Below are 288,358 nucleotides of genomic sequence, written 5' to 3' on the forward strand. Positions count from 1 at the left end.
TTTCATAGGAAATAAGGCAAAAACTTCCTTTTCTGAGAAAACTTACCCTGGATAGGAATTATTCATTAACAAAAGAAAAAAAAATTAAAAAATAACTAATGAAATTTCACTTCTGGTACATAAAATAATGGGAAAGTGTGTTTCCTGTGTGTAAATGGTTTTTAAACATGTTGCCTTCCAATGTTCTGTCCTGTCCAGGCAAAACCTATTAAGTATTTGCATATATGAACTGGGTCACAAAATGCCTGAGATCAAATAAAAAATAAAACCAAAACAAAACCCACAAATACAATGGACAAAATTACTGAAATTTAGCAAAGGGGAAAACAATGCTTAATAAAGATACACCAAATGTCTAGATACATCTGGGCAGTAGAAGCAAATTAAAATTTCAGATGCTGCTGGAAAAGCAAAAACACATTCCGAGAGGAGCAAGAATAGCGACAACAACATAATTTTGTTTTGAGGTGATGCAGCTGGTGTTACAGAAACAGAAGATTTACTATTTTGGACTCCACACTTTAAAAAAAATATTGAGAAACTGGAAGAAGTTCAGAGGAGAAAAAAAAAAAAGAAGAGGAAAATTACTGAAAGGGAACATGAAAAGAGTCAATTTTACATGTGGAAAAGGTAGATATGATGTTAATAATATATAAAGGAGCTCCTTTTGCTTTATAGCAATGTTGAGGGGGGTTGTGGGGAGGGGGGGTTGTTTTTTTGGTTTTGTGGTTTGGTTTGGGTTGTTTTGTATGTTACAGGGAAGAGGACATCTAAAAAAACCCAAAACCTTAATTTGGGTTTCAGATCACGAAATATGGGAACAGAATTTGGGACAATGAGCTGCACTTAAGGTTTTTACAAGTAAGTTAGATATACACCTGTTAGAAGTGGTATTAAGTCAATGTTGTCCAAATTGGTGACCTGATGAACCACAAACAAAAACATTTATACTATTAAAAGCTACCAGACTGGTATGGCCAGAATGGCAGATCTGAGATTGTGTGAAGAAAATGCCAAGGATTCTTCACCAGCTGACAGTCAATAGCTGAGCTGAAGAGTACCCCAAAGAATCTTCAACCTGCTGGTGGTATAGCTTTCCTATGGCACTGACCCATGAGCCATGCTACTTTTGACTGCTCTAGGGCCAAAGCTCTGAGTAGACAGGACCCTTCGTGAAGCAGCTTAGACTATGGAAGACCTTGAAGTTTCTTCCAAATCAGCTGCCTTGGGTGACCTCTGTAGAAAAGTCCTAAACAGCAGCTGTGAACTTGTTACCTTCTTGTCGCATCACTTCGGTTTGATGAGGAAAGACAGAACTCAAGTTTCATAAATAATTAAAATAAACTTGTAGAGAATTACTTGTGTTTATGCTTAAAGGGTTCTCTAGTTTAGGGCACACTTTGCAGTCTTAGATGTTTGGGGCTTTTTTCCCCTGAACTTTCTTTTCCCCTGAACAAAACCACCCCAAACGCTTCAGGTAGCAGCATTGGGGTGCTGCCCACAAACTTCTTATCCCCAACTTCAGCAACCCTGACCGTGGTGCATACCAAGACCTCAACACCGCCCAACCAGGGCCCGACTGCCGCCACCCTCCTTTCCACAGCTTCGCTCCGCAAGGCGACTGCATCCCTCGCGGGTCACCGAGGGGGAGAGGAGGCCGCACAGACCCCTCCAACGAGACCCCGGCCTCCCGGGGCCGGAGCTTCTCGACACATTCCACCTACGAAAGCGAACGGAAAAGCACCGTCACGACGGGCGAAAGGCCCTCCCAGAGAAAGGAAACACCCCTCACCCCGAGGACATCCGCCTTCCCCCGCCCTCACCGGCAGCCGGGGCGCGGTCGGCGGAGCAGCCCCGCCCCTGTCGGCGGAGGGAGGTGACCGCCCGCTGCCGGTCCGGCGGCTACCTCAGCACTTCCGGGTCGGGGGAGGGGCGGGGCGGAGCGAGGAGGCGGTGGGTGCGTGACGTTGCCGGAGGGCTCCGGGGCCGCTCGGCGCCTGTTTATTGTTCTCGCCGCCCGTTCTTCCCGCCGCCGCCTTTGCCTTCCCCGCCGCCTCAAGGGAGAGGCCGGGAAGGCGCTCAGCCACCGAGTCAGCCCGCCGGCGGAGGGGGCGGAGGTAGGAAGGAGCGAGGGAGCGGTGGCCGCGGAGGCGCCCGGCGGGAGCGGCCTGGCGCCCGGTGGCCGTTTAACCGTTTCCACCTCTCCGCAGCGCCAGCCCTGACAGCGGGGGCGGGGGGAGCGCGCCCGCGCGTCACGAAGGAGACAGCGAGAGCCGGGGAGCCGGGGAGCGGGCGGCCATGGCCTACGCCTATCTCTTCAAGTATATCATCATCGGGGACACAGGTGAGCGGCCGGGGAGGCGCGGCCCGCCCCGGGAGAGCCGGGGGAGGAACGGTGAGGGGGGGGGGAAGGGAAAGAGGCGGGCGGAGCGCGGAGCAGGCCCCGGCTCTCCGCTCCCATTTCCGCAGTGCTGGCGTCGTCGACGTGGAGGCTCTGCGCGAAGAGGCGGCTCCCCCCCCGCCTCTGCGCTGGGCCCCGCCCGGGGCCTCGGCCTGCCTCTCGGTGGTTCCGCGCCCGGCGGCCTTGAGCTGCACGGAGGGCCTGGGAGTCTGACAGCCGTCTCCGGAGCCCAGCTGATAGGCCACGGGGCAGGCCGGGCTGTGTCACGCCCCTGGCTGCGGCATTTGAGCGGGGGAGGGGAGAGGAAGAAGGTGCTGTCACGGCAAAACTTGTGCCTGGGTAGAGCCCCTTATTTGCATCCCTCCAGCAGTGAGGCCTGAGAAGTGCCTCATGCCACTCCGCAGTTTTGTGGTGAGGCCGAGACTACTGCTGTGAAAGGTACCTACAGCTCAGGCCACAGCGATGCCCTTTGCAGCCCCGGCTGGAGGTGCTGTAACAACAAACTGTTAAAGTGTCGATGCATGCTAAGGAAAATTAAAAGCTTTGGCTCTTTCCCTCTGATTTACAGGGACGTGTGTTTTTTTTCTTTTGTTGACTGCTACTTCCCCAGATGCTTTAGGTTGCTTCTGTGATCTATTTTCTTTCTCTCCCATTCCCACTTAAAACTGGATCAGTACTGTTTGTCATTGGCTGCTCTGTAACAGATGATGCTTACAAATGCTGCAGGCATAACCATGTACTGATAGAAGCCCATTTCCAAATATATTCTATGCTTCATCACTATAATGTGTATGTAAGTAGCATACTTGGATCAAACTCATGTCAGAACAGGGTAACTAGCATAGTTAACTATTGTTCCTGTGTATTGTGCATCTTTGTCATTGTTTTCCTCATACCTGTATAAATGCCTTCCTTAATAAGTTTGATGACACAGCTGCCATATTACATGCTAAGGATGCCTGCATAATTGTACTTCATCCCTATGAACCAAATTATTATTTGTGTAATTATACAGTACAGCTGCATTACGTGTGAGGTTGTTAAATACACTGGGTGCAACTACTATGTGATTTTACCTTTTTTTAAACATGTGTTTAAACTCTGGAAGTTTTTTTTTAAAGCTACTGCAATAGCAGCTCTAGTCCTAATGAATCTTAAGAAATATATCAAAGCTGTAATGGCCATGTTGGTTGCATTAGGCTGTAGATGATAAGCAGAAATTCTGCTTTTTTTTAATATTTAGGTGAGTGACAGTCCATTAAACCAAGAGACAAGAGATTACCTGAGCAGATTCAGGTAAAGAAGATGTTTGTCCAGGTTGCCACAGAATGGTAGAGTGGAATTCAGAATGATAGTCCTTCAGAACAGGTGGTAAATTATAGTACATCTCAACAAACTTCAATCATTAAAGTGGCAGAAATGGCAGCAAACAATTGGTTTGGTACACTTCGTTATATACTGATTAAACTTTTACAGTTGAATATTGCAATGGTCTGCACTGCACTTTTGCATTTCAGTTGCTTGAAATGTGAAATACAGAATAGATTTGTGTCACTTCTAAACTTGTTTCAGCTCCTTAAGAGCCAAATATTGAAGGAGAGGAGATAGAGAAGGGAAACAGGAAAATAGCTCATATGTTTGGTTTTTTTGTTTTTTAAATTCCTGTGGTTTTTATTCAGAGTTTCTTCCGGAAACTAATTAAACCTACTGTAGTGATCATTCTTGAAGTGAATTAAATATGCCAATATTGGTAAGTTGGTTTTGTTTTTATTTAGACAGTCTGTGAGCTTTTAAAGTATTCTAATATAGCTAGTACTGAAGAGCCAGTTTAAGCTGTGTGCAGTTTGTTGCCAAAATGACTGGTTTAGGTGTTACTAGCATTCTCAGGCGAAGGCAGTTGAGCTCTCAGATCTGCAGATGGAAGTTAAAAGTGGGTTGGGAATGTCCTCTTCAGTTCCAGCAGTGATCTGCCACAGCATTCCAACTAGTGAAGGTATGTCAGTGGCCTTGCAGGCCGTGAAAATTTTGTAGTGATCAAGACATTTATCTCTGAGACTTTAATTTACAGTCTTTGGAAATGGATGAGCTGCCTGGTGACTCAGCAATTAGTTGTAAACAAACTGAAGAAGAAAGGCAGCTGAAGGCAGATGTTAACATTTAGCTTGTCTTCCTTTTCAGCAGTACAAAACAAATTGGGTTATGTGAGCCATAAACAAAACCAATAAAAAAAACCCCTGCAGTTATACAAGACACCTGCAGATATCTTCCCTGAATTGTGATTCCACATACTTTCATCTGCTTAAACTCAGGAATTCAGTATGATCTCAGTCTCTTAAAATGACAGCCACAGAAACTGACTGTACAAGACTACTTATTTCTCAGCTCGTGTCCCCTTGCATTGCTTGCTTCATTTTCTGCTGACATTAGGTGACTTTTTCTTTCACTGGTACTTCAGGCATGGTAGCTTTGTGATCATGGGATTTATTGATTCTCTTATGGTTGTTACTTTTTGTATTTTTTCTAAATTTTTTTTTCTTTGTAGTTGGAACTGTTATAAGATCTAGTTAGTTTTCTTTTGTGGGATAGAGTTGCAATGGCATGGCTGTCTATATGATACTCAACACTGTCATAAACATTAGCTGTGGTATTTCATGGAGCTGGTATCTTTAAGAGAAAAATAGAACTATTGTGGAGTACTGATTGCTGTGAGAGTTGACCAGGAAAAATCTTTTCATTTAGGTATTTCCAAAACATGATAGCACTTTGCAAATGTGTTTAGAAGCATACATGGTGCATCCTGCTTAGGTCTCTGAAACCTTTGTCTTGGTGGTTCATAGTGTCTCTTTCATTTTGATAGCTGGTATGGAGTCGGTGTGTTCATCCAGTCCCCCCTACACGTCTTGTTTTGGCCATCAGCTGAGATACATTTTAATCTGAAATAGTATGAACACTCTTAGTATACATAGTATACTAAGTATACATCTTAGTATAGCATGTTGCATGTTCTTGCAGTTGGTTACTTAACATCTGTAATTCTTTTACCTGAAAGTTTTTTGGTATAATGATGAAATCTTTTCTGCTTAAGTGTTTTCACTACCAGCAGTGTACCACATGGGAATGAAGTAGGAATGATATGTGAGATTTCTGTGAAAGCTATAGCTAGATGTTTTTCCCCCAGAATATTTGATATTCATTAAACAGAATTTTCTTATATCAGAGTGTGTTTACTAAATTCCATCAGAGAATGCTACTGAACTTTATATGCCTGGAATAACAGTTCTGAATGGTCCTCTTGCCACCAACATAACTCTTCATTTGTACCCTATCTAAATGTCTCTTAAGTAACAGTCCATGAACATGTCTGTCTTCTGCTTTTCTTGAATGTGTTAGTTTAGCAACCCTCAGAGCTTCTTGCAAAATGGATTTTTCATTTGCCTTTCAATTATTGCAGATAGTTGTGGATTATAAACCAACCAGATCTCAAAGTTATTAGGGGAAGACAACGAAAGAAAATATAATTGCTTGGTGATCCAATTCTTCTTACTCTCTAGAGTAAAGTAAGCTGTCTGGTCAAGCATTTCACTTGTCTAGGAGATTCTCAGTTGTTGAAATTAAGCAGTTGAATTTGCTTTATATTTCAGGTGTCCTTGTGAAATATTTCTAGTGTCAGTGCACTTTGTTCTGGATCAACAGCTGCTATGAGCTAGCCGTGTGCATGACCAGAGCCTCTGGCCTTTATTTTCTACAAGTATGTAACAATGCTTCGTAACAGGTTTTCATCCCATTAAAGCTGCTATTAATATTCCATGATAATATGAGAACTTGTTCATGCTGAAAACCAGAATACTGATCTTTAACATAGATCTTGCTATGAGACACTTCCGTTAATAGTTTGATCCCTGAAAAAGCACATGTTAGGTGTTGTGTAAATACATCTTAACCTCTTAGAAGTTAACTAGAAATAACAAAAAGTAAGTAGATGCCTATACAAATTGTCTCTTGAGACTGTTACTTTGTGCTGACCCTAACACCCTACCCCACCAGAACAAAATAAAATCAAACAAAAAAACCCAAACACAACAGCTAAACCCCTAACCATTGTCCATATTTTTTTACAAATAACTGGCCTTTTTCTAAATCTGTGATCATCCAGGACACAAAAAGGTTTTCTCCAGTCATGTAGTTTAATTTTGTTTGGAAACAGTTTTTATGTATTTATATTTAAAACTGGCAGGATTAGCAGTTTGGTAGTGCCATATGAAATGAAATGTGATAAAACTGAACAGCTCCTTTCAGTTCATAGGTCTGAACAAATTTTTATGTAGAAAGAAAAACTTCCATCATTGTCTTCAGATACGCTGTTGTAAATAATTTACAGCAGTATTTATTTAATTACTGAAGCTGAATCATCTTCAAAAGAGTTTAAAAGCCATTTTTATGACATTACTGTTCCTGAATTTATGTAGCCATCATGAAGAATTTTGGAAGTGCTTTTTCTTCTCATCCATGCTATAATTGGTGTGTGAAGTCCCCTTGCTCTGCAGCTGGCAATTTGTAATGTAGTAGTTTGTCCTTCCTATTACTTAAAAAAAAAATACCATTTGATGGCAGTTGTGATTAACCAATAACTGACTGAAAATAGGTTAAGAAAAACCTTTGCTTTATGTTAATATCTCCCTATGCCTGGGCCCGTGAAAGGATAATATTGCACTTTGAGTTGCATAAAAATGCAGTGGTTGGAAAGGAAGGAGAGAGAATGAGCTGAATCCTGCGATGAGGAAAGGGTTTATGAAAGATCTGGGCGCTTTGCAGAGAACTAGGAAGAAAGTAGCTCATCAGCCAGGGTACAGGTATAGATCTTGTGATGTTGATACTATGTCATCACCCATTTTAAATCCTAGTTGTTTTTTAAATCTGTTGTTTGAGATTCACCCATTGTTTGAGACTGTACTTAGCCTATTTAAAGATTTGGTTTTGTTTATTATCTAAAGGGATGTAAGAGGAGCAGGAAGGTTCTTTCAGCTCAGTTGGCATTGGGGCTTCCAAGCTTGCAGTGAAGCAGTTGAAGGGTCTAGAGCACAAGCCTTATGAGGAGCAGCTGAAGGAGTAGGGGTTTTCTAGCCTGGAGAAAAAGAGGCTTAGAGGACACAAAGTTGCTCTCTACAAGGACATTGTAGCACAGTGGGTATTCATTTTTTCTACCTAATAACAAGCAATGGTCTCAGGTTCTGCCAGAGGAGATTTAGGTTGCATATTAGGAACAATTTCTTTACTGAGTGAGTTGTCAGGCACTGGAAGAGGCTGCCCAGGGAAGTTGGTGGTATCACCATCCATGGAGTTGCTTAGAAGAAGTGTAGATGTGGTGCTCAGTGACATAGTTTAGTGGTGGACTTGGCAGTGCTAGGTTAACAGTTGGACTTGATGATCTTAAAGGTTGTTTCCAGCCAAAACAATTCTACCAATCTATTCTATGATATAGTTGATTGGAAGTGAAAAGGGGAGGTTTTGCTTCCCTTACCTTTTGGTGATTTCAGTAGTCTACCATGAGCTGAATCAACCCTCTAACACAGTAGAAAGCCACCTACTTTTGGGGGTAACTTTTTGCTGAGTGGATGCATCATCTGAGTTGGCCCCAGCAAAGTGCTTACCAAGGTCTGAATACTTTCAAAGGAGGAAACAGAGTTGAGAGGATAAGTGAGAGGAAAATATGAAGGGGGGAGTAGGTCTTCATCTCTGTGGGTGCTAAGCTGATTGCTTCACACAACTGGGTGATCAACAACAAGAAAAATACAGTTCTGTGAAATGGCTGTGTTAAGCCAATGTTTGCTGCCAAAATGGGTGGACCTGGTTACCACTCCTTGTCTCAGCTATGAACCACTTATTAATTGTCAGCATCAGCGCTTGTCTGATCCTTGAGAGAGCCAATTCAGCTGACAAGGATGATTTAAAAAACAAAACCAAACAGCAGGTATGGTGAAAAAGTATAAGAGCCATTTTGAGTAAGGAGATGGAACTGTGTGGAAAGGAGTCAGTATGCCTCTCAGAGGTAGCTAGCACATATCTGAACTGAAGATATTTGTTTTCAAGATTCAGTTTTGGCATCCGTGTTGAGATGATGACTAATGCAGTTCTTTTCCTCTGTCACCTTTTAGGGCTATAGTGGTGCTTATGGGAGCAACTAAGAAAATTATCTTGGCTCCCTCTTCCCCCACTATCCCAATCATCCTGGTTTTTTTCTTTTTTTCTTTTTTTTAAGCCATTTTTAATTTTTGATCAGATCAGCTTTATAAGACACTCAGACATCACTGGAAGGTACAGGACTGCAGCAGCTTATTAGATTGGTTTCAGTTGTTGTGGATCCTTTTCTTCTGGCTGTAATCTAACAGCAGATGAATTTAAAAGCTTGGGATTTTCCCTCATGTTGGCAGTACCACACTTCTTACTTTGCAGCTAACAGCTGAACTTTCCTTGCCTTATTCACAGAGTCACAAGTGCTGGAAGGAGAGGAGGATGCAATTGATCTTTCCAACAAAAAGCCATTTAACTATGTAAGCTTTATCATCACCTGTGCTGTGGTTCCAGTGTTGTTTTTTTAATGGCACACAGTGCAGCCTACTACTGAAAAGAAACACCCTTCCCTTTGCTGTCTATTTTGTAGCCCTACTTTCAAGCAAATGTTAGTATTTTTTGTGACTATAGTGTTATGCTGGATCTGTAGCTTGGTTTAGCTCACTGCATAACCTTAGGAGTGAGAAGGGAGGAGTTAGCTTCACCACTTAGCTGCTCTGGCTTGCTGAGCAGTGCAGGGAACACAAGTGTTGGGGAAAGGAGGTGCTGGAGCATGGCTGGGCAAAGGCAGACAACAGCAAAGCTTTCACAACCCTTTGCCTAGGGGAATGGTGGAGCAGCACCCAGGAGAAGATGCTTCCAGATGAGGAAGATATTTCTCTTCTGAGAATCAGAAGAATTTGAAGATCGAACTCAGCTTGATAGTTTGGAGTTCAGAGCCAGAAGGTAAAAGGATTGTAGCATAGGTTCCACTTTTCGTCGCTGTTTTGGTACTGAGGAGTGATGAAGGGATCCTAGAACATGCACTTGCAAAGAAGCATGCTGCTCTCCTCTGAGCTTATAATCCATTGTTTCAGATTGTTCCTAAGTGGGAGGTTTTGTTTACTGTGTTCCTTGCTGAAGTGTATCCAGGCTCTGCTCGGTTTTTGTTTTAAGGTGCTAAGATTTTTTTTTTTCCTCTGGGTGTGGTTTAGCTGAAGCTATGAAGCTGAAGTAAAATGGGAAAATAGTTAATAAATAACTGTATCTGTCCCTTTTGTGTTCTACAATTGATTATAGTAAGACATACTAAACTATTTTTCCCAGAGTGTCTGCCTCAATTCAAGTGTAAGATTTAAAGTGCTAAGGGAACAAGATATATGGTAAACAATTGGCTTCTATAGCATCCTTTCTTCAAACCATTTGTAAACTGTGGGCTTAGCAGCCATGCAACTGTTAATTGATCTTTGCAGCATCTGTTCAAGTCACGAGGTGGTAAGCTGCTCATGAGTTCATATGTACAGCCCCTATCCCTGATACAGGTTCCTGGTTGTGTTTATGGTAGCCCAGTCTGCTCTGGCTCTAGAAGGGAATGGGCCACAAGCTATTGCCATAAGAACATTTCTGTTACAAACTTGCAGTGTCTTAAAGCCATAATTGTAGGCAATAAAATGTTAAGTGCTACTTAGAATATAACCTAAACTTAACAAGCACTGAAGCTGTGTTTGCAACTTCTGGAAACTCTCTTTCATTCAACACTAGAAAACTTAAGGACTTCCAGACTTTTTTTCTGGAAGGTTCTGAAGTAGCAGGAATGGGACTTCTCTTGTTTCTGTGTGTGTTTGTGTGTGTGCCTGCAATCTGCTCCTGAAAGACCTCTTCCATAGCAATAATTAGAGGTGCAAGCATCTTGTTCCAATTTGAGACAGTGCTTGCATCAAAGGGGCTGTGCTTGTCTGTCATCTTTGCTGTGCTGCTGCCAGTGTTTTTATGTTCTCCTGAACCAACACCAGCCTTACAAGAAGATGAAATGAGAGACTGCCACATAAGAAGTAGGGCTGGGTCACCTAATTGTGTCATTGTATTGACTGGATTTTGAAATTTTTTTAATATTTGTAAGATCTGTGCTGGAATATGGAACAGTTTTTGGGTTCTGGTTTATCCATCGAAACTGGAAACACTTTCTAAAGTTAATGGAAAAAGCTATTTTGCATTCTGTTTCTGGTGTTATTTACAGTTTGGGGTTTTTTTGCAGGTGGGATGGTGATTATGTTCTGTGATGGGGCAGCAGTATTTCCTTGGTGTTACAAAAGTATCTGTATGTGTAAATAGTGTTGTGTGAGTAGAAGAGTTACTAATATTTTAAGGTTTCTTCAAGATTCATGTTTTCTATCCCTATGATTCCAGTATTCTGCCCATCCCTCTTCCTCCTTCCAGTGTTCTCCACCATTCCTCGTTCATTTTTCTTCTGTCCACTAATTTTGTTGGACAAAGCCTTCTTCCCAGCTGCTTTTGTTCTTATAGCTTGCTATCATAAGCCAGAGAGCTACAGAAGAGAGATCTGTTAGGGCCTGTGCTGCAAACTTAGCCTTGGGCTGTAGTTCCCTGCCACTCCAAGTTGTTGATCTGCTGGCTGCTGCATTTCTCTTCACTCCTTTGACTCCTGCTTGTCTGGCCCTGGCATTAAGCCATTTCTGTTTTCTTTGTCACTCATCTTGTCAGGTTAGTGTGTTAACTCATCAGACAACTAAAATGGTTTAGCCAGATCAGTTCTGATGCAAAAAGGAGAAAGGAGCATGAACATGCTATAGGGAAGAGAAGAAGGGAAATAACAGCACTAACTAATTCTGGTTTAGGCTGCCAGAATTGTTGCATTGCCTGGGATATTAATGTCGGTGTCAACAATTTGTCACAATATTTGTAATTCAATGCAAGTCTCTGATTTATACTAGACTTGATTGAAAGTGATCACTGGTCATAGCTTTTAAGACAAAAATGATGGGTGGGCAGTGATTGCAATTCATGAGGCTTTTTTTCCTCATGGATCCATACTAAAAGATCTGAGAATGTTGAATTTAGTAGTAGAGAGATAATGTCATTATAAGCAAACCTCTGGTATGCATCTCTTGTGTCTTGCAGTATGGTTCTTTTCCTTATCACTTTGTTTGCTGTCTTTCATTACCAGATACATTGCTTCAGATCAGCTGAGCTGACCTCTAGTATGTGGCTGAAAAAGCCTTATCTTGCTGGACAGATAGAGTACAGCAGGAGCTGGTTTTCTACAGTGTTGTGTGTTATGTGGGGTATTTCAGAGTTTAAGTGTATGTAAACTAAATGTATGACTGCTGAGTTTTAAAAGGCTGAAAATTGGAAATTTGAGCAGAATGGGAAGAATGACCCCTTCAAGTAAAAGAGCAAGGAAAAGTAACCATAAAAAGTATTGCTTACAAACCTAAGGAGTTTTAGTACTTCTATTGATTACATTAACTTTTGCTTTTCTGTGTTGTAACTAACAGAGGAAGCTGCCCTTTTGCTGACTAGTGTCCAGGTGATGTGGTTAACCCATCTGCACCTGAACTCAGGGTATCTGAGGGTGACAATGTTTGTGTTCTCTGGCTGTAAGGTGAAATAAGTTGTGCCAGTTCTGCTTGGTTTATTTTTTGGCCTACAGGGAAGCAGTGGGCAGTAACAAAGTGGTTGTGAGCAGCCATAAATGTATTGAAGGGGATAGGTGGGATTAAGGTGGTACTGAGAATCTAGTTAGCTTGGAAGAATGTTGAAAGTACTGAAGAGAAAGCAGCAGAAGGAGAAGCTTTTTCAAAAGCAGCAAGACCTATATTAGTTACTATGGAAAGAGGATGTGAAATGATATTTTGAAGGTCTGTTAGGAAACTTCTTTCTTCTTGGAGGCAGAGCAACTTTTTAAAAAGAAGAATTAATTTTTTTCCTTTTTTTAAAGTAATTGGCTTGACTTCAATTTTCTGGAACTGCTATGAAAAAGTTGTGTACACTTCAAAGTAGGTGCAGTGTAGTATTTCAAGTTCTGCTAATTAATTTTAAACAATATATACCATTCACTTTAATTTCTGTTAGTTCTTCAGAGATTTTTTTTAAAGTTTGCTTAAAACTTTTTTTTTTCTTTCAGGTGTTGGGAAATCATGTTTATTGTTACAGTTCACAGACAAGCGATTTCAGCCAGTCCACGATCTCACTATCGGTACGTCTCTTTTGTTCCCCCCACACTTCTGGTGGTTGAGAAGCTGGGGTACTTCAACATGCATTTATCAGTTTGTGGTGCTGTGGTAGTGTAGGATTTGTGCTGTATTAAAGTTGCAGTGAATCTTTAGTTGATTAAGTGAAGGCCTTTTTTCACACTGGAAAGGTACTATCTTAAAAACAGTTTATAGAAATCATAGCCATAGTATCTCAGCTGTCTCATCAGAAAAACTGAAAACTCAGCATGGAAACAGAATTGACCAAGGTTGAAAAGCTTTGATGGTGATGCAAATGGCATATTTTTTCTCTAGGGAGTGGAATATTAGTGTAGTCGCACAACCTGGAAGACTCATTACAGATGAACTAAAGCAAAGTTAACCTTAAAGGTGAATAAACAGATTTGCAATCTGAGAAGACAAAATTCTGGATAAAGAAGTACTGAAGAGTAAAGGTGTTCACTGTTCGGAAGGGACAGGTTTGGGTTTTTTTCTTCCTAACTCTTCAAGTGGATGTGGACCATTTGATAGGTCTGATTTGATACTGATACTAGGAGAAACTTATATATGTTGACAGAATTGCAACTGCTCTGCATCTGCTCTAACTCTAGCAAATTATACAAGTTTTTCTTTCCACATCCAAAGTATGAGGAGTACTGGGGAATTAATTCTTCAGTGGCAAGCTTAGTCTTCAGATCAGTTTCAATATTAAGTGTAACAGATGCTAACCTCTGATAAGGTTGCAGAACCTTTGAACTTCATGTTATTTCAAGGCACACAGCAGCTCTGGTGATGAGCTTTGTACAACATGTATCCTCAGTCTCTATTTTTAGTTTGTGCCTTGGAATAGGTAGGCTCCCCATGTTTTGGAGTACTGAAATAGATGCTCAAAATGTAAACAAGCACTCTTCTTGTAACAGAATGTATCTGGTGATTTAGTTGCAGCTTCCTGTTCTCTCAGACAGTCTTCCCACACCTTGTGTGTGACTGGATAATGTAATTGAAATTTTTAGGCAAACATCAGTTTTCAAATATTTCTGACATTGTGATGGCAGATAGGCTGCCTGAATAAAGAGCCTAATTTCTTTAGGAAGGCATGAGTTACTGCCATCTTTTTTTCTTTAGGCCTGCCAAATAAATGACACTTTATGCCTTTGGCAGCCCCGTCACATCAGCAAACTGATAGGCTGTAGGAAAGAGATTCATCTCAGCAGGTTGGTTGTAATGCCAGTTGCCTGCCTAGCATATAGCTGGCTGAAATCTGGGAACAGAAACCTCAGCTAGTGGGATGAGAAGCTGAACCTAGATAGGAACATGAGAGATGTAGGAATGGAGCATGGGAAGCTGCTCAGAAAGGGGAAGAAGGGGCATAGGCTGGTAGCAGCCTTATTTCACTTTAGTCATAGGGCATGTGTGTGTGTGTTTTGGCCAGGAGAATGCTTCTCCCAAGTACCCAAGCAGATATAGAAGGACAGAGATAAGTAAAGAACTTAGGTTCAGAGTCATAGGAATGCTTATTCAGGACAAGATGAGGTGGGTTACACTTCTGACTGATTATATTAAAACTTAGGTTGAATGAAAAGGCTCATGTCACATAGCCTAACTTTTTTTGATATAGTACAATGGTTTTAGCCTATGGGAGTATAGATTCTATTCCTGCTGCGAGCAGTTCAGAAGAAGAGAAGGGAAACTGAAATAGGATATGTGCAAAAAAGGCATTTCATTGGGAGCTGTGAAAAATTTGGCCCCAAATTCTAGTGTAACTAGATTAAAATATTGTCTCAAAGATGTAAGAAATTAAGAGAGAAACTTTATGTCCAATGAAAACAAGATGGGGGGAAAATGTATCTGATTCTATGAGTTCTATTTTTCTGTTTTCAGAGTTGTGCATGATTGTAGTACCTTACTCTAAAATTAAAGATTGTAATGCAACAACTATGTCAAGTTATTTTTCATATTGAAGTATCTGTTAAGAAAGAAAGAAGGGGGGGATGGGATAAGCTGCATTGATGCAGCTGAGGGGGGTAAAAAAAAACCAATACAAACAAACATAAAAACCTGAAGAAACCCAAATCTCCATAAAAAGACAAACACAACAACAAAAAAACCCAAACAAATACACATACAAAACCCAACAGAAAAAAACACCACCACAATATTTGTAGGTATATAGTGGTGAAAGAAAGCACTGTGAACATTCTTTTGGTTGTCTGTTGTGCTTAGGAGATGCTTGAACAACAAGCTATTCCATCTTCAAGAGAAAAAAATTACCAACAATGTATGTTGTTTCAAATTCAGAAATTTTTCTCAGCAGATATTTTTATGAACCACGTTAAATAGTCTTTTAATTTTTCCACGGGGTTGTATGTAGAAACTAAACATTTAGGATGGTTGTAGAATTTAAATTGGTGACAAAGTATCTGCATTTTGAGATCAAGTAATGCATGCAGTGTTAACACCTTTAGTCCAGGGACCTTCCCCTCAACTTCAGAGTATTGTCATTCAGCTGCTTCCTCCTCCTCGACCTCCTGTCTCATCCCATTCTTTCAGCTTGTTTGCATACAGTTTTTGCAAGTTACTTGGATTCTAAAGAGAATGCAGTGTTCTTTGGCTCACGGCTTTTATTTGGCTCAATATCCTTTTCAAGGGAGAGAGGTTCTTCCCTGTCCTTTTCTTCAAAAGTAATTTTGCAGAAACCAGTGCTTTCCCTCAAAAATATTTTAAAGCTTTTGAAGACACATTTGGAATGCCTAATATCATGACTTCATAACAGGAAGACTTCAATCCAGATCTAGATGGTGACTAATTTTAGACAGAACTTAAGGTACCAGATATTTATTTTTGCTGAAATAATGGATATATGAAGCATAGATTAATGGCAACTTGATAGCCTTTAAGTACGTCCACTATTGCTAGGCATATGTGAGGTTTTAAATACTGTAGTAATAGCCTCAATTTATACTCAATTTACTGTTAATGATCTTAAAATTGCTTTGAAAGATTGTAGCAAAGGCTGATTTTTTTCTGAAATTACTTCTGTTTATTTGAAACATTTGCCCCTCAGTTATTACATTTGATCTTTAACTTGATAGAATTTTAGAAGCACTTGTTTTCATAAAGGTAGGTGAGTTTTAATTACTAGAGTAATAAATTTTATCGTTTTGAAGGTGACACTTTTGTGCTTGCTTAATAGAATATTTTGTTGATAAAGAATTATAGATTTAATTTCTTCTAAACTGGCTTCAGCAATCTTTCATTACTTGAGTGTTAAAATGACTTGAATTTTCTGTTTGCATTCAAATGGACATCTGTTTCTCCCTCTGATCTAGAGCTACTAAATTAGTTGGAGAACTTTTTAAGAAATACCCATTTGACACTTGCTCTGGTTAATGCATTTTTAAACTACTTGGAAATTAACAGTTTTCTTTCTTCTGGAAAACTCTTCAGCCTGCTCAAGCAGTTGGAAAATTAACTAGAAGTAGTTTGTGAGAGAGATTATTTCCTCCCAAGTGCAATGTTGAGTTAACTGAAGCTTATGTGTGTTCTTGCTTTCATACTACCTGACATTTTTCTTTCTGATATATGCTAATAATGTAATCTTTTGTAAAATCTATTCAGGTGTAGAATTTGGGGCTCGAATGATAACTATTGATGGAAAACAGATAAAGCTTCAGATATGGGATACGGTAAGTAATAAATCATATAAATTATTTAAATTTATGGCTCCACTAGTGCTCTCTTATTGTTCTGGTTAAGCTGTTTGTCATCAACACTTGTGTGAGACTGTACTTTGTCTTTCTTTGGTGTCTATGAAGATTAAAAAATTCCTTTTCTGTTGTGTTGTAGCCTTGAAACAGTGCAGATTTCTGCTGCAGCTTCTTTAAGTAACACTGGTAGTTTTGCAAGACTGGTATTTGTGCTGCCTCATATTTTTGTAAAAGTTTCCTACATTATTAAGAACTTATATTTCTCTAAGTAGTCTGTGTGTTCATGTAAGGTTTGGTTAACATAACATTTTGTTGGGAAATTTTCATGTGCTTGCTTTAATAGCGAAAGAATTCTCTTGAGGAGCTGTTTGTATTTCCAACGTAAAAGAAAAGGTACAGCTCACTGTTTTCATCAACCTGAGAACTCAGGTTCACTGTAATCGTGAAGATAGTTCAGATAGTTAAGAAAGGAATGATGGTATAAGCTTCAATTTTGAAAAAGGCTACCAAAAATCAGACTTCTCAAGGTTTCATGTTAAGAAGATAGATTAGCAAACTCGGCTGTTTTCTTCTTGTGGCCACCTTACCATAGTGGTCAGCCTCAACATCTACATTCGTGATGCAAAAGCTTCAAGATTCCTGTACTGATAGCCATGTCTTTCAGGTGTGCTTAACTATTCCCTAGGACAGGTTTTTCTGTTTCCTTTTCAAAATACATTTTAGGATACCTTTAGAAACAACTGATACAAGAGCCATAGCCTAATTATGTGCTCTGCTTAGTATAAAAAAAACAATGAAGGGAGATATATTTATGTATTCGTGTCTACATACATGCATGTGTATATAAAAATGTAAACAAATGCAATATTGTAGCTAACTTCATTGGTAAGATCCAAAGTCCCTTACTTATTTTCAGAGTTCATCACTTGATGAAGAGATGAAGGCACTTCCTGTGCCTTCTTGGAAGTTCTACGTGAAAAGATATAGAAGTATATCTTCAGATTTTGCTTGCAGTGGTTTCTGTCCTGGGAATTTTTACTATTATAAATGTGGATTGCTCACTACTGAGGTGTCTGATCCCTTTGAAGTTCAATAGACAAGCAAAGCTCTGCATAAACATTAGCTTTAGAAGCAGATTTTTAGTTTGTAGTGTGACTATGAGAAAGTATCTGTATTGGTCCTTGTTTTATAAAATTGTGACAGATTCTCTATATGACAAAATTATTTATATTCTCCCTGGTGCAGCTACTGTCTTACATTGGTTTTTCAACTTATTTTGTTAGTACTCTAGTATCTGCTTTGTGGATACAAGTGATCTTCAATGATTTTTGAGTAAATTATGTTTTTCTTAGTGCCTCTGATTCAGTAGCTCTTTGCAATCTGACTGCTTTCTTGAATGCTTGCGAAGTGTCTGGTAACAAAAGTTTCTACAGAATTGCTGTTAAATAAGACTTACAAACCCCTGTTATGCAGGTTTTTATCTTGCTAGCTTCTTAAATATATCATGCATAAATTAAAGGTATTCACTTAAAGCTTTCAAATGCTGAATAGATGATACGTTTGCGTTGCAGTTAATTTATAAGCTGTAAGTAATGAACGACAGCATATTGACTGTAGTTAAAATTTTAACTGCGTACAATCTGATTTCTAAAACACACAATGTTTCTATTCCAATCAAATCTTGGTTTGTGAGTATATATAAATCTCACTGTCTCGGTTCTGAATTTGGGTGCAAAGGTTGAAAGAATAGCAAGATAAGAAATATGATGAGGTAATTGTCAAGAGATGTTTTACTTATGATTGATAAGGTACACAAATATCCTAAGGTTTGTGGATTGTGTATCTGGGTGGATCATTTCCTGGATTTCTGTTTGCTGTTATTGGTGCTGTGTCTGTATTTAAGCTGTAACAATTCCTGTTTGGTAAGAGTTCATTTTATACCTGTGGTTAAAGAAACACATGAAGTGTTTGTTTTCATAAACACTTTTGTGTTGCATCACAGCACCATCTCTTCTGTGATTTAGTGCTAGCTTTTATATCTGCTTTCAGTCCATCACTGAACACGAAACATCTTGAGCAGAAACATAAAAAGTAGAGAACTGGATAAAATTTGTTTTGACTGGTTAGCAATGAGTAAGGATTTACTTTCTTGGGAGAATCAAGCACTTGAGATTTTTCTGGCCAGTTATTTCTATACAATGAGAATCAAACCCTTCGATTTAGATTTTTTTTCGGCCCCGTATTTCTATCTATATAACAATACCTGGTTTGTGTTGTCTTCAGCAGATCACTGCAGCTTCAAGGAAAGGTGTATCTTAATAATGGGATTATAAGGAAGCTGCATTTCACTGCAGGAGCATTTCATAACTTAATGGGGCAGCTGTAGCTAACACTGTTGCATGTCTGTGAGATCCACTTATGTGCATTTCTTACATCATAATTCAAGAATAATTGATTTTTCATTAGCGTCTTTGTTTGGATCTGTGTTACAGAAGTTAGCTCTGCTTACTGCAGCCTGGTGTTCATGGAGGAGTACCCAAATTTAATTCCTTTTGGAATGGAAGATATGCTTAAAGGATCCACGTGTGCCCACTAGAAATTGTAGTCCAGCATTTGGTCCTGTGAGCTAGCAGTCTAGTGTAACTAGTCTGGTGACAACAAAAGAAAACAAAAACAAAAAAAGAAAGCACCCCAAACCAACAGCAACAAAAAATTCCAACAGCTTAATTCCATAAAGGATATTCAGTGTGGCCCTTTCATACTTAATGTTAGGTGTTTCAGTCTTGGCTGTTCTGCTGATTGGAATATCTAAAGCAGCAAATAGCATGTTCCAGTTATTCTGCCTCAGCTGCAGGATGCTCCTGATATTTCCTAAGCTGGGCTCTGCAAGCTTGCTGCTCTGTGTGCTGTGGCACACCTAAGGTTTTGGATCTGGAAGTTCTTGGTGTTTTACTTTTCCTTTTTGATCCATTTAGGTCAGTCAAGGGGAGTGCAGGTATTGGATCAAATTGATCTTTGTCTTGCCTGTCTTTAGTCTCTAGATTTCCTTTCCTGTATCTTTAATCTTGGTAAGGGTTTTCTAGTTAGCTAGTTGGATAGACTGAAAAATATTTTTGTCAAAGCTGATTAGTTGGTAATTGCCTACTAGCCTAAATTAAGCTACTCTTTTGTGGAAGTGTGGTATTTGAGCTAGTGTCAGCTGCAAAAATAACTTCTAGGGAACTAGGAGTGATACACAGAAGCTGGTAAGTATCAAAATGACCGTTCTGGGAGCTATTAAGCTGTGTGAGTTTAAACAAGCTGTGTAGATGACTTTGTTTGGTTTGTGGCAGTGTAACACTGAGAAATATTAAAAATTCTTCTCCTCAGAAAAACTTCATTGTTCTGGAGAGATACATGGCCTGTTACCAGGATGAGTCAGTAGCCTTCATTTTGTTGTTGAAGGGGATGTTCTGTATTGTATTGACTATTACTAACAAGTCCTTGTTGATGAGCAAAAATAAGCAGCATTTGAAAGAGGGGAATTTAAGTTCTCTTAGATGCTGCAGGGGGAGAGATCACTGATGATACTAAATAATACTACTACTGTTTTCAAAATTAAACTTACATGAATTAGATTTTTTCCTGTGTATTTAAATAAAATTTTTAATATCTGCTTCTGCTTAATTTAATGGAAATATGTAATACAAAAATTTTTATTTGTGATTGCTTCTGTAGCACTTGAAGTTTGCCTTAGACTTAGACTCGTCTTGCTTAACTAAGAAGAAATACCTGAAAAAATATTTTCTTTTTTATAAGCTAATTTCAAGCAATTTCTTGATTTTCATACAAGTGAGTTTTCAAATTGATAGTGTGTTCTAGTAGTTTGAAGCTTGCACAAAAAAGCATATTTGTGCAAAGAAGGTGTGATTGTTAAAGGTATGTCTCTTTTCCCTAAAACTACAGCGTAACTTGTGTCCACTTTCAGATATTCTGAACATACTAATCCTTCTTGGAAATTCAGTTGTTTCTCGTGTACTTGCAAACATTTTGGATCTAGTAGAATAAAGTAAAATTCTGAATATTCAGTAAGTGAACATTCATTTCATCTTGGGGACTATTGCTAGGATGGGGCACTCATTCCTCAGAGTTCTATACAAATTTTCTACTTCATTATATTTTCTGCTTCAGAAAGAAGTGGAAAAGCAGTCAGAATATTTTTATGTTTGTGAGCAGCTGGTGAATTCTCCCACTGAATTTTTACTTACTTGACATCCTTAACTATTGTACTTGCAAAAAACGTGGCTACATCTGACAGCACAAGTTAGGAGTACTCAGTACTCATGGCCCTCTGTTTTACTGCTATGAAGTAATAATCAAGAACTTAAATGGGATACATAGTTCACAGACAGTTTGCTTCTATGTGGGAGCATTAACGTTTCTAGATTCATGGATCAGGGAGGAACTTGTTGATTAGTTAGTCCTTTTTATAATAGTTTATAATAGTTAGTCCTTTTATTATGCAGTTTGTGTAATAGGACCATCATCTGAACTTCAGTACAGTAGCTAAATTGTTCACATCCATGATGGTACTTTAGGGAGCTAAGGTAACCTGATGCACCTTCCAGCCTACTGGTCACAAACCTTTGTCTGTCATGTGCTTAAATATATTTAGTTATTGAAATATTATTATTTTTTTATTATTTATTTTCTGACTGGTTATAGATTTCTTGTCAGTTTATCTGTGCCTTTCAACAATAATAGAGCAAGCTCTTGCTGAGGATAAGACCTTGGATGGAAGGAGAGTAAATCACTTCTTTTTGTCTCTGATGGAACTCCCATTTTAGTGAAGGTAGCTACTTAAAATCTAAAGGTTTCAAATATATTTATAAACTGTAATAAATCATAAGAATACTTCTCATAATGAAGGGCTAAAGCTTTCTATTTCTGTGATGTGTTGGGAATTGCTTTGGATGTCTAAATGGCATGCATTCAACAACATCAGAAGAAAAGGCATGTGTATAGATGATCTGTATTTAGACAAATGTACAGTTTCACCTGTGGGGATCTTGGAACATCAGTTCTTATTAGCATGCTGACAGTTACTTTGAAGAAACATGTAACATAAATTCTGACACTTTCTTAAATTGTTATGGATTTCTTGTTATAATGTCTTTAGGATGGTTCTTTGTTTTTTCTGGGAAGCTCCAGGTCTTTTTGTTTTATACTACTTTTGTGTGGATTCTTTGTATTGCGTGCTAGTAAATCACCTGAAAATTCTTTTAACTTTGGAGCAGAGATTTGACTGCAAGAAAGGTTAATTTATTTGTATAAACAAGTTGCTATGTACGTAAAAGGCTGTTAATTTATTTTTAACTTTCAAAACTACGTTCAAAGGTATGTATTGCTCCTCCCTTTCTGGAACATTTTGTTCCAGGGATCAACTTTGTGGAGTAGTTTCCAACTGGCAGTTGTCATAGGTAGTGTGACACTTGTGCAAGTTGGTTGTTTCTTACATGTCTTTTTAGTTTAAGTTTGCAGCCCACAAAAAGGTAAACAAGTTCAAATGAGTGTTTTTTCCCCTGTTTTGAACATGCCATATGTGTATGCCCCTTTTAAAAGTGAAGAAGTTTAGAGCTGCTAGCTGTGGTGCTTTGTGGTTTCTTATTTTTCTTGTAGATTTATACCATTAAGTTTTCCTCTTGTTGGTCAGCTTGGATGTATCCATTCTGCTGGGATGTATTCAGATAACTTGGTCCTTGAAGACAAATTTTCCAAGTTTTTCAGCACTAAGAACAGAGAATTCAGTAAAATTAATGGAGTGTTTTCTAGGGGGATGAGGGATGTTTCATTATCTACTTTCTTGTACTGCATCATGGAGCTTCTTTTTTTTTTTTTTTTTTTTTTTCCCTTAGTTCATAGATTCAAAATAGGCTGTTAAGGAACTTGCAAGGAACCCTTTTTGATAGCATAGACGTGACTGCATATTTTGCAGTTGACACTGATGTGAGTACAGCTCACGCTGGGAGACGGACACTGAGGTTTCCTATAGGAATAATAACACTGAGTCTTTCCTCAGCCACAGGTACTGTGTCAGGGGTAACACAGTTGAATAACTTCCTGAAAACTTCACTGCAGGCCCTCTCTTTGTATACTAGTGACCTAAGAGGATTGATAATGCTTCATATTCTGTTTACATCGTTACTTTGAAATTGCATTTTGGTGTCTGTACTGAGGTATATTTAGAGAAGTGCATGGGATATATTTTTGTACAGTTCTAAAGTTCAAACAGGGATGAAGACTTTTTGTACTGTTTTGAAGACTCCTAGAGCTATATTAAATAAGTTTTGTATCTTAAATGCTGTTTTTGTTAAGCAGTATGATACAAACTGTGGAAGTTTGCAGTCCAGAAAACAGCCAAAAAGAATGTTACTTAACATTTGCAACATCACTTGTTTATCAGGGGCCCATGTGTTTTCATGGTTAGTGAACCACTCACATCAGAATTAATGGTTCTTTTCTCTGAAGAGGGAGGATGCATGCTCAGGCACGTTCAGTATGCATTCATTGGTTCCTCTAGTCAACCTTGTCTGAGCTAGATTTGCTACAAGTAAAATAGCTGTCATGAACTATCTGTTACCAAAAACATCTTTCACCTTCCCACTCCCACTCCAGTGTAGTTGAAAGTGGATATAACATCTTTGTTGGGGACATGGACAGTAGGATTGACTGCTGCACCCTTAGCAGTTTTGGTGATGACACCAAGCTGTGTGATGTGGTAGATACGCCAGAGGGAAAGGACAGGCTTGAGAGATGGGCCCATGCCAACTTCTGGCTTTATTAAACTTCACATGCAAGGTCCTGCATGTGGGTTGGGGCAATCCCAAGCACAAATACAGGCTAAGCAGAAAGAAGAATGAGAGCAGCTTTGAGAAGAAGGACTTGGTGGTGTTGATTGATGAGAAGCTCAACGTGTGTGAAGCCAGCAGTGTGAGCTTGCAGCCCAGAAAGCCAAAACCATGTTCTGGTCAGCATCAAGAGAAGCATGGCTAGGAGGTCAAGGGAGGTAATTCTTCCCCTCTACCTCCACTCTTGTGAGACCCCACCTGTAGTACTGTGTCCAGTTCTGGGTCCCCCAACATAAGAAAGGTATGGAGCTGTTGGTGCAGGTCAAGAGGAGGGTCTCACAGATGATCAGAGGGCCCTGGGGACACCTTATATTGACCTTCCAGTACCCAGAGAGGGCCTATAGGAAAGCTAGGGAGGGACTTTTTACAAGGGCATGTTGTGGTATAATGTTTTGAATCTGAAAGAGGGTAGACTTTAATATTAGGAAGAAATTCTTCACTATTGGGAGTGGTGAGACACTCAACAGGTTGTCCAGAGAGGTTGTGGATGCCCCCACCCTTGGAAGTATTCAAGGTCAGGTTGGATGAAGCTTCAAGCAACCCCCTGGCAGGGGTGCTGGAAATTAAATGGTATTTAAGGTCCCTTCCAACCCAAACTGTTCTGATTCTATAACCAGGGGTTGCCTTGGAGCAAAGGCTTGTGTTGCCTGTACTAGATGTAATAGGACCTTGGAAAATATCCCATTTAACATTCTTTAGTGACTATTGTCACTACTGTTTCACACACACGCTGGGCACCAGCAAATGTTGCCCAGACAGATTGTTGAGGCTTGGAGATGACTTCCAGAGCCAGCTTCCCAACTCAACCATTCTGTGATTATATGAAAAATAGTCTTTAATATGGAAGAGTTTTAAAAAAAAAAGAAAAGGAAGTGCTGGATTTTACAGGAACATGGGATGGTAAGAACTGTGTTGATTCCACTTAAGATAAAGAGCTTTTTGCTGATATCTGGGCTGGTTTTAATTTATACTGAGCTTCCATAATGCTGCTTCTGTCTGTTGTTCCTCAATAGCAAGCAGATAAACTTAGGTTGTCAGATGAAGTCTGATAAAACACAATTACAGCACGCTTTTTCTTTTTTAATAATTTTTGGCTAGTAGCCTACGCTTTCTTTGGTTTTGGAGTCTTTGAAATAGCTTGTACCCGCCTGGGACAAAAGAAAAAAAGCAGGGAGGAGGAGGCAGCAGAGAGCAAATTGTCAGATGAAAACTGCTTAAACTAACAGTGATACTAAAAAAGTTGTGGAGTATATTCTACATGCCTAGCTCTACTATATTGACCCAAATCTTTCATGCAGAATGATTCTGTTAAGACAGTAAATTATATATTCTTTCTTATAAATAAGATATATTCCTTATTATTTTGTATATAATATAAAAATACATATTCTATAAACATAAATATTGTGGAGTTTCTTTACAGATGGTTCTTTACAGAAGCTTTACAAATTGCTTTACAGTTTTCTTCTGTTTGGCACAAAAGGGAATTCAGTTTGTGTTGTCTTTTGATACATGTAAGCGCATTCATTATTGCTATAGGGAAGATTGTATCTTCTTTGGTAAAGAAGGGGTAACACTTTTCCCACTCTTTCCCTCAGGAAGCAGTGATACTTAAATTTCCTCATGGGCACCTGAGACAATTAAAATGCTAGCATTTTCAGTATATAGATACCAGTCTTTTGTAAGTAAGTTATTCTTGTAGGAACTTAACATTTCTTACGTTCTTGTAAGGTTTTCTACAACCTCTGACAATCTTGGCTGACAATGTGGTAGACTCACCACTCCATGTATGATTTTAGACAACACATGAAATATACTGCTAACAGTAACTTCTCTGCTGTCTAGTTAGGAAGAAAATGTTTTGTGCATCTGCAGTCCACTTGAGGTAGTCACCACACAAAAAAAATGTTACTGGAGCTTCTGGATAGACAGCCAAGTATTGCACTAAAAGCTTGGGTTTTTTACTGTTCCTTGGTGTGCTGTAGCAGGTTGTCTGGTTTTGTTACCTTAGCTTACATAAAGGTGTATGCTAGAGTATTCTAATAGTGTTAAAATTGTTAAATATGTTGTCTGTTGTAACATTTTCTACTGGAATTGGCTAGAATAAAGTGTTTTCTTAAGCTGAAGTAACTGATTATTCTGGAAGATAGAGATGCTTTCTGAAGACTGACCATGTAGTAACTTGTGCCACTGCTCTTGCTCAGTGGTAGAATCTAGATCAAGTTCTCCTTGAATTCAAGATGTTATATTAAGAAAAGCACAGTAACTATGAGAAAAATATTTCTCTATGCGAATTTTGTGGCAGGGCTGAGGGGCAGCTTGGATTTGATGTTTTTCATGGTTGAAAATAAGGGTGTTTTCCTGTAGTTCTGCTAATAACTGTCTTATGCATATAGGGTTTTTTCAGCATTAATATTAATACTTCTTAATCATGTTCTATGTTGTAATTATGCTAATGCTTCTGTTGCTAAATATTAAAGAAATGCTGCTTCTAAAGTTTGTCAAGTTTTAGCACTTGTTATAAACGTGAGTGTGAGGAGCACAAGCTCTGCAACTATGAATATTTTTTCTTGACCTTATTTTTTTGAGCACTGTGTTCTTTCAACTGCTGAGATTTTTACAGAATACTTTTCTGTGAGAACTACCTAATTTATAAAGGATCTCTGAAGTTTTTCACCAGTGCATATGAAGATGACTCCTGCATCCTGTAGCTGTTTGACGAGCTGTATTTATCAAGTACAGAGGCAACTGATTAACTGTGGGGCAGAATGGTATAAAATTGAATTCGGAACCATTTTCTGTTTTTTCATAATAAAATGATTACCACAAGAATTCCATCTGAAGACTGTTGAAAGCTGGCTGCAGTTTATGATATAACGGATAAAATCTGCATCCTTGGCCTTCCAACAACCTTTACACCAGCAGATGGTGGGCGTAAAGATGTCATTCATCATTTATTTACAATGGGCTTTATTTATTCTAGTGTCAACAGCTGCCCCAGGGAGCGGGTTATTGAATTCAAATGTGAAGCTCTGGGTTATTTGCTTCCTTTCAAATTTGTCTTCAGAGCTTAGTTGCTAGGAGTCCATTCTGTGCTCTAATAATGATTCATGTATTGTGAAGCCATTCAGTAAATTGGGTTGTCAGGGATTGCCAAAAAAGGTTTAGAGGTCTTGTTCCAATTTTTTTTCTTCTTAAACAGCCCTGTGCTGTGGTTGGTGTCTTCTCCTCATGTACATTCTCTTCTCTTGCTAGTGTTAGAGACTTTGTCCCAAATTATTCCCCTCTCTGATTTCCCATCTTCTCAAAAGTAGAATTCTATAATTCTGTAATTCTAAATTTGTTGTTTTCAGCCCCCACCCAAAAAATTGGAGATGTGAAATAATGAAACTTTGTCTTCTACAGGCAGGACAGGAGTCCTTCCGTTCCATCACAAGGTCATACTACAGAGGGGCAGCAGGGGCTTTACTAGTGTATGACATTACAAGGTGAGAATGCTGAGGATTTGAAACTAGATTAAACTTATATGTCTTTGTAGAGTTGTGCTATGGTATAAAAGTTTTAAAATGTCTAATTTAGTTTGTCTTTTTGTATAAATATTTGTAATCTGGTGTTTGCCAACTTTGCTTAAATGCTCAAAATCAGGATATAGCCCATGTAATCTACATACTTCAGGTTTTCTCTGTAGTGTTTGGAAAAAAGTATACATAAAGTTTCAGGAAGAATGAAACAAAGTACTTTCATAAACTATTTGACCATGAACCTCTGGATTACCTCTATTGAGTAAGACCATAAAATATTTCGTTGATCTCTTTTTAGTGTTTTTATTACCATGAGCTATAATTTTTCTCTAATTATAGGAGTTTTTTTACTGAAGTGCCATTCTGCAAAGGAGTGAAATAGTAAAACATCAAAGTTTGGTTACATATAAATACCAGGAAGTTTCTACCATCGCAGTGTTTTATGAGGTTGGGAAAATACAGGTCTTAGTATGGTTTTTTTTAGCAGCTGCTTAGAAGTGACTAAGATTTTCCTGCTGCATTGAATACTGTCTCTATAGAAATAGTTATCTGCAAAACTGTGAGTATTGTGACTGGTTTATGAAACTGTTCAGGCTCCAAAATCCTATTAGGGTGTGTGGTTTCCTTTGTGCATCTTGGATCTCCTTGCTGAATTAAGCAACAATTTTTCCTTGAGGTTTCCTTGACATTTTTCCTTTTGTTTCCTGTTAAGTATCAGGAAGCAACATACTCCTTCCAATGGATTTCCAGCAAAGGAATTTTTTGATTGTTTAACTCTTGTGAAGTCTTAAGCACACTTCACAAATGGATGATTTAATATTTAGTGTACACTCTCTGTAAAATCTGTAACATTGCGTATCTATCTTTGAAAGACTTTGCTGATAAATTCACTGTTCAGTTTATAACCTCCCAGAATTATTGTCAACCATTTTCTGCCTTCAGTAGAAGAATATATAAATATTACTTTATGACAAAATCATTCCTTATCCTTTTGTTTGAATTGGTTGATGCTATTAGCAACTTTTAAAATTCTGTTCAGCAGACTTTATATGTAACTACAGATTACTACAGCTATAAGAATTCCCTATGTAGCAAACATGCTTTCAGTTATTTTTTAGCCAAAGTTCTTTAAAGTTTCTTGTTTATTAAATTTTTGTTTGCCTATTTTCCCTCTCACAAAGGGATTACTAGCTTTTATCCCTGGAGCATGCATATTAATAAATAAGCTGGTTACTCAAGTAGAGAAGCTGGCTAACTGCAAGGAAAAGTTCATTGGAATCCTGCTTTTAAAATATTTTCTCTTCCATATTTAGGAGGGACACTTTCAACCACTTGACGACTTGGTTAGAAGATGCTCGTCAGCATTCCAATTCCAACATGGTTATAATGCTTATTGGAAATAAAAGGTAAAAATTAGCCAGTTAAGAATTTATATTACATCTTTGTTTCACCTTTTGTGTTTTCTCATTTGTAGGCAGTATGTGAACTTTACATTTATTCAGTGGACATAATTATATGGTGAATCTAAAACCTTTCCTTTCCTAATTAGACTAATGCCATGCGCAGCATGTGTGGATCAACTACCTTCTGTTCCAAGTAGCTTTTTTTACAAGTAATTTTAAAAGGATTGACTGCAGATGCCTGAAGTCATGGATTATATGAATTATTTTCCTTGTTGCATTTTTTTCTTAAACCTGGAGTCATCATTTAGAAGCACCTTGATCTCTCCCTTTTGAGGAGAGTATGACTTCTAATTTTAGGTGTTCTGAAGGGCTTTATTTCTTGGTTAAGAATCACAGTGGAGAAAGTGACATTTAAAAACAGTCTCATGCTGCAATATTCCCTTTAAAATCTCTTCTCACATGTAAAGAGTTCATCCCTCAATCATTATACAAGGTGTTTGTGAATTCTATGTTTCTTCATGTTCTGTATGTTTTATCTGGGGTCAAGGAAAGAGAATGCTTTTTTCACCATTTCTTGGTGAATCCAGGCTGCTCTTAGCCACTGGATTTAGAAAATACAACTACCAAGTTTTGTCAGTGTGTTACCCAGTTTGTAAACAATTATTTAGTTTGTGTTCTCATCAGCTGGCCTGTCCAAGGTTCTAAAATGAATCCCTGCTGTTACTAAGACTTTGATTTGTGTTGAAGGTTTTTATAAAAGCACATCAGTGGATATATTACGTTTTTCTGTAATTTTTTCTTGTTATTGATCCAGTGAGCTGTAGCATAGTGTCTATTTTTTTTTCTGGATGTAGGGCTTTTCAAAATATCAAAAGCATCATCTGAGAATTCAGTAACCTATTAATTATGGGTCTTTACCTAATTGACCTTAACTTCTCTCTATGCCTCAGTAATTCTTGGAAGATAAAGATGCCATTTGAAATAATGGTGTGTATACTTGTCCCTTAAAAATTAATGAACAGCCAAATAATTTCTTAGATATTCCTGAGAAACAGCCTTGTGGTGAAGAGATTGTTTTTGCTACTCTGGCCTCTTCACCTCTTTTTTAATTCTTCTTCCCCCTTCTTCTCTCTTCCATTTTCTTCCCTCTGCCCCCCTCCCCCCCTTTCTACCTCCCCTTGAAAAACATTTTAAGCATTAAATAAATTGTGAAGCCTCTCCATGTTTTTTTAACTACTCAGGAAAATTACTACCTACCCATGTTTATTTAATTGAGGAATATGGTAAGCATAGTCTTCAAAAATTAATATAAATATGTAATCTCCTTTATTAAATGAAGCCTTTATTTTAAAAAAAAGCCCATGATGTCCATGACCAACTGCTTTTATGCCTATGTAAGTAAAATGTGTGGCACTGAAACAATGAAGTGTACTGTTTACTTGAGGAAAGAGTTACATAAGTTTGTATACTTAGTTGACATCTGTTGCTGTTCCTCATAATTCTTAGCTGCTAAACTAAATTTTTGTCTTGTGTTCTGTTTTATGCACACTGTGCCATATGGGTAGACATTATAGTATGCTACTTGCAGCTAGCTCAGTAATTTGCAGTTACAACTAGGTTTTATTCAAAGACAATATTTTAAGTCATAGATTAAGGTGCCACATGAAGTAAAAGTTCTTTAAGAAGCTTTTTTAAGGGGATTGTTTTCAATACGCAAAGAGGAAGAATGGAAGCAAACTCCTCCAATTATATTACATTATTCTGAAAGTGTGTTATGGGGGTTTTTGTGGTAGGACATACTAGTAGAGAAGAACATGTATACTAGCATAATATTTTTGAAGGAATAAATTGTGTTATTATGAGTTGCAGAAGTGCACTTGATATATGTTTGTAGTAATGACTTTTATTGCTGGATTTGAAGAGTGTTGAGAATTTAATCTGAATTATAATAGCTTTTTTTGAAAACATTACAAATACTAGTGTTAAAACATGACAAATACTTAATCTTCTTTCCAGAACAAAACATAGCTATTTTGATCTAGTAAGACCAAATGCTTCGAATTATTGGAATGGAGAGAGGAAGACAACTGTGGTTAGTAGAAGCAGTTAAAGCTCTTTTAAGAATACATTTAGATACCCGTAGTGAGTTTTGACTGGGTTATCACAGCAGTTTTTGATGCAGTTGCACTGTTTCAAGTCAAGAGTTGTTTCTCTTCTGTCATGGAAGTAACACTGTAGTTTAACTAAGATATTTCCCAGGGCAGCATGGCAGTAGCAAATAAAGACATTGCTCAAGTGGAAAAATATAGTGTCAGGTATTTCAGGGCCCTGAGAATTAACACCTTGGAAAGATATCTTAAGCCTGAGACTGAGATACTGGAACTCTTACTTATAATGAAATCAACGTTAAAATAGTTTTGAGAATACATTTCTTGTATCCTTTTATCTTCAAATGCTCCATGTTTAAATGATGCACTGAATTATTTTGACTTTGTAACTCATCTGAGCTAGCACATAGTTGCAAAAATAACCAAAAACCTACTCTGCTGCAAAATAGATGCCACAGTGAGTATTGTTTAATTTTAATACATATGTAGTTACAAGGATGGTAGCACTGAATCCCAGTACGGTACATTTTACTGGTATTCTGGCTGCACATTAAACCTGTTTGCATGGTGTTTACTTTAATATTGTGTGTCTGAGTGGATATTTTTACATGCACAATTTAAACAAAATTTTATTTAAATTATAATTATTATTTAATATATAAATGTAGCATTGTTATTGCTCAGTATGTAATATGTTTACAAAGGACAAACTGTCTACAACTTGTTCCTACAGAAGCTTTAAGAAGGATCAGAGAGATACTTACGTGTCTACATGACTTAGAGAATCAGATTTGTCTTAAGTTGTCCAGTCCAAGAGGGGTTTTTTTCTGTTGTTTTTGTGCAGTGCTTAACTCCCATCTAAACTGCTTGGAAAGCATGAAACAAGAAATTGAGTTACAGTCACTTCAAATTTTTGTGCTGTTGAAGAGCCAAACCTGGAGTTTCAAAACCTAAATGCTAGCTGGTTAGGACAGAATAGCTAATGTAGTTAAAAATAATTTGGTTTTGCTTTTGAGCCTTTTTATCAGAACAGCTATTGACTGCATGAAGTTCTTGTTACTGAATAGAAAAAAAAAAGTTTTAAATGTTTTTAATATTGCTAAGAAATCTTTTATAAAACTCATCAGTTCATCTTTACAGTGTGGATTGCGTATAACATTGTACTAGAAAAGACTAGTATTAACCTAAAATGACAATGTCTGAAGTTAGCATTCAAGGATTAGCTATATAAAAACACATCTTTTTGAAATTCATATTTGATGATTTCTCTGAGATTAATGTCAGTTGGGACTGATAGCTCAGGCAAGTGTGATGCTTGTGGCTTCTCCATACATTTTAAGAATGACACTTCCAGTAGTAATACTTTATGTAAGGGCTTGAATAGTTATTCATGTGTACCCAACTTCTGATGGGGACTCTAGGCTTTTAAGAACATCTCTGAAGAATAATATTTATGTGTACAGTATAGACTATGAAACTAACTTATTTGTTTCCATCTTAGTGATTTAGAATCTAGACGAGAAGTCAAGAAAGAGGAAGGTGAAGCATTTGCACGAGAGCATGGACTTATCTTTATGGAGACATCTGCCAAAACTGCTTCCAATGTAGAGGAGGTAACTGCCAAACACTGCTATTTTAGTAAAACAGTAGTTTTGACTTGCATTTTGTTAATTGTACAGATACTGTCCCTTTAGGTTCTGGATTCACATTATGAAAATTTACATTATGATAATTTACATTATGAAAAAGGCAATGTCTATATTGTATCTGACTGTCTAGTACCAATTATATTTGAAGTCTGGTAGTTAATATAGCTGCTTGTTTCTTTAAAAATATTTAGTCAGGTTTATGTGGATGCTTCTGTCTGCCCTGAAATCTGAAAAGTAAGACAACAATAGATTTGGTAGTCCAAACCAAGACAAGCGATTGGTATCCTTGGCAGATGTCAGTCTCACCTGTTTTAAAGACCCCTGTTTTTTCACAAGCTCATCAAAACAATCTGTTAGGTCACTTTGGTATTTGTATTGCTGCAGTTTTTCCCTTCTGCTCCCTAGCAGGGATCTACTTTGCTGCAATTCATGTGCACAGGTTCTTTTTTGTCCTCTGCAGCACTGCTGAAGAGGTCATGCTCTTGATTGCTGTTATTCTGCTATGTATTTGGATAAGCTTTTCAATCTCTTATACTTTAAAGAACTTATGTCTTTTGCAGTTTTGCATTTTAGTTCATATTTCTGGGCATATGTGAGTTCTTACATATCTTGCCTAGATTTATTGCATGTTTTTCTTGAAGGTGGATTGACCTCAGCCAGTAACTATGTCCTTATCCAGTTACTTGCCCACTCCCCCTTGTCCAGTGGGATGGGGGAAAGAACTAAAAAGACCCAAACCAAGAAAAAGTCAGGGGTTCAGGTAAAGAGTTCAGGTGTGGGGAAGAGTGATGTAAAGGCAGTCACTTACAACTTTCCATAATGGATTGATTCCCATCCAATCTCCGAGCAGCAGCTACTTTGGGAAGTCTACCCTTCGGTTCTTACTGTTGAGTAAGAACCAAACTTACTTGTATAGCATAAAATATCCTTTAGGCCAATTCTGCTCACCTGTCCTGTCCATTCTGCCTTCTCCATCCCCGCTAGAATTTGCCTATCCCCAAGCCTGATGGCTGTGGAGGGCAGATGAATCAGAGAACCTTGACACTCTGTAAGCACTTCTCAGCAGTGGCTAAAACATTGTTAGGCTATCAATGCTATTTTAGTCACAACTCCAAAACGCAGCAATATACAGGCTGCTGTAAGGAAAACTCCATTCTAGTCAGAGACAGTACAGTGGCAGACAAAGAGCTGAGGTGTTAGTGCTATGTAAAGCAAAAAAATTGCTTCACATATCTTTCAGGCCCATATTCACTTCATACATCCCCACCTACTAACCTTTCTTACAATACCATGACAAAGATCAGCTTCTCATGCTACATAATCTGCCCTTGCTCTTTTCCAAAATTGTTCTAAATGCATAATGCTGGACAACCGATATTATTTTAGTGCTAAAGTCTTCTAGTTTTGAAATAGTATTTTTTTTAATGTTATAGTAAGTGTAACTAGCAGCTTTCACTAACTTACTTCTGGTTTGTTGCTACCCGGTTTCTAACATTAGCACCTCTCTCATGTCAAAAAATGTGTGCTAGTGAGTGAGCTGTTCAGTACCAAATGCATCTCTGATTATCAGGAGGAAAGTGAGCCTAAAGTTCTTTGTCAAAAAAGTTCAGATAGAATCCTTTCCTTCTGAAGATACAAATTAGTGGTTTTGTGCATATACTGACTTACATAAAAGTTAGAAAAAGCTTTAGGATATAATCTTTTTTAGTGACAATCAAATTCATTCCTTAAGTGGTATTCTTAGTCAACACTAAAAGAGGTAACATGATCTAGAATAGTTACAGCTGTAGGAGCAAAATTTTAATCTTTGAGCCAGTAAAAATAAAAGAGGAGAAATAGTAGGCATGGAAGGTGAAAGATGGCACGTTGGGGACAAAAGAAACTATTTTCTGGACTGTCCAGTATCAGAAAAATAGAAGGGAACAAGGAAAGAAATCAAGGGGAATGGACAACATCTGAGGAAAGAACAAGTAGTATGCAGATCAGAGGCAAATCTTGCCAGCCTTCAGTAGTTTACTTCAGACTGGAAAGAAGTGATAGTTTTGTGACTGCCTGAAGAAGTAAAAACTAAACAGACAGAACAACATTCGAGGTAATTCAGCAAAAATTAGTGTGTATTTTAAGAAAAAGAAAACTTCAGTGCCGTTTCTACAAATGTTACTTTACATGGTGGCAACAAAGCTTTTTTGCTGTCTTATTTGGGAAATGAAGGAAATAATGCTGTTGAGTTTTTGTATTGATGGAAGTATACTGGGTCTAAAAAGCTGGACATCGCAAGTCTATGAACTTGCACATGTTTTATTATATCAGATGTTTTCAGATGCATTTTTTTAAAAGTGTTGAAGACACTTTTTTGCTTAGATTTTAGATAAATTGTGAACATGCATTTGAGTCTTTTATCATTTTTCCAAAATGACAAGATTTAGATAGAACTACTGGGGTCAGAAGGACTCTCTAATTCTATGGAGATTACTGAGGGATGTGGGGAAAAAAGCTGTGGGGTCTGGGGGGTTGAAGGAATATCCCCTTAGATTATTAGCAGCATTTTTAATTCATGATGAAACATCTCTGATAACTATAGTGTATGGGTTATGTAGTTAACTGTGACAGTATCAGGGTACTTGTAGGAATCTTTAATGTCAAACACGTTTGTATGAGGTACAGAATCACCAATGTTGGAAGAGTGGCTGATTTTACTTGAGAGAAGGATATAGCTCTAGAGGAAAATGATAGCTGTAGATGTCTGTGTCTCTCAGCAGGTTATAGCAGACCTATGCAAACAAAAGTTTACATGAGTACAGCTTCAGAAGTATTTAAGGCCTCCATTCTTTGCACTGAATTTAAAAAGGTCTTACAGAATGATAAAAATAAATGTTTAATTTTTAATTCATGTATTAGTCTTCTGTCCTCCTTGCCCATCAGTAGGATAAATTCCTCAGAAAGGGTGTTTTTGCAAAAAAACTGCTACTGTAAGGCACAGGGATGTGTACATATGGAAATGCACAGATAAAACAGGTTAGAACATACCCAGATAATAACTGGTGTCTTGTTTCCTCCTTCATTTCCCAGAAGAGGGATTTTTTTACCATGCTGAGACTGTGTAGTTGATTAATAAAGCCTTGGCCTGCTGCATTTGTGCCTGTGTTGTTTGCTTAGTGGTTGCTACACAGAACAAAGTAGTAATGGAAGTGTATTTCTTGATATTGAAGGAAGTAATGTAAATGTGGTTGCCAGGAGAAGTGACAGCAAAGCAGTTACCCAGTATCCAGTAATAGGGCTTAAAGGATTCTTACACCAATTTAAGAGAAGTAATTAGATCCAACTTTGAGGTATCTGTCCAAAGTAGGATTGAGAAGAACATGGGAAAAAAACAAAAAACAAAACAAAGCAAACAAAAAATAATAATAATAAAAAAAACCACCACAAAACATTTAAACCTCAAAATTTGTCTGGCCATTTTTTTTCCCACTACAAAGCTTGTTTTCAAACTTTGCTTGCTGAATCTGAGGAAAAAGAACTTAAGTAAAACAATCAAGACTGTTAAGGGTTTAGAAATTGGAAGCCCTCAAATCTCTTGAGTTCTGTACTACTCTGGAGCCCATCTTAGGACATGGAAGCAGTCAATATCATAAGCATGCATTGTTGCTTGAAATACTAGCTGCCATTTCTTAATTTTTTACTTTTTTTTTAACAAAAGTGCTGTAGTGCATGGCTTTAGAGTGGGAAATGGGGTAAATGCATCTTTAGTTCTTCTGAATGGCTGCTTGTACCAGTCATTTCTCAAGTAAGGGAAGCTTCCCAGGCAGTTCAAAAAATTACCTTCTTCATGAAAAAAATCACATTTCAGAAGTGTTCTGAATTAAATTACTCTGCTTTGTAAAAATGCAGAGTCCCACAGAGTTAGTGAGGTAACTGACCACATTCTGCAGTTTCTAAACAGCTACTTCAGTTAGGACATTTTGTTGTTTGTTATCAAGTTTCTGTAATTGATTTGGGAAGCTTAGGCTGCTTACCAGATAAGCATCTAATTTAAGATCTGACATGCATTTCTTAATTTTATTACCTCTTGTCTATGACCAGACTAATATGTGGCCCTGCAGTAACACATGTAGTAACTGTGTGGCTGTTGTATGCTGAACACAGAATTCTTGTCACTGGGGGATTCAGGAGGGGCAATGTGTCAGCACAGCTGGTGTGTTGCACGAGTGAACAGATAGATCCACATTGGAAAGCACAAGCAGATAGCTGTGTGTCCTGGGGTTCTAGTCCTAGCCATTCTGTGTGCAGTCCGCTTGCCTTTCATGAGGCTGTAATACTGAAACAGAAACACCTATGGGTTTATGTCTCTGGTGTTGTACCAGATACACTTAAATGGCCAGAGGAGACTTTTTTTTCCCTAATTTTTGTTTTCTCTTTTACTCACACTAGTTGAAAATACATGTTTCTCTGTCAAGTGACCAGACTCTAGACCTTGTTTTGGGCAGTTGTTTCTGACCCAACTTTCTTACATTTCATCATAAATGGCCGTTGTAGAAGTTTGCAAGCTAATGGAGGAGTCTTAAGCAGTTTCTTTATATGAACAAATCAGCTTCTGTGATTAATTTAATTTAAGCTGTTTCTCATGCTTAAACTTGTGTAATGCCTTAGTCAACCTGCAGCTGAAACAGTACATTGACCTGTTCAGTGCTTGGATCTTAAGCCAGTTTAAAAATATTCATGTGTTCTTCAGGATTATGTCTTGTAACCTACATCTTGGATAGAAGTGCTTAGCAATGGAGAATATCCTGTTAGCTGTATATCTTTTGCAAGGCTGTTAAGGGATATTTATACTCTTTTTGCACAGTAGGTAATCGATAGTTGGGAATGGGAAGTCAATGTAGCCTCTTCCTTCATAGTTTCTGTGGAGACTTTAAAGAATTCATTGTTGCCACAGAGTTAAATTATTGTGTTTGATATGTAATGGGACTGGGTGAGAAGTTTCTGAATCATTGAGAGGATAGAAGGATTATTGAGGGAGGAGGTTAAGCACAGGGTTATAATTTGGCTGCAGTACAAGCCCAGTTACACTGGTCTCTTCAGCCGTATCATTTATTTAAATAGGCTTTGTTGCTGTTGATTTCCTTTTAGACTGTCTAGAGCTATCAAGGTAGCCAGCTATCAAAACAACTATGTTGTGGTTTTTTTTCCCTCAGTGATTAAGCTGCATCTCTCCAGCATTTATTTCTTTGCAGTTCCTTTTTTAAAAAAAATAAGGATGTGTTTAGTGATGCACAGTCTGAGCTAAGCTATTGGCTTTCTCTCAGTAGAATTCATAGTTAAATTTGACCTGCAACATTGAACTTGTTTTCAATTCACAGTGAAAGGAATTTAGTATTAACTTCTAGAATCTTGGTTATCATATCTCTTTTCTTGAAGTATGATTGGGGTTTGTGCACTCTGAAGTACTGCTTGCAGAATTCAATGGTGCTTACGATTTGTTTTTCCTAAGAAAACACCGTGATGGGTATCTGAAGGCTTTTCACTTGTATATGCATAAGTCTGAGGTCCAAACCCCAGGCACATTTGCACTTCAATCATAACATCAGTTACTTTCCTACCTTGCATTGAAATTAAACAGAATACTTTTTTTTTTCTTACTTGCAAGAGACAACAATTTTATCACGTGGTTTTTCATTGGTAGTTCAACAACAGTATATGACTGTTAATTGCAGTCTTCTCTGAAATGTGCAGTTGAGACCTTGCTGAGTGTTTGCTGCTTGGGCAGTATCTGTGGAGCAGCACCTGTGAAGAATCACCTGCATGAGCCTCAGGGTGACCTTGTGCCTCCTATAGCACAACCCTTGTGTCCCTGCAATATCATTTGTTGGAATCCATTTACATGCACTGATTCTCAGGAAGTAAAGATACAAAACCTTTATTAGGGAACCTGGAGTAGCTTTGTCCATTCTCCTTGCACTCCAGACTGCTTGTTTTAATAACCTTTAGCAAAAGTGTCTTCTGGACTCTCATCAAACCAGTGCTAGGCACTATTGGTGTTCAGAAGCTGATCTCACTTGTGTTAGTGTATCACTGACTCCTGGTTTGGGAGTTGGTTTTATTCAGTTGTTTCACATATGGAGGGGATTATATAGCCCTATGCCAAGCTTTCATCTTAAGAGTATTATCTTTTTTTTATTCCAAGTTGTCTGCACATAAATAGAATGCAATAATGGATTCATTATTTAGGATTAAATATGAATAGACCAATGGTTTTGACTGAGCAATGGAGCACTTCTGCTACATGTAGTGGATGGTCATTCAGTGGTGTTGTTTCAGTTGAAACTTAATTTTCTCTTGAAGCAGCTTATTTCATACTTTTGCTTAAGTGGATAACGAATATTCAAAACCTCTGTAGCTTCAGCAGGGGTGCTGCGCAGTCACAGATAAGGGAACCAGGTTGGCTTTAGTAATACTCAGAAGTGCACAAATAAAAATCCCATAGAAAGATGAGATTCTTAGCAGCTTCTGAATTTGAATCGATTTTAAATATTTTTATTTCCCATTTACACCCTCCCTAAATACAATTATTGGTAAGCAGTAATTTTAACGTTAATAGATTTAGCAGGGATTTCATTGTTAAAACAATGGTAACAGTTTTTGTAGTACAATAAAGTGACACTCAAGATGTAATCTGAACAGAACTTGTGAAATAGCAGAGTTTGTAGTTCATGAGAGTCTTTAAAACCCAAGAGCTAGGTTTATCTTAACTTTTGTATCAAAACCAGTATTCCTTCCAGTTCCTAGAAATCAGAGTTCTGTGACCTTTCAGCTATGTGAAGCTGGCACTTCAGCCAGTTTCCCCCATGAGAAAATAGAGATGTTTGTTCAGCTGTGGGAGAGAGGAGGAGCAGGACTCCTGGCTCCAGAGAAGGAAGATTCACAGCTTTTACTTCCTTCCACCCTTGGACTGTGCCCTAGCTGTGCAGTAAGGTCTCTGGCATGGTTGTTGGGACTTCTGGGCATCCCAAGGTATAACCAGAATAAAAAGTCTCAGTTAATAAAGAGTTTCAGGATTTATAGAAGAGTATGAAAAGTATTATATGTCTGCCTGCCTGAGCTGTAGATTCTGCTGGAGAGATGGATCCTTAGTTCTGGGGGTTCTCTTATCTTTTTTTTCCTCAGGTGTTCTGCCTCTGTAGCTGTTCAACAATGGCAACACTTCGAGAGCTTTAGCAGTGTGTGGCTTCCCAATAATTTTGTCAGATTGCACTTCAGTAGTTACGTATGAAAAAATTTCTGTCAAGTTTTGGTTTGTGCCTGTGCACCTTTACTTAAAAAATAAATTACAAATATGCTGGGAGGCTTTTCAGGCTGTTGGCTTGTTATATAGCATCTTCCTACTGCTTGATAATTAACCCTTCTGTAGCCTTGTAGTCCTAGGCTTCTTCCTGAAGGATCATCTAGTTGTTAAAAAGGTATTGTCTTACTATTCATAAAACAGCTGCCCAGAGCTTTGGAATCTCACCCTAGTCAATGGATATCCAGCATCATTTATACACTGGGATGGTGAATCTTCTAGGAATAAATCCATTTGTGGTCCATGTTTCCAGATGCATTCTTAAATATCAGAGTAATCTAACTATATTTTATCTTACTGCTTAAAGATAAGATGGAAAATTAGGAAGCAGAAAGAAATTCTAGTTGTTGACCCTGACCATAGAGGTTAGGGTCATGCTTCAGAATTTGTGAGATATTTAATTCTTTGTGCATTCTGCATTTAATTCTAAGAGAATTTTCAGAAATAATGACCACCAATTTGTATTTCAAAGCATGAAATTCAACTTCAGTATTGCCACCAGAGGGCAGGATGTTACACGAGCTGGCCATGCAGAACTGGAAATACTTCGATTTTAAGCAAAGATGAACTTGTAAAATCTGAGTTCTGAAAAGTATTACTGATTCATTTACAAGTTTTCTGTGTTATTTTCAGCTTGTAGCTAAGTCCTAGAATAATTGTAATGGCATTAAGCTTTCAGAGAGAGAGAAGTGATGTTACTGACATCTGCCAAGTGAAATCTAAATGTAACTGTTCTATAACTTGCATTCTGGTGCCCTTAGCATGTTGTTACTCCTACATACAACTTGTATAAGACAGGTGTCATGAGCTTACCACTCCCTTACTTCATGCATATTTTTTTTAACCAGCTATAGAATTAGTTCTTCCTGTTCTTGTCTCAGGGGCAGTAAACCTACATTATATGCGTACTTTGCGTGATAAAATGGACCTTGAAGTTGATTTAATTCTACATTCATTGCTTTCAGGCTTTATCTTAAATTCATCATCTGCCCTGTTTAGGTTTTTCTTATGGAGTTTCAGGTTTGCTTTGGGTTTTTTTTTTTAGGTGATCATTGTGAGACTTCTTGATTCCCATGTAGCAATGTGATCTAGGAAACTCCTTATACAAGTCATGTAAACGATACTGTACTGTTATATTGTGACTCAAAAACATCCTTTGTTAGCTTTGCAGTACGTGCTGGTGTGACACAACAGGTATATCACATATTACAAGACTTGCATTCCTACTTGTACAGTAGTGTAATTTTCCTTGGCAGGGTGTTACCATTATTTGAGAACCTAGCTATTATGTGAACAATAATGAAAAACACGTTACATAAAAACAAATCACTGAATAACTTGTATACAACCCTTTTTTAATGCTGTGGTACAGATATGCTCAGTAGTCTCATGCATATAAGCATCAGTAATTTGTGATTTAGAATAAAACCTAGAGTTAAATATTAAATGTAGACATTTTACTGACATTATACTGTTTTCTTTAGTTTTTAGATTCTTTAATTCATAAATGTAGCATATAATTTGTGTATTTGGAAGTCTAACATACATTTTTTGCAGAAGTCTCTCTTCCTTTAACAAAGTACTGGTGGTACTGTATACTAGAGCCTTGACACCTTTAGGTGGCTGAGTATAAACACAGATTGAACCTGCTACTGTCTGATCTGCTTTGAGGTGGAGGTGCTCGAGTATCTTTGTATGGTGATTTAATACAGTGCCATCTCAGCAGGCTTGGTAGGCAACCAGCCAAGTCCCTGTGGGCTTTACTGGTCGAGGTCTGTGGTTGTGTGGAAGTGGCTGAACTGCACCTGGATCCAGTTGGTGTTTGAAGTGCTGCAGCTGTGCTCTTGCAGTCCCCTCCACATGGTCTGACAAATCCAAACTGGATTTGAGGGGAAGCAGCTCTGTCACTCTGCATCCATGGCTCAGTTTATCTGCAGATAGGATAACCTGCCCATAAATAATTTAGTTTATAGTATACTGCATGTTCCAGGTAAGAGCTAGAACATGTAGTATAAAAAGATTTTTAAAAGAAGTCACTTATACAAAGTTCACCTTCTTGTCCTTGCTAATTGTGGCCCTAGCATACAATGCCAAAATAAGCTACATAATATTCTTATAGCAAGTAGACTGCTGTTTTCAGTGGTGTTCTCAGGTGGTTATTTTGAGTCTGCTTCCACTTTGAAGCATAAGCTAACTTAAAATACATGGATACAAGAAACAAATGGAAGTCTCAAGGGATGGAAGTCTCTTTTCATGGCTGATTAGTAATAATTTTTCAGAATCTATGCCACCTGAAGAAAACATTAGGTAGATTTATTATGTGCTATATTCTTGTGAAACTATTGTTTTCAAATGGGAATTACCTATACGTGACCCATTGCAGTCTGGCGTTTTGCCATGCAGAATAACATTGTATGCTGTTTTAACACTAATATGTGGAACTGCAAAATCACTGATTGGAATGTAGTAGTTAGATTGTCTTTTCAAGACAACTGAAATAATAGGACTGAGGTGAAAATAATATTTGGCTATTTCAGATAAGTGTTGTCTCAGGCAATATGTTTAATATTAAAATAGACCATACTGAACTCAGTATATTTTTTTGTTTTGTGCAGTACATGAGTAATAACTCGGTCAAAGGGGGGAGAGGCTGTATGTTCCTAAATCACAGTTTTTCAGTGCATTTCACTACTTTTTGTGGGAATAGATGTGTTACTACAGTGAACTGTTCTTCAGCATAGCATGCAGACAGTATTTGATACTCAGCTGAGTATTTGATACTCGGTACTGGTACTCAGTACTAACAGATACTCAGTCTGGAGTTTGTAGTCTGTTTAAATTACAATTTTGTTGCTCTAAGGTAATTTTTATAGGCCTATTGTAATTCTCATGAAACCAGCTCTACGAGCCTAGGCTCACTTAGCCAACATCTTCTAAGAATTGTTACAAGTGCCAATTGTTAAGTGCTTGTTTATGTGAAGTTATCATAACACATTTTTAAGACTGCAAGTTCTGTTTAATGTCCTGCAGAAGCAAGCAAGTATCCCTACAGGTTCCAGCTGTGTGAATTTCCAAAATTTTTTACTTGCACCTTTCTGTAGGCCTGTGCATGAGACCATAACAGTAATTAGTGTGTTATCAGAACCAAAGACCAATTCGAATTTTTTTTCTTATATTGAAAACTTCAGTTTCTGAGGAACTGGAATCTATGCGCTGTTGGCCAAAAGCCAATTTTTTTCCTCAACTCTTAACGTGTGTTTGAAAAACGAACTCGCTTCCTAAGTGCCTTGTGAATCTGCAATGATTAATTCTTCTCATTATTTTGCTGCAAATTCTCATGACCCTCTGTGATGATTCGATCACCCACTTAGAGTTTATGCATATTCATATCTTTCTGCTCCTGCTGCAGTCGTTCAAGTCTCCTTCACTGGCTGTGGTGTGTGCTTGGTGCAGTAATTGAGCTGCAGTAGATTGATTACTCTGGGGAGCTGTAAGGCCTTTAAAGGTGAAAACATATCAGTCCTGTTAATTAGGAAACAAAGCTCTGGTGGCAAGTTCAGCAGTCAAATGCTTCCAGTGTAGAAATGAGGAAAGGTATGATTTGTTCCTCTCCATGAACCCTGTTTACTTTTTTATATTTGAATTAGATCTGTATTTGCTGTAATAGGCTTGTGCTGAAGATAGCTTATCTTATATGATTGCATAGTGGTGATATTTAAAACAAAAAGAACTCTGAGTTTGATATTGATTATAATGATTAGCTGCTGCTAATCACTTCTGAAATTATACATTATTTTAGGCATTATGTGACCTATAAAGTTAAATGAGAGATGAAAAATGGAATCATTGATTGTAAACTTTAACCCAAGCCATCTGTATCATTCACTTTTTCAGACTTGAATGTCAAAGTCTTTTCTCTGAATTTAAAACAGTAGATTTTCAGAAATCATGATGAAACTTAAGGCCTCTCCTTTTTACTATTAAGATATCTATTGCCTATCAAGCACAAGATTAATTAAAAAGAACACGTTCTTAAAATTAGGTGAATATTAAATGGTAGCATAAGGTTTCATCCAGCAGACAGCATCCTTACATCATCATTGTAAGTACCCTGTGGTTTTATGTTGCTAAGCACTCTAATCTAGAGTGGCCTATTACAAAGATATTAAGGGTAGGGGAAACCATCTGCCACACAATCTATCCATAAGGGTCAGAAATAAATAATTTAAAAGTAATTTATGTATCTTAAAAACCACTTTTTCCCTGTAATCACTGGACAACAGATTGTGGAATACAGATGTTATGAAAATGCCACTGTTTTTGTAAACAATGTGTGATCCATTGCTACTTCAGGGTAGGTTATAGGATGCTGTTGTCATACCTGTTCCTGCTGAGGTCAGGAAGAAAAGTCTTGCAGAAACAACAGCATGTGTGATTGGACTCCAATTAGTACATCTTACACCAAAGGATATTGCATTCATTGTGTTTGTGTTTTTCTCTCTATTTTAGGCATTTATTAACACTGCAAAGGAGATCTATGAGAAGATCCAGGAAGGAGTTTTTGACATTAATAACGAGGTAGCTTTTAGTACCCTTTTGGTTTGTTTGTTTCTTAAATGTACAAAATTTGCCTTCTACAGAAGGCTGGACAGTAAGAATTTGTTCCATTTGGATATAGGGTTGTCTGCCATTGTGATAAAAATGGATTAAAATAAGTGACCCTATCCATCCATGAAGCATCACAAAATAATATAAATCCCCAAAAGAGAAGAAAATCCACTTTCATCCAGTTCTCCATATGGTGTCATCTGTTTTCAAAGATAATTTTCCACTATGTAAATGGGGGAACATGTTGATATGCCAGATGCACTCCATGAGCTGTCCAGTGTAGGGGAGGGATTGCTTTGAGAGTTACATAAAAGACTTTTGAAATGTTCCTGCTTTAGGTGGCTGGATTCTGTAGGGAATAAAAGATTAGCCATTTTGCCTATGCACATTACTGAAATTACAGATTATCAGTGTCTGTCTCTTTGCTTGTTTGGGATGGGGGTGGGGAGGTAAAGCAGGGAGCACTTTCGTAATGCAAGAGCCTAGAGAGACCTGTAATGTCTTGAATTTTTAAATGATTGTGGTGTTGAAAATCGTGAGCAGTTAGGAGAGAGGTTTGTGGCCACAGAAACAGCAGATTTATATTCAGTGGTAATACATAGAAATACCAGGATCATATAAAAAGGATTCACAGAGCAGATAGAGGAGAGAGTGGCAGTGATGATTGCCACGCGCGGTTTTGCTAAGCACCTCAGTTTAGGATTGTATAAGCTCTTGGATAACATTTGTGTGATGTGACTTTATTTAAGAAAGTTTAAATTGGATAGAGTGAAGGAGTCAGACATTTCTGGTGCCCAAGTTTTTTATCCTGCAAGTCCCTAAATAATATTGCTGAGGTGCTTAGCAAAACCACGTGTGGCAATCAGCACTGCCCCTCTCTCCTCTATCTGCTCTGTGGATAGTGCATTCTCTGTCTGGGACTGTCAGTCTGACCCTTTAAGTTGTTGCAGAGTAGTACTTTGAGTAGTACTCAAAGAGTAGTGAGGGAATTGGCAGGACTCACTTAAATACCTTCAGCTCTTTTTTGCTTAATGTATTTCAACATCAGAAAATTTAGACTATTAAAAGTATTACTGTTACGACTTCAGAACGGAAATAATGAGAAACTTCAGTAGTAGGCAAAGTATTTGCATTGTGAAACTTGTAGCTACTTAAGACTTGAGTAGTAATCCTTCAAAGACGCCGATTGGAACTGGGAAATGTGTGTGCATACAATACCCATGGTGTTTTGGTGAAACACCTCAGCTTCAGTGTAATGATGAAAAACTTACAGAAAACTCTGACATTATTTCCCCCAAAAATGCACCCAGCGGTGCGATATAAATTGGACAGTAATGAGAGTGTGTGAAAAAGCATGCTCATTGTATCTGTCGAGTTTCATATAGTAGCTGACTGCTTTACTGTGCCTTATGGAGCTTTGATTGCAATATGCTGTCAAGAGCCAACAGTCCGTGCTATTTATTTGGCTTTATGCCAAGTCTGGCTCCTTGATTCCTCAAGAAGTTGCTATCAGCCCAGAGGGGGCAAAACCAATGAGCCATAGGGCATGCTTTTTATTAAAGAGGAGTCAAAGAGCGAAAAGAAACCACATCAGCTGCTGTCAATACTGAGCTAGTGCCAGAAACCCCAAGGCTACTACTGTTGCAGAACAACTGCCAAGCACTATAAATCTGAGATTTACTGTGACGCAAAGTTTCCTTAAGAGCTTAATTTCTGAAGCTACTGTATTACTTTTCTCAAAGTGCTGTATTTTTAGGTAAAATCCACTTGAGGGAGTGAGGGTTAAGATATAAGTGTGATTTTGATGAATGAAAGAGCTGCGCTGTGTGTGGGTTCTTGGCAAGTAGCCATGTCTTTCGGGATCATAGAAATTATTGATGACACAGAACACTCGTATGCCCTTAGCCTCTACAGCTGATTCAACACAGAAAGAAATGCTGTCTAGAGAGGAAAAGTTTTATATTAAACTATTAAACTAATGGAGGTTTTGGTGAGAGGGGAGAGGTTATCAGTTGCTAGCAAATGCTATGTATTATTAAAGCCTTTATACCAAATAGTATTCAAATACAATTCTTGCTCTGTGTATTCATGTTAGGAGTTTAAAGTACAGAGCTCACTGTAGAAATAAAAATTAAATGAGAAGTAAAGCATCTTCTTTTAAATTGTATTTAATTGCCAAAGACACTTTGCTAAAAAAAACCATACCTAAATTTTGCTTAAAAAAAAACAACTAAATTTTGCTATACTTAGTACATACATTAGGAGCCTTCGCTGTAAAAAAACAAACAAACAAACAAAAACAACAAAAAAACTTTTCAAGTATATTAATGTTGTAAAATAATTACACTGTGTATTAAACTTTGTTCCAGGCAAATGGCATCAAAATTGGCCCTCAACATGCTGCTACTAATGCAACACTTGCAGGCAATCAGGGAGGACAACAAGCTGGAGGAGGCTGCTGTTGAGCCTGTTTTTACTTTCTAGCTGCCTGGATGGGGCCTACTAACTTGTTTGTTCACCCTTCCCTTCCCCCCACCCTGCTCGCCTCCACTTCAATTCGACTGAGACATGAAACTTGTAAGTTGGTTTCCTGTTGCAGAAGAAGACTTTATCCTTCAAATTCTTGTATAACTTTGAATAAATGGTTAATGTTCACTTAAAGACAGATTTTGGAGATTGTATTCATATCTATTTACATTTGATTTCTAGGTCAATTGATGTGATTATTTTTGTTAAATGTTGTCTTGTGCCCTTGACTACGAACTGAACTGTATTAAACACTACAAAGTCATCTGAGTATTTTAATCAGTTTGTGTAGTTAGGTTTCCCAGCTTCTGCGGTTACCTAATGTTTAATATTGTAGAGCTGTCCTCAAGTTTTTTGTCAATTTTCAAGGCTACAAAGAGAAGCGGAAGGACTCTTTTAATTCTGTATTTATCACTTTCTGTATATATAGTTTAATAACCTGCTTGGGTGTACTTGCCAAGCTAGAATTCTTTAATGCATTTGCATAAATTCTATACTACTTAGAGCTTGAAAACTACAGAAGCATTAATAGAAGTTGCTTGGACGCTAAATTTTAAGCCTTTTTGACATTGTTAGCATGTTCATCCTCCCCTGCCATTATCCTGAAGTCCAAGAGAAATGCTTAATGTATATTACTAGAGGCTACATACGTGCTATCTATTTTAATGCCAAATGTTTGCTGTTTGTCCACAATTTCCACAGCACCTCTTCAGAAATGGATTAGCTGTTTGCCTTAACAAATATTATAGGTCAAAACAGAGCGTGAATGAAAAGTAGAGGAGGAGTTGATAAATTTAAAATGGCACATTATAAAAACGGTAATCTTTTCTTAATGCTTTTTTCTTGTTTACCACTTGATTTCTAGGTATATTTTTCATGCAAGGACAGTTTTTCAACCTAAATGTACAGTGGTTGTGTAAAGTTTTCTTTTAGTGACAACTTGTAATCCTAAATATGGTAAGCATCTTGTCTATTGTGAAGAGGGTGTGAAAATAAAATCTACCAGTTTGGAAATCTTGATGAAAATCAAAACTAGAAATGCTTTTGGTACTTATTATGGTGGTGGTTGGGGGCGTGGGGTTGTTTTGCCTCAGATGAAAAGGTTGCAATGGTACAAAACAAAATTCTGTGTTTATTTGTTGAAGTACAGAATATTCACGCAACTTTCCCTACAAATGAGGAAACAACTGAGTTTCCACCACATCCTATTTATATAAACTGAAGATAAAATTCTAGGTCATGCTTCATATATCTAAAAAAAAAAATTTTAAAAAGTGGAAGGGACTTTTGTGTTACTGGACCAATACTGACTGCAACATAACACTGGGAGACATAGATCCTTATATAATCCAGACTTATTGTCAGAACTTTAACATCAGAAGGTCATAAACTTCCTGACAGTTACAACATAGCAGCAGCTCTGACTAAATAGAGTTTAAAATACATGTGGAACCTTTTGTTTGTATCTGGGGGAAGGGACAACTGATAAGGATTTATGTCAGTTGCCAACTTCAGATCTTTTCTTACACATTCAGGAGCATTATAAGCAATGCAATATAATTGTTTCATCTACTTAAATTCTAAAGAGGGTGCTCAATTTATGTGCTTTCAGCTGTTAACTGTTTAGTACATGATGTTTGCATTTATAAAAGTGGACTGGTTGAAGTTTGAAAATTGTGTAACTATAAAACCATAGGACTTAATTGCATTGATGCTGAGGGAAAACTGGATTGTAGTAACTAGCTGCTCACAAGAAGGAACAAACAAACAAGAGTACGTGCTTGAATTAACTGCTTGAAGATTTTTTGGAACTGGCAACATTGCAGAACTGCACTGCTTGAGATGAGAGGGGAGACAAGCACAGTCTTCAGTAGCAGCTTCAGCTACATTATGAATGGGAGTAAATTTCACTTAGCCATAAAAAAATTGCCCCTGGTCAGGGAGCAGAGGAGGGGAATATGTACCCTATCCTGAGAAGGACAAAAATGTATGCTGTATTAAGTGGTTGGTGATGATTTAGAAAGCCACTGGTTTTCTGAAAGCATGGAGAATGTATAGAATTATGGAACTGACCAGGAATCTAGGGTTATTACAGCAAGGAGTCACTGTCACTTGTGGGTTTTGGGGTTTTTTGTTTGGTTTTTTTTTTGGAGAGGGAGTGAAGGGTAGGAGAAATGTGCTTACCATAGTGATGGGCATGATGTGCATATGGATTTTTGATCCTGCTGGCTGGCCCTGGCTTATATGCCATTTTTACACTAGGCATTATATAAGTCTGGTCCTTTCAAAGAGGACATAAAGGAAAACTTAAGTTGTGGTTCATTCTGCCTGGCTTTTTGTCACTAGCTTTATGTATACATAATCCTTTTGTTGCCAGTTAGGAATATGTGTTTTAGTTGTCTTTTGAGAAGCCATGGATCTACTTTTATCCTATTAGAATCTGTAAACTATACAGCATAAAACCTAGCATGTGCTTCACAAGTTTATTCCTGCACAGATTAGGGTTTTATTTGTACATGACCGACTGATAACTTGCCTAGTAGAATTCCTGCTACTTTTATTGGTTGCATTTTCATAACCAACGAATTAAACCATTTTGTTATTCCCCAGCAACTTGTACAGCTGTTATATGTACTGTAAGACTTACCATACCACTTACTGCACATACCAAGGTGCAGTTGTCCTGTACTCCCAGTTTAGCACATGGTATAAACCATAGTTAATTTACAAGAGTACTTTTAGAGTGACAGAGCATCTTGGCAGGATTTTAAGACTTGTCTCTCTTCTACTTAAAATGAGATGATCTGTACATTTTGTCAGTCATTTAAGAGAAATTAATACACATACCCCACAATCATATGTGTGTTTCTGTGGACTTGCACAAGAATAAATCAGAATTATTCAAGATCAGACTCAGCAGTGACTTAAGGTAAATGACTGCCAAAATACTCATCAATATGCTAAAATAAAAAGGGACTGTCTGAAACCTGTAGCAGACAGCATGTGCTCCCTCCCCTGCTCCAGAGCTATCCATGTCTCTTCTGCTGTGTTATGCTTTTTGTGACACTTCTTTCATTGTGTTGCTGACTTGATGAAGAGTGCCTTCAACTGCAATATTTATATATTGGTCAGGTTTGAAGGGCACCAGTTAGTTTTAGGTTAAATGGTATACTTTTAAGATTGGAAAGCAATTTCTGCCTTACAAGTTTACCTGTGACTATTAAAGAGTCCTAAAGCTGTTCTTGAGAAGAAAATAAAACCTCCATTCAGGCTCTAAGTTATAGTTAAACTGAATCTGAGTGCAAAAATGTGTATTAAAAAACCCACAACCTTTAGAATCTTGGAATCACAGAATGGTTTGAGTTGAAAGGGACCTGATCATCACATTCCAGACCCCCCTGCATGGGCAGGGATATCTCCCACTAGACCAGGTGGCTCAAAGCCCCATCCAACCTGGCCTTGAACACTTCCAGGGAGAGGACATAAAAATACTGTGAGACAATTTTTGGCATTAAAGTTTTTTTCATAAAGTAATCATTCTAAATGAGGCACCCCAGTGTGCCTGCATTATTCTCCAAGTTGGTACCAGTGGGCTATTGCTTTTGTAAGTGCTGAAGCCTGATTCTTCTTGGTGGACTATTATTTTGACACTGCAGACTGTCCCACAACTTTCTTAGATTTTTTTTGTTGGTTTTGGTTGTTTCAGTTTTTCCCCTCCTAAATCAAGTTTCTCTTGTATATTATTTATTTTTTGTACTGTCTGTTCTGGGATGCAAACTGTATGGAGTGAGTGAAGTGCTGCTCTCCATCTTTACCATTCCATGTCCATTGTATGTCCATTTCAGAGAATTTGTCCAATATGGAACATATGCTTTGGGGGTGAAAGGTTGGGCAGAGCGAGAGACAATATCTTACTGCATGATCAGAAAATCATGAGGGAAGTATTGCATGAGTTCTGTTACTTGTTACACCTACCATGGGAACTGTTTTGCATCTGGGGGGTGGTGGGGATATGATTTGCCTATTATTCTTCCACCTATTGAATGGGAGGAGAAAGGGGAGAAGGAGAAGGCTGACAGGTTTTATTTGGATATCTTAATAAATTTGTTTGCTGGTATCATACTTGAGATTTGTATATACTTAATGTTCCTCCCCCTAAAATCTCTGGGTTTTCTTCTGCCATGGTACTGCAATATAACTTTTAACAGTATGCAGTAGTGATTTATTTTATTATGGTACTGAAATCTCCATTTGTAAATAATCCAGGCTGCTGCTGTGTAAGTAGCTGATGAAATGTCTTTAGTGGGTCTGCTGCCTATGAAAGAAACCACAACATTAGGCAATAAAAACTACTAACAGAATGTTAAGAAACCAAGACCATGACAAAAGAGCAGCATGTTGTGGATCTATCATTTTTATTCTTGGGACAGATTTTATTATTTTTGGAACTCTTACAAGACATGTTAAATATTGTGGATGATAAGAGGAAACAGACTCTTGGCAAACATGGAAAACCAATTACAGCATATTACCCTATTCCCCTTCCAATAAAGGAGGGGTGAAGCTAAAAGTTTATTCTTTGCTTAGCAGCTGGAGGGGAGGGGTAGGGGGGTGGGGAAGTGTGCCTGCTTTAGGATTGGGTTGAGGAAGGAGATTGTTGCTGTAGTGATCTTACTGCAGGCACTCCAAGCTGGAAAAGGCTTCTGGAGAAGTACACTGTTGTCACAAGGGCACTGATTAAAGGCATTGCTCTGTAATACCAGGTGTTCTCTTCACTTAATACATTTCTTAAAATTGTGTTTGCTTGCAGGCTTCAATACTTCAAATCTCCCTGTCCTGGCAATGAGTATTTTTGAAAACTTGTTTTGACAAACAAACTGGAACATGTATCTGATACTCAGACAGGGGATTTAGCTGCTACCTCCCATGGCTCTCTGTGTCATAGAGGTGAAATAAGGTGTAGGGAAAATCTACTCAATGTTTACTTAGAGGCTCGTCTACTAAAATGTCTCTCCATCCATTTAAATCCCTGTCCCGAATTACAGCTTATGTAAAATTGTCCATGGCAGCATGAATGTAGGTGAATTAGCATATCAACATGGTTTTTGTTATTTCCCCACACACACACAGCATAGTTACAGGTTTTCAAATTCCTTTTTTAAAGAGTCAGAGGTGTAAATGTTTATATTGGGCAGAATCTCATTGATGGTTGGGACTATGGTACACTTGGTGTAAATTATAGCAGGATCTAATTAGCCTTCCTGATTTAAGTAAAGCCTGTTACCATGTATCAGACTAACTGGAAACTGATGGCTTAATTTTCTGGGCTTAGACATAAAATACTGGAGGGCAGGAAACTCCTTGAGTGAGAGGACAGCTCATAAGTTACCAATGTACCACTGTCATTTTAATGTTGGCCAGGGTAAAACAGCCAAGTAAACAGTGTGTTTTCTGATTAGGGTTTGAGGAAATGTTTTCAGATACAGGAAATGTTTGAAATAATGTGACTCAGAAAATCGTTAAATAAAAGGATACTCAGGAAGACAAAAAGGCAAGGGCTTGCTTGCTGTCTGATGATGATGGGATGTGGGGAAAGGCTGTTGGTTCAGGCAGCGTTGCCCAGCAGCTGAATGCTGCCACCTACGCCTGGGATTGTGCTGCTGCTCCAGAACCGCAGCGCTGGACTCTTCGTGCTGAAGGAACTTTTAAACTTGGATAATTTTATTCCCCAGGTGCACATTGGTGATGCTAAGGCTCGAATTGAGACAGTGTCCACATTTTGAGGAGGTGTATGCATGGTTTTTTTGGGAGGAGAGATGGGAACAGAAAGAGAGAGAGAGGGCATGGGGCAAATGAACTCAGCAAGTGCTAGCACAAAAAATACTTGAATAGACAGTCAGCACCTCTCTGGGAGTGTTGTGTACAAATGCAGGAAAGTTTTATCTTTAATGTAGATGGAAGCAGATTTCTACATCTTTCATACCACATTTTAATTTGCGAGGATGACCAGACTTTACTCATGGCTTGCTGGTTAGGTTCACATCCAAAAAGTACGTAAGACAGAGAATATCTGAAAAAAAAAAAAACCCATTTGTGTTCCTGGTGTTCCTGAGAGTCAATCCAGCCACTGCAAAGCAAAGCATGGCTGACAGACCTAAATTAACTGGCCACCAACAAAGGTCTGTCAGCTATCAGTGGTGTACAAAAACCCAGTGGATGGTCTGTATTGATTCTCCTTGCCCTGTTGTGTTCAACTCTCATCTTGCAAATAAAACATTCCTGCAGAGAAACAAAAACACTTGCAGTGTCTCCCACAGCTATTGCTATGAAGCAAAAATTACGTTTGTGAAGTAAAGTATGTGCAGTATTGTAATCCTGCCTGGGAGATTTTCCTATGAAGCCACGTAGCTTCAGAGAAAAGGACATTTGTTACTGCTGAAGAAAACCTAATATATGCTTAGTCACAGCCAGCAGGCCTGCAGGACTGAACATTGTGCATCATAAATTTAACTCTTCGGCATTTTCTCTGGCTTACTTTCCAAGTCCGATTATATTTTCTTCTCAGTTTCCAGAGCTCCATGTCTTCTTGCTTTTGCATTTCTTCCCATCTTCTGTACCTTGCTTCTCTTCATTTGTATTACTTCTCCCACCTTTTCCTTTCCTACTTGGATTTTGGGAGTGGGTGGCTGTCTAGGGGGAAATCCTCAAAACAAGGAGCAGCGTATTTACAGTTCCCTGTTCTCTTGGAAGACCTTTATTAACTAGCACTGGTAATAACTTTAGGATTTAGTTAGTACTTTGGGTGTTATGATGTTTGTTTAGAATAGAGCCATTTTATAGGTCATAAATCCACCCATTTAACTGTTGAGGACCTGGGAGAAGTAGAGGATGTGCAAGGAAGCCTACTGAACTGTGCCTCATGTGGATGTGCAGCAAGAGGCTGGATAACCCCAGCTGGTGGTACAGACCCTGAGCAGGGAGCAGGGGGTGGGTTGCAAGGCTGAAGGTTTGCCGTGGTGACTGGACCGTATAGAGGCTACTGCTGCATCCCCTCTCCTAGGTCATCCACTAATAGCAGAAAGCTTCAGAACAAAGAGAATAAAAATGCAGCTACCTTTTAGGAATTTTTTAGTCAAGCACTGTCCAAGTGGTGGTTTGTTATTTTGGTTTTTGCTGGGGTTTTTTTTCTTGCTTTGTTTGTTTTGGGCTTTTTTTCCTGAAGGTGTACAGACCTTCATTTTGCCTTACCGGCTTTCCGGTCTAATCCAATTGCTATGCACAGTGAAAAGCAGTTTTCCTTCAGTGTCAGATGAACTCCGAAGTTCTAAAGTTGCTGGGTTATTGTTGCTCACCAAGTGTAAACGGATCCCTTCAGGGTTGCAGTAAGAGGAAAAAGCTTCTACTGAACCTAATGCTTCAACAGCCAAAGAAAAAGCTTGTTTGCTGCAGGAAGGAGGAGACGTCTCTCATTATCTGGGTGCTGGAAGCCAGCCCGTTCCAGCCGTCTCCTCTTCCTGCTCCACAAGGACTGAGGCGTCTCTTTGAGGTATGCAAAGCAGCAGTGTGATACTCCCCAGGCTTATCAACCACTATCAGCTGGATCTGCTGTTTGCTCCAGACTCCACCTTTGCTTGGAAAGCGCTTGCAATTCCATGAGGTAACTCTTCCTCCCAGCGCTGTGGTTTCTTACACCGACCATGTGCTCCTACCGTGAACCCGGACTGAAAAATTTAAAAAGTCAACCCCGATGTTAATGTGCCGCGACTTCCTCTCTTTCTCCACCGCGCCGAGAAAGGTCGCGGTGCTTCACAGGCTTTTGCTTTTGCTTTTGGCGGAAGGTCAGTCTGGGAGGGAGAAACACCCCACGGCCCAAGCGGAACCATCGTCCTCCTCCCCTCCCTGGACACGGCCTGAGCAGCTGCTCCGCTCGGGCCTGCCCGGGGCAGCGGGTCCGGTCCGCTCCCGGGACACCGCCGGCTCTTCCACAAGCGTGAGGGAAAAACCTGCTCGGTCGGCACCGAGACTTCAGCGGCCGCTCCGGGGCGATACAAATCTGAGTTATTTTTTTTTTGTTGCTCGGACTGATTAGGAACAGGTCCGGGCTAAGGTACCATAAACACCTATTAAGCTGAAATAAATATGTCTACAGGGGGCTTAAGTTAAACGGGTGCAGCTTTGCCTGCGCGGGGGAGCCGGAGGGGCGGCGAGCCCACCACACGGCGGCCCCGGCAGAGCACAGTCCCGACGGGGTGAGGAATGTTGGGGGTGTCTCCAAACAGAACCCCCGGGACCCGCAAGGCAGCGCCGGGACCGCTGGACCGGAGCTCCCCTTCCGCACGGGCCGAGGGGAAGGGATGGGCAGAACCCCAGCCGGGCTCCCCAGCGGCACAGGGGGGGACGGCGGAGGCGGAGCCCGATCAGGGCGTGCGGGCAGCTGCCGTCAGGGGAAGGAAAGCCCGTCTGCCCTGACGTCGGGTGGAGCGGGCCGGGGGCGGGCGGGAGCAGGGGAGGGGCGGCCGCGGGCGCTCCGGTCGCCGAGGGCGAGAGGGGGCGGGCCGGGCAGAGCCGGGGGTTCCCCCTGTAGGATGGCGGCAGGGCCGGGGGGGAGGGCTATGCTGGTGGCTCCCTGGAAACCCTGCGGGAGGGTTGACTCGGGGGCCCTGCCCGGCCCCACCGCCTGAGCGCGGCCGTCGCTACGGCAACCTCAGTCCCGGGGGGGGGAGGGGTGCGGGGAGCGGGCGGGGTGCGGGGAGCGGGCGGGGTCGCTCCCCCCTGGCCCCTGCTATGGCCCCCGGGGGCCACCGGCGGCAGCCGGTTGCTGCTCGCTCTTCCCTGCGGCCTCTCATCCCCGATGCCCCGAGGGGTCCGTCCGGGTGCGGCGGGCCGGGCCCGCGTCGCTGCGAGGGGAGAGGCGAAGCGGCTGACTGGCAGTGGCCCTCCGGGCTCTTTCGACGTCTCGGCTAAAATCCCCTGGAGCTGCTTCTTCGGGGGGTGTGTGCAGTATCCAGCGACAACTTGGCTGGGGTTTCTGGGGGAGTTCCTGTGGTGATATATAGGTTTATTTATATATATATAGACACGTATGGTGGGTGGCACAGGGAAACGCGTCCAGCGTTCCAGGCCTTGCCAAACTCCAGTGAGGGAGAAGACGACGCGTGGCTGATGCTTGCCCCATTCCCGCAAGGAAGGTCGAGCCTGGAAAGGTGAGGTGTCCTCTTTGAGCAAGAGCCGAGGAGCCCGAGTCCTCCCCAAACTGGACGGAAGGGGTAGAAAATCCGGTCAGCACCTTGTACATCTAAGCTGCTTCCCTGGCTTTATAACCACCGTGGCAGCTGTTGGCAAGTTTAAGCCAAGCCACCTCTCCTGACCGTCCAGGGGACTTTCCTTTAAAGTCCTAATTATCCTGTGCAGGCAGCGCTTTTGCTGGCGGCGAGCATTCTCCCTCTTGCCGCAGGAGCGCGGAGCTAGGAAGTGCGAGGAGACCTGGGAGGGCTGTGTGAGGAGTGGCTTCAGCAGGGAAATCAGTCCCTGCATCCTGGGGATGGGTTTCTTGTGGTCACTGCAAGGGCCGCCCAGCCCGTCAGCCTTCCCCCTGCCCCGGCAGAATCTGCCAGGAGCCTGTCCCAAAGGCTGTCCCTCTGCGGTCCCAGCTCCCAGCTGCTGTGTTGTGGTACCCAGCCTATTGACTGTGAAGACATAATGTAGTTCTTCTGCTTCGGAAAGGAATAGGAAATTTGGGATTTTTAACTTATGTCACTGTATTTTATTATTTATAATGCTATCTCCCCCCCTTCCCCCCCAAAATACTCAAATTCTTATATTAAAAAGTTACTGCAGTGGAGGAAAAACACTTCCACTTAATTTTTGTACTTGGCAAAATGAAGGTGAGAAAAGAGGCAGTGAAAGTAAATATATAAATCTTGAAGTGGTTAGGCAATTTAACTTTTATGTCTGTAATTTTTGATGCACATGAGCAGCAAGTACACATTTTTACTGTCACTTATTGTACTTGTGAACGCAGCAAGAATCTACCTGGACTGCACACCTGTGCACATGTCATCTGTACTGATAGTGGTTTTCATTTCAGTATAAGCTAGACTGGCCTCAACTAGAGGAAAAAAACCCAACAATGTAGAGAAAATGGAAATTCCCCATAAAACAAATTTTTCACTAATGAAAGTCTTCTGTAGATGTTTCCATACTAAATACAACACTTAGACAGTAAAGTTTCATCTCAAAAAGATAAAATAGCCATTTCTCATTGCTCTTATTATTAAAAAACAGTGCCACACTTCAAAGTTGTCAGTGGCCATAGTCAGTATTTGCCTAGAAAATTCCTTGAGTTTTAACTTGCTTTTTGGACAGGTAAACCAGAGGCATGCCTGGACACTTGGCCCTTCTGAGCAGTTTGTCACTGAGGAGGCAGATAACTGAACTCTCAGGTCAAATCAGAACTGTTTCAGTGCTCATGGATGAGCACCTCTTCTCCTTTTTGTGATGTCCTGATTTCCCTACTTTAGGTGGGTTTAAATAACTGGAAAAATGGACTGTGTGCAATGCATACTTTTAGGTACACACTGATAGTATGCATACGTTGAAATACTATTTACTAGAAAGACAAGCAGCATCTGAAAAGCACATAAGCCTAATTGTTTCCAGACACAACTGGCCTGGATTTTGTTTCCTCTTATTCCAACATTCTGACCTTGTAAAAATTATCTTGATTGTGTTATGCTAAAACAAGGCCATGATCTTGCAAAAGCTACCACGTGTGCTAGTGCTGAGGAGCACCAAGGGAAGCACTGTGCATGGAACAAATGTTGACAACATTAGGCCCCAAGTTCGTTTGTTTGTTTTCCTTTGCTTATATCTAATCATGGTGAAGCAATAGTCTCACTTCTGCTAAAAGCTGAAGCTGGGTTTTAGTTTTTAAAGGAGGTCACAAATGTGTGGTAAAACATACGATTCTTGCAGCAGTTTAAACTATGGAGTTTTGAGGCATTTACACTAAGAGAAAGAACAGTGAGTGTTTAAAATAAATGTACTGGCTGTGTTTTTTTCAGTACTTCTGTGTGTGTGATATCTTTGTTTTTCAGAAGATTGTTTCTAGGGATTGGTAGGAAAGTTTAAAGACTTTGTGGCTTTGATGATAACTCTTAACAGTATCATTGTGCCCTTGTATAAACATGTAAAGAAGACTTAGGACAGCATAAAGTGTTAGATGTGCTGCTGCCTTTGGCACTGGATAGCTTCTGAGTATAATTATATTTTCTGTTTGACAAAAATTCAAGGCCCAGGTACACTGATCCTTTTATTGCACTGGCTGCTGCTACTCATGTATTTGGGAATCTGCAACTTACTGGCCTTAAATCACTGTGAAGAGTTGTGACAGGAAAACATCTTTCCAGCCTGTTGAAATGAACAGATGATCCCTCTCGTTATTTCTTTGAAGGTTCTCCTTTTGGGTTTTCCTTTTTTTTTTTTTCAGGATCAAGAATAACTCTCTATTTGCATCTTTGTCAGCAAGGCTCCCATGGGGCAATCCTTGTAAGCACTGGGATTGCCTGTTCGGTAGCAAGGAGGCTTACAAAAAGCAGCTCCAGCTGGAAGTGGGCCTTTTCCTGCTCCTCCCTCCATCCTGCAGCTTTCATCCAGGCCCTGAGAACTGCCTGCCTTTCACACTAAGCTACTAGTGGAGAGAGTTGTGGTCACTGGCACAAGGTATTAGGATATCAACCTTTACTTATGTTGATTAATTCACATATAAATGTTCAAGGAGTTTCCTTGTATATAATGTAGCCCATCAATATGATAGTGGTTATACAACAGCAAATGTAACTTTAAAAATTAAGCCTATCTCTAAAAAAAACAAACAGATTTTATGTGTCATTAAACTTGGTTTCTAAGATGTTGGCATGAATAAGGCTGACATATTGTTTGGGCTTTTGTTTTGTCAATGTTTCTCATTTCCCTGCAGAATGCAAGGTGAAAATGGTGTATGGTGGATTATTTATGAAATGCAGAAAACTAATAGCATATGCTGTGTTCATGTTGGTAGCCTGCTATGCCAAAGATCAAGCAATGAGTATTAGTGCTGCTGTATCTTCTCACAACTGTTCTACTTCATTTCTGTTAAATTGCAGAAGAGCTTCAAGTAAAATCCTGCCACTTTAGAAGCAGTGATATAATCTGTTCCCTCAGTGGAAAAAATACAGTGTTTTCTGGCTTGCATTTTTAGAGAGAGAAAATACAATTAGTCCATTGCTTAAAAAATGGGCCATTCAGTGCAGCCATACTTGGTGTGCAGCCTACGAAGTGTGAGCTGTGGCATTGCAGATGCAGCAAACACCCTCCCTCCTCTGCTGCCACAGGATGAAGACACGAGGTCTTTCTGCCCTAGCTGAAATAAGCCAGTTCCATTCATCTGCCAAGAATGTACAAGTAAATATAGTGATTGTGTAAGTTGCTTGTCATACCTGAAGTATAAACAAATTTGTGCAGAGGAAAGGTGAGTGTCTGGCAGGTTTCTTCAGTGCTGCAGAGCTGAGGTGTGCCTCTTCAAGGAAAATTTTAGATATTTACACAGGACAGAAAGAGAAAAGGTGCAGAATGGAGGGAAACAAAAGGAGGTGTTTTGTGGTGGTGGTGATTTCTTCACCACAGAACACCTCTACTTTCAAATCACCTCAGCACGAATGACAAGTATGCAGCATCTTGTGGAATCAGACCTAACATTTCTCCTATGAACCATATGGATGAAGTGAGGTGTTCCTTTATATGTGGGTTGGTGATATCAGAGTACATTTTCTTAAATTCATTTCCTATTTAGTATTTGCAAGATTCAATTACCAGTGTGTTGTTTTGAATACTTTGATGATCAAACTCTACTGAGCTAGGTAGTTGTGTTTTTGCTTGCAGCACAAGGGATACGCATCTGTCTGGTTTGTGAGAAACTGTTAAGATTGTACATGTAAGTTTAAGTCCTTACTTGTTTTCTGAATGTGTCTCACACTTTTTGAGCCCCCCAGTGCCCCCAGTAATTAACGCAGGCTAGAGTGTGAGTGCATTATCCTTTTCCTCTGTATGATTCTCTTTATATACAGAACTGATTCGTATTGAGAGTTTTGGCTCTTCTCTGAAGTGTTCCATGCCAGCTAAATGAAGATCACAGCTGACAACTTCATTGCTCTTTCACAGAGGAACTCTATGATAACCTTTAAACTTAACTATGTATGAAGCTGTTTTCTAAGGATTGGATCTGTAATAGAGGAAGGAACAATTTATTTTACTTTTTGTCATCTATATAAATGTGCAATGATTTTATATATGTTCTTATATCCTTCTGAAATGAAATTTTCTACGCTTACCCCTCTGGAGAGAGAAAAGACAAGACAGAGAGGGAGAGAGGCAGAAGAGATGTCACCAATTACTCTGCTGTAAGGCACTAAGATACTATTGTAGTAAGTGCAGTGTAAGAAAACACAAAATATAATAGATCTCTGTGAGCATGTTTATGAAATGTCTCTAATTACACCAAGCTGGGAGGATGTTGACCACTATGAGTGATTAATCAGTCCAGAAATCAAAATGAACTTAATAAATACAAAAGTGAAATTCAATTAAAATAATCGTCAGTTTCTTGCAGAAATCAAGGTAGATGGTTGTAGGGGGTTTGTAGAGAATCACAAGCAAAATAACAATGGACAATGCAATGCATTTCCAAAATGCAATGTTCTCTTAGGATTTATCAATAGGTGGCATATGTAAGTCATAGAGAACAATGTAAAGATGACTCCACTAAGTGCCAGTAAGGCCTCAGCTGCCTCAGTATTGTTCTGTGCTGAAAAATAACATAAAGGGCAGGGCGAGAAAAATAAGAGATGTAGAATTTTTGTGTTGGAAATGGTGAAGGAAGGATGTTAAACCTGAAACATGTTTCAGAGGGAACTGGGTTAATTTTCCACTGTGAAAAAGGTTAGAAGAGGTCTGATCCACTGTTTTTGAATGCTGAGGGAAATATGAGATAAATTTATCTGTACAGAGGGAAGATGTCTTGGACTGTATATTAAGAGGGTGGGAGGATGATTTAAAATTGGGTATTAGGAAAGTGAGGGGGGATGCAGCAACAACTTCTTCATCATTACAGTGAAATACCAGAACAAACTACTTAGGAAGTTTGGGTATCTGCTTCACAGAGGGTTTCTAAGAACAGGTTAGACAAACATCTGTTGGGGATTGTCTGGGGCTACTTTATCCTGTCTTTATGCGGCCTGGGGGAACCAGATGGTCTCTTCAGATCCCTCAGTCCTCTTCCTAGAAGTTTACCAAGCAGGGAGGGGAATGGACCTGAGTTTAATGAGAACACTGTATCATCCTATTAGTTGATCCTCTTAAAGAACAGAAAAAGAATCGGAGAGAAACCAGGTCTAACTTAACAGTATAAGTAAATGTTTTATTTTAATTGTTGCTGACTTGCGATTTTATGAAGCACTTACAAAAGAATACATGGAAAACTTATAAAACTAAACACATTTAAGGTATTCTTCACTGCATGTGTAGCGTGACAGTTTCAAGAAACAATTTTAAACACGTCTGTTTCTCAGTGAAGACAAGTAGTAAAAATAACAAGTTTGTAAGTGTTTTTCAAGGATTTTATACATGTGTGTTTGCCTGTGGGTTTTAAATTGCCTCCCATTTTAAGACAAGTAATGACTGCATGCGGAGGCATTCCTGACCGTACCCGAGAATGTTGCATCTGGGTGCTCCTTGCACATGCAAATCCAGAAAAAATAATCATCACAGATCACTTTTGCTCCGTAGTACACAGAAAGAACAAGTTGTTCTGTACCTGCTCAGAAAAAGCTGTGGTAAAAGAAAGCCGAGTGGACACGTGAAAGCACCTCACTTCCTCGGCAGGTGAGCTCTCTGGCTTCAGTGGTGTTTCCCTCCCTCTCCCCCTCCCCTGGGTTGTGCATTGGGAAGTTCCAGTGAAATACATCTGCTGTGGGAAGTCCTGCTCACCACGAGGAGACGTGACCTCCTAGCGAGTCAGATCCAATTTTACGGGCGGCTCTGAGTCAGGGTGGAGCCCGTGAACTGAACTTTGTGTGCAAGAAGGAAGTGATGTTGATGGCAGCTTGTGTTGCTAAGCAGATGAGTTGCTGTATTTTCATGTCAGCTGACAGTTTCGGCCGGGTGTGTGACTTCATTCTTAGATATGATGCCTTCCATTTATCAAGGACAGAGGTCAGAAATTGTCGGCGCTCTGATAGCTGTGTCTCTCCATATAAGAAGAGGCATGTTCTACTCAGCCATCTAAGATGAAAATGGGAGTCCTGAATGCTGCTTCTGCATGGTGAAAGCAGAAGTGACTGTGAAACTCTCAGTCCACGTCGCAGTCCAAAAGCAAGCCTCCTCACAAGCAGGGATGTTGTGGAGTAGGTCAGTTTCCTGGTGTTGCTCCATTTTTATAGGAACTTACTGCCCTTCCTGGTTAAAGAGGTGACCTGTCTAACTGAGTGTCTTATCTCCAGCAGTGATGGCAACAGGAGGGCTGAGGTGAATAGCTGGGCACTGGCCTGTTAAGTCAGAATTTAGGTGGAAAGCTAAGAGATCCTGCTTCTTTGGTAAACTAACCAAAACAGACAGGGAGACTGGGAAGGACAGTGACTTGTTTATCAACTCTGTGCTGCTGGCACCACAGTGGGTGCTGCCTTCAGCTGTCCAGATTGTCACGGGTAAGTGGCAGTGTCCAGGCAGTGTTGCTGAGAGACTTGAGGGGGCAGAGTGCAGGCAGATTCAGGGCAGCTGCCCACAACTGCAGCCCTGCAGCCCTGCAGCCCATTGGTGAGGCACCAGTGTGCTGTTTCAGATGGTATTTCCACCTTTTCCCTTTTTAAAGTCTTGTGTTATGCCCTTAAGCCATCCCTCATGAGAGCTGTAGTTTTGTAGTTCTGAGAGGTATTACTATCCCAGAAAACTTCCACAGAAAAGAATTAATTTTGAGAGCAGTATTAATTCTTGTAGTTGTCCCAGTCCCCAGGGTGAGGCAGCAGGGTAGGCTGATGTCCCTCAGAGCTGTGTCCCTGTAAGGCCTGGCAGGTGAGCAGCATGTGGGTGTGAGCTGACGGAGCTTGCTGCCCCTCTGCTTTTCTGGTTCAGTTCCTCTGTTCAGGAGCACCCTGCCACAGAAGTGGCTGTTTGGGTCAGTTCCAGCTTTTGTCACTCTGGCTGGCTTGAGTTTCAGGAAAAAAAAAAAAAAAAAGTAAAAAACAAACAAACAAACAAAAAAACCAACCCACTCAACTATCTACCCTGGCTTGCCTTCTGTTCCCTTAGCTTACTGGTGCCACAGGGTGGCTCCTTGTAGCACTTGTATTCCTAATGCTTTTAGCTTTTCAGATGAAACTGTTAAGGTTGTTCTTTCTGATACTAGCTTGCTGCTTCCTGGTACTAACCAAAATCCATGTGCTCTAAATATTTTAGCGTGCTGTACCTTGGTGAATGATTTCTTCTAAAAAAACGTATTTTAGTCTGTGCCCTTTTGGTCACTTCACCCTCTGAGACTTGTGTATTTCCATTGCTGCCTGATTTTAGAGAAACTTTGAGTAAAAACTTTCACTTGTGAAAGAAAAAGAAACCATATGGGTTTTTTGCTTCTCTCTGTTTGGCTGAAAAAACATTCGGAGATGAATAAAACATGAGTGTGTGTTGGGGTTGTGTGATTTCAGAGCCACTTTCCACTAGTCATGGGACAGAACATGAGGCATTAGCTCATCTCAGGCTGCAAAATTTCATTCCAAATACCAAGCCTGAAGGGCAGCTACTCCAAGCTCAGACTTGGGCTCCTGGTGCAGTTTCACATCTCTCCTTGCACAAATAGAAGTAAACGAAAGGCTGTGACATACAAAGTTGTTGAAGTTTGGATACACCTATGCAGAATTTTCTTGGGAGCTGAAAGTTCCTTCATCAGTGCAAAGAAGCCTGTTGGAAGAAGCCAGCTGGAAGGTAAGGCAAAAGCACAAGTACTCTCTGACAGAACTTATGCACTTTTGGACCATCACAGTACTGAACAGGTGAGGAAGAACTTCATAGAGCTTGTCTCAAGCAGGGTGAGTTGCTCTCATCTCTCTGTGCCCAGTCCTTAGCATAAGTAGCTCTCAAACAAACCAAATACCTGGAATTGGGTGGTCAGGAATGAGGCAGAGGCTGCTGGGGCCTTGTGGCCCAAAGGCCTGCCTGTACATAGCTTCTGTGGGGACCCAGCAGGGTCAGGTGTCATCTCTTGTCCTTGGGAATGACAATGTCTAGACCTTCAGATCACATTTTGGTATACCTGCCTTTTAAAATAGATGATGGTTCTGCTAAATAAAGAACCCTCCTTTGTATTTTCATGTGATACTAAATAATTTGCATTTTGTAATACTGGTGGTTTAAAACAGATGTAAATGCTGCTTGGTAATGTCTGTGCTGTACTTCTTATGGAGTACATTAACTTATCTGTGTAATTATGCCTGTCATGCCCAGTGACTTGCTCAGCTTTGTACAAACTATCCCCACCTTGAAAGTTTACCCAGCTCGGTGAAGTGTAGCAATTCACTGGGGCTGTGTTGGTGCACATACCCTTGCTCTGCAACTGCTGTTGAAATTCTCAGCCATTAATGCAAATTCTTTCTAATCTGTGAGCCAAATGGCTGCCTGCATCATCAGATGGATTACTTCGTCCCAACAGCATACAAAGGGTTGGGTGGCTACAAGTGAATTTTCATCCCTGTCATCTTTTGGATATTTAATAGGCTCTTACAAATAAGGTTAATCATTAAAACTTCCATGTTGCTGTTTCCTCACTTTCCTACAGAGCTGCAAAGTGCTTGTTGATAACTCGGGGAATTGGAACTTTCTCTTTGAGGACTGGCTGAAGCATGAGTTAAGGTTTCAAAACTTTTTCCTCTGTAGCAGCTACCAAAGATGAATTATTTCATCCATGTCTGGTCCTGCTGTCAAGTACGTGTGTGTGTGGACAGACGTCACACCAGGACTATGTCATACCTTGCAGCAGTGAAACCTCTGAAGCACTTTTCTTAACTCCTTGTTTCCTGTTGCTGCAGAGGAGCTGGAGACTGGCTCTAATTCTCCATGTTCTGTGAAAGTGACATTTGCAGTTTCTGTTTCTCCTAGTGATGGAAAACACTGGGAGACTCCCTTCACTTTTTTATTAATTGAGTACTACCCTTATTTCATAGGCCGTGGCCTGAGGATGATCTACTGGACCTGGGGAGCTGGTTCTGTGCCTTCAGTAAGAGGCATGCACTAGACACTTGGGTCTTTTTCCCCTCAGAACAAAAATTTAACACAGTACCAATTCATGTTCCCCCTCGTTGCTGGCACTGCGTTAATACACTTTTTAAAGGAAAAGCTGCATTTCTTTAATTGCCTCACGCTGTCACCACCATATTCTTCACACACTTTTCATGCTCGGAAGCTTTGCAATCTGATTTCTGCTCAACAAGAAACTGAAACAAGTTTCTAGGGGGAGCAGTGAGGCTGCTGGCTCTTGGTCTCAGAATGAGTTTCTCTTGCACCTAAATCTTGGAGAACTTAAATCTTTGAAAGCAAGGGGAGTTCCAGGCGAGTTTACACTATGCCAGGGTGCTTGGGTGTCTGATTAGGGGTGCATTTAAATGACGGGCAGACAAAAATAAAGACTTGTGGGGTAGTGTTTCTAGGATGTTTACTCTCTGGTCTGTCAACATACTGCAAGAGAAAACTGAAACTGGTTGCATTAGTAACTTGGGAGGATACCTCTATGTAGGGTTGGTTGTTTTGGGGTTTTTTTTCTTTCTTTTGTTTTTCCCCCCGGCATATTAGAGAAATGCACATTAAAAATAGAACTATCATAAAATGAGCGGATTTGGTGAAGGCAAACTCAGGGCATGCGCTGCTTCCAATGTTTGTTGTTGTTGTTTTTTTTAAAATACTATTTCCATTTGCTATTTTTAACTTTATGAAAGACCATGGTGAAGAACGAGGCATGTGTTATACCACACCATCACATGTTTTCAGCTTTTCAACACATTTTTCTGTTGAAAGAATGGGATGGCATCACCTCCCTGGCTGCTGGCCCCTCTCTGAGTGACTGTGCAGGCCCGCCTGCACAGGGGGTGGTGATGCCTCCATCCACAAACCCTCCTTTCTCCCAAAAAGGTGCTTTCCACCTAAACCCGAGAAAGATTGAGTAGGCCAGACTTGAATGACATGACGTGGAAGAATTTCAGACTTCTGCTGGAGAAACCCAAGATATTTTTGTGGCTGTAGTGGCTCTCACAGCTGCAGTATTGTCATGGATGTTGGACTGGCAGAGCCCCCAACCCAAGAAACAAGAGGAGTTGTTGACACCTACGTTGTCCAGGTCAGGCTCCCGGCTCAGTGTGTGTGTTAAGAGAACATGGAGAAAAAGGTTCTATGAAGAAGTCTTCTCTCCTTTCCATAGCAGAGGTATGAGAGGAGGGTGCAGCTCGCAGTTAGGAGCTGCGGGAGGGGGAGGGTGCTCCTGCTCAGCAGCACATGATGTTGTTTTGCCCGTCTCCAACCTGTTAAAAACGACTATAAAAAGTTATCTTGTCAAATGACTGGCTGAAAATTCCTGTAATGCAGAGTGTCTTTACACTGGGTTTACATTTTAATCTCTTTATACTTTTAAGACGCTTATTTAGTTTCCAGAGCGATGCAGGGGAAGACCCTTAAGCATGCTACTGGTAATCACTTTTTGGTGGGATTTGTCTAATTTACTTACGGAATGAGGTTGTTTCGGTTTTTATCACGAATTTGCATGTATCGCTTTACAAACACGACAGCAGAAGGGCTCGTCGGCCCTCCCGGTCCCGGTTCCGTCGGAGCATGGGGAGAGCGGCCTCCCGGGATGGGAACAGGGTCGCGGGTGCGAGCGGGCAGCGCTTCATGGCCGCTTCCCTTTGAAAACCCGACCCGCTCGGGACAAAGTCCACCCGAGACCGCGGACCCGGGCGGTCCTGCCCCGCCTCGCCTCGGCGGCAGGGCGGAGCTCGGCGGCGCGGTGTCCGCTGCCCGGCCGGGGCAGGGGAAGGGGCAGGGGCCAGGGAAGGCCGCGGCGGTGCTCTGGGTTTCACTTCGCCGCCGCGTTTGGGAAGTTTGAAGCGCGGGAGTGACACAGTGACACCTCCCCTCCTCCCCGGCCGGCTTCACAGGCAGTTTCCCGGAACGGCGGGCCCGACTCTGTGACCCCGCTGTGTGTCCCCCCCCCGCCCCGGTCACCGGCAGACGGGGCGGAGCAGCGGGGAGGTGTACGGAAGACGCCGTGCCCCGAGCTTCGTCCCCCGCCCCGCGGCAGCGCTTCCTTGTCCAGCGGCTGCGGTGGGAGCCCCGGCGGGGCGCTGGCGGGCCAGGCGGCGGGGAGGTTAGTGACCCTCACCCCTCCCCCGGTGGCCGGGCTGGTTTTTTTTTTTTGTGGTGTGGTGGCTTGCTTTTTTTTTTTTCTTCTTCTTTATTTTAATTTTTTTTTTCCCGTCCCTTTCCTCCTCTCCCTTGGTTGCATAAATTATGCCGGGCGGGGCGGTGACGTTGCGGCGGGGCGGGGCCCGCTCGGCGCTCGCCCCCGGGGAGGGGGCGGTGTCGGGGGCGCGCCTTGTGGCGGCGGAGGGAGGGAGGGAGGGAGGAGGGAGGCGGCGGGGGCGGGCGCAGGGGGCGGCAGCCGCGGCAGCCGCCTGGCTGGTGTCGCGCTCGGCTCGGCTCCGGCGGGCGCGCTCGCTCGCTCGGGAACTATCGGATTAAACTTGAAATCGAGTGAAATTACACAAAGGAGCGAAGCGGAGCCGGGACCCGGCGGAGACCCCGAAACGACCCGAGACCCGCGCTGACCCTTCCTCTCCCTCCCCTCCCTTCCACCCTTCCTTTCGCCTGCCCGCCCCGGTGAGGGATCCCCCTCCTCCCCTTCTTAGCCCAGCCCCGGTGCGAGCGAGCAACTCCGTGCGTCTGTCTGTGTGTGTGTGCGTGTGTGTGTGTGAGACCCGCACCCCGCCTCGCCCCCCCCGCCCGGCGGCTCCAACTCCGGAGCGTGTCCCCTCCTCCTCCCCGGCCCTTCGGCGGAGGGCAGCGAGGGAGCGAGCGGGGGACACCAGTTCCCGACGGCCCCCGACGGCCACGCACCGGCCCGGTGAGTGACCCCGCACCTCGCTGGGCGCGGAGGGAGGGAGGAAAGGAGGAAGGGAGGAAGGGAGGTCGAGCGAGCGCCGGCCATGGAGCCGGGGACTCGCGGCAGGTCTCCGTCCCCAGCGGAGCGGCGTGGAGCGGAGGTGCTCACTGCCGGCGGCGCCCCGGGGAGGGGAGGTGGGGTGGGAGATGCTGTCCCCTGCCACAGCTCCGGGCGAGGCGGGGCGGGGGGGGTGTCTCAGCGGGGCACTTCCCCGGGTGTAAATGGCTTTTTGTTGTGCTGCGGCCGGCCGGCCGCCTGCCTTGCCTCGGGGGAGGGGAGGGCACTGGGGAGCCGGAGCGGCGGCGCCCCTTCCCCTTCCCTTCCCCGCCTCCCACCCCCCGCTCTCTCTCCGTTCTCTTCCACCCCCACCCCCGCCGACTCCTCTCCGCAAGTTTGGAGGGTGACTAAAAATCCGGGAAAAGTTGAGCGAAACTGCGCGGCGGGGGCGGCGGGGCCCAGCGCCGGCCGGGATGGCCGCGGGAGCGCTTCCCCTGCTGACCACGCTGACGGCTGCCGGCGGCCGTGGCGGCACAACAAGCGCTAACAAAGTGAGGGCGCTTCCCCGCCGCGCACGGCCCGGCCCGGCACCGCCCCGCCCGCTGCCGCCCCGCTCCCGGCACATGGGTCGGCGGGGCCGGGGCCGGGCGGCGGCGGGTGCACCCCCAGCGGAGGCCGGGCGGTGGGTGGCGGCGGGCGGCAGGAAGGCGGGCGGGGAGAAGGAGGAGGAGGAGGAGGGAGGCGGGAGCACGAGGTGCCGCTCCGGCCGCCGGTGCGCTCGGCGGGGGGGGGATCGTCCTGCCCCGGCAGCGGGAGGGGAACAGGGGGCGGCCGGTGCTCTCCAGGGGCAGGAGAAGAAAGGGGAGCGGGGGAGGGAGGTGACGAGAAGGGAGGACGCTACCTCAGGCAGCCGGAGCGGTGCCGGCGGACGCCGCATAATAGGGGCTTCAACCCGCCGGGCGCGGGGCCGGGGCGGGCGGGCGGGTGGTGCAGTCGCCGCCGCGCACATGGGGTCGGAGCGCTCCCACCTCCCCGTCCCGTTCCGGGCCATTTTGAGGGTGAGCGGAAAAAGGTGTTTTGAGGCCAAGCGGTCAGGGCGCGGGCTGGGGGGAGGGGTGTTGGTGTGTGTGTGTGTGTGTGTAGTGGGGGTGTGCGTGGGGGGGCGGGTGTGTGTGTGTGGGGGTGTCCGCGGAGCGGTCCGTGGGGTGGTGTTGGGGGGGCGGGGGGGGTCGTCGGCGTGAGAGCGGAGCGGGGCCGGCGGCGGGTGCTGCGTGCGGGGAGCGGAGCGGGCAGTGTCTGTGTGTGTGTGAGTGTGTGTGTGAGTGTGTGTGTGTGTGTTGTGTGCGGTGGCGGGGGGAGGGGGGCAGGGTTGTTGGTGAGTCTCAGGGAGAAGGCGCTGCAGGCAATGAGCAGCCATCATTACATGGCATTCATTTATCCCGGTAGCGTTACATCGGGGGACGCGCTCCCAGGCCGGGGGAGCCCCTCCCGGGCGGACTCCACGCCGCTGGGCCGGCTTTGGCGGGTGGGTGCCAGAGGGTGCGGGGGGGTCAGGGTGCTTGGGAAAGGGGGTGGCTGCGGGGCAGGGGCTGGTGATGGAGCCGGTTTCCTCGGCTCGCTCCGACACCCCACTCGCGCCTGGGTTTAAACTAGTTGTTTTTTAAACAGACAATGGACAAAAGGAAAGTCGCGGTGCCCGGGAGTTCCCTGCCCATCGCCGGGGCCGCTCGGCGCCCCGCGCAACTCTCCTGCACTTACCCACTTTCTGCCTTTGTTTTCGTTTGGGAAGGGACCGAGCGTGCCTTCCAACTACAGAAAAGGGCGATTCTTCCATTTGCAAGAAGGCTTTTTTTTTTCTTCCCCCCCCCTTTTTTTTTTTTTTTTTTTTTCCCTTCCTCCCCCCCACCGCTATGCCGCTTGGTCTTTAGTGGATTTTTGGCTGGGGGAAATAATAGAATAACCTCGATGCGCGATAAGTTTGTTTCTGTGTCGATGCGCGTCTCGATTTTACTTTTATCAAAGCAGATTGCGAGCTGTGTTTATCCTAGAAGATGGCTTTCGGGAGAACGTGTTTGCTGATTTTTTTTTTTTTTTTCTTTTTCCTTGTTTCTTTTCTCGTGGTATATAGGAGTAGTGGAGATACAAACAAGCGGGTTGAACAAAAAAAAAATGTTTCTGTTCGTTTCCTCACAGATCATCCATTCTAACAACGGCAAAAAAATCTTAATGACTATGACCTTAGCAGCATGGGTAGCAGATTTATCCCAATTATAAATCCCGTTAGTTTGCGGTGATGTGTGAGTATCAATATAAAATTCATATTGCAAAGCATGATCGGTAGTTTATATATAATTTTTTTTTTTTTTTAAATTTTTTTACAAAAGTTGAAATCTATCGTTTTCCAGTGTGAGGAGTGCTGCATCTGTCGCTTGGAGTGTTTTTGTCTCGCTGTTGCACAACAGAGGCTCTCTAGTCTTTAACCTAAAATGGCAGCTTTAATTTGACTGGGGCCCATTCATTGACAATGATAATAAAAAGGCTGAAAGCTAAATGTAGCTGGATGCTTGGGGCACGTTTGCAGAACTCTCTTCCATTGCTAGGCACTGCTAAGGGAGAAACTTTGAAGCTCTCTAGTTTCCATCCTGAAAGTTTTCAACAAGATTTTTCTTTTTTTTTTTCTATTAAAAAAAAAAAAGGAAGAAAAAAAATCAGTTACTCTGCATAAAGCACATTCTAGATAGCAGGGTTGTGGACAGACTTAGTGGTGAGGAGATAGAGAGGGCTGCTTCTGTGAGAGGTCTGCCTTTTTAAAAGTGGTGGAAAAATACTAGTAATGTCTTTTAAAACAAGTCACAGTCCGGGGGAAAATGAACCATTTGTTTCTGAGGTTTGTAACAGGTGATTAAAACAATTACATTCTTCACATTTTCCCATCTCCAGCTACTAAACCTGGGAACTTTTCTTGTTTCCTCTTGTTTGGTGTTGTAAATGTGCTCAGGGTTTCACAGAGATCCTTTTGATAGTGCTCTATTTTTCTCTAGCATAGAACCACAACTGCTTAGAAAAAGTAATTGTTTTTGTGTGAGACATCATTTTAAGTTTGAAACGGTTTTACAAAACAAAATTTCATTATTACAGCTTTGGAAAATGGCACAGATTCACACATCCCCTGTCCTGCATTTCTGTTAACCTAAACTGCTCATTTTCAGTCCCTTTGAGCTTTTTTTTTTTAATAAATAAAAGGTGTATAAAGGTCGGTAGAACATGCTCTTAGAACTGTAGAACGTGCTCTTAGAAGAGTGTTAAATGCCCCTGATTGCAAATTTTACCGAAGTAGTGATTCACTGATGCTAACTGGATAATTGTATTGGATCAAATATTTCACTAAATATTTAACAGTTAAGTGATATTTCAGTTATTACTTGTGAATCCTGGTTAGGTTATTTAAACAGCCGGGGGAAAAAATTTGCAGATACTTGAAACCCAAAACAATTTTGTTGCCTCTTTGGTAATTAATGAAAGTTTTGATCATAGGTAGAGATCACGCAGTCCTTCTAGGAAAACAACACTTTCTAAGCATGTAGTGCTGTAAAAATACCAGTTGAAGTGAGGTATAGTGGAGTACTCTCTATTGCAGTCAAAACTCTCTCATGGGGTGGGAGATTGGGGCTGTAACCATTTTCTTTTGAATTTGGTTAGTACGGAAACCTGGAGTTAGGTCAAAGGAGCACCATGAGGACTTCGCAGTCCATGTAGAGGGGTCAGTTAACCAGAGTGTAGCTTTTTCCGTGTGAGTTATTTGCTCTTTTGCACTGCAAAGCATTTGATGAGTGTCCACGATTATTTCCATGTTAACACTTAAATAATATTAGGGCTTTACAGGATGTAAAATGAGTTACTCCCAAGTAATGTCGAAACAAGCTGGTGGCGAAGCTGGAGAAAACACAGAGAGGAAGGTGATGTGTTGCTGGGTGGGGGCTTGGTGACAGTGGGGTCTCCCCTTACCTTGGCACGTAAGGAGGCTTTGGGCAAGGTTTACCTCCTCCAGTGAAGGACCTGGACCAAGTCCTGCCTGGGCAGCTGCCGCCTGCTGAGTAAGAATACAGCACTGCATTAAAACCTTCACAAGCCAACCAACCCAACCCAACCTAGAGGTGCTTTTCTGAGAATGTGTAGAAGGCCCGAGCAGTAGGCACTTTGCAGGTTTTTCAGAAAGCCCTGGGACTCTTTAGTGAGGCTCCGTGGGTTGCTGTGACCGTGGCTTCCTCCAGCAGCTGGCTCTTGGGTTTTTTGTTTTGTTTTTAGTGTATGGTGTGATAGGTAGGGATTGTTCAGGTGACAGGGGGAGGAAGAAAGTAGCCAGGATGAAAGAAAGTGGAAATATACACATGCATTACCTTGAATCCTGTTCCTTAACTCTGTCCCTTATTTCCTATTCATCTTATTTTTGCATTGATTTTCAGAAAAAAGTTTTAGCATCTGCTGTTTGGTATTTGCACTTGTGAACCTAGCATTATTCAAATAAATTTGTGTGGCTAGCAAGGTTACAGACAACTGTGTGACAAGTGGTGTGTGTCTGAGTGTCCTCCTCCCCTCAGTTCCCTTAAGTCCTGTTTTCCAAACCCTTTTAGTATTTGTCTGCTATGAACAGCTCACTAACTGCTCAGATTTATGAGCTGGTTAACTGATGCCCATAAGTAACACGGCTGATACTTTTATGTTACTTTTATGTTCCCTGTATACATGAGAAAACTGCAAATTTTAGTAAATAGTTAAACTGTCTTTTTTACAAATGAGTCTTTTGCGTGTGGGTGAGGCTTTAGAGTTCAGTTTTCTAACAGAAAAGTTGCTGTATTAAGTTACTGCATCTTTTTAGCTTTATCATTTAAGACACATTGACTTCATCACTTCTCATTATTTATATTTCTGTGGATAGCTTGTTTGCACAAATAAAAACAACTTGATTTTGACGGAAGAAAGTCTAATATATTGTCTGTATTTTGGCAGCAATAGAAAGGGGCAAGGGGAAGCTCCAAATACAATTTATTTTTTAAACTCTTTTGGAGGAAGCAGTGAGGTACAACATGCAGAAACATCCCATGGTAGCTTGCTTTTAGGGTTCTGACAAGATACTGGAACCTGGTGGAAAGAGTTCTCCTCTTGGTTTCTTTCCTCCTGTAGAATATGACTAACTTTCAGTGGTTCATATCTTATCTGAGATCGGTGGTTGTGGAAATACTATGTCATAGTTGCAGTGAAATTCTTGCTTGGAAAATGAGGTTGGAAGGCATGATACAAAAAAATAAGGCTATGACCTAAAGGACACATTCCAAGTGCCTGAATATGACAACAAAGCTCTTAAGGATATTCTTAAGTATGCAAAAGCTGATTAGCTCTTAGCTTCCAACACTGACTTTTCAGAGATGTAAACATGTACCTAGAAGAGGCCAAGTCAAAATCAAGGATGTTCGTGCTGTTGGGTTCTCCTGTTTCATGAATGCTGTTGCAGTTTCTAAACATCCTGATTATTTTGCTGACCTTATACTAAACACATTGTCCTTAAAAAAAAAAAAAAAAAAGGACCATTTTCATTTAGAAGTTGAAATTCAGTGCAAGGGTGCTAATTATCAGATAAGCTACTGTATTAGTAGAGCATTGTAACACATGACTTTGAAAGCTTGTTGGCATATAGGAACTAACCAGAAGCTCTTGCTGACATGATGTAGGGCTGACTTTGCTTTGTAGTGACCTATATAGCTATTTTGGGTGTGGTTTTGCTTGGCTTTCATGGGAGCTGTGTCCAACCTTCCTCTGACATAGACAATTGCTGTGACGAGAGGGCCTTGAGGGGAATGGTGGGGAATAAATAACTTAGAGAATCAATTGTCTGGAAAAAGTCATTGCAGCCAAAATGTCTGCCTTCTTCCTAATGGTTCTGAGAGGAAAATTAAATTTCTCATATATGGTCCTGATCCTAGAGGTTATTCTGTTCAGGCTTCATTTAAATATGGGCTGGTAATCACAGCAGAGCACCTCACCTGCCTGGCAGAATCCAGTGCTGAACAGGTTTGGAAGCACTATAGTTTTATGTTCTTGAGCTGCTTTTTAAGCTGTTCAGTTGAACTTTCTGTTTACCGCGAGAACTTCAACAGGTAGCTGGCTTTAAAATTTCTTCTTAGTGATTGTTTGGTTTTTGTTAAAAGAAATTGGCCTACCCACAGTTTATTTTGATTTTTGCCTACAAAGTAAGAATCATTTCTTAAAGCATTCTATGGAGGTGTACGTCAGATGTAAAAGAAATCAAGACTATGATTCCTTTTACAGAGCAAAACCAGTGCTGCTCTGAAATCTAAGCCTATTATTTCTCTCTGTTTCTCTTTCCTACTCACACCCCCCCTTGCTTTCTCAGAGATTTTTTTCTTCTTCTTCAGATTCTGCCTTTCCTATTGGGTTTTTCATCTTCTTTCCAATTTATATTGCTCTTTGTTTGCTTAGCAGAGTTGCATTTTCTTGCCAGTCTCGGATAATTAGGATATGTTGCAAAATAAACACGTGCTTTCAACTCCAAGTAATTCTTGTTTTCTACCCAAAGCTTGGAGGATGCTCTTGTCAGTGTGGGAAGAGCTGGCTGGCTGCACCAAAGCCTGATGGAGCCTCCCTCATGTTAGACCCAGGGCACTGCCTGGTAAGGGGGGGGTCTGCACAGGAGAGATGGAGCTGGGCACCTCTTGGGTGCTGCAGCCTTCCAGCAACATCCTGAAGGTTCTTCGTGGCCCTTTGAATAGGAACATCATCTCGTCATTCCAAGTTTTGCTTTCATGAAAATGACATCCCCCCCCCCCATAATTTAGTAATTAGGAAACACAGCTGTAATAGTTACTCTTGCTCCAGGCACAGAGTAGTTGTAAGCAGGGAGAGTCTAGTCCTGTGACACTTCATGTGAAACGTTGTGGGGTATCCTTTGCCAAACAAAGAATTTTGGGTGTGGGAAGAAGCTCCTGTGGGTGATTGTGATGTTTTTTGAAAGGAGTAGGCAAGGTTTGGAGGTCAAGAACTATGTGACCAGAGGTAAACCAGATCAGAACCTGGAGCAAGTCCAAGGAAGACTTTAATAAAGTAACTTTTGTCCTGGATCTTAAAATAGAAAGCCTGTGGATTTATTCACAGGGTAAACAGGATTTGTTAAATGGGTAGTCTTTGGGTGTGAAGGAATACTGGTCAGTCATTCTTTGAGAGAGAATTCAGGGGAAAACTAAAACTGAGCTGAAAGCTGGAATTTTAGAAGTTCAGAGATCAGTGTTAGGACAAAATGAGGAGAAAAACCATTCACAAAAAGCATTGGGTTAGTGCCGTTCCAGGAGAAGTGTGAAACAACCTTTATGTGAGAGAAATGGAGAAGTTCAGTTAAAGTCTCTGGTATTACCAACTTGGGTGAGCTAGTAAGTTGGAAGGCTTAAGTTGATAGCTTAAAATATTTCTTGCTTCAGAGAGGATTCATCAATGTAGCTATTGAGACTGAAATCTGAAGCTGTAATGTTACTTGGTAAAATGTCTTTACAGGGAACTGGATGTCAGTCTGGACTGTAGAGAATTTTTTCGAGTTGTAACTAAAGCAGCCAGAAAGGAGGTGTGACTGACTTAGTTGTTAATGCTCAGTAGAAGGAGGATTAACAAAAGAAAGGTACTGATGAGCCTAACAGATGTTCAAAAATTACTCTGATAAGGCTGAGATAAAATTTGCATGTTAGGTGAGAGACAGGTAAATTTCAGTACATTATAACTATTCATTTAGGGTATAACATGTTTTCAGACTCTTCCCTGTTCATGGGATCACATACCTGAAGCCCAGAGATCTGGCATTCCAAGTAACTTGTTCCTTTTAGTCCTATATTTGAGTGTGCATTTTTTGTTCGTGTGGGATCAGAAACACCAAAACAGCCATAACTGGTTGTTAGCTTCAAATAAGATCCAAGAATATTATGTTTTGGGTTGGTGGGTTTTTTTGGGTTTTTTTGTTTTTTTTGTCTCAACTATCTGGCATATATCTAGGCGAGTCCTGTGGCTTTTATAGAATGTATTCTTGTTTGTGCTGCAATTGGACTGAAGTCACTGCTTGTTGGATTTGGTGGTTTTATTGCAAGGCAAGAATGGATTTGGTGGTTTTATTGCAAGGCAAGAAAAAAACCCAAGCAGGTCTTCATCTCAAGTGGTTAGATTTGAAAGATACTGGGACTATGTTGATGGTTCCTGAGAAGATCTTGCAGACCTCACAGGTTGGTGTGGTCCTGTCAGGAAGGCTTAAAGGAAGGCTCTGTGTCATGGTAGCTGTTGCTTTCATGAGTTCAGAGATTCCTTGAAACTCTGATGAGGGAACTCTTGCTAAGAGTGTAATTCTTGCCTCAAGTTATGTGAACCGTGAAGAATTAAACTGAGTTTTATAGCGAGCAATTTAATATCTCTCTTGATTTAGGAAGGAATCATTCAGAAAGTGAGTTAAATAGGGCTTTCTTGACTGCCTCAGGAGGTAAGTCTGGGAGAGACCTGCTAAGTAATTCACTTTATTTATCAGTACCATTACAAGGTGTCTGCTGTGCTTTGCATTCGCTCAACTCTGTGAATGGGATACAGCCTTATTCATCCTTAGTTTAATCATTATTCTTTCATTGCTAGGGAAGGGAATAAACAGGCTTCAGCTTCACTTTGTTCCTCTTTTATCTCTGCAAAGGTACATTGTCTTTTTGGTGTGGGTTTGGTGCTCTTTTATTTATTTTTTAATTTTTTTTTCACAGAAGCAGGTGAGGGCAGCTACATGGTTCTTTAATTCCTTTGTAACCTTAACAGAGGTTACAGAAAAGATTGCATTGGTTCCACCTGCGTTTCTCTCTTACTACAGTTCTGCAATAATCCCCAGCCAGTGCTGCCTCCTCTCACAGAAATGATTCCTTGTGAACATACTTGTCTTTTAAATCCGATTTGAACTTTTTGAAGAAGGAAGGGGTTATTCTGCAGCAATGGGATGGGTGTTGGAAGAGTAATTGTGTTAAAGGCAGTGCTAGAGCAAGCATGTTTTCCAACTTGGGTCCCATGATTAATGTACTTGGTAGTCTTAGAAGTTGGGTGTATCAGGTGTGTTGGCGCTGAGAAAAAAAAAAAAAATGGAAGGGATGTGATTTTCTGTCTCTTTTCACCTATCCTGGTCAGATTTAGAGAAATGCTATGGTTAAAGTGACTGAGTTCCTGAATGGTGATTTCTCAACAACACAAGCTAATGCCTAGCACTCCTGCTCCTCCTTCCCAAACCACTGATTACTTAATTTTGAGGTGTTAAAAAAAGAAAACTTTGGCTACAAAAGGATGGCAGCTGAAAGGAATTGTTTCCATTGCTCTTCTTCCAAGAAATTTTCCAGACTGAGTTATTTAAAAGATTGATCCTCTTCATCTATTTCTCTTCTTCCACCACCCGCCCCCTTTCCTTGACTCCTCCCTTGAAGGAAGGGAAACCACAAGGTTGTCCTTTCTGCTTGCCTCTCTAGATGAAGGATGGCCAACCTGTGGCTCATCAGCAACACTCATGCAGTTCCCTGCTGGGATTGTGGCATGACTGGTGGCACAAGAGGACTGTGCAGTGTGGGAATGGTTGGGCAATGCAGATTTTGGCTGTGGGAGGAACTGGACTAGTAGGGGCTCTTATATTACAAAGCCAGGTGGGGCAGAGGCTGCAGGACTGATCTTATCCCCCAGTGGGGCTGATGGGATCTGCTGCTGGCTTCCTTTGTGGCTCTGTCTGTCTGTCTGGCACTGGGAGATTGGTGGTGAACTCTGTGGCTGCCTGGCACTGAGATTTTTGGTAGGTGGCTGGCCAAGTCAGGAAGGCTGGAAAAACCCCTTGCCTGATTTGATCAGGTGGTGTTTTGGATCAGGGTGCTTTTTTTTTCTTTTTTTTTTTTTTTCTGTTCAGTGAATACTTAAATGAGTTGTTTCTGTTTCGAGGTACTTCCAGGTAGGCAGTGAACTTTGAATAGCAAAAGGAGTCCAGCAGCTGAGCTGTCCCGTTTGCTGCTGTCAGTGATTCAGTTTGGCTGTAGGAGTGATATATTTGATACATATTCACTTCTTGCTTCTGCAGTGAAATGGCACATCCACAGTAGGCAGTGCATCACGAAACGGGGCAGATTGATCTATGGAGAGAAATCACTGGCAGATAACCTGGGGCCTGGGCATCTAGAGCACATTGTCACTCACCTGTGGTACAGCATCTTGCAGCGTGTTGGCTCGCCTGCCTCCCTCCAGAGATTTTTCACATGGAGTTTGTGAAAGCAGGCATGTCAGCCTTCCTTTAATTGGTTTGCTTGGATACTGGTGGCAATGTCAGGAGAAAAAGCAAAGTTCTTGCTGTTCTCTCCTTATTAGAAATACTTGCAGCTTTCCTCCAATAGTAAGACCATTGAGATCCGCAGTCACTTTCCCAGGTGGTTTGTTTTTTGTGTTTTTCTGGTTTTGTTTTTCTTTTGTTTGTTTTTTTTTTTTTTTTTAATAGGATGAAATCTGTGAAGCTTCCTTTACCCTGCTATTGTAATTAAGTCATCCCTTGCTATTAGGTTTGTAAGAACTTTTTTTTTTCCTTTGCTGTTATTATAGTTTCATTAAACTTCCATTATTACAGTTTTTGTACGATTCTTTCATAGCTCTGAAGATAGCTGAAAGATCTTGAATGTTGTCTTGTGGTCCATCTAATCATTTATAAGTCAGGGAATGGTTTGAGAAATGCAGTGAGCTAATTTAACCGGACATTGTTCTGAAAGGAGAAGTTTCCTCTCTGCCTTTGTCCCCCTGCACCCTTCCTCCCAGCCACATGGCTCTGCTACTTTGTTATAGCAGCAGTGCTTGTCAGGTCCTTCTGTGAACCACTTTAGTTCACTAAAATGGCAGAAAAATAACTCTGTAAAATGGAGAGCATTTTGCTGTTGTAATGAATCAAACTGGCTCATAAAAGGATCTGAGGAACACCAGAGCTGGTACTAAGGACGAGGGGGGCTGGTGGCTTGGAGAGCAGCAAGTCCTTTTCATCTTTTCATTTTGGTGGCAGTGAGCAAGTGGATTGGATCAGTTGCCTGGGAACCTTCATGGGAGAAATAGAAATAGAGTAATCATCTGTGAAGGAAAGGACACACACACACACACACACACACAAAAAGTGCTGGACTGAGTTCAAATTGATATTAAAATTTGTTTATTCTTGTGGTGGTATGAATTGCATGCTATAGACAGTTTGTTAGAATTCATAATCTACTGCCCAGAAATCAGTTTTCCTCTTGAGGTAGGAGAACAAAGCCTTAAAGATTTACCAATGTATTAATGGCTTGTCTGGTTTTTCAAATGTAAAGTATTTAATCTTTAAAACAATTAATTCACAAGAAAGTACATTGCTCTGGATAAGTGTGTGGTTCTTTTTTTTTTAATTTTTTTTAAATTTTCTTTTGCAAGCCTGAACTTCTCAGTTAAGTTCATCAACCTTCTGAGTCAATTTGTACATCTCACATTTGTTCAAATCAATGTTTAATTTGGTGGATTCATTTATTCAGAGTTTTATCCCAAATATCTACATTATTCCTGTTAGTTTGAGGTGCTATGAGAGCTCTTGGTCAAAGCAGGTGGCTGAGACTTACTGTCCAAAGCTCTCTCATAGGGAAATGAACACACTCTTATTTAAAATTGGTGATAAAATTGCATTGCAAGTAAGATAACGTGCTGCTCGGTTACTCCTGTAATGATGTATAATACACTTCTGCAGTTTTCCAAAGAGAGAATGGGCAGTTTACACTGTGTAGCTCAGCAGAGGAATAAACACCTTATGGGAACCCAGAAATCCAGGGACTCTGGTGGTAGCTCCTGCTGAGGCCACCTGCCAGCTTGAGGTGACTCCTCCAACACAGAGGGCAGGTGGAATGAGAAGCTGCCCTGGTTGTTTTGTGACATTATTTGTGTAAACTGACTACAGAAGGAGGCTTCTTAGCTGGTGGAAGAGGGGAATCTAATACTTTCCTTCTTGATTTTCTCAAGATTTGGACAGTTTTATATGCTTTAATAAAGAAAGGTAAGCGCTTGCCGTAGGTATACAGGAAAAAAACATTGTGGTGCACCATCTAGGTTCCTCTCTGCAGGTTTTGCAACTAAAAAATTCCCTTTCAGGATGAGGAACAGGACCTGAAAATTCTAGTTCAAGGCACCAAGGATATTGCAAGCTGCTTTTGGTGAAGACTGAGGAGTGGTGGCCCTGACTAGCGTTGTGTGTGTTCAGAGTGAATACTGTAGTTACTAAAAGCAGCTTGTTTACATTAGGAATTGTATGTGCTAGCTCTAATGGGCTTTTGGAAGCCCAAAGCACAGCTGTAAAACATCTGTCTCTGGGACCAGATCTTGTCTGTCTGCTGAATTTTTGTCCTGCATTTCATGTTCAGATTTTAAAAGAAGAACTAAAACTACTTTTCTTGAAGTAGAAAAGTTCTTAGCCTTCCTGCTTGGAGACTGGTTTACACTTGAAAGGCTATCATTCTGTTGTCTTGAACCCAGAACTCAAAATAGTGACTCAGTATTAACTCTACTTCCTCTTTAATCCGATCATCTTGCTTGCTATATGACCTTATAACACCTTAATTTAAAGTCTGCTTATTCCAGTGGATTAAATTTGGAGATATCTGGGGTGGTGGGCATTTCTACAGGAAGGGTTTAAGAAGAACTGAGACACAGTGTTGCCTCAAAAAGGAAAAAAAACCCAACAACCCCCAAAAAAAGAGGCGGGGGGAGGAGAGAATAGCAGCAGCAGGGGTATTTTCCTTCTTGCTGTTGCTGATTTATGGTCTGAGTAATAGGACAAGGTTTCTTGAAAGGTCCAGAGGAGTTCTGAGCATATAGTTCTGCTGTACAATAAGAAAAAGAGCATTAGTTGCCAGTGCATGAATTTGATGCTCTTGCATGGGAGTGATAGAAGGCGAAATATCTGTTTTGCTGGTGGCATGAGCAGATGGTTGGAAGTCAGGAACCTGAATGCTACTCCAAACTGGGATACCAGGTTCATGATGATGTGTTTTGAGGTCTGCCATATTGGGGTTTGTAAGAGTTGCTATTTACCTAGCAGCTCTCATCAGATGATCTTGGTTCTTTACCAGGTGTCAATTTTATCTTGCTGCTGCTTTCGTGAAGTAGACAAACACTGCCCTTAAAAGCAAAGCTGGTCTGCTGTTTAGTGATTAAAACACTTAAACCAGTGGGTTTTTGTTTTTTTTTTAGTCCATGTCTGAATAGCCTGCTAGTTTTCAGAGTTTGCCTTCATTTAAATATTTTTCTCATGAGTAAATTTTAAAGTTATATTTTATGTATTGAGTTTGGGGACTATAAGCTTTCCCCTTGTCCCACACATTTTCCTGAATAAGCTCTGCCAAATAGTCTGATTATATGTTGAGCTTTAGGTTTAGTGGTAGAAAGATTTCAGATGGTATAGTTCCGAATCTATGCTATGTTATTAGCCATTTTGAGTCATGTTTTCTGTGGGGTTTTTCTTCCATCTTAAGTCAAGTATTTAACTTTACTAAACTGAGCTATCTGTCTCTTTGAAGAACACCATGGTTCCAAGGAGGGGTATGTAATTTGTTGGGTACAATCTGGGGGTTATGGTGAGTTTTACTATGAAAACTTTGATCCTTATGAGTCCTTGGAAATAAACCATTGACTTGGGCTGCCTTGTTTCTGATGGAGGTTTAGCAGAGGTCTGTTCTGCACTGGGTGTACTCTGCTCTCTGGAAGCTTGGGCTGTGCTCAGCATAGTGGATCAGCACCTTTCTTGTGTTGGAGGAAGCAGCAGTAGGCTGGGAGAGCCAAAGAGACAAAGTTTCTCCATTGTTTACAACAGCAATTGCCATGTCTTCTGTATTTATTGGGGAAAAAAAATAAGATCCTTAATTTAGGAGATGAGTACACTCCCCCAGTTTATAATGTGGAGGGTTTGTCTCCAGCAGCTAAAATGTTGCACAGTGATTTGTGAATTGGAGCTGAGGATTGAATACAGTCTTCCAGTAATTCCTTTAAGTGCTTAACCTAAATATGTTGTAGTTATTTTAAGTACCTTTTTATAGCAGTGGTAGAACTTCAGGCCATTGCATTGAGTTGATATTATCTCTTAAAACTGCTGTTCAAATCAGAAAACGAGTATTTTACTTTATTTACCACTTAGTGTTGTTTTAAATTCTTCCTCCTTCAAATGTGAAACAATGTTTTTATTAGAAGTTCAGTATTTCTAAAATCCCCTTGTATAACTTAACTTTGGTTTGAGTTATTCCCAAATCAAACTTAAGAGCCACTGGAGGTACTGAATTCTTTCTACCCAGAGAAGTGCTGCTTGTGCTGCAATATTTAGTATTGCCAGTGTTTGTTTCTGCCCTTGTCCACTGTTTATTTTTTTTCCTTTCTCAAGGGGTTAAAACCAGATCATAAACTCTGATATTTTGTTGTTGGAATAGAGTAAATTTTTTTTGTACAGGAACAGTAGAAATTCATCAGAGTCTGAAACTCATGTTTTGGGTGTCCTTTTCTCATTCATGGTGTCATCCTCCCAAATGCTGTAGTCTCATTTTTATTTTGAAGTACTATAACATGGACTGAAATACATTTTCTGCATGCAAGGAAGGTGAAATGATAAACTGGAAATTTTGTATTATTGAGGTAGTGTATTGAGAGTGATTAAAGTTATGTTACAAATGCCATCTTGCTTCTCTGGTACCATAGAATATCTCTGCCAGTTAAGATCAAAGGTCTATCTCATCCAAAATCCTGTGTCACAGTGACCATGGTGGAGGCTGTCTGGAAACAGAGCAAGTCCCTTTAGTATCCACAACTTTGTAGCTCAGGTTCACTGTGGAAAAAAAAGTGATAGGTAACACTTAATGAATTTTTTTGTGCATGAATTAACCTGGTCTTTTCTTGGCCTGTGTAAACTCCTGGCTTTCATTGGGACCATGGCAATGAGTTCTGCAGCTTAAGTACACATTGTATGAAGAACTGCTTCCTTTTATTTGTTTTATTTTGAACTACCACCTGCCAGTTTTGTTTGATGTTCTCTAGTTCCTTGTTAAAAGAAAAAGGAAACAATGGTTCCCTACTTACCTGCTCCATGCCGCTCCCAATTTTGTAGGATCTTATTCTCTACTTGATTCTCCCTTCTTGAGGCTGGAGATTCTGAAGGGTGTTCAGATGCCCCCTTTGGTTCTTCAGTAATTTTACTCTTGAAGTGGAGGTGTGCAGAGCAGACGCTGGCACTGCAGCAAGATACAGGTGCCTCAGAGACTTACTTGTCCATTTCATCTCTCTAAATTCTGTGCTTGGCTTTTATTTATTTATTTATTTATTTCCTCTTAAATATGTTTATAACTCTATTTATTCTTCTGACAAATCTTATCTTCCTAGATCTCTTTACTCGGTCTCCCAAATCTCTTTCTTGAAAATGAGTTAATCCAGTCAGAGCTCAGTAAAATGTTTGTAAAACAGTCAGATAGCATTTGCTCTGAATTCATTGCATTCTGTTTACCTGTGCTGAATCTCATCTGCAGTTTATTACACCTTTGCCAGGTATGATGAAGGTCTGCTGTTTCCTACATAGTGGATTTTAATTTTTAGCAAAATTAACTTTTTAATATTATCAGCAAACTCGGTTCAAGGCTTACCACCTGTTCTTAGATCCTTTATGTGCATGCTAAACAACACAGGTCAGGTGATGTTTCGAAACATTTTTTCCCTGTTTTGAACTGTTTACTTACCAACGCAAAGACCTTTCCTTGCTTGCTGTTGTAGCTTGGTTTCTTTAGGAACCTTTGGTGGAGGACCATTGTTCAGCAGCTGGCACACTGACAGGCTGAGAGAGTTGGGGTTGTTCAGCCTGGAGAAGAGAAGGCTCTGAGGAGACCTTATAGCATCCTTCCTGTACCTGGAGAGGTCTTGTAGGAAAGCTGGGGAAGGAGTTTTTACAAGGACATGTAGTGATAGGGTGAGGTATAATGGTTTTATTTGGCAAGAGAACAGATGAAAGTTAGACAGGAGGAAGAATTTATTTAGTGTGAGTGTGGTCAGTGGAACAGGTTGTCCATGAAGGTTATGGGTGCCCCTTCCCTGGAAGTGTTCAAGGCCAGGTGGGATGGGGCTTTGAGTAACCTGGTCTGGTGGAAGGTGTCCCTGCCACTGAAGGGGGTTGGAACTAGATGATCTTGAAAGTCTCTTTCATCCAAAACCATTCTATGATTCTATGATATGTTTTGGTTGTCCACATTAGCTCAGACTTTGACCAGTTAAAATTGCTTCAAAGAATTCTCATGTTTGAGTAAGAGAAGACTTTTATGTGTAAAAGCATTGGTGTCTCTCCTGTAGTCTGGACTTAGGAGCTCTTGAACATTGTTTCTTGGATCTTCTACTTATTTGCCCTGCTGAGGCACTGGACTTGCTGGTCTGTAGTTCCTGACAGTCTCAAGGTGTGACCATCTTTCAAAACTGATGCACTGTTGTCATGAAAGCAGCATTTGACATCAAGGTATTTTGTAGTATAGTGGACAGAGGGTATTTTATCCTTCACCTTTTCAGAACTTGGGGGTGAATACCATCTTGCTTTAGTAACTTGCTAAGTGTTTGCTTTGGCTTGACCAAAACTACTTTTGAGGCTTTCCACAATGAAAATTATTAAAGGTTCCCTTAGCTTCTCCAGTGCTGCAAAAGCCTTCAATTTTTGTTTATTTCTTTCATATCTTGGTTATATGTTAGTCCAGTGGATTCTCCAGCAGGCTTTGTGTATCTGGCATTTGCAAGAGGACCTTTTATTACTTTGCCCCTTTATGAGTATACCTTTTGTTTGCAATTTTATTTGCTACTTCTTTTTTTCTGAGTGTTTTCCCCTCCTGATGAAAAATGTGCATAGTGATAGCCTCTCCTGCTTGTGGTTTAACTGTGATGATTTTTTTTTCCTCTCCTTTTTCAAAATAGTGTTTTTTTGTCCATTGTCTGTAAACATTTCTTCTATTTAATGTTCTTTCTCTTGCCAAGCTTCCTCATTTTCTTAAGTTTTCTCTCTGAAAGTAAGTACTCTAATAATGTATTTTTGTTGCTGCTGGTTTTTGGTTTAGGAATATTAAGATTAAAATTTATTTAATGGATTTCATTAGCATTACCTGTGAGTCATGGTATAGTCAAGTCAAAAATGATGTGGACAAATCTGAATGCAATATAATTTGTTGCATGTTGAAATAGTCTATAATCTAGTTAAAATGCAGCAGTGTTGCCCTGTGTGCTTTACTATAACTTCAGAGAAGTTGTTAGATAAACATGGGCTATAAGGTGTTATAACCTGTTTTCTTCCTGCCAGCAAACCAGTCACCCTACCAAGTTGTACAAGTGGCACAGAAATTTATTTTGAATGCCAATGATTATTTTAAGAGTGAGGCAAAGTGTGTGACTGTGTCCTTCAGTTATGAGTTTCTTATCACTTGAAAATTGATGTGTTTGTTCAAATATACAGTATAAAGCAGTATTACAATAAAACTGTAGTTATTGTGGCAACCACAACTTCTGACTTCTCCATTTCACATCTTCCTATGTAAAAAACCATACTGCAGGTCTCTGTTTTATCACAGTATGTGACATGCTACAGTACCACTCTGTATAAAAACCTTTAGTGCTTGAAGTAGTGTTAAAACAGTGAGGGTTTATTCATGGCTTCATGTATAGATATGCAAGTGCCATATTTAGAAAAACATTTGCAAAACAATAACTACGTAATTTTTGGGGTTTTTTTAGGTTGCTTTGCATAATTGAGAAGTCCTTGGAAAGTAGTAAGTGCATTAATCACTGGGTGTTACTTCTGTATTTCATTTGATATGGTAGGAGAGGGTATCCTGAAGACTTTCCAAGCAGTCTGTAGTATGCATTCATGCAGTATTTCATAATAAGCAACTGAATTTTGGGGAGTTCTGCATGTTAAGTAATGGAAAAAATGTTTGCTGTATAAAGATAGTGAAATATTTGAGACCCTATACTCATGAAAGTAGGTGAATGATTTTATAAAGAAGGAGCAGTTTTATTTTCAAAACATGTCTCCAAGGTGGCAAGTAGGAGTTCATAACACTTAGAAATAAACTTAATTTTAACAAAGACCTTACGAACTTCTCTTTTTTCCTACTGAGAATACAGGTGTTGTGAAAGGCTTGTGCCCATTCCAGTTGTTGAGGAGCCCTGGTTATGCTTTGATAAGTTAATTTTTAAACTTCCTCCTGAAACCTACTTCAGCTTCTAGATAGCATGCCATATGTACAAGATAAGCTCATTGGTTGTTTTGTTTTCTTCTTAAAATAAGCTAAATGGCAATTAATGTACTCACAGGAAGTTTTTTTGAGTCTAGCAGGGAAAGAAACTACTCAGAAGTACAGGGGTTTGGTTTTAAGAAGAACTTGAAGGAATTTTAGGATGGAGTCTTTCCTTAGTTAGAATAATATTAGCAAAGCACGTGGCAGAAAGTGGAGGGTTGGTTTTCTGTCTGTGAAGTTAAGATTCATGCAACTTCCATGCAACAAGGATTGAAACTAATCCAGCCTAGACATCATTAAAAGCAGTCTGTTGTGAGATGGTAAATTCTCTTATGTGGTGTTTAGAGTGGGATGTTCTTGCCATTTTTATATATCTCTTACTGACCTAATGTATTTCGAACTTCTCCTCCTAAGTAAATTTCATTAAGACTAGAGGGGAATTCTGGAATTTGTTTGTTTAAAAGCTGTGGAGTTTTGCATTAGAAGAATGTATTTCTGCTGTTGGGCAATCACAAGCTATAAGTCATTGAGTGCCCAAGTTTAAATGGAATGGGGGCTCTTACAGACTGATTTATTAGAATACGTTGCTTATAGGCGTGCATGAAAGTGTCACTTGCAAATTTGATGTGAAAAAATGGCATGAAGACAGAGAAGATTTCGTCATGGTCTCTGAATAGCTGATAAACAAAACGAGATGCTGCTGTAATGCTGCCGTTTCCTCCCTTAAACCTCCTTGTCCCCCATTCCCCCACGCACATGGGATTTTGAAAGTGGTATGGGGAGGGGAAAGTGGGTCTTAATCTAGTAACATGAACAAAGGTATGGATTATAGGTATCTGCTCCTGTCTCTGTCATCCTTGTCAAAGGTATATATCACTTTTGTTCCTCCCCACCCCCAGAAACAAGACAATAGCTTTGGGTGCTGGCAACAGGCTTTTAAAAGGCTGCACTCCATCAAGCACATTCTTAACAAAGACCTCTAAGACCACATATGACAATTGCTCATTAAATTGTAACTTTGAATTGCTGCAAACTGAGACAATTGTGTATTAGGTTTCTTTATTTTAAACTGTGTTAGAAGCTTAGTGTTTTCAATCTGAAGTACCCAGAAGGTATCAAACTAAAAGGCAGGAGAGGCTTTCTGCAGGCCAATGTCTTTGAGTGAAGTTTGGAGTCAACAGTTTAAAGGTCTTGTTAGTATTATCTTATTTTTAATCCAAAAGGCATATCTGTTGATGAGTGTATGAAATCAAATAATGTGATTTGGGTTCCACATCCCTGTTGTAGAGAGAGGATTTATGGAACAGTTACACATTAGCAGAATGGAATCCCAGCATGGGGTTTGTTGTAGGATGAAATCAAACCTGACTCTTTGGCAGTAAGTTGTCAGTTTTCCTTGCTTTTTAAAGGACTTGAATACATATTTGTTCCTTCTGGTCTACCCTGAAGTTTAACAGGCTGGCATGGCTCATCCTGAGTTAACTAAAAGAGCAAGCTCTTAGAAGTTTTATGTGGAAATTACTTGAAAATATCCATAAAGACATTCTATTCTGCTGTGGTTCTGATACCTTGCCCCCCTTTATGCTGTTGATACGAGTTAGACAGCCATGTGATTGGAGCATGAGCTGATTTACATTTGTCCATCACTCAGCCTCATTTTCTTATTAATGAGGTAGATAAGTGGAAGGAAATGAATTATTTGTTTCTGTTGAGGCACTGTTTTTCCATCACTAAGAATGATGCTTTTGTCTTTCCTCTCTTACCCTTTTACCTTTCTGTGCCTACAGAAGTAGTCAAACTGCCAGTTATGTCATTTCAGCTGGAGGAGCAGAAGAATAATCCATCCATTTAATGTATTGGGTATAAAAGGCAGATGCTTATCTGAATATTCAGGTAGATACCATGGTAATACAAAAAAGATGTAAATTTGGAGTAACATCTGAAAAGCATTCAACTGCAAGAACAAAGAACAAGACCAACAAACCAGTATGTTGGATTCTTGCCTTTTTGTGGGGGCAAGCAGTCTGGAGCCTTGAGGTCTGGGTATTTTCAGAATATATGGGGATGTAAGTGAAGACAGTATTCATAGTCACCTGGCTTTTAAAGGAAAAAGACAACCTCAGTGTTTAAATGGATTCATGTTTAGAACTGGTAACATTCTTGCCACCAATGTTACAAACATTTTATATTTTTATAGACTCCGAGTCCCATCTATCATGGGACTGATAATCAGCTTTCCCAAAAATCAAGAGGTCTGAATTCTGTTAGCTTTCCCAAAAATCAAGAGGTCTGAATTCTGTTAGCATATTCTGTTTTTTGATAAGTCTGATTCTATCTGTTGTTGCTGGTCATGACCATCATTTACTCTATGTGATTACAAAGCTGTTGTGCATTAACTGATGAAGTCCATAATATGTGAAGAACTGGCATTTTCTCCATCAACTCTGAACTTTATATTTAATTTCCTTATTTCTTGTAATTTCTCTTTAAAATCTTTGTGAAATTACTAACATGGGTATTCAGTGTTATTAACAGCATCCATAAAAGTGAAGGAAAGAAAACAGTTTTTTTTCTTTGAGATGAACAAGATTTCAAGTCACATCCATTGTGCATCCTAATCTAAGTCAAGGTTTTTGTAACACAAAATGTAATTCACTGAAACTAGACTGATTTTAAAACTGAGGCTTCTGTTTTAAGGTACAGGTATTTTCAACAGTGGACAGTTCAAAAATGATATCTTGAAGTATGTCTTGAGTCAGCAGCTAAGTCAGGTTCTGGTTTTAAAGCTTGATAGCTGCCAGCTTCTGGTATTCCTTCAAATCAAACTGTCTTTTGCTCAGAGATGCAATATTTGGAATTAGTCATAGATGGGAGCTTTGTGAAGTTGTGAAAATGAAGCTGAGATTATAGAGCCAGAAATCATTCTTAGAGAAGTTTCATTTGTTCATTCAGACTGGGCATATTGAAGGATAGAAACCTTTTCTCCAGAATGGCATTCACTTTCCCTATATCCAAATGTGCATTTCAGTTTTTGTTGGCTACTGAGTGAAGTAAAGCAGAAAAATTACAAAAGAAAGTTGTTCCCTTGCACTAATTTTTGTGCATTCTTCACTGGTTATTCTTCATTTATGACCCTGAAAGTCTGTGTTTCCCAGTAGAGACATAGTAACTCTCTAGCAGATAAAATTTCTTCCTCTGGTCTGTAATACAGATATTTGCTGTAAGCTTTAGGATGAGAGTTTTGTCAGTCAATACATTTTCTTCTTGCACTATTTATTGAGTATAATCATGATTCAGTTGCTGATAACTGTAAATGCACTTCATAGACTGAGTGGATCCACTGTATGTAATGTCAGGTAAAAGATCACCTGTATGTATGCTTATGTATACTTAGTGATATGTATGTATATATACTTAATGATAAAGCTACTTCTTTAAATTTAATTTTTTTTAACAATAAGACTGCAATTACTTGATACATCACAGTTAGTAACCCTTTAAAAACATGTCTAAATTGTTGGAGAAGCAGCCTGTGTGATAGTTGTTGTATTCAATGAGTTCTTAGGTGTTCCTGAAAGATTTATAGTGAAGTCCAAAGCATTTCAAGGCCAAGTATAGCAGTCTTGTCAGATACAGCTTTACAGCCTAGTGACTTATAATGAGAGTAGAATGTAATTAGAAATTGTCCATGTCTTTACTGAGTACTGATGAAAACTATGGCTCAAAGGTTAATTCAAATAATAATTAATATTGGTTTCTGTCAGAACAGGGTAGTAATGAAATCTTTGTGGTATGATGACTCTGGTTTTAAGAAGTAGGTGAATAAGAAAGAGGATACAGTTTGCTTTCTGATTGTATTTGGTTATCTTACAATAAGCATGATAGCTCGATAATGCGCAACTTCAGGGCAATTTAAACATACTCAAAAAATATGACAACCTACAGTGAAAATCATCTTAATGTGTTCAATCTGTTTGAGGAGAGATTCATAGCTAGATTGCTGAAGTAGATGGATTTGCTGCAAATGATCCTTAAACACTGCATAGAATTTTTTTTGCTGTTAATAACTGAGCAATACCATGTGTTTGCAGAAAGTATTCTTAATAAGATTTGCTAGCATGAGAAATGTGGGATGATACATTGATGTTTGTTTAAATTGGACTAGTTTCAAGGAAAGCGATAGACCAGGTTTTGCTGGCAATGAAAACAAATTCTGTTCAGTTTCTTTTCTGGAGACGAAATTTGCTATTGGGAAAAAAAATTAAAAAAAAATGCTGTTAGCTTTTGCTTAAGCTAAAAGCATAATTTTTTTCAGTTGCCAAGTAGTCAGTGAGCTACTTGAGCTGTTATTTTGAGAGCTTTTCATGAAAAGTTTGCTAGCTTCTGTTTTTCCTATGCCTGGTCCTACTGTGTTCTTAAAATCAGCCTACTGAAATTCAGCCTTCTGAATCAGCCAGAAAGTTAAAGCTATGGCTTGGTTTTATGAGTCCAAATAGTTCTGCATAACATGTTAGTGGACTGCCTCCCACAATTTTAAACTTGCTGCAATTTTATGGCTGTTTCCTCTGTTGCCAAAGTGAAACTTGAATGCATCTAAATTAGATCTGACAAAAATCTGTGTTTTTATTCTTATCCTTGTGAAGGTGATCACAAGACTGATTTTTTTCACTCATCTGGATAATTGCTTTCCATACAAACTGCTTTGGCAATTCTTGGGAAACAGAGGATCCATAGTCAAGATTGGACCTCTCAGGAGCAGAGACACCCAACGAGAAATTAGTGACATGGTAGAGACAGGTACTGAGAGAGGGGGTGTGCGTGTGTGTGTGTGTGTGTGTGTGTGTGTGTTTTAGGGGTGCTTTAAAGCTGTTGAGATGGCAGATAGGAATCATTAAGTTGATTTCTCAGAGCAATTCCTGTTTTTGCTTATTTCTTCATCCATTTCTCAAGAGGCTGATAAGAGAGTCTGTGCTATGCTGAAATGTGCACTAGCTGAAGTAGGGAAAAAAAAACCCCACAAAACAAAACCCCAAATATTAACAATATCCTGGGGAAAATATCGGAGTGTAAGTTAAGATACTTAGATTTTCTCTCCCTTATTTTATTGTGAGCAAAGAAAGACTGGCTTAGGAACAGAGTTGCACTTGACTTGTTACAGATACGTGCAAGGCTACAGGGACTGAAAACTCTGGTCGACAAAGTTGATCAGGAAACAGAGGCATTTTTATCTGAAATGAAATCTGCATACAGATTTTCAAATGCTAACCAACTAAAAATCTAAATGACTGCTTAAGTATTTCCTAGTGAATTGAAGTTGGTTGTTTATGATTTAGTTTAAGAGAATCCACTCACTTGTAGGACTGGTCCAGCTTTTATAGTAAGTCTGCTGTAGTGGTAGCAGAAAAAAAAATCTTTCTAAGTCTAAAATACTCTGAAATTTACTGACTATACATAAAGTCCTAATACAAAAATGCCCCATTTGTAGCAAACTAAGTATGCCAGAATTTGTGCTAGTACTTAAAGGAGGCAGACTGCCGATGTGAAGAGATAAGAATTTAAAGGGAAGTGCTTTGTTGAACATCCTAAAAAGCATTTTTTGTTTATGTGTATTCCTCACACAATTTGAACCACACATAAGGTCATTTTCCCAGCTCCTTTCCATGACAGGTCTGGATATTGATATGGAGGTATCAATGAAGGCAATCCTTATTTAACCAGGGAGGCCTGCACTGGTGTAAATACGCCATCTCCAAATAGCAATGAGACTACAGAGCGGGGAGGAGGGGAAGGGAAAGGAGGATGGTCATTTCAGTTCATTGTTTTTTAGTAGTTTGTGGCAAAGTTGCTTGGGTTAGATCTGCTTGAAATGTGCTGCAGGCTGTCCCGTAGCTTGCTTTCTCCGACCACTTGAAATTCTTTGGGAAGGGAATCTTCCAAAGGGTTGTATCTGTGTTGTGGAATAAACAGTTGTCGTGTGAAACTGATGTGAGCCTTGGTTTTACTCTGCCTCCACTAAAATACACTTTTACGGTAGTTTGTGCAGGATCAGCACAGAGGAGTACAAAGAGGGAGCTTTTCAGTACAAAGGCTGCCTGTTTGGCCTGCCCAAACCACCGTGAATGTGTTTAAAGGGGACTTTTATTACCATGGAAACTCTCAGACAGGAAGGAATTTGTCCTGCCATATCTAGAAAATAGTCTGTAATGGTCAGCTCTTGGAACAAAAGTGTTTCAAATAGTGGGATGTATTTAAAATTTTGTGTGATTAATATGTTTTTTTAAAAAAGAATATGTAAAACTTGATCTTAGGCTAATGGTCTTATAGTATGGGGATTTAGAGAAGACTGCAGACAAGTACAGTGTGAGCAGGGGAAGTGTTACAAGAAATCTGAGAAAGTTTTACTCTCTGTATCCAGAAGACTTCCTAGATATTGAATGGATGGACATGAAATATTCTTCCTTTAAGTAGAGTGTTTATCCCTCACAGCCTTTCATTGAGGGACTGTGCGTGTGCTTGGCTTGAACTGCTGGAGGCAGTCTTCTGAGCACGATGGATTAATTGCTTTTGGAATGTCTTAACTAAAACCTGTTCTTTTGACTCTCTTGACAAATATCCCTAGTGTTCACAAATGGCCTTTATTTTCCTAAGTCACACTGAGAAGTAACATTTCTTGTCTAAAAGAAATTCTAATGCCAGATCCCAAAGTATGTGTGCATCCTTCATGGGAGTTGTACATTGGTATGAAGTAACTCGAAGTCAGCAATCTTCCCTTCAGCCAGCAGGAGTAGCTGCAAGTAACTGCAAGATTTTCCATGCTTTTTGTAGTGTTTTGTGTTTATTTGACTGCACATTTGAGCAGTTAGATGCAAAAATGTTTTTCACTTATTTGATCGAATTAAGTTTTTTTTTTTTTTTGTTTTTTTTTTTTTTTTTTTTTTTGTTTTTTTTTTAATTTGGTAGTCATACCAGCAGACCCTGGCCTCTCATTCCTTCTATACAGCAAATTCCTAGCTTGTTTTAATGCTGTGCTTTTCAGGTTGTGTTGTTGAACCACCTGGCTGTGGCCTGAAGGCAGTTTGAATGAGTGGTATAGTAATAAGCTGATCCAATGGATTATGTTGCTTGAAATCAGCCGTACCACTCTTGCTTCTTCCTTTGTGCTGTCATTGCTGTTCAGCTGCCCCTGTGATGACAATCTTCTGATGGCAACTAATCGTAAGATCAGCTTGCCTCTGGTATCAGGCTGCACTGGAGCATATTCTTGAGGTGTTTGGGGTAAGCAGTAGAACAAAACTGTTGTTCATGGTTAGGAACAGGAATAAGTAAGGAGAAAAAAATTATCATGAAAACCTCTGCTGCCCTGTCAATTTTTTTATGGCTCACAGCTGCTGAAAATCAACGTTCAAAGTCTTAATTCCACAGGGCAGGCCGGGTAAAGAACAGTTACATATATGTAATGGAGTATTTCTGTGTGCCTTTTACAAGCATTGAGTGACCTTGTTTGCATTATCTGGGTTAACACTGTAATCTGCTGCTCTCATATGAGGACTTCCGTCTTTACACGTTGATCAGTTTATTTTCTTGTCTCCCGACTTGAGAAGACAGAAGGATTGCAGAAGGTAGTTCCAACCAGGATTAAAAGAAACAAACAAGACAGAAAAAAAGAAAAACAAAGCAAACCCACCCCACCTTGTTGCTCTTGTTTATAAAACACTCTTTGCTTAATGGCTGTTTCACTCATGGGACTTGGTCCATGTTCCCTCATGGGGGACTGGGGTTGGGCTGCTGTCCCAAACTGTAGCAGTGCATCAAGGACAGTCATTTGTCTTCCAAAAGCAGAGAAGCCCCTGTTTGATGTATTTCCCTAGTAGTTAACTAAGTTGAGAAAGGAAATAACTGGTGACATCATGTATGACTTAATATGGTTATTAACTGCACAGGTGTTGTAAAGCTGTGACTTTAAACTGCAGTGAAATAATTGTACCATATGTCAGGATTTTTTCCCTTCCATTTTTATTCTTCCTCACCATTTTTTTTTCTCATGAAAAATATATTTCTATGCCCCTTTGGTTCTGTAATAACACTTTTTTTCTGTTTCACTTTTTTTTTCATTTTAAATAAAAGACATCACTCAAGCCTTGATTAGTTTTAATCCTAATTTATCCTTTGTTTCCTTACTAATTTCTCAAGCATGCACGTGTAGGTTTTGTCTCCTTCCTCACCCTTCCAGTTCTAGGCCTTCTCAAGCCAACAGTTCATCATCTCCTGTGCTTTTCATGAGGAAGGCAAATGCCCAGCTTGTTCTTTTCCACTCCCCTGAGGAGCTTGAACCCAGTGCTGGCAGATTCGTGTGTCTTGTGGCTCGGTGTTGCTCTCCCGATGGGAAGTCTGGGAAGCACTAAATCATCCAGCCACGTACTGCTTCCTTCAACTTTCTCCCCAGCAGATCCCTGGGCTGAGTTTGCAGTACAGCCTGATAGCTCTGCACAGCTTTAAAGCTCGGGAGCAGGGATGGGTTTTCTGCCCCCACCCCCTCGCCCTGCGCCCGCACAGACATTTCCCTGCTCTCCAGCTGCTCTGGTTTCCATCTGTTACAGGGCCTTCTGGTGTGACTGTTTCCTCATCTGCTGAGCAGAGGAAAATGTTGAAGGACCAGGCACTGTGCTGACCCTGGAATTAAGGGGCTTGTGGTTTTGGAGAAAACGGTTCACATGCTCATTTTCTTTTCCTCTCAGAAACGTGGCATGCAACCACATGCATGTCTAATATACTGAAAAACTTTGTTAGGGGCATTTTCATTCCTTCGTAGCAAATGTGTTTACTTATCTTAGTTGTGTGTGTGATACTGTAGGCCTGGCCTGCACGGCTGCTGCCCCCCAGCCCTGGGAGGAGTACTGTGCTTCAGCCTGTGGCGAGCTCAGAAACGTGCAGTGATGCTAAATGTTAACCTGCAGCAGGCAGTGAGAGAAACAGCTGAAGCCTTACTTGTGAAGACAAAATACACAACTGATAAAAAGCAGGAGAGAGCCAAGGGAGGCGTTAGAAAACCCTGGAATGGCTATTGCTCTCTTGGCCCACGGAGCTGGGGAACTTTACCCTGTGAGGTGTCTTCTGTTTTGGCAGGCAGATGCCTGCTGCCCATCTCCAGACTGCTATTTTAGGCTGCTCTTGTCTTTAGCACTTCTTCCATCCTGCAGTCGCTTAGATTATATCCCTTTCACAGATTGCTGGGCTGTTGCTCTCCCTGGAGTGGTAACTGCTAAGTTCCCAGCAGCAGCAGAAGACAGTGGCAATGCAGGCATGGAACTGAGGAGTTATTCCCATAAAGCAGAACAGGTGAACAACAAACCATTCACTTTATGCATGAAGTATTGTAACCACTTCTGACGTGCTGGTACGCAGGAGCCCTGCAAAACTTCATTAATTATCTGTGCTGCCAGAGTGCAGTCCCTTGCTAGTCAAGTTGTCTTAAGGAGTTCAGTAGCTTCCCTTTTTCTGACTTTTTCAGTGTCTTCTTCCTTGTGGAAGTATTTGTTCTTGGCTTTTAAAAAGTGTTTAGACACTGTCAAATTGGTTTGGATTTCAAAATTATATGTGTAAATGAGAAACGTATCTAGCACCCACTTTTGTAATTGAACAAAGCTTTTATTTCCAGAACCTGACTGCTACTCAGCGTGTGGGAGAACTGTGCTCTGACAACTTGGGCTGTTTTTTGAGGATTTCTGTGATCTCACTGAAGGTTTTTAATATTAATTCATCACTACTGTTATGGTTGTGTTTTGATGATAGTCACTTAGGAGATGGGTGTTAGGCAACCAGTTAAAATTACTGTAAAGTCGTCTTTTTTTTTTTTTTTTTTTTTTTTTTTTTTAAAGTTGTTCATACATTCAACTTGAAATCCCAGTGCACATTAAAAGTGTTAATGCTCCTTCTTAGAAGCAAGGTTTCTATGTATTTCTAAAATTATCTCCCTCTGCCCCCAGTTCAGAGCTAATATGGTATATTTAATTTAACCACTGATTTCTAACTGGGGATCATGCATTTATTAGCTTGACATTGGCAGAAATTGATAATGGAGAAGGAAAATATTACAGAGTTGCTGATAGGAACAGTTGTTTGCCTTTTGGGAGGACAGATGCCTTGCATTATCAGATGCAATATACTTCTGGATGGTTTTCTCTGCAAGTGCATGACTGTCAGTGCAGCTGCCACATGTTCTGTGAAGAAAGGTGGCCATGAGATGAACTGCCATCTTGAAAAAAAACACAAACAATGACCAAGAAGGGAGAGGACTCGGTGAAACAGTAATGTTTTTATTGATGGATAAGTGTTGTGTGACTTGGCATCTCAGTTGTGAGCAGCTACCATGTTGTGTAAATAGTTTAGCTGAGCAACGAGAATGAGCACAGAGATGCTGGGTAAGGAGCTCTGTCTGCACTGTTTTGGAAAGCAGCTTCCTCACCTCAGCTTTTGCACTGGGTAAGATAAAGGATCAGGATCAAGGGGAAGCTTGTGATTTCTGAAGTTCAGGGACCAACAACAGTGGAGCGAGTTGTCTACTGAGGACAAGGTTATTTGGCGTGGTAGTCTGTCTAGCTACAAGGCTGTCAGACTAAGTAGCTACTGTATGATGAATCAGAAATGGGAAATTAATTTAAATTACTCAGTAGTTATCTGGGACTGAATTCAGTCCAAGCTTCAGGGGCCTAGGTCAAAAAGAAGTAGGGGAAACTCGCTGGACAGTCTCCTGGCTCCAGTGAAATAAGTTTGTTGTAAGCACTGAAATCTTCTGTCTGGTTCTCAAATATGTAAAAAAAAAAAAAAAAAATTCAGAGCATGTTCAGTAGCCTTGTTTCATTTGTATCAGTTATTAGAAAAGGTGGTGTGTCTTTTGTGAAATAACAGATGGACACTGCTTTGCTAACAAAGTATAAATGATTGGACTATATTGCCAGCAGAGATTTGAAATAGAGGCACTACATGGATTTCTATCTTGTAGATGTTCCTTGGATCGCTGCTTTGTTGATGTATACTTCCTCCTTGCCTCTCAAATGAAACTGTCTTTAAATGTGTTTCAGTTGGCTTCAGCTCTGGAAAAAAAAGCTTTTATAGTATCGGCCTGGACCTTACCTGTAAATTCACTCCAGCTTTGATGCTGTTTCTCCAGCCAGTGTTTTACAAGGTGCGAGAGCAACCTCAGTTTGTCCTTGTGAAGAACATAAGGCATGGCTGTGAGACAAAAAATTGACAGTTCATCCTCAGGTGAAGCAGAATGTCATAGCCATATCAATAATGTCAAATTACCAGATTATCAACAAGGGCTGTTTGCATACCAAGCTGATAGCATGGAGCTAACTTTCCTGGTTTAAAGGAACAAAATCGAATTGTGTTTATTGTAGACAGAAAAAACAGATTTAGCCTTTTTCTTAGTAGAGTACCTTGATGTTGTGAAAAAATTTAGTAATCCCTCCTATATGTGATTCTGCTTACAATCTTGAGATTCCTAAAGAACAGGGAAATTTTTCCTTTTAAGCAAACAGATGTCGGTGTCTCTGGATTTTTGGTTAGTTGGTTGGTTTGTTTTTTTACCTAATGCTTCAATTATTGTTTACTGAAAAGATTATAGATACATAGAAATCCTTGTTCCATTGCATTTTCCATCTCTTCTGAAGAAAATCCATTTTATATGGAGCTGTCAGGAAGAGTTAGTAGTGTACATATACCACATTGCTAACACCTAACTGCTGCTTCTTTAGGCGCACATGCCTAAAAATGTCAGTATTGAATAATCAGAAAAATAAGTGTGATACCATTAATATTTTGGGGTAAGTATAGGTACTCTCTTTTTTGATATTGTTAAGTCTGAGGCATAGAATTTGTTCAATAAAACCTTCACTTAGCCTGCCTCTAGAAAGTTACTTTATAAGTAGCCGCAAATCAAACACACGTGCAGTCTTCCCCAGAGGAAAAAAGACACACAAAAAATCTTAATTTTAAATAAATACTTGCAGGTTTTGGTAGCAGTGGTTTTGAATATATTTGGAGTGCAGCCTGTGCTGTAACCCAAGCTTGCCAAAAGAGGCATGACTGACTCCTGAGGGCGGCTTTTGAAAGGGAAGGTGGCAGCTGGCTTACCTGGGTGCTCAGAAGCATGCTGGGACTTAAAATCCTGATGAAGAAATCTGGTTGGCAGCTGTTACTGTTGCTACTGCCTTGCAGACATCTCCTGATTAAGCTGGTCTCAGTAAATGTCTCTTGCTTGACTATTTTCTGTTTGGCTTTTGAGTCATTTGTAGAGCTGTGAAGAATGTGTTTGGGTGGTATGGAGATGTAATAAGTGCAGTTGGTGTCAAGTCCTTCCATTAGCATCCATTAAACTGAGATGTGGAGACCTGAGTTTAAGGGAAATAAAAGCAAAAGACCACCTTAACAAAAGCAGTAGAAAATCAGCCCAGCAAGTAAAGTCTTCATGTATTTTAGAGTGGTAATACACTGATGTTTCTCAAATGTAATTCTTTTCCTCAACAAATCCTTGTCCAAGCTTGGCAGGCTTGGTGGGTATGCAGTGTCCCAGGGGACCTGATTTTGATGACAGGGTGTTACTGAGGTGAGACATTTCAGTGCTTGCTTTGCTTTGGAGCTGCAGCCTCCATTCAGGATATAATATGCACTTTTTTGAGGTGATCTGTTCTCTTGCTTTTCTTTCGAAACTAGGTTCAGAGATCACTGTTGTCTGAAAACTCCAGAAGTACGTGGGTTTCAGGTGCTGAGCAGGGTAGGAAAGGATGAATCATGATCTTACCTGTTTCAGGTTTCTGGATGATGCTTTGTGATCAGGTACAGTAATTTAAAAGGTGCTGTAAAAAGTTGATCAGGAAAGCTCATTGTGGAGGTTTAATTAGTGGCAGCAGGCAGTTCATCATTCCTTTCAAGTACTTCTAGGTCCTTTTATAACTGATTTTATATAGTATATGTAACTTGGGGGTGGGATAAGGAGCTAGAATTTATTGCTTTGCAAGCATCATTAATGAAGCAGTCACTCCAGTCTCAGCTGTAGGTCCAAGTAATATTTCCTTATAGAGAATAAACATTTCATCTGCCACTAATTCCTGTGGCTCCTACATCAGTTGATCTGTAGGACAGCCTCATCCTACAGATGTTTTTTTCCCCACCTGTGCACTGTATTGTTGCATTCAGGTTATAACAGTATTCACATGGTAACTTAGGAAGAAGACAGCCATCAGGATAGGTCTTGATGTACTAAGAATGCTGTAAGAATGCTATTTATTGTTTGCTTAGCTAGTAAAACACAGTGTGAGAGTTCATGCTTCTGGTCTTCTTATGGCTGTTGAATTCTGAATGAATCTTTTTGTAGAGATAAAACAAACTTGGAAATACTGTTTAGTGCTGGAACTTCCAAGTCCTTGGTACCTTTTTTTTTTTTTTTTTTAGCTGTTTTGAGTTTGCTTTGACAAGCAGGTTTTTGACCCTTGATAGAACAAAGATTTTCCTAGCAGTGTTTCTGGATTGCACTGTAGTTTAGGTGATACACTAGCTGGTGTAGGTCTTGTTCTGACAACCAAACTCCAAGTAGTAAGTGAAATAGTTCTAAGCTTGGCTGGAAACACAAATCTGTATGGTAGCAGTCTTCATGTAGTACTTGTTTCAGAGTCCTGAATTGTGTTGTTGTGGGATTTTTGTTACTGAAGTGGCTTTGCTTGTTATTTTTTAATGAGGTATTTTATGGGTCAGACTTTCACTTTTCAGGTCTTTATAAACAGAAAATAAAGCAATTGCTAGTCCACCTAATTTTGCAATATAAACTCTTCCAAACTCTAGATGATCTTTAAAGGCCTTTTCCAACCCAAACCACTCTATGGTTCTATAAAATAAGCCTTCCCATTATCTTACACTTGTAAAATAGGACTCTAATCTTCTAGTCAGCCTGCTTTGACCTTTAATTTGCTTGCTTTTCCTACTTAAATACAAACAAAGCAAAAAACCTGTACACTGCATTTTAACCTCAGGAGTTTTTAGTGAGTAGAAATAAATTTTTCTGTGTTGTTGAGGGAAGGGTGTTGTGGTAATGTATCTTCTTGTTGTGGTTGTTATTTTTTTTCTTACTTGAAAACTTCTAGTTCTTTGTGGAGGCTGCAGCAAGACTGGTATTTGAAAGGTAAATTTAAATGGAATGTGTATCATTAGGAACAGTAAAAATAGTGCTCTCTTAGAAAATTAAGTTTCATCCTGATTTCTGGGTGGGTGGAGCTGCCTACCATGAAATGGGATCCAGTTTCAAAGTTTGTTTTCAGATGAGTAAAAGTTTCCTTTGACATGATTCCATGAATGCAGTACTGCTCCTGTATGTTCATAATCAATCTCTAAAAAGCTCTTGCAGAACTGAAGGTGGCTCAAGAACTTTCCTGCTGGGCATAGAAGATTTTGTGGTAGATCAATGTCAGTTGCTTATACTGCTTGCAATAGCTTCAGTGGCTCTGTCTGTGGGTGCTGGGTCAGTAATGATCTTTGATTTGCAAGCTGCAAAGTTCTGAAAACTCTTGATGAGGTGAGGTTGTGTTGTTCTAAAATTTCAGATGACAAATTTTACCTGAAAGGCTTTTTTTTTGTTTGCTTGAACATAACTACGTTGCAGTCAGTCATTTTAGAAGTGTTAAGCAACACACTTAAAAACATCCCAGTTAGTTTTCTTTGTGAAGACACTGGAGACCCATTGAAGTTTTGCACAAAAAAATTTGGTTCTCTTCTGCCTCTCCCCTGTTTTTAGAAGAAAAGGATTTTAGCTCTGTCCTGTATGGAAAGAAAGGCCACACTGCACATGATGCATGATGAGGGTTGCACTTGTATGACAGCCCCCATTCCAATTTACAACTTTTGGAACCATTGCTTACACTGTGTAGGCACCCTTTTTCCATGTCTAGGTGAACTCCAATGCAGCAATTTGTTTACTCTTAATACTCAGTTTTGTATGCTGGGAGCTGTTCAGAGCTCCAGCCTCTTCCTTTGGCATTCTCCTTTAGAGAAACAGCTTGTTACAGTAATTTATGTTGTGGTCTGGATAAGCCCTGATGATCACTGTGAGCTAGGCATTATGTTAAAAACAACAAAAAAATCCCACTTCATTAGTACACACCAGAATTTATGTCTGTTGCGCCAGCCAAGAATAAACCATCCTTTTTGGCATATCCTTTTTTGAAAACAAAAAACAAAAACCCCACAAAACCAAACAAAAACAATAACAGATTCAAGACACATTATCTTAATTTTGTTAAACACCCATCAGCTCTTTAAGTAGTCCAATAAATGGCAGTTACGAAAGGCCTTCCTTTTTGCTGTCTGTCTGTCCTCTATCTCAGATGGCCCCATATTCTGTGGGACATTATTGGACTTCTGATTAATGGTCCAGACAGTAAATTATGGTTCCTCAAATCTATTCACTCCCACCTACTGCATTGTGTCCTGCAGTGTACTGTCTTTCTCCACACCTCTCCCTTCTCTGCCCTTTTTCTTTATGCTGGAATTTAAATTACTGAAATCATTTAATATTCTTTTAAATAGTCTGTGATGAAATACATTCTTACTCTGGTACTACAGCTCTTTTTTCTAAAAGTTAAGATTTGTAAATCCAACAGATCATGTGTGATTTCATTTAGAAATATTTAATTTAAAAAAAAAATTTGCAGTCCTTTCTTAATGTAATATATAGTATTTTCTTTGCTGAAAGGTTCAAGACAGGATGCTTAAGGGTAGTGGGCAAAAATTACTATCAGTGCTGGAAGCTGAGTGAGGGCTTACTTTAACATGTAGGATGATTAATCTTGCCACATGTAGAGAGTATCAGGGAGAACTGCCATTTTGTTCCAGAACCCTGAAATATGGTCTCTTTAGTTGCATGAAAACTCTGGCTTTTCACTTCAGATGTATAAGGTGTATTTATCTTCACAGAAATGAGTGTGGATATGTGGTTCCTGTACAAGTGCAGGCTGTGATCTACCAGTATTTATGAAGAACACATGTACAGGAAAATGACTCTTAAGTACAAGTCATAAATTGAAATGATTATGGAATATACGTGGACAAATATACCATGTGTGGTATCGGTAGACTGTAATTTCATCAAGTGGTTTTTCAGACTTCATAAACTATGAATGAAACATGATTGTATTGGCCTTATAACAGGTAAAGTGAAATATAGGGTCTGGCTACTTTAAAGCGCTCATAATTCTATAGCTGGAAGTAGCCTTTTGGGATACGATTAAGTTTTAAAACCTGCCTGTGATTAAAAAAATTACATTTCAGTGAAAATCACATATTCAGAAACCCCGGGAAACATTTGAGTATCCACCTCATGAATTTTTACAGTTCCCAGATTTCTGGGGGTAAACACTGCGAGTTACTTTGAGCAAAAGGAAGAGAAAAGGCCCCGGTTTACTTCCAGCTTTACCAACCTCGCCTGTTTAGTTGTTTACAACGGTGTTGGGTTTTGGTTTTGTTTTTTTCTTTTTTGGTGTTGGTTGTGTTGTGGGGGCTTTTTCGGGTTATTTTTTTTTTTTTGTGACTTGGCCTGTGCAGGGCTTTGTTCGCTCCAGGGGATGTGACAAACTGGAAAGGCTCCGGCCCGGCCCTGCTGGGGTGCTGAGAGGAGGCTGCATGAGGCGGCCATGCGCGCCCGGCCTGGCCCGGCCCGGCCCTGCGCAAACTCTCCCGCTCGCCGCTCCGACCTCTGCCCTTTTGTATCCTGTGACACTCAGCCCGTCTTTGTGCTCAAGTTTATTCATGATGGATATGTTTCCCTCCCAATCGCATGTGCCGGGAGCCCAGCGCAGCGAACAGATAAATTATTTTCAGCTGCAGGCCTGGCAGGCCTGGGCTGGGGGAGGAGGGCGGCGGAGCTGGGAGAGGGGCCTGCGGGGGCCCCCTCCGCACCACACCGCGGCCGGACGGGGCGCAGCCTCCCACTCCCCCCGGAATAAGAAAAGGGGGATGACTCCCGGCCTCCCGGATCCTTTTTAAATGCAAAAGAATGTAGGAAATTGCCAGATCAGTTGGTTAATCAGTGACAACTGCAGTAGGTGCACAAAAAGCGCGGCCCTTCACAAGAGCCATCGGTTGCGCGGGGTGTTTTTTCAGCGCCTCAGCGGGTCGCCGCTGGCCCCACCTCTTGAATCCCGGGGCCCGGTTTAGTGTCAGCTTTATAAGAGGATGTAATTGCTGGGAGATTTCGTGGTGAATGATGGCAACAATTTCAGTCTTTCTCCCTGACACCACCACCCACCCCCCCGGCCCAGCCCAGGCTTTGTGCTCCCCCGGCCATCGCAGGGCCGCGGGTCGGGGAAGCAGCTGGCACTGAGCGAGGGTCGGTGGGAGCATAGGGTGGCCGCGGAACCTCCCACCCCGGCCCACTGGTACCGAAATTGTATGGGCTACAGGGGCCGGTGGTGGGATCACAGAGCAGTGGGGAAACCCTCTGGCCCACCGAGATCGGAATTGTATTGGCTGCATGGGCTGTGCTTGAGGAGTTCAAACCTCGCTTAGGGTTAGTTAAATGTGTTGCTGTTCCTCTTTGTAAAGCTGTTTGCAAGATTAATCCGCTATCAAACATTGTAAAGAGTATTCGTGAAATATTTTTGTGACTGCAATTGTTTCCCTTACTTATCTAGGACTATTTTTAGATAAGCCTCCTCCTCCTCCTTCACCTCCTCCCCCTCCTCACATCTGTATTTTAAACTTAAGTTGGGAGAGAGGGTGGTCGATGACCAAAAAAGGCCTCTTAAAATTCCAGGCTACAGAACACTAAAAGTGAAGTATTTATGGCTTAGGTTTGTCCCCTCTTCTCCCACCTCATGTATGTAATGTACATAAATATAAAAAAAACCCAAACTTTTTTTTTAAATTTTTTTTTCCTCTGGTCACCTCATAAAAAACCTCCAAGTATGTACTTAACAATAAATGGCTATAAACCTTTACTTTTTCTTTTGGATTGGAAAGTAAAGAAGTTGAGGCTTCTTTATTGATATTTTAGGTCTTGACGTTAAATTAACAGTGTCCAATGTTAGGAAAAGAGCTTACAGCCCAGCTGGTATTGTGAATGCAGAAGTGGCTTGCAACGGGAACGTATGGTGGAACAGCAAGGCTCGGTGGGTCTGCATCAGAGTTCTCCTACATGATGCTGTTGTGGTCTCGTATCAGAGCTCCTGTGAACTTGAATGACGTAGGATATTGTTTCCAAATGTGTGGCACAGGCTGAACTCTAGCTGGTCATTCCTACATCAGCTGCTTGACAGCAACAAGCTGCCAAATATTCAAAGGCTGTTGTGCCCTCAGTTGCCTCTGTAAAAGCCTGTTCTTTGCCAAAGTACATCATGCATTAAGGCAATGAAATGCAGTTTGGCTTCTGCTTAAGTATTGTATGGGAAACTTAAAATTTCAGGCATTTCTTGCCCAAATGATGTTGCTGAGTAGCATTCAGGATGTTTAGCTTGTATGCAAAGTCTGTGACTTTTGGGGAAGGCCACATGAGGTTTTCATCCCTACCACCCTCTCCAGTTCCTAATGAGATACTGGCTGCCTTAAATTTGGCACTGCAGATTTCTGCAGGGATGTGTTTCTGTGAAGAACTGAATTTTGCCACGATAGATGCGAGTTTAAACTTTTCAGAAATGCTTATTCCATATTTGCTGACTCTTCCTGCTGAAGGCAGACTTTTCCTGAAGTGTGTGAGGTCATTCTTTTTCATCCTTGCAAGTCTGGTCTCCCTTTTCCAGGGTGTGGGGAGAATGAGATTCCCGGCATCCTTTGATCTGATACAAAGTATATGGACTTAATTTTTAACGCAGCTGTATGGCCTGAAGTATATACTAGTAAAGCATTCTATATGAAGGAAGAATAAAAGAATGTTTAGGCATTCAGATAACCATTTGTCTTTGGGAGTGACTGTCAGAAATCACATTGCAATCATTTTATAGATCTGCTCTCATATCAGGCTGGTCTATATGCTGGAGCAACATACCATGCATGAGGAGCTGTTTGTGACAGCAATGAGAACTAAGCATTAAACATGCAGGACACCAGGCTTGCTTCCCACGGACTCTGTTAGCCACTTGTATAACTGTCCTGGCATCAGCAGCTCTAGTTGCTCAGTGATGAGCTGAAAGATGGAAGTCTCCTCAGCTGCCTTCTACAATTTGAATGCCTTGGCATGACTTTTCCTAAGTTGTCAGGGTGTTACCTGTGTTTATGAAGTTTCTGGTGAATGTTTTTCTCCAACTTTGTTCATAAAATAAGAATGTGACTTTAATTGCTGTCATTTGTCATCTACTTCCATGTGGCAAGTGCTTAAATTACTACCCCTGACAGTCAGCAGGAGCTTAGCAATTTTAAAAAGCAGTTTAAATACACACTGCTTAAATGCAGATTTGGTAGCCTAATGTTTAATCCTACATTTGGAGGCTCCAATATCAAAATGACCTTTGGCATGGCTTTGGTTTTTAGCATGAGAGATCTCTGTAGTATGTTATTTGCAGTGTTTACTGTATTGTGTGGTAGGTACATAGTTCCATTTTATGAGGAATGGGTTTTGTTTGTGTCTGTCAAGTACTCAAGGGTTTTGTCTGATCTACCAGTTGATAGCTGTAAAAATGTAAACTCTGCATGACACATCTCACTTCAAAACTTTGAAGCAGTCAATATTAGTTCAGTATTAGCTGCCTTCTGACATTTTATGTATTCAGTTTATTTGCTGCATGGCCATCAAGAAATGCAGCTAAATTTCTTGTATAGAAGGGCTGGTAGCTGAATTCAGGAACTTGTTGGTTTACAGAGTTCTTCTAAACAGCAGAATGTAAGGATGGCGTGGTGGGGAGGGTATGTGCATGTGTGTATGGGGTGCCTTGCTGCTTCCTGGTCTTGACTGCCAAGTCTGCACCTTTGAGACCAAGAACAATGAAGTTCAGGTTTAGCATTTGCAGCCCCAAATCAAGTTATGTCTATGCAGCAGCCAATTTAGTTCCACTCAGAAAAGTGGGGAGCTGCCCAAGGCTACCAAGTCTGTGTAGCTCTGAAATATGAAGTTGAGCAATGGTAAACTACGACTTAAATTTGAGATCTAGCTGTCTAGGACTGGAATGTTGCAGAGTTGAGTAAATGTAGTAATCTTTATTTAGACAACAAGGTTGTTGAGCAATTGACTGTGTCCTGGTAGTTGGGATCACACCATTGCTTTGGATAGAAGACTCTCAGGAGTCTTAAGGAAGTATATTCATTGACTATTTAGTTCAGTCTTGTTGGTGCACTCTTTCATGTTCAGGAACAGAAATGCTATATAGCTATAGCGTTATAGAATTATAACTATGTACAGTTTAGTCAAAATTATTTAAAAAAAAATACTATCTCTTCATACTTTCACACTTTTATAGCAGCCTGCCTTTTTAAGCATTTGGATATTCTTCCCTTTGCACTGGTAATTCCAATATTGACTGTTTTCTTATCAAAACATTGGTTAATCTATTTTCATCAGGCTGTAGCTGCTACTGTCTTTCATTCTTCAACATATGCTGGTAGCCATATATCACATGAGAGGTGTGACTTTTATTGGTGAAGTAGATTAAGGTTTGGCGGGAGTACAACTTACTGTAATGGGCTGTGGTTGTTAAATTTAAAGCTAAATTTAAATCTGAAGAAATGCTACTGCAGTTTTGAGACATACTCAGACACGTTCTCGTGCTGTATTTCAGACCTATTAGCTTTAGCATCAACAGCACAAACATGAAACCAATTCACACTTCAGATAAAAATGCAGAACTAAAATAATAGTGGCAAACAGTGTTTTCACTCTTAATCTAGATGATGGATTCATGTGCATACAAACTGCATCATAAACTTGGAGGTTACTTTTTTTTTTTGAAAGAGCATGTTCTCAAGAAGCCAATTGAGTGGTAGGCTCCAGAGCACATCATCTTCACTGTAAGGAGCCGTCCATAGCCCAAAACTGCAAATTGGGATGAAGTCCACTGAGCTGCAGTAAGGTTTGTTTAATCAAACAAAACCCTGCCCTGTTTCAGGTTGATTTTCCGGGTGTAATAGCTGGCCCTATCTACTGTTAACCAGTGCTGACTGTTATGGGTGGCTGAGTATGGCCTGAATTTTACTGGAAGCCTGGCAGCTGAAAAACTGAAAATGAAGCAGTAAGTTTGAACTGTGTGCTTGATGCTTGCAACCCTGTTGCTGGGGATGCTCTGGTAGCTTGAGTATAGGAGATAGCAATGTGAGAAATCCTCTATGTAGATTTCATTTATGTTTATTGCAAAGTTTCATTGGTGCTTCAGGAGGGTAGAACATACCTGTATTCAAAAAAACGTTTTTTTAGTAAGCCTGATTAACATAATAAATGAGAGGACACTCTTACCACAGAATTATTTTTGTGGTTGTAAATAGTTTAGCTGATGGGTGAGATCCTCTCCTTGGGTCCAGTTTTGTGTTACCCCAATGATGTCAGTGGTTGGAAGGTAACAGTATTTGTACACTGCATTTGTCTCCATTTGCAAGCAAAGAGACTCTTCTGTTGTTACATGGAGGCTCTTGAGTATGCTCTGACTTCCGGCTTTGCCAGCTCCTGATGAGAGTGTGCATTGGCAGGGGTAGGAGTGTCAGAAGTCCTCAAGCAGTCTTAAATCCTTGGAGGGATCTTCACAACAGAGAGGTCTTCTCTGGAGCAGTCTAATACTGAAAGCTTGTTTTGGTGAAGGAGGCTCTTTCTTGCCTTGTTGCTGGAAATTCCTTAGACTCAGCTTTCGTAAACTGATGGAGGAGGTAAATATTGCAGGGAGCTTCTGCTCAGTAAAGAAATCAAAAGAAATGGATAGATGAAGATGGCTCATGGGAATTTACCCTCAAGTGATTTAGAAATATAAGTGTTAATATCCCAGCCGAGCACTAAAGAGATTTAAGAGTGTGGTTTTAAAGGTGACATTCAAATGCTATTTTAAGAGGAGTGATAAATGCTTGTGCTTTTCCTCTTGCCCTCTGCCTCACGCTGTAGAAGGTCCTCTTGACAGTGGCTACAAGAAGTGTAATAAATGTGCTGATATTTTCTCCCTAAAACTTTTCTGGGACAAATTGCCTTCATTTTGGCCTGGCATTTTGCATCCAAAGTGACTGGATTAAAAAAAAAAAAAAAAAAGCAAGATGTAGAAATATAAACTTGTAAATCTTTTTTTTGATCACTGATTAAGGGCAAGTTGGAACCTGTAAGTACATTCACTACTAAATAATGACATAGATAATAAAAATGTTCTGGTTTAGCTGGTACATGGATGGGATTCCTTGACTAACAGCTTGAAGTTTATTTTGAGATATAAGGCACAGCGTTTAAAATTGTGATCTTAAGAAGGAAAGATAGCATTAGAGTAGTTTTGTTCATAATAAATAGAAGTAAACAAAATCTTTCAAGTTGTCGTGGGATGAGGACAGGGGACACATTTCAGAACATGCTGATCTTCCCTCTGAAAAACCTCAACAGGAACTTTTCTCAATCTGCTCTATTACTCTGTGTTGCTTTTTAATTTTTTTTCCCCAAGTCCAAGTGCATCTTGTTATGTTAGCATTTTATTATTTAGATTCTTTTGCCATTACTAATTCTCCTGAATGAGTTTTCAAGATTGTAATTCTGGAAAGACCAAAACTTCATTGTGGTCTTCTAAATGTGCTGTAGTTGCAGTTAGCATGATAGCTTTTAGATGAGTAATGAACTCCAGTGACAGTGTTCTCTTTTATCATCATGAGAGAAATTAGGGTATGGATTGTGAAATCTACCCTATCATAGAAAGAAACTTTTGAATTTAATTTTCTTATGCAAATTGAGCATGTTGTTTTTCTTAAATGACAAGAAGTGTCATGTCTTTCAGTTCACAGCTTCTTGAAATTTAAATAAATTATATATTAAAAATAAAATCTTTTCTTTTTCTTCCTAAATATTTAAATCTTGGTGTTTGGTATACGTTAGAGGGTCACCTATCTGTGCGTTTGAAAAAGCTGTTGTCTGTAAAACTAACTTTAGTCTGTTGTAGGACTCGGTGCTTCTGCTTGCTCATCTGATTACGCAGCTCAAGGGAATAAGGTTAAGGACATGCTGTTGGTAACTAGAGCATTTTCAGGGCTTTAGTTCAGCAGATGGGCTGCTTGGCTATATTCATACATCTGCCTACCTGCTGTGGCAGCTGCTGCTGCTGCATGTTGTGTTCTTTTGTTCTGTTCCAACCAAGAAAGGAGCACTAGGAAGTGTAGTGAATGGATTAATTTAAGGTTAAGGCTAGTGTTTTGCTTGCTTCCTAACTCTCTATCATAATAAAATTTCTGATAATGAATCCTTCGTAAAGTGAAATAGATTTTTAAGATGTATTTCAGGGGCTGAAACTAACTAGCGTTGTCTAAAAAACAGCCAAGTATGTTTTCTTTATATTGCCTGACTATTTATTTCAGTATCTTCCTCTCTCTTTCTCTCCCCCTTCCCCCACTTTTTCTAGGAGCAGTAACCAGACTTTGCTTGACACTGCGTGGTCCAAAAGAATTAAGGAAATATGGAATGACATGAAGGAGATTAGTTGAGGATTAAAGGCTTTGAGGACAAAACACCTCGCCAAGGTGAAGCACAGACTAGCATTCTAGTTGTAGCTCTGAGGAGCTGTGTGCTGAAAAAAGATGGCAGATCCAGGAATGATGAGTCTGTTTGGAGAAGATGGGAATATTTTCAGTGAAGGGTTGGAAGGTCTTGGAGAATGTGGATATCCTGAGAATACAGTGAATCCTATGGGGCAGCAAATGCCCATGGATCAAGGATTTCCCTCTTTACAGTCATCTCTTCACCATCCCCCTGCAAATCAAAATCAGGCTAAGTTGACCCATTTTGATCACTATAACCAGTATGAACAGCAGAAAATGCACCTGATGGATCAGCCGAACAGAATGATAAGCAATGCCCCTGGGAACGGTATCGCGTCTCCTCACTCACAGTATCACAACCCTCCAGTTCCTCAGGTTCCTCATGGCAGTGGTGCTGGTGGTCAGATGGGAGTCTATCCCAGCATGCAGAATGAAAGACATGGGCAACCCTTCGTAGACAGTGGCTCCATGTGGGGACCACGAGCAGTTCAAGTGCCAGACCAGATAAGAGCACCGTACCAGCAGCAACAGCAGCAGCAGCCGCAACCAACGCAGCCACCACAGGCACCCTCCGGACCCCCTGGGCAGGGCCATCCTCAGCACATGCAGCAGATGGGCAACTACATGGCTCGTGGGGATTTTTCAATGCAGCAGCATGGTCAGCCGCAACAGCAGAGGATGAACCAGTTTTCTCAAGGCCAAGAAGGCCTCAATCAGGGAAACCCTTTCATTGCCACCTCAGGACCTGGCCACTTGTCTCATGTGCCCCAGCAGAATCCCAGTATGGCACCTTCTTTGCGACACTCAGTCCAGCAATTTCACCACCATCCCCCTGCTGCTCTCCATGGAGAATCAGTAGCCCACAGTCCCAGATTCTCCCCTAATCCTCCCCAGCAGGGTGCTGTTAGGCCGCAAACACTTAATTTTAGTTCTCGGAGCCAGACGGTACCCTCACCTACTATAAACAACTCAGGGCAGTATTCTCGATATCCTTACAGTAACCTTAATCAGGGATTAGTTAATAATACAGGGATGAATCAGAATTTAGGCCTTACAAATAACACTCCAATGAATCAATCTGTACCAAGATACCCAAATGCTGTCGGATTTCCATCAAACAGTGGTCAAGGACTAATGCACCAGCAGCCCATCCACCCTAGTGGCTCACTTAACCAAATGAACACGCAAACTATGCACCCTTCACAGCCTCAGGGAACTTATGCCTCTCCACCTCCCATGTCACCTATGAAAGCAATGAGTAATCCAGCAGGTACACCTCCTCCACAGGTTAGACCTGGCAGTGCTGGAATACCAATGGAAGTTGGCAGTTATCCAAATATACCCCATCCTCAGCCGTCACACCAGCCCCCTGGTGCCATGGGAATTGGACAAAGGAATATGGGCCCCCGAAACATGCAGCAGAATCGTCCGTTTATGGGTATGTCTTCAACACCACGGGAGATGGGTGGGCACATGAGACCAAATGGTTGTCCAGGTGTTGGCCTTGCAGATCCACAAGCAATACAAGAGCGACTAATATCTGGCCAGCAGCTTCCTAGTCAACAGCAGTCTTTTCAACAGCAAATGCCAACCTGTCCTCCCATGCAGCCTCATCCAGGGATACACCATCAGTCTTCACCACCCCCACATCCTCATCATCAGCCTTGGGCACAGCTTCACCAGTCACCACAAAACACACCACAAAAAGTGCCTGTCCTTCAGGTAAGCTATTTGCAATTAGTAGAAGATGTTTTAAATTGCTGTACATATGTTCCAGGATGCACGAGATCCATGCTTTCAAAATGGTTGCTCCTGTTTGGCTCCTCTGTTTGTTACTGTTTGTGTGGCTTTCTTGGTGCACAGAAGCTGAAGGTAAAATGAAGTTCAGGTGGCTTGCTAATGTTGTTACAGTAATTTTTACAGGATAACATTATGGAAAGACCAAAATATGATACAGCAGTGGGACAAGCTGAATACCTGGGTTTTTTTCATATTAGTTCCTTTGAGGGGAATATGGAAAGCATGTGTGAGACTTGTCATTTAAACTATTAATTTTTGTATTTGCAACTTGGAAAAAGAAGTATGTGTTAATGTGTTTGTTTTGGCCAGCCTGAGGGGTTTCTTTAAAGGGAATTCCCAAGGGAATGTTTTGTGGCTTTATGTTAAAGCTGAAATTTTTACATGTGAAAAAATTTTCAGGATGAACTTCAGCAGAAAGTAATGCAACTGAGAAGTGATGGGGCAACACTTGATGCAAGGAGAAGACAGCAGATGTTAATCATAGTCTGAAATCAAATCTTTTGAGGCTTAGACAAAAATCTTGAATAGGACGGAAGTTTTATTTCACTGAATCTCTGATCTGCTGAGTTGTGATGAAAATTCATTGCTTCCACGTAATTTTTCAATTAAAAGCAGTAAAACATCTTGATCTTCTGTAGGTTAGCAGGTTTGAGTATGCACTAGCATGTGAAGCTTGAGCTGAAAAGGTGCCTTTTGGGATCTTTATGTTTGGCATTGCTTGCCTGTGGCTCTGAGAGTCATCATTTACGAGGCTTTGGTACTGAATGGATAGGTGGTCAAGTTATCAGCTGTGTAATTCTATTGATTTATTTATTTTAAAGCCAGTCGGTAATTAATGCCAAAGTAGCTCTGCCCATAAATATCTGGAGACAATTGTTGGAATGCAGTCATCATGATAGGATGCTACAATAAGCTTAATAAATCATAAAAACAGCTGTCCCAGCCAGCGTCCCAGGCCTGTGCGGGAAGCAGCTGCTCAGCAGTCCCCTCCACTGCTGCCTGCCGGCTGCTCCTGTTTGCCGCTCCGCACAGCGTGAGCTGGGTCTGGGAATCAGATGTATGTGCTGCAGAGAGGCAGCTGACAAGGAGTGGTAGATGGAGCAACTCAGCAGCTGGGAGAGGCTTTCACATTCCCTGTTTCAACAAGGAGGGGGGAAGTGCCGGGAAGGGAGGTTGGGAAGCGGGGTCGGCAAGTGAAAGGATGTTGTCTTTCTGAGAGGGATGAGGAAGCTCTCCTTTTGAAGGGACAAGGAGTACCTTCATGACTGTCTGTCTATCTCCCCTGCCTCCCTCAAAATTGGTGTGAAATTTTATACCTGTGTGTGCCCTTCCTCTCTCCCTACCTCCATGCACAGGCTTTGTTTGGGAAACCTAAATTACAGTTCTCACATGTACATGGAGTTCTGTGTTCCTTCCTGAGAGAGTAGCTCTTGACAATATATGTCTTGTGTTATCAACTGTGTGGGTAGGCAGGATTAAAAGTGAGAAAACTCAAGACTGTATGAAAAAGCCCAAGGGAATGAGCAGATATTTGGAAAGGGACTAATGTCAGCGTGCAGAAATCAGTAATGAAAGACTGGAGATGGGAAAAAGAAGATGTGGTTTTTACCCTGAAGATGAGGGCAGACATCTGGCAGAAAAAACTTGGGAAGAAAATTGTAGAAACGGTAATCCAAGACTTTTAAGATAATGAAGGAACAAAACCCAAGGCCAGTGGGATCTTTCACAGCTAGTAATATTGGAGGTGTAGGAAGGGAGGACTTAAAATCAACTGTGCCCTAAAGCTGTGGTGTTCTTCCCCAGCATTATCATTCCTCCAGGTTTGGGAGGAGAAGGTTTACTTGTAGAACAGACAGGATTGTCTGTTCTTGGGACATTTATTTCCTTTTAATCAGTGAAGAGGGTGAATCACAGGCAATTCAGACCTTAAAAGAGCTATGCAACCTATCACAAAAATTAGATTAATAACTTGAACAAAACTAAGTGCTAAAACTAAATAATTAGAGGAAAACCACATGATAACCCAAGATACTTGATTAAAATCTGCAAACCAAACAGTTGTAGCTAGCCAAGTAACTTCTCTGTTAGCCTACTTCTGTTGAGTTTTTAGTTGGTAGAAGTTATTGTTAACATATTCTCCCATTAAGTAATTAGTTTGAGACCCGACTTAAGTAATGAAATTCTTGACAGGCAGGCATTTCCCCCTTGAAAACTGTTTGGATAAAATAAATGTTGTTCAAATTAATGAAAACTCAGCTCCTCCCCAGCCTCTGGGGAGAAATGCAGATGTGTGAAACCCTTGCTCTTGATACTGAATACAGAATTTGTAGCTCTCCTATCTGTGTTGTGGTTTTCCTTCATGTCAGCTGGCAGAAAGCTCTTCACTGAAGAACAGTTATTTAAATGCCTGGTTTGTTTTTATTTGTTTAAAATGAACCAACAAAATTAATATAGTCAGTGAAAATGGAAATCGCTGTACTTTTAAATCAAAAGAAACCATCTTAGTAATTATTTTTTCAGTGATTTGAAGCTAGCCTTATCATGGGAAGGCTCTAATACTTGTGGTTAACCAAAATACTGTTTTGTTTTTAGATATGTTGGAAGGAAAGTAAAGTTCTTTTGGTTTTAACTTGAAAGAAATTGCCATGTCGATTCTAGGGTTTATTTCTTTTTTGTGTGCAAAACTGTAAATTATTTTGGCTGGGAAATATAGATGGTGATTGACAATTCATCTGGTTTAGATTAATAGCTGAAAACTAGATGTGGTTGTTAGGACCTTGTTAGCTGTGAGTTGCTGGCTTCTATGAATTTTGATAGATACAGAAGAACCATTGTAGCATTGAGACATTGAGTCAATTTTATTATTTTTTTTTTAAGCCCTACTTTGAAATGTTCTTCACCAAAGGCTTTTGGAAGCCATGGGGTGGGGAGGCAGGTTCTGCTGTGACCAAGGTAATCAGCTAAAGTGTAAAGCAGATGCTAGGAGTATCTTGATAAATCTTTTTTTTTTTTTTTTTTTTTTTTTTTTTTCCTCACAGTGAAGGCTGTTGAGCTTGAGCTTGAACTCTTCAGAATACTCATAAATGATCTGGAAAAGAGTGAAAAGTCAGATGGCAAAGTTTGCTGCTGCTGTTAACATACTCAATGCTGAGTGCCAAGTGCATATGTGGTGAAGAGCCTAACAATAAGGAAACAAACCAATTAGAAAGACAAGAGGAATGTCAATCACTTGGCTGTAAACTGTGTGAGTCAAGGCATAGCCAGGGGAGGTTTTGATTGGATATTAGGGAAAATTTGTCCTCTGAAAGGGTTCTCAAGAATTGGAACAGGCTGCCCAGGGAAGTGTTTGAGTGGTTTAAATACCTCGCTGAAGATACAGCATGGAGTGTAGATGTGGTGCTTAGGGATGTGGCTTAGTGGTGCACTTGGTAGTGCTAGGTTAACAGTTGCACTCAATGATCTTAAATGTCCTTCCCAGCCTATGTGATTCGATGATTCTGTGGTGCCTGGGAAGGAAAATAGCAGGCAAAATCCTTTCCCTAGCAACACAGTCTTGGTGTTGGGTGGCTGTCTGAAAATACGCTATGATGGTCAAAGAAATAAAAGTATAGGAATGATTAGGATAGTAGTAGATGGTAAAACAAAGATTGTTATCATGTCGCTACATGTATGCATGGTATGCTGATGTGGCAAGCGCTATACAGCTCTGGGTCCCTTCCTCAGGCCTTAGAAAATAAGGTAGTACTTGAGAAATCACAGAGAGGGGTGATTTAGGGAGGAAGTGAAGGAGAGAGGTGGTGAAAGCCTCTGATATTTTGAGTGATGTGGGGGCATGAAGAAGGTGAATGTGAAACGTGGGTTGTTTGTCACCTGTTTTTGTCTTGGATTCTTTTAGGGCTGAAACTAGGTGATCTTTAATGTCTCTTCCAACCCAAGCCATTCTATGATTCAGTGAAATATCAAGGGGTGAGCTCAAAACTCCACATAAAAATGCTGATCTCTGACAGGTGTAGAAAAATGCATCATTTGTTAAACACGAAGGCATCATATTTGGCTTAGCAGATCTGTACCATAAATTACGAAGTGGCTGAGTGTTACTGGGGTGCACTGTTTGTCCAGTCCTTTTACTCTTCCACAAACTTCTATCTGAGACAGGGTGTCAGGTTAGGCAGGCCTCTGGGACACTGAAAAGCTATGATGCTGTGCCATTGGTCTTATATATTGTTTTTTCAGATAGTTTTATTAGTGATAGAGCGAGTGTAGGAGTTTTCTCTGCCAGGAATAGGCTATCCTGGGTGTGTTGTTATACAGAATTATTTACCCACAGCTAGTGTGTGGGCTGAACTTTCAAGTCCTTTTCATTAATCATGCTCCACAAATGTGTTCTACATTATTTATAGTCAAATACAGTAATACTGAGATGGCAAACAGATATGGTACAGCCTCCATGGTTGACTAAATGATGGAGCTCAATGGCAGGAACTGAAAGTGAGGAAGGATGCTTAGTTGTGGTGTCCAGCTTGTTCTGAAGAAGGAATTCATTTTGTGTGTTTTACCGGTTCACTGCCAGGTTTATTTTGCTGGCCCAACTGTCTGTGGGTATGTGACTTTGCTTTAAATCATAACTCATAGCTTGTGTTTGGTATGAACACATTCTTTGGAAATTTCCTGCCCTCCCTTGCAGGGGAGGAGGCAGGGAAAGTCCTGCTGAGTCACCAGCTGGGTTACTCCCCTGTCACAGGACCTTTCTGCATTTTCAAAATCTGTGTTGCTACCTCAGTTTAATTTAAACTTGGATATACCTGAATGGAGAGGGTTATTAATGAAAACTACTATCAGCTGGAGTTGTTTGCATTTTTGTAACCCCAGCAGAGTTCATGTTCAGTTACTGCTGGCCTGCTAAAATGGTGTTGACCTGCTGGGCATTTAATTGTTCTAATGCCTATGAGCAGTAAGAGACTGACTTCTTACTTACCTATTTACTGTCTTCACATAACCATTATCTTTCATTGAATCTCCTACAATTTTATTTGGTAAGAAATCACAATTTCAGATGATTAGGCTTTCCCCCTTAAATTAATAGTCGTAAGCAATGTCCTACAGCTCCAGAGATAACTCCTAGATTTTTGACTGTTTAGGTTTTTGTCTATTTTCCTGTCAATAAGCAGAACTACTACATTTTTCTTTCTTTCTTTCTTTTAACTTTTAAACACTATTGGATACTTCTTGTTTTGATACAGAGGCTATTTCACATATTTCACAGGTTGGGTGGTCTTTGGGGATGCTTTGTTCTGCACATTCAGCAAAATCTCTTGGCTGCTCCTGGAAATTCTAGTTTCACTTTTCAAGTGTTCATAGACCAGCAAACTAGTGTATGTTGGGAAGATTGCTGAAGGTATTGGACTAATTGAATTAAAAAAAAACCCACTGATACTGAACCTTGATTACAATTTTATATTATTTTTATGTACAGATAGCATATGTGTGTATTTCTATAAAATACATATAAAAAAACCTAAGCCATATCAGAAGTTGTGGAGAATTATGAGAGACAAGCTTGAGAAGAAAAAACATAATATTCATCTAAAAGTAGAAGCTGATAATAGTAAGTTTCTCTTAAACAGGCTTCTGCTGTATTTTGTTAAGGCTCTGAAGAACCCTTGTATTTGAGCAATATATGCAATTTATTACCTATAATTTTCCAGAGTAAGGAAAAGTAGACCTTTAAAGCTACCTTTGATTAACACTATTTTGCTTCTGTGGAGTACAAGAGTCTGTTAGGCTGATAACCTGATCCATCCGTGAGCCAGTTCACATGCAGGTGTCTCAAAGGATATAATTATTAATTTGAAAAACTTTGACAAAAGTTCATGTTCTAAAACTCCTCAGGTATATTCCAGTCTAATAGTTAATTTTATCATCTCCAAAGGCTTATTTCATACCTCACCTTTGGGAAGGTTATATGTACCTCTGTAAATGGTTTGCAGCAATTCTGCAGTGAATAGGCCTTTAGGGCAAACTCTTCCAGTTTTGAGATGTGTTTTTTGGAGGGAGTATTTTTTGCTGTTGAGGAGGTACAAGAAACTTCAAGAGTACTTCTTCCCTCAGGTGCCATGGTTTGACTGTGATGAAGATAATTTGTGCCAGTAGATTATCTGCTCTGGAGTTTTCAGTAAAGCCAGTTTGAATCATTAGCATTAAAACACAAGTCTGCATCAGCATAGTAATTTTGTAGGTTTAAGAGTTACCAGACTTGTTGTTCAGCATGACTATACTAAAGCTTCTGTGATATGTTGGTGACCTGGATGTGTGTGCTTTTTCTTGATTTCATTAGCATTATCTGGTTAATCACTTAGTAATATTTTTAAACTTATGCTGCTGTTCAGTATTTCAGTAGAGTATTCTTATCTGATGGTGGTCACTTCCAGTGGGATTTGGCAGTCATCTTATTTTCCCATAGCTGAACACGTTCTCCTATTTTATATTTATTTGACTGAAATTAAATCAATTGTTTCAGAGAAGCCTTTTTTCATCATTGAAAGATGATAGTCTAATACAAAGCCTCCTGTCTGTATCATCACCTATATAGCTTACAGGAATGGAAAATTGGGGCAAGTGAGAGGAGAAATGCTTGATTGCTTGGAGTTTTGTGTTTTGGTTGGGTTTTCGTTTGTTTGTTTGTTTGTTTTATTTTCTGAAAACACTGTGGCAGTCGTACTAAGGAACAAGTCACAGACAAACTAATAATTCCCTGCCATGTTATTATGGACTCTCCTCCTGGTCTTCCATCCTGCTTTTTGTGGAATTTGAGGCATCCATTTGTTTTAAACTAATCTGCCTTTGCTTGTATCTTGAATGCAAGTGTCACAAATTTGCATAAGTGCCCTCTCTTTTTAACTCTGAGGGGAGAATAAATGTCTCAGTTCCCAGTATGATGGGATGCCATCACTTTGAAGTTTAGTTTTTAACTTTTATCTGTAGAGGTTGCTTTACCCCTCAGCTCAGCAAGCCAGTTCTTTTCCCTTTTGAATTTTCAGATTTTGGTTGTAATAGAAGTACAGGTGAGCAGACAATTGTGAAACTAAAATAAGAGAATGGCATTTTTATAAAGGGATGGTCCCTTCTGAACATCATATCAGAATGGATGTAGTTCCCCTTGCATTCCATTCATTATTTTCCTCTGAGACTTTTCCTGTCTAGGTATCAATGTTCTTTTAATTTTATGGCTATATATTTTATATATATATTACACAGGTGGTGATGTGGTTTGGAATTTGGGAACAAAATGTCAGTTTCTCTTCTTTAGAGATGTCATCTCTAAATATTTGATACTTTCTGTTGTCAACAGAGTTGTAAAGTTTGGTAGCTAAGGAGTGAGAGTAACACCCCCGATTTTTTTTCCACAGTGATTAAAGCATCTGTTTGTACAGATCTTTCTTTTGAAATATTCCAAATTTTGCAGGCGTGGCTTAAAGATGGTGAAGCAGTTTCTCAGGAGCTGGAAGGAAGGAGCTGAGTAGGAAGCGTGGGCAGGAAGCGGTGATCAGGGCTGAGCTGCACTGATGGAGCAATGCTGAGCAGCAGGAACAGAGAGGAAATGGCCACGGTCTGTGTTGAAAGGGGACAGAGAAGCTGAGGGAGTCACCCTACCTCTCTTACGCCAGCTCCTTGAGTCACCTGCCTCTTGAGCCCTGGCCAGAGGTAGCCATGTGGCACCGGGTTGTCTCTTGCTGCTCTGCACACTGTTTCAGGGTGAGCCCTGGTGTCACCACGCTGTCTCTTACCCTTCTCTGGGCAGACAGAACACTGACAACTTCCCAGCATAGCTGGGTGGACTCAAACGCTTGATATCTGATGCGCTTCAAAAAAAGTCCCTGTGAATAAAGGCAGCTGGAGTCTGGCATACAGAACCTTCACTTCCTGCCTTCCATCAGCATGCCTCATCCTTTGGAGAACTGCCTTATCTAGCCAGCTCACTTCTGAACAGGTCAGGTTCCTGCAGCTCTTGCCTGTGGGACCACAAGATTACCCAAGCTGATGACGTGAGGGTGGGAATGTTTGGTGGGAGGAAACAGGGACTGCCCCTTCCTCTAGCAGTGAGCTCTTAGTCCCTTTAATACCCTTACACAGCTCAAGTTCTTGTAGCAGTAACTTGTCCTCAGGAACCAAGCTCTTGAGTCCTCCCTCAAATTTTGATAAGATAAAACTTACGTTAGAGAAGTCAAAGCTTTATCTTGCTTTATTGAATTAGTGACAAACCGTTCATGTTCCAACTTCCCCAGTTTTTTTGTTTTCTTTTTTTAACTGTCACCTTTTGTTTCTCCCCCCCTCAAATACAAATTACTGATAGGATTTCGGAGGTGTGTTCTCTTTTTTAGAAAAGGACATTTTTACCAGCTGGAGTATTTGCAGCTATTTTGTTACTGAAGAGCTGAAAGAACATCTCCTTTGTAGCAAAGAGAGCTTGGCACAATTTTGTTAGATACATGTCATGTGGCTTGAAATGAGAGGAGATGCCTGGGATATCTGTCAGTGAATTGTTTTCCTTGGCATTTTTTTAGCCAACACAGAAATGGAATCAACATTCTTCCTTATTTTACTGACTTTGTATCACCTATTTAGTTACAGCTTTCTCAGTGGGTAAGGTTAGTAACAGTGTTACCCCTGTTTATGAAAAGCAGCATACAGAGGATGAGCATAGGGATTGTTTATGTGTTCAAAACCCAAATTAAACTCTTGATTCCAGTTCTTATTTGGATATTTGTTACTCTGACACATCATCTCCCTGCTTTCCTTGTCACTCCTTCAGTATTGTTTTTGTTTAAGAGTGCAACTCTAGAAGGTGGAGGTGACCAATCTTTAACAGTTCAAAGCAAGAAATCCCACTTTTTGTGTAGGAATTTGGTAATGGAAGAGGTTAGCCTGACAGTAATGCAGTCATATGAGATGTGGAAGGAAACAAGTGGACAAGGCTTGTCAAAACCTTAAGTTTATTAGATATAAATAGAAACTCATGTTAGTTTGATCAGAGAAGAAATTTTCATATGTAATTTGAATAGGCATCTTTCTTAAACCAGTCTGAGTAATCAATTGAATCAAGAAAACATTAGTCAATTTAATTATGCTAATTAAATTGTACTTTATTATGTCTATGTAACTCCCACAACCAAAAGAACATAATGACCACGGTAACTGAGAAGTTAATACTTCTATAGATTTTTGGATTTAGTGTTCTTGTAAGAAAAGAGAGAACACTCATAACAAGCTTCATAACAAACATCCTAATATCTAGTAGTCAATATGAGCTCTGTTTTTTCCACTCTCCTTTTACATCTCCTTTCTCTCCAGATGGCCCTTCATCCACTTGCGTTCTGGTACTTCATATCTTTTTTGGCCCTGCAAGACTCTGATAACTGTGATAAAACTGTAATTTTCCTTACATGTGAGCGCTTTATTTTATTTTTGGAAGAAATCTTTCTGGATGAGCCAATTGTTGCTAAATGTAGTAGGAGGCATATACTATACAGTGCATATTTGAGTTTAAAGTGACACTGTACCATAAAAAGTTAACCTTGCAGTTTACTTATAAGACTGTATATGAAATACATAGTCATTAAAACTAGTTAAAAATTTTGGGTTTCATAAAAGTTTTTTGTATCTCAGCTTGTTAATGGGCTGTTGCAAATGTTTGCTATGGTAAGCATCATCAGTTGTTAAAATACGGATAAATGCCTACAATATTGGAAGACTACTTAGATTTCTTCAGTCTTTCTGTTTAGCCTCCTTTGAAGTATTCCAGGAAAGCTTGCTGAAAACCAGATGACTCTTTAGCTAAGGTATTAGACAGTTATTTGGGGAATTCTTGCTCTGACACAGAGTGCTTGTTAACCATATGATTTGTCTTTGTATTTGCCAATACTGTTGTCAGGGGTGCCTGAGAGGTGCTCTGCAAGCAGGGCATGGCAGAGGAGTACCTGGAGTTCCCTGCTGCACTGTGCAGCAGCACCAAGAAATGTAATTCAGAAACTAGTACTGGCAGTGAGGGGTAAGGTAGGTGTAAAGGGTTGCTTTAGACATCTCTGGTTATAATATAATATTACAACATTACAACATCTTAACCTGAATTTGCTGTAGGGCAGATTTACACTACTGGCTGTGTAAAGAATAAGTGGAGCTAAGATACTGCAGGTATTGGTACTAAAGGTAATGGATTTATTGTTTCGAAGAATGTTAATCAAACTGGTTGGAGAACTAAAGTATGATTTAGCCTTTATAATTAGGTAGTCTCAGCTGGTAGTGCTAAATGAGGTGGTTGTCCACAGGAAAGGAAGTGTGGTGTTTTTGGTTGGGTTTTTCCTTTCTCATTCTCTCCTCCTTTCCAGTTCTAATGATGCTTTGTTATTTATTGTTAGTTTAATTACTAAAGGAGGTGGGACAAGGCTTACCTGTGACATGTCATAAATACATATCATATATTCCAAGGCTTTTTCCATTTGCTGCTGCGACCTAAAGAACTACAGCTTGAAAAGTATTATTGCTCTTTGACATAAATAGATCTTGGGCAGCACATAAAATATCAAAATGTTTTTAAACAATTCCTTGATTTCAAGCCCACTTTGTCATGCTGAAATTAATAAATACTGCAATGGAAAGGCTATTTGGAGAACTGCTGTCTTGCCACCCCAAGAGAAAAATAAAGTTGATTACTGACAATCTCTTTTGGTTTTGTATCTCACTACATCCATTAAGATATCTTTGAGTTGGTGGTTTCAGACTGTGGTCTGTATAACTGAGGTTCCCTGCAGGTTGCTTTGAAAGGGGCCTAGGAAAGGTGATTAAGGAGAGCAGGTTTATATGCTAGGCAACAATATGGATTTGGGAAATTTTAAAGAGAATGATGTCACCTCTACTAGAGGCTTCCAGATTAAAAAATTTAACAAATGGTAAAATTGTTCTGTGTTTTAAGGTAAGCCTCATTTTCAGACAGGATCTGCTCAGGCTTGGTGTCTCAAGTGACAGCAATTACGGTTCCAGCATAAAACAAAGCGTAGGGACCCTCTGTCCCTGCACAGTGTATTGGATCTAATACTCTTTAACATCTTCAGCAACATAGATGGTAACTGTACCCTCAGCAAATTTGCAGATAACACCAGGCTGAGTGGAGCTGTTTGCACTTCTGAATGATGGGATGCCATTCAGAGGGACCTGGACAAGCTTGAGAAGTGGGTCTGTATGACCCTCATGATGTTCAACAAGGGCAAGGTCCCCAGGTTGAGGCAAGGCAACCCTAAGTATTGACTGAAGGGACTGAGAGCAGCCCTGAGGAGGAGGACTTGGGAGATACCAGTGGATGAAAAGCTGTACATAAGCCAGCAATGTGTGCTCAGCAGCCCAGAAATCCAACTGGATCCTGGGCTGCATCAAAAGAGAAATAGCCAGAAGGCTGAGGGAAATGATTCTCCTCCTCAGTTCCACTCTTGGGAGACTCCCCCTGGAATACTGCATCTAGTTCTAGGTTCTTCAGCACAGGGAAGACATGGAGCTGGTCCAGAGGAGAGCCATGAAGATGATCAGAGGGGTAGAGCATCTCTTCTATGAAGACAGATTGAGAGAGCAGGGGTTGTTCTGACTGGAGAAGAGAAGGCTCCAGGTGACATCTTACTGCAGCCTTTCAGTACTTAAAGAGGGCCTAAAACAAAGATGAGAAGAGGCTTTTTAAAGAGGGTCTGTTATGATAAGACAAGGGATAATGGTTTTAAGCTGAAAGAGGTTAGATTTAGACTAGATGCAAGGAAGAAATTATTTTGTGATTAGGGTGGTGTAATGCCAGAGCAGGTGGCCCAGAGAGGTGCCCCAACCCTGGAAACATTCAAGAGCAGGTTGGACAGGACTTTGATTAGCCTGGTCTGCTTGCTGCAGGGCGTTGGACTAGATGACCCTTAAAGGTCCCTCCAACCTACACCATTCTGTGATCCCTTGAAAGGGGAAAAGCAAGTTCTGTGTTGGCTGAACAAGACAGTGTATCCTCACCTTACTTGGGAGTAACGGATTGTACAGGGATACCTTTTTGGGAAAGGATATGGAAAGACAAGAGAACGTATATGGCTGTGGTTTAACACCATCCAGAAATTAAGCACCACACAGCTGCTTGCTTACTCCTCCCTCCCAATGAGATGGGGGAGAGAACTGGGGGGAGAGGGGGGAAAGTAAAACTTATGGGTTGAGATATAAAGACAGTTTTAATAATACAGAAATAATAATAATACAGAAAATAGAAAATAGAGGTATAATAATAGAATACACAAAGCAAGCAATACACAGTACAGTTTCTCACAACACACTGACAATGCCCAGCTAATTCCCAAGCTGTGGTGTCCCCCCAGCCAGCTCCCCCCAGTTTGTTTGCTGGGCATGATGTCATATGGTATGGAATACTCTTGGCTTTTCTGGGTTAGGTTCTTGAGCACCCCTTGCTTTCTCTGGCAGAGTAGTGTGAGGAACTGAAAGTCCTTGACTTTGTGTAACACTTCATAGAAACAACTAAAATATCTGTGTTATCAACATTATTCTCATCCTTAATCCAGAACACAGCACTATACCAGGTATTAGGAAGAAAATGGACTCTAATTCAGATGAAACCAGGACAACTGAAAATGTTGCATTTGCATTAGGATTTGAAGGGAAGCAAGTAGAACTGAGTCTTTCTGTGGAGCTGAAAATCTAGTGGAGAAGTGACAGCGTGAAGCCACAGTTACTTGAGTTGTGGGACAGTATTAGTAAGCCAACTAGAGAAAGGTAGCTCTAGCTTGTGATACATACCCTCCATGTCTTGTTAACTTCTTCCTTCAGTGAAGCTTTGAGTAATGTGAGTCAGTGGGAAGACACTGGCAGGGCAGGCAAAACTGATCAACAATTCCATTTCACAGAGTGTGAGCACACAGCTGGGTAATGGGGTTTCACTGTTGGCCACAAACCTCCTCCCTCCTCCTCCCCCCCAACCCTGGTGTCACGGTTTAACACTGGCCCGGCGATTAAACCGAATAACAGACGCTCTCTATTAATCTCTCACTATCTGAGAAACTTAGCTAAAAGCAAAAGTACAAGACAGAAAATCACCTTTATCCTGGCCCAAACCAGGACACCTGGGCAGGCTCTTGCACATCTCTGCTGCCTGGTGCTCTCAGGGGTTACAGCCTCCAGAACCCTTCCTTGAGAAAAGTTAACACCACTTGGCCTACAACTCCTGCATGCCAGGTTGACTTCTGTGCATTTGTCTGTACATCCTCAAAGAGGCAAAAAGCCTATGGGTGTAGTATTCTGATCTGCTTTTTTCATTTAGTATATCCAAAATATCCACTGCAGTTTCAGAAACTAACTTGCTGCATTTAAAGAACTTACACTAACTATTCCTAATTGGATAATCAGATATTCTCGGGCAGAACTCTTTAGACTGCTATGTAAGAGAAATATTAGCTGTGCACATGAAAATGCCAACCTTACTTCAGTCCTACAATACCACGAATTTATTTTTTGCAAGTCACAAAAGTCGAATTACTGAAGTCTTAATCATTGTATTTTCCTTTAAACTTGGGAATGTGTCTTGAGCTGTAGATGCTGAAGCACTAGATGCTTGTGTTCGTAAGTAAAGCAAAGAAAACATGGTGGGGAAATATATATTATGCAAGAAACGTGGGCTGCAAGTAGTTGAAGTATGATCTCCAGGTTGTCTTGGTCTTTTGCTGATTAAGTGCTTAAGTCTGATATATTTACTAGTAGGTGTAAAAGATAACCCTTGCTCCTCTCCATCTCCTCTGAGTGTCTCTGCACCAGCTTGTACAAACTTAGACCAAAACAAAGCACTCCTGTAAACTACATAATTGCCTCAACAGGGGGGGGATGGGAGAAGAGACTTACATTGTTTATGAACTATTTATTGTTTGCTACTCAAGAACTGTCAAAGCAGGTGGGGGACTTCTGGTCTGGATGGTCTGGGGTAATTTATTTGGAAACATTTATTACTGAGGGAAGAATTTGTTGTACCTTCAGTTATCCTCACTGATTCAAATCTCATGTGTTATGGATGTTGTGTGTAGGTAGCTCTTGATGAAGAACAAGTTTTCCAACACAACATTGGAAGCAAGTGAAATTCTCTTAGAAGCCTTTTTAGTAGCAATATTTAATGCAAGATAAGACACATGCCCAGTGATTGGATGCCAGCATCTCCTGCACTAAACCATTTGTTACAACTGTGTAAGTTATATTGAAATAGTGTAAATGTGAGAATGACCAACAGATAACCAGTAATTTTTTACATTGCTTTCTTCTACATTTTTCAAATATTTATAATCCAGAGTACCTAAAAAAACCCCAACTTCTGCACTGTTTTGGGAAAATTATCAGCACCAGTCAATAAGAAAGCTGTTCAAAAGAACACTGGAACTGTGACATCTTTGTTTAAAAAGAAGCCCATTCTGTTTTAAACAGCACTGTTGCACTTTGTAGGACAATCATATGAAAGAAGCCAGTTTTTTGTCGAAGACAGGCATTATAAATAAATTTTCTTCAGGTATCTGAATATAATCACATTCACAGCTGTGTTGTTTTGAGGATGTGAGCAAAGTAAGGCTTATAAAAGAAGTCACACTTCTGACTGTATTGACCAGAGTTATTATAAAAAGGTTTTGGGTAACCAATCCCCTTTTCAGGTTTGAAGGTAAAATTGCTGTGACCAGAAGTTTGTCTTAATAACCCTATTAGAAAATTAAACCTGAATGGTTATTCTATGCATATGTAACCAATTTCTGTACTAATATGTTCAGTGTTTTTCATATTTCAAATTACACTTGATAAAATACATTCATGTTTTAATCTGAACAGGATTTTGCTGGTGATTTTCACTGTCACCAGTCAATAGTTGCAAAGTATTTGTAAATAATGTTTGGGCCATTGAGTTGACGCGCCAACTTTCACCTGGAATCTTATGAATTATTTTTCATACCCTTATCAAATTTCAGTTTAAAGAGCACTTGCCTTTAGCTTTCAATACACCTTTTTTGAAAATTCTACTCAAATCAGCAGTCACCTGACTTTCTATCCTTAATTAATTCATCCCTGTTCTTATACAGGGATTTGCTCTTAGGCCAGTTTTACCCATCTTAAGTCTTATTTCCTGTACTAGGGTATGCCAGTGTTTAATAAGTAGCAATCTGTCTAAAGTAAGTAAAATTTCCTTTAGAAGTCTCCTTCAGAACAATCCATACTTACGTCTCAGGTCTAAGTGTTGTTGATGTGGATGATCAGAATTGTTTACACTGCTGTACTATGGCACAAATACTTTCCTGGGTTTACCTAGGAGTGCCATCTTGAGAGACACTTCAACATTTTAATTCTCTTTTCCTTGTTGTCAATCACAGCAGTCACTTAGAGACATCCTATGATTAAGTACAAACTTAATCAGACCAGTCTTCATCTACACATTCCTACCTTGTTTTTTATAAATGTAAATGAATACCAAAAGTCAGGGTTAATAATACAGCACAAAAAGCTACAAGCACTGAAGTATTTCAAGTTTGGAAATGTGGATGATTTGCTAGCTTAATGTGAGGGCTTTACACAGATGGGTTTGGTTTCTTTGATAGTGTTTTGAAGTTGTGAGGTGTCCACAAGTTTCTGAGCTCATTTAAAACTAGAATTCTGATGAAGCACAAGCTGTTCTACTGCTGCTAGTCACAGCTGTGTAATGCTTAAAGGACATCTTCCTTTGTAATAACATTTAAAAATACTAATTTCTCTTTGTCATGTGCAGCCCTCTTCCCACAGCTTGAGCTCAGGGCTATAATGGAGCCTATTATAGGCAAAAGGTCTATGACTCAGCCATTGAGCCATGCAAACTCTTGCCTTCTTTAATTGGCACCATTAAATCTTTAGTAGGTTTTCTCTCATAAAATAGTGTCGTTGGTGTAAAATGCATCACTGCTGAAGATAAATTGTTCCTTTTGCCCTCTGAATTCCATGCATTGATCAACTTGGTATTTAAAGGCTGATGAATTGGAGAGATTTTTCTAGAATTACTGCTTTTCCATAACTGTTTAGAAGTGTATCTAAAACAAAATGTAAGGAAGTTGACATACAACTCAATGTTTTCAGGTCTTTTTTTTTCTATTTAGAAAATAAGAGGGAAAAAAAACCCTTGCCTTTTATTATCTTGTTTTATTTGATCTTCATAGAATTTATTTAATCTGAGGACTGAGTGTCTTCTATGAGACAGGATGGTTAATTCTTAAGTGTGTAACCAGGGAAGAACATGCAGGATTGTTTTTTTTTTCTGTCGCAGGGTTTTGGAGGATTTTGTTTCTTGTTGATGTATTAGAAAATGAACATAGAAACAATTGTAGTTTGGGAAGGGAATCAGGTATCAATAGAGAATATTTAGTGGAAGTTAAATGCTTGAATACGTATGTATGTATTTGTAAATAAATATATGTATACATATATATGTAAAAAAGGAAAAAAATTGCTTTTATATCTTTTTTTTCTTCTTCTGTGTGTACTTACTATGTGAAATCTTGGAGCTTTTAAGTATTTATATTTCTGTAAACACTGATGCCTCTGAAAGAGGGATATGTTGAGGACATCCAGAAAACTGTTCCTTGCCATATGCAGAGCCTGCCTTGTTCATATATACAGTTGGCAAGAAGTCTTTGGTTGTTAGGTTTATATATACTTTGTCTGTTGAAAGTAAGTACCAAGAAAAAAACGAAGTAATTTATAGAAAGTGTTAAAGTATTGTTTTTGTAGAATTATTGTATTATATTTTGTTTGCAGAATTATAGTAAGCTGCACAGCTGGAAGTTAAGAAGGATCTAAAGTAGGGCCATCACTCCATGTTCCTTGTGCCTATGAAGTAGGATGTACTCTGTGTATGGAACCATGTTTCCCTTTCTTATGCCTGCAGCACATCATCTGTGTCATAAGTAGCTATTTAATTAATTTGGTTTTTATTATTTGAGATATAGTTCTGATAATTTACTTGCTGTGTGCTATCTAGTAAACCCAATCTTGAATATCACTGAATTTCATGAGACAGGCTGACTCTTCCTACCATCAACTGTCTCTCTTTGTATCTGGGTGAAGAAATAATAGCTAAATAGTCTTTTCTAAATGGTTTTTTTATTATAACATAACAAACCCTCAAGAGCCCTCATTCACCTTCTAAATTTTCCTACAATGTGTCTTCTCAGTTTTACATATGAGGAAACCAGGACAGAGGGACAGGGAGTTACCCAAGGCCAGGATGATAGATGTGGGGCTTCTTTGTTTGCCCTGTCCTGGGCTGTATTGCCTTTATGCAGATACCCAAATATATGGTCTCTTGCAGTCAGGGTAGGACACTTCTCAACAAGAGAGTTCATGGCAAGTCCTTCACTGGAGAGCCATGTTAGAAATCAACAAGTATCTAATTTAAAATTAAAACAAAACAAAAACAAACAAACAACAACAAAAAAACCCCAAAAACCAAACAGCCCAAAGCCCCTTCTGGAAATGAAAATTGAAAAGTATCACAGTCAGTTGATACTGATGGAAACACAGGACAGTAAATTATTTTGCCTAATTTTCACTGCTTTCATTAAAGACTTGCAACTTTTCTCTGTTCTATATTTAAGGTTTCAAGGTAACATGAGTCTTCTCTCATGTAATATTTTAGTCATTCAGTTCTGATATAATCTAGAAGTCTCATCTATCCTGTATGCTGAATGAGGCAGCAATTCTGGATGTAAGCTTGGGAGCTTTTTTTTAAAAAAAAAATAAGGACTAGCAGGTGGAATTTGTTTTGCAAGTGATACGATTTTCAAATACTTGGAAACAAAGAATAGAAGTATTTAACAGTTAAAACTGCCATTTAAAAAAAAAAAAGGTTTATAATTTCTCATAGTTTTTCTTAGGGTTATGGTGAACTTAAAATACTCTTTTTTTTTTCCCAAGACAATAGTGTATGCTTACTATTTCATTTGCAGGGTGATGCATTTGGTCAATATCTGTAGAAAGCTTTCAAATTTTTGCTGCACAAGAATGGTTTAACATCGGATTAGAAAAGTCATGGCAACTTAGTAGTGACAGGAAACATAAATAAGTGGTAGAGGAGTTTTGGAGTTTCTTTTTCTCTTTTGATGTGGAACTTCTTTGTAACTAAGGTGATGCCATTTAGAACACCAAACCAAAATGTTAATTTTTACATCACTTTAAATTGTGAATCTCCTAGTACTAAGGGTGCTTACCTGGACTAGGGGATTGGAACAGCAACAAGTAAAACACTTTGAGATTTGGAGTAGACATAAAGAGTAGGGAAAGTGTGATTGAGCTGCTTTGGATACCAGCTTATGATGGCAGAAGTCATTTATCAAATATGGCCTTTTGGGGAAACTTCTGAAATGAGACCTTTTTCATCAGAGTAAGGCAGCAGACTTAAAGATCATAAAAGTAATTTTAAAAGTTGTCTTAAACAAGGTTTAACTTCCATTGCCTTGGTGATGCCTTAAGTGTTTTTAGTATTACAGTCCATGGGATTGGAGAATTGTGTTTTTCAAAATTTGTAGCAGAAAAGCCCGAGTACAAGTTGTAGCTAAAAAACCACGGTACTAGCTCAAGTATTGAATCAAAAAGATTTCATGTTTTCATTCTGAATACAGTACAACTTCATCTTGCAGAGGAGGAAGGTGACAAGGTAAGAAAGAGTATTGCATTGTTTGTCTAGTGGGGTCTGTTGCAAGTCATTCAAATAAAATATTGATAAACAAAAATCTATCAGCTCCAAATGAAACCCAAAATGAAGTATTTGTGCTGGTAGTCTTTCTTCTAATGCTTTAAGCTCATTTTTCTTAAGCTGGTCTGCTCTAGCTGCAAGATATCCTGGTGAAATTAGTCTTGCTCCAAACCATGGAGGAAATAGAAGGTTTTGTTATTTAATAAAAATACTTTGAATAGTACTGTGAAAGTAAAGTGGGAATTCAGTGGGACTCCCTTTCTAGGAACAGGAGAAATTCAAGGGTTTGAGTCTTTTGTTAAATCTCTTGAAATCCTAAGCATTTAAGGCCATTGCCCTTTTCTTAACCTTTTATAACATATATTTTTATAACTTGAAGAAAAACTTGCTCTTTTTTATGAGGGTTTGTAGATAGGAGAAGTGAGAAAGTTCTTGGTAAAGGTTGTGAATTGCCTCCTTTTTTTTTTTTTTACCAGCCTTATGATGCATGGATGCATGTTTATCGTCAATTTGTTGATTGATACTTTTTCCATGTTTTCAGGCATCTTAAACATGCATGTTTAGCAACTCTAAATCTGTTGGGGAGAGGAAGTTTTCAACAAAATTGTTGGGCCTTTGTTTTGCTATGTATGTAAGGAAGGGGGCTAGGTAGAGAAGTTGGATCTTAAAGTCTTACTAGTTTATTGTAACAAACACTGTGTAGTAGTAGATAGTAACTGTTTAAAAATCCATTTGAACCATTTTGCTGTTGGTTACTGTATCTTACTTTTTGATGAATGTATGAGGTACATCCCTTCAGTTGGTGTCCTCTTTCATTTCTACAAGAGACCTTGGTGGGCATTGAGGTCTACAGCCAGCCTCTCAAGAGCTGACTTTCCTGATAAGAATGTATATACATGTCTTACTATCTTACAATGTATATATTTACTGGTTTACCCTGTTAAATGAATTTTCCTGTAACTCTTCTGGGGGTGGGGGAAAAAAGTACCAGAATAGAGATGTTTTTGCTGTTGTGGAGTGTAATGCTTTTGCTGCGAGTGCTGCTTGCAGCAGTGAAAGCACAGATGGAACTTTTTTGGTTGTCTGTGGTCAGAAGTAGCAGTACACGTTGGTCTTTGTTTTTTCTCCTTAGTCATAAACCTGATGCTGTTTGCTCTGTGTTACTGTGATTTAGATTTGATAACAGTAGAGAAACATAGTGATATAAGTAGATATAAGCTTATTAAAGTTAGGCTTAAAATGGTTCTCTGAGTGACTGTAAGTCTTTTGTAGATAAACAAGATTTTAGGGGGCATTTAAAGCTTTACTTACTGTAGGCAAGCTGTTAAGTGCTTGATACACTTGAGTCGGTCAAGACTGTTTTGTTGGATTTTTTTTTTTTCTGGGTAAGGGACAGGATTTTAAGTAGAAATCATAGCTGGTACCAGAGATCCATGACCTGCAGTGAGACAATACAGTGTGATGTAGGAATGGGTTACCCTCAGAGAGTATAGATCTCTGTGTATTGGATGTTCAGAAACTGAGTGGAGGGAATTCTGCTGGGGGGGGGGGGGAGAAGGCTGAATGTGCAGGGCTTCCCGACTTTCCTCAGGACCCTGGATTTCAAAACGTGGCTGTGAAAGATGCCCCAAAGAGTGGTGATGCTCACATTTTTTTTTATTTTGGAGAAACTGCTTCGCTTTCATAGTGGAGGTGAAGGGCTCTAGGAAACATGGAGGAAAGCGCAAGTACAAAAACTCAGGCTGTGTGTATGCTAAAATGTTAGGTTTGTATTTATAAGGCTTATTGTACTTAATTATAGCAGTTTCAGTATTACTGGTTTTGGTTGATAATGTGAAGGTGTTTCCTCCCCCCATTCTCTCTTTCCTGGAGAAGTTAACGTATTGTAGTAAGTCCTCTGGAAACCATTTCATCTGAACATGCTCTTTACTGTGTGACTTCCCTATCTCCCATACCCCCTGCAGCCACCACCTTGTTTTAGAGGGGTTGGAAAAGCCTGGTGGTAAACCACCTGGATATTCTGTAATGCAAAGGGTGCTCTAGTAGGCATTAGTTATCTGGATAGCTATGCTTGAGCATAATTTCACAAATGGAACTTCACAAAGGAAATATCCACATTTTAAAGTACAGGTCCTACTTGGCAGAAGAAAGATGTTAGAAAAAGATGTTTATGGGCCATTTCACAGTAGGACCCTTGCTGGTCTGCCTCACATTTTCCCCACTTGTGGAATGGACTGCACAGCATAAACTCTGCAAAACCTCTGTCATAAAACTTGTGTTAGCTTATTTCTGGCATGTGTACTGCTTGATACTGGAGTGCTCACAGAAATGAGGTTTCTTTTGACAGTGGCTGTGCAGGAAGGACTGACTCAGAGGGTGAGCTCAAAGCTGTCAACATCAGCAATACAGCTCTGTGGCTTTTGCCAGTAGAATTTGGGACCCAATTGTCCCATGCATTCCAAGTGTTAGAGTTAGTAAAAGCTTGAAATTGTGAGTCTTTAACCAATCTACATGATGATGATGGAGAGTGGAGAGTCTGGCTGCTGGTGTGTGATATTTGGGACCTGCCCTGCTTGCATGAGGAGCTATCTTACACTGATGCCTAAGCCAGTATAACATAGTAATCTGTAGGAAAAAAGTATTAGTCAAATGCTCGTCTTGTGGACCACTGCATATAAGCAGTTACATACAATCAGTGTGGTAGCCATTGCACTTTCTTACATGGAAACCTGATCTAGAGCATACATGCTTCATTATCATAGGGCTGATGGTTGTCTGAGATTGCCTAATCAACACTGGTGATGATTCTGATCGATCATCAGCAACCAGGAATTGGTCATGGGATAAGTTAGTTGTTTTTGAGCTGTGAGCAAGCCACCACTGCTCATACTCCTGGCTGATAACTCCACAGGTTTAGTAGTATCTCTCACTTTGTGTGGACACAAAACAGGATTACTAGAAAATACAGTGGAATATTTTCTTTCTGGACTGTCAAATCAGTGTCATTCATCTTTTGTAATATGTGTTACTCCATAGAGCACATGACCAGAAAATAAATAATTCCAATACTGTAGCTGTGCTGGGATTAAATTAAGAACTGAATTTTCATATAGCATGTTTTTATTCTTCTACATACAGTAATTGGGTGATACTTTCAGCTCCACCAGATCAGCAATGAGGGTACTACTGCAGTGGTGGCTGAGGGCATTAATACTGGTTTTAATCACTTCCACTCCACACTTAGGATGCTGTCGGCATCAAAATTCTAGTTGCTATGATTCAGGATTTTTCTGAAAACTTTAGATCAGCAGGTTTTAACTTTTCGTTAAAGAGAGCAGGAATACTTGCTTAAGAAATAAAATGGTGTTGCAGTAGAAGTTAACTAAAACATGAACTTTTTTTCATGCAAAGTGATTTTTAATCGTCAACTTAGGTCTTGCTAAGAAGATATTAATAGAACCTTAGTTTACCACTAATTTTCACTGGAGTTTTGTAGAAGTATGGCAAGTGATATACTAAGCTACAAGATTCCTATGGAGTCTCACTGCAACATAGATCTCTTTCGTTCTCATCTGGTGTGATCCCATTCCCTTTATCGCAGAGATGATCATGGACAGCACTTGTCAGTTTTTAAATGCAAGTTGTCACTTTTTAGTGGCATTGTTCTTAGAGAATCTTCTGAAGTACTGAGTTACTAGTAGTTTCTAAACAGCATCACATTACCCAAAATATGTGAATATAATGCTAGCTATTTTCATATAATAAAGTAAAATATATATATATATGTATATGTGTATATATATGTGTGTGTGTGTATATATGTACATCGAGGCAGTAGTTTCACAAGAAAGAGAAGGGATCAGAATCCATAATAAGAGCAAATAATGGATAAAACAGATTTTGGAAAGAATTATGAGTGCGAGCATAGTCTTGAGGATGTATCTGGACTTCAGCTACTATGGGGAAAAAAGCTCTATGGCTGTACTGTTGTTGAATGTAGGTGATGTTGATTGCTCTTTACTCTGGAGTTTACACTAATACATGAGCTCTGCAGATAGACATTTTTTGAGGATTATTTGTACTGGTCAAGGAAAGCTGAGGGGTGCTTCAGAAACCAAAACAGGCCTAATACTGCAAGTGTTGAGAGACAAGTTGAGAATAGCAGGGACAAAGCGTGTATGGAGACACGGATTAGTTTGGAGGATAGTCAGGATGAGTAGTTTGCTCTAAATAGTCCAGAGGGATGTTGAATCTTTTCATTAACCTCTGAAAGGATGAATGGTGGAGCAGTTTCTACCTGTGATGGCTTTTAACACCTTGGGGACTGTGCTATCAGGAAGGATACAAATTCAAAAGGAGCCATCTGCATGGCAAGGATGCTGAAGACCCTCCTCTGTTTCAACAGAACTTTCTTTCCTGGCAGGTTGCTGTTCTAACTTTGCCAGAATGAAGGTGATATTTAACAGGACTGCAAATGACAATGTTTAGTAATGATTTACCTAACGTGAAATTATCTGTTGTATAGATACCATATTGTAACGTTTTGTATTTTGGAGCCAGTAGGAACTGCCTGGGCACTTACTTTGCTGTTACACAGCTTAGTCAATAAACCAAAGTCCAAGAAAACTTAAATAAAATGTGGTTACAGTGGATCTTTTTCAAAATCTGGAAGAAACCAGGGAGCCTGGAAATACCCGTGTGAGTAATGAAAGTAGTCCTGTGAAAAAGGAACTTTTATTTATTTAATGCTGATACTTAAATTTTGTCAAGTTAGCTTAGTCATGGGATATTCTTTGCTGCTCTTGCTTTATACTTCTTAAACCTCAATATTGGCTCAAGTACTGCTTTGCTAGGGAAGAGATACTCAGCTACTTTCAGTGCTTAAGTACAGTTGATTTTGGTTCAGTCTGTCTTCAAGCAAGAGAAAGATTCTCCTCCTTAACCTTCCTCCCTGCCACTCACCCTCACTGGATTAATCCTATGTTTTGTCCCTCTTGCTACTTTGTGTAACAGGCCTGGTTTGAGACATCCATCTCTGCTTTGGCCTTAGATCTAAATGGGTAAGCATCTGTGAAACACAGGCAGCTTCATTTTTAGTTTTTCAAATTTTACACGTTTGGAAGCTTAAAAATGAGATTGAATTCCAGAAAAGTAAGGTATTTGATTCCAGAAATTATTTCTTAAACAGTGTTTTCATGTATAATTTGCTCATATATTGTTGGCAGGAGCATATTATCATCCTGGGTAACCTGTTGAACTGCAAATTATTTTAACTCCTCGGAATTCCTAAAGAACCTCTATTTTGCTCTAATAAGCTGCAGTCTTTAGGAGTGTCCTGCATTGTGATATTGCATGATAATAGCATTGATTAACTGCCAAGCAGTGGGGAATCGATGGAAGAAAAAAAAACCCAACAAAATAAACCTACTGTAAAATTAAATGGTATTACTGAAGACTCTACCATGCTGCTGGTTAGGGAGGTGACTACCCCAGTAGGCAGTGGTAGGAGTATTAATGTGAGCTCCAGGTTTTTTCGCATGATTAAAACAGGCCATCTGTTCTTTGTTAAATGTTTACAAAAACAGCTTTTCTCTAAAAGATTTAAAGAGATGTGGGTCTAGTAAACACACCAATATTTTTGAGCACCTTTTTCACCTTATTTCAAAAAATACCAAAAATAATTCTGCTGTAATATCAAATAGGATTAATACCTATTTGTGTTTAATCTTCACTGGTTTCTTTCCTGTGGAAGATTAAATTCTGTACCAACACAGTAAATTATGGTTTTGTTATTACTAAAGCAGCAGGAGAAGTGATTTCTGTAAAATATGCAGATAAATTTTTCCATCGTTTGGTGAAAACTTGTAATATACGTGGTTTTTGTAAATGGGAAATGGGGTTCTTTCATTAGAAATGGTGACCTTGTAACTAGAGTTAATCCTTTGTAGATTTAAAGAAATAGAAGTATTTTAAATAATTTCCTGTGGTTGGCTTAAACTAAAATTTACTAGTGCAAGCCTAGTCTTCTTTCCATTCCTCCTTTCTTAAGAAAGGGCAGGCAACTGGTTTGGGGTAAGAACATGAATCTTTCAAGCTGTTTCCCATCTCCTTGCTAGATTTGTGCTGCTCCTACACAGCTTCACACTAGGGAGCAATGTGAGGTTGTCAGTTAGGGATAAACTGTTTTAGCATATTGCAAAAGTGTAGGCACAGACTTCCTAGAAAAAAATAAAGTTAATCACACCCATTTATTTGAAAGAGTGCTGCAATTTAAGATCACATGGAAGTGGATTATAAAGCACACCAAACTGCAAAGGGAGTCTTGTGTGGTAAAAGTATTGTATTTTCAAGTAATAGGAAATATTACAGGAAGTTACAGTAAGGACAGGGTTGGCTTTTTGTAGCTTAATGTTTTGGGTATTGTGATGATGTGAAATGAAAACATAGTATTTTAATTTGTATACTTGGTAATGCATATAGCCTGGTATTGTAAATAACAAAAGGCAGCAAGGGTTTTTTATCATTTGTTTCAAGCATACTGTTTAAGTCTAATTTATAACTAAGTTGTTTCAAAGGCTGAGAATGACACTTGTGAATGAGTGTTCTGAGGTGGTAACAATCTGAGTTTTCATAGGATGCCATCTTCCAGAGTGAGTTACAGTGTGGCAACAATTGCTGCCATTCTCAGTGCATTAACTTCTGGCCAGACCTTGCATTTAAGCTACAAATGTCAAATCATGAAGGGGTGATATTGCTGTTGTGGAGACTTGGAAAGCTGTCTGCCTTGCATTAAAATTTGCTTATGACTACACTGAAAGTTGGGTTCAGACTTCTAAAACAAATAAGCAAGCAAAAAACAAAAATCAAACAAAAAAAAACCCAACCAAAAAATCAAACAACAAAAAAAAACCCAATAAAGAAACAAACAAACCCCCAAAACAACAACAACAAAACCCCCCAAATCCACAAGGATTATTTTTTTAATTATATTTAAAAAGTAATGAGAATACTCAAGCATTCATGTTGATTTCAGTAACACAGTCATATCACAAGTGAAAAAATCTTCAATTTTATAGAACTTAATTTACATGACATTACTGTGTTTCTTGTGGGTTTTTGAATATTTGTTGGCTTGGCTCTTTCATATGCTTAGGAGGAAGAAAAATTAATAAACTACCAACTCTTATTTGTTATAGTAAGTTGTGGACTATACATAAGCTTATAGGTAGTTGTAAATTCTCCCAATATGGCAAATAAATACTGTAGTGCTAACCACAAGGTGCTTATTCAATATAAATTTTACAAATTACACATTTTACAAACTAAAATTCTTCTATGCTAGACAGAGCAAGTGAACACTATTTAAAAAGAGGACCAGGTCTTGGCAGTGGACAGTTTGATAAAAACATTGATGAAACTTGCCCTCAAGGACTTTGAAAAGCATAGGATCCATGACATAAAAATGGCAGTCTACATTGGGAAATAAGTAGTCTGCATTGTGAAAATGGATGTTAAAAGTAGTGCTCTGAAAGCCTATGGATAAGGAGCACATACAGGTGATCTGTGTAATCTTCCTGTCCCTTCTTGAAAGAAGTGTTTGTTAGGCAGCACAAGTACATTACAGTCTGAGTTGCAGAGAAGAGAGTTTTGTTCTGTGTCACAGAACAAATCAGAGGAGACAGTTCAATTTAGTCAACAAAATTCAAAACGAATTGGAAGATTTTAAAATAGATCTGTTTTATGTAATGTATTATTGGTCTGCAGAACTCATTGGCACTACTGACTTCCAGGGATCATGGTTTGCTATACAAATATTCAGTCTTTGTGAGCTTTCCAACATGAAGATGTGTGTGTTACGGTGATCACAGATTTTCTCAGAAGAGGTCTTGGTTCATACTTCAGGTTTCCTAACATGAAATTGCCTTGAGGTGGGGCTGATTGATGTGGTGCTAATGCAATGGGTGTATCAGGTTTGTATTAGAGCTGAGCTTCCACTGCGTCTCAGACTTTGTTCCCTCCCAAAAATCTTAACAAACAGGTGGAGGACAGTGACATCCATAAGTCACCCTGGAAGTTCCTGGTTAAAGCAAGTAGACCCAGATCTCAAGTCTGTTGCTCAGGTCTTCTCTCTTGTACTGGAGACTCTTCCATAAGGAAGTGCAGTGTTTAGCTTGCACTGCTCAAACCTCTCCCAAACAGCAATAAAGAGTTATCTTCCCTTTCTGAGAGCCTCGCTCTTTCTGGTCACTGGGTATCTGCTGAGTAAGTGTAGTCAGGACATAATGGATTTTTGCTACAGTAAAGAATGCTTAAAATAGGACCGCAAGAATCAGTTTGCTTGCATTCAGAAAACTAAAATATTTGGGAGAGTACACATGCATTCATTTTCTCTTAAAGGAAATAATGAATTTTATTTCCTATCTTAAGTGTGTTGTTCTTGTAGACCCAGGTGGCTAAAGTATTTAACTGTGCATGTCTATCAGTTTTTCTGCTCAGGGATTAGGTTTGTAGTAATTTTTTTGCACACTTGTCACTCCTAAGTGCAGTTTGAATAAAGAGCAGTGAAAAGGAAATGTGAATAATGTTATAGTGCCATGGTCACCGTTATTTCTGGACGTAAAATTCTGATTTGCTGTAAACCTTTCTTCTCCCCATTTCAGTGGATCAAATGTCTAAACTTCATGGGCACAGCTAATGGGAGAACTCTCTCACCTAGAATTGTGCTGCCTTAATTTTTAGGGAAAAGGGGGAGAAAGTGAAAGAAAGAGGGTGGAAAAATAGTCTGACCAAATATGCAGCTGCAAGAAAGGCATCAGTACGATGTCAGGCTATTACTTTTCTTCTTGAAAAGCACCCTTGTCCTGCATTTATAAGCATGGGCAGGCAGCGTGGAAGCAGGTTAGAGCTTTGATATGCTGCAAAGCCATAGCAGAGGTTAGACATTTTTTCCATTGAAGTCTCATGGATCTTTGTATAGAACAAAACCATTCAGAGGGAAATAGTTGCAAACCTATCCAATATGTTTGTTTATTCCAGGAACTTGGCATTTGTGTAATTATATGTAGGTTTTCCTGTTCTCTAAGACTGGTGTAAACCTGATACGCTATCCAGACTTTGAAATAGGACACTTTTGCAGGTTCACAACACTTAAGGTAGTTCTGTGTCCAGTCTGCAGGAGGAACAAATCTGTTTCAATTACAAGTAGGGAGCTGTGGCTCTTTGACATAAAACCTAACTGTATATATTACATTTTAAAGCAGCTTAATCCCTCATGTGCTGATCAAAATACCTGCTGTCTCAACTGAAGCGATGTAAATTGTGCTGATTAATTTTGTATATCTGCAGTCTCTGAATATACTTCATTTTCCTTTGACATGTCTAGAAACAAACTTTACCCTTTTTTTCCCCCAGAAGGACAAAATTCCAGTGTGACTGAATAATTTTTAACAAGTTATTAGTTTTATAACAACTACTCTGAAATATCTTGAAATAACATTTGCTTTCCTTTTGCATCTAAATGTTGAAGACCCTGAATATTTTATATACTTCTACTTTATATACAAGCTTAGGAATACTTTTACCCTTCCTGTGGTCATTTTGCTACTGCTTTAACTGCAAAAAGCTTTGGTTTTTACTGGTTTACTGTATCATATTTTGGATATGCTAGCATCCAGAGTAGGTCAATCTTCTGTTTAGTATTTTCTTCCTTTATGATCTCTTGCTTCAAAAGCACAAAGTTTTAGAAATGATCTAAAGAAGATGCAGATCTACAATTTTATTTCTCTTTGTCTCTCTCAGCATTCTCCGTCGGAGCCCTTTTTAGAGAAACCAGTGCCGGATATGACTCAGGTTAGTGGACCTAATACCCAGCTAGTGAAAAGTGATGATTATCTGCCATCAGTTGAGCCGCAGCCACAGCAAAAGAAAAAGAAAAAGAAAAATAATCACATTGCTGCAGAAGGTCCTAGTAAAGGTTTTGGTAAGGAGGACTTTCCTGGGGGACTTGACAGCCAGAATCTAAGCAGAAACTCAGTGGATTGCTCCCAAGAAGAGAAGAAGAAAAAGAAAAAGCCCAAGGCAAAAAGAGAACCGAAGGATCCTAAAGAACCCAAGGAAAAGAAGGAACCCAAGACCCCCAAAGTCCCTAAGATCCCTAAAGAGCCAAAGGAAAAGAAAGCAAAAAATACCACGCCAAAACCCAAGACCAGCAAAAAGGCTAGGTAAGTCAGGAAACTTTTATATGTGGTCACAGAAAAACAGCATGTTTGTGGGATTTTTGAGAGCATCTGTGCTAAATGGTGTGGGTGGAGAGGAAATCTTGTTTTGTCGTTTGCTTTCTACCATCTACAGCATCATGGTTTTTTGGAACTTGGGCACATTTCTCTTGTCTGGCTTTCCTGTTTATGGCTTCACAGTTATTTCAAACAAGCTAGAAAGGCAGAAGGTTAATTTGTGTTTTCAAGACTTAAAAGGTTCTGGACATCTTAGGTTTCAGAACTAACTCTCTTCTGATTCTGATCCATCCTCGTATGTGGTTTGTATATTAGGAAATCAGATTGCTTCAGTGTTAGTGTGGGTTTGACCAAATCCAGAGATGAAGCCTAGATTAAAAAAGTTTGATAATGTTTTTCCTCTAAATAAAAAGGTTAGGTGCTTAGCATTGTTAGAAGCTGTACAACCCATACAATGCATGAGCTACAAGCTATGTAGTTAATCAGGCATTTGATATGGATATTGATGTATCCTCACGGTAGAGATAATACCCATTTTGCTGTTCCATGTAAAGACAGTTTTTCTAGCAGAAAATATTTCTGGATAGACCAGATGCCTCAAACCCTGTTTCTGAACTGTTTTCACTCAGCATCATGTCCCTGTATCAGGATAGGCTTAAAATACTATGGAGCAGTATGAGAAAGAACAAAGTGCTGTTCCACATGAGTAAATACATCATAGATAATAACACATATTCTTTCCTTACCCCTCAGTTCCCTAAACACCATGATTACAAATGTGTACTTGAAAGAAAACGGAGAGGAAAAAGACATTAAAGCTCAATTTTTTTTTCATTTGTACCTAGAATTTCTTACAACTGTTCTGAATTTGTTCCAAACATCTGAATCTGTTTTTCAAGATGTGGCTGGTGTTATAAAATATAACTTCCAGATGGAAGCACAGCCAGACTTGGTTAATCCAAATCAGTTTGCAAAATCCATTTGTATTAGGGTTTAAAAATTGCAGTTAATGAATCAGGTTTGCAAATATTCTACAAGAATGTCTATTGGTTAGGTTGGATACAGCTATATGGCTAAATGAAGCATAGACAGTAAGATATTACTGTTCCTTTGGCAAGAAAGTGAAGTTTCTGGGTTATCAGAGACTGTGGTTCCTGAGGAATTCATAAACACTGGCTTATAAAACCAAATGTCCCAAACAGGTTGTATTAACTGTTCAGTAAATTACAGTTGATCAGCCTATCCTATTGCAGAGGTTACTTTGGCTGTGTTCCAGACTGTCCTATAGATGGGGTTTACATACACAGCAATTCACAGCTTAGAAAAACTCTTTTAAGTTATGTGTCTTCCAGTATGTATCTTTTAAACCGAAATACTGTAGCAGCTAAAGTAACTTTTCTGTTCCAGTTCTATATACTCACAGGCTTAAAGGCTGACCAGGCCGTATCATGTGGCCTGGTGAGCATCTCCCAGCAATTTTTATCAGCAAAAAGCATACTGCAGGGCTTCTCAATTAGTGCAGTTTTACAAAAAAGGTCTTGACTACAACGAAGCTTTCTTTAAAAATCCATGTCTAGAAGAAATTTACCTCGAAAACATCCACATGTTCCTGAGGCTGTGCTGGATGTCACACCTCAGATCTGGTCTGTCTTGTACACTCAATCCTACTATGTCTTTGCTCATCTTCTCTGAATCTTAGGACATGCCACGCAGAATAAAGGAGTCATGTTTCCTTTGAAGAAACACATCCCTGCTTTCTCAGTTGTGTTTGTAGGAGATTCTTTATCTTCTTCCCCATGCAAGGACTCTTGTCCCTAGGTGGCTAGATGACTTAGACTGTTCTATTAAATATTAAGCCCTGTTGTTTCACCTGTGAGAAGTGTGTTTGGATGAGCATTAAGAGCAGTTGTTGTTCCTTATGGCTGCTCAGAGGTGTGGAGAAAGTCCTGTTTTCCCCATAATGGACTTGTCTCACTGTTACCAAATGCTCTCTTGAAAAGTAAGGTTGTTCTCACTTTGTGGTCTTGTCAGCTTCAGTATGAAAAATCTTTGAAGAGACTGTTGGAATACTGTGCTGCTGAAGAGTTTTAAATCTCTGAGTGCAATTTGCTTACTTTGGCAATATCACAGACTGGGGACCCTGTTCAGTTACAGATGATTGAACCAAGGTTTTAAATAAACCAACAGTCCAAATGCTTAATTGTCTGAGTACTTCAGCACCTCTACATTCAGAAAGGAAATACTACAGTAGCTGAGTGAGAATAATGCAAGTGAATATAGATTATGGTACAATTAAGCATAATATTTGATAATGTTCTTCTAAGCATTGAAAGGAGTAGTGTGACTTTTATTTTTCTAAATGTTGTTCAGAACTATTGGTTTTCATTCCTGAGTGAGCTGATCAGTTTTAATAGGAGAGTTTTACACTCATGTTAAAGTCAGGTAAATCAAGGCAGACATAGGAAATGTATTTATTGAAGAGCAACAGTTTTTTGGGTGGAGCATAACGAGTAATTGGTAATGACATGGGCTGTATTAGAGTACACATATACTTCAATACCAGATTTTTTAATCTGTCTTAACCATTTTGTAATTTAATATAGCTCATAATTTAACCCTGTTATTTCAGTTCCTATTCTGACTAACAGTATAATCCTTTTATTAAACAATCAACAAAAACCCAGTCAGATTGGAAGACTGGAGAACAGAAGAAACTGATAAATTTTCATGCTTGTTTAAATTGTTTCCTATGGCATCTTACAAAGAAGGCAAGCACCCAAATGGGCTGCTAGTGTGTTATACTGCATACTTGGTGATTTTGAAAGAAAAATGACATATTAATATTGTACTGTTACACTTGTAATGGATATTAGCCCAGTCTTGCCAATACAAGATTCAGTGGAAGCTGGAAGAAAAACACCCCACATTTACAAAAAAATTTATTTGGACCAAAATATTTGGGTTTGAGATAAAAATGTAAGTATACCTAGAATCACAAATGAAAGGGTTTTCATTTTCATAGATTGTTCAGATGATAGGTATTATCAGGGCTCTTGATGTTACCGAAGCCAACTAAAGGCATGGACAGAGCAGGTAGATTTTTCCAAAAGTAGATGGACACGGAAAGGCAAGTAGTCCTGATGAATTGCAAAGTCATGGCTCAGATGCCTGTTCCTCCTGTGCCTGTCCCTGGAGGAGATGAGGACCACCTGCTTGAGAAGATCACGCTGCAGCACAGCTGATACCACTCCTGCTACTTCCTCTGAAACCCTAGAGAGTGGCCAGTGATTACAGTGGGAGAAGCATTAGCTGTTTGTGAGGGCTAAATGGCAGCTTTTTGCAGGAGCTTGTCCCTCCTCCCATCTCCTTTGAAGCACAACGCTTTCCAGGGCTGCTCTTACGATTCCTCTTCTCCCTGTGGCAGGGGGAACACTTTGTCCTTCCCACGCATATGGCAGCAGCCTGGGCTGAGGTTGTGGGTTGCTGCTCTCAAGGGGAGTGCTAAGCATGAGCAAAATTACCTCTTTTAGAGGGAGGTGGGGAGGGACTTTTTTGGCTCACAGATCCTTTGTTTGTTGTGTCGGAAAGGGGATGGCTCCTGGCCAGGGAAGAGGGAAGAGTCTGCCTCGAGTGGGAGCAGTGCAGACAGCAGGACACAACACCCTAGGGAGCTGGAGGACAGGAAGAGAGGTCCCGAAGCTGTGGTGGTAGTTTCCACTCCCAAGCTCGGATCATCCTGAGCAAGGCAGGAAGGGGGATGCCTGTGGGAGAGAACAGGAAATGGTGCGAGATTTCCAAGCGCTTGTCCACCGAGGCTGTTCCTGTTCACACCTGTCTTCATCTCCCTCTTCAACCAGCCCAGCTGCCAGATATTTACCTTTGCCTTTGCTGCAGGAAGGCCTTGTGGGCTTTGCTGTAACCAAAGTGCACTTCTTAGTAATTTGGCTGAGTTTTCAGGCTGGGAAAAACCTTGTCCCGTTGTTTTTCCTGCTTTTGTGACATACAAAAACTGATTTAAAAAAAAAATAAAACAACCCAATATGTTTTGATTACACTAGAAGCTTTAAAAAAACTTGTTTTCCTTGGGTAAATAATAGAATCACTGAATGGTTTGGGTTGGAAGGGGTCTTAGCTTAGAGATCATTTAGTTCCAACCCACCTGCCATTCACAGGGACACCTGGGAAGGTAAGGCAGTAACAGAAAGTCTGACAGTTTAGCATTTTGAGAGGGTGGGATGATTTAATGTTTTACTGCTCCATAGTGAATGTCTGGCATTTTTCTAAACCAGCTTCCAATCATGAATTTGTCACAGGACAGTGTTTCCAAATGGTAAAATAGGAGTCAGTAGTCCACCTGACTTCATTTACATGTTTAAATTACAGGGAAAAAAGCATAATCTAAATCCTGATAGCCATCATACATTACACTAATAAACAGATCTGTCAGTTTCCCAGATCAGATGAAGTAGTTGCATAATGCAAACATACAGGCTAATTACTTCCCCTCTTAATCCTGCAAAGCATGCCATGCTTTTTGGGGTATTTTTGAGTCAGATGGCTTAGCCCTTTAAGTTCCTGGGGTTTGACCTCACTCTGTAGGTGGCTGCTTGACTAACAGACACAAAACAGTGTCAAAGTTTGGATAGTTGTAATTCAGGCTTTTTTTTTTTTTTTTTTCAGTTATCCTAGTTATTTTTTCCCTCTTCAGTCCCAGTTTTTCTTCATGTCGTTCACTTGTCTGACTTTCTGCAGGTTGTCTTCTTACTGATCCCCTCTTGTCAGTGTGCTGTGTAGGCCTCAGGGATAAGAAGATGAAATGAGAAAGTAGTATTGAACAGCTAGGTTGAAATGCCTGTGTTCATATCACTTGAATAGAAGGACTAGTTCTAACTGACAGTTTTAAAAATATTTCAGTGTTTAGTGTGTGGCCATTACTACTATAGTTTCTCCCATATTTCTAGTTCTTGTTTTGGGACTGGATGCTGACTGGATCTTGTCTCTAATAGGACTTCACTAAATTTTACACGTGTAAAAAGCAAATATGAGAGACAGTTGTCTAAATGTGACTGTTACAGTTAGCTTTTCTTGTTACCAGATTTGGAAAGGGCCATCAGATGTTTCATCCTGACATACAGCCCCTAGTGGTAATGGCACAGTGTCTTAAGAACAGGTATTACCTGCTTGGACTTACATGTGGAAAGGTACCTCTGATCCAAGGTAACACCATTCCTGAGTGGCATGATTACAACTGCTGCAAAGTGGAAAAACTGAGTCAAAAGCAGGTACATTTAATTGTCAGGAACAAATCACTCTGGCTCTGTGGGAAGATGTAGAGGAACAGCAGTTGCTGACAGTTTGAGGGTGTTCCCAGCAGCCAGGTGAAGCTCCTGGGAGCGTGATGCACGGGGAAGCAAAGCCTCGCCTGGCTCTGAGGGGATGGTGCTGTTCTGTGATTTGTTCCTCACCTTCCTTTCTTTACTTTAAAGCAGCTGTAGGTGTGCATTTAAAACGAGCAATTCAGCTGAATTTAGGACTTAAAATTCCCAGTGGAGCTGCACACGGGCTTTGTTCTCTGCAAGGTGGTGGTTCTTTTTCATGTGCCCGTTTGCAGCTGTCCTGACGAGGGGGCAGATCTGAAGCTGTGTCCCTATTGCTGCATCCACGTCTGTCTCTGTTACTGGGGGTGACTCAGTGAGCTGAGCCATGGCTTCGAGGGCGTGCATAGGTCGTGAAATACTCTTCTTAGCTGGGAGTCCCTTTCAACACGAGTGGGGAAAAGTCTAAGAGAGGCCAGAAGGAAAACCACTGTGGGAGTCGACCTGCTGCCAGTGCTGGGGTGGCTGGTGGGGTCTTTGTCTGGACCTGACCGGTGGGCGAGTGCTGAGGAGCGCAGGGGCGGACGGTGTGGGGCGGGCAGAGCCTCGACAGCGCTTCCCGGCCTTCCAGCAAGTGGGTGTTTTATCAGACCTGGGCCACACTGTTCCTCCTGACTTTAAGCCCGTTATTCATAGGCTCGGGTGCACCCGGGCCACGGTAACCACTACTACACTTAATTGTGTGCCTTGCTCTGATATACGGGGGTCAGGGGGCCAAAAGTGCCAGGGAGCCCTTCAGCTCGCCTCACCTGGTGGCCATCCACCCCGCTCTTGACAGCCTCACCTTTGATTTAAACAAATCTGAGAGAAACGTAAAGTGAATGTTGGGGTTGGGTGGGTTTTTTTGTTTGTTATTTTGGAAGCGGTTTCGCGGTGATTTGATAACAGGCAGGGGGTGGGGGGATGAGGGGGTGCGTGTGGGAAAGCAGGGCGGGACGGGACGCAGGGAAACGCACACACATAGAGACACACAGGCACACACACACACGCACACAGAGAGAGAGAGGGAGAGAGAGGGAAAGAGAGAGAGGAGGCGGCCGCGCAGGTGCCGGCAGGGCCCGGGCGCTGATTGAGGGAAGCAGATGGCTGCAGTCGGTGGCCGCCCGCCAGCGGAGCAGGTGCTGGTCACGTGGCCGCGGGTTGCCGGGGCGACGGGAGCGCCCTCGGCGCGGGGATGAAAGGCGAAAGGGGGCCCCGCGTCAGCTGCCGCTTTGTGCCATTGGTGGCAGTCAGAGCGGAAACAAACGCGGGGAGGGGGAGCCGCGGCCCGGGGGAGGCCGGCGGGACCGAGAGGGGAGGGCAAGGGGAATGGGAAAGGGCTGCGCAATCCCCAGGCCCGCAGCCGCCTCCCTGCCCGGGGACCCGGGCTGTGTCCGAGCTCTTTTCCGCGCTGGCAAACTTCTTCCTCTTAGCGTTGTTATTTTTTAAAATTGTCACAGTTTCAGATTTATCTCTTTTTAAATTTTTTTTCTTCTTTTTCGGGGAAGGAAAGCTTGTGTCACGCCCTGCAGTTCCACCGTAATACAAATTAATTTCCAAAGTTCTCCTGAGACACCGTATAGCAGTCTTCCAGTACCTGAAAGGGGCCTACAGGATAGCCGGGGAGGGACTTTTTACAAGGGTGTGTAGTGATGGGACGAGGGTAAATGGCTCTGGAATGGAAGAGAACAGATTCAGGTTGGGCATTACGAAGAAGTTCTTGACTGTGAGGGTGATGAGACACTGGCACAGATTACCCAGGGAAATTGTGGATGCCCCATCCCTGGAAGTGTTCAAGGCTGGCCAGATGGGGCTTTGAGCAACCTGGTCTGGTGGGAGGAGCCCCTGCCCCGCAGCAGGGAGGTTGGAACAAGTCGATCTTTCAGGTCCCTTCCAACCCAAACCATTCTATATGATTCTGTAATACAATTCTATGAAAAATTTCCAATCTTTTCGCTTGCAAATTTTATTTGAAGTCAGCATGACTTTAAGCACAGGGGGTAAAAGAGGGTAATACCTCAACTGAGCTGTCCCTGTCCCAAAATGACATGTGACCATATTCTGGAGTTTTAAATTACAGCTCCAAAATAACACCTTCAGCAGGGCAGCACGCTGATAAAAATGAACAAGCTTAAAGCTGATGTCTCTCTGAGAAGTTACAACACCAGGGATTATGAAGGAAAAACAAATCCCAGCCAGCATCCTGGGTATGAAGTTAGAATGTAGAAGGTGCAGAAACTGTGTAAAAACGCCTGTCATACTGTTTGGCAAACTGTCCTTGCCATTTGTTGGGTACCCGTGCATAATTCTGCTCTGCTTTTAAAACTCTCAGCAACTTTTCACAACCAGCGTGTCAGATTGGTATCAGGTCTGGGGTGGAAAGGTGGCGACAGGGGAAAAAAAAAGATTAGCAAAAACCCACACAAGGCTCGAAGGCTAAATGTGCTTAAAATTACTAACTTGTACCATGAACTCGTCTTCACTGTGGTTTAAAAATTTAATCCCCACAACTCTGAAGACCTTGCTGGTGTGGGATTTGATGATGATGTTATTTAAAGCTGGATTTTTTGGTACGTGCATCCTCACCTATTTCCAGGCCTCTTGAGTGCAGCTGGAGAGATGGGGAGTCCCAGCTCCTCAGATAGCAAATCTTTTCAAGGGGGAGGAGTGGGAGAAACGAGCTGCAAAACCTTTATCTGCTGCCATCAGTGGATATAACTTTCTAGTATCATGTGGTTGCTGATGTAGCAGTTGAGTTGGTTTTCCCCCCATAGAAGCTGTGGTTGCGTGCACTGAGGCCATGTGGGTGCTGTCCTCTGACACAAAACTGTCTTTACTGCTTGGAAACAGCAGGGATGGTAGAAAGAAACAAAGGGTTTTATTATTCAGTCCTTTGTTTTGGTAATGCTTCTTCTGGTTCTGGTCACCTGGTCCAGGACCTTAATGTCAAGACAAGTGCATGCGTAGTTCTGTTTCTCTTCACATGTGGTCAGGTTGCCCAGACAGCACTTTCAGAAAGCACAGGTTTTGAAGAGTGCAGCTCTTCCTTTCCACTCTCATTTTTAGTTTCTTGTTGAATATGTATTCAGTGTCACTCTCTAAGATCTGGAAGGAAACAAGCAAGGTGACTGTTGTTAAGGAAGGGGAAGTGTTTAGTGATGGCCCATGCATCATTGATTTTACAGTTATGTTTAAGTACTTAAATAAGGAAGTCAGTTGAAAATAATGAAGTCACTGAAAATAAACACCTCGCAGATTAAATGTTTTTTTTAAGTACTTTACACTTACATTTTTGTACAAATATTAATTAAAAATACCACTGTTGCAGTAACAAGAAACAAGATTTAGAAAATAGTGCTGCGAAGAAAAAGGTTAACAAGGGAAAGGAAGGTTCTGAAAACTCAGATTTGGAAAAAACTCCACCACCATCACCTCATCCTGAAGATGAAGATGACCCAGGGGTTCAGGTAATGCTCTGTCTTTCAAGCTCAATGTAGCCTTTGTCAATTTAGATGCATAAAATGTTAGTTGTCACAGCACATTACAGAGATGGAAGTATTTGGGGAGTTTTCTGTGTTGTTCAGAATGACAAACCAAGAAGATGAGAGCTGGAAATCATCATGGTGGTGAATATTTTACTATTTTACTAAAACGAGTATTCTTTGTTGTAATTTTGCTTTACATTATTTTGCCTGCAGGTATGTGGACAGTGCTGCTGAGTTTTCACGTGTTCCCTTCTATCCCTGTAATGATTATGGTGCTGAATTTTCCATTCTGTAGACTTAATGTACCATTATGAGATCTTGGTTATATGTCTTGTGTTTCTTCTCGCACTGGCTTTGCAAGCCTTCTGAAATCAAGAATTAAGACATGACAAAGCAGGATGTCTGAAACATGCATGTCAGGGACTTATAACTGTGTTACTTTAATGGATGAAGGACCTTTCTGCAGAACTGCCAGTCATTGATAACACTAATAACTTGGCTTGCCCACTGCACACTTACCACTTTCTGGCCAAGCATCATTTCATGTAAAAAAAAATCTGGAAGTAGAAATAGCATGTATGAGAACTTCTGTGTTCTTTGTCATGAGCTATGTTAAGAAGTGCTCAGCTCTGGGCATGCTTCTCCTGGCAGTGTTTAGAGTAGGCAACAAAATTAAGAATTCCCTCAGGAAGAAACAGAGGCAAATTGTGATGGAAAAAGTATAAGACTCGTAAATAGTTATGCTGGTATTACTGTAATCTGTTGCTTTCATCCAGTGCATATCAGGTTGTGGGTGTTTTGCTTCTGCTTATGAGAGATGCTGAGACCAGAGATCGCTTGAGAATGGTCAAAGCAGCCTGGTGAGAAGGTTGGCAAACAGTAGTGTCCTAGCACAAGCATCACTTATGCCCTCCCTCTTACTGTTTTCCAGAAGGATGTAAGAGTATAGCAAAATGCCAACAATCTAATGTATTCTAGTTAAAAACAAAAGCAGCAACAAAAAAGTGTCCTGATTCATGCCAGCCATGTACTCTGAGTTAGAAAAGTTGAGATACACCATGCAAAGGTTAAAATGTTTGAATAAATTTTCTCTACTGTGCCATAAGTCTCTTTCATCCTTATGAGTTGCACTGACAAAAGATATCGAAGAAACTTTTGGTGATGATTTTTTGGGTTTAATTTGCATGTTTTGCTTGTTTTCTGCTTGTGTGAAACTCAGCTGGGTGATAAATCTCATATTTTAAATATTTAATTTTGTTAAGGTGTTTTAGTTCAGGGTTTTTAATTACAAGTAATGTAGTATTTCAGGTAATTTGTGTTTTCTTAATTCTTTCTTGAACTGTATGTGTTATACTGCACCCATGCTCCTCTGCACAGAGGTAGGGACAGGATACATTTCCCAGCTGAGATTAATACTTCACAGTTGTCTAAAACACTGTTGCATTCTTAGTGTTAAATACTGAGTCTTCTGTGATGGTATTATGTAGTAATGCACACAGTGATGCATTGTTACCATAAGAGCAGAAAAATACTTACTTTTGTGTGTTAACATACATATTTTTTATATTCCAATATCATGTCTGTTGCTCACCTTTCCATCTATAGATCAGTTAATGAGTACAAGATAATCTGATGCAGATAAATGTATACTCAGTTTCTGACAACAGTACATAACAAGTGCAAAGCCTCATGTGGACATTAGAGGAAGCTAACCAAGTCAATAAAAATTAAATGGAGAATTACCATTATGTTTTAGGCATTCTTTCTATTAGTAAAGAAAAAAAGATTTTTGGCACCAAAAATTAGGATAAGACTTACCTAATGAGCCAAAAGAAAACTGGTATTTTTCCAACCAGTCTTTATGGAAATGAGGATTCAGATTTGCCAAGTGGCATCCATTTTCAAGTATAAACATATTGTTAACAGTTTTGTGGGAACCCTCAGACTATGTTAAAGGTAGAAGCCACATCACCGTTGCTTAAAAGGGTGATGTAAACTTAACTTTGGCTCCAAAATTTCATTCTCAGTTAAACAAAGAATTACTAATTATATGAAGATATTTGTGCTTTAAAAAATAGGATTAACTATCTTAGTAAATATTTGACTTTTTGTGCTGTGAGAGAACCAGGTGCGTAGATCTGTTAAGCAAGCTGCATAGGTATTTGAATGTACCAGTGAAGATGTGTTTAAGCTGAGAAAGATGTAAAAATGAATAGTGTATCAATTCATAAAGGTGTTTTTTAACAATTGATATTCAACTTTTTTTTTTTTTCTGTTTTTTTCAATATATGCATCAGTCCATTGAGACACGTGATGCTCAGCTGACAGTTTCTTTCAGCAGCATGTGCTCTCAGCTTCTTCGAAATATATAACTTGGTGTGGACTGTCTGGGAAATTGAATTTTACTGTTGCAGAAAGTGGTGTCTGGCATGAGTCAAGTTGCAAATGTTGTCCAATGCATGCTTGTGTATTTTATAGATTGTTTTCTGCAGTTTCTCTGAAGCATCCTGGAGATGTGGGTATGGGGACACAGGAACCACGTTTTCAATTTGGGGTGGTTTGGGTTTTGCATTCTCCTCTATTAGTTATGGGGTCTTTTCCCATGCTGTGCTGCAGGACGTCTTTCTGAACGGTGCTGGGTCAGTGGAGTGAGGAAATCGTATTTCATTGTATTTCCCCTACGAGATAATCTGGGTACAACTGGGGAGAGCAAGAAAGTGTGTTGTCACTGCTTAGCAACGCTGGGGGTCATGCTGTGGAAAGGTGGTGTTTGGTTCCTGCGTTGGCCATCTGTCAAAGTTTGTCATAGCCGTGAACTGAGAGGTGCACCTTCTTGTATGCTAATTGCTTTGTGAGATAATGCTTTTGAATTTGATAGCATTTCAACAATACTAAGTAAAAAACAAAAACAAAACGCCACTTTCCAACTCAGAACAAGCATGAATGGGTTTGGTTTTTTTTTGTTATTGTTTCTAAATTAAAAGCAACTTACTGTCAGGAATTCAGAATACTAATATCTTGATTCCACAAGTTCTGTCAGGGTTCTGTAAAAATAAGTGTTTGCTACACAGTAATGCATTTGAGAAATCCAAAGATGTTTTCTCAGTTGCTCTGCAGTCAGTTCTGTTTCTCATGAAAAATACCAATGCTTTCTGTTCAGAAGCGACGCTCAAGCAGGCAGGTGAAGAGGAAGCGTTACACAGAGGACCTGGAGTTCAAGATCTCAGATGAGGAGGCTGATGATGCTGATGCTGCTGGTAGAGACTCTCCTTCAAATACTTCTCAGTCAGAGCAACAGGTGAGATATGAATGGACTGGGAAGATGGCTGTAACTGCAGCATTCGGAGTTAAAATATGGGCTCTTTTCCTGAATGATGGTCATCCATTGCTGTGTGCCAGAAGGCATTATCTTTCTACCTTCTTAATATTAATTCGTATGCAATTTCACAAAGTTCTTTGAAATTAATGGTCTCTACCGAAACTGGACGTCTTGGAGTCTTGAATTTACTTCTGTGAATTCAGTGATCTGGCTTCTGTGACTTCAATAAACCACTCAGGCTTCTCCCCTGCTGCTAGGCACCATAAGAACCCCTTTATGAAATTACTGCCTTGTAGTACCCAGCAGGGTACACTTTATTCTCTGTGCAATGTAAATGATGGATAAAATAGTTTGAATAAGATGAGGGGTAATAATGTAGGAATGACTGTTGTAACAATCTCATTGTTTTGTAGTGCTTTTTCAAAGAACTACTTCACTTAACTAACTGATGACCTGTTGGAGAATATATACATGTTCTTTGGTATTTCATTTAGTAATTTGTTAAGCCTTATGAAATACTGTATGTGATCTCCATTGTTAATCATGTCTTATCAGAAAGAGAATTCAGTAGGCTTGCCTGCAGTTGTCATAGTGAAGTAATGCAATTCTGTGATATGGAGTCACAGGCAATTTTGATAGCTATCATGTGGACACCTTAACAGCCAATTAGAGTTTTTGAACATCTAATATTTAAGTTGTATGGTACTGAAAGCTGATTTTATTTCATGGAGAAGTGAGCTGCTCGTGTGGTTAAATCTGTGTATCTGTGCATGTCAGCCTTGGGGAGAGAGCTGGAGTTGCACTTGCTCTTAAAGTGTGCTTTAAACAAGTATCCTTCACTCCCTTATTATGGTATTAAATCTATTTGAACCCTCCCTGTTCTCATACTAGGGGAAAAACTTCTTTGTATTAAACTCCTGTTGCAAAAAAATATGACTGGAACTTTTTCTAATGAAGGAAGTGTTTAAGTAACAAAGTTGTGCTCCCATAACTCTTGTGTGCTTTTTATGATGTAGGAATCTGCTGATGCTGAAGGCCCTGTTGTGGAGAAAATCATGAGTAGCCGTTCAGTCAAGAAAAAGGTAAAAAGAAACACAACCCCTAGTAAAGAAAATCCCTTGCCTATATTTTTAAATTTTTTGCTGGTTGTGGCTGTGCTTAGCAGCTAAAACAACTTTACATGTGATCAAGGATGTTATGTTTACAAGTGGTTAATATCTTCCATGTCATTATGCTGATTTTAGAAGTACTCTCTTAAGTATGGTTCTCTTGATTCTGCACTGGTTGCTAGTTATGCTCTTATTTTGCTTACTGTTTCTTCTAATCCACTTAACAACTTGATTGACCTTTGCACTTCCAAACTAGTAAATTCTGAATAGGAAATAGGAAAGAACTTGTTCTGAAAATGGTATCATCTTTTAAACTCTTCTGTGTAGCTAATTCTCTGACTTGTACTGCAGTTGGACAGGAAGCTCTCTATTAGTATGGTACTCATGTTGGTCTTAGTTAACCAGAAATAACTTTTTTCTTTTAAGTGTTAATTTTCAAATTGGATGAGGCAAAATTACCTTTATTCAGCCTTTTTTAAAAATTATTTTTAATGTTGTGCCATTTTGGAGGGGGGTGGGGGAAGGGGAGATTTTTTTGTGTTGCTTTTTTATATATTATTTTATTTCTTCCATTACTACATCATTACAGCTTTGTAAGCTTAAATTCATACAATGTCATGATGGGCTGTGGTTAGATTTTACCTGGTTATGCAGCACAGAACCTTTAGGGTGGTTTTTTTGAGTCCTGAGTTATATTTTGTATTTAAACTATAGGCTTATTTTTCAGGTGAACTTCACGAAATACAAACTGAGTAATTAGTTGTCCTGATGGTCTTCTAGGCAGGAGAGGAGAATGTGGTCTTTACAAAAATGTCTTTGCACTGGAAGCTGTTTTTCACCAATTACTCTTGTATTCTTCCTCTCCCCTGCAAACAAAGGTGTGATTACTCGTGGGGAGTGTGTATTTTGCTGCAGTTTGTAGAAAGTGGTTGGTCTGCTGCCTACATGTCTTTGATTGCAAGCTCTGCTGGAGGCAAGCTCTATTTTGAGCTCTTTCTTTAATGTTTTTTATGGATTACATTTGCAGGTTTGAGGGATGACTCCTCTTTTCCTGCTCTTCTTCCCAATCCTCCTCTCCAAAATAAAAAAAAAAAAAAAAAAAAAAATCAGGATGTTAATATTTAACATCTGAAGCATCCAACTGTGCTTTTATTAAAGGTCTTTTACACTCTTACTAACGTCATCAAAACCCTGGTTGTTAGATTACTAATCAAAGTAAAATTGCTGCCATCAGGACCAGTGCATAAAATAAACATGAGGAGAGGCTTCACTAGGAGACCTTTCAGTGGGTTAGGTTGTAACAAAGATGTTGCATTCAAGTAAAAGGACATTAGATACTGAATATGCTTTTGGAGCAGTATTTTTATCATAAAATGGAGCTGGTTTTGTCAGCTACTTAATGTAGTTTTGGAGTTGCAGCACTGTGAAATAAGGTAGAAATTACCTTAGTTCATGTTTGAGGTATAAAAGACAGTATTTTCCCCAGTTGATTTCTGAGGTGGAATTCTGTTGAATACTCTTCTCTCTTGCAGAAAGTGTTGAGTATGTGTATCACTTTCTTTCCAAACCAACACAGTCCTGATGTCTTCAGTTCTTTTATGGGAACTAATTAATTTATTCAGTTATTTTTCATGGCCAGCTTCAGTCACCTTTGAATTGTTCTTTCTTAACTGTGAAAGGGAATGGTTTGAGCTAAATATTCTATTCAGCACAAATATCACACATATTATGGAAAGATGCAGACTTAGTAAAACTTTATACCTGGATGTTAGTTATCTATATTTCTTTTTTTGCATATCAGTACATGGTGAGAATTAGACCTAACTAAATATACAAATTCCTACATCTCTTCCATAAGCTTAGTTTACAGTGTAGTGCTGTGTATCCAGGTGATTTGGTTTATGTGTTGCTTTTCATCTGTTATTAATGTTTTGTCTGCTATTTTTCTAGCATTTTGTATATCTGATTTTTTGTGGGGCTTTTGCTGTTTTTTTGTTTTTTATTTTTGGGGGGGTTGTTTTTTTTGTTTGTTTGTTTTATTTTGGGGTTGTTTTGGTTTGTTGTTTTTTGGGGGGGTTTTGGGGGTGTGTGTGCTTTTTTTTGTTTGTTTTTTTTTTTTAAGCTCTTACTTGTCTCTGCACCTGAGTGGCCTGCTCACGTAACCTTTTGCATTAGCAGGTATTACGGTACCACTTAAGTGGCAACTGCAGTGCAAGACTGGGGACTCTCAAGTATTTGCTTGAAGGAAGGGATCCTTTATTTCTTCAATTATCTGCAGAGACTGTGGATCAGATTGTCACTTATGGTCACACTTGGGCAATGATAATTTGAAGTGTTGTCCAGGTCTGGGATGTGCTGTTTTAGGGTGTCTAGGTCATCAGTTTGGGGAGAATTTTGCAAAAATGATCTATCTTACCTTTTTACCTAGTTAATGTAAATGCATGTATAGCATGGGTTAGAAGTGACATCAAAGGCATAAGCTTCTGTGTCATATATCCTAAGTTTGTTTCACATATTCTAAACTGATGTATTATTAAATACTATTTGAGTGCTAGTGATGGCAACTTTTTTACAATTTATATTCATTTCTTGGCCGTAAGAGTGAATGCTAGAGTAGGATTTTAAAAGCACTTTTTTCCAAAATACTGTTTGTTTAGGTGAATCTTTGCACATTCATGGAACATATAATAGCTTAGACCAGTAATTACCTATTAGACAATAGAAAAATCCATTCTAGTCATGAGTGTTACAGAATTCACAGATTCACATTGTAAATTATTAAGGTGGCAGTTGACAGAAAATATACTTCACTGAAATGCTGTTGAGAGGAATTAAATTTGCTAATGTGAAACATTTATATAAAGGTGTTTAACCATGCTGCCATTTTAAGATTGATGTGTCTCAAAGGCTTCTGATTTAAAACTAATCAGAGACTTGGCCATAATATGTTTCAGAAAATAAAAAGTTAATGTCTTGAAATTAGGGGTAACTTCTTGAAGACCAATTTTGCCTCAGGGTAGTGAATAGATTTAGATAATGGGATCTTCAGTTTTTTAGTACTTTCTAAAAAATCTCTATCTATGAATGCCTTCTTAAAAAATACTCCCTTTTAAATGTGTGGTTTAAAAAAAAATCTGGATGGTCTTCAAATTCCTTCATTTGACAGTATCTTTGTAAATGACAGAGAGGCTTCTCCTCTATGTTTAGGGCTAGGAGATAGTTAATCATCAACAGAGGATTCCAGAAGATCAAGAAGTAGCACCAGAAATACCTTATATCATCTTCCATTTCTTCAGGGAGAACTAGGTGGAAGCTGGTGATGCTCCTGTCGAGAAAGGAATGCAAGCAGACCGTAATAGAGTGATATAAACAGTAAAATTATAAAATCCCTTGTGATTCTGGAAGAGAAGAAACACTATGTAAATGAGGAATTAGGAATGAATTAACTTTGCTGTGGTAGAACAGAGTTCAGAGCATCTGCTACTGTTCTTCAAGGCACTGCTATGGAAGAAATGCCTAGTCAGCAACTTTTCTTTCCAGAGACAATTTGGAAGGTGACAATCATCTAGCTTCAGAGTAGTCCATTACACATTTTTTCTTCTCTTTTAAAAATATATGTATATATGTATATATATATATGTATAAAAGATGGAGAATGTTGACTTACAGAGGAGTCAACAGTTTTGTCTGCTTAGTGCTGCATATTTATTACAGATGTTGTTGTCCCTGATGAAGTATATAAACCAGAAAATCCCCTTCTATTTAAAATTGTTCCAAAGTTCATTAGTAAACACAAACTGTTAATGTTGTGACATAAACTGAATTCTGTTCTGTCCTTAGTTTGTCCTATGGCTGGTTCAGGAGCAATTCAACAAAAATATTACATGCCATATGTTATGCAGTACTTTGGCACTAGGGATGAGTTCAGGGTAACCTCAACCTCTAGCACTGAATGCCCTTGGTTTTGCTGGTTTATATCACAACTTTAACCTTGCTTTAAATGTAGTTTTTGGGTGTTAATTTAATTTGGCTGCTCTGTATGTGAGACATCTTGCCTGAGTGAATTTAATTGCACCATTGAGTAAAACTAAAACCATGAACACTGGTGCACTAAAATTCTAGCAGAGGTATAAGGTTTAGTTTTATATGGCTTCTTGTTTGGAGTTATTAACTATATGGAGGAATAAACCCCCTTTAAAACTCTTTTTATAAAAGATTACAAAACCCACAATGTAAAGTTGCCATGAGCCAGCCAAAAATAATACATATGGCATTCAGGAGTGCAGTTGCTAATTGGCTGCTGCCTGAGAAAATGGTACACTTGGCTTCTACTTAACACTGTGGGTTTGGCAGAAAGCCAGATTTGGGGTGAGGTTGTGAATGAAGCTGCATGTGGTTAGGGAGGAGTTCAAATGATTCATGTCTTGGAAGTTGTAGTAAGCAGTGCAGTATGTTCCTTGGGTAAGCTGCTGGAGGAAACTCCTCACCCACGTCCTTCCCCCCACGAACACTTCCCTACACCTCTACTTGTCACTCTCTACTTGGGGATGTTATTAGGTATTTCAGTTGGTTTTAATAATTAACTAAATTGGACAGGTTAGTGGTTTAATTCACTTCTCAACGATTCTTTTCTTCTAGATGGAGAATGGAGAGGAGGTAGAAATAGAGGAATTCTATGTGAAGTACAAAAATTTGTAAGTAAAATTATAGGATTGTTTACAATCTTTAAGTTCATGTAATTTCCAAATAGTTTTTCAAAACTAGCTCTGCAAGTGACTTGCCTGTTACCATCCAGCTTTAAAAATTTCTAATGTTTAATCCAAAACAGTGCCAAATAAACAGGAAAATACTTGCATTGGTGGTAGTGAGTTTGATAGTGTTGTCCTAATTTGTGCTTACTCCAAAATGAAATCCATAGGTAAAAGTAAAGGTAAAATCAAAGGCTTGGGTAAACAGGCTAAGTAAAATCCAAGGCTTATTATGCATGCATATTTCTGGGCATGTGCCTATGTAGCTGTGCAAATCAAACTGCAATCATAGAATTACTACTCAAAAATAACCCTTGATGTTGTTTCAAAAACAAGATTTCTGTTCAACCAGACTTCTAAGACAAAAATGAGGTGGCTTCCAATAATCCAGCAGCTAGCTGCACCTCTTTACGAGTGGTGACAACAGCATGTTGTTTCACTTCTGGGCCCTCAAACTGCAATGCAAACAATATTTAAAGCAAGACACTTCACAGCTGGATAAGCTTATTTTTTTTGTTTAGGAAAATAGTGTATCTTGTGTAATTTTAGCAGTTTTTCCATCTGAAAGAGAAACTGAAGTGAGTTGTTGCAGCTAACTTCAGTTAGTCAACTTCACTTTAAATATGCTACCACCTTTGTACTTGTTGCACTATATTGATTGTTGTATGATACTTAATAGCTTAGTTTTGCTTTGTTTAGTTTTATTGCACTTGCATGTAATTTTTATATTACCTATTTGAGTCTTAGACCTCTTAGCAATTAACTGTTGATGTACTCTAAATTTATAAAGTGAGATTAGGCATTTGGCAGGGATACCATTCCTTACTTGGCATTTTCTTAAAGGTGGATTTTTCCTGTGGAACTTCATGTACAAGGGTTTTTCTTTACATTTGTCAATGTTAAAACCAGCTGACTTTTAATTAAATGCTGTTCTCACAAAAAACAATGTATAGAATGTTAGTGATGTTAGTAAATTTATGATTAATTTCCTGTATAGTAATTTTAAGTATAACAAATAAAAATTATCTTAGCTTTGTGCTAAACTAAATGTATGGGGTATGCATTTAAATTTTGAGTGGGAGTTCTTGTTTATTTATTGACAAGTTTCTCCATTAGTGAGAGTAACTACTTCCAGTAAAGACAGTTGGTTAGTATGTTCTGTGATGAAGAAGAATGGCACTACAATATGCTTGGAAGATCTAGCTATACTAGCAGAATTCATAGGAGTATGCAAGGGAAGCATAGTTTTAAGAAAGATGTTATGTTTTATCTTCTAGTTCTTACCTTCATTGTCAGTGGGCATCTGTGGAAGAGCTGGACAAAGACAAGAGAATTCAGCAGAAGATTAAGCGGTTTAAGGCAAAACAGGGCCAGAACAAATTCCTTTCAGAAGTATGATTTGTTTGTTTATTTCTTTTAGGCATTTAAGGGATATTATGAATGCTTGTTCTCTGTACAAGAAGAAATTTTTGAACAACTGTGTCATATATTGGTAACATTTTTTCTGATATTAAGTATAAGTATGCTTGATCCCTGTCTTGCAAGTTTATGAAATTCAGGTGATCTACCCTGACTCTGTATATTTTACTATAGATTTTTTTTTTCTTAGAGTGAGTGATTAGCTGTTTGCATTGTTAGCATCACTCCCAGTGGTTCAGTACCGGGTCTCTTTTCACAGGAGCTGATTATGCCAGAAAAATGCATCACATTTTTCTGTGTTATGGACTGCTGCTCACTGGGGATTCTAAGCTTTTTATCATCAATTTAATTTCACTTAGAGCCATAAGCAGTAGTGTGGCAGGGGTCCTGTCAATAAAAGACCATTTCTGCTGATTTGTGTCTCTGAAAGCTTAACTTTCAGTAAAATGCTGTCTTTTCAGAAAAATCAGGTTTGTGTGCTACTGTATTTAGTTATTTTTGTTGTATAGTTCAAGTTAAACAAAACCTATTGTGAAGTGAAAACTTCAATAATGTCAGTATGGGTTTCTCATTAAGGGCATCTGATTGACATATTTTGATAAAATTTATGGGATTTGGGGGGAGGAGTAATCGATGTTTTGTGTTTCTAGGAGAGTACAGAACATCTATGAACATCTTTGGATTCTCGTGTCATTAAGCAGCAGCATTGCAAAATTTAACATCTGTTCTAATTGAAGATACCTAGAATTGCTTCTTTTTAAATTATTTTTTTAAATCTGTTTCCAAGTGTGTCACAAATTATTGTAAAGAGTTGGAATTTGTCCGTGTTTTAGAAAAAGCTATCAAAATGCAGTCTTTAGTCTTTTTGCCTGCTATTTCTATTAGAAGGGATTTTAAATGTATAGAAACACAACACTTCTTTATGTAAGAGAGTCCTGTAAATTCTTTAAGGCATAGGAAAACACAAATTGTGATTTTTGTCGAATCTGTGCATGCATACAGTGTTTTTTCTCAGTTTTTGAAATAATAACCTTTGAATCTTGCTTATAGATCAGTTAGACAATTCCTGTAGTTAAAATAATCCAAAGGCACTTTGTGTACAAGGCTCTAACTTCTTTATTGCAAGCTGTAGTTTTCAAGAATGCTAAATGCATTGCATGCCATAAGCCTTTTTGATTGCTCATTAGTGAATTGTAATTTCACACTTCATTTAAAATATTCTTAAACATTCTCTCACAGTAAAAGGTTTCACACAGTAATTAAAAGGCCCAGTTAACAAAGTCTGAGAAGTCTGATTCCCTCACGGGGAATGATCTTGCTGAATTGTAGCATTTCAATTAACATGTTGAAGTTTGCCAAATATAAATTCTGTGTCACCATGACCCAAAATATTATTGCCTGGTGAAATATATAATAATTCTTCCTCTCAGGAAGGGCTAATAGAGATGTCTTCTGTATTTTTACCTCTCTCCTTGAACAGATTGACGATGAGCTTTTTAATCCAGATTATGTGGAAGTTGATCGAATCCTGGATTTTTCACGTAGCACAGATGATAATGGAGAGGTAAACAAAACTTGTAGTGCATTTGTAGTCATATAGACTTGTGTTTAGAATTCATTGTTTAGAAATATGACTGTATTGAACACTTCAGAAGCTATTAGTGTGTATGCTTATAGAAAACGGGAACATATTTGAGAAGTGTTTCCAGATTGCTCTGTCAGTAAATGGTGGTGTTTGGGTTGCCTGCTGGGAAGTCTCTGATGACACTGGCAAGAAAAATACAGATGACTGTTTAAATATGTCATATAGAAATTGTAACAGTTGGAAAATTAATATTGTTTTCCTTCTAAGTTTTAGTGTAATCCTAGTGATTTCAAGTGCAGTGTTGTGCTCGTTTTGGTGGCAAGTCTCAATTTCCAGAATTCCAGTCTTACTTCATTAGGCTGTCAAGGTGTCAGCCTGCTGTTTGATTATCCTTTTTGCTAACTCAGAAATCCAGGTCTGGGTAAAACCTTTTTGGCTTCCATCTAGCCTGCAGATCTCCTGTAAAAAAGGCTACGCTTTTATCCTTCTTAAATTGAGGTGTAATCTTACGTTTTTGTCTTAACAAAGCCTGTAACTCATTATCTGGTGAAATGGTGTTCGCTTCCTTATGAAGACAGCACTTGGGAGCTCAAGCAAGACATCGACCAAGCTAAGATCGAAGAATTTGAGAAACTGATGTCTAGGGAGCCAGAAATGGAGCGTGTGGTAAGAATTGGCTCCTTATAGACCATTTTATTTGAAAATAGTAAAGTAATGTGGTCTTTCAGAAACCACTAATGGGATTTGCTGTATTTGAAACAGGAGCGACCTCCTGCCGATGACTGGAAGAAATCGGAGAGTTCCAGGGAGTATAAAAACAATAACAAACTCAGGGAATACCAGTTGGAGGGAGTAAACTGGCTTCTTTTCAATTGGTACAACACGTACGTAAAATACTGCTTACCACTGAATCCTGCTTTGGAAAAGCTTTTATGGTTTATTTGAAATAATAACCTTTCAAAGTCATCTTCTAAATTGAGATTTTAGAATTACTTATAACTTATTTTTTGCTGCAGGAGTCATGTACTGGGTGGATACCATAATATTACATAACATTAGTATTTCGGATACATATTTGTGGCAAACGGTTTTGTATGTATGTTTTCATGCACACCCCTATTGCCTCTTCCTCCCATTGAGAATCTGAAAGGTACATAAAATGGAAAGATTCTTACTGTATCAGAAAGTGTACCATATATATAAAATATAAAAATATCATGATGGCCTTTCAGCTTAAACTTGGCTTTCCAGAAATTTGTTTTATTCAGTTTAGTTCCTTATTGGTTTTTTATGTTTTAAATTAGGAATACAGTATGCAGACTGGTTTTATTTTTGTTTTCAGACGAAACTGCATTTTAGCAGATGAAATGGGGTTGGGAAAGACTATCCAGTCCATTACGTTTCTCTATGAGATATATTTGAAAGGAATCCATGGTCCTTTCTTGGTTATTGCACCGTTGTCCACAATTCCCAACTGGGAAAGGGAGTTCCGCACCTGGACAGAGTTGAATGTGGTTGTGTATCATGGGAGTCAAGCAAGTCGGCGGACCATTCAGTTGTATGAAATGTATTTCAAAGATCCACAGGTAAAAGCTCTTCATTATTTCCCCCTATCCCACCTTCTTTTTTGTATGTTATTTACCGTTGTTAAGGAATTGAAGCATCAGTTACACTTTTACTACTGATATAGTAGGTTTTAGCTAATACTGAAGGCATGTGTATTAGTAAGGAGAGTGCTTTTTAATAGTAGCCAAGGTATCACCTGGAAATAGAGAGGAGGACCAAGAGTTACTGAGATGGTGCACCTCCTTATCAGGGTTTCATCTTTTCATGAGAGCTTTTCATCATTTTGTGTTCCTGAGGAGAGCTGGCAGAAAAAATTCTTCATGGAGAATCTACTTTAATTGGTGCTAAACTTAAAAATCAATCTTCACCTACCATTCCAGGAAAAGACCAGCTTGCAGAAATTAAGCATTGCATTGTCAGTGCTTCTTTATCAAATTTTGTAAATCAGATATATTTTGAATCTCTGCTACCGTACTCAGTGTCGAGTAGTTCATGCAAGAGAAGGAAAACAGGTACAGAAAAAAACCAGAAAATTATTTGGAAAAATGAAGCTATAAAGAGTAGCAGATCTCTACACATGGCTTTTCTCAGAGTTAAGTAAGCAGGAATGGAGAATGTAATGTGCATATGTTGAATATTACTTCAAAACAATCAAAACAACATAATTCTCCTCACTCGAGGAAAAAAGCATGTAAGTTCAACCTGATGTGATATATTTTGGAGTATTATTTCCAGCTGAACTTCAGGAAGTGGTAGTGGTGAATTCATATATTTACATTTTCTGTAAAGCATTTGATTTTATGCCACTGGCTATTTTGATTAATAAACTAGAATGATATAAAATCAATATAGCACACATTAAGTGGATTTAAAACCGGCTAACTGATATTTCTCGATGTAATTGTAAATGAGAAATTACTTGTATTTCCAGCATAGCTCTTTGGGGATTGGTTTGTGTCCATGAGCTATATAAAACTTTTATCAATGACCTGAAAGAAAACATAAAATCATTACTGAGGAAGTTTTCAAATGACACAGAGATGGGGAGAGTGGTAAATAATTAAGACAGTTCATGGATACAGAGTAAGCTGTGTTACTTAATAAACTGGATCCAAGCTAGCAATACTCTGAATAGCTAAATGTAGGGCTATCTTTGGACAAGGAATGGAGATGACTCTTACAGTAGGGATTGCTCAGTTCTGGGAAGGCTGTTAAGACAAATGCAGATCCTTTTGAATTGTGACACACAACCAGTTAAACATGAGTTCATACTGTGTGACTGGTTAAAAGGGCTCGTGTAGTGCGAGTGCAGGGGAGGAAGGGAATCTTTATTAAAGAGTAGAAAAGTTACAGTATTGTCATGTTTGTTAGTAATGTAATGGGTGGTCCAGTTCTGCCAGGTTCTTACTTCCTTTCTTCTGAAAGACTGTAAAAAAAAATGGAGCGAGGGTGATTGTGAAGGAGAAAATATGCTTTTACAGGGAAAAAACTGAATAAAAACTTGTTTTGACGGTGATGTCTGTGGCTCAACTTGACATGCCATTAGAGCAAACAGAATCACATACTTAAATACAGTAGAAAAACACATAGTAACACATAGGAGTTAGAAACTTTCAAATCAAAACCATATACACTGTTGCTAAAGATTAATTTGTTGGAAACAGTTGTTGTGCTGAGGTTTAGTGGCTTATATTCCTTACAGTAATAATCACATTTAGCTTATTATCTAGATGTATAATACACAAATGAACTGGAACTGATGTGTACTTTTTCTGGTTTTAAAATTGTTATCAGAAGTAGACATGTCTAAAATTGAAAATGTTTGATTTAGACAGTATAAATGCTGTTTCTGCTGACTGTTCCTTGTGTTAAAAATCATGTTTGTTTGGTATTTAAGTGATGCTTGTTCTTGGCATGCTCTTCACCTTAGGATGCTGCAGTTATGTAACATGAAACCTGGGGGAACATAATCAGAGAAATCCCACTTACTTTACAGATCGCTAGTGTTTTGGCAATGTAGTTTTGTTGATCTAAAGGCAACTAAAAAGGAACTAAAGGAAGATGCTGCAAAAAGTTTTTCTCCTCTCGTGTTGTAATTTTGCCTCTTGTGGTGGCCATGGCAGTCTCCATAGTGAGTAATGACAAAGCACTCATGGCACAAAAAAAATTAATCACTTTCTGCTAGCTTTGCTCCTTGAACTGGTTTAAGAAAAGAATCAGACAATTGCCATGGTTGGGGAGAAAGGAGAAATGAAGTGAACCCATCCTTTTGGTGGCAGCTGTGTTAGATGTGTCATGAAATCACCTTCAGTCTTCCATTCTTTGTGAGCCTGTGTCAACTGTGAAACACGTGGTAGAAACTGAATTATGGGAGCAAAAAATCTCTTCATATTCTGACAGAAAGAATCCCCATGTAGTGTTCAGTCTGGCATCCTCTAAAGTACCATCAGTGAGCATATAGTCAGGGAGGGACAAGTGGGGAGGGGAATAGGGCAGGCTTTGCGGGATCATTTCTAGTCTCCTTGCCAAACATGTCAACCCAGACATTGGCATTTTTGGCTTTTTAGATCTTAACATGGACAAAGAGACCTATCAAGCTGAGCTGTTTTCTCAGAAAGACAAATGAACGTTTAAGTCTGAGTGGCTTTGAATGGTAGTAATAATAGACAGCCTGTGGAAGAAGCACACTTCTGTAGTAGTGTGATTATTTTTTTTTCTTTTTTTTTTTTTTTTCCCAGAGTGAACATCAATAACCAGACTCAAGTAGCTGATAACAAAATATTTTCCTGCACATGTGACTTAGGCCACCATGTTGCCAGAGACTTTCCCCTAAGATCCCTTTCTGTCTTGTGAGGGTCATGTAGGGAAGCCTTTTCTGGTGTTCTTGTGCAGTATAACTGAAAAGTCTTCAAGTTGCATTTCTGTAGTATTCTACCTCTTGAGAAATAGCTCTTTAGCAAGATCAGGAAAATTATATATATCAAATAAAATTAATGACAGAAGCCTGCAAAAGAGTTGACTTGTGAGGAAAATTTGTTGCATTGTAATGTGGTTTAAAAAGAGAAAGTGCCTGGCCACATGTAGGAACAGAATACCTTGTCCTTGATTGATTTATCTCAGAGTAATGCTATTGTTTTTCAGGACTTCTTTTGGTTTACTGGTTTCATTCCTTTTGGCCTCAGTAACTGTTGGCTTAAGGAAGTATTTTCTTGCCTACGTGGCTTTTTTCCTTGCTGAGAAGCTACAAAGCTATGAACATATCAGTGTAGGATTTCTGCAAAGAATGGTTAGCGTGCAGCAGTTTAAGGCAGTATTTCACCAATAGGGACACTCTGTATTTTCCCAAAGATGATGTCCAATTGCAATTTACAAAGTGACTGTGACTTAGTTTTCCAGATGCCTTACAGCTAGGGTTGGTTAACATGCACATTTCTTGTATCTATTCTTTTATTCGTCAAAGTAGAGTTTGAGGTTAACAAGAAAAGACCATAATATTTCAGAATGTGCATCTTTTTAGAACTCCACTTCTTAAACACATCCAATTGGTCTTCTGAGCTCATCTCTGCTAGAGGTAAAACTCAACTTGCATATTCATATAAAATTGTTGTACTTTGTAGCTACCTCTATTGCTTGAGTTACTTGCAGGAAAATTTCCCAAACAGAACAGGAAATTTCTGCCTGTTGGGAAGACTGATTCCCTCAAGTGGAAGAACTTCTCTGAGTATAAGTGGATTTGAAATTCCTGTGGTTCCAACATCTGAGAAGTTCATCCAGATACCATACTGAAACAGGATTAATTGATTCCCAGTTGCTTAAGAATTCACCTGTGGCAGCACTACAGGTCACTTTCCTGATAGCTTCTGTATTTAAATTTCCAAATGCAACATTAGTAAGATTACTTAGGATTCTTTGCCATACTTCCCCAAGTGTTGGAGGTCTGAAGCTGTTGAAAAAGAACTTCATTTACCTTCTAAAGTTCTTGGGCTGCTCTTGGAACTTTCTGCTTGATTTACTCCTGTATTCTTCAGTACAGCATTTGACTGTCTTTAAAACAGTTTGAGTTCTTGTGGTGAGACCACTGTGCACATTCCAAAGTGAGATTTAGACAGCTCTTAATAATCAGGGGTGTCTATTGCTTCACCTGGGTGTGGTGCTTTATGTACTGATCTTTTTCGAAGAGCACTGCTTGTCATACTGTTGTGAAGTTACTCATGAAGTGTTTTCCACTACTTGGAAAGAATCTTCAGGGTTGCTTTCTTGTATCATCACAGTTTTATCTGGCTCGTGCATTTCTATTTTCTGGCTTTGTAAGTTGCCCACTTAGCCTATCTTCATCTGCTCTTTGTTGGGTAACAGCTCTTTTTCTCTTTAAGAAGATAAATGTTTCTGGACTATACCACAGGCAAACACTGTTGAGTACTCTTGATGTGCATAAGCAGATTTAATGCTGAGTTCAGGATGTGAGGTTTCCAGTAATTTTATTGAGTCAGTAGCCAGTTCTGATCCCCAGAGTTTGAAGAGGATTATACACAGGTCACTTATAAAAGGATTCAGACTCGCACATGTTGGAAGGAAGAAATGGTCACCTTACTGTAAAATATCTTTCTTTTGAAATGTATTCAATATACAACCCGTGACATATTCCTGCTTTGAAGAAGTAGAATGGCTTTGAAATTGTGTGAGACCCATCCTTAGAGAAGCAGTTCCTATGCAGGCCCATTGCCACTGGAGATACCAAGTTATTTTTCTTTGAACAGGATTAGGAGGAAATACAGCATAATGTCAGAAATCTGTTCATTTCATGATCTTAAATAAAGTTTATTCAATTTAGGGGTTTTTTTAACACTGATTTAGTATCAGCACTGAAAATAAGACCTTCAGCTAACCATATCAATAGAAAATATGGTGCCAGGCATCAAGTAAATAACCCTGTTGAACTTTCTTTGACACAAATTTACAAGAATATCATGCTAATGTACACTGCACAAAGATATACATTCTTCTCTTAAGAATTCAGAAATTTGCTTAATTTCAGAGTTTTTTATTAGAATTTTAGGTGTCTCAAATACTTGGTGTCCACCAGGAAAAAAACCTGCTGTGTATTGGGAACAAAATACTGCACTAGTTATAAAAATGATTAGTGTACTTCTGGCTTATTTGGGTTATTTTAGAGGACTGTCACATTTTAAAAAGGAAAATTCTCTTGACAAGTTCTGAAAACCTTATTTGAATATTGCAGCAATACATGAATGCTGCAAGGCATTAGTATAATCCATATGAATTATGACTAAAATACTTATATCAACTATTTGTAATGAATATGTAGTGATTCTGTGGGCCTTTTTACAGGGTTAAAAACATACCTAGTGTTAGCCATGTCTTACTAAGACTTACATGTGTTATTCCCTCATGGAGTCAAGAGTAAATATTTCATTTACTTAAAATATTTTTTCTGTTGGACTGTTCTGTATTTTTAAAGACTGAATCTTGGAAATTAAACAAATGTACCTCCTTTCTTTGCCAGAGATTTTACTTTAACTTTTGGTGGGTTTTTTAGGGTCGTGTGATAAAGGGGTCCTACAGGTTCCATGCCATTATCACTACATTTGAAATGATCTTGACTGACTGTCCAGAGCTGCGTAACATTCCATGGCGTTGCGTGGTCATTGATGAGGCCCACAGGCTGAAAAATAGGAACTGTAAGCTTTTGGAAGGACTCAAGATGATGGACCTGGTCAGTGTGTACATCTCTTACATTTGTGTCTTTTGTATTTTTATTATTCCTAGAATTATACGGATTCTGCTAAGACAACCAAGATAATTGTTCTTTTTCTTATTTTTTTTTTTCATTTGATTTGCTTCATGGTCACTTCTTCACATACAGACATTTGTTTAAAAGTATGATATGGTCAAATGGAAAAATACAAGTGTGAGAGTTAAACTGCTCTGCACTAATATGAGCTCTACTATTAATTTGTTGCATGGCCATAAGTATGTTCTTTCAGGCTGGCTAAGGAAGGCAAAAGTGAGCTGGCTTCTGATGCTGAGGTAGATATGTATTATATTATATAGGTTTATATTTCTCACACAGAGAATGTTTTTAAACGTATTTGCAATTTTAAAGGCAAAATATTAATTTGGGTTTCTTTGTCAAAATACACTTAAAAATGTGAGAAGAATGCAGTCATATTAAGTTTAAAGCTGAACTGCAAGCCCTCTTCTTTCTGATAAGAATAAAGAGACATACTCATTAGTTGACACAAGCACTGCTCACTTTTAATTTCTTTTCCCTGTTAAACAGTACTTTTCTTGAAGGAGTCTTGGGGCTTAGTGAATGCAAGTTTTATTTAAAAATGCTGTATACGATTTATTTTTGCTATTATGGCTCAAGTTAGAGTAGGGCTGAGCTTATAGATGTGGCTATAAATGTAAATGACTTCTTGCTTCGATTCTTGTTCTGCTACTATATTCATGTTTGATGTTGGGCTGGTTGCTTAACCCCTTTGGGCTCCTCCTCTAAAGCAGTAAGCAACTTTTCCTCTTGTGTCTGCCAGTATCATTCTCTGCTGTGTAGATGAAAAGTAGAAGTGTTTCAGGTTTTCTATTTCAGAAACTCACACCTGCCCTGGTAAGAGTCATACATTGACATCTATCCGAGACATAAGAAATTAGTGGATTAATACTGGAAGTGTTGGGATAAACTCAGCTGTTTTTTGTGAAGGGGCTGAGGCATTTGTGGATCGGTAAAATCTCTTCTTGCATCTGGAGGATTTTAGAAGATTCTTAAGCAGTGATGTATTTTTCTGGACTGTAGCTTAAGGAAGGCCAGAATACTAGTAAGAAATGTCTTGGGAAAAGCTATATGTAAGTAGTAGGGGTAGGGGAGCCAAAAGCAAAAGTGAGAGATATATACAGGAAAAAACCCTGTATTTGTGTCATTTTGCATTGAAAATGAATTTACAAGAATTCCTAGGCAACTATTTCTTAACCTTTCAGGAACATAAAGTGCTGCTTACTGGAACCCCTTTGCAAAATACAGTAGAAGAACTATTTAGCTTGCTTCACTTCTTGGAACCAGGGCGCTTCCCATCAGAAACCACATTCATGCAAGAGTTTGGTGATTTGAAAACTGAAGAACAGGTAAATTTTGGCACACTTAGCTTTCTATTTAGATATTGTGAATTTATAAGTTTTATTGTATCTGAATGTCATAACTTCTTTTTACAATTAATACCTATGCACTTTTTTGGAAGTAGTTTTATGCCTCATTTTTTTTTTCATTGTATTGATTTTTTTTTTAAAAAAACAGAAGTCATCCTATTCATCTCTTTTTTTTTTTTTTTAAACCATCGTCTGTGGTCATACAGAAACAGGGAAACTTTCCCCTTGTTAAAATGTGTTTTGTTTTTTTTTTTAATGGGACCAAGGAGTGTTGTAACACTTGCTGGATGAAAATACTACTATTTCTTGTTTGCTCTAAAAGAATTAACTTCTCAGTTGACATTCTTCCTTAAGCATCAGTATCAGAGTGAGGAAACTGTCTTCTCTAACTTCTACAGTTACCATCTGAGAGTTCATGAATGACTTCTGTGCAGACAGGAGAATCTTTGAAATCTAGTTTAGCAACCAAATGGAGGGAGATTTTTATTAGGACTGACTCAGAGACAGAATTCTCAACCTGTCCAAGAGAAGAAATATATAAATCAGTGCAAAATAAAAGACCTTCAATGCAGTGTTTTAGATCTCAAATGTAAAAGCATTTAATGATCATACATGGAACTTGTTTTTCTTCCTGTACATGTAAAAATATTTTGAGAACTTGGTAGGTTACAGTCAAATCACCTTACCATTTGAGTTAACATGAAGTATGAATCTTAATTTAGAAACCTTAATTTTACCCTTTGCAGCCTATGATAATCTGACTTCACAATTGCATGCACTTTTATGTGCAACTTTGTTGGTTTTCTATGGAAATTCAATTGCTGGTATTTCTAATTTCTGAGTAACATTTGTTATCTTTCTTTGAGAGCAGATCTTTCATAGATAATAATATAAATTAAAAAAATAGCTCTCCCCCAGTCCATTACCTCCTGGAAAAGCCATAGCATGTCCTAAGGGAATCATAGGATATGCTTCCACAGATTGTACAGGCAGTTGCATGCCAGTCAGGCTGGACTCTGACCTGGTTGGGTTTGAGCCAGCTCTGCTCCAGAAGCCATGGAGTCCTCTTAATACAGTGCTTGAGATGGACTCATTATAGTCCAACTCTCAACATAGCTTTTGTTTGGCCAGCTCAAAATGTCAGCAGAGTAGAACTGGAAATTTTGGAAGCCGTACATGGGAATACTACTAAAATAATGCCATCATCCATGAGCAGATTTGAAGCCTGGATTGCCTGGGCTGGCATGATTTGGAAGAAGTGCCTTCACTGCTGACACACTATTAGATCTTCTGGAATCAGATTTATCTTTCGAGTGATGGGGGAGAGCATGTGCTAATGACTTAGGTTTTCTCCTCCATTCCTTGCAACCCAGTTCCATGTATTTATTTATTTATTTATTTTGTTCATCCCTTTGGACTAGTTTTCCTTGTCACTTTATTAATAAGGGAATTATGAGAACCCAGGAGAAAGTGCCTTTTGTTCATGTTTCTGCTATGCAGCTCTGAATCACATGATGATGACCAATTGCAGGGTAAATTATCAGCTCCCCAACACTGAGCTCTGTGAGAGACAACCTACAGCAACCTCAGTGCCAGTCTTTTTCTATATGGAATGTTTAAGGGGGACTTCATAAAATCTTGTCAACATTTAACTATTTGTTTTTAGGAATATGGACATTTCCTCCTCCCCTGCCATTCCCCACCATCTAGGACATGTTTTAAAGTAAATGCTAAAAATCACAGAGACATTGAAATTATCAGGGTGTTACAAATTTACAGAAATAAAATGTTTTCATTTTGAGATCATTTGAGGGCTAAATTGTTTTCTGCTTCAGTGGATGTCAAAACTAAGGAAATGAGAAAATAATTAGAAGCAGATATATAAGGAGAAAAGTAGCATTAAATGCTGTATAACACTTTGTTAGTGGTTAGAAGTTAATTGCGAACTCGATCTTACAGTCAGGTTTGCTTATACAGTTGTGCTTACTTGGGATTAACTTTGCATGACTGATGCGCAATACTATACTTGTGCAGAAGGGTAGTTCTAAGTGAAGTGTGTTTAATAACATTCACTATCTTAATAACAGATAGTGTTCTTAAAAATAGAATTTTTGTTCACTAAAAATTGTCTATAGAAGCATATCTCTCACTGAGTTAACAAGGAGAACTCTATGCCATTGAAGAAAAGTATCTTTTACAAATGCTCTCTACTTGTGATCTAGTGTAGGAAACTGATTTTAGAATTAATGAAACTAAAGAAAAATATTTGAAGCCTTACAGTTTTAATTCCTGTGTTTCCTAGGTGCAAAAACTCCAAGCTATTTTGAAGCCGATGATGCTGAGACGTCTCAAGGAGGATGTAGAAAAGAACTTGGCCCCCAAAGAGGAAACCATCATTGAGGTTGAGCTGACAAATATTCAGAAGAAATACTACCGTGCTATTCTTGAGAAGAATTTCACTTTTCTTTCCAAGGGTGGAGGTCAGGCAAATGTACCTAATCTTTTAAACACTATGATGGAACTAAGAAAATGCTGCAATCATCCGTACCTTATTAATGGTAGGCCTCCTACTTTTCTCCTAACTTGAAAAATGGTTGTAAGGAAGTTCAGTATATTAGAAAGTATATTCTAGTCTGTCATCTTACTCGTGTGTTCTAAGTAGAAAAGGGAGATACAACCTTTGGGGTTCTTAGGTGTGGGTATCTGCTACTCCAGATGGTATTGCTTTTGAAGATGTGTGCTGGTTTTTTTCTGAGGCTTCCTAAGCCCTGACGAAGTTATTGTTGGTATTACTAAGTTTTCTTTTTTATTATTTCTGACAAACAAGACTTCAGTTATCATGCAGGTTGTTGGATGCTGGCATAAATATGTCAATTTTTTCTTCAGAGTTCTAGTCAGCACTCTGTGGAAAGAAAAAAATAGCAGCTATGACATAGTAACTTAAAATTTCTTAATAAAAGTTGTGGGGTAAGAAATAATGATGAGGCATGCTTTTATGGTCATGTGTTGTCATTTAATTTTTCTGGTTTAAGTAGTCAGGTTTGTTTGAGTGTCATATGAGACTTAATGATGAATACTCGTTCAATGTGAAGCTGTTGGTTGTAGATCAGGATTATTTATGATGGGTACTATGTAATGAGTGAGATAACTACAGCTGTCTGAAGTATACCAAACTGTGCCCTAATCAAGTCTTCTCTGAGGGTGTAAGACAAAAAATGTTGCATTCTACTAGTTTTACTACTTGTTTCCCAACTCTTATTCCTTACTGTGTATGATTTATGCTGTAGTTGGTTTAGTGCTGGTTATAAACTTCACTGTGAAAGACAGTTTAGTTCAAGATCCATATGTCATATCAGGTTCTTGTTGTATGGCTACCATATTGCAGTGCTTATGTTTTGTTCTTGACATTTTTTAATTTGGGAAAAAATGCTTAAACTGATTCATGAAATGACATCTAATTACATTTCATGCACAAGCAAGCATTCCAGAGACTTGATAGAGGGGTTACTCCAAAGTACTTAAGCTCAACCATGCTGGTGGGCTGCTCAGTGTCTACAGGCAAGCATACAGTAAATGAGCTTTGTAGTTTTGGTAGGGTTTGGTTTGTTGTTTTAAGTTAACCCATTATATAAAAAAATTTACTTGAAAATACTTTGGGATGCTCAGGTTATGTGCTTCTGAACTTGATGCTTTTTACAGTTTTTGCTTTTCAGCAGATAAGCTTGACCTTATTTTTCCCTATTTCCTGTTCGCTAAAAGAGATAAAGGGAATGTCTTGCTTCTATTTTGTTTTGTGGAGTTCATGAGGAGAGCTTGTAGTGTTGCCTATAGCAGTGATTTTTTTTTTTTCCTCACAAGTCTTGTATAATTTAGTATCTTTTAGAGACTGCTGAAGTCCATGTGGCTATATAGAAAATTTAGAAGTATTTTTTGATGACTGTATCATAACCCTAATAAGGGGAGATGAGACTGTCTCTTGAGTGCTTTTGCCTTTACAATATTTTTGTGGTGTTGAATGTTTGGACTTGCTTGGTGTCATACAGCGGCATGGCAGGTGGGTCAAGCCTTCAGATTTGGTGGGAGGGAAAAAATAAGTAAATTCTGACTATTACTAGTGTGAAGGATGGAATTAAACAAATATGTCCTATGTAATTCTAGGAAGAGGAAACACTCTTACATTCTGTAGTTGTCTGAGCCCAAGGTTTTGTTTTGTTCATCAATAACTGACATCTTTGCACTGAGAGTGATAGCACAAGTTTATCTTAGTTCTACCAAGAGGTCTTGCAGTGCTGGTACATAATGAAAAATTTTGTTGTAGTAGCAAGGTCTTGACTCATACCTGTTTTTATAAGGTATCTCTGAATCCTTCTAGTTTTCTTCTATTACAGTTTTTTTGAGCAAGCAATATTGCATGTGTATTTTAATATCCAGGTAGAACACTGTATGCTTTGTTTTGTGTAAAAGTTGCAAGCATGTCTTCTAGATAATCTTAGTTAAGAGCTTTTGAAAGTTATATGGTGGAAGTAGTATGGTCTGAGTTGAACATGGAGTGGGGTTTTTGTTTGTTGATTGGTAGGTCTGTTCCATGGAGAGAATGGTGGTCTGCTGATGCTGTCTTTGAATAGAATTCTAGAGCAAGTGACTGCATTTTGTGTGTTCTCCAACCAAGCTGGGCAAAGCATTGTCTGTCCTTTTTCTTAAAGGTGGACTCCTTGTTTTTTCCCTAGCAACCATTCTCAGTATTTACCCATCATTCCTCTGTCTCCAAGACCCAGCAGTAGGGAATGCATCTTTACTTATACATCCTACCATGTTAAACATTGGAAAGGTTCTTTGCTCTCTTTCTTATGCCCTCCTGAGCCTTAAAAACCTTTTCTAATTAGGAGTAGAAGTGGAGGTTCCCTAATGGACAAAGCACACCTTCAGATACATTCCTTTTATCCCCTACTAAAAATCATCTAAGATAGGAACTAGTGTTACAGACCTATAGGTACTACATCAAATAACGTTTAGGTAACAGGCTACCTTACAGTGTTCACTTAACTGCAAATGAAATAAATAAGACAGGGCAGTCTTGTACAGGATTTACCAAGATAGGGTTAATGAAAGAGAATCTTTTTGGAGGACATTGTCTCTTATGGAAGTGGATTTTGCTGAGATCAAAATGACACAGAAAATTCACTATTCATTAGACTTGTTTTGGGTTTGTTGTGGTGTGCTTGACTTAGGTTGTTTGCTTTTGCAGGTGCTGAGTTTGCATATTGGTTTACTTTATAGTAGTGAGACTTAAATTTGGACGTCACAGCTAAGTAAGAAAAAAGTGATGAAAAAGAAAAAAAAAAAGAAAAAAAGAAAAAAAAAAGATCACTGAAGTTACTGTTTATGAACTAGTTGACAGCCTATTATATCCTGAAATTACCTAAGCTCAGTATAGAATCTGAGATGTACTACACAAGATTTTGTGCATTTTACAAAATAGGAAGTGATGAGACTGAAGGGAACTTGATGAGGTGTCTTAAGTACAATTTTCACATGGTTTGTTTTTCTTACATGCAAAGCGTTAGAATTGGTACTGCGTGGAGTATGGAGTCTCCATAAGGAAAACTCAGGTGTAAAGCTACCTTTGAGTGCAGTCACATCTTAAGTTTTATAAAATCTAGTAGTGTGAGTGTATTGAGTAACACAAAGCTGTCTGGCTGCCTGCTTAGGTGGTATCTACTTAAGACATCACCTTACAGTAGGAATTCTACAGCAGTCACACAGGAAGGGTGTTGTTTGTTTACAGGCATCTACTTACAACTGGTATATGAGAGAGATGCTCAGCAGAAACCTGGCAGTAAGCTCTTTTTCCCCCCTCCCCCAGCCCTCCCACCTTTCCTGGTGTTATTCAAAAGCATTTATTCAAAATTCAGCTTCAGTAGCTGAGTATGACACAAACCAAAACTACTTTATACAGTACATTTTGTTAAAAACCACCACACGAACAAAAAAACACACCAAACAGGACTGAAAAAGACAGCTCCAAAAAAACTAAAAACAAAAACAACAACAACAAAAGGTTTATTTGCATGTGAAATCAGCTTAGAATGGAGATTCCTAACCCTTTATATAGCCAAGAATAGTAATCTGGTATTCTTGGAATAATTCACTGGTTGTAAAAGTGACATTAAAAAAAAAGGACTAAAAGCATGGGAGAGGTTGAGGAGAAAACTTGGACCTTGGTCTGTAGTCCTCAGGTAATGAGCAGCCTAGGAAATATTTACTGCTGTGTATATCATTGGTAGGCAAAGGGTGTGGCAGGAATGAACTTCTATTTCTGCAGAGAACGTGCACAGTGGGTAGCTTGATCAAACTAAACAAAAAATGTATTCAGTGATATAAGAAGGCAAAATACTAAATACACAGCTGCTTGTTTTTTGCCCCCCATGAAATTATTTTTTGCATTGTTTGTATTTTGATTCTATAATAAATAGTGGAACGTGCAGGTCCAGGTCATGTGCGTGTTTAAGCCCGGTTGTGGTTTTAGAGGTACAGACATAGAATGTGATTTGTGTTCCTTGAATTTTCCTGTGAAAATGAGATTTTTTTTTTTCCTCTTTTGTGTTGAATTTTAAAAAGGACAGAAAATCCATATGATTACTTGGAATATGGTTTACTTCTTTGTCTTAATTTTTCATTAAATTATGTGCATCAAATAGCTGTACGAATTTACTTAGGGAAGGGTTGGCTCCTGTTTAAAAGAGGGAAAAAAAGAATGAATGCTCAAAGTTACTTTCTATTTATTCTGCATTTGTGTGTATGTTGGCTTTAAATTTAAAGCTTAATAATTTTTATAAATGTTTATTCACATAATGCTTAAAACATTCCTGCAGTTTCTATAGAGTATTGAAGGCGAGCTCATTGTTTATTAATAAACCCCTTTGCAGCGCTCATGTATTTGCTGTCCAATCTTTGCAGGTGCTGAAGAGAAAATTTTGGAAGAGTTTAAAGAAACACACAATGCCGACTCTCCAGATTTTCAGCTCCAGGCAATGATCCAGGCTGCTGGCAAGCTAGTACTGATTGACAAGCTGCTGCCAAAACTGAAGGCTGGTGGCCACAGGGTGCTTATCTTTTCCCAGATGGTGCGCTGCTTGGACATACTGGAAGACTACCTCATTCAAAGACGGTGAGAGCAACAATATAATACAGTTCTAAATAAACTGCTTTCCTCAGTTTAAATTCCACAGAATTTAACCTGCGAGGATTTCATATTGAAAAGGGATGAAATTCAAACACTTGACAGAATTTTTAGAGTGCTCTAGCTGAAGGGAAAAGAATACATGCAAGTTGCGAGTGCTGAGATCTTTCTTTTGGGTAAATACAAAGTGACCTCACACAGAGAGCTTTAAACCTCTTAGTTTGCTTCTCAGTTAAATGTTTTAGTGGCTCTAGAGTTTTTGAGCTTAAGCCTGAACGCTTACTGCATTCCTTGGGGTGAAAGTCTGTTCTGTACCAGAAGATACAGAAACAATCATTCAGTTTGCTAGAATTCTTTTCACCTGATAGTATAGCTTATTTTCCTGTTTTTTAATTGCATGCCCTGCAAAGTAACAGTGCCATTGCTGCCGAGTTGTCCTAATAATGCATCTTGATTTCAGGTACCCCTATGAACGAATTGATGGCCGAGTAAGAGGCAACTTGCGTCAGGCAGCTATTGACAGGTTTTCAAGACCTGATTCTGATAGGTTTGTTTTCCTGCTGTGTACAAGGGCAGGAGGTTTGGGCATTAATCTTACTGCTGCTGATACCTGCATCATTTTTGATTCAGACTGGAACCCCCAGAATGACCTCCAGGTAATACTACAAGAGATGATCTTATTGAAAATTTTTCTTTGCTTTTTTTGCTGTAAAATTTTCTTCACCTGCAAGGGATAATATCTATTGTTCCCCTCTCAAAAGCATAAAGATTATTATTTATATTGAAAGCAGTAACTTTTAAGTAAGTTCTTTGTATTGATTAATTTAATTTTTGTTTTCTTCCTTTTGTCACCTGTAACTGAGTATCTGTCTTTGTTTCATCAGGCTCAAGCACGATGTCACAGAATAGGACAGAGCAAATCAGTGAAAATTTACAGGTTAATAACAAGGAATTCTTATGAAAGAGAAATGTTTGATAAAGCTAGCTTGAAGCTTGGCCTTGATAAGGCTGTGCTACAGTCTATGAGTGGAAGAGAAAACGCCACGAATGGGGTGAGAATTAATATATTACGGTCTATGATCAACAAATGCTCTGAGTGTGTAAGGCTTTGCCTTGTTTGCACACATTCTAGCTGGCGAACAGTGGGTTTGAGATGGAGTACAGCATGTATTTTAAAGTAGGGTTAATGAAGGGCAAGGCTACATGAACTGGCTCAGCCTATCTAATGGCTCCCTTATTGCCAAAAGGGGGCAGGTAGAGTCATGTTCCCTCAGTCCTCATCCACTCTCATCTTTCTACCCTTTACATTAAGTGGATGCTGGCACTTTTCTGGAGTTCTTCTAGTCAGCTTTTGCTGGTGTAGGCTTTTTGCTTTGGACTTTTCCTTTTTATTCAGCTTTTTGTCTTGTTAGTAAGTTAAATCTGCTCCTAGGAGGAGTTTAGCAGTCATCAGAGTTAAAGTAAAGGGATTCAGTGACAATTAATTATTGAATCGTTTAAACCATTCGTATAACTTCACCCTAAGAATTTTGTTGTTCGGATTCTTTTAAAGGCATCTTCAACATGAATGTTTAATTGACCAACACCACATTATCTTACAGTTTCAGTTCTTGAAATGCTAAATAAGAGCTGTCAGTCTGATTATGCTGTTAGATGTATATGTTGGCTGATGTGAAAAAGAAAAACCCACAACAAAACAAACCCTTCTCTTGGGTGTTACAGGTGCAACAGCTTTCTAAGAAAGAAATAGAAGATCTTCTTCGAAAGGGGGCATATGGTGCTCTGATGGATGAGGAAGATGAAGGGTCTAAGTTTTGTGAAGAGGATATTGATCAGATTCTTCTAAGGCGAACACACACCATTACTATTGAATCAGAAGGAAAAGGCTCAACATTTGCAAAGGTGTGCACTGGCATTCAGATGAAAATTAATAAAACGTACCAGGGCAGATGGAAGTTGTATTGAATTGCTTTCTGTGTGTCTTTAGTTTTTCAGTTTATTTGGCTCTGATATTTTCACAAATGTTGAGATATCTATATTTCCAGTCACGATAGTTTTCATGTTTACCTTTTTTATTTCTTGAAACTACCGCTTTTATAAGTCCTAAGTATTGTATTTACTAGTGAAAAAATTTTTTAGCATGCAGCTGAGAAACCAATGCATCTGTTTTCACATTTACTAGGCTAGTTTTGTTGCATCGGGGAACAGGACAGACATTTCCTTGGATGACCCCAATTTTTGGCAGAAGTGGGCGAAGAAAGCTGAGCTGGATATTGATGCTTTAAATGGAAGGGTAAGAGCTTTATGATAATTCCTAGTACAATTATTGAAGATTTCCCTCTCTCCTAAATGACTATGTTTTCACTTTCATTTCAGAATAACCTAGTTATTGATACACCAAGAGTAAGAAAGCAAACCAGACTCTATAGTGCAGTCAAAGAGGATGAACTGATGGAGTTTTCAGACCTGGAAAGTGATTCTGAAGAAAAGCCTAGCACAAAGCCCCGTAGGCCTCAAGACAAATCACAGGGTTATGCGAGAAGTGAATGTTTCAGAGTGGAGAAGAACTTGTTGGTTTATGGGTAAGGATATATAGATTAAATATACTGATTGTTTGAAATTGAAAATGTGGAAATTATATACAGTAAATAACTCATCCTCCTTTTAGACACCTTGACATAATCTCCTACTGTGTAACCTTTACCTTATGGCACTGTAGACATGCCTATGAAACCTTTAAGTTGATACATGTATAAGTTGCTTATCTATGTGCTATTTAGCTTTAAGTATCTCAGTGTCTCACAGATGGCAGTGAGCTCACTGGTTAGACCTGTGCTCTTGTGATGACAGAAAAATTGTCTCTGGTTTCTCATAGTGTAAAGAATTCATGAGTTATCAAGGTTTAATTTCTCTTTACGAAGTGAGAGATTAACAGTGCATTTTTGAAGAACAATGTGGTTGTGAAATCAGTCAGTCTAGAGGTTTTCAACATAGGTTATGGTATTTTGGCACTACTTAAATTTATCTATTTGATACCTCAGATTTTCCCCCTTGCATTTACCAATTTGAATTTTATCTCTCTGCAAGCAAATAGCTGTATTTGGCTGCCAAAAAGGTGGTTTTCAGAATGACTATCTTTATTTTAGGAAGTTGCATGCAACAGTTGCTAATAATGAATTTCAGCATCAAAATAACAGTCGTTCCCCAAATCCCATGATCGTAGGAATTGATTGAATCTCCTATTCATAGCTTATTGGGACTATTAGTGTTAAAACATATGTACTTTATTATTTTGAGTGTAGTTCAATTGCAGCTTTACGAGCAGTGAACTTACTGCCTGCTCTGTAAAATAAACATACTTAACTCAGTGCTGCTGGAGGTTGGAGTCCTGCAAATTGCATATGCAGGTTGCATGACCTGCAAATGCACAATGCATTGCAGCTAACAGGAGATCCCAACTTAGTTGGTACCAGGAGTTAATTTGAAAGACACAAATAAAAATACCATGCCCTGGCTGTTGTAATGAAGATATTTTTCTTATAGCTGGGGTCGGTGGACTGACATCCTCTCACACGGGCGCTATAAACGTCAGCTAACAGAGCAAGATGTGGAAACCATCTGCAGGACTATCCTGGTATATTGTCTTAATCATTACAAAGGGGATGAAAATATCAAAAGTTTCATCTGGGATCTGATCACTCCAACTGCAGATGGGCAAACTCGAGCTTTGGTTAATCATTCCGGTATGTCTACCACAATCAAATAATGATGCTAGTAAATAGGAAAGAATTGCTTCAGTCATGCTGTGTTTTTAGTTTAAACCATAGCCATTCTGACATGTTGTAGGATCTTGTCAGATTTTATGAGTAAGGTGGGCTTTGACTTGATCCACACTTAAAGGGGAAGTCTCCCTCATGCCCTTTGTGGGATGCACTGTTCTTTCCCTTAAATCAGTTTTGAACAAATATTCCAGCATAATTTTTAAGTGGCACCTACTGCTGGAGTTGAAATGCCCATAAATCAGAAAGCTTGTTTCCTTATGGCCACTCAGATTCATGAGAAGTTTTACAAGAAATATTTATATAACACCATTTTCTGGCTAGTACTCTGAATTTTTGAAATCTTCACACCTAAATTTGCATTAAAGTTTTGGTTGTTTTTTTTTATTTGCAGTTTTCTGAGTTATGTTTCTCTTCAGTTTTTGGTGGTTGTGTTGCCCTTAAAGCAGTTAGTGTAGCAAAGAAACTTATCTTTCAATGTATGTTTGCAATGCAGTTTGGGGTAGAGAGCTTTTCTGTTGAGATTGAGCAAGAAATATTGGGGTTTTATGTAGGTCTGTCTGCACCAGTGCCCAGAGGGAGGAAAGGCAAGAAAGTAAAAGCCCAGAGTTCACAGCCAATGCTTCAGGATGCCGATTGGCTCACTACTTGTAATCCAGATGTCTTATTTCAAGAGGACAGCTATAGGAAACACCTCAAACATCACTGCAATAAGTAAGTATTAATAAATATTTCATGCAAAGTTTTGGGGTTTTTTACTACATGCTTTTTAAAAGTCTACAACTTCTTTTGGATATTTTAATAGAACACAGGGCTATTTAATAGGATGTAAAAGCCATTATTACTTTTTAATTTGGAGATAATCATCTTAACAGATATCTGGATACTCTGTAAGCTCTTTATGACTGAGCAGTGCTTAAAACACAGTTCTGAAGAAAATTGTTTCTTACTTTCTCAGTAAGAACGGAATCAGATGAGATGATTCTTTTTACCATATAAAGGAAAGAGTAGATCCAACACTAAGTTTACTACTCTTGACAATTTGCTATCTTAAAACAAAAGCTGTCTTGTGGGGTCACTCAGACTGAGGTCCTTAAAGTTCTATTCCTTATTTGAACTCAAATATCCACTTCGTAGTTTATACAGGCTCATGTAGTAGTTCACCTTTGTATTGGTGTCTCTCTTCATTCTTTTCCTTCTTTCTTCTCTTGCTTTTCACATTATACAGGATTTTTCTTCTATTCTCCTTTGGTTGAGGTAAAATTTCTGACCAAGCTCTCTTACCTGAATCAATGCCCTGATTTGGTTTTTGAAATTGTAGACATGTTAATTAATAAACTAAAAGCCTTTGGGAATAAGGATCACTGTCTTTTGATTTAGACAGTACAATTTTTTTTATTGTTGCACAAATATCTTTTAAGAGTCTCTTTTACATTCTTTTAGCTTATGTTTTTTAGTATCTTAGTTATTTTTGTGTCAGCTTCCTTTCATAGCATTGTGGTTCTCTGAGTTTTGCTTGCTATATTCTCCATCAAAACTGAACCTAAACCTTGTCCCAAAAATATCTTGTTCTGGGGTTGGGGAGGAGGTTGTTTGCTTTTGGGTTTTGGGGATGTGTGGTTTTGTTCCATTTTTAAATTTGTACTCTTCATTGTATGTATACCATTACTTGAAAGGTTATCATTACTGTTGTGTTTTCAATATATATTGTGTCTTGCTAATTCTGTTTATTGGAAAGAAATTATTGATTTGAAAAGTACCTGTGGCTTGTCAATAGGGGGTGTGATGAGAAGGAGGAAAGGCATTGAGGGGGTTTATTAGCTTGTTTCCAGATGCTAACTAAGCTTAATTCTCAGATGATGAAAACCGGTACTTAGAGTTATGCTAGCAAGTGCACATCCAAATAAACTTCTTTCTGATTTTTTCTGAACTGTTACTCAGATCTGTTATTAAATTTCAGTTGCTCTTAAAGTAATTAAATTCTTTCCTCTACCATTCTTTTAATATCCCAGGTAGCATGTTCTCAGTACTTGTTATATCAGTTTGCAGATCAGACTTAAATTAATTTTTTAAATTGTGCAATAATATGCTGTAGTAATACAGTAGAACAGTTACAAGGATTAGGAAAACTGATAAATGTGGAAGAATGTTTTCAGTTGCTATCTTTTTCCTTCACTTACCAGATCCACCAGGACTAATGAATTGTAGAAGCAATGTGTTTTGTCGAGGTAAAACCAGAGGTGGAAGGCAATTAATACAGAGTAATTCCCCGTGAAAGACAGCTGTACCAATTGGCTTTATAAGAACTGGTTGTCTTGTTCCTACATAACATGTATGCTCTTTTAATGCATAGGACTTCTGAAAGGTGCAAGGAGCCTCTGGGTTTTGGTTGATGTTTGGGTTTTTTTCCTCCTCCTCTTCTTTGGCTTGATGTAACAGCTGTTATTGCTTAACACTAAGATGATCGAGACTGTCAGTGGCTTATTTGCATAGCCACACAGGGAGCAGGGACACCTTACTGGTCCCAGTTATCATGCATACAAAAAGAAGCATGTCTGACATGTTTTGAATTGCAGACATGACCTTCATTCAAATCCCTGCTCTTCCGAGGCTTGCTTGAATAACACGTGTAAAACTGGGTATTGCACGGATTGCAGCAGATCTCTAATGAGGAGTTCTCAAAACGAGTGGTGGTCTAAATTTTTTATGCAAGTGGGTGATCAGATTACTGCCTCCCTGCTCACCCTTGCTGCTCGAGGAGCAGCAGCAATTCAGCAGCTTCCCTGATGGATTTGGGTACAGTAAGGGGGCCAGCTGAATAATCTCCATTTTAGCTGGTACTGATTTTACTTCGTGAACTAGGCAGCAGGGGGTGCCCTGAATTGGGTAAACATAGAAGAGCAGGATTATTTTCAGGTAGATACTTTTTCTACAGAAATGACCTCTTTTTTAGTCTCCTTGAAAAGCCAGAGTCTGCCTGTCTCTCTCCTGCCAGCTTCAAGTGTGACCACAACACCTGACGGTGTTTCCAAAAACGACTGCAGTATTGCAGAGATGGGGAAAAATAAATGGGCAGTTAAGGTGTTTTGCTTCCTTGTGGCAGTTAGGTCGTGCACAGGTAAAATTAAACAGCAGTTTGAACTATAAAGAATAAAAATAGCTAATATCTCCCAAGGGAAACAGGGGATTATTTTTCCCCCCCATTCTCGGAAGCAAAAAGTTGTATAATCTGAAAAACCTGACATTCCATATTGAGGGTTTATTGTAAGGTAGTAAAACCAGATTTTATATCTCGTTTATTCCTACAACTTCTGATGTGCTTCCAAAAATGGTATTAAGGCAGCAGCTGAGGAAATTTTATGAGATAATGAAGCAGAACAGTTACTGAAAGCCATCTGCTCAGTTGTTTACAAACTTGCTTCAATACTTCAGAGGCAGTGGTAGAGTACGTGTCTAAACTTCACAAGCTGCACTAGGTAGAACTAAATGAAATGCGCCGGGGCCGGGCTGAGCTGGGTCCCTCTCTGTGCAGTGTAAGCGGTTGCCAGGCAGGCCTGTTGGAAGCCAGCAGAAAGCACCACACAGAGGTGATTATGTGCCACCATCTGTCACGCTTCAAGCCTACCATACAGCATGGCTAATCAGCCTTGGCAGGATGATGGATGAACAGCAGCAGCTGCCAAAAGCCACTGTTGGCAAACAGTCCTGAAGTTAAGAACTTTTTTCCCCCCTCTGCCTTCCTCTCCAGGGTCCTGCTGCGTGTCCGCATGCTCTACTATCTACGACAAGAAGTTATAGGGGACCAAGCAGACAAGATCTTAGAGGGTGCTGACTCAAGGTTAGTGCAAGTGCAGGTTTATTTTTTGCTTTGTGGTGCTGGCTTTTATAAAATACATGTACTATAATAGTGCGGCATTTAAAGGTTGTCACACTTTATCTCTTAAATGTCTGTTCTCAAGCAGCCTTACCGTTTCATCAAGCTCAGTGAGTAATTTTCTTGGGGGAGGAAACTATGTGGGAATGACAGAAGTGGATTTGCAGTTCTGCTAATATGGGAGGATTATTTTATCTCAATTTTAAAAGAACATACTAAGACCTGAAATGAATCATATTTGGATAACCATTGGCATTCCACTCCCTAAATAGCCTACTGGCTTTTTTGTTGTGCTTTTTTCTTTTTTTAATTTATTTTTTTTCTTTGCTTAATCATGCTAATTTTTTTTTTTTGCAAGTTATTACAGTTTCTATATTAGGTTTTGGGGTGTTCTTCCCCCCACCCCTCAAAACCCATATTTACAGGACAACCTGAACCACTTTTTTTCTTTTAAAAACATCTTTGTCCAGTAATCCCTTTGAGAGTGTATATAATGCTGTCTTCACAGTGAAGTAGATGTATGGATACCTGAGCCATTCCATGCCGAAGTTCCTGCAGACTGGTGGGATAAGGAGGCAGATAAATCCCTTTTAATTGGAGTATTCAAACATGGTAAGTGATGTCTCACTCTTAACAAAATTCGGTTGTAAAGCTTTCTGTGTGTAGGACTGTTCAGTCATAATATTAACAAGTATTGTTCCAAAGAACTGTTGGCTTGTATCTCCCTTTTTTTCTTGCCTGCATTAAAAACCTAATATGAGCTGTAAATATCAGATGCTGTTTTTAAATGTTTGCAGAACATTTGAGAAAAAAACATTACTTTCTTGGCTGTAAATAAAACAAAACCATATTTGTTTAAATAATAGCCAAATAGTAAAATAGATCTCCATAAACTTTGCTTCCAGCACTGCTTCACTTGCTAACTCTGCCAACCAGTGTCAAAGTGGACGGTGGGCTTAACCTCTGCTATTAATCTGTACAAGTGCCTCCTGGGCTTTGTTCCAAGCAATATTTCACAAATGTCAGTGTTGAGAACTCCCGGCTCCCTTGAGTGGGATGCAGCCTTGTTAACTTTGAAAGGCTGGGGATGCAGAGCTGGCATGATATATACAGTGAGCGATTCCTGATTATAATCCCAATTCTCTGGAGGTCGCAGAGGTATTCTCAGCAGCCCAGCCTGACTAAAGGGGAGAATGATGGCTTATAAAACCTTTCATGATTACAGTTTGGCTTGAGGCTCTACAGCAGTTAGGAGCAGTGTGTTGTAGTACAAATCCTAATTGAATTGTGCTGTTCTGCCTATGTACAGCAGCTCTGTTTTGTGGGCTCAGCTGAGGCAAGTCTAGTCTAAAAATCATTTTCCTGCAGTGCACTGTTGGGATCTGCCATTTTCCATCTAGTCAACTTGGGCAGTAAAAAAGCAAACAGCAGTTTGAAAACCATAGAGGGAACAGTGTCATCTTACTGACATGCATCATCCTAAACCTAATAAGACAGGTTCGTTGGCCTTACGTATAACCCATGTATACAGCATTTTTGCAGCCTACATTGAGGGTTCCAGCAAGGCTGGAGCTATAGAAAATGTGTGTGTGTGTGTGTATGTCTCTGTGTGTGTTTCCATTCACATCTGCATGTTTCCAGTTGTGAGTATTGAATGTGGAGAACCACTGTGAAAGTCACCTAGGAAACTTAAAGAAGTTTTTCACTTGTAAAAAATTTTTACTTTGCCTTATGAAGACATGAAATTGAATGCTTTCTTTAGTATCTGCTATTTGGTAATGTCACTGATGTGAAAATGTTCCTGTGCTGATGGAATTTGCCAATATGAAAAATTTCATTATATGAAAGAAATGGTTGTTTCCAGTATGGTGACAGCGCCTTTTTTTATTTTAAAATAAATACATTAATCCAGAAAATTGTACTTCTAATACCTAAACTTATTATATTCACAGTTGTTCACAGCTTAAAAAAAAAAAAAAAATTGTCTCATGCTCTGCATGCAGGTTATGAGAAGTACAATTCTATGAGAGCTGATCCAGCACTGTGCTTTCTGGAACGGGTTGGCATGCCTGATGCGAAGGCCATAGCTGCTGAACAGAGGGGGACAGACATGTTAGCAGATGGCGGTGATGGGTAAGGAGGACATGAAAAAATTAATAAACTTTATCAGCATTGTGTGTGTTGGCACGAGTTCATATGTCATATTTTGCTTACATCTCGCCTGAGGATCTGAAGCGATCATATGATGTAAAAAGTACATATAATTGTTTACACAGTTGAGCATGAAATATAAATGTGTAACTTGGTGCACCGTACTGATGACTTTTGTAGGTTTTTTGCTTTTGTCCAGAAAATCAGCCCTCTCTCCAAAATAATATCTTTCTTGAAAATCTTTCTCTTAATTATTTTATAGTGGTGAATTTGACAGAGAGGATGAAGATCCAGAATATAAGCCAACCAGAACTCCTTTCAAGGATGAAATTGATGTAAGAACTTCCAGCTTTGTGCAATTAAAAATGTGTATTATAACTGATGGTCCATACTTATCCTTATGCATATCTTAAGTTTGGAAGCTATCAGAGAAACACAAGCCTTACAAAGATTGTAAGCTGCTGTGTTTTACATATTTTTCTCCTGAAATGACAACATATGGTCAAAACTGAAAACTAAAATAACTTCTGTCTTTTCCCTAAGGAATTTGCAAACTCACCTTCAGAAGACAAAGAGGAGTCCATAGAAATACATCCAAGTAAGACTATATATAGCAAAGAAATTAAAAAGGCAAAAATGGAACATTTAGTGGAAGTGAACCGTTTCTATTACCACGAGGGGATAGGCAGTGTTTTGGGAAAACACCACAGTAAACTTTTTACTGCCTAATCCCTTCATGCTTCACATCTTTCAAAGCAATTATTTACTGTTTTTCCATAATCCACATTATGGCTTTCTGGGTTTCCAATTACATAGTACAAAATTGTGGTGATAAAGACCGGATGTTTCATAACGCAGCCATTGATGTTTTTGCTGAGATAATCTTGGATGTTGAGATGTGTTGTTTCCTCAGTATGGAAGAAAATTACCAGGTTTAAGTGAGAATAGTGAAGTGGGAAATCACCAATGTAGGTGTTTCCTCAGAGGCAAAATTACTTTCTTAGTAATACATTTAAAGAATCATTGCATTAATTTAAATACTTACAGTATTTATAATATGTTTGCATTCATAACATTGAATAATAATGCTTGATGATTATCTCTAAATGCTTCACAAGCATTTCTGAGTTCTTAAGAGTTGGAGGTTTGGTGTTTTTTTTATCTCCTACCAATGTAGTTATCCTGTTTCTAATTTGTTATGCACCAGTATTAATGAGGCATATATTCTTATCTGATAAAAGAGGAATCCAGTTCTAGCCATAGAAACTTTGAAATGTTTAGTGGTGGTTTTGCAGTGCACAAATACTTCTCTATTCTCCAGATAAGCACAATGAAAGCAATGCTGAGTTAGGCCAACTCTACTGGCCCAGCACTTCAACCCTGACTACCCGTCTGCGTCGCCTCATTACTGCCTATCAGCGCAGCTATAAAAGGCAACAAATGAGGCAGGAGGCACTAATGAAGACTGACCGCAGGAGACGTCGGCCTCGGGAAGAAGTGAGGGCACTAGAAGCAGAAAGGGAGGCTATAATAACTGAAAAACGACAAAAGTGAGTTTCTCAGTTGTGTCTTGAAACCTTATTTGGGCTTGTTTGCACCAGCACCTCTCTTGTGTTTCAAAAGAAGGAACTGAGGGCATTCTAGGGCATCCAAACTATGTTTGGCTCACTTATTTAGTGGCCTTGCTCTTCTGCTTCTTTCTTGACTAGATGGACAAGAAGAGAAGAAGCTGATTTTTATCGTGTGGTATCTACTTTTGGAATTATTTTCGATCCTGTAAAACATCAATTTGACTGGAATCAATTCAGAGCATTTGCCAGGCTCGATAAAAAGTCTGACGAAAGCTTGGAGAAGTATTTCAATGGCTTTGTGAACATGTGTAGACGGGTCTGCCGAATGCCAGTCAAACAGGATGATGGTAAGTTCTGCCCGGCTGTAGAATTCTGCTGTGAGACAGTGGGACTGTGTAGTGCCCAGGTGTAGTGATTTCAAAATGGGTGTACACTTGGTTGATATTAAACCATATGTGAATGGGTTTCATTGCAGAACCACCTGACCTTTGTACTATGATTGAGCCGATCACCGAAGAGCGCGCTTCTAGAACCCTCTATCGCATAGAACTGCTGCGGAAGATCCGTGAGCAGGTTCTCCATCACCCGCAGTTGGGCGAGAGGCTAAAGCTTTGCCAACCAAGCTTGGACCTGCCAGAGTGGTGGGAGTGTGGTAAACATGACAAGGACTTACTGATTGGTGCTGCTAAACATGGAGTCAGTAGGACAGATTATCACATTCTGAATGATCCTGAACTCTCTTTCCTTGAGGCTCACAAAAACTTTGCTCAAAACAGAGGGACGGGTAATGCAAATACTGTCTCTTCCATAAATCCCCTGGGTGCTGGCTGCAGTCAAACACCACCTATTGTCCCATCCACACCGGTGCAAGAAGAAAAGACTGCAGAACAAACGGAGTCTAAAGTTGAAGTGTCTGAAAATCCAGCAGCCAAAGAAAAGTCTGATATCAAAGAGGAGACAGATACTGCAGATAAGGACACCAAACCGGACTGTGATGCTGAGACTGAGCCTGGCTCTGTTAAATGTGAATTGAAAGACATGGAAATGAGTACAGATGTAGAGCCAAAATCTATTTCTGAGAAAGGTTCAGAAGAAGATGAAGAGGAGAAACTGGATGATGATGATAAATCAGAAGAATCCTCCCAACCTGAAGGTAACACCTTGATCAGATCAATTCTGTGTGAATAGCATGAGTCCCACAGCTGTTGTAACTTGTGCCAGCTGGTAAGTGGCACACACAGAACCATTATGGGGCTTGAGATGGGCTACGTGTAGCAGTTCCTCTGCTCTCCCGCATATCAGGTGGCTAGATAAGCTTTCATAAAAACCATCCAGCATCAGCAGGGTATTCCCCCACAAGGGATGATTTCCAAGATAGCTTACTGAGCCAGTAAGCATGCTTTCTGTGCCAAGGGCAGAAGGCTGAGGCTCTGCTGTAGCAATTACTTGAACAAAACACTGAATTTGAGATTGTGTCAAGCCTGGTTGTCTTAACCTGGTTGTTAGGTTGATGTTGGGTGGTTGGAAACTTTTGTAGCTAATGACTGGTCATGGTTGTTATTCAGCAGGAGCAGTCTCTCAGGGTAAGAATTTTGATGAAGAAAGCAATGCCTCCATGAGTACCGCGAGGGATGAAACACGTGATGGATTCTACATGGAAGATGGGGATCCCTCTGTGGTTCAGCTGCTTCATGAGAGAACATTTGCCTTCTCTTTCTGGCCCAAGGTTGGTTAGGGGCAGCATGGCATGTGGTATCTTCAGGACAGATAAAATATGGGAAATGTGTTTGCAAAATAACTGTGAGCTTTCTGTGATTCTGTACTTCTAGTAGGCTAGGGACTTTTTTCTACCAGTGGTTTGCTGAATAGCATTTTATTCTTCAATTTCATAAATATTAGTAGAGGAAATTAAAGGAATTGCTTTACGGTAAATAATGTCATTTAGTAAAATAACAAACTACTGACAGTTCCTCATAGGCTCCATTCCATAACTGAACGTCAGCAGAATCACTCCTCTTGCACCTCTGTTGATGGGAAGCAAACTTAGGATTCTGAATTATGGATTTTGTCTGCAGAGCAATCTGCAGTGCTGAGAGCAGAGATTTTCTAAGATCACCTTTTATTTTGGGGTGAGGAGATTGCGGAGAGGAGTATTGGTGACCTACATGATCTAAGCCATTATATAATGTTGACAGATGTAATTGTATTAAGGTATCCTGCAAACATAAGCAGCAGTTTTAGATAGGATAAAGCTATATCTTATTTTGGTAACAGTGAAGAAAATTATCTAATAGAAATTGTTTTTAAAAATATGAAACTGTAACCTCATGCTAAATCCATACATAATTTAGTACTTTCCTTTGCAGTAAGGATAGGGAAATAAAGTAGTAATAGTCTTAATCTTACTAATCACCATAACAGGGCCATCTGGTTTGGGACGGGGGAGGAGGGGCAGGGCTGGGGGACCTTGCTCTTAATAGGCTTATTCCTGGGGAAAGCAAGCAGTCTGCTGCAGCTGCTGAGATTTGCTAGTGGCTCTTGCACTGTTCTGTTGTTCAGGAAGCTAACTGATGCTTATATTCCCAAACCAGCACTATTCCTCATGGTTCTGAACTTTCTACTACTTCAGGCAGGCTAGCATTGAATGTGCTTGAATGCTAAAATAAAAAAAACAAACCAACCCTAAATGATAACTCATCTTCATTGTTTTCAGCATGTGTTTTGGCAACATGGACTAGAATCTTAGTCTAGTCATAGGGTAAAACAAAAAATCCTTCATCTGTATAGGTCCAGCATAAGTAGACTAATAAACATAATTAGAGATTTTTAGTGTACACGCTTCAGTGAAATTTGAAGTGATAATGGGCGTGGAATGAAAATTGACATTCATTAGATGTCCCTAGGTTGGTGCCCGTTTCATAATGTTGAACTTTATTAATAGTGACGCTAATGAGGATCCACTTCCTAGGACAGAATTGCAGATCCAGCCTGATCTACTGATTGCAGATGTTTTGGTTTTCCTTTTCTAACTGTTGATTTTGCTAACTACTGAAGTTTTGCAGTGTAAAACAATAGTGAGTTTGTATTGAATTTGTCTGTTAGGTACGTTGTCCTGCAGAAAACTTGGTCTGTCTTTGTCCTTCTCCCTAATATAAATACAGTTTTTGAATTCTAGTGATGTTTTATTCTACAAAATTGCCTGTGTGTTAGCTTCTTGCAAGGCGATAGTTTATCCTGAGCTGCAAGAAGAGTTGTTTCTGAATATACCTCTTCAGCTTTTTGAAGCTGGACTGTATTGTTCCACTCGTTTGAGTTTAAAAGGCAACTTTTGCACCGAGGGTTCATTACATCCTTTTCCTTTATGCAGGACCGAGTAATGATCAACCGATTAGACAACATCTGTGAAGCGGTGCTGAAAGGGAAGTGGCCAGTAAATAGGCGCCAGATGTTTGATTTCCAGGGGCTCATACCTGGGTATACTCCAACAGCTGTGGACAGCCCTCTACAAAAAAGGAGCTTTGCAGAGCTCTCCATGGTTGGTCAAGCAAGCGTCAGTGGCAGTGAAGATATCACTGCTTCTCCTCAGTTGTCAAAGGCAAGGCTGCATCTTGCTTTCTACATAGAACACTTTATCTTGCATGTGCTGCTTTTACATAATGGAAAAACAAATAATTAACATTTCTTTAAATAACAGAGGAAAAGTAAAAAAGTGTTTCTTCTAATAAAATGAAGGCATTATTTTCAGAGTTAGGTGTTTTAACTATTATTTTAAATTCCGCATAGCAAGCAGAGCTTTGCTAATGTTTGGAAATGCTCATTTTTTTCATTAGGAAGATGCACTCAATTTATCAGTTCCACGTCAGAGGAGGAGGAGACGAAGAAAAATTGAAATTGAGGCTGAGAGGGCTGCCAAGAGGAGAAATCTTATGGAAATGGTTGCCCAGTTACGTGAGTCTCAGGTGGTCTCAGAAAATGGACAAGAGAAGGTTGTAGATTTATCAAAGGCCTCACGAGAGGCAACAAGTTCTACCTCAAATTTTTCATCTGTTACTTCAAAGTTTATCTTGCCTAATGTCTCCACACCTGTGTCCGATGCCTTTAAAACTCAAATGGAGCTGCTGCAAGCAGGTCTTTCACGCACACCCACGAGGCATCTACTAAATGGCTCTTTAATAGATGGAGAACCGCCCATGAAGAGGAGGAGAGGAAGGAGGAAAAATGTAGAAGGGCTTGATCTGCTATTTATGAGCAACAAACGGACATCGTTGACTGTAGTAAGACAGCAACCTTTTTGTTTCATGTTTGTTCTTTCTCTAGTACTTTCTGAACCTGAGTTTAAAGTGTTGTTACACTCTAATAGTCATGTACAGTTTTCACCCTGCCAACTTTGTTATTTCTTTCTCAACAAAACAACATGTTGTTCACATCAAGTTTTCTCTTTAACAAATTGTAGATGTTTTAAGCAACTTGTATGGTTTTTTTGTCCCACAAAACATACTTCTAACAACATACATTTGGAGGCTTAAGTATGTCTGTCTTATTGTGTAGAAAAGGGAAGGTTTTGAGGGCTATTGACTGGAAATGCACAGAAACTTCTCTGTCTTTAGCCGTATGTTTTTTAATGTTCAAGGGTGTTAAATTTTTTTAATACAATGGTATTGCTGTAAATAGCATACTTAAACCCCAGTAACTCTTGCGTATGCAAAATTTCCAGGAACATTTAACTTCAGTCCCTGAAATTATTTATCTCAGGTAACTGTTGTCTTGAAGTGAGAATTAATACAGATGTGAATGTTTTCAGGAGGATGCAGAAGTGACCAAAGCTTTTGAAGAAGATATGGAAGCTCTACCAGCAAGGAACGTTCCATCTCCTGGTCAACTGGACCCAGACACTCGCATCCCTGTAATCAATCTAGAGGATGGGACCAGGCTGGTGGGAGAGGATGCTCCTAAAAACAAGGATTTAGTTGAATGGCTTAAATTGCATCCTACCTACACTGTAGATATGCCAAGTTATGTACCAGTAAGTACACAAGTGATTCTAATGGCATTGTGACACTATATTAACACAGAAGTTAGCTTTAGTAACATCAAAATTGGGCATAGCTGTTGGATTTTTTAAATGTTGGTTTTCAGTCAAGATTTTCTCTTCAGCCACACTTAAAATAGCATCTGAACACCCAGCTGGCACCAGGGTGTATGGGTTGTTTTTCCTTTTTTAATATTTGTCTACAACAATGTGTTAAAACAGTGTTTTTTGTCACATTCTGCAGAATTTCTTCATCTGATAAGAAAAAATATTTTTTTTCTGAGATAACTTGAGGGTAAAGTAATTGGCCTTGTCTTAAAAAGCAGGGGTTCCATGATGGGTGATTTTTCTCAAAAAAATGAAAAACTAAAAACCAATGCATCTCTCTTCTTTCCAGAAGAGTGCAGATGTGCTGTTTTCCCCATTTCAGAAGCCGAAACAAAAACGTCACAGATGTCGAAACCCTAATAAACTGGATATAAACACCTTAACAGGGGAAGAAAGGGTACCAGTTGTAAATAAGCGAAATGGAAAGAAGGTAAGAGTTGTTTGTTCAGTGGAGGGTCTCTATTAATGTCTTTTCATGTGGAAAGCAGGTTTTCTACTCCACAGTTTCTTTTTTGAAGCTTAATTTGACAGCAGCAGTTATTATTACTGGGATGTACCATCCAGTTCTTCTCATTCCTTTTTTTGCTCTTTCAATATATTCATATTAATATCTTGAGTAAATAACTTACTTTATGAAACTTCATAGCATGTTTTTTCCTTTTATCAGGTTTGAATGTCATTTACTAGCCCTGCCCAAGTGCAAAATTTGACTATTTTTATAAAACATTATTTTCTCAATTCTTGTGTCATTAGCTGGTTTACATGTGGTTTCCCACAGTCTGAACAGAAAGTTTCTCAATACCATCCTTCAAAGATGAAAGTCCACAGATAGAAAATATCCATATAAATAGTTGTTTTGATTTTGTGGGGGATGGTTGTTTGATTTGTTTGGGTTTTTTTTTAAGTATTAGCCTTGTCTTTTCCATTAGATGGGTGGGGCTATGGCTCCTCCAATGAAGGACTTGCCAAGATGGCTGGAAGAAAATCCTGAATTTGCTGTTGCTCCGGATTGGACTGACATTGTTAAACAGTCTGTAAGTTAAACTCTTATTTCACAGTTCACTAGAGGTTGTTGCATGGAGAAGTTGAAGGCTGTGTAAATTGATTTTTAAGTCTTTATCTCATAGCTAGCTCTGAGCTGAAGAAATTGTAGTGTCTGGTTGGGAGCTGCACAGCTCAGGGGAGGGTGGTGATAGGAGGCTCCTGCAGAATGGGATTGAAGTACACTCAAAAAATCAGCTGCAGCAAGGCAGCCTTCAGCACTTGTTTTGCATTATTTTTCTTGTAAGCAACAGCCCTTAATAAATACAGGTATTCATGTATTAGGGACTATTAAGAAAATCTCTGTCACATAACTGACACATAATTCATCATCTTGGTAACAAGCAGTATCAAAGGATTATGTTTTCTGCCTTTTATTTTACAACAGTTGTTTAAAAACTAAAGGGTGCAATTCTGCAAATGCTCAATAAAACATTACTATACTGAAGTTCAGTCTGAAGTACAAAGGCATAAACTTGTAGCTGCTGTATATCGGGGTGTTTTTTAATGAAGCTCTAGAGTTTCAGCATGTTTTGCTTTACTGCTGTAAAAAAAATCTATGACTTTGCTTTCTTTAGTTTTTCTTACATGTTCTACTGCCATTCACTTTAGTAGCTAGCTAGTCACCATTTGCCAGTGTTGGAAAAGCACTTTTGGAGTATGCTGAAATCCCTTCTGTTTCTTCCATCGTCATCAGTTAACTGCTGAAAGCTGTAAAAGCTAACTGAGAATAAAACTTGGTTTTTCACATCCCCTTTTCAGGGTTTTGTTCCGGAGTCCATGTTTGACCGTCTTCTTACTGGACCTGTTGTGAGGGAGGAAGGAGCAAGCAGAAGAGGAAGAAGGCCAAAAAGTGAAATTGCCAAAGCAGCTGCAGCAGCTGCTGCTGTAGCATCAACTTCGGGAATCAACCCACTACTAATGAACAGCCTGTTTGCTGGAATGGACCTCACAAGCCTCCAGAACCTACAGAACCTGCAGTCTCTCCAGCTTGCAGGCCTCATGGGCTTCCCACCAGGGCTAGCAACAGCTGCTGCTGCTGGGGGGGATGCTAAAAATCCGGCTGCCATGTTGCCTCTGATGTTGCCAGGGATGGCAGGATTGCCCAATATGTTTGGACTCAGCGGATTGTTGAATAACCCGATAACAGCTACTACTGGAAATGCCACTACTGCTTCTGGTCAAGGAGAGACTGAGGATGGCGCTTCAAAAGCTGAAGAGAAGAAAACTGAGAATGAAGAGGAGAACAAAGACTCTGAGAAAAGCACAGACACTGTTTCTGCTACTGACTCTGCGAATGGATCTGTCAGTGCTGCTACTGCGGCAACTACTGCCACTGCCACCACTACCACCACCACCAACACTGGATTGCCCGCAAACCCTCTGGCCTTCAATCCTTTCCTGCTGTCTACCATGGCTCCTGGCCTCTTCTATCCATCTATGTTTCTACCTCCAGGACTGGGAGGATTGACTCTGCCCGGTTTCCCAGCACTAGCAGGACTTCAGAACACAGTGGGCTCCAATGAAGAGAAGGCTACTGACAAAACTGAAGGAACTGCCTTTAAAGATGAAGAAAATCTCGAAGGCAGTGATGCAGAGGAGAGCCTTGATAAAACTGCAGATTCCTCCGTTTTAGAAGATGAAATAGCACAGGGTGAAGAATTAGACTCACTTGATGGGGGGGAAGAAATAGAAAACAATGAAAATGATGAATAACCAGTTACAGTTAAAGTGTTTTAAACTTTTGACAAGTGGTAGTCCTACTGTTTACACTCACAGTTAATGTCCATACTTAGTTTTTATAAGCTGTTCTGTAACATAGTGTAGCAAAAAAAAAAAAAAAGTTCAAGTCATGTTATACAGATGTGTCAAAAGGTATCTTGGTCATTAAGTATTGTGCAGTGCATTATTTATTATCCCTAGGAGAGATGAAATTTGAGAGGTGATCATGTCTTTTTAAGGAAATTGACATAATGCTCTGCTTTTTTTTTTCTTTTGGTACCATTGGTATTATGAATTAAGCAGCAATTTGTAATCAAGTGGCACTAATAGAAGGAAGTGCTGCTTAAAGGAAGGATGAAGTTATATATTTAATTTTTTCTTTTTATTTTTCTTTTTTTTTTTTTTTTTTTTTTTGCTGTGAAGGTCAAGATGAAATTTACCATACATATCGTACTCGTGCTTCATTTTGACTGTATGGGAGTTCACCCGCTCACATGCGCGCACACACCCACACACACACTCTCTCTCTGACAATCTTCATGATAGTGTGAATGTCTCTGTCTTGAGACACAGCAATAATAAGGCAGCTGTTGAATGTGAAGAGTACCTTTTGGAAATTAACCCGCGGAGAAGGTTCTTACAGGATAAAGCTACAGTTTAATCGTCTCGTGATCTTGTAATGCACTGGTATAAACAAAAAGAAAAAAAATCAGGTACCTTTTTTTAAATTAAAGGACTTTGTTACTTTAGCCACAAAGCTAAACAGCATTACCTCAACTCTAAACTAGCCTTGAAGTTTACAGACATGACTTTGTAAATGTATTGTTTTTCTTTGTTGTGATGTCTTTTTATTTTTTTTTTCTTTGGAAACTGCTATCATGTAAGATAAGATGTAAATTGCTGCCAACTGTAGTAATGATGCTTTTAATAAAAGTGACCCATGATATGCAGAGATGTAATTATAGAATGTAGTGTTTAGGGACATCACAACTGGTGTTCGCTTTCTGTATTTGCATTGTGGCTTTTCTATAGCATTTTTCTGCTATATTCTTTATAGATTAGTGGCCGTAAATGCTGAGCTGATTGGCTTCAAGGGACTAGGCAGGAAGAGAAACCTTGAATTACCTTCATATTTTCCACTCTAAGTAACTCTACAGAAATGCACACTAAACCCCCACTTTACTCCTTCAAAGGGGCATGAGAGACTGAGAATACTTTAAAATGTGTTCAGCATGTGATAATGTGGTACACTAAAGAACAAAAGGGCAAAAGAAAAATGAGGCTTTAATAGGCACAATATCTAGGTCATTTATCCTTGGTTAATGGGTAGAAAAACACAATGCTGTAGTGACAGCAAGGGATACAAAGGCTCTGTGGTATCCTGTAGACCAGAGCTTGTGATGCCAGAAACCACTGTGTCAGACAACCTACATGAAACTAAAACTGACCCACTTTTCATAAAAACCAATGTCTCTTCTGGAGAGCTACCCATTTGTACCCTTTTGTGACCTTTTGATATTCGAGATAATGTACCATTTGAGAACTTCTGTTTTCACAGTGTTGTCACCTTGACACACACATATACAACCATCTTGAGAGTGAGGATAAAAGGTTAGGTTTTCAGTGGAGTACATGAAAAATTAGCTGTTGGAGTAGCCAGCTGTGGGTGGACCCACATCTTAGGACTAATATTACCTGTGCTTTTGGAATGCTGGAGAGCTGCAAGCTTTGCTGTCACGTCCACTGCGAATTTGCACAAGAGCTCAAGTGGACAAGAGTTGCAAGGCCAAAATTCGGTCCTGAGGGGGATGTATGAAAAGGAGTGAACTTGGCCTGAAAGAACATTTCATGAATGATGAAAGCAGATGAGAAACGAAGGCTTAGGAAGTGAATTTTGTGTGAGTGAATCACAGGCATGCACGCACTGTTGAAATGAATAGGTGTCAGGATGTCTTGTACTGCCACTTAAATAGTTCATATGGAGTTAATGAAGGTCAGGAAAGATTCCCCCCCACCATGTACATCACTGAATGGTTGATGAGGTGTGCTATCCTGCTTCTTTCTAAAACATCACACATAGACCACAGCTAAAAGTGAGAGGCTGAAAGTCAAAGTCCATTAACTTGATCAGGTGTATTACATACACTGTTGAACTCATTTGAGCTGTTCTTTAACTAGTTTAAATGCCTTGTGTCTTATTTTCTCTTCTGTCTGTAGAATTCCCACTGTGAAAGTTGGTAGGTGCTTCCTGTTGTGTGTGTTGCACATACTGGTATCAAATAGTCTTTTTTTTTTTTTTTTTTTTATAATTCCCAGCAAAGATTTACACAGACTAATGATATCCCTTGGGAGAGCCCTTTTTAATTGGCAAGACTAGAAATTATATTGTTAAATGCCACACTAGCACCCTTTCTTCTCCTAACCCCTTTCCTCTTGCCTAAATGGAGGGGGAAATTCTGGTAACCACCTATTTCTGCCTGTAGGTTTTTGGCACAGAAACATCCAAGTCATGGCAGAGGCTGTCCAAGGGACAAACAAGTGACTCTTACCCCTATTGTAAGCATTCTTCCATAACCAGATGGCTTGTCTGCTTTTCCTAATCTAAGAAAAAAGATGGAGAATGGTTGCAACAGAATGAGTGCTGTGGTAATTGGGAGAACCTCCATACTCTGAATGTGCTTTCCAAACAGCCTTGCTTCACTCTGGGCCAAATGGATGGCTCACCTGTTGAAAAGAAGTTGACACTTGATTTTTGGAAGGGATATGGGCCCCTGGTATGAAAAATGAAGTGGGGGGATTGCCATCTAATGTCCGAGAAATGTATTACATGAAAATATGAAGGTTTTTCTTTGATTTGACACAGAATTTTTACATGTTAATTATTGCAAAGATTCTTAACGGAGTTTTAAAGTGTGTCTAAATGAATAAAAGCTTACGTGAGTAAGATGCTTAGATCAGATACTACTCTGCAATTGATTCACATCCAGAGCACCCTTTTTGTCTGTCCATGAGAAGCTTGCTTTTTTTTTGTTGTTTGTTTGGTTTGGTTTTTTGTTTTGTTTCGTTTTTTTGTTGCTGTTGTATCTCCTAATGGTGGTAGAAATGTTGATGGGGGTTATCAAGGAGTACAAGGGACTTTTTTTGTTGCTTTCAAGAAGAAAGTATCTGTGTCAAAGTACAGCAGTGGTCTGCATGGTAACACAGCCTCTTCTGTGTTCACAGTGTTGAGTCCTGCCAAGGGAAACAACAAAACAAAATCTGCTCAGGCTGTTAAAGGCATATTTTTTTTAAAGAACTTGCAAAAGGAGTCTGATGGACTGATTTTGCAAACTTGGATTGTAAAGGAGAACTACTTCAAGTGTGAGTGTTGAAAAGTGTCACTGATGAAATAGCAGACAAACCCCTGAACCCTAGTCCCAGGTATCTTCTGTCAGCTTTGGTCTCTTGTTTCTTAGTGATGCCAAAGTGTACTGCTTGTTAGAATAACAAACACACACACACACACACACACTTCTTCAACTGAAGACCTTTACCACTTGGTGTAGCAAAATAAGCACTTCTTCATTTGAGAGAGGGTCAAGATTTGGGGGGACAAGGAGGGTAATCAGTTATCTTTCCAGCATTCTGTGTCCTTCTGAAGTTTGTATCGCATACAAAACTGCTTGGGATGTTTTGGACTCTGTCACACACTTCAGCTACCTTGGGGTATACGAGGGCGCTTGCTGCCTGCAAAATTTTCCCTGGGGGCCTGAAAGGTGCCAGGCCCTGAACTTTGTCTGACTCCAGTTCAGGGATGCAGGTTTTGCTGCACATGCTGTGTTAAGGACCTGTTTGTTCCCTTCTGGGGCTTCAAGCAGTAATGCCTTGGAGAGACCTGAAGTTGGCTTCTTACGTGGAGAGGTGATGTTCCAGGCATCCATCTAATCACTAGCTTGAGACAGCTCTTCTGAGGAAGCTAAATGAAGGAAATGAAATTTTAAGGATTAATAGTTGCCATGATCAAAGTTCTATGGGAGTTTTGGAAGCAACCAAAAGCCTTCTGAATGTAAGGTGCTTGTGCCAGCCCAGCCTGCGTGCAGCTTTAGGTAATGGATTTGAGGCAAAACTGCAAATATTTATAATAACATGAGCTACAGTGCAAAAATACATTTTCTGAAGGGGGATAAATCCATGGCACTGAATGGTTTTGTTCTTCCAACTTCTTGCTGTCAGCACTGGTAAAACCATCAAATCTTAATAGTTTGAGCTATTTGCATTGCAGTAGCTCAATGCTGGCAGATTCCAATCTGTTACTTGTACCTCAGTCTTTGCTTAACTATTTGGGTATCAGTGATAGCTGCAAGCCAGAGACTTCATTAAAACCTGGCCATTGTAGTTAATATTTTAAAAAGCAAACAATCCCCCCATGTAGAAAACTTGTTCCAAGTATGTAGATGGAAGACTCGTTAATTGGGGTTTCTTGCTGCTGAAGCTCCATTTTCTTTTATCTCCAACTTTTTAATCTGAGCCTTATTAAGCTAAGGGGCAATATTAAGATGTCAAACCATGGAATCATCAGCCTGTTGGGAAGTTGCATCCATAAACCAAATGGCAGGCAAACTAAGCTTTAAAATGTCACCTAACGGCGTGCCCTGCGGGTCATGAGCAATCAGCTCTGATGCCAGAGCTTTTGCATCTCTCGTCTTCATGGTAGTTGCTTTGACCTTCCAGTTTTTGGGAAGTCCCCGGGAAGCTGTGGTGTTTGCAGGGGTAGGAGTTGGGCGCAGCAGCCGCCTGGCCTGGCCTGGCCTGGCCTGGCCTGGCCTGGTCTGTGCTATCGGTCTCCTCCCACAGGGCTTCTGCTATTGTTTGGCTTGGGGAAGGATTTGCATATCTGTGAGCACAGAGCTGATATTCACTCCCTCAGCTCAGAGGCCCTGCAAGGAAACTCCGTGATCCTCCTTTTTTTTTTTTTTTTCTTTTTTTTTTTCCCCCTCATCTCAGGGTTAGTGGAAAATAAGAGACGGCCATTGTATTTCACTGCAGCAGCATTGTTCGGCACCAGACAAAGATGGCATATTTCTCCAATCCATAGTTTCTGCTCCTTCAGCCATGGCTGGCTACTGATGAGCAGCTGTGCAGACTCTGAATAGCCTAAGGCATTTCCTAAAACCATTAAAAATATGAATTTTCCCCAAATGTGCCAAACCCCTCCCAAAAATACGTGGCAGGAGGAGGGAAACAAAGCCTTTGCTCTTTGTCCAAAACATATTTTCCTAAAAATCAAACCTTCAAAGCATACTCTGAAGTTCTCTCAAACCTATCAGCTGATTCCTGAATAACTCCTTTAAGTCCTCTTAGCAGAGTATTTAAATAGGGGAATTGTTTTCTGATACTTACTGTAAGGATTTTTATGAAGGGGAGAGGTAACAGTGAAAGGTTTAAACTGAGCTACATGATTTGGTTTTTGAAAGCCAGACAGATGCTTATAATAAGCTGAAGAAAATGTTAAAAATCAGTCCTGTTTCTCATCTGCCACACATCTGACATTTCCGAAATATCATTTTGGGCTGTCACTGTAAGGATGTGCTTTTTTTCTTTCCAGTCATCTTCAAGTCCTTCTCAACCAGACTGGCTATCTTCTGCTGTCTCAGTCTGCAGCAGGCTTGCCATCTGCTATATGGCTAATCAATTCACAAAGGTGCTGCTGGGCAGTGCAGGCTCCCTGTCCTCTGCCAATATTTTCTGGAAGTTGTCAAACATAGCTGAATTTGTTCTCAGCTGTCACAATTATTGCATTGATTCCAGCTTGTAGCACTCTGGTGACCAGTGGGGTATGTACTTTGTTTTGAAAGCAGTGTTTGCTCTTTTGTGCCCATTTGGTTAGGTTGGAGCTATTGCTGGAGCCTGGGGGAGCACATCTCTCAGGCTGCAGGTAAAAGGTGCCCTTTCACTGTTTTTAAGTTGCCTTCTCACAAGTTGGAAGGGTGAGCCCATGGGTGAATCAGCAGACCAGGACTCCAGATTCAATTTCTAATTCTGCCTGCTTCCCCAAGGCTTTAATTGAGGTTTCCAGACTTCAGAATGGAGGACACTTGCCTTCTTCATAGAGTTGTTGTGAGGCTCATGTTAGCAACAAGCATGTGGGACTCAAACCACCCTGATTAGGGCTGTGTGGGTAAGAGGTTCAGCTCACCCTTGAACACAAAAATCTTCATTATATCTCTGGCTGATATCACACAGCCCCCTCCATCAACTGTGTATGATGGTGAACCTACTACCCCCCTCTGAGATACCAGATCTGTCACCTTCTCTCTGCTGTCTCCTGCTTCCATGGAAAACTTCATGCCAGGCTTTGAGTCTCACTTCTTGTCCCACCCTCAAGACAGGACTATGGCTACTGCTTCTGCTCCGCTTGAGGTCGCTTGTTCTTTTGGTTGCATAGAGCATCATAAAAATATGAAGATAAAGCAGTATGCAGATCTCTTCAGGAGGAGGGTTGTTTGTCCTCTGTGTTTCTTTAACACATCTTTGGCCATGGCTAGGTCTGATGGTGGACTTGCTTCACCTGACTAATGTAGTTACCAAAGCTCAGACACTGGGTTAAAGTGTCAGGATTCACATCATTACATCTTCGTGTTCTCCTCAAAAGGCTTCTGCTGTATGCATTGCTCTGATGATGGGGAAAATCTGAAATTAAGAGGGTAGAATGCTGAAGCTTTAGCATACTACAGGATAACAGCTTCTCTTTTTTCTTGGTCATGCAGGGCTTAAAAGCCCTCCTTTATTTCTTACTTGGCTTTGTTTACAGCTGCTTCAATGAGGGAGCTTGTGGATATACTGTGGACAGACACAAAGAAGATAATATTTCTTGGGTTTTCCAGCCTTGTGTGGTTTTTGTCAGATAGCAAGAAGAGATTATCTAATGTTTCCAGTGGTCTTTTAGTAGCAAATCAGTAGTTTTAAAAATGTCTTAAGTCCAGCTTTCCAAGTACCAGTTCCTACCAAGGAGCAGCCTCTGTCATTGGCTCTGTATAGCTGCACTAAAAAGGAGCATTTGGGAAAAGAAAAAGGCATCTGCTGGCTTTAAACCCTCAGTGTTTCCCTTGAGCAAGCTTCTTCATTGCCCTATTAGTTTCTCTTGCCACATGAAGAGCTGCTGTCATTTCTTACCTACTGTATATTTATATCTAATCCAAAGGAAAAAAAGCAGTTTTCAAGAAGCCACGAGAGGCAAGCTCCGAAAAATCTTTCAGCCTGTTTTCAGTGCGTGCTGCTAAGTACCTCATGTTTGTCAGCTCTTCTTGGCACCCTTTCATGTAACAGCCTCTAATGAATTTGGATCAGCTTCTCTGCTGATGGCTACTGAGGATCATGCTATGCAGTAACAGGACTTGAATATGTGTAGTGTTTGACTACAACTGTTTCAGAGTTAGATGTTTTTAGCCTGGATTTGGAATAGGGTTCACAAAACTGTTTCCATCAGTAGATTGTGTTATATACAAGCTAAGGGAGGAGTGGGCTTTCTTGCACACCATTTAATGAAGTCCTCCTAAAGCACTTACAAGTTGGTGTGCTGAGAGGACCTTAACTAAATTGGAACAAATTACACTTCTCTGCCATGTGCTTCATTTATTCTTCATGGTGAGACAGTTTTTTAGATCTCTTCTTATGCCTTATGTTTTTGGTGACCCAAGGAATGTTTGCGTGCAGTGATACCAGGTTTTCTTGCTGAGCCTTTTCTGTTTGTACTACAGAAATAATCTGGAAGTGATTGTGGAGCTGTTTTTTTTTTTTTTTATGTTTGTCTTCACTCCTTCTGATAGGTAAGGGAGAATATGCTGGGAGCAGACAAAAGCAAATTAAATCTTCGCTGATCTCTCTGACCAACCCATCCAGTTGGGTTGCAAGCAAAAGTCTGTGTGCAAGAGACAAAAATTGTCATGGGGAATATCAGAAGATCTCAGAGGAATATGGATGTTTCTGTGGGAATACTTGTGACTGCCCTTCCTGGTTCAAGCTGGCAGTGATGTCCTTCCAGTGCAAGGTAAAGACTGAAGGTGTATGGCTGATGCAGCAAAGGAGTCCCTGATGGAATCCCCCTTGTGCTGTGTTCATGGAGACTACAGCAAGGGCAGAGAGAGCTTCTCTCATTGGCTCTGTTATCCTGGTGAAAATGCATGGGCAGGGCTGGCACAAGAAACCTCTCCCTCCCATCCTAGGCAGGGTTTCTGAAAGAGAAGCCTCAGAAGGAAGGGGAACCAGAGGTGACAAAAGCCTCTTGTAATCTGTCGGAAAAGAATTATTTCATCTGCAAGATGATAAATTGCTGATATGAATCAGTAGCAAAATGCAGGGCCTTTTCCTCATGATTCCCTTCACCTGCCAACAACCACTCAACCTTGGACACGAGCAGTTAGAGCCTTCCTGCAAGATGTGTGTCAGATGGGAACATGCGTCACAGGCTGCTCAGTGCTCACTAGATCAGCGCTGGCGAGCTCTAAATCACAGAGCACATTTTTAGCTGGCACAGGCTGTATATATGTACTTGGCTGTTGGGAGGATGAAAAATGTGAGGATGCTATCCTGGAGACCAAAATGTCACTAGGTGACCTACTCCTTCTGGACTAACTCTCCATGTTCCCTGAAGTCCTGGCCAGCAGAATAAGTGGTTTATACCTGCTCATTTTCAAGCTCTGGTTTTATGCCCTGTTCTATGACATGTTTGTTCCCTTTGGTTTTATTACTGGTTTATAGTTGCACGATTCTTCTGCTTACTGGCACAAAACCTCATGCGAATCTGCAGCTATCATCCCCACAGCTAAAATGCTAACGGCAGCTACGGAAATCCCAGTAGTGATGGATGGAACACCAAGTGTTGCAGAGGAATCTCCAGCTGGGAAAAAACCTGTAATCCTTTTGATACTTTCGCAAGTTTGAGTCTTGGCCCCGATTGAAATAAAGGTGTACAGCTAAAAATTAAAATCTCACCCTAAAGTACAAGCAAATTGACCGCTCTGAATTTGCTTAGGAATCACATTTGACCCCAAGAAATCAGCCAAGCTATGCACAAGTAATTCAGGAAGATATAAATGGCTACATTATAATGAGCAGACACCTATTTTGAGCATGATCTATGTTTTTAAGAAAATTCATTACAATAAGTCTTACAATACCAAGCTCTTCAATGAATTTTTCATGTCTGCATACCAAGATATATATAAAAGGATCGTAATCGTACACCTTTGGGGCAATGCTGAGCACCAGCTGTTTCACCGATGATTTATAGGTTGCCATGTTCAAGGTTAATAATCAGGAGAAACAGGTTACAGTATGCAATGTATTTATGTCAGGTTAGAAGTTCAGTAGTGAGGATATGATGTTAGGATGATATGTGTGGTTTTAATTAGCTACATCCCAGCTTTCTGGAAAATCAAATGCAACTGCTTCTCTGTGAAAAGTTACCGGTGTTAATTTCTACTTTCAACTCTGCTGAAATTAAACCAGCAAAACATCCTCTTTGTCTTGCCTAAAATCTGCATGCAAACTGCCTGAACTGTCAATTAATAAAAATTCAGTGCTAAGGTGGATGGAGATTTTTCCCAGGACAGAGAGCAAGATGGTTTAAACTGCAAATGTGGTTGCACTGTGTGAGCTGCAGCACTTTGCAGCCCTGCTTATTAAGAGAAGGCTTTGCAGTCTGTCAGTGAACCCCCCTTGAAGCAGCAGTGGAAGCAGCGTGTCACATCCTGTGACCTGACCCTGGACAGCAAAGGAGATTCCATCTCGCAGGCCAGGATTTCCCTTTGAGGGAAAAGTTACCCTTTGAGAGTAACCAACGATGACCACCCTGTCAGACCCTCTGAATACCCCTTGATCAGATTAAGGTGGAACAGCACTCAAGGTTTGTTTCTCTACAAACAGTGGCATCAACCCAAGCAGATGCCTCACCTGTTGGTAGGGACATTGCTGGTCACTGTGGTTGAATCTTCCTTGATTCCAGCTATCCTCCTGCAAGAGGACCATTATAACTCTGTGACTGCCAGGATTTGCTCTTCTGTGCAAGATGTTTACTACAAGCAACGAGAGAGAAAGGTTTGGGGTTAACAACTGATGCCATGGTCCTTTTTTCACTTTCTGAAGTTGCTTTAACTAGGGAACTGCCTGCAAACCAAAAAGCCTAGAGCCCAGCAACACGGAAAAACCTTTGCCTCCACATCAACAGAGAAATTTAGAGCACTGGAGTTTTCTGACACCACAAAAAGGTGCAAACTTTTCTACTAAGGCCTAGGGAGCTTTAGCTGCTTGCAAACACCTGAGTCCCTGAGCAGGGCCTCGGAGCTCTGTCACCCCATTGCACTGCTTTGCAAAATCCTTTGCTCTTTTCATCAGCTATCCTGAGCTCCCTTGAAGCTGAATGCTTGTTCCCAGAAGTCAGCAGCTTTCTCCACACACTGCTCTGATTATATTCACAACAGGGAACTCCGAAAGAGATGGAAAAAGGGGCTAATTCATTTCAGAAGGATGGCTTTAAATATCAGCAGACTCAGCTGTAGCAGACTCCTCTTTGGATGAAAATAGTTGATCCACCCTATCTTCGAGCTTTCAGCTATGTTGCCAAGCAGATTGGGAGTGATGGGAGGTGTGCAGGAGCTGGGGTACCAACCCTGTGTGAGGTCAGGCTTCATGCACACACGTTGCTACATCCAGTTTTTCCTCCAGGGCTGATCTGTAGCTTGGTGGGATCTGAGTCTTGAACCACCACGAGCCTTCGTTAAGGATTTCCTTGGTGCTGAGATGCTATGTGCAGCAACATCCCTCACTCTCAGCCTTCACCTGTGTGCTTTGACTCCTGGATGCCATGCATTCAAGGCCTGTTCTCCACTTCCCTCTGTGCACTGATGTATGCTGAGCAACCTGTTGAACTTATAATAACAAATGCAGCCTGCCCTCTAAACAAATGGGAAGAGGCACCCTGCCATAATAAAATCACCAGAGAGAGGGCAACGAATAGGACACAGATGAGATTTCATTCTCATAAATTGCCTCTCTATTACACTTGGAGTATTTTCACAATAGGGAACTCCAAATAAGATGAGAGAAGGGGCTGATTCATTTCACGAGGATGGCTTTAAATCTCAGTCTATACCCATGCTAGGAAATTAATTATAGCTATGATGAATGAAAGAAGTTATGCCAATAATGAACATCACCATATTCTACTTTCTTAGCCCAATAAAATTTTCTTTAACTGAGCAGTGACATTCATAAATGTCAGCAAAGCAAAACATGAAGATAACAGGACACGTTGACCTAGGTGCAGGCTTGTGGTGCCTATGGGTATGGGAGAAGCTGTTGGAACCCTTACATGTCTGTGTGTAATTTTAAAAGGCCAGGCTGTCTTAGGCATTTCACAGAATGTCTGATTGAGCAGTGAAAGAATAAAAATGTGTCATATAAACACTATTTTTGAGGGGTTTGGTTGATGTTGGAGGGAACTGGAATCCCAGGGTGAAAAGTTGGCTCTATTGGAGGTAGTAGCAAATCTCATTCTGAACCTGGAATCCAGTCTTACAGTGTTCAGTCCTAAACAAAGTAATGCAGTTTGTCCTATTAAGTTATTAGTTTGTATATCCTGAGTCAGTGCTGAAGAGCATTTTATTTCAGTAGTACTTCAGTGTATATTTGCCTCTCACTGGCCTTGCAGAAGCCTTTGGAGGTCTAACAGATCTACTGCCATCAAAGAGGACTAGCCACACTTCAGGATCCTCTGGTCACATTTGCTTAACCTGTCTTAAAGACCTTGAGGGATAGAGATCCCACAAAGAGTGTGGGATTTGACTTACTCCCATCTTTGTGAACAAAGAGAACAAAAAGATTCTTTTTCCTTGGCAGCATTGTTTTCTACCTTGGAAATCACTTACCATGTTCCTCCTGAGTATTTTTGTCTTCAGACTGACCCATGGCTGACTCAGTCTTCCCCTGCAGGTTGTCCTTTCCACATCCTTCCCTTCAGTCAGTCTTATAGCAGGGTCACAACAGTGGACACCCTGTTTGGGCTTACAGTCCATGCAGCCAGCCTGCTTCACCCAGGGCTTCAGCTCTTCACTTTCATATGGCCCAGTACCCTGTTTCCCTCTTTTGTCATGGAGTGACATTGGATCATGCTCAGCTTGCAATCCTCCATTGCCCCAGAGGTCCCTTTGGTGATCCCTTGGCTGGTCATCCCTCCATCCATTATTTCTGCATTACTGTAATACTGTGCTGCTTCTCATCAGACTGTATGAACATTTGTCCACCTCATCATTTTGAATCATGTCAATGATTCAAAAGTGTCAGTGCTGCCATTCAAAATATTTTGTGACTCTCCATGAAGGTGTGATCTCTGTTCCCAAGTAAATACAGTTTGCACTGGGCCCTGGGAGGCCTCACAGAATCTGCTTTTAACCATAAGCTAAATCCTTTTTGTCCATTTTCCAGTTTGATTTGCAATTGCTTTTCAGGGGTTTGAGTTAAAGCATGCTTCTCCAGTTTACTTAGGATGATGTTTGGAAGACTGTGTCAAAAGCCTTGCTAACTTCAAGTATATCCACAAAGCCCATTACTTTACCACGCAAAGAAATTGATTTGATTTGATGCAGTATGTTCTTTATAAACCCATCTTGGCTGAAACTCGTCTCCTTGTTCTCATCTGTGTGCCTACAAATAGTGGGTTTTTTTGTTTTCCTGGGAAATGAAATTAAGCTGACAGTAGTTTATAATCCCCAGCCCTCCTTCCCCTCCCTATGCCCCCACCCATCCCATCCCTATGCATCCTCTTCCTTTCTCCAGCCACACTACAGCCTCTGTCTGTTGCTGCTGTAGCAGTCTTGGGCCTTCTGCTGAAATTTCCATACTTGCTTTCCTGTCCTGTTTTTTTGTTGATTTTGTTGCTTTGCTTTGGGGTTTTTTGTTTGGTGTTTTTTTGTTGTTGTTGGTTGGTTGGTTTGGTTTGGTTTTTGTATTCCACTGGTATGGTAACCCTCCTTCCCCATCCAAATCCTTTGCTCTGGGGCTCCCACAGGGGATGGAAAACTGCTGTTTTTCTTCACGTGTCATGACATTTGACCACTTCACCCTCAGCCAAACAGCGAGCAGCTCACTGCTTAATTTCAGGATCCAAAATACAATTGCTTTTTAAAATCCCAATGGACTCTTTCCAGGCTACTGCACAAATTAAGCCCATTCCTGCTCCTTTACCCACCACTTCCTTTCCTTAAAAAGCAGCAGCCTCTTCCTTCTCTTTTAAACTTTTACATAGTGCTATAAATTTACGTGGAGATTTACAGGCTCTAGATAAGATGCCCCAGACTGCCCAGAGGAGTTTGCACGCTGCTGTTTGGCTCTGCTGGGAAAGGGTCTCCTCCACAGCCTCTGCCCTCCCTCTCCCAGCAGCAGCACAGAAGCCAAACAGGAGCCAGGCACCTCCTTCTTGCCAAAGTATCATCAGTGCTGCCCCATCAAAAGAATCATTGCTGCCTTCTGCTGCCCTGTGAAGGTCTGAGATGCACAAGGATCTGTGTGTCTTCTGCATGGCTTTATGGTCTTCTGGTTTGCACCCAAAGCAGCCTGGGAGCTGCAGTCTCCTTTCCTTTACATGCTAATGAGCTCAGCTGTTCTGGCAGCAGCTGTGGGCTCTGTGCAACCCCAAAAACACTGGAAATGGTCTCTTCAAAAGGACAGGGAGAAGTCCCACAGTGGAAAGCATCCCCTCCTTGCTCAGCTTCTGAGAGCAGTACCCAACCTCCATGGTGGCAAGGGTGATGCCACACATTTCTTGGTGGGGTGTGGGCATCTGAAGATCATCCACTCCTTTCCCCTTTACTGGCTGAGGAGGCTTTATAAACTCATGGCCCTGGGAACCATTGCCACCATGGCAAAGGGTGGAGGGCAGTGGTTTGAAACTTGGCCCCAAGTCATACAGAATAATTCAGTTCCCATTTGTGTTTTGTTCTGAAGTCTACATGAACCATTTTATCTTCAAGACTAAATACGCCTGCTAACCAAGCTGAATTTTATCCTTTGGTTTTATCCTTTTTGTAAACAGCCATTGCTCTGCCATCTTGCTCAGCATCTTGTGATACTGGTTTCTGCAGCTGCATTAACAATCTGGTTAATGAATATTAAAACCTCTCCATAAATATTCACTATGAACATCATAGCAAAAAACCCCACACAATTAGTAGCGAGTCAAAATTAACTGCTGATATGTTCCTGCTTTGGTGCTTAACATTACTTGCCTAAATGCTTATGGAAATACCAGCACAGAGGATGCACAGTAATATAGATTTAATGTTTTACACAGGTCTGGTTATCTCATCAAAGTGAAAGTAGCTGGACTGTAAAACTTGTCTAGTGAGTTAACAAATCCTCAGGAAGGAGAAGTCACAGAGGGCATCTGCTATTTTGATTTTGAATCATTTTTAGCTTTGAACAAAATACTCTGCTTCTCCACCATCCTGTAAAACCATCTTCGTGTAGATACCTTGTATGCTGGGCCATTTGCACCACCCACCAGCTCAGCTCTTCAACCTTGTTGCTAGGTGTTACATGCTTATTTAAAAAAAACCAATAAAAATCAAAACAAACAACCAACAACAAACAAACAACACCCAAAAAACCCCAGATCCCAACACATTCACCAAAAAGTTCTGTGTGGGGGCAGAGCCATGGGAAGCCCAGGTGGGTACAGCCACGTCGTGGGTCCTGCAGCCCTGTGTGGTCCTGTCTGTACCTGCACCATGTGCTGGGCAGCAGCCCGGGCCACACTGTGTGAACCTGAACTTTTGTGTGAACCTGAACTTCTGCATTTCCTGCCTTTGTGTTGTTTTGTTTTGCTCCATTGTTGGCCTGCCCAGCCTCCCCCCTTGCCTCGCCAGCGGATGCGTCCTGAATTCAGCGTCTTCCTATTCTCAGAATCCCTCCCTTATTTTCTCCTCTTCGGGTTGTGAACAAACTTTTATGCCTTTTCCCTGTTTTGCCTGTTTTTTTCCAGTAGCTGAGTCAGCATCTCCCTTTCTCTGTGAGGCAGCAGCCCTTTAAAGCCTCTGTTATCTTGCAAGCGTGCCATTTGCTACAGCCACCACCTAGAGCAGCTGAGATAAGTGAAGCAGTTGAGGGAGTAACCATCTCCTCACAGCCCATGAATGCTTCCAGTCAGGCTGGGAAATAATAGAAATATTTATTCTCTGGAAATGCTCCTCACAGCTGCTCTTGCTCCCTCTTTGTTTCACCCGGTGCTGCCTGTCTCGGTGGCAAACAGAGATGGAGCTGGGAAAGGCCTGAGCCCGTTGCAAAGTCCAGCTCTTCTCCTCATTTTTAGTGAGAGACAGACTGAGAAGAGCCCAGCTTTGCCCTCTCTCCTCTCTGGGATTTTCTTTTCTCCTGGTGTGTGCCATAAGAGCCCTTCCTGTAGCTCCTGTGGGAATGCAGCCCCTGGTGCTGCTGCAGGGACCTTGACAAGAGCTGCCCCCAATCCCCCTTTTACTCCTGCAGGGCTGATCAATTGTCCCCTCTTTTCTGTTTTTCCCAAGAAACTGTAATGATATAACAGCTTTCCAAATGTCATCCAGTTTGGCAGGAAATTGGATTACAGTCCCAAAATCTCCTTGGCAAAAGTCCTGTGTGATGAGCCTGGGATTTTGAGGGGGAGCAGTAGAGCAGTAGGTGCCAGCAGCTGTCTATCTATCAGGGCTTGCAGTCACCCTCATTTACCTTGCAGGGCCCACTGACCCCTGGTTGTCACCTTTTTTCCAGAAAGATATACTGGAGAAGAGGCCGTGGCACAGGTGTGGAGACCACTTAGTGCTGGGGGTAGGTTTCATGCTAAAGAAGACAAGCATATATTATGTATTCATAAACTTCTCAGCATCCCATTTTACTTCTCAGGATGTAACCCTCAGGGTAGAAACTCAAACTGTGGCTTAGCTGGAAAAATCATGCAACACATATTACAAACGCCCACTAGACCTGCCAGCTCATTCTGTGGCCCTTTCTTTGGTATCGCCAACAAGCCTGTGCCCAAGTCAGATGGAAAACTGCTTTAATCTGCCCTTCTCTCTGGAAATACCTGTCATGCAGCCAGTTCCAGAGACAGGGAGGCAGCTGCTTTCTGGTAAATGCTCCTCCTGTGGGAAGTAGGTGGTTACAGGGGAATCTGCCATTTTTATATCAGACCAGCAGCTTCTACATCAGCTGTTTGTGATTAACTTTTTTCTTCTTTCTCTCTTTGCAAACCGGCTGAAGATCAAAGGCTCAAAGCTGGAGCTCCAGGTTTATCTCAGTATGTTGTGTGTGAGCCATAGTTTCTGACAGCCTGGAAGTGGCTATACAGGATCTGGGAAACAGTTGCTCCCTGTCCTTGTTTTGCACGTTTTTCTGTAAGGCATAACCTGGGAGAAGCCAGCCCTGTGTCAAGGGGCCAGGCACCAGAGTTTGGCAGTGATATTTGGGGGGCTTAAATGTGATAATCCATGTTTCTCAGTTGTGGCAGACAAGAAGTGCTATCAGAGAAAGGTCCTATGCTGATATCCTTGTATAAATATATATTTATTTTTGTACTGAGAAGTACAGGCTGTTACTAAAAGATAAAGCTGTCCTTCCAGGGACTGGATCAACCTAAGGATAGCTGAAATCACCTCCAAGACGTTTTGGCCCTGCCTACATGCCTGCCCATGTCTCCCTCCTCTCAGAACCACCTCCTGCTGCACTGCGTCTCCCAGTGTGCATTTCTGGGGTTCATTCCTGCCCTACAGAGCCACCACAGGGCCCCAGCTTCCCACAGGGGTTGTGTAGGGTCTGTGTAGTGCAGGCCCTGGGTAGTGCAGCTGCCTGTGCCTTGGCACCCCTCTGTCCCTTCTCATCCAGACATTTTTGCCCAGCGTATCAGATGGAAGCGTCTGGACCTCGACCAATTTTTAATTACTGGCGCACTGATTGAAACGGCGGCAGCGGTTACCTGGAGTCAGTAGGAATTGACTCCTGTCGTGTGGTGGGTATAATCTGCTCTCACTGTGACCCTGATATGGGACCCATGCCAGGGACCAAGGGCAGAAACTTGATTTTTAGAGGCAGTGAAACCCCGCGGCTTCTACCGGTGGAAAGTAGAGCGATGTCTCCCCTCCATGGCACTGCAAATCTCAGGCCCTGGCTGGCCCCCCGTGTGTGAGGGACAACTATTAGATAGCCTGGTGGCATGGCATACTGTGTTCCCAAATAAATTGGGGAAGGAAAAGGATTTAAGTAAACAAGAATGAAAAAGTTCACAGAACCAGCCACCCCAGCCAGGCAGCCTTGTCAATAACTTGCGTACTTGCCTCAGACTGCAGATTATTTCAATGTCAGCACAGATGCCATTTCTGGAAACTCCCTGCAGACCAAGGACATCAGAGGAGCCATTTTATTGTACTTGATGGGTGAGTGCAGGAGGCAGAGGTTAACAAGACTCATACCATGCACAAAGTATGCAGAATAAAAGAGGCGGCATGAAAAGTTTGCATGAAAAGCATTTTGTTTTCTCTACACATGCTGAAGAAAAAGGCATCATTTCCTCCAGTTCCTGTTTTTAAATGCACATTCATGATTTTTGCAGCTGCTAATTGTGTAATGCAGCGCCTTAACGCTCTCCTGAGCATGAGACTTCTCACCTAATATGCACATACTTAACTGCCTCTGAAACTCATTTATCTACACCAGCTACTTCCAGACTCCCTGGCATAAAATAGTTTTGCACCAAAGCTGTGTTTGTATTCTCATGTGTGACAACACCACATGAGGTGTTTTGGTGCTATTTTATAAAGTCTTTCTGTTCCTACACATGAGCCATGTTTATCTGTGGATGTAAGGAAGCCCTCCAACAGCTTGGGCTGTAGAGAAACATTTGAGAAAAGCAAGAGCTGCATTTTGAATACTGTGTAAGTTTAGAAAAAGAAAGTGTTTTTCTATGTACTCTAAAAAATACTTGAAAACATAGAAAGGTTTGGGATCATATTTTCAGATAATCTCACTGTCACTCTCAGGGCTTTGCAAGATTTCCAAAATCCAAGCGACACGTAGCTTCCAGGACAATGTGTGAGTGCCAATGACACCCAAATGCCCCAAATAACCATAAGCACAAACAGCACTGAATGTGCTGGAGGGCTGTCAGCACAGCCCCTGTTTTCAAAGGTGACCTTTATGTCCTGGGGAAGCCTCCTTGCCCAGGGAGCTGTGGAAAGGGTGTGCCTGCCATTGCTAAATAATTTCTGAATAAGTCTTCCCAAACCTTTCGGAAAGCAGAGGAGACAGGAGGAGAGGAAAAGGGTTTCCTGCTACAACACCACAAAGGGAAAGTTTGGGGAGTTGCTGGGAAGGGTCTCAGGTCACTCACTCACATATGATTTTGCACGGCTGAGCAGGGACCCTGGCACAGTAAAGGGGAAGGTGTGAACCCTAAGTGATGGCCTGGGGATGACCTTGGGATGGGATGGGATGGGATGGGATGGGATGGGACGGGATGGGATGGGATGGGACGGGATGGGATGGGATGCCCCCATGAACAAGTGGCCAGCTGAGGGCCACTCTCTGAACACGAAACATCATTTTGTCCATGCTGTAGCAGAAGGGAAGAGGCTGCTGTGGTGTCCCAGTCTTGATGACACTTGACCACATTTGTAGCAGCCACGAGTGCTTGGAAGACAAAATCCTAATGTGCTGGCTGAACACTCAGGCTCAATGAATGCTGAGAAGGCAAAGGAGCTTCATCTATTTTCGAGAGAACAAATCCAGACAAAAGATGCAGCAAAGCCGACTGTAACAGCATATGCCACAAAAAGTTAACTCCTTGTCCTTTGTAGGCAGGATGGGCTGCAGCTGCACGGTGGGGGGAGCGAGGGGGGCAGAGCAGGAGTGCAGCTGCTCCCCATCACGTGGGGAGAGCCCACGCAGCACCTCCTGGGGATGATGGCTCAGAAAAGAGGAGGGAGGGGGGCTGGCCCAGATCCCCTGTGATACAGCTACTGGCAGAGATGTTGGATGATGGACGGCAAGCACTGGGCTGTGCATCAAGGTGCTCCTGTGCAAATTCCTGTCCAAGTAAAAAAAAAAAAAAAGGTGATGAAGTTGATGCTGGCTGTATGGAGCTGCAGAAAGATGCTCGTGCTGTCTTCCAGGAGTCCTGAAGTGGGTTTTGCTCATTTGGAAAATGCAACATTTTATTAAGACTGTTGGTTTACCACCGGTTGAGCTGGAAGAATAATGGATGGATAAACTGGGCTTTTCATCCCCCAGGTGCTGAATAAATGTCTTCCTGAACAGACAAGCATCTATGTTACAAATTCAGATGGGACAGTTGGGAGCCAGCAAGTAAATCTGGATGGAGAATCCTCTGTATTACATCCTTGAAGCTATTTTTGCAGATTTCATAGATTAGCCATCAGGGTTCAACATGCAACAGTGCTATAGGCCAGGAGTCATATTCATGAAGAATTTAAGCACATAAAGTTAACGATGTGAGAACAGGTGTTCACTGCTGTAGTTGATAGGGAGGAGCCTGGTATGGCATCTATATGAGGACAATATGAGCAGTGTGAGATTAAAATTCATATGGGTACCAATAGTGAGAGAGAATACCAAATAGCAGAGATGTCATATGTGAACCACAGGGTGATTCCGAAAGGGTTAAAAAAGATGCTGCTGCAAAGATTAAAGATGTAACCCAAATGTAGACTAAGAAAGAAAGTTTAAAATCAAGCAATGGAAGCTAACAAGGTACATGGATGCTTGTACATCAGCATCATGAAGGAAAACACACCCTTCTGAGACAGCTACAGCACAAAGAGGATGGGGTTGTGGTGGTGGCATGGCAGACCTGGCACTGTCCATATGAAACACTCACTTCCACAACTGAACCCTTGCTGGGAGCAGCTCCCCCGGCCCATCAGTTGGTATTGCTGAGAGCCCTATAGCACTGAATCATGGCTTCTTAACACTGAGATTGCAATAATAGTGGATTTGAGCACTCACGTTAATGCAATTTCCATTACTAGACCTTTTTCTCATTCCCCATAACTTTCTCAAATTAATCCTAGGTTTCCTTGCTCCAGCTTTCCTCATAAGTGACTTCTTGTTGTTGTTTAAAAGGGTGGGGGAGGGAAAAGTCAGAAATGCAACCAGAAATCTAGGCTCCTTTTTTATTCTTATGGAGGGATTTAACCAAATGCAACCCCATGACCTGAATATTCAAGAAAAAAGGCCAACAGATTTTTTTCAGCCATAGCACAGCCTCACAGATCTGTCTGGAACAATCCAAAGTCTAAGGAAACTAAAGCAATTCTTTCTGTATGGATATGGTAAAACTGGATTAATGGGCTGGGGAGTAGCTAGCATACACCTATGCACATACACAGCTCCTGAGCACTTCTCTGGTTTTTTTTCCCTTTCAGGTTCTCCTAGAGTATCACATGATGAACTCCTCCAATCCACAGAAACATAATGTCCAGGGCAAGTTGATTGAAGGATTCAAAACCTTCCAGCATCATGGTAGAAGACACTTGCCATGAATACAACCAAGGAAACTAAACAGAGGATAAGGAACACAGGCTTTTGGAGTCTTATGTCCTTTTCTGTCACTGTTGCATCTTAACAGCTGGTGTTTACCATCAAATGCTACTCTGACTTTTTTTAGTTGAATTTGCTGACAGGGGAACGGATGTTTATAACCTGCCCCACTAGCCCAGGTCTGGGATAAGAATGTTAATATGAATGGCCTTTAAAAAAATGGAAGTAAAAGCCATGAGGAAAAACATAGGGTGGAAAAGGAAGTAAAGCTGTTGAAAAGTTGAGACGACAGACACAGAGAGAAAAGGAGCTTGAGCCAGCTGCCTAACAGGACACCTTAGAAAAGGGTGTTTCTCCTGAAGGAATGCTCAGTATTTTTAATGTCTTGGAGCCTACCTATAGCTCCTGCCTGTGCAGTCTGGTGTCAAGCAAAGCCTAGGAAAAAAGCACACATTGCCTGAAGCACAACAGGATGCGATGGGAGGTTGCAAATTTTCAGAGAATACAAAAGATCAAGCCAAATTCTGCAACTCGCTGTTCATGTTAGCTGAGAGATTAAAACACTAGCAAAGAAAAAAGAAAAAGATGGAGCAGATGCAGCATCTCCATGGGGCTGCTTCTCACAGCCGCTTTCCTGTTCCTGCTTTGTGCTTTCTCATCCTCTGGAGTGTCACAGCAGCCCCAGTTACTAAAAAGGCACATGGCAGCACGCTGGAGTGAGTGCCCATGGGGGGCAGCAGGGAGGATGGATGCAACTGGAGGCAATTCAGAGAGACTTCCACCTCCCTTGGAGGACACAGGGCTGCCCCACTTTGGGGCAAGGAGCCATCTGCTCTTGGACACAGAAACTCTTGGCTTTCTGGTGCAAGATGACCTCCAGGTTCTCCCTCATGAAGGGCAGAGCAAGGGTCCCGTCCAGACTGGGCTAACCAAGCAGAGGGGAAGGGAGAGATTTGGTGGCTTTCCTCTCCTGATGATCATGGCACTTCCATGGCACCCAGCCTGCAGTTTTGCAGGGCTGCATCCTAAAGAAGAGAGATTCATTGTCCCTGCACAGGCAATTACCTTCCCCAACAATTTCACCTTCTTCTCTGCAGGCGAAGACAGCCAGGCAGGCCAGGGACACTCAGATCCCCCTCTTATATAAATTCAGCAGCAACAAGAAAAAAGGTTTCCGTGAACTGGAAAAAAATGCTCAGCAGCACAAGAGATAATTAAAGATTAATTTCACTCTAAAGAAGACCATTACATTTTGTTTTACCTTTTAAGGTCCTTAAACATAAATAATTCCTGAAGTGAAACATTATTTTAAAATACAGAATCGAGTATTTTCATTTAGAAAATTGTAGGTGTTTTCATTTGAAAACCCCAAATGAAATGTTGGAATATTTTTTTTGATGGGCAGAACTATTCACCAAAAACATGGTGAAATTGGCAAAAACTTTCAACTCTCTCAGAGTTGTTGGGTTTTTTTCCTAAACCAATTACTCCCTTGAAAATAAACTGTCCCACCACTGAACAACAGCACAGCCTTGGCCCTTCAGTGTGCAGAAAGCCTTTATTTCCATTCATTCCTTTCTATGTGCATTAAAAATTGCACATAAGATATAATTATTGAGCTGTGTAAACCATGCACAGCGGGAAAGGGAGGAATGATGAGTTGCATCCTCCAGACTCAGTCCACATTAGTCACTGGCTTCCTGGGCAAAGTCTTTATCCATCTGAAATCAACAGCAAAAATATACTCAGCATCAAGAGTTTCACTGTGGGCTTGGTTTTTTTTCCCAAATCTGCTTTAAAGCACTCATTTTGAACCTGAAAATTTGGCTCTGCTGTGAAAGAAAACCCAAAGCACAACACCCTGATGCTGCTAAATTAGCAAATGGATTTTGGAGGCTCTAGTGCTGTATCCTGATGCTTCCATGGTGCATGCAGGGACTTTCAGTCCACAGGTACCAACTGCTGTGGTACCGAGCAGCTGACTGGGCCGTACAGGTCCAGCACATGCACACACACGTGTACCCTCACACACATGCACAGGCACCCACCTCCTGCCTCTCCCAGCACAAACACAACAAAGAAACCCAATGCCATCCCCAGCCTCCACATCCTCACACGGGCCTTGCCATGCAGCTCCCACACAGAACTCTGATACCTCTTGAAATAATTCTGCTATGGTCTTTTTTATTCCAGATTAATTATTTGCTTTTCTTTCTCTGCAATGGCTATTCTCTTACCAACACCGTTTCCCCTCTTATCAACACATTTCCCTTCTTTTTCCTTTCCTTTCCTTTCCTTTCCTTTCCTTTCCTTTTCCTTTCCTTTCCTTTCCTTTCCTTTCCTTTCCTTTCCTTTCCTTTCCTTTCCTTTCCTTTCCTTTCCTTTCCTTTCCTTTCCTTTCCTTTCCTTTCCTTTCCTTTCCTTTCCTTTCCTTTCCTTTCCTTTCCTTTCCTTTCCTTTCCTTTCCTTTCCTTTCCTTTCCTTTCTTTTTTTTTTTTTTTTTTTTGGTGGGAGGTGGGCAGGAAGCTGCTAATTAACCCTTCACATAACAGGGTCCCTGGCACCACACGTTGTCACCCAGCAAAAGTGGGGCTGAGAGAAAGGAGGAGGAGGAGGTGGGGAGGAATGAGGAAGATGACACAACAAACACAAGGCCTTGCAGCAGCCGGTTCCAGACAACATCTGCAGAATGAGGCCATTTTTTCTGTAACTCTAATCTCATAATTCATTGTTCATGTGGTGTTGGTTACAGTAGCTGAAAGGAGGGATAACAGCAGGTCAATTTGGCACAGAAGCGTGTTTGAATCTGCAATGAGGGGCTAGCCCACCTTCTGACGAGCCGCTGAACTGTGGCCAGAAATAGAGAAAATAAGCAAGAAAGTGGCTTAAAAGGAAAAAAAAATACCCCCTTACAATTAAATAAACCCAATGGAAAGATTTATTTCTTTGAATTGAAGGGACAGCATGTGTTTGGTGAGCACTGGGGTGATGCTACAGTCTTTTCTTTCCTGCTGCTGCTGTTCATTTACTTTTTGAGTCCTTGTGAAACTGGGATGCTGGCTTGGTAGCTGGGTGCAGCAGCACTATCTGGCTTCTTGGTACTGTAGAGCCTTTTGCATTTTTTTTTTCTTTTTGGTTGGTTGGTTGGTTGGCTTTTTGTGTTGTTTTTTCCTGCAAGAGAAAAAAAAATAATTTTTTTCCTGCTTATTGCATTGAAGGATGCCCAAGCCCAGAGCAGGCAGTTGTGTGAGAGGTGTGTTGGTTAATGGTAGCAGCTGATTACTAAACTTCTCGTTTGGAACCACAAAACCCTAGCATGTCAGCCTAAATTAGCTAACAGCAAGGGAGTGGTCCTTCTCGGTTTGCAGGCCACAGCACATCTGCTCTTTGAAGAAAGAGAATGAGCAAAATCGGGTTGGGTGGTTGGTGGTGGGGTGGTGTTGTGTTCTGTTTGGTTTTTTTTTTGTTTTGTGGTTTTGGTTTTGTTTTTTTTTTCCTGCTTCCCCTCAGCCTCTCATTTGTGCGTGTGTTCATAAATATCCTGATGAGAGGCTGCCTCTGTGGCTGGTGTGTGGGAAGGAGGGGGTGGAAGGGAGGGGGGGGAAGGAGGGTGGATAAAGAGCGATTCTCCGCCTGCGTTGGGGACACCCTTCCTCCCCTCCCTGCCACCTCCTCTTCCTCCCTCCCTCCCTCCCCTTGCCGTTTGACCTTGAGTTCGTTCCCTGCCCCCCCCTCCTTCCCTCCTCCTCCTCCCCCCCCCCAGCCCGCTTGCATCTGGCATCCCAAGGCAGGCTAGGCTGGTGCAGTTGGGGGACCGAAAACCCCCCTCCCTATGTGCTTTAACTCCTGATGCTCCAGGCAAGGCATGGGTGCTTGGGTTGGTGGGGTGCCTGGGATGAAAGGGGGGTCCCCCGTTCACCACTGCAAGAGCAATATCCCCCTTCTCTCCCCAGCACGGGTGTCCCCCAGCTCAACAACCCTAATCCAGTTTGTCTTTCTCCAGCAGGCTATCTGGGAACAATGGGCAGCCTTGTGCTAGCCCGGGCTGCCCGTCCCTGTCCTTTGCAGCTGGCGCGTCCACCGGTGCTAAGCTCCAGTGAGCAGGATCAGCTGAAAAAAAAACCAACAAAAACCCCACAACAAAACCCAAAAACCAAAACAAACAAAAAAAACCCCGAAAACCCCCCACAAAAACAAACCAAAACAAAACCCTTCAATTCCCCTTCACCCTTTTTTCAAGGGCTTTGCCTCTCCGCTGGGGCCGCTATCGGTTACACGAAACATTTGGTTTGCAATGGGCTGTTTGTGCTGGAAGGCAGAGAGGGCTCTTCCAGCAGCAGAGATCCTGGGCAGAAAAAAAAAAAAAAAGAGGAAAAAAAAAGAAAAATACAACAGTTTCACCCACACTGAAAAGTACAATGGAGACAGATCGTGCAGAGTGACAGGCAGCTGGTGGCTCCCGGGGATCCATAATTTATGATGTTTTCCCTACCGATCCGGTTTTGGATTTTTACAAGCAGGCCCGTTTCCTTCCCATTTGTTGCTTCCTTCCGTCCTCATTTCGAGAAACTCAACTTGGGGCCTCCAAACGAGGGACAGTGGCAGCTCTCCACATGTGGCTGTGTTTGCATGGGGCAGGTGGTTGTTCCCCAGCCTCATCTCACTGCTCGGAATTTACTACAGGGAAAGGGAATGCCCAGACAGACACCTCCCTGTATCTCAGCTTCCTGATGAGAGATGGGGGCAAGCTGTGTTCTGCTGCCCTGAACCACATTCAGTTCACCAGGTCACCCGGTAAAAGCAAAGCTACCAGGTCTCTCAGCAATTGGCAGATTACAGGTAAGGAGGTTAATAATGTCTTTTAAGGATTGTTTCTTACTCAGATAAGTAAGAAATCAAACTTAATCTGCTCTCTCATCCATAATCTAGCCGCTGCCCCCTTAACAGAAATAAATGCACCAGATGCAAGGGGTGAGATGCCACCTCCTCAGTGAGCGTGTGTACCATCAGTCATATCCAGACACGAAGCCATGGAGCTACCATGGATTTGTTCACTGGGCCAAGGACAAAGTGTGCATCTGGGACAACCCCCCAATACAATTTCAGATCTGAAGCTGGATTTTTGGCTGAATACTGTCGCAGCCACAAGCCACCAGACCTGCCTGCTCTGTGGCTTCTCTCCCAGGGTCCCTGCACCCATCTGGGAGGCCACCTGCACAGAGGCAGAGGAAAGGAGCAGTCCCAAGGTCTCATCACCTCCCACCCCACCCAAGGCTTGTCAGCACGCCCCCAGCCCCCACACTGTGGCTGCCCACCCTGCTGCAGATGGCTGGGTCATCTGGGTGGTTTGCAAATGACCAAGTAAGGTTAAAACCACAGTCACTGTGGTTACCGGCGGCTGTGATTAGTCACACAGTAAGTGATCCAATTATAGCAACCCCCTTCCCACAGCACCCCCCCACTTCATCTGTTTAAAAGGAAAAGCCCAGGCCTCCCTTAACTCAATTTCATCACGGGTTTATATCCGAAAGAAAAAGGAGCCTGAAGTTGGAAATGGAGAAGCGGAGGGCTGGGAAGGGGGGGGGGACTGGTGAGGCTTTGGTTTCAAAACCTGCTGTAACTCACAATGGTGAGAAGCCCCGCTTGCACCCACGCCAGTGCCTTCAGGGGGGCATTGGCTGAACTGAGGAAGCTTTTGGGGAGGTGGGGTCCCCCTGCAGCTAGAGGATGAGGGGGTAGGGACTTCTGGGGTGGTGTCCACCACATGGCCTCAGTGGGTCAGTCCATCTCCTGCCACCATGGTTAGCTGACCCTGAGGCTGATCTCCTGCTGCTTCCCACCTGGACAGCTCCACAGCTCAGTTGCTGAGTTTTATTATATTTTTCCTAAAAAAAAAAAAAAAACAAAACACAAAGAAAGAAAAAACAAAAGCCTAAAAGAAAGAGAAAAAAGAAAAAGAAAAAAAAATATTTCAGGCAATTTCAAGGACCCCACCTGATTCGCCTTGCAAATGGCTGTGGTTTTTAGGAATGCATTTCCCTGCTTGCCGGGCCAAGGCCCTCCAGCAGGAAGGCAGTCAGGAGAAGGGGAGGGGATGGTGAGACCCGGCCCCATCCTCCTCTCCCCCAGCTGGGCTCGGGAGCAGGTGATGGGCACCTGCGTCCCTGTGACTCCGGGTGCTCCCCGGGGCCCCCTCCCAGAGGCCACCGAGGTGGTGCGAGGGGCGGGTGGGAAGCAGGGAGGCATTAATTTGTTGCCAGGGAAGGCTGCGGTGCCTGCTCACAGAACCGGGCACCCCAAAATGCTGTTTTGCCTGCAGGAGCCTGCACCCTGCAGACCCTGCTGGCCTCTTCTGGCAGAGCCCTGTGTGGTGGGACAGGCTGCTCCCACTGCCAGTCACTGTTAGTTATGGTTTTCTTTCAGTCCAGAGCAACCCCCAGGGCACAGGAAGGTTGGGTAACACTGAGCCTGTACAGGATCCTTCTCTACCTCCACTTGCATGCCTCTTTTTTTGGCCATGCAGTGTTCAAATATAATCACCCCAACTGAGAGCACGTGTACTCTTCTTTCAGCAGTGTGAGGGCTGAGAAGGGGCTAAGGAAACCCTGCAGATGTGGCATTTAGCACCTTAATGCCACAAATTCTCTCCCACACTCCTGAGTTTCATCCTAGTGAACATTTATCGTAGAATCATAGAATGGTTTGGGTTGGAAGGGACCTTAAAGATTGTCTAGTTTCAATCCCCTGCCACAACCAGGAACACCTCCCATCAGACCAGGTTGCTCAAAGCCCCATCCATCCTGGCCTTGAACACTTCCAGGGAGGGGGCAGCCACAGCTTCTCTGAGCAACCTGTTCCTGTGTCTCACCACCCTCATGGTAAAGAATTCCTTCCTAATATCTAATTTAAATCTACCTTCTTTCAGCTAAAAGCTGTTCCCCCTTGTCTTGTCACTATACGCCCTTGTAAAAAGTTCCTTCCCAGCTTTCCTATAGGCACCCTTTAGGTACTGGAAGGTTGCTATGAGGTCTCCTTGGAGCCTTCTCTTCTCCAGGCTGACAATCCCAACTCTCTCAGCCTGTCTTCATAGGAGAGGTGCTCCAGCCCTCTGATCATATTTGTGGCCCTTCTATAGCTGAGCTGTAAATCCTTGAGAAACTCATCTAATGGGGACCCCAATCCTTCAGTGTGCTGCTTGCCACAGAGTTCATGGGGTGAGCTGCTACAGCCCCCGTCCTCCTCCTTCTCATGGGTGCAACCATTTTGCTCCCAGCAACAGGCTTTACACCTCTGTCTCATGTGCATCTTGGGTTTTATCTGGTCAGGGCTGAAGAAACACCCACAAAAGCTAAGGGTTCCATCCCAGAGGAGAGCAAGTGAGGGATGGGAGGCTGCAAACTGACTCAGCCTCAGTGGTGTGCTGTGGGGTGGCTTAGAAGACCTGGCAAGATCCTGCTGGGAAAAATCTTGCCTCTTGAATTCTTAACTCCTGTTATGGCCATTCACTGCCTGCATGCTGACAAATCACTCCTGGCTGAGGGCACTGCTGTCCTGGGGATCATGCAGCAATTTGCAGCAAAATTCTTGGCTTTTCAGGGCAATTGCTGTTAGACACTATTCAAAGTATTTCTGAGAGCAAGATAGATGTGGGCACCTCCCTCTCTGCTCACCAGATTTATTTTCTAATACGCTTTGACTCAACACATTCTTGTCTTCCGGAATAACTGGGAACTTCCCTGGAGCTTTTCCAACAGGTGCCCTCTGTTACATCACTTGCCTGCGGATGCTGCCTTCCTGATTGAACTTTCCTGCTTTTCCTATCTTCTTCCTCCCCTGCCTACCTTCCTGCCTGCCAGAAGGGTTTCTCCCTACTCCTGCATCTAGCCCTCCCCATCCAAGCCAAGGAAAACACCTTCTTCCCCCTCCATAGTGATGTGTTCCTCTTATGCAGCCACTTGTCAAATGCAAGCAAAATGCCCTTCTCATTGGAGACCATCTCTCTGGCTGCAGCACCCACTGAAGTGAAAGCCCACCAGCACCACAGAGATGTGGAGGGCCAGGTCCACCTACCTCTTCCCTGTTCCACACATCCACCTGGCCTCCAGGGCAGAGTTCAACAAAACAACACTGGCACAGTAAAATATTTATAGTCCCTTCTTGAACTGGTGCCAGCTCTGATAGCAGCATTGCAGGCTGAATAAGCAGTAGCAGATGTCGTAGGCCTTGGAGAGCCATTTTCCAGTGAAGAAGAAATGAATGGCATACAGTCTAGGTGAAGGAGGTCCTGTCCCAGCCTCCACAGTGCCTGGAGATGGGGCTGAGCAACAACCTTCCTGCAAGGGTGAAGGAGCCAGAGGGAGAGATGGGAAAGCCCACCTACCTCTTGCAGGTCCCGTCAGACTGGGGTACTTGCTCCTGAGGACACCACTTTTCCTGCAGAAAGAGAGTGATGAAGGTTGGAAGCACGCACAGACAGACCCCAGGGCTGACACCCAAGCAGATTAAAACATATGCTGAGTGTTAGCTATTTCCTAGTAGCCAACGTGTGCCAGTACACCAGTGAGGCTCAATGGGCTGTGTGTGCCCTTTTCCTCAGCATGGCTGGCCCCTGCTCTGGGAACTGCTAGTAACTGTGACAGGGGGCCATAAAAAACCCTCTTCTGGCCTTTCAAGCATTGGCCTCTTCAAGTTGTTCTGCCTCTGCACAGAGCAAAACACAGGGTGCCTCTCCCCAGGACTGAGTATAATTGCACATGAAGCAACAGGACTGGGATGGGAATGTATAACAGGCACCTGCCATAAGTCCTGCTCAGGAGGTTAAGAGGATTGTTAGAATATCACTGTTAGTGTTGCTTATTATTTACAGACCAATGAGATGCAGAAGCACCTACCAAGGATAAGGATTACATTTTCTCCGTATCTTGGCAGAGCTGGTACCTGCCAGTATGTGGTCTGAATTTTAAAGTCTGATCCCAAACCCTCAAAGTCCTGCAAACCTTGATAGGCTGCAGTTTGAGTTCTTCACGAGTAAAGAAGTGGAAAGAAAAACAAAATTATTTTCTTTAATGAATGGAAAGCAGGGGGGAGGAGAAATTCCCAAATAATTATAACTGTGCTCACAGTGACTCCCACTGTTTTATGGCTGTGACCCTAGGTCAGATGTGGGGTTTTCTATAGATCCATCCATAAGTACATAATACACTTGTCATAGATGAGATCAGCTCTGATGTATTTTTCTGGCAGCTTCAGAGCCATCATATTTTCAATGTTTTGTCCAGTCAATCACATCTTAAATGGTGAGGTTTCCATCTCGTCCCTTCACCGCCTCATAGGAGCTCTTTGTTTGGACAGTTTTTCAGTATTTGCAGTAATTCTCTGGGCAGAGAAAGATGAGCCTTGTTTGTAATATGCCTGAAAATGACCAGTTTTATTTGTATTCACTGGGTGCAAAACGTAATCCTCTGCAGTTATCTCCAGCTCTTATCAGCCTGACTTCCATGGATCAAGAAGCACACACTTACATGGCCAAGGATGATGCTGTGCAGAGCTGCCCTGGACAGGTCCAAGCAGCCATCCTCATTGACTGGAAGCAATAAACCTCTCCTTGCTCCCCAGCTCTGCTGAGAACATCAGTCTAGGATGAGCAAGGCATCTACCCTGCACCCAGCACCAGATGTAGCTCCTGGGGAGCCAGCTGGCATGGCTCTGCTCTGGTGGCAGACACCCACTTAACAGCACCATGAAGGTGCTGTCAAGCTCAGCCATGGTTCTGTGAAGCTCTGAGGGGCAGACAGACAGCACAGCTGTGAGAGCCATGTAGCCTGGAGGTCTCTCTAGTGGGCAGCTACAGGCTCTCTGGTCGCTTTCCCTCCCTGCACAAAATTTGCAGGGGTATGACCAAGCTTGGAAACCAAGCTGCTTTTAATATGTCTTTGCAGGTGTCACTGGACATGCTCAGGGTCTTCCCTGCAGTTTGCATGCTCACTGGTCACTGCTTCCTCTGAGACTGTTGCTGCAGGTAGGGTAAAATCATAGCATGGAATCATAGAACCATGGAATAGTTTGGGTTGGAAAAGACCTTTAAGATACCAAGTCCATCTGTTAACCCAGCACTGCCCAGTCTGCCACTAAACCATGTGCCTAAGCACCACATCTGTATGTCTTTTAAATACCTCCAGGGAGGGTGACTCAATCACTTCTCCAAGCATCCTGTTCCAGTGCCTGACAACCCAAATTGTGTACATGACCCACTCATCCCCCCTTCCTGCATCTTCTCCCTCACTGCAAACCCTAAAACCATGTGTACACCTGCTGTAGGATCATCACCTGGTTTAAATTCACCTAGATTTGCATAGACATTTTGCTGATGAGTTTATACAGTGGGACACCAGATTGGAGGGGCTACTTAGGTTAGTGCTTGCATGCTGCCTTACCAATGGCATCAAACATCTTCACTCCTTTTTATGGCAGTAACCTATGCTAGAATAAGATCATCACCCCAGCAAAGGGGGTAGCTTCTTCAATATCATACATTTATAAAATATTTCTCATGCCAGCACCACTGCCACTACCATTGTTTTTCCACCTGCCTGTCTAACCCTGCCTCAAGCAACTGGACTGGTCCCTGCTCCCCTGGTTCTGTGTTGGCTGTGATTGAAATAGCTGCAGGTCACTTATCTCCCCAGCTACCAACAACGATGCAGGACTGCTGCAAAAGACATGGTGTCCCCTGGTCACACTGAGGTCTGCTGTAATCATGTTGGCAGCTTTGGGGAGGGTGTGTGTGACATATGGTGAGTGGGGAGGACATTCATGAGAGAGTAGAGGGAGACCCAGAGGAATTCAACAGTGGCAGTGACACTGGCCTTCCCATGCATGCTCCCTGGCAGGAATCATTCTCTACTTATTTTTTTATTCTTCTGCTGTTTTGGGTGAACTTGAAATATTTTGGCATTTGAGTGTGTGGCTTCGAGGTGCACAAGACCACTATTTTGAAGAGCAGAGCATGCATCCCCCCATGGATCTTCCCCCAGGACTCCAGATTTCATACAGCAAGTGCATCAGATAGGGTAGCCTGCACATCCTTCCACCCCTCACCCTCCACCACCCTCCTGGAGACACCAGGCAAGGCAAGACAGGGCAGGCCAGGGCAAAGCAGGGCAGGGCAGGGCAGAGCTTGGGGAGGTGATCCCCTCTTTCAGCCTACTGGCATCTCTCTCCCTGGAGGTTTTGACACAGACACATGGAAATGTTCCTGCTCACGCCAGCCCTGGCTGTGGGCTCACAAGCATTTCCTCTCACATGCATGCTCCCACCATGGCCCCGACAGCTGCTCTCATTTATTGCCTCTATTTTTGGCTACTCAGTGGTGCCCATCACAACTGTATCTGTGGGGGAGGCTTTCAGAGGTGCTCCCCCATGCACGGATGCAGGCAGGTGCTGAGCAGAGCTTTCAGAAGCATCCTATCCCTCATGACTTAAACAGGAGAGAGGCACGCTGGCAGCTCTCCTACCCTAATCTGCATCTTTTGTGCTGAATGTTGTATTTAACGAGGATTATTTTGGTGTCCTCACCCTGCTTGTCCTGAATCACTGATGTGCAAGCCAGCTCCTGTCTGCGGGAAAGCCACATAATGATGATAGCAGTTAACACCAAGACTGGGTAAATACACCCTGCCTTTGAGTTGAGTTGGTTTGCTTGGGTTGGCTCTGGGCTGACCACGGCTGCTCAGTCTCCAGTGAGGTTGGAGGGTAAGCAGGGTAGGCTCAGATCTGCTAACATCTTACTGGAACTCGGGCAATTTATATTAGCCTAAGATAGGTCCTAGTTGGTCTTGGTGGCATGCAGTGCACAGAGTAAATGTTTGTTCTGTGACTCATGGTTTGGGAAAGTGCTAAGGGTATGTTCAGAAAGAGACTCTTTCCTCCCTCCCCCCCACTACCAATAAGTTTCCCTGTCATTTTTTACAGTTTTATGGGGTTTGTTTGGGTTGTTTTTTCTTTATTATTATTTCAGTGGCTTCAAGTTTATTCAGAGTCTCAGAATATCTGGGATTATTATTTAGTGCTTTAAGTCCTGGAGTCTTGCAAATGCACAGGAACCACTGCTTTCAATGCAAGATTAAAAGCAAGAAAGACTTTCTGCTTCCTGTAGCACAAAGACATGGCAGAGCACTAAACACTCCTCAGTAACCCAAAATGTCAGCAAAGAGAAAGCCAGTCTTACATGGAGGTGTATTTAAAAACAAGTCCTCCTTTTCTATTCAGTTGGGGGGTGGCTGAGCAGTAGGCTCATGCCTTCTGCAAGGTGACCCTGCATTTGACCCGTTTTTGGGGTGGGATGAGAAGCTGGCCATGGGCTGCAAGGAACTGGCTATAGTGCAGTGAGCAGGTGGACCTGGAGCAGTGAGGAGGTGGCCATGGAGCAGCGAAGAGATGTCCCTGGGCCATGGAGATAACCCTGGAGCAGGGAGGAGGTGGCCATGGAGCAGTGAAGAGATGTCCCTGGAGCAGTGCAAAAGCTGAAGCTGTTCCCTGGTCATATTGGAAGGAGAGGAACCCCCCCCTTCCTAATGGATTCCTTCAGATAAAAGAGCCCCAGCTACCTTTTTTCCCTGTAATGGCCCCTGAGGCTAATGTCTTAAAGAGAAAACAAAAGGATTGCTTTACATCACACAAGTGGGGCAGGAGCTCAGTGGGGAAAGAAGCACTTGAGTGATGCAGCACTGCCAGGGCTCCTGCAGCAGGATGGAGGCCAGGGGGAGGGGTGCAGCTGGCCCTAACTTGGGCTTTGCTGTGTGGCCTCTTGGAATTAAACCTTTTGTTAACCCCTTCTCTGCTGCTCTGGTGTCCATGTGCTCCAGGAGGGCTCTTCTGTCCCGAGATAAGCAGGGGCATCAAGGCAGGGCATGGAAGTGTTTGCTTTTCGTGGGCACAGCCAGCAACAAAGACACAGCATCTGTGGCGGCTAAACCAGCCAGAAACAGTGATAATAATACTAAAACCCACAAAGGAATTCTGCAGTAATGCCTTAAAAAGGATGGCAAGCGATAAACACAAGGGAGCTTGAAGAGCTGAACTCACAGGGCGACAGGAAAGGCGCTTCCTATGGAGGAGTGGAAAAAAAAAAAAAAGAAAAAAAAATCCCAGCTAGAGTGCAGCTTCCAGCGGCTCCAGCTGTGCTGCTCTTCCTTTGTCTGCTCTCTCCTCTGGCAGATTTCCGAGGGGTGGGCAGAGCAGGTGTGACAGCCGCCCAGGGAACCCCAGCAGCAGTCAAAGCAGGCGGTCAGTCTGCAGCTGGGAGCTGTAGGCAGAGATGAGATGCAGAGGGTTCCTTCCTCTAAAGATGCTGCTGTTGCTTGTGCTGCCCATCATGAGAGCCATTGTGTCTCTCTCTCTGGCTTGGTGTGGCTGCTGACTTTATAAACCACCCACTCTGGCAGCTGAATTTGTTTCATGCTCAGTCCCTGCACGGCACCTTCTGAGTATCTTTTTTTTTTTTTTTTTTTTTTTTTTTTTGGCACGGGGTTGTGTAAGAGAGATTGCTGTAGGGAGAATAAACTGTCAAACAAAGTAAAAGAGACACCTTTGATTAGCAGCTAATAGAAGAAAATCGACTCTTTTGGGCCATCATCATCCTTGCCACATTGGATCAGAATGATGCTCTGACACTGCCCTGGTTTTGACCCTGCCCTACACCAGTTTCTTCACAGTAAGATCCTGGGAAGTGGGCTAATCAGCATCTCCTCCAAGAGCATCCCCAAAGTATTACCTCCCTATGCCTGATGCAAACTCATTTTGCAAGGCAGGTGAGTCTTTTGTGCTTGGATTTAACATGTTTAAAGAAAAGCAAGTGATGTTTGAATTGTGTTCTGTTATGGTTCCCATTGGTGATAAATGTTTTGCTTGGCTGAATATGAAGCAGCTAAGGAAAAGATTTTGATTCTGTGGCTGACTGATGTGGTCTGCTAAGATTTTCAGCCTTGTAGGGCAGGTCTGTCCCCTGTGTGACATTGAAGAGCATGCAAACCTTCTTCAGGCCTGAGAGTTACTAAGGCTGCTCTCAGAAAGGAGGATCTCATCCTGCTTTTGAAACCTATATAAATTGCAGATAAAGAGAAAAATAATTAAACGTAATTAAAGAAAATAAACATACACTATCCTATTTTAACAGTGATGCCAAGAGAGAGTATTGGGTGCTGAAAATGACACATCCCCAAGGAACAAACATCATCTTTTCAAAAGTACAGTTCTTCCAGAAGCAATAGGAACAACGCCTGAGCATATAGCTTTTAAGTTTGTGATTTGTCTGTAAATTCTCTGCAATCACCAATATTCTGTGGGGATTCTAGAGTGCCCTTTTTTATTTTTTAATGTGTGTTTTCTTTCTGATTGTAAAGGCCCAACTCTCTCTCTGAAAGCCCATATGCTCCTGTCCTGCTTGACTTTAGTGTGCAGGAAATGGCCTCTGTCCAATTAGCAGCATGGGAATTAGCACTGCTTGAAATTCTCTTCTCCCCACCTTATTCCCCTCTGAGAGTGATGAACTTTGGTACTCAATTCTCTCTTTCTCTCTTTCTTTTTAAACAGCAGCATGAAGACTGAGTGCATAGGAAGCTATTAGAAAAGCTCTGTTAATACTGAAGTCAGGAGATGCAGCTGTTGAGTTCCTAGCAATATTAGCACAGAAGTATTTCAGGTGAGTTGTGTTTTCAAGTTGCATTTTTTTCTGCTTCTGCATATATCATCTATCTTGCAAGACGTCACTAGTGCTGGCAGTTCTTGCAGTCCTTCATGAACACATAGCATTTGATACTTCAGCCCAAGCCTCTGGAGTGCTATGAATTACAGAAAAATCTCAGATGGAGAACCCTCATTTGTGAAAAGCATGCTGAGCATCATCTAACTGCAAATGGAAAACATAAAATAATCAATCAATTCCATACATGCACCTATACATATATGTGCTTCTTTATAACTAAACCATTATTTTGAAAGGATAAGGTAAACTGTGTTACTGAGGTGGGGAGAAAGCAACACATGCTCTTTTGTATTCTTGGGATTGACATTTCTGCATGAACGCTGTGAGTCATAAAAAGGAGGAATTCATCTGAGATAACATAATTACAATACCTCATTTTTAATGTCCTGTGCTTGAGCTTTTCCCACTGTGACTTTAATGTGATACGTTTCGGTGACGGTGCATATTTACTGTATAAAAGAGATAGCTGGTGCTCTTTTGTGATGGAGGCAAAGCATGCAAAGGAAACTTTTTATTTAGGCTGCTGGACACAGACCAAAGCTGTGGTTTTTCCTAGCTGTCTAGCTCCCAGACTGACTCTCACAGTGGGTGCCTAGTGTCACCGTAATGGGTTTCTCCAAGTCCTGGCCTGGATTAGGCAGCTACAGACCAGAATGAAATGCCAACTACATTGAACTTAGTTTAACATTTTTCACATCAATTTTGAAAGAAATGGCTCTAAAGCACATTTTTAAAAAGTTGCAATGGAAGGTGTGTCTCTTGTGTGAGGCAGTAAGTCTGTGCTATATCTTTTGCTACTTGCCCACAATCAGACAAAATTAAACACCATTATTGTAATTATTTAATAGCCTTGTGCTAAGCAACGTCTGCTAAGGTCAGACTCCAGTTGCACTGGATATTCTACAGAACTGCTTTCTGCTTTCTGCATAGAAAGCAGTTCTGCATAGGGCCTAATATGTAATTTATAAGCCACAATAACTGGGAGAAACTAATGGAAAGGTAGGACGAAATTTGTTGAGCCTGAGAACAAATTGGGTAGGAGGATCGAGTTTCCCTCTCCTTTTCTGGTGGGAAGTTGTTGAAGGTGCCTGGTATAACAGAAGACATTTTAGGGAGTCAAACTTCATTCCTGCAATCACTGGGATAGAAATATGTGATGTTGCTTGCATTTGTGTTGCCTAAGGCTGATAACAGACTCCCTCTTATCCCTAGGTGAAAAGCTGGGCATGGCCTGAACAGACAAAAACCAAGGGAGGCACACCTGGACACTGCAAAAATCAAGATTTCCGAATGTATTTTCATTCTGAGTCAGAACAAAGGGGAAATGTTTTGTCAGAACAGGGGGAGAGTGCATTGACAAGAGAGCTGAACACCATTGCAGGAGCTTTGTATTGCACTCCTGAGATTAGCACAGCCACTCAGTAAATTGCAAATGGTGTCATACTGGGAAGAGTTTGCTCACATGAGAACACAAGGTAATGTGGCTGGGAGAGAGTAGCTAGATGGGAAAAGTAAATGGATGAAATTTGTGGAGGTCTAGAGGCAGCACAGAGGTCCATTTGCCATGATGAGGAACTCTTGCTTTACCATTCGGTGGTGAGAAATTAAGTAAGAGTGCCTTAAGAAAGTATCAGGACAGAAGTGCTGTAACACAGAACTGAGAGACTGAGCAGCCTTTGGAATTACACTGCTTTCCTTGATTTTAAAGAAAGATTTGTTTTTGTTTTTATTTGAAGAAGAAACTGGCTTTTATTGATATACTGCTTAGCCATACTAAGCCCATGGGTAGGTATTATTCAAAATCTGTAAAATAAGAGGGAGCAATATTTCCAGGAGTCTCTGGCAGTGCACGGCTTCACCTCAGTGTCTGACACCAAAAATTCTTTGTAATAGCTTCTCACCTGTACTGGGCTTTTGAGTTGCTAATTTATACACATAGTGTGGACCCATTCCCACCAAGTGCCCTTTCCTAAAAGGATGTTGGCATGTTTCTTAAGTCCTGCATAGCACTAACCCTGTACTGTCCCAGAAATGTTATTGTAACACTTTTGTTTCATTTAGGCATTTTTGTAAAGGGATTTTCTTCAAATGTAAAGCCCACTTCTGGTCATCGTCCCTCAAATGTGCACCTGACTATGTTGTAAGGAGCCTGTTGTCACCTGTCCTTGCCATCTTAGGGGCCCATGACCTAGCAGGATACAAGGGCCATTCCCAGGTGCCTGGGATGCTGTTGTACTTCTCATGAGCTGTGTGAGAGCAGGTGATGCTGTTGCTCTGGTGTGACAACAGCAAGAGTGGTGGGTGGTCTGGAGCAGGTATGTCCTCCCTGCCTGGGAGTGCTGGGTGCAGCAGGATTGCTCTGCTGGCTCCCCTTGGGGCAGGTGGCTCAGCATCAGCCCTGATTACCGACCCATGCGGGGGCATTGGGTCCTCCCTTAATTAGCCATGGCCTGTGGTCATTGACAGGCTCTCAACCATTTTAATGAAAAGATGTGTTCTAACAGTGACCTTGATCTAACCGGGAGGTGCCAATCACAGTGAGAATGACTGTCATAACAATCATCACCAGCACATCGGGGACCTCAGGACCAGCAGCAAAGCAGGCAGCATTACCCACAGCCTCCGTGGCTTCATCCCACAGCCGGTTAGAGGAAGCCCCTGAGCAAGGGAATTTAGTTTTTCCTTCCCCCTGGGGGCTCAGAGCCTGGTCTGAAGGAACTACATCTTTCAGGGGACCCTATTAAGCTGCACCCCTTAGTAACAGCACAAATGTCTCCCCCATCCCTCCTCTGCTTGTGCTGACCCTATCCTCCAGCAGCTTCAGCTGGCCGATCCCCTGATCCCCTGCAGCCATGCCCACCACCACAGCATCCCAGGGCACCGCAACGGGATACCCTGGCTCTGCGGGTCCTGTGTGGGGGCTCCCGCTCCATCTTCCCGAAAAAAACCCGTCTTTGTTCTGTGCCTTCATTCCCTATTCATGTGATCACCTCGGTGCGATGCTGTCTCTCTCCTTCCCTGACTCTGCAGGAATCAGCGGTAGCTTCCCTCTCCATCTGCCGCTGCAGAAGGCTCCTGGGCTATGCTCTGCCCTTCCCCCAGTATTTGTAGGTCTCTCCCTCCCTCCTCACCCTCTTTCTTCCCCCCACCCCCCCCCTTCTCCTCCGCCCCCTGCAAAAGTCCTCAAGAGTCAGCTGTCACTTGTTTTTATTTTCTCCTGGCTCCTGTAGCACGGTCACATCTGACTTGCCTGCGCTATTCCTCCGTGGCTGGGGGAAAACGTAGCCAACTTTTGCCTGGTGTCAGTTTAGCAGCCTGGGCCTCCTCGTCCTCCTCCTCCTCCCTCGGGGTCCTGGAAGCCGTTGCCTCACTGTCTCCCCTCCTTTCTCATCATGGCTGGGCTGCAGCTGGCGTGACTGGTTTGAGCAAATCTGGGGCCCCCCCGCGAAGCTGCTCAATTGAGTTTGTATCCCCCTCCCCCTGCCCCTGCAAGGCGCAGGAGGGTCTCTGTGTGACTTTTCCCCCCCCTTCCTCCCTCCTTGCCTTCCCTCGGCAGGGAGGAAGGCCAGTCCGAGCTGGAGACTGAAACAGGAACGCTGCTGGTGGTGGTGGTTGGGGAGCTCGTGGTGATTTTGGGGGGCAGGTTGCATCTCCTGGGGTAAAGCGGGGGTTTTCCAAAGTCCTCTTGCTTGCAGCTGGGGAGGTGCCTGCTGCCTTTTTTTGGGCTTGGTCAGAACAAAGCATCGGTGGCTGCACCAGCATGACAAGGGCATGCAGACATCTCCCCTGCTATCCCATGTCCCCAGCTCAGCACTGCCCGGCTGGGACCACCGGGGTCCTCTAGTCCTTAATGAATTGACCCTTTCCTGCTTTCCTGCTTATCTTTTTACGATTGCCCTGGGGCACGGTTCATTTTCCTCCCGCCTTTAATGAGTGAAAGGGGTCCAGTTGGAGGCTTTCCAAGACTAAGCTTCCTGCGTTTCTTTACCCTTTCTACAAGCTTAATGAATATGCCACCAAAAAGCTCATTAGATGTAATGTCAGTTCTATTTCTGGTGCTCCCTCTTGGAGAAACCGTGTCCTGTGCTGGCAGGGAGATGAACCCAATGAGACTCACAAATAAATACCCCTGTTCTGTCCTTCCCCTTTTCATCCTTAAGCAGTCAAGAGGGGAGATTTATGAGCCCTCCTAACTTCTTTTCTCGCTGTTCATTTACCTGAGACTCTCATCCCTCTTGGCCCCTTGGACTAAAAGCTGATAGCCTGGACTTTTTGATGCCTTGGCTGCTGCAGTGGTAGTCGGGCAGGGGCAGTGCTGGGTGGCAGAGAGGTGAGAGGTGCAGGGCTGTGCTGTGGAAGTGGAGCCTTTAAAGAGCGATGCAAACCATGGTGCTTCTGGGAAGCAGTCAGCCCTGTTCACTGCAGGTGAATCAGAGCTCCATGACTGGTGAATCACTGGAGTATTTGACAAGTCAGAGGGGTGGAAAATGATTCACTGAAGGCTTGGTCTCTGGAGAGTAGGGTTTTTCTTTCCCTACTAAGGAAATTTGGGATTGCTTTAGGGTTTGTTTGGGTACCCCCCTCCCTTCCAGAGAAACAGGCTTTCACGGAGACAGGCAGGCAGAATGAAGGGGAGAAAAAAGGAATTTAAAGATGTAGTTAGTTGGTTGGGAACAGTTCCCTCCCACTGCCTGTCCTTGGCTATTGCTTGTCACACACATGTGAGTTGCAATTAGTCACCAAGAAGGGAGCAGCAGCTGAAGGGAGAGGATGTGGTCACTCTGCAATATACTGTGTCTCTCTGCTAGGAAGCTGCAAAACACATCCCACTTACCTTGAGAACCCCTTGAACCCTACCAAACGGTGTGGGAGAAATGTTCTTCTGCCTTTGTATTTCACCTTCTACAGATGTATTTTTCAATGCAACATTATTTTGTCACCTGCATTGCCGTCATCTGGCGGGGAGGCCTACTATTTTGGGAATGAGTATTCTGAGCCCTAGGAATTGTAAAATGTAATATAGCTTTTGATGCAGCAGGAACACTAACGCCCTCATAAAATATCCTATTTGTGTTTGAATTTGAACAAGGTATTATAATGATTTAAAGGGTACAAGTCAGAAGTATGCCAAGATTAGTGGCCTCCTATTGGTCTTAATCTCGTTCCCTTACAATTTTCAAAGGTATATTAATAGTTTCAATTTTTAATTTGAATTTTCCTTCCCTGTAAGGTATCATTAAGTTGAAAGGTGCAAACGAATGACACTGGTAATTTGGTCTGGTTGAATGTCTGTGCCTAGTATTGGAGGGTCAGATGTTTCCAAGTTGCTTTCCCATGTGAATATCAGTTATAGAGGAGAACATGTCTTGTACCTCCAGGGGCACAGAGAAGGTGACAGTGGCCTGAAGGCACCTGTAACTTTCTAGGCTGTTTCAGGGCTGAAACAGACTCCTATTACTTACTTTTGTCTTCTTTCTTTAGTGCATGTCTTGGGAGACAGCAACTCATTTGCTGGGTATGGTTTCTTGGTATGATGAAGGTCACAAGATGGGTCCTCAGTTTGCAGAATGAGGCCACCCATCACGAGCATGTGCAGAAAGAAGTGTTGGCAAATACTGTTTTACAGAGTACCTGCTCTAGAAATGATACTACCTAGATGCTAATAACTGTTTCTTTTTATATTTTGCATTATTATTATTTCTTTTCTAATTAATGCTGTGATGCATGAAAGCTTCTTGCACAATTAAAATGATGAAGTAACAATATAGAAGATGGGAATCTCTAGAGCTAAGGGACAAAGGAAAGTAGCAATTAGTGGAGCTATCTTTAGCTCTTTGGCCCTTTGCAAGGACAACAGAGAGCTAGTTAATATGGGGGATGGGAAAGTGCTGTTTTAAAAAAAATCTACTAGGAGAGTACTTGTGCACTAAGTTGTTCAGTTCTCCTTTGTTCTCCATGGTACCTATTCAGTTCTAAAATAGCCCTGCATTTCTTAGTTTTAAAGATGAAACGGTCTTGTATCCCTTAACCTTGTCTTCTCTGAGGAAGAAAGAAATTCTGCCAGGAAGCCCTGCAAGAGATTAGCACTACTGATATACTCACCACCATAGCTACCACCTCCTTATTTGTCTAGGAGCATGCTGTGTCTGGCAGCTGGTAAGAAAATAAATAAATAAACCCCAGGAATCAAATTCCTGAGGAATCTGGTCATTTCAAGGTTCCCCTATAGATTCACAGGTTTTAAAGGCCAGAAGGGACAATTATATTCTGACCTCTGGTGCAACATAATCCATTGAATTTCTCCTAGTGTTGTTGGCACTCAGCCATATGAAATGAGTTTGTACTCTTTAAAATCCTCTCCTCAGCTCTAGTCTCTTCTCTCAGACAATCCCCTCTTACCCCTCATGCTCTCCTGTGCAGTACTGCGTGTGTTGGTGAGAGTGTTTTCAGGTCTTCTAACAGTAGCAGCCCTGGAGAAGGATGTATTTTACATTAAAGCAGCCCAGTGCAATCCCTTTAACCTGTGCTCGCTGCTTCACCGCTGAGCCTTCGAGTGGCATTTCAGCCTGACTCCCAGAGGTGGGGGTAGCCTTCACAGATGTATCACAGATACCTCCTATCTGGGTCCCCTCCACAGAGAGCTTTTAAGGCACTGTGGGGTTTTTTTTTTTTTTTTCTCAGCAGGGAGGAGGGGTGGTATCTCTGCCAAATGGCCAGAGAGTAGTAGCAGCACAGCTGGAGGCTGGCTTGGCTAGAGCCACCCGGGTGCATCTCCATGCCGCCTTGGAGGGGGAGAGATTGTGCCTTTTCCCTTTATTTATTCTTGTGACAGCTGTAATCTGTGGCTGGTCTGCCTCTTGCAGGGACTGTGGCAGCCAGTGGCCGGCATGGCTTGTGGATTTGTTCTGTGTGTGGGGTTGGGAGCACATCCATGTCGAGGGGGGAGGGAACCCCCTCTGGGTCTGGAATGACCAGAACTGAAACCCTGCAGTAAGATGGGAATGATTTCTGAGCAGCTGAAAAGGCTGGGAAAGGGACCTGGGTCAAAATCCCTGGGCTGGGCAGAGAAGGGGCAGCCTGCCCTTGGCCCTGAGTCAGAGCAGTCCTTCCTGGCACACCTGGGTGGCAGAGATGACTGATTCCTGCCAAGGGGCTGAGTAACTTCCCTTTTCAGTCAGAGGATTGTTACCTCCCCAGGAGGGTGGTCAAAGCCTGGCAACTGCCTGCAGCCCAGCAGAAGGCTGCTAGCAAAAGGAGGGCTGAAGCCCCAACACGTCTTGGAGGTGGGCAACCAGCAGCAGCTGCTGTCTTCCTGCACCCCTGTGCTTGCCTTGGCCGTGGCATTGCATGTGGCCATGCAGATCAGGGCTAAGCCTGTCTCCATGTCTGCAAATGTTAAACCAGTTCTCAATTCTCTTATAATGAATCCCATTTTCACACCAATTTCGTAGGTTCAGATGGAAAGTATGGACTGAGATTCTCTCTTGAATACTGCAGAGGTGAAACACAGATTCTGCAGACTAAATCAGGAAGAGTGGATTTTTGGCTCTGCTTTACATCTGCCTTAAGTTGTGTGGGGGTTTTTTTGGAAAGCAGTGTAATTAGGCATACATCAAGGGAAGATATGCCCTGGTACCTTCCTGTGTGTGCCAGAACTCCTGCAACTTCACATGACCTCTCCAAATATGTTCTGCTTCTGAGTTAAAGCCTCAAAAGGCTCAGCTCTTAGAGCTGAGTGAGTGCAAGGGGCTGCTCTTCTTTTTTTTTCCTTTTTTTTTTGGTTTATTTACTTACCTAGTCATTCAGAACAGGTGTCTAGCTATTCTAGTTGGACAGCAAAGCTTGAAGGCTCAGGACAGCTAGCAAATAAAAGAACCCCAACTGTATTATTTAAAAAAAAAATAATCCCATGATCTGTTAAGCGTGTCCCACTGTCCGCTGAGGGCCTGGCTGGTGCTTTTGGATGGACTGGTTGGCAGGACTGCCATTTCCAACAGTTTTCCAGCTTTCCCACAGGAGTGGTGATGTGATTTATATATTTCAGTCTGTGCTTTAGCCTGCTGCTGTCTTTAAAATGGCTGAAAGTCCTTAGTGTAGGGAGTAGGTGTGCCTAAAAATCCAGTTGCGTGGTGCCCTCTTTTCCACAGCTGCAATTCACTTACGATTATAAACAATGCAATAACTTAATTCTGATGGGCTGTTTTAATGTGCTATAAAATATAAATTTAGGCAGCACGTAAAATAAGCTTTTCCTGCCATATGACAGAAACCACAACTGTCTGGCATGGACACACAAGCTAGAACCTGACAGGAAGAAAAGCACAAAGCCAGACGTGATCTTTGATCATATGTTGTTTAAAATTAACAGCACAGATCATAACCACACTTAAATAACACATCTGTCTGGGGGTTAGATAGTAACACACAATATGCTTTTTTAATTCATTATGCATTTGAATCTCTCCCAAGTAACAGGTGGTTTTCTGAAAACGAAGCCTGCCAAAAAAGCCTTGAGAAAGGGCTGGCTGATGGTTATCCTGGGAGGTGAGGTAGCCTGGGTTCCTGGATAGCAACAAGCCCTGGCTCTCTTAACTCTTTTCCTGCTGGCTCTCCATCAGCTCCTGCCATAATGAATGCTGCTGTGAGCCCTCAGAGCTGGCTCCGAAGGCAGGGCAGCAGAGGTTTGGGGTCACTGCCTTGGGGTGGAGGGTCCATACTACCCAGGTGATGCTGTGGGTAGCACCCTGGCCACCAAGTAGGTTCAAAGGGTGGGACTGGCCTGATTGAGCACAGCCTTGTTCAGAGGATGGTACAATGCAAGGACCTTAGAGACCTTTAATGACCACAGGAGAGGAAACGACACCTTTGGAGTGAGGTTCATCTTGGGAAATAACTATCTTGCACAGATGAGGTGACTGTGCCCATAGAAGCAGTGCATATCCCCCCAGACTGTGAAAGAGGGGTGAAAAGTTTGGAAACAGCAATGCTTATGCTGCAGGCTAGGACCAGAGGGGTAAGTACCACCCAGATATTTGCACATGGCTTAGGGAGGCCACCCAGACTGCTTTGACATGGTTGTGTGTTGCTCTCCACCCAGAGCATGCCTGAGCAGTGCAGGTGGGATGTGGACAAGAGGTTGGGGTCCCCTGCCTGCCATGACAGGCATGGCCCAGGCCTCTGCTGGCTGCAGTCTGCAGACATCTTCAAGGTGGATGGAGGTGACTGCTCTGCCAGTGTTCCACCAAACAGTATCCAGCCCTTGGTCAGAGACAGGGAAGTGTGAAACACACTGCACCTTGCTTTTCCCTGCAAGAGAGGCTGCACAGATGATCCAGCTACAGCATGAGGCAAGGATATGATTAACTATACCTCATTACGCAAGACAGCAACCGCCAGAGCTTATAAAATTAGCCACATCTTTTATAAATCTAGCTGCCATGCCTGGAGTCCAACACATGTCCCACTGCACAGCTCTCTCCACACCTCCCTGCCTTATGGTTTCTGGTGTGGAGCCTGCCCGGCTCTCCAAGCCACTGAAGTGGCCTCACTTCTCCCCTTGCTTCTTTGAATCCCCTCTGGGACACCTTTAGGAGATCTGTCTGTCTTCCTGGCAGCCTTGAGAGTTCACAGTAGGAGGAAGAGTCTTGCTCTCAGCCCAGGTGAGCAGTGAGGAGAGCACAGCTCCAGCAGCAATGGATTTGTGTCCCTTCACATACTGCAGTTATAATATTCATTTTGTCCTGTTCCTTGTATAAACAGCTGTTCTGGGAGGCAGGGGAAGGAGACATGATTTCCTCCAGGGTTTGTTTCTAGTAATTCTCATTTTTGGCCAAACAAAATCCCCAAAGGGTGATGGAAAACCTTTCCCTCTTTCTGGGAGCAGTTTTGACCCTTGTACCCCAGGGGCCAAGGGGAATGGCTTCCTATGGGTGTTTGACACAGGTGCACCTTACTTATCACCAGAGCTTAATTAGACCTCCTTCAGATCGGCCAGGACAGAGGAGCTGAGCTTGGTAACCTGGGAAGGGAGCAGAAGATACTCAGCCTGCCTTCTTTCCCTCATTTAAGGACGTTAGCCCTTGGAGTGCTCCTGGGTCACTTGTCACATGTTATTCAGATTGAGCTCTGCCCAGAACAGATTTCCAGAGGAGCAGCTGCCACTTGCTGAGATGAAATTTGTCAAAATGAACTTCTCAAACATGCATGGTGAGGTTAAGTAGAGTCTGTTGAGGCACGGGGAGTTACTGTGAGCTGCGGTGTGATTTGATACGGGGCACTCTGTTAGTCACAAGGAAGGTTTCAGAAATCCTGTCACTAAGGAGGCTGAGGGAGTTGACAAGCCTGTGTCCTGCTCTTTCTTTTTGTGGTGAATTCCTCCTCCTTCTCACACATTCATCACACTGGACAGTTTTGCCCAGCGGTTGGGTAGGGATCAGCACCGGGATTAGTTAGCACAGCAGAGATTAGAATATGCCATATTGTAAATGACAATGACATGAGACATTGAAGACAAGGTGTTTGGTTTTTGGGGCTTTGGTTTGAGATTTCTTCATGCTGGGCAACTGGAGGCTTGCAGGTCTCCTGATGCATATGGTTATAGACAGGAGAGGGGTGCAGTCATCAGCACTAACCACAAAAGTCCCTTTTCTCACTGCTTGCAAATTAGGGGACTTTCTAGGAACAGCACCTGTGTGAAATGCACACACAGAAAACGTCAGCTCTCACAAACTGAACCAGTGGGGATTGCCCGGGCAGCTCCCCACACTCCTGCCCTGCAGCCCCCACGCCCCTCCTCTCTCCTGCAACCTCTGAGCAGGAGAAGGAGGGATTTCCCCCAAGTCTAACGCCTGCAACCAGAGGAAGAAGTTGTTGCCCAGGGCTTGTGGAAGAGATGAACCACCCTGCCTGGGCGTGAGAAGGCACATGGAATCATAGAATGATGTGAGCTGGAAGGGACCTTAAAGATCACCTAGGTCCACCCTGCCTGCCATGGCGCAACCTCCCACCAGACTAGGTTGCTCAAAGCCCCAGCCTGGCTTTGAAGACTTCCATGGAGGGGACAGCCACAACTTCCCTGGTCAACCTATGCCTGTGTCTTACCACCCTTACAGTAAAGGATCTCTTCCTAATATCTAATCTAAACCTACCCTCTTTCAGCTTGGAATTGCTACCCCTCATCCTATCACTACATGCCCCCGTAAAAAGTCCCTCCCCAGCTTTTCTTTAGGCCCCTTCAGGTACCAGAAGGCTGCTATAAGGTCTCCCTAGAACTTTCTCTTCTGCAGGCTGAACAACCCCAGATCTCTCAGCCTGCATTTAGAAACCCCTGTGCAGGCAGAGGAAGAACCACCCAAGCAGTGAACTTGGCTGCAGGGGTGCTGGAAAAACAGAGTCCTCTGTCACTCAGATTGAAAGCCAAGTGTCGCCCGGCACAGTTGTGCACCGTGTGTGGTACACACGTGGCAGGTCCCCGGCTGCTTTTTGGTGGGACACGAAGCCCCCACAGGCTGGGGGCTCCTTGGGGCTGCTGCTGCCCACCACCCTGGCATCGCGGCGCATTGGCAGATTGCAGCTGTCAGGCCCTGTCCGGGGGGACCGGGCTGTGTGTTTACATGAGCGATCATATGGTAACCTCCTCCAGCTCATGGGCAACTGGCGGGGTTACCTCATCTGCAGCCAAATTACCTCATCCATGGGAAATGCAGCAAGTGCAAGGCAGGAGGGAGGCAGGCTGCTCTCGGAGGGGACAAGACTCCCTCAGCAGCAGGCTGCAGAGGAGCAGCGGCCCTCTGCCTGGCTGCTCACAAAATAAACCTGAAAACCTCTTAGCTCCTCAGTTATCTCAATTCAAGAGGTCGCTTGTAAATCAGCTGCCTTGCCTTCTCAGCGTGAGAGGGTCGTGTGGAGGGGTGTGTGCACGCACCCATCAGATCCTGGTGCAAGAAGTTGGCTGTGCTGGCCCATGGTCCTGCCCTTTGCAATGCCTGGCTGCCAGCAGAATTCCCTTTGCAATGCCTGGGAAGCAGCATCCAGGCAGTTCTTCCCCACCACAGCCTAGGACTAGGAAAGAAGAGCTCTCTGCAGTCTCAGCCTTAAGCATATTTCTTGACCCAGATCACCCTGCTTCACCTCTTTAGAAACCAACCAGCTAACTGTACACGTAGAAATAAAAAAAAAATTGTATGTGATACCTAGGAATATATAATAAATAATCGGTGCCATAAGCAGAGGAGTTTATTAGCCCCCGTCAGGCTATTCACAATGTAAAGGACATGCTGACCTAGAATGATCTCGTCCTTCCAATCAGCATTTCAACTGTAACAGGAGGAGAGCCAGTATTTCTGCATTGGTAAAGTTAACCCTTTGGGCTACTCTTCCAGATATTTGCTCTAGGATTTTATGAACAATGTCAGCCCTGGCAGACCATATTTTTTCCTAATCAACCCTTTTATTAATCAAGGAAGCTGTGAATGGGAGGCCACCACTTCTTCAGACTAACATGTTTTAAATTCCTTAGAGCATGTATGTATGTATATATTCGTGTGTGTGTATGTATATATTTTTTTTTCCTCCCAGGCTATTTATCATGTTCAGTTGGACACATTGTGCGAGTGCAGCTGCTCTTATCTGGCACAAGGTAGCATATTAAAGGGAAGATTAAGATTACCATTTTGCTTTATTTCCTTTCTCAAAACTTGATGTGCATAACCAGAACCTCTGTGTGCGTGTTTGTGTGCTTGCAGAAAAACAGTTGGTAAGTGGTGTTCACACGTGGGCATCTTCAGGCACTGGGTAAGGCACATCTGGAGTTCACAGCATCCTGGAGATAGTTGCTTGAATCCCAGGAGCACAGGTCGGACTGGGAATGGGGGCCCGTATCCATGGTGAGGCTCCCTATCTCACAGTACCAGGTGTGTGCGTGTGCATTAGTTCTTGGAAAGGCCGTCCTCAGGGGGGAAAGAGAGAAACCAGGAGAGAAGCAATTAGAAGCTACCTTGCACAACTGAGCCAGCTCATCAGGGATGGGTATGGCAAGAATGGTGCTGGGAACATGTGATGTATGCAGAGGTTTCACATAACCTGCCAGCGGCCATACTGGCTCTCCTTTTATAATATTTTTCTTTTAAATCCTTTTTTTCCCCCTTTTTCTTTTTCTTTTTTTTTTTCTTTTTCCTTTTCACTCTTGCTTTTCTCTGTTCTCTTTTCTTCTTCTCTTTTCTCCCCTCTTTCTCTTTTTTCTCTCCTCCCTCCTTTCTCTCTCTCTGTAGTAGCAGGAAGGGAGAGAAGCATAAGAGTGGAAAACGGAGTGAAATAATTCTGAAGCCTTCTGAAATAATTCCAGAAGGCTCTGTTTGACAGCATCAGTGCTAGATGTTTTCTATCTTGAAACAAGATCCATATTCGGATCAATAGAGATTTGTGTGGGGGGGAAGTGTTCCCTTTTATTTCTTTGTCAACGCAATGTGTCAGTGCTGCTGAAAAACACATGCTCTGAAAGCTGCTAGCATGAGACCAGTTATTAAAAAACCGCTAGCATGAGACCAGTTATTAAAACAAACCCTTTCTGCTTGTGCTGTGTACGTGCCATCCCTTTCCATACATAGATCTAGAGTGTGGATGAACACAGACCTACGCTGTTCCAGCCTCGCACACTGAAGAATGCAGCTGTTTCCCTCCTGAAAGTTTGGAGCCTCTCAAATCCTGCCTCAGCTTCCCAGCACCCTGCAGCCCAACAGCAACATGGTGCTACCATAAGCTCCCAGCAAAAATTGGGTGAATACGGCTCATAAGCCAAGCTTAAGTGGATTTATAGGGTGAAGAGGCAATCCTCCTTCTGTTCTATGTTTCACAGTGCTGCTTGGAAAGGAAATTGATGCATGATTGCATTAAACCTTCCATCTACTCCAAGACCTACATAACACCGGTAAACAGTATGTGTCTACATGTGGGATGCTCACCACTGGTCCTTGTGAAGTAGTAGACATCAGGTAAGACAAAAATCTGGCATAGGATCAGACTGGGAAAGGCTGCTTCTATCAAAACTTACAATTTAAGTAATGTTCACTGGTGGCTTTCTCTTGCATTTTGCCACTGTCTTCCCGGCAAGCTGGGTTGTGGCTCCATGTGCTGGAAAGGGCCTAAGCCTGCTTTTTGCAGGAATGATTCTGAAGTCGAGGAATTATGAGAGGAACCTGCAATTCTATCATGCAGGTGAAATTAGAGAGAGAAAGATATGACTCATTGGTGGGGCAAATTGAGCCTGCCAGCTGGGCTTCATTCAGCTGAAAAATATGCCCCCATGTCTGCAGAGAAGCCAACCAGAACTAACCAGAGGGGTGCAAATCTTCCAGTCAAACTGCAAATTGGGAACAACAAAGCAAATCATTCAGGTAGAAGGCATGCAAAATGCAATTGGTTCTCTTGCGCTTTACCCTGAATGGATGAAATCTGGCACTCAATACGCAAACCCACAAGCGCTTGAACAGTGGTAAGCTGGCATAAGGCTGGCTATAATTAGAAGTGATATCTGCTCAGAATTAAAGTGCCAAATGTGCCTTCAGGTGTATTCATTCTCCATCTTGCTTTTTAGTCCGGGGCCTGACACATTTGGGATTCTTGCCACAGGAACTGTACCAAATGACTCACTCACAGCGGTAGCTGTGTGCTGAAGACTGCATGCTACCAAATCAGCAGGCCTGGAGATCAACATGATGGGCAAAACCTCAGGAGACTGACATATGGTCACTTGGCTCTAATAACCTCCTTCAGACTTGAAAATTCATCTACATTTTTCTCTTCGTTCCTTCTGCTTTTTCTACAGTTGTGACTTTTCTTGACTGATTCCTGCTGTATTGCATTCTTTGTCCTCTCGTTTTGTCTCCTCCTTTAGTCTTGGTGTGCTTGGACAGTCCCCATTGTTGAATTCCTCTTATTAACAGCAGCCACCACAAGCTCTCTGTTTTCTCTTGACTCCCCTACAGCGTCTGAAGTTTTATAGCCCCTCTGGAGGCTCAGCTGTAAAGACTGGAATGCTCTCTGCTAATTTCCCTCTGGTTACTCTCTTGGTTGCTGGTATAAAAAGGGACAAATCTGCAAAATCACTTAAGAGTCTGCAGGGCTGAGGGCTGCAGATCCTGGCTGCTTGGTCTTCTGGTGGAGTCCACAGCCCAACAGAGGCAGCTGTGCAGCCATCAATGGGAGGAGAGGAACAGATGTTCAGGCTCACCTGGTGGGGCAGGTAATAGAAGGAAGGGAAACACTTCCTCCCTCAAGAGGAGGCTTATTTTTCCTTTCCAGAAAAAAACAAGTGTGTCAGGCTGGTATTTGTTGTGCTTCAGTACTGTAGGAAGTGGTTGGTGCTGCATATGCCTGAACTGCAGATTTAAAAAACATTCTTGTACTCTCAACAAAAGCATCCGAGCAGACATTTGCTCTGTCTTCAGAGTTGTTCAACCTGGTTCTAATGTGTCAGAATAAATTAAATTGTTGTTTTCTTAATTTTATTAGTCCAGGCATCTTTCCACACCTGTTGGTCTTTCCAAAACCATCTTACAGGTTTTGTAGAACCTTGTGCTGTTGTGCTTGGCATGTCAGGAACAGAAAGGAAGACCGACTCTTGACACAATTCCCCTCAGATCAGATTGATAACATGTATTGAATGATGTTGCCTAAATCAATACAAATTGATTGAGGGCCTCAGAGCATCTGGAAGATAACAGGAAAAGAGAGACCAATTTCCTGAAGGGATATTCATGGCTGTTTTTTTCAGTGCTGCACAACTTCTATGCAAAAGGAAAAATTTGCAGGTCATTTGGGAGGATGACATGCTTTGGACTGAAACTGACAGTCTGTGTAAGATAGGTAAAGATGTTCCCTGAATTCTGTTACCCCTCTTAATTCTTTTAACTCCTGTAACTGCTAATAAAGTATGTTGATCATCAGATTATGGTCAGCAGAGAGACTTAAAATAAAATAAAATTAGTTGTCTTAATAAGGAAGCGGGGAGGGGAGAAGAAAAAAGAAGTGATTTTAATGGAGAAGACAAACACCACCAGGACATGGGGCCATTAATTTTGCAGCTGGATTGTATGTAAGGCTAGGGAACATGAAGAGTCAAGCTGCCACCACTGCATTTCCACCCATCTCCTCCATCCTGCTCATAGTCAGAGGCAGCTCACATAGCTGTCTTTGTGATAAAGCTTACAAGCAAATTGGACAGGGTGTCAGGCTAGCTATGAAATATGACAAATTAACAGCTGAGGCTGCTACTGCCTTGGTTACAGACACTTCATTTAGAAGTTATCATGTTACTGGATGCTTTCTGTAATTTGTGATGATACTGATTGTGATAAATTGCAAGAATCAGGTAAAAATTTCAGCCCATTCCTGAAGCTGATTATTAAGGGAGGAAATGGTTGTCAATACTGTGCCACTTAACTTCAGGCCCCAAATGAGAAAAGATCTCACAATAACAATAAAATTCTCAGTCACTGAGCAATGTAATTAAATTAAGCTAATTACATTACAATTAGCAAATCTTTAATTTATTTTTAATGCACTGATTAAACATTATGTGGTAACCATAAAGCTTTCTGAATGGTAATCCTGTTGGGTAAGCATTAACACCAACCTGGGGTCATTGCTTGATGTGAGGATATTTTCTGAAGTAATAAATAATTGCTTTTTATAACTATCTTGAAAAGGTATCTATACAAAAATTCTGGGCAGATAATTTATTCACTTTCTTCCCTTCACCTTGAATGATGATAATAGAAAAAGGAATGCTTCACATTCCAGTTCACTCTGTTTATAGCATGGATTATTTGCATCTTCATTGGATTGTTTGATTTTTTTTTTTTTAAAGCTGGCACTTATCTCAGAGGACCCAAAGAATCCTTATGGGATGATTCACTAGTTTTTCAGACTAGGTTTTACTAGGTTTCTCAGACATCCCTCCTCACTTCTGTTGGGATGAGAAAAGACGAGGGCATTCCCTATGAGAAAAGATGAGGAATCATGGCTCCTTGGAAGCTTTGCTTCCCAAAGGTAGCTGCATCTCTTGCCAGACAAAAGAGGGAAGTTAGGCATGTTAAATGGAACTGGAAGGAAAAAAGGCACCTGAGTGTAAAGCTCCCTGGACCCCATGTTCAGGTCCCCTCTGGTCTTACAGGCACTTAGACTGTACAGGTCCTTCAGTCTTTGTTATTAAAATTCCTAATGCATCTATACCACTTCGGAGCATGCCTAACCAGAGCTTCTGGCTTGACCAGGTTGGGCAATGAGGTACTTTTCTGACATTTAAGTTGGATTAGAAACCATGAACAGTGCATTCATCCACTTATCTTGTTGCAGTCAGGGTTCAGTCTCAAAAGGACACTTCCAATCTGCCTACTGAGCTCTGCCAGGTCTCCTCTTTCTTTGGCCATTAGGCCAAATGTTTCCTCTTTCTTGTTTTGTTTTGTCTTTCTTATCTAACAAATATATGTATATTTCCTAATTTCCTATAAAGCATAACTGCTTTATAAAGAGAAGGGTGGTCTTTCCATCTCAAATGCCTTGCCAACAGGGAGACTGAAAGCTGTCTGCATAGAGAAGCAAATCTCCTCTGGCAAAAACAGAGACAGAGCAATTTGGGTGGGACTATTCAACTGTTAGAAAAGATGTGACATGGGTTCTTTTTCTGACTGCCCTGTGTGACCATGCTCAGTTCTGCACAGTGTAAAATAAAACAGCTCTGGTGAGAAGAGGGATGTTAATTGCACTCCTGTCACCCATCCTCAGGGTTTTACTTGAGGCTGCCTATGATGGCTCCTTGCTCAGACTGCTGTTTTTAAAGCATGGGTTTGGAGCGATGTGGATCAGGGCCAAATGCTGTGATGCTAAAAAGCTCTGCATTTCCCCTGTCTTCTGGATGAGGTGAGGATGAAGGAGGTGCAGGAACCAGTGCATCCCCAAACCTTGCCTGTCCTTCTCAGCCTTGCCTTCCTACCTGATCACTGCCCAGTTGGAGCCAGGATGTCTCCAACACCATGCTGGGACCTTACCAGCTCAACCCTAGGGAGAAAACTGGGCTCTTTGCCCTATGTCAGCTTTACTGATGTAAAGCACCTACCCAGCTTCTGGGACATGAGCTATTATCTCTGCAGGGCTCTCTGCTTCTCCAAGTAGATGTATCCACTCCCCTGCCGCTAGCTCCAGGCTCTCCCGTATGGCAAGCACTAACAGACACGTGCCATAGCTCAGTGTTTTGGATCTGGTCCTTGCTGCTGAGGTACCATGTGTAATTTGTTCATGCACCTTGAGCTCTGCAGGTGCCTCAGGAACACAAGACTGGCCTCTACCTGCATGTAGCATCAAGGAGAGGCAGACTCACAGACTCTGAATAATCAGAAAGGGAATGGCTGAGGTGGAGGAGCTGAGAACAGACAGTACTTAAAAATGTGAACATTTGGGGCTTTGTTGTTTTTTTTTCCTGTTTAAAAAATTTGCAAACTAGCTCTGTCAGCATTGAATAATTATTAACAAAAATGAAATTGAAAAAATGTGCTATTTTACATTTTACAAGTAAACAGAGCAATGCCTCAGCACTGTGTGTGGAGTGGCCTGCAATCCTTGTTTTGTTTGTGTGGGACCTTGAACAACTGCTGTGTTTATTTTTTCCTGATAATTTCTCTAACAGCACAGAAAAAGAAGGCACAGACTGTGCCCTTTTTCTGCTTTCTTGTTTGTTTGTTCATGTTTTTTTGTTTTTGGTTTTGGTTTTTTTTTTAGAATTGAAATAATTTGTGTTTCTCTTCTGTGGAATGAATTTCCCAACCGTAATACCGCACGTCGAGTGTATCTGGAAAGGATGCTGCCTTGTTCGATGAACTGAATTGTGCACACAGTTGGAGACTCTGACAGTGCCAGCATCAGTGAATGCAAGTTGCATAAAAAAGAGGCAGCATCATTCATGACACTAATGAACAGTCCTTCCTCGTCTATCAGAGAAATCTTTCCCAGGGATAACGATTCTCCTAGCATTTTCTTAGCCATAAAAGAAGAGATTGTGTTGGGTCTTTGGTTCTGTATGAAACTAGCAGCAGGATTCTTAGGCTGGGAACAGAAATCAATGTTTCTGTGATACTGTATTGGCTAAATACTTAGACCAGAGAAAAAAGATTTTGTTCTGACTGCACAGTGAACTTCTTGTTTTGCTTTGTTGCTACAAGATTGTGAAAATAGTGTGAAATTTAAGGGGACATATTTGATTCTGAGCAAGTCTGCCAGCAAATTCTAGTTGTTCTTTGCAACGTAATGTACCTGGTTCACTTGTATAATCCTACAGCTTTAAGTAACTCTAACTTCATTGATTTCAGTGGAATCTCCAGAGTAAGAGTGGAAAATTGGTGTGACACAGCAGTGATTCAGCTTTAATGTATTTCTTCATTCTTCTCCACGTATTTATTATCCTTTAAGAGACATCCACTTTAAATCTTTCCTATTACTTGAAAAAAGTCTCCTAAGATATGAACAAAAGCAATACGCATTGCAGAAGGGTCTCTGGGGGTCTATTCTACAAAATGACAATTAGACAAGGTCTAAAATAGGGGCTTGATTGTAACAGCGATTATGATATTATTCTTTAAAATATTGAACTAAAAACTAAAGCATAGATGTGGTTTTCTCTTCTGCTAGAACTACTACAGTGCTCAGACTACTACCTCAGACCAAAATTTACAGCTATTTTGTCACATTTATTGTGCCCCCTAAATATTTTGCACCTTTCTCCCTGTCCTTTGTATGTATTTCTGTCCAAACCCAAATAATACTTCATAGGCTTCCCCCACATTCACTCTCTAATTTCCCAGTACTCTGTGAGTGGCTCCAATGCTGTGAAGTTAGATCCTGATTCAAATTCATTTGTGGGTGGACACACCAATTTTAAGTTTTAAATGTGTGTGCAATAGCTTTCAGGTAATGAAATTCATAAAGATAGATTTATCTTGGAGATTGTGTTCATGCCTGTGACGAAGACCTTAATGATTTGTGTTATAGCAAAAAAAGAGGGCTAGAAGCTCACCTTTCGGTAGGAAAGATCAGACCTTTTACCCACCATCTATCTTTCTGCATTTCCTCAAGACATGCCAGCATCTGTGACAGAGATGGATTTAAATTAAAAAAAAAAGAGAGATCTACTTCATGACTAAACAATTTGATATGAGTCATTTAAATAAGTATATTTTAGGACTGACTATGATTAGGTTATAGGCTACTTTTCTTTAAAGTAAATTTGCTACATACTGTGCATTAGTATCAAGCACTAGGCTTTTGTCTCTGAAATGTTTCTGAAGGACCAGAGCAAATCCCTCACACTGGTGAAGTATCTGTAACTCTTAGTCTCCCACACATGACTGATTTCTACAGGAGTGAAGCTTTTGTGATCCATGTGTTAGCAATAACCAGCTACAGCTACAGTAATTAAATGGTTTAAATCTACCATCCCATATAGATCCACTTTGATTGCTTGCTTTCTAACTGTTTTTGTTATTGGACTCCAGAAATTAACACTTGGTAGACACTAGAGAAACCAGGCTGTGCTTCCTCCAGTTTCTGCTGTAAAATGGACTCCAATAGAGAACAAGCTATTTATTGGTGTTGAGTTGCATTAATACAGTAATGATATTTATGCTTTCAATCACAGCAAATTGCAAAGTGCAATGCCAATTCAAGCAGAGATACTATTTGGTTGTTGTGAAAGCTGTTGTTCTGGTAAGTTTTTATGAGTTTTTTTTGGTTTGACAGAATTAGAGGGCTGCTTTGAGAAAAAATAACAAAGCATCTTGTAGTAGGTAATCCACAGTGGTAGACCAGCAGGTTTTTTAAGTTGTGCCTTAATTCGCTGACCAGCAAAGGCAATTGCCACAACTGGAAGAATACTGAGCCATGGCAAAGGACATTTTTGTCTGTGAGATTTTGTCATCTGGGTCAAGGCAAGTCCCAAGCAGTGACACAGGCTGAGGAGTGGCTTAAGAGCAGCCCTGAGGAAAAGGACTTGGGGGTGCTGGTGGATGAGAAGTTCAACAATGAGCCATCACTGCACACTTGCAGCCCAGAAAGCCAACCATATCATTGGCTGCATCAAGAGAAGCTCGGCCAGCAGGTCCAAGGAAGTGATTCTCTCCCTCCACTCTGCTCTCCTGAGACCCCACCTGGAGTACTGCATCCAGTTCTGGAGCCCCTTTTACAGGAGGGACATGGACGTGCTGGAGGCACATTCTCATTCCAGAGAAGGGCCAGGAGGATGATCAGAGGGCTGGAGCACCTCTCCTATGAAGACAGACTGAGAGAGTTGGGGTTATGCAGTCTGGAGAGAGAAAGCTCCTAGGAGATCTTATTGCAGCCCTCCAGTATCTGAAGGGTCCTACAAGAAAGCTGATGAAGGACTTCTTAGGATGTCAGGTAGTGATAGGAGAGTAGGGGGAATGGATTCAAACAAGAGGAGGCTAGATTTAGATTGGAAGTTAGGAAGAAGATCTTCACCATGAGGGTGGTGAGACACTGGAACAGGTTGCCCGGAGAGGTGGTGGAAGCCCCATCCCTGGAATTTTTCAAGGTCAGGCTGGATGGGGCTCTGAGCAACCTGATCTGGTGTGAGGTGTCCCTGCCCATGGCAGGGGGTTTGGACTAGATGATCTTAAAGGTCACTTCCAACCCTGAAAATTCTGTATCTATGTTTCTGTGATTTTTATTGAGACTGATCCTTGAGATTTTGTCTGTCTGATCTGTTGTGTCATAAGGCAAACTGAAAACTTTGTTAGCCCTCTACAGGTCTGGCAGTTTTGCAGGTCGGCTTCATGTCTAGAGGAGAACTCAAGTGTTCAGTCTCTAATATGTTTGTGTACAAAGGACACATAAGTCTTATCTTCCTCAGTCTCTCCCAAGAATGTGAAAGCTTAAAACATACTTTTTTTTTCTTTGTACCCAAACCCTGAGCTTTTCACCTGGGAAACCCTTCAGGGTCAAAGCTCCTCCTCGGAGATCATATGACCTTTAAAGGTGGGCTTGAACCTTTTATTATGCAGCTGCTCTGCAATACAAATGAACCTCAGAGCTTTAGCAGACAGACAAAGAAGAGGTCTTTAACCCACACAGTCTCTGTAAGGGGGGAGTCATTTATGCTTAAATGACCCCTAATGGGCAAGTGATGAGTAGTGTTCAGCACAACAATATTAATGGGCAGGCAGGAGCACAGGGCAAGGGATAGGATGGATGTTTGCATGATTCCATACCTTACAAAGCAAAAAGGGGTAGGCAAACTTACCTACTCTTTCCCAGAGGACAGCAAGTAGCATCTGAGTACTTAAAAAGCAGTGTTGCTTCTGTCAATTTATTTCAATGAAATGAAAATATTTCTAAGTTCTTATTTAATTAGATAAGTTTAGATTTATTCATATTGCATAGGCTGGCTGAGAAGAAGGTGAGGAGAAGTAGAAAATTTACTTTATTTCCAATGATCTGATGTCCATTTCCATGGAAACAGAAATGGAAGCAGGAACCAAACATAAGCAGTCACAGCCCTGGTTAATTGCCCATGGCTCCTTTCTCTTTCCACTTCTATAGTGATGAACTCTATGTTTTCTACTGACCCTGTTACTATAAAACTGTGTGTTTGAGAGGGGACTGGTGAGGGGAGAGCAGGCATAGGAAGGCACAGAAGGGAAAGATCTGAGAGACAGTGTGCAGGCTCTCCAGGCTGGCCCACGAAGAAGTCTGTTTTAATGTTTGTTTTACTTGACTGGGAAAAATTTGAGGAGTAGCATCAACAAAACCAATTTTAATTATTAACTCTTAATGATGATCAATGTAAACCTGGAATTGCCCCATGGAAGTCAGTGGCAGCTAAACAGGTATTAAGAACAAACTCTAGAATCTAATGAGGAACACAAGAAAATATTAACAGAAAGTGTGTTTCAGTGTCTGCTGGGGCAGTGAAAAAAGCTGAGTAAGGACTCAGATTTTCTTGAATAGGTCTGCCTCGTAACAGAAGTCTAGAGGTAGGCCACTATATTCAATGTTATAAGAAAAACTGAGTATGGGAAACATAGCAGAAGCAAATCTATTTCCAGGCTGTGAAACTGCTGTATTTGTTCATTAAAGTAACTGAGCACCTCTGCACTCTCAAATTTGGCCTAAAACCAGCAGCAGAAAAGAACATTAAAAGCACTACTCCCTGTTGTTTTTGTTTCCAAAACCAGACCCCCCCAAGAGGAAGCAATGGTCTTTTGAGGTTCAGCTTCATGGAAACCAAACCAGACCTTATGGCTTTCGAGGTTTACCCATCTCTTGTCATCACACTGATGTCTGTCCTGTAACAGATTCCTTGCTGATATAGAACAACTTGTTCTAACCTAACTGATACCATGAAATATGGCTGTTCTAATCTAACTGAGCTACAAATTATCAAAGACTGATCTTTGGCAGAGTTTGAAAGGACTTGTTTATGGTTTGGGTTTGTTTCTTCCCAAATTTTTTCTGGACAAAACACTGAAAATAATCTAGCATTGCCTTTTGATATGGAAAACAAAGAAAGAGAAAATAGGACAGGAAAAAATCAAAAGGTCTTTTTTATAAAGTGATGTCCTTAAGCTTGGGAACAAGGTAGGCTAAAGCATAGCAGCTTCTTCCTCCCAGTCCCACATCCCATCACTATTCCATGATAGTCTGCAAACACTCAGTGACTGCCACATGAACAGTCTTTGTGCTATTCTTCTTTCCTGCAATGCACTTCCAAGTAGATGCTACTTTCTTTTTCATCCCAGACTTTGCTCTGCTAACTAGTGGGAGGTGGTGATGGTATCCATCGAAATATCCTGACAACAAGCATCAGAAGAACAACTGCCAAACAATATTCCATCAGGATACATTGCAGTATTGAAATGCACTTGCATTTCCTTCCTCAAATAACTCTTCCCCTCCATTTTAATGCTGTCTGGCATATCATAGAAAGGGAGTGGTGATTTTAAGCTGGGCAATTTGGAAAAGCTTTCCTAATTGTCTGGTTTTATATTGCTTGATGGATTGAGCAAGAATTGTTTCAGGTGCACAGAGTCAAAAGATCAGGTGTTAGTGGAGAGGGATGTCAAACTGCAGCTGGAGTGTGGACAAGCCAGATGGCTTTCGAGGAAGGAGGTGGAAACCCCAGGAATTCTAATCATGGGAAGCTCTGAAAGAGTCCTGGGACACAGAAAATCTAAGGTTTCTGGGAGATTTAGCAATCAGGCTCCATGTAGCTAGTGCAGAGCACAGTTGTATTTTATGGCAGGGCATAGAGCTGCAATCTGTGGCACATGCATGAAGTTTAAGTTGGAGCAAAAGCTCCAAAGCAGTGCACAAATTTTGAAATTGCACTGAGTAAAGTCTGACTGAGGAAGAGCAAACAACATTTGGTTTACTGATTTCTATAATTTCCAAAATGTCAACCTTAAATAATATATTAGCTTTTACTAACAATTTATAGAAAATAAAACCATATAGGAAAATGTAGTGTGCCGGAAACTTCATTTTCTCTCACCTTGTATTATCAGACTGAGTTGGTGGTAGTTTGTCACCCTTTTGCACAAACGTAAAGACTGCTCACAAAATGAGATAAGGGAAAGCCAGGCTTAGTGTGAAAATGACTTAGTTCTGTGCTATGCTTTGCAGCAGAGAAATATCAGTTGCACCTGGCTGGCTGTAGATTTTTATGATCCTAGGTGGAGTGCAGCAAAGATGGGCTCTGATAAGCTCAGGCAGTCACATTTCCACCCAGGCTAGCTGAGATGGAGATAGGGGTTGTGCAGCACATGCCCTTTGCATCTGAGACTTTGTCAGAGAGATCCAACCCTTCATTGCCTATGGCTTTGCTCAACAGACACAGTCACGGATCAGCTGTCCAAAGGAAAGGCACAAGATGCATTCACTGCTGTCAGATGTCTGTTGCGCTTCAAGTGTCAATCACCATCATGGCTGTAGCTTTGGGATTGTCTTCCACTTAGAACAGATCAGGCTTCACTGCCAATGCATGGTCCTTCCTCACATGCACAGTGGCCATTCTGTGTGGTGACTGCAGGTAGGTCTCTCCTTCACTCTTGCTTGTTTTAACTTCTGTTGATAAATATAAAAATTCCATATGTTTTCCTACTTTCCAAATCCTGGAAGAAAAAAAGACCAAAAAAGAAGACTACCAAAATTAGAGCTTTCCATGTCAATTTCCATGTACAAACTGCACATGGCATCTGGTACCTAAAGTGGAAACTCCAGCAAGATGTGTAAACTGATGGAGTTTCTGGAAATAAGTATGACACACACACACAAAAAAATATGTGGAGGTTGCAAAGTCTAAACCCTGGAATTCATGTGAGTGGAAAGGTGCAACCTAGAGACTTACTTGACTTCATACATACTCATCAAATATTAGGGTCTCCTAGTGACCAAGCAGTTAAGATGTTATTAAACTTTAGACCCTAATACTCAAACGTGTAGCAAGAGGACATATTGAATTAGTCTGTTTTTCCATTCTTTCACAGGAGCTGCTTCTGTTTTGTTCTATCAGATTAAAGGACAGGAAGACTTTCAGAGCAGTAGAGCTCCCAAAACAAGAGTGACTTGATTTCAAAGTGAAGAGCAGGTTACTGCCAGTACAGGAGCCTGCAGGTTAATTGGGTATCCTGACCCAGACAAAACTCAAAAGAGAGAGCAGTTCAGTTCTTTCATTTTGTACATGAAAAATTGCTATTTGTGTTGAAAGAAGTTCAGTTTAATCACCCCTGTGAGCTACTGTGGTATCATGAAGTGGTTCACCCCTTCCCAGGAAGAGGAGGAGAACTATAGAGGAGACCCACGAGAATTAAAAGATGGTAACTTAAAAAAAAAAAAGTGAAGTTAGTGATTTTGAAAGGCTCCAGATTAGCAGCACAGGAAATGGGGTCCTTTATTTAATCATACCTAAGTGCTTTGAGATAGATTCTTATTCCTTTTATCTTGATGAGTAGTAGCACATCTCCACGATGGGCACTGATCTGCTGGGGCAGCTGTGCAAGAGAGATAGAGGTCAAGCCTTAGGTAAACCCAGCCAGGCCTGTCAGCAGCAGGAAGTGGATAAGCACAACATTGTTTCTCTGCCATCCTTTTCCCTATCTACACATCTTGAGGTCAGCCTAGGGAAAAAAAAATGCAAAGGAAAAAGGTTTTATGTGGTGTGCTGTAGCTGATTTGCAGATGAAGAGATAAAAGAAACTGAGACTTAGTGGTAACCACTTAAAGATGAACGCTGATGATCTCCCTTTGGACTTTGCAGTTTCAGAGGACTGTGAAAAATAGATACATGGGGTGCCAGAAACGTGGCCTGTGCCATACCCTAGTCACCTGCTATCTCCATAGCCATCTTGTGGACAGTCTGCTAAGGCCAAGAGCCCATGTGATGTTTGAATCTGAGCATCGTTTGAAAGATACACTCCAAAGATGCTCAGAACTCTGTCTCCAGACTTGTAGTCTGAAAATATGGTGGGGACTTAAGCTGGCACTCAGTACTGTCACCGTGATCTGCAGTCAGAACCCTTTGGACATACTTGTGGTAGACCTAGATGGTGCTGGCACACTCCAACTGAGGCTGTTAGCATTTGATCCAGCATCAAATACCACTGTTACCTCACAGAGAAGAGCTCAGAAGTGGTGCCAGAGTGCTGGCCACAGGGGTGTCATCACTGTGACACCGAGACTAAGAGAAACTTAGATAGATTTAAGACAGCTCTGAATTATCTACATTCTTCAGCCACCTGGAGCTGAATTTAGGGGTAGAGCATATTTCTTAGTTTCATTGGAGTGAAGAGGTTTTCCATTAATAGAGTGGTTTGCATTATGCTCACAATTGGGTGAGCAAAAGAAAGGAAGGGATAACATGGGGGATAATCAGAGAGCTGGAGCCCTAGGCATGATTTACAAAGTCAGGTATCTACAAACACATTAAGTAGAGTAAAAATGTGATATAATCTTTTTATCTCCCAAGAGTGGTTAATTGCCCTTACCTACACATTTTCTTCAAAATATCTTGCTGATGGATTTGCTTTAGGCAGAAGCTGCTCTGCATTTGGAAAGGTACCTGTTAGTTTCTTTCCCCCTTTCCAGCTTGTCTCGTTGGTCTCCTTGTGAACTGCCTCCAGCTCCTGTTTCTGGAGCAGGTTAGAACTTGTTGCTTTCACCTCTCCTACCCCCAGGAAGCTTGAGGAGCAGCTCAGCATGCTGTTGGTTTTCAGGTCTGTATGAGAGTGCATCTCACAAGGTGCCAACATCCAAGTGTAGGTTTCTTAAAAGAGCAGCACTCTGGGCTGCTTCTCTGTGTAGCTAGTCAGGAGTAAGAAAAAGGGTAGATGCATCTGTGGCTATTGTTTAGTTTCATCACCCTCAATGGCTATTGGTAGCATGAAAACAAAAACTAGAGATTGTTGCATCTGCTGTTTCAGATTAGTCAATTCTTGACCAAGAGGCAAGAAAAAAACAAAAAAGGCAGAGTGGACTGTAGGCAATCTGTTGGATCAAACAAATGTATGCCATTTGACCCCCTCATAAACAAGAATATCTTTATAAAATGCACAGCAGTGGCAGTTACCCATCTAAGAATGCATGGCATTCAGCTCATATAGATATGCACATCTCTGTGCATCCCATTAGCTGCTGCTAATTCTTTCTCAGCCTATGGGGCAAATGACTAACTCTAGATCAGTAAAATCTTAGTTCCCTGTTGGCAGATTTCCTTTATTACAAGTGCTTCTATTTCTGTGGGTATCAAAATGATTCCAACACCCCATAATTAGATCTCATGTCAACCTAATATATGTGAATTTGCCTTATGGATTCAGTCTGCATCCTCATTACCTCTGAGCCAAGTCAGTCTATTCTCAGATAAGACATTGGACAGACAAGAAACTCTTGGTGCCACATCTTGTTGCAGAACCAGCTTGGTGGCTTTAACATAAAAATACATGGGAAAGCTTCTCCTTGATAAGGACCTTAATCACAGCTCCATCGATAATATTTTACCAGTAATTTTTTGCCACCTTTGTAGTCAGAGAATTTTGGCCCAGGAACTGTGTTATGAAATCACATACAAATTTCTTGGAGGTGGGGAAGATACAGCAGTGGTTTAAACAGCATTCTGATCTCTGTCTTCAGCAGGATGAGTCTTCACAGAGGCATGACAGATGTAGATTAAGGAAGACCATCTCTACAAAGGTTTCACACAGACCAGGTTGACATTCAACTGGGGAGTCCAAATGGTCCTTCATCTCCAGGAGTTTAAAAAAAAATGCAGCATGTTCCTGAGGAGGCAGTTCATAGGGAGCAAATACAGACTTTGTATATGGAGGCAACAGTGGGAAAACTCCAGAATAGATTTTCTGGCCTCCAAGAATAAGAGCTTCTGCTCCAAAGAGGCTCAAGTCCAGGATTGTTATTGGATTGATTTTCTCCTGCTGAGTCCTGTATTATGCCTTTCCAGTAGCTTCCCTGATTCCCAGGGTAATCTGAAAGATCAAAAAGAGACAAAGACATGATCATTCTCCAGCTCTGTGCTGGCCAAGACAGTTTTGGCTGACAGACTTAGTACAGATGGTCATCAGCCTCTGATCCAGCTCCTGGACTGCCTGGACCTGATCTTGCAGCCCTGCAGCCAGATACTCTGTCCAGACTCAGAGTCACTGCACCTGACAGCACTGCTGTTGCTTGGCTGAGTTAGCACCAGAAGACACAGATCCCTACATCTGTAAGGATCCTGATGCAGTGTAGAAAAAACCATAGGAGTAAATATATTTGTCCAAGTGGAGAAATTTTTCTTTATAGGCAGTCCAGAACTGACTGATCTGACCTTGCTACCAAAGGCATTTCTTTGTATTTAAAACAAGTTGTCTTTGTTCATCTTGGGCTGGACTGATTTGCCCATGCCACCTGCTTAATCATTCTTCGTCTTTTCTGAGAGCTCTTGCTCAGTGGCCAGAGACAAAACTTTGGCTTTGTATCTAGAATTAATGTTCCCAAGACTTTTAAAATATCCCTTGGAATATTTCTTGAGTGATTTTTGTATTACCTCATTCTGAAGCCCATCTTTCTAGCAGCTATCACCTAAACCACAAGGATGATCTAAGCTCTCTCCTCTAAACAGCTTGTCTGAACTCTATCATATCGATTATTCCTGAATCCAGGTTTAGTACCCAAAGAAAAGACCCCTGCAAAAAAATGGCAGCACTACACTGGTGTCAGCTGACTGGTGACTTTCTTTCTTCCAAGACTAACTCAACTTTGTTTACTTTAGAAGTGAACCTAAATTTGAGGTTTGGCCAGAAAACTACTGATCACCATTCCCAAAGATAACTTTTATTATTTCAATCCATGTTCTTTGACAGAATCTGAAGCAGAGTGTAGTTATTTTGGTGCTCTGTCCAACATTTTGGTGACTCCTGCAGGATTCTGATCAATTTGGTGAAGGTAGTTCACCTTTAGGAGCCTCCTGCAACCATGTCTGATTTCTGCAGTTTGTTTGTTAAGAACACTCACAAATCTGGAGTTCCCAGCTTAACCATCACCTTGAATGATGGCCTTTTCTTAGTACTTACAGGACTCTTGCAACACTTTCTCAGGATGTTATTTCTTTATTTTCACTCAGCTGTCACTAAAGAGATGTAGGTTTTATGCTGGAATAGAAAGTACACTAAGTTGTAAAACACTTAGGGACTGTGAATCACCTCAACCTCTTTTTGCACTTTTGCTGCTTTGATTTCTGTGCAGCCACACCAAAGTCAGCCTAGATTTTGGCTCACTTCTCACACTGGTGTTTCACAGGAAAAGACCATTTCAGTTCCTTCACCTTGGTTTATGTTTGCAGCTTTCTTGCTCCTTAATCTGCAAAATTTGGCTTAGTGCATTGAGAATGACGTCACCAAACAGGAGCCTGAGCTCCAGCTGATGCTTTTGTAAAAGCACTTTCTGCTTTAGTTTAATTTATGGCAGTTGCTGAATAGCTAGTTTGGTTTACCAGCTATGCTCTGTCAGCTGTTAATAAAGTTGAATTTCACCAAGGGTATGTTTTTCTTTTTGGCAACAGGACTTACTTTGCTCGTAATAAATGAAAGGGTTTTTTTCACCAACAGGGTTTGCATCAAGTAATTTTCCCATTGAATGCTACATATTGGAAAAGGTGAAATTTGGAGATGGAATTGGTGATTCCTTTCATCTATTGCAAATGAGCCATTACTCAGCCAGTGTAATTTGTCAATGCTCCTGAATAGTAGAAGCACTCACTTCAGATTAGGCTCACTGCAATGTTTAAAAGGGTCTGTGATGGAGCCACCTCTACCTCTGCAATAAAATCTTGCCCAGACCCCTGTTTCAGAATCAGGAACCAACCTCATCCACTGAGGTTGAGCTGGGCTGTCAACTGAGCTCCAGTTCTTGAATAAAGATGGCAGAATCTCACAAAGAAGGAAATGAGTAGGAAGCCCGGGCTATTTTATTGAACATTATGACATATAAGTGCCAGAATACCAAAGAGCTTGTTACAGCCTAGAAAATCCCCTCTGCTAGCAACTCCATTTGCACTCCAGACCTATTTCGTTGCAGAGCCTATAAAGCAGACTCCTAACAAAAAGGTTATTCAGAGAGTTTCTTTCAATAAACCCAAAGGTAACAAGTATCCACTGAGCAGATGTCATGAGACTGAGCTGCAAACTGGAAAACTGCCGAGATATTTAAAAAAATAACACTTTCTTATTAACCTAAGTACAATTCTAAAAGTCTTTTAAAATAAAACTTTCCAGATGCCACCTGCATCTGAGATGCTATTAGGATGAATGCCAGTAAGCCCACTAATACTGGAAATGCTCTTAAGGAACAGTTACAATGGATAGTACTGGCACAAACAAATCAAAAACTAATTTATGTATTCCTGCAGCTGCATCTCCAGCCAAAGCAGAGGCAGGAGTCAGGACCAATTCACAGCTGACTAATGTTGCCTCATTCCTTGCAGATTTCTGGCATTTAAGCATAATTAAGATTTATTGTTTGCTAACTCACAGGTCAGAAGAAGCACTGCAATATGGATAACTTTTTGTTGACTAGTAAAATGCCTGTTAGGAGGAATCATCAGACCTTCCAAGCAGAACATGATGGAAATAAATAAGAGAGTTATCCTCATTGCCTCTGACTGATGTGATCCTACCAGGATCAGGAAGGGCTGAGTACAATAGCACTGGGGAGTGGGTTGAGGAAACCAGCTCGTGTTGTGGTATAGAGATGGCTGAGTGGATAGCAGCAGAGGGCATGGAGGCATGACAAAAACTGATTGGTTTTGCTCCAAGGTAGGTTTACCTATGACCATCAGTGCTGTGCCCTTGGCTTTCTGTCCCCTTACGCCTTAGAGAGGGATACAGGAGACAATGCAGGGCTCCCTTCACCTTTGCTATAGTGACCAGGTGAATAGGGGAAATGATCCCCCACAGCTTGCCATCCCAGAAAGGAGGTGAGAAAGGGATCATTTCCTGCTACAGCTTGTCTGCAGAGAGTATAGGGTGAGATAGAACAACATGAGATAGGCACCACTGACTTGTAGCTTCTATCATCAGCAGGTTTATTTTATTCTTTTCTATTAAGTTGGCAGAAGTATTCACTAGCTGATGACTGAGCTCTTAACATGATTAAGGCTAGATTCAGCATCAGGGATGTTGAACATCTTTGTGATTTGCATAGGACTTTGATTGCTACAGGTAGAATAAACCTAAAGCTGAAAGTCCAGCTGACAAGGAAAAGCCATCTAATATGCAAAATCACTCTCATTCTTAACACAGTATTTTATATTTCCATGTTCCTTATAGCTAAGAATTTCCAAGCACTTATGACTGCATTAATAACTTAAACTTCCTCATGCACCTGAGAATTATCTATATTGACTGTTACTGCTTGACTGAGAGGTAAACAGAGGAGGCACAGATGATTCTGCACTAATTCCTTTTTTCCCTATGCCTTTAAACTGGCTGTTATTATTGCTCAAAGAGCGGGCAAATATTATCACTTTGGGTTTTCAGATGACCTAACACTTGGGCTTGGGGTTTTGGTACCAGGAATAAAGCTCGTTGGTCTCAGGTATCACAGGAAGAGCAGAACAAAATGGCAAGCAAACACAGCCTGGCTTTTCTTTGCTGCTGCTGCCAAGCCTGACTGCTGGGGCTAGGGCTGCCCTGAATCTTTTGAAGTAATTTACCTCCCTGAATCTTTTGAAGTAATTTACCTCCCTGCCAAGGAACCTTACCAAATCAGGGTATTAGGTGTCTGCACCTCTGTTCTCTTAATCCCACTAATTCTTTCTTTCACTTCACCTCTGTTCATAAGCTGTGTCCAAACTGCTGAGAGAGAGGGGACAGGGATAGGGAAAGCCTTACAGATCCAGTTCATTTACCTATCAGTGCCAGCACTTTAAACAAAACTGTCTGTCATATATCCTGGCACCAAAGGACAGAGCAGGATCCTATCTGAACTTTCAGGAACTTCAGCAAATAACGAAGGGGTGGCTAATACCAGGAGCCTCTTCTACAGTTCATTTGCTGTGTGCTCGTTCTGAGGCATGCGAGGCAGATGAGAATGCACATCAAATGTTTTGATCTACGGAAGAACATTTTTCCTAATATTTTTTCAAAGATTTTTTCCCCCCTCAACTGTGTAATGTGACTCTGAAGATGGTCATGCCATATTTTTAAAGGAGACACTTTGTGTGTGTTTTTTAAGACCTTTTTGGAAGGGGGACGGAGGATTGCATATTTTTTAACTCCAAAACCCAGATGTTCTTTAACAGAGAAAAATAGAATAACATACATTAATAGCTTGGAAAACAATGGCAATATTTAATTAACCTTTAGAAATGGCTAATCTTTGAATCTGCACGTGTCAGCTCATCTTTAGAACAGAGTGACTGTGTGTGCCTTTGCCAAAATCAACATGCTTGTTCGGTGGATTTCTTCCACTGGGGATTCACATGAAGAACAAAAAAGTAAAAAAAAAAAGAAAGAAAAAATAAATTTTTTTTTCAGTTGTTTGACTTGAAGCATTCATGTGATCCAGATGACCTCGTCGGGGTTGATGTAGCCTGGTGTGCCACAGATCCAAGATCTGCATGTTCAAGGCTTGGCTTTTAGCCCTTAGTTGTCGGACCAGACAGCCTGCAGGTCTTGTGGGACCATTAAAAGCTTCATTTTAGCAATGGGGCCGTTACCTCTTCATCACTGACTTTCTCTCTTTCTCTCTCTCTCTCTCCTTAGCTTGGCTGCCATCAGTGCTTATCTTCAGCAGACACTCTACCTGCCAAATCCTCTCCTTTTTAAATCCTTTAAGTAGAAATACAGACTGTGGGAGGGGAAAAGGGCCTGTGAATGTTTGACTCCTGCTGGAGCCCTCCGTTTCCCATCTGATTGGAGTTCCCCCCTAAAATGGGCTGGGCTAGATCCCTCCTCCAGCTGGCTCCCAGGGCTGCAAGGTGCCTGCAGATCACGGAGTTTCTCAGCATGCAGGAGAGGTATCTGAAGCATAAGGCTCGTGGTGCATAAGGGAGGAGTGGCAAGTACACCAGAAGGTGAAGAGATGGCTGGAAGCAACACTAATGCCCCTCCATCTGGAAAGATGAGTGCTGTTTAGTACGTCTGGAAAGCATTATTTCTGCAAATAGCTCAACCTCTTTCAGCTTAGAGGCAGGGATCCCAGCCTGCTGCCAAGCTCAGATCTCCCTGATGGCAATGTGGTAGGGGAGATGGTGAACAAGTGTACTAATGGCATAAAGCAGGAAAAAACAGCATCCAATACATCAGCTTAAGGTACATCAGGCATCTGCCCTTCTCCCAGAAGGCTGCCTGTGACTTTAAATTGCATTAAGACACACTTGTGTTTTATATCACGGGATCAACCCATATGATAAAAGTTTAATTGGGTGGGTGTGAATGGGAATTTAGAAGTCTCTCAACTGATTGTTACCAGTGATTTAGCTTCACAAGGGAAATAGGGGAAAGGATCGGCCCTAATCTCCTGGTGTCCCCGGATTTTTGTTTGAATTGTAGCCCTGCAAAGAACCAGCTTCACGTGGTGCTCATCTGAAAGCACTGAGTGGTGCTGGTTCTTGTTTTTTCCAAACAAATGCCTGACCCAGGCTGTTCACAACCTTGATTCTAATTCAGAAACCAGAGGGGATTGCTCAGCAAACCTCACCAGGCCTTCAGCTTTGTAGCAAAATCAAAATCAGTGTGTAAGGCTTTCCTCAAAAAATTTTAAACAGATGGAGATGCTGGTGCAAATTCTTTGTTTATCTCTTAACCACATATAACTCACCAGTCCAAAAAATTATCAGAAATGCCCTCCTCATGTGAATTGCAAGTAGGACAATTTCCAAAGTCCTCATCATCAGTGTGCAGCCTGTTTTCTAATGATATATATTCATGATCAATGTGGGATGCTGTGCGTGGTAATGAACAAGTTGTAATGCAGCTGATGTGTGAGGGTCTTGTTGTATTCTCCTGGGTCACTGTTGACCAGACACCTGATCTGTGCCAAGTTTGGATCAGACACGTGGTGTGCAAACCTCATGGAGGATTTCTGGAAAACATCGCTTTGGTTTATTTACAGCAGATTTGCACCCTGCAAAATGTTTTTTCCCCCCATGAAATTCAATAGACGTTCTCATTTTAAACCATAGGTTCAAAATTTATTGTAAAACTCTTGGATTGGACTCCAGGCCCTGAAGGGTGTTTTTGGAAAAGGAGTTGATTTTCAGACTTGAAAATAAAGGCAGAAACCACTTTCTAAGCAGTTCCAGCAGAATTTTGTCACATTTGTGATGGTTTTGTACATAATTTCACAGATTTGTGGATGTTTTCTTCAGAAATTTCTTTCTGGTGCTCCTTTTCCAATGTGTCTTCTGTATGGAATGTCAGCCTGTTCTAAAACATTTGTTGGATTTTGTGCAACTTAAAGTACTCCCCACAGCTCATATGCTTAACTGTATGGAAGACTTAGTAGGTCAGGGCTGACATTTGTTTGCTTTTTAGAGGCTCCAAAATTAAGTTTAAAAATTGCCTATGATGATTTAAGATAACTGTATATGCAAACTTGTGCATTCACTGGTAGTATATTGCAGCTTTTACTGGAAGAAATAAAATGCAAGAAATTAGTTTATAAAGATAGCAACAATAAAATCTTTATAAGCCCATTTTCCTTGCTTTAAAAAAAAGAACTTTACTTTTCCTTTTCCTTTTGACATTCCCAGGTGTTTTACACAGTTTTTATGAATGTTGTTTCAAAACTATTTTCTTGTCAGCTTTTTTTGTTAGTGAGAGAGTAAAAATCTCCATAAGCATTTGGGGGATTTCAGTTTTCTTTTTTTCTTTTTCCTTTTTTTTTTTTTTTTTTTTTTTTCCTATTGAACAAAGTAGAAAGTCCATGAGCATTCTGGTAAAATATGATATAAAATTTCCAATAATAAAGAAAAATGACTGATGCATTTTCTGAAGAATTGTTTTTTGATAAAAAGGGTTCTTTTCAAGTGAAAAGGCATGTCGTGCAAAAAATTCAATTAGTTCTAGTTTCAAGATCCCTATGGGCCATATCCTGAATAGTTATTGAGACAAAGCTCCCATTGAAGTCACTGGGCATACTTCCTGATTAAAGCCTTCAGGACTAGGTCAACTGGGACTTTTGCCTGAGTAAGCACTTCAGGATTTGAGTGTAAACACAGCCATTGGGGAATAAATGGGTTAATACAGCAGCCTCATACATTCTCTGCCGTTGTAAAGTCTGCTTTATGTAAGGGATGTGGATCCCTCTTCCTCCTGGTGTGGATGGCAGACATTTTATTTTCCAGAACCCACTGTGCTGGTGCCCTTAACATTTGTCCAAAGCTGTGTTGTTTGGTCCCAGTTTTTCCCTGTTCCCCTGCATCTCTCTCCTCAGAGAGTAACATTTCCCCCCCCTCTTCTCCCCAGCTCCCCCCAGCCCCAATGCTGAGCCACTTTTTAATACAGTACTGAGGGAGGAATCCCCCTGCCCCCCTCCCAGCCAAGCCTGTTCCCCCATCCAGGCTGAGTTAGTCATGTCTGACTTCTCCTATTCACATTATGGCTACCCTTGTTGCTTTTTGGGTTTTGTTTTGCTTCCTTACTGTTGTTGTTTTTCAGCCAAAGCTGTCATTTATCATGAGAACAAGAGCAGCCATGTGTTGATTTTTCTGGATTCCTTTTGGACAGTGTCCCAGTGCTAATGAAGGCCCTTCCAAAGTGCTAAAGAGCTGGTGCCAAAATCAGTTACAGTGAAAACAATAGGGGAGTGGTGCACAGACAGCACATCCAGTGTGTGTGTGCGTGCATGCGTGTGTGAGTGCAGGGAGCACTTACAATTGTGATTTTGGTCTCCCTCCCTTAAGGATAATAAATTCGACTGAACTCAGGGGGCTTGAATTCACATTTGCTCAGAGTCTGAGGCACATTAGAAAGAAAAGCCGGTGAAAAAATAGATGGTAGATGTTCACACATTATGTCCTGGCTGGTCTGGATAATAACACAAAAATCAATGTTGTACGTAAGCTGTGACAATGATGATGAAGCTTCTGCAAGAGTCATAGGACCTTGAAATTCAGGGCTTTATCTCTGCTTGTGGGTCATTTATGTAAAAACTTTTTTTTTAAAGAATCTTGAATTATTTTTTATTTTAATTTTTTTTTTTTTGGGTGTATTCTGATGACACTTTTAAAATGATGTGAACTAATCTGCTTCTCAGACTTTATCAGCTGCTCCATTTGCAGTGCAAGCTAATTGCATGCTATCCTGTTAAGGTGCAGGACAGCGTTGGAAACGCACTTTTCCTGGGACCACGAAGGTGAGTGGGACCGGGACAGAAACACGGTGAAAATCTCAGCAAGATGCCTACAGAGCTCCCATCCAAATCTGCATTATAGACAACATACGAAGCGGTCAAACAGCACGAGTGCTGGGACTTTGAGAATTTTCGCCTCTTCGGAAGCTCAAAACCACTGCGTTTTCCTGTTATTATTCATTTTGGAAGATTTATGCATTTTATGAATCAGAAAACCGGGCAATTCTGCAGCCCGTCCAGCGCTTTCCCCCAGCCCAGTTTCTAGCCTTGTGCTCCACCTACCGGCTACCGGCCCATCGCACCCAACACTGCTTTTGCCTCCTCACTTTCTGCCCAGCTAAATGGGGCCCAGGGCACAGGAACCGAAGGGGGGGAGGGAACTTTCTTTCCCCCCAAGGCCGGGGGTTCCGGCTGCCTCTGGACCCGGGGACATCGCAGCCGCCGGTGCCGCCTCCGCGGTCCTGCCCCGGCGCTGCCTCCCCAGGGCTCCGCGGAGCACATGGCAGCCAAAAACATCCTTCAAGGAGTGTATAGACACAGATCTACACACACACACACACAAACACACAGGTATGTATGCCTGTATATACGCATCTTGTGCCTGGCAGGGATCCAGCCACTTTTTTCTTACTCTTCTCCAGCACCCCGTTCTTCTTTATTAAACCCCAAATGATTTAATCAAAATGGTGTTTACCCAACATAGCTGGGAAGCAATACTTTCATTACCAGATGCCAATCTTTCCTGTGTGCATTTGAGTTGTGAGCAAGCCAGTTTAAGCAGTTTAGAAGCAGATGATGATGATTTGGAAAAGCCTTGCTGGGATAGTACCCACTGAAACTGCTGTTTATTTTGAGTTTTGTTCCAAAATGTATGCATACATAGGATTTTGACAGAGTAGTCTCTATGGTTTGGACAAATCTGGTGAGTGTTTAAATCTAGAGATCATTTTAATTCACACTCACCAAATAAGTATATATGCTTTAATAAATAAAAAAAATCCTCTAATTCATATTTAGTTTTAGATCCCCATTTAATGTTACTGTAACTCTGTACTTGATTTTCCAGTTTCTTGCCTGCATAGACATTACCTTCTGCAAGATTTTTATAGATTCCATAGATTGTTAGGCCAGAAGGGTCATTATATTCCTCTGGTCTGATCTTCACAGCACCAGCCACACGATTTCACGCTGTCATTTCTTCACCTATGCAAGCACTTTGCAGCTGAGCTAAGCCATAGCTTATAGAAAGGTAGTAAAAATGCACCTAGCCCTTTGTAGCATTCCTGTCTACCTATCTGCACTTTAATTATTCAAAGCATAGCATTCCACCAGAAGTTTCCAGCAATGTTCCCCCACCCATTCCAGGAGAGTTCCTTATTCCTCCTTGACAGCACTAAACTATCTGAGATGTAACATTTATGCACATAGAAACTTCAGGAGAGCTCTAATTTATCAGCTTTCACCCTCTTATTCAAGCATTTCAACAGAGCAACAGATGGTCCTTGCGGGCCATTTGCTGTGATTGGAATTGTAGTGTCCCAAAGAAGAGACTGGCTTTCTTATAGCTGAAAGTGAGTCTAAGTTTCCTTACCTAGGAAGAATTTCAAATGATGCCTGGATTTGCCTTGCTACAAAAGAAAACATGTTTTCCAGCAGTTAAAGTGTGAAATCTGCAAACTATAAGAATAATTTCTCACCATATGGACTATCATACCCTTATAATCACAGAGAACAGAAGTTTTGAAGACAAAGCATAGAAAAGTCCTCATTTTTGTCTCTGTACCTTTGTGTCCTGAATTTGGGATGACTGAAATAGTAATTTATTTTAAAGTAATCTCTCCTCTTATTATTTATTGATACAATTGGCACACTTAGACATTTACAGGGACTAGTTACAACTGTGTACTCTATCAATGCACCTTAGGAGAACAGGTATTACATGAGCCAAAATTTTTGTCTTAATAAAAAAAAAAAAAATAATAAAATAAAGGATTAAATAAACCAGGCCTCCAAAAGATCTTGTTTTAATTAGCTCCTTGAATTTTGCAAACAGCTCCATTTTACTGACCAACACAGAATATTTCTGAAGGCCTAAATAAAGTTTATAACATGAAATTCATATTGCATATAAAATTCTCTGGACCAGCTCTTGTAGATGAGCTATAGTTCTACATGGAAGAGGTTGCCCAGGGAGGTAGTTAAGGCTCTATCCCTGGAGATATTCAAGGTTAGGCTTGATGAGGCTCTGAGCAACCTGATCTAGTTGAGGATGTTCCTGCTTACTGTGGGGGGGTTGGACTAGATAACCTTTACAGGTCCCTTCCAGCCCAAACCCTTCTATGATTCTATGGATATAGAGTATTCTTACTGGTCTGTAGACCTAAAGCTATGTGCTTTACTTGACTTACATCTGCTTCCAGGGGGTTCTGTGCCCAAAGCTACTTTGAAACTTGGGTCCTAATTCACATTGTGAGTATTCATAGCTCTTAGGGAAATGAGATTCAACCCCCTTGATCCTTCATGACACTGTTTTTTTATTTTTTTGGTAGTTCACTAGCCAACATGAATTCTAGGGCATGGACATCTTTCTAGGGGACACTGTCCAGATGAGGTCCATGACTTGGATGCACAGCAATGTTTTGACCTTGACACATGGGTGACATTCAGGACTGACTCATACAGCACATGAGGTCTTCTGAAGAATTTATCCTCTTCCTGTTCTATGCAAAACAGATTTCATATCACTGGTAAAAGAGAATGTAATAGACATCTTCCTTCCTTCACTCTAATGCCTCTGTGATTAGATATTCAGGGGACTTTCTCTCAGTATGGAAGATATAAATTTGAACTCTGTGTGGCTGTTCTGGACTCTGAATCCCACTTGTAGCTTTCAGTCCTCAGCTGGGGCTGAGAAGAGGTTTTATTCACCACTTTTTTAGGTGTCTCAGATCTTTACTTAGAAACAGCTATACCTAGACACTTGAACCTATCCAGCCTCCTGACTCTGGTGATCAGCTTCATGCTACTGCCCATTCACATCTGTCTGGTATTAGATGTACAATTTCACAGACCAAGCAAGAGGACAATTCAAGCCTGTGATCTACACCCACAGATCAGGACAAAGTCACATTGTGTGATGTCTGGTTCTGAGACATATGCAGAGCTCAACATAGGCAGGTCCATGGGCAAGGTGAAACACACTGTGAGATTTTGGATGGAAAAGCTGTTATGGCATGAAGGGAGATTACTGAGAGAAATATGCTGATTTAGCAAGACAGTAAAAGCATGTGCTAATGGAGACAGTCTGGATTATGGAGGTAAAGCCTGTAATTTGTTTCTACAGTCAGAAGGTGAACTCATACAGTTGTCATCTTTACTCCTTTATGTCCTACCATTTTGGGGAATTCATAACCTAGATTAGATGACAGACTCTCTTATCTAATGCAGAATGGCTAGATCCCTAAGAATAGGAAATACAGAAAGCAGAATGCTGAACAGGAGTCTGTAGGGATGAATCTATGGAAAATCCCAGTAGATTTTGCCCGTCCTTACCCTGGAAGGTTTTTGATTTCCCCACGTGCTCAGAAGTATTTGCTCTTTGGAAATTATTGTCTTCCTACAGCACTAAGATTCATCCTGGTCCAGATTTAAGCCAGATGGATCTGTGAATTCCACTGGGGAGATTTTGGAGAATCATGAATAGCTGGGTGTGCCTGAGACTGTGACTAGCTTTGGTGATCATCTTTTACATGATGTCCTACCTACCACAAGGGCAAGGCAAGAAAGTTCTTATCAGCTTTATGAGGGTTGAAGGCAGGCTTAGAAGGGCATAATAAACATCAGACCATAGGGCACCTGATGTGACAGCACTTTCCAGTTTTTTTCTTTTTTTTTTTTTTCTTTCAAAGTTAAGTCTCTGTGCAGTAGTATATGCAACACCGATGGGAACAGAAACCACAAACTGATTATAGTACTCAGCTGGGTTAGAATGCAGGGCTCTGAAGGTGGAGGCTAATGGATTGTACATTATCTGGGGGCTAGTAACAAGGTTAGAACTACCCAGGACTGTACTGGGACTTTAGCATCTTTATCAATAACCTGGAATAGACAACGGAGTGCACTTGTCATGTTTGCAAATGACACCAAAATGAAGAGCAGAGAAGGGAAGGGGGACCCCCTGATATGCTTGAGGGCAGGGTCACTATCCAAGGGGTCACAGACAGGCTGGAGGAATGGCACGAACAGGAACCTAATGAAATTCAATAGACAAACACCAAGTCCTGCACCTGGGATCACCTTTCAGGAATACAGGTGGGGAATACAGCTGGGGAGCATCTCAGCAGAGGAGCACCTGGGGCCCATGACAGAGCTCAACATGAGCCTGCAGTGTGCTCCAGCAGCAAAGGCAGCCAACAGTATCCTGAGCTGTATTAACAGCAGCATGGCCAGTACAAGGAGGGGAATGATTTCCCCCTTTGCTTAGCACTCCTTAGATGACACCTACAATACCACATCCAGTTTCAAGTCCCTCAGTAAAAGAACAATATCAGTTGAATGGAGCAAGTTCAGATAAAGGCTACCAAGATGGTTGGAATATGGAGCCCTTACCTTGTGGAGACAGGCTGAAATATATGGGTTTGCTTCAGAGGAACCTGACTGCTGCATTTGATGTAAGGAGCAAACCTCTGTCTTTCCTAGAAGCCTGCCAGAACCTGTGAGGACCTTACTGAGAAGAAACAGAGAAGCACGTGGGGAGGGTGAGAGAGAATGGGTGTATTTTGGGTGAGAGAGGTTCAGATGGGTATAAAGAAAACCTTTTCCCCCCTGAGGACAATCAAGAAGTGAAACAGGTCACCCAGAGGTGGTCCTCTCCACTTCTAGAGGTTTTCAAAACCAGACTGGACAAGGCTGTGAATTCTGAACCTATTCTGATCTAATATCTGGGCTGAGTTGAATGACAAACTTCCTAAGGTACCTTCATGAGATCCTGTGAATACATAATAGAAGTTTCTTCCCAGAGGACAGAACACCTGTCTGGATGAGAAAATCCTGCCATTTTTTTTTTTTTTCAGGAGAAACTCCTGCCATTCCTATGCTGTAGGCCTGAGGTAGACTCTGTCTTGTAACAGCCTGGTGCTTAAGGCTTTTTCTTGGGATGTGAGTTTAATGCCTCTCAGGCTAAAAAGAACATAAACCCAACTCTATTACTGAATGTAAATACTCAGCAATGGGCAACCAGCAACCATGTTGCTTTGTTGTAATACAGTTACATACAACAAAGCTGTAATATGTTTTAAGGTAGACCCACCTTTGTACATCCTTAGAGCAGATCTTAAATAGCTACTGCCTGTGCTCATGTGGTCATGTCTCAGTAGCCTGAACTCATGGCCACAGGTCCTCTCTGGGGTTAGTGCCTGCCTTTTTCTCAAAAACCTGAAACCTCTGCCTCATTTACACCTTGAATGTCATGGATAGAAACAGTCTTTCAGCCTAAAAGTATGCCAGAAGGATTATGTAGCAGCTCATCATAGCATCGTAGAAAGATTTGAGTTGGAAGGGACCTTAAAGATCATTTAGTTCCAATCCCCCTTCAAGGGCAGGGATACCCCCTACTAGACCAGTTTGCCCAAAGCCCCATCCAGACTGGCCTTGAACACTTCCAAGGATGGGGCATCCACAACTTCCCTGGGAAACTTGTTCCAGTGTCTCACTACCCTCATAGTGAAGATTTCCCTCCTAAAACCAGGATGTAGCCCTGGCTCCTGTATGAATGTAAGCGAAATGCAGAGTGCAATGTCTTCAAGCAGGGCTGGCTGCAGTGGTGAGGAATCATAATTTAGGGCTTCATATGGGAAGTGAGAGGCAAGAATGTTGTCCTTCAAAATGGGGTGAAAAAATATTCATCCTCTTCTGAATGAGTAAATGCAAAGCCAAGGTATTGTGCCATTTTCTCTTCTACTTTTGTTGCACAAAGTCCTCTTGTGATCATCCTCTGGTCCTTGCAGACTTTCTTAGGGAGGTGGACAGGGAATTTTCCTGTGGCTGTGCAGCCCCCTTAGAATGGGGTATCTCAGATACCTTGCCTCTAAGAGAACTAGGGTAGAAAGTTGCAAATGCAAAGGCCTTGTAGGGAGTGGACTTCAGTGCCAAGCTAGGTCATTGTGTCCTCTGAGTGAATATGGGATCATACTCTTTTTTTTAAAAAATCCAAAAACCAATTCTTCAGTAGAGTCAAATTGCTGCAAGTCAATACAGTGGAATACATGGATGTAGCTACTTCATTTCCCTTCTTTCAGTGCCCCTATATGTGCTGCTTGAGTGATATGGGAGGGATTAAACATTTTTCCAGGCAGGAGATGAACAGAACAAAGAAGGTTGATGGGGAGAGAAGGATAGCAATATAATTTACAAAAAGCCCTTAGAAGCAACAGCCTTAGCTTTCTACTGTCGTGGAGTATAGCTGAAAATAGCAGGTAATGGGACCGGTGTCCCTTTAAGAATTCTTGAGGTTACTAATGGATATAGGTCATGGTGACAGCCTTAAATAAACCTTCAGTAATAAACAAATCATTTTGAGTTTTCATAAGATTACAATCACTCGAAGGCTGCTCCAGTAGGGCTAAGAATGCGTGAAGGAAATGAGCATGATAGATCATATACATCATACTGTCATACCCCAAGAAAAGGACAAAAAAAAATCTTTCAAGGAGGCTCATACTGTATTCCTGATAAAAGCTGTTAAGAATGTGCATTAATATTAATCCTCTATTTTACAATAAGCTATTCACTGCCTCTACACAAAATCCAACATTGCATCAGAGGAAAATGAAAACAAAACTTAGGAAAAAAAGATCTTAGCAGGATTAACTATCCTGTTCCCAGGATTTGGAAGCTGAAAGTACCAAGAGGGCTACAAGGTATCATCAGGTATCCAAAATCATTGTAAGAATAATATGGAAGTCTATACATAACAGAAATTCCATATCTCATTTTTTCTGTAGTATATTCCTTACGTACCACAGCTTTACTTTGGTTTCAGTTGTTTACATTTAATTTAAATAGAGTTCATAGTTCTTACCTGTTCTAAAAGTGCTTCCTTTTCAATAGGTTTAGTGTTTTCTTATGGTGAAGGACGACGTGCATTTAAAAAGAAATATTGCCTGTTCTTATTCGATGCTTCTGTATACCTCACTGTAATCAATGTTTGCACATGCTGTTCCTACTATGGCACTGAGAAAACTGGAGTTCAGCTGAAATGAGATATGATTAAAATAAGATTTTCTTCTTTAGTAATAAAGCCTTCTCTAAATTGAGTGTCACTTCATTATTTACATAAGACACATACTGGAATACAAATGCCTCGTGGATTGTTTTTAAACCTTTGATACCTCCTTATAAATTCCTCCACCCTCCAAAATAGAGCATAAGAGTGAAAAGAGGTTTTGGTGTACAGCAGATAAGTAATAGGACTCCTTGCTGAAGAAAAAAATGAGTTGAGATATCTTTATGGATAATGATCTGCCAATGAGTGTAAATACAAGGTGACATCTTTAAAGATAAGGACATTCACAAATCGATTAGACAAATCAGTTAAGCAATGCTATGCAGATATATAGCTATATTGGGACTAAAATATCCTACTGTATGGAACACATGGATGATTGCAAATATTGTAATGTTTTCTTCCTCGTGTCCATAAATAATAATAATCATAATAAATGTGCTCCTGCTGACAGCCTAAGCATCCCAGTAATGTGAATTGATTGTTAGCATTTTGCTTCAGAGATAGATTAATTAAGGCTGAATCATATGGCAATTCTTACAAAAGTACTTACATATGACATCTAAATTAATAACAAATGAATTAATCACAAGCATGGTAATTACAATTAATACCTAATGAATTAATAATGATAGATCATTTATGATTCATGCATATATATACATACATATATATATGTATATGCACACTCACATGAACAGAGGATAGCACATTTGCTGCTGCCACGTGGAAGAGTGAGTTCTGTGAATTTTAGCTCTATGTGAGGGTTCCTACTGGTTTTCAGTGAGCTTAGTGGTGCATTATGCCTCCTGCTGAGCAAGATGGAGGCAGAGAAACCAGCTGCAAAACCATCCAGGTATGAGTGGTGGAGTCACTGCCAGAAAGCTGTGGTCCCTCTTCCCTGTATAACAAGAGAAGATACTGGCACAGAAGCAGGGACATGATTTTCATGCAGATTCAAAGTCACTTTTGATGAACTTTGGAGACTTTTTGAAGCTATGCAGATGGGATGTGGAAGCTGGGCACCTAAATGGTACTTGTGCTCCAGCAGCAGAGGTCTGCTGTGACTGCCTCATTCTGCAAGGAGCCTCCTTTCAGTAGCACGAGCTACTGTCATCTCTTCATCAGCCTCTACAGGTTATCATTACTGAGACTGAGGAGGTTTTCAATGCTAGAAATGCTACTAGGTACCACACAGGGACATGAATGAGGACCTGGAAGAGTTTGGCTCATCCCTACTCTCCAGGTCACTTTTCACAGATACTTTTCTTTCCCACCATTTAAATTTCTTTTCCATCCATCACCTGACGTAGTCCTCAATTCAGACTTTTAAAATCTAATCTAGGTCTTTCCTTTCTCAGCAATTTCTATCTATCTTTTATTTCAAACGTTGTGAAAGTGCCTCCTGCTGCTACCACTTGACTTCCATTGAATCTTCCATCCCTTACTCTGCTATGGGTGTTTTGTGGCTGTAGCCAAGGTTTGTTTTTTTTACTATTTTCACCTTCACTAGTCTTTGACTTCCGAGTTACCAATGATAACTCAAATAATCAATTTGCAATTGATTATCCTCTCCTCAGACATATTTTACCGTACTGCCCCCCTTCTCGACCTCCCCTTTATGACCAGTCCTTCAATGACTGTTTGTTATTTTGTCTCTATCTTTAGTTTGTTCTCATTTTCATCATGGTAATCCTTAGCAGCCCATTTCCCTGTCTACAGTGGTAGCTCATGTCCCCATCTTCTCCTTGACTCACTGCCTGGACATTCTGTTTCTAGTCTTCTTCCAGGGCTCTGACGTTGCTTTGATGTCCTCAGCAACTCAAACTCAGCTTTATATCAACTGGATTCCATTTTTATCTTTCATTTTCCTTCCTTCTCCATTACCAGTATGAATTTCCCAGGCTTCTTGGCAAATTGACATGACTGAGCTCTCAACACATGATCATGATACTGTCTAGACCTTATCTTAATGGGACTGAGAACAGTCTAAATGCTGTTCCTGGCTATAAGCATCTACTCTGCATTTCAGGAACAAACCTCATGCCTGTCACCAGGATAATGTCTTCTGTTTAACAGTCTGGCTCTGGAACTGGTACCTTCTCTGCCCAATTCTTTGCATCAGTTATTATGTCTCCTTGTATCCCACTGAAGGATTATCAGTCTTCATCTGGTTTACGTTTTGCTTCTTCAAGGGCACATGACAGATGCAGGTAAAAAAAAAAAATCTCTCTGTATGCAAACACATGCACAGAGTTTGCTTAAGAGTCTAACACTTGACTGATCTTTCCTAAATAATGCAAGAAGCATGTGCATCTTGGTAAGGTTAACAAAACCATAAAGCCTCCATGCATTTCTGCTACCTCGATTTCCTCCTTGTTCCAGATGCAGTCTTCAGGCTCCATTCAGAGCCATTTAAGAACATAGAAAATACTTTCTCTGCAGCACTGAATTGTCTTTTAAATGAAAAGTTTCATTCATCTCACTTTAGCACTGTTGGTCTTGTCAATAAAGAAGGTCTTCCTGTTACAAAGGCAAATCTATTTGTTCCCTTCTCTTACTTCAAACCCTCTCTCTCTGCCACCTCAGTGAATCCCTTCTCTGTGTGTGTTCCAATACCTGATTCTTTTGTTTTGCCACTGGCTCTTCTTTCCTCTCCACTTCACCTGAAGACTAGCAGCATGAAGTGCTTCTCCTTGCTTCTGCTGACCCCCTCAGCATTGTCTGTTTAGAGTAGAGATGTGAAGATCTCTATTACAGCTAGTCAGGGAAAGACATGCTTATGGCCTTGTGAGTCAATACACAGTGGCATTCAATGATACAATAGTTTTCATAGGAATAATTTAATCATATCGAACACAACTGTGAATTTACACTTGAAAACTTTGACCCATTTTTCATCTGCTCTTTCCCTTATTCCCCACCCATCGATACACTTGGCTGACGCTCAGCAGAAAAGACAGCGTGGTAACCCAATTCTTTCTCCTCCAGCCTTCATGTGGTACCTTTGCACAGTTGTACAGCCTGGGACACCCTCGTTGTTCAAATCAGTGCTCCTTATTCAGCTTCAATCTGGACAAAAATATGTTTACCATCTGGCAAATTATCTTCCTAGCCTACCACACCCACATAGAAAACGGGAAAGGAGCTCAAAAGGTCATCAGGCCTATCACTTGCCCTGGGGCAGGATAAGCCACATCTACAACATTCCCAACAGATGTTTGTCTAACTTGTTCTTAAAACCTTCAAATATGGAGATTTTCTGAGCTCCTCATGTGGTGCTCAATTCTCCTTGCAAATTCTTAATGATCCTCAGTGTCCTGAGCTCTTCAATTACAACCTCTCACATTGCCCCATTAAATTCAACCTGCTTATCTGCTCCTTCAAAGGCTCTGCACAGCTCTGGCTCCATCTGTCCCTAGTTCTTTATGAGAGAGTCTTCACAGGGTGTCCGGGTGCCTTTGCCCTCTTACTGATTAGCTCTTTAGGCTGCATATCTCTCCTCACTTCCATTCTGCACCCAACCATCTCCCCTACCTCCATCTGTCTGGCATCCCTTTGGCCAAAAAAATTGCTTCATCAAGGTTTTCATCTTCACTTTCAGGAACTTTCCCCTCAAACTTTTTTCTTTTGTGAATAAGCAGACTCAAGTCCACTCAAAAATGTGCTTTTTAAAGGAAACAACCCCACCTCTCCCAGCCCAGAAGTTACCACTCAGTCTGCCACGCCGTGCACCCAGCCAAGTGTAGGGCTTTGTTTGCCTTCATTAGCCTGTAAACTCATTTTGGGTGGGGCTGTTTTCTGCCCTTTGTTCTCCACTGTGTTGAATGTGCTGACAGGGCTGAGCTCTTGATAATTAATAGCACAAACAAAGCTTTAAAAGGGATGGATCAAAGAAAGGAGAAAGGGAAGGCTGAGAGAATATAAGGTTTTGTTTAAAGCAGCAAGGAAGCTTCAGGATAAATCTATCGTGTCGGGATGTGTTGAACACCTGTTTAGGAAGAGGTTATGGATAAGGCTGTCAAGCAATCTCAATGAAGGTGATCTTTGCATCTCCCTAAAATGATCAGAAAAAAATTCAGTTAGTATAACAGGTTGACACTTTACATAAATAAATTTGGAGCAAGGGAGACAACAGTAAATGAATGAACCTTGGAAAGCAGGGAAGAGTCAAATAGAAGGAAGAAAAAACAGCACTGACCCTTTACCAGAAGCTTTTGCCTTGGTGTGGACATTCAAGCTTGTCTGCATGTGTCCACTCTGCTGTATTTCTCTTGAGCTGTTGAAATGGGTCCAGGGAAGGTCCACAAAGACGATCAGAGGGCTGGAGCAACAATCCTATGGAGATAGGATGGGAGAGATGGAGTTGTTCAGCCTGGAGAAGAGAAGGAACCAGGGAGATCTTATAGCAGCCTTCCAGTATTCTGAAAGGGGCTTTCAGGAAATCTGGGGAGACATTTTTATTAGGGCATGTAGTGGTAGGATGAGGGGTAATGGTTTTAAACTGGAAGAGGGTAGATTTAGGTTAGATATTAAGAAGGAATTCTTTATTCCTAATGGTGTGTGCCAGTTCCTCTGTGTGGAATTGCTAAGCAAACACAGGCAGTGCTGACTGTACAGGGAGGAAATCTCATGTCACCCCTCTGCATGCAGCAGACCCAAGGTGGTATGAGAAAGGAGAGAGAGGAGCTAGTGCAAGGCTGGTGACGGAGGGACAGCATGGAACATGGTATAGAACTTTCTGGTGGTGTTCAGAGGCTGATCTCATACTCTGGTGAGTGGATCACACAGACCACTGACTGCAGCCATGAGGGTTTCTGCATCCTTATGCACCAACCACTGATGACAGAACAGGAGCATAAGGGCAGAATGGCTCAAAAAGGCCTGTCCTATTAATATGGGGAGGTGAGGGGCAGGACCTCTAAGAAACTGTGCAAGGAGTTCACTCCACTTCTTCAGTGCTAGGACACTTCAGACCTGACACCCTCAGAAAGTCCTGAGGCAAATTTGCATCATCCTCTGTCAGCAAATTACACTGCACCACACCACTGCAAATGCTTTGCTGATTGGGCTACCATGGGCCAACCAGATGTCAGTGCTGTGGTGATAGAAGAGCATGAAGTCTATTATTGCTGCTTTCCCCACCAAAGTCATGTTTACCACAGAAGAAATAAAGCATCCAAATTGTGCTGGAAACATCAGTGGCAGAAGTTCATTGTCTGCCTCTGTGTGATCGAATTGAAACTTACAGAAAATACTACTTGGCCATTATCCAGTCGTTGGGCAGCCAACAACATCAATGTGGGGTATGCCTGTTGGTTACAGGGTGGTAAGGTCTTCTGGAGTTAACATGGGTAGTCAGGAAGAGTAGGATTATGTCACAGTAACATGAATATTAATGGTGTGTTTGCCTTCCTGCTGTTCAAGTGACCCATCTTTTGTTTTGGTTCTTGAAGGTGGAGCTGAATGGGACCTGGGAAAACGTGTCTGCACTCACCTCAGTTCCCTGGGAATATGGAGCTGGATGGCTGGAGATGATATGTCCTGCATGCACACCTGACTTGCACCCTCCTGTCTCTATTATTAGTTATTAGCACTTATTAGGGCCTGCATTGCATGGCATGACAGGTGGATCAAGAAAGAATAGGGAGCTTCCAACAGGACTAGGAGGACTTAGGTGGTTCCCAGGCCTGATACAGGCAATCAGAGAGTGCACCTGTCATCACAGAAGCTGTGTCAGGAAAGCAAGGATGTTGCTTTGTAAGGGAAGAAGCAATTTGAGGAAGTGCTGTAGTACACACATCAATCTGTCTATTTGCTATTATTAAAATTTATTAAAAGTTTTAGTTTGAACTTCCTGCCTCTGTATTCTTTTTTTCTAAAGAATCACATAGTCAGTAAATTGTGTAAGAGGGTGGGTTGTACAAACACAGACATTCCTGCTGTTGTGATAGAAAGGGTGCAAGTGTTAATACAAGCAGAAGGTTGAATGGGCAAGGACAAATGACAGACCGTGCCAAGGAGGACAGTGCCAGGTCTTGCTGGATCCCCCAGGCTTTGGCACCTTTGGGACCAGGTGACCAGGGCCTGCCTGGCCACCTTTGCTTCCCTCCCAGGGGTTCACTGACCCACTAGACTAGGTGGTGGCAAAAGCTTTCAGTCCTTGCTTTGACTACAGCAGGTGATAAAAACAACCCAGAACCAAGCAACTATTTTCCTCCTGGCTCTCGAGGAGGTTGATTGGAAGACGTTTTTCCAATAGGACTGGAAAAAGCCTTTTGGGTTTAACTTAAGCTGCATTTCAGATACAGATCTTTTTATATTGATCAGAACTTTCTTCTCAGTATTTTCTAGGAAAAAAAACCCCTAATTTTCTTTGTGTGAAAATCATTTGCTTTCACATTAGTTTCTATTAGATAGTTAAAAATGTACTAAGGCATGATTTTAGCTTCAAATTATTCACATGGCTGAAAAAGTTTGGTTTTGCTAGAGAGAATGACAAATTATTTAGAATAACAACATGTATCCTTCTAGTCAGAACTTAAAATCTTTTAACTAGATTTTGCTCATACTTGTTTGCCAAGTGGATGTGTTAGTACTAATGTTAATGGGAAGCCTAGGTTTAATTTCTGTCACCATTTGACTAACCAAGCTCATGTTCATGGAGCAGTAATGCACAGTGTACCTGAGTTAAAGACTTCTGCTCCTGGGTAAGAAGAGTTTAAAGACAATCTGGCTTACAGGATAACTGAAGAGATGATCTGTTCCCAAAAGGCTGGGGAGGGGAAAGTGCAGAGAAGAACTGGAAAAGAGAGGAAGAGAGGGAGGCAGGGAGGGAAGGAGGGAGGGAGAAGATATGTGCATTAGAGAAATTACCAATAGGGTGGTGGAAAAAGATTAATTACAGCAGTAGCAGCATAGCAAAGACAAAAGAACGGATAATGCCTGATGGCCATATAAGGTGGATATGTGAAAATGAATGAGATCAAATATCAAAGTCTTTAAGACATGGTGGTGGCAGTCTGTGGCACACAGCTGACATCAGTAATATTACTCCAGGTTTACACTACTTTCAGTGAGAGGAATCCTCTTATTCATTGACTTGTACCTGATGTTGCACTCATTGCCCAGGTGAGTCTGAGAGTTCTCTTTGGAGGATGGAGGAATTCTCAGAGTCAATACCTCTGAGGATCAATTTCTGAAAATTATGAAATTGTCTTAGTCATATTTGGCTGTGTATGTGATTTCAGCCTGTTGAAAGATGTGTTCTTCTCCAGTTCTAGTGAATTATCTTTGTGGTTTTGTCCATACCTGCTAAACAATAGTTTCCTAGCCATGTGTTCCTGGAGAACATCCGTGCAAATGTTGAGGGCCTGATGTAATCACCAGAACAGTGTACCCCAGTCAGTGAGCCACATTCCAAATGGGTTTCATGAAGTTAAATACAAAAGGAGCTCTGAGTTCAAAGGATGGCTGCTCCTCTAATTAACAGTATCTCTGATGTTGCACTGCACATTCAAATTACATGTATGCCTACAGTTCACCAGAGCATCCTCCCTTCCTTCACACAGCTGATTAAGGATTCTTATGCACACACATTTGAAGCTTGAGGAATTTCATTTCTGATGATAATTTTCTTTATCTCTGCTGGCAGGGAGGGAGTGCCTCTTTGTCCAGGGCAGAACGTGGCAAGAGAGGAGGCAGAGCCGCGGGTGGCTGCTTACACCACCCATGTGTGTTAGAGAAGTCCTGAGGGACACCCTACCTGGCACTGCAGCAGCCTGTGAAAATGGATTTCAGGAAGGCCCAGTATGCCCACCTGGGGACATGCTGGGATGGAGGATGGAGGGAGGGAGGGAAAGAACTATAAAGATGATGGTGTTGGGTTTCCACACCCTGAAGGGGTTTAAGATTGTTGTGCTGCCATCTGGGCTCAGTTGCTAAGCGCAGAGCAGTCACAGCATGCTCTGAGCACCCAACACAGCTCTACATTTGCAGCTTGAAACTTCTGAGAGGGAACATGAGAACACTTCCCTCCATGATACTCCACCTTCCAAGACCAAGTCTTCAGGCTGCATCTTTTGAACAGTGTTTACAATGTTTTCATACTACACAGTTTTCCCCAGGGCTTAAGATTTCTGTAGGTTTTATGCCTCTGTGCAAATCTTAATTTTATCTACAAGTGCATAACTTCACTTGAAGTCCACCAGAGAAGAAACCCTACTCTCAGATGGCCTGAGGCATATCCATGGGCATCTGCAGAAGTTCAGAGGGAGGATCCAGTTTTGCCCGATGAGGCAAATGAAAAGTCAAAGACTGAAAGATGAGATATTTTCTTTTTTATTCCTTAGAACACAAAGAGTTATTTATTTGAAAGACTGTCTGAGTGTTACTGTAATTAGTTTCACAATGGGTGTCTGGCTGTTCCAGTCTGGATCAGGGGCCTCTTGTCCTCTTGTTCTAGCCACTAATCTTGTCACTGTGACCTTTGGTTCATTTAATACCTGGTTATATTAGTCTGATGCTCTTTTTTGTTTTTTTTGTTTTGTTTTTTTTTTCCCTAAAGATAAATTTACATTTCAGAGTCCATTCACATGTGCTAACCTAGTTATTATCCAGTTTCACTCTTCATGAACTTCCTGCCCAAAGGCATTTTCTGTAAATTGCTCTAATATGATAACTGGAAATCCTTTTACTATCTCGAAACAGGAAATAAACATCCTGTTGTGAGAAGAGAATTAGAATTATGCACGATGCTTCTTTTGTAATTTACTCAATCTTGATAACATAGACTATGTAGGAGAGACTCCTAGGGCATCAAGCAAAGATGACCAGCTGTAAATCAACCCCGGGGGAAGAGTTTGCTGAATCCCTGTTGAACAGCACTTCGATCATTCTTGCTCAGCTTGAGTGTTAGTAATCTTTTGCCTTTGAGATTGACAGGGAATTAGTGAGATTAGAAAATATTTAGAAATTCAACAGATCTTCTGAGTCTGCATTTTGGCGATTTTCAAATGAAAGCTCAAAGAATTTGTACTTTCTGTCACCTACTGCTATATATTTGGAAGACATTTCCAGAAATGTCTGAAGTGTCTGCCTGCCAAATGTACCTAAGGTAGTGTTTGCTGAGATGGAGATTGGCTTTTCATCAGTGGGCAGCAAAGTCCTGGGTATCTGAGATCTTGAGGTATGTATTCTGCTTCTCATCCTTATATTCCCTAATTGATATAAAGTTCCTCTTCTCAGTCTTCCTAAATCTGCATTTGTTTTTCTCTGTTGGAATGACTGATATGGAATATATTTTCCCCAAGAGAATATTTTCCCTTTGCTTTTCACTTAGTTTAGTTTGTTTTGGTTTTTTTCACTTTCTTTTCAATCATATATATTAACTTAAGATATTGCTGGTAGTGCTATGAAGATATTCTTATTTTAGGTGTCAATAAGAATTTTAAAGTATTGCTTCTCATTTTATACATCTTACATGTCAAGTTAGCGATGAACTTTATTTAAAAGAGGAAAGAGCCAACCACATTACTGCAATTTCTAGAAAGTGTCTTGATGATGATTTGTGGCAGAAGGATGCTACAATATCTCAAAGTTGCATAAAATCACAGAAGTTACACTAATGTCAATGTTTGAATTTCTACTGTCATTTCTGAGAGATCTTTGGGCCAAAACACTAGGGAAAATAATCTTTGTTTGTTATTCCTTTCTGAGTGATGCTACACAATTATTTATGAATTTGGAGTTCTTTGCTATACTAATCATAATATTATGAGAGAAATAATTCCAGTCTGGCATACATTTATAAACACTGTTGAAATGTTTAAGCACTTGCAACAGCTGTAGGACTGATTTCTCTGACCCTTTCTTTCTATGTATGCATCATGTTTGTAGTACTTTTATTTCTTGTTTTCAATAGTTTGATAGAAGCAGCTTTCAGAAGAATAGGAAATAAATAAATGAATGACAGTGCACTTACACAAAGTAGCATTTGAACCCGGAGCAGAGATTATTGATCTGATTTATTCAGATGCTGCTAGTCAAACTGGTTTAAAATGATTTATTTTAACTTGTGGTTTTTTAGCCTTTGAAGGGTCCTTCAGGTGAACACTGAGGTGTTTCATATAATACTCTACTACTTCATCCTCCCCCCATTTTAAGAATACAGTTTAAGTGTTTCACCCAGACACATGTTTCTGAGAAGTGGTTGGTGGTTAAAGGATAGATTGGTGAGTCAGATATATGGGTTTCTAATCTGCTGTCTGCTTTTGAGTCATTCAACTTTGTCGACCCTGATGAGTCCATGTAATTGCATCCCCTCCTTCTCCCCCACACCAAGTTGGCCACGTGTGTGGATTTGCACTGAAGCAGCTGCATTTTTGTGGTGCTAAACCCAAACAACTATATCCTGCCTCTTAGCAGGGCTTATTACAAGCTTGCAACCAAAGCTTTGATTTCACAAGCCATGCACTGAAATGTGCATCCATCCCAAAACCTGCGAGACATGCCACATACCTTGGGGAGCAGGAGCTCTGGGAACACTTCATAGGAGGGAGGCAGTGATGACTTATCTCCCAACTCAGTTGCCAAAGGGAACGGGTCTGGGCATTAGTCTCGTTCCCAAGGCAACTGAGCAATATTGACTTTATTATCCTTTGATGATTTGCTTATTGCCACAGCTGGGAACTCGGATTACTCGGAAGTTGCCATAGCTGTAGGGTCTTGCTGCTGATCATGAGTGCAAAACACACTTGAACTGATCAAGAACCACAGCTGGGCCACTTTGAAATTATTACCTTGGACTTGTGCCTTCCGTGCTCCTGGGTTGAGCTGCTTCCTGTCCATCAGAAGACAAGCAAAGCAGATGTACAACTGTCAGCACCTGTAGGCCCCTCAGCTCTGAAATCAGGCAAACTACCAACCTCCTCCTTCCATCACTGTCTTGTAAAAGAGGTTTCTTACACATCAGGAATTTGTGATTCCTGGTCTTTATTTCCTTCATCTGTGCTTGAATGTATTCTTCATTTATTCTCAGAAATGATTACAACTGCAACATGCTGGTATCTTTAAAAGTGGTTAAAGAAAAAATGTGTCTGCCTTGAAGACTTTTCTGATAAGGCCTCTGTTCTGCATCTTGATGTAAGCTGGCGTGTCCGAACATCTCTCCAGAATGTCAGACTTGTTCTTCCTTGAGTATGTTTGTCATTTTAAACAACAAAGTATTGTCAGCATAAGTTTGTTTTGCTCTTTGTGTAAGTGCATAGATGAACACTCCCTTTTAGTTCAGTGGGGCTGAGGTTTCATTTGTATAGTTATGAACCTCCAAAAAGTCTCTGCAGCTTAGTGTGCATAATGCCACTCTAGAAGTGTTAAATTAATGTTGATATTTTATTGACTTATTAAATGGTGCTGCCTTCCTTTGGATTTAGTATTTGCAGCTATCTGCACAGCAACTGTTTTCATCAGAGTGCTCTGGGACTTGCTTTTGCAGTGTGGAGGGTGGTGAGATCAGTCACAGTTTGGAAATCTCTGTAGCTTCTGCATTCATCTGGATGGGCCAAAGGTGGAGCTTTCTCCCTTACTCTGAAATTCTCTGAATTAGTGCTCTTTCATTTTCACTTTTGCACCCTTTTTGCAGTTGTTGGAACCCTGTCATCTTCAGCTCTCACACCACTTGCAAGTGGAATGTACTCTCATACATTCCATTTCAGCTTTTGTAGCTTCACTGCTGAGAAAGAAATGGCATCCTCCAACACAGCTGTAGGCACCAGCAGGAGAAAGTGCTGATTTCTGTCTAAAGTAATGTAAAGCAATCCCAGTTGTTCAGTGGGCTGATATTGCAAAAGAATCAGTCTTATTTCTTGAAAAGAGTTAGTGCTACAACCCAGCAAATGTGGATGAGTGTAGCAACATTGACTTGAAGGGAGAAATATGGATGGATTCCATCTTAGTGTCTGGTCCACTCACATTGTAGGTAAAGCCTATTTAAATACTTATATTGTAATGACATTAAGTAATGACATCTACACAAAACCCAACACAAAATTTGCTACCTTCCCCTAGAAAGTCCCCTCCCCCCCAGCTGACAACTAATTTTAAGGCTCATTTTCTCTCAAATACTGGATTGAGAAGAAAAATGCATTCTCTTCATTTCCTGTGAAGTGGTTAAAAAATGTTACATCTCTGTAAGCATCACTGCTCACTTTTGCATGAGACCAAAGCTGCTC

At 41.0% G+C, this 288,358-nt stretch overlaps 2 protein-coding genes across 8 annotated transcripts; both read left to right on the forward strand.

Annotated features, from left to right (window-relative positions):
- Positions 1 to 1,846: 1,846 nt before the first annotated feature.
- Positions 1,847 to 50,527, forward strand: RAB2A (RAB2A, member RAS oncogene family). Of its 3 annotated transcripts, XM_030446508.1 has the most exons (9): positions 1,847 to 2,117; positions 2,211 to 2,344; positions 12,594 to 12,665; positions 16,279 to 16,346; positions 26,660 to 26,742; positions 28,089 to 28,181; positions 31,788 to 31,899; positions 43,781 to 43,849; positions 46,249 to 50,527. In XM_030446508.1, the coding sequence occupies exons 2-9, from the start codon at positions 2,299 to 2,301 to the stop codon at positions 46,342 to 46,344; spliced, it is 639 nt and encodes a 212-aa protein (XP_030302368.1). In that variant the 5' UTR covers positions 1,847 to 2,117; positions 2,211 to 2,298; the 3' UTR covers positions 46,345 to 50,527. The 3 variants fall into 3 exon arrangements, with proteins under 3 accessions (XP_030302368.1, XP_030302369.1, XP_030302370.1); XM_030446509.1 differs by lacking the exons at positions 1,847 to 2,117; positions 2,211 to 2,344 and adding an exon at positions 2,849 to 2,888; XM_030446510.1 differs by lacking the exons at positions 1,847 to 2,117; positions 2,211 to 2,344 and adding an exon at positions 9,392 to 9,415.
- A 16,232-nt stretch (positions 50,528 to 66,759) lies between these two features.
- On the forward strand, positions 66,760 to 199,578 carry CHD7 (chromodomain helicase DNA binding protein 7). Of its 5 annotated transcripts, XM_030446355.1 has the most exons (39): positions 67,130 to 67,592; positions 69,822 to 69,925; positions 109,498 to 111,355; positions 139,992 to 140,413; positions 149,108 to 149,246; positions 152,425 to 152,562; positions 153,600 to 153,665; positions 158,331 to 158,386; positions 159,718 to 159,832; positions 161,340 to 161,423; positions 161,973 to 162,110; positions 162,207 to 162,328; positions 162,787 to 163,030; positions 168,568 to 168,744; positions 170,007 to 170,150; positions 172,474 to 172,729; positions 177,129 to 177,339; positions 177,812 to 178,007; positions 178,236 to 178,403; positions 179,074 to 179,253; positions 179,534 to 179,644; positions 179,728 to 179,933; positions 180,895 to 181,094; positions 181,685 to 181,844; positions 184,879 to 184,968; positions 185,513 to 185,616; positions 187,008 to 187,137; positions 187,418 to 187,490; positions 187,699 to 187,753; positions 188,477 to 188,705; positions 188,865 to 189,073; positions 189,202 to 189,879; positions 190,292 to 190,452; positions 192,094 to 192,321; positions 192,557 to 193,000; positions 193,528 to 193,749; positions 194,153 to 194,293; positions 194,793 to 194,897; positions 195,667 to 199,578. In XM_030446355.1, the coding sequence occupies exons 3-39, from the start codon at positions 109,673 to 109,675 to the stop codon at positions 196,618 to 196,620; spliced, it is 9,039 nt and encodes a 3,012-aa protein (XP_030302215.1). In that variant the 5' UTR covers positions 67,130 to 67,592; positions 69,822 to 69,925; positions 109,498 to 109,672; the 3' UTR covers positions 196,621 to 199,578. The 5 variants fall into 5 exon arrangements, with proteins under 5 accessions (XP_030302216.1, XP_030302214.1, XP_030302219.1 ...); XM_030446356.1 differs by lacking the exons at positions 67,130 to 67,592; positions 69,822 to 69,925 and adding an exon at positions 66,760 to 66,836; XM_030446354.1 differs by lacking the exon at positions 69,822 to 69,925 and having other exon boundaries at positions 67,114 to 67,592.
- Positions 199,579 to 288,358: the final 88,780 nt, after the last annotated feature.

Source organism: Calypte anna, chromosome 2 (genome assembly GCF_003957555.1).
Source record: "Calypte anna isolate BGI_N300 chromosome 2, bCalAnn1_v1.p, whole genome shotgun sequence".
NCBI classification, from domain to species: Eukaryota; Metazoa; Chordata; class Aves; order Apodiformes; family Trochilidae; genus Calypte; species Calypte anna.

What these genes read in the sequence shown, in the direction of transcription:
- RAB2A (XM_030446508.1), top strand. Translation starts at nt 2,299, where the DNA reads ATGGCCTACGCCTATCTCTTCAAGTATATCATCATCGGGGACACAG. An exon ending in AGTCCACGATCTCACTATCG is followed by an intron (nt 12,666 to 16,278) that starts GTACGTCTCTTT and finishes AAATCTATTCAG; the next exon opens with GTGTAGAATTTGGGGCTCGA. An exon ending in TTTTTGACATTAATAACGAG is followed by an intron (nt 43,850 to 46,248) that starts GTAGCTTTTAGT and finishes ACTTTGTTCCAG; the next exon opens with GCAAATGGCATCAAAATTGG.
- CHD7 (XM_030446356.1), top strand. Translation starts at nt 109,673, where the DNA reads ATGGCAGATCCAGGAATGATGAGTCTGTTTGGAGAAGATGGGAATATT. An exon ending in GCCGTTCAGTCAAGAAAAAG is followed by an intron (nt 153,666 to 158,330) that starts GTAAAAAGAAAC and finishes CTTTTCTTCTAG; the next exon opens with ATGGAGAATGGAGAGGAGGT. An exon ending in CTTTTCAATTGGTACAACAC is followed by an intron (nt 162,329 to 162,786) that starts GTACGTAAAATA and finishes TTTTGTTTTCAG; the next exon opens with ACGAAACTGCATTTTAGCAG.